Here is a 274,390-nt window from a genome sequence, read left to right on the forward strand (position 1 = left end):
AAAGCGGTCAAAGTTTGAGTTTTTTGAAAATCGAAAAATCACCCAAGGAAGGAGTAAAGGAAAACGGGGTTTTCGAAAAAAAAATTTTGATGCCAAATGTCACAAAAAACCCGAGATGTCATAGCTGCTGAGCAGGGGATTGACGAAAAGACGGTCAGAAAAACCATCAACGGTTTAATGGCGCAGTTTTCAGGTAAAATTATTATTAAAAATATAAAATTGATTACTTTTTTTTTAATGTTCAATGGCCTTAACTGATTTTGGGAGAGTTTCCAAAAGTGCGCAAAGGAGGAAAGAGCGGTGCTGGTGGCAGCGAGTTGTATATATATATTCAAATGGATATACAGGGTTTTCCATTTCGGGCTTCCGAAAGTATACAGCCCTGCGCTGACAACCGTTTGACATAGCTGTCAACCAAAGCGTCATATCGTTAGTTGAATGTCTGCCATTTTACAATATGGATCGTTTTAGCATCGCACAACGTGTCATTTTGTTAAATTATACTATAAAAATGATGAAAAACCGGCAAATGTTTTTCGAGCATTACGGACGGATTTTGGTCGTCATGGACGGCCTACAGAGCACACAATCGCTAATGTAGTGCGTAAATTCGAACAAACTGGATCCGTAGCGGATATTGTGAAACCTGTGCATCATCGTAATGTGCGTTCGGCCGAAAATATTGCTGCTGTTGCTGCCAGTATGGAGGATGACCCGAATGTTTCGATCCCACGGCGTGCTCAGCAATTGGGCTTGTCAAACACATCATTGTGGCGAATTTTGCACTTGGACTTGCATATGGGGCTCAGAAAATCCACACGTGATTGTTGAGAGGCCATTGCATCCGCCAAAAGTCACTGTTTGGTGCGCATTATGGTCTGGTGGAGTCATCGGGCCGTATTTCTTTGAAAATGAGGACGGCGAGACGGTAACTGTGAATGATGAGCGCTATGGCCGCATGTTAACCGTTTTTTTTTTGCCACTAATTGAAGATATGGATACGGATGACATGTGGTTTCAGCAGGACGGCGCCACGTGCCACACAACACGAACGAACATGGCCATATTGTGAACGAAATTTGAGGGACGCATAATTTCGCGTTTAGGTGATGCCAATTGGCCGTCCAGATGATGCGATTTGAACTCACTAGACTTTTTTTTGTGGGGTTATGCGAAAGACCGTGTCTATGCCAACTCTCCGCAAACTCTTGAACATTTGAAAGACAACATTCGTGAAGTTATGACCGAGATACCGCCCCATACGTGCCGAAAAGTCATCGAAAATTACCTGTTCCGGATCAAGGTGTGCGAGGAAGCCCTAGGTGGACATTTGAATAATGTTGTATTTCACACATAATGGCATAAACCAAACTTTAATTTGAAATAAAAGTTTCATCGAAATTCGAATTCTAAGTGTGTTTTATTTCAATTTACTTTCGGAATTTAAAGTTGGAAAACCCTGTATTATTTTGCATTACATTTCTCGCCTGAGGAAAATCGGGTTCTGGAGAATTTGACTCACTGGTGAGTAGGGTAGATAATTTTATTTCGAATTTAAACATAGAACGTGTTGAGAAATTTCGATTTTCAATTACGTAGCGTATGACAACACCAAAAAGAAGATTTATTTTGTGTTCAACAGAAATCCAATTGTGAGCACTCAATTCTGTTGGAAAAATGAGTTATCAATTATATTTTTTTAAATGTTAACTCGTTTATTTGTACAGCATCAGTCCATCAATATGATGTCGTAGCAAGATTTTTTGCTCTCGTTTTTTTATCTTTAAACCATTACTGGGACAGAATCGATAGCAACATATATAATATCAAAAGAAATATTCAAATCGCTTTCCAGTTCTTCTTGGAATATCAGTTTCACAGTGATTAGAATGAAGTATTTTTATTTAAATTGTTTTAGTGTTGAAAGAGCAATAATTGATGTTACCAATAGCACATTATTACTTATCGAGACTTTTCAAAAGTCTTCAAAACTCCCCTGAATCAATGATCCTTCCAAATTGAAAAATAACCTAAAAAGCTTGTTTCTGTTTCAGAATGATACACCCAAAAACAATGATTATCAGACGTGGAAGACTCGTCGGAATCAAAGGGGAATCAGCCTCCCACTTCCAACTACAGGTGCAGAAGTTCAATCTCCTATTCCGAGAGTCATCACACCATGTAGATCAAAACCAAATAAGAATCTGCGGGTTTTCTGAGTTTGTCTTTTCAGAAGTAAAGGGTGTGTCACATCAAATTGCATCACGGAAAAAACGCTGTAGAAATTTAATTTTTAGGAATTATATCTTCAGCTTTCGCTTATAATCAGATAAGAGTGTATAGATCACGTTGGCTATGCTTCACTGTCAATTTTTCGTAAATTTGGAAAAATGTCATCGAACGAAAAAGAGCGTCGTGAATTAATCCTGCGCACTCATTCCGAGAATCCGGAGTTGTCACATCGGGACATCGATAAGATGCTGGAAATCGTCCAATCCACGGTCAGCAGAGTACTGAAACGATACTTCGAGAACCTAACCATCGACCGGAAGGTGAAGAACGGCAAAAATGGATGCTCCGTCAGTGAAAAAGATCACAAGCGCGTAGTTAAGCAGTTTAGACGTGATCCGAGAAGTTCGGTCCGGGATGTCGCCAATAAGCTGAATTTGTCAAGTTCATTCGTCCAGCGGACCAAGCAGCGGGAGGGCCGGCGTACATACAAGGTTCAGAAGGCTCCTAACCGCGACGAAAGGCAAAACATGGTGGGGAAGACGCGAGCCCGGAAGCTGTACACCGAAATGCTGACGAAGCCGCATTGCCTGGTAATGGACGATTTTTTTCTTCTTCTGTTTATGATTTATGTTAATGTTTATGTTCTGATAAAAGTATTTTTGTGATGACACTCACAAAAATAGGTTGAATTATTTATGGCTGTCAATCAATACAATACAGAATAGTCTGATCGGATGGTTTTTAGTGTCAAGATGTGCAATTTACAAGAACGTGTATTTTTAGTGAAATCGTATTACTCGAGCAACCGAAGCCTTAATGAGACTTTGTCCTCTTATGGTAAGAATTTCAACATTTCATTTTTTTCTCGTCGTCGATTACTTCCTTTGGGGGTACGTGGAGGCCCATTGCTATGTTAACACTTTGCGGACCGCTCACGAGATTTCTCGTGTTTCGCGTTCCTTCTTTACGGACTTGTGTGAAATTAGCGGATTAATGTTTTTGTTGCGTGCAAGTTTCTGTTCAATGTCTTGCTGGATTTAATGAATAATGAATTATTTCAATTGAAATAAATTGATTGTTTATCAAGCAATAACCTTCAAAATCATGCACATTAGACAGAGAATTGAATCATTCATTTTCCACATTATTAATTTTTTTCTTGATCGTGACGGATAAAAGTTATAGACTGAAACGTGAGCATGGGTCAATATAGGAAAATTTACAGAATTTGGAAAATCAAAAAAAGTTGTTCGAATAGAGTTATCGAAGTTATTCGATAGAGAAATATTTCTTCCAGCCACAATTTTATTAATCGATAAAGGGAATGAGAAAAGTTATAAGCCAAGTTGTATGGGAGAAATTAATTATGTTAAGGAAAATTGAAAAAAAGTTATTCGAAAGGACCCAAAACACATTCTCGAGATAGTGCTCATTCGATATAGAATATTTTCATCTATCTTTAGCAAAATTTCCATTGGTCGGAAAAGGGTCTAAGAAAATGTTATAGCCCAAAACCTATACAACATGTATGGGGGAAATTAATTAATTTAAAGAAAATTTAAAAAAGTTATTTCAAAGGACCCAAAACACATTTTTGAGATAATACTCATTGGATAGAGAATACTTTTATCCATCTTCAGCCAAATTTTCGTTGGCCGGAAAAGAGTCTGAGAAAAGGTATGGGCCAAAATGAATACAAGTTGTAGGAGGGAAATTAATAAATTTATCGAAAATGGAAATAGAACTTTTTCACATTCGGAAAAAAAATGAAGAAACGGAGTGCAAAGTCGAAATTTTTAAGCTATTTTTGAAATGATTGAAATTCGTGAAATATCAACGCATGAAGATGGGAAATCAAGCATGCATGATTTACATGGATTTACACGGAAAAATTTGTATTTCGATGTATGTAGAAATCGATTTCTTTCTATTTTTTCAATGATAGCAAATCCAATTAACGTTATCAACTATCTTTCATTTGATTTATATAACGTTGTTAAGGACCATTCAGTACTGGGATAATATTGTATGAACGAAAAATTTCGAATTCGCATTTGACACTAAATAGTTCAATAAATAATCATCGAAAGACAGTTTTGAAAACTCTAATAAATTCTATACAACCAAGATTTATTTACGCAGAGGATAGAATTTTGTTATAAATTGTCGTGGTACACCATAGTAGATGTACTTTGAGTATTTTCTCAAAATTTCATTTCCAAGCCTATTGAGAATGGGGAAAACTCAGTTTTTCGCTATAGCTCTTATAGTGAACCATACAGGAGAATTATCTTATTATTATCTGAAAAAAATCACACATATATATAAAAGGCGTAGGAACACATTTAAATACGAATGAAAGAAGAACTGAATCTCTAAATATTAAAAAAAAATTCAATATTTCAAGATTTTTTTAGTACTTCAATTTTTTAGATTATAAAAAAAAGGTAAGGTACGTTTTCCACCATAGATCTTATGGATAGGGATTCGAAAAATAGTCAAAATTTCTATACAATAGAAATTTTTACTTCCTTTTTTCTTTTTACTTACTTATCCAGCCAGACCTTTTCTCCAGTACAACTCGTGAACGTCAATAATTATTTTGACGTAGGACTACGTCTTTCATTTCTATACCGGGGTGTAAAATCAAAGTTTCGAAAACGAAAGCGTTACGCCGGAGACCGAGATTTTGAGTGTTAATAGCTCTTAAACAACTGAACGAAATGGTATGATAAACACTTCATTCGAAAGATAAAATGTCTACGCGTTCTATACTTGTTACTTTCTGATCCAAAAACTTGTTTCAATAGTCTTAAATTTGCTTTCAAAACAGGCTATTGAAATCACCAATCGGTATATAAGCGAGCGCCGCTTGGAAATCCACTCAGTTCTAATTGAACAGCGATTGGAGCATGTTGTCGCTGTTGTGGTGACGCTCTTCATTTATCATGAAAGCGCGGATGAACGGTGTCACCAAGAGCCTGTTTGTGCATCTTAGGCCAGAAGGGAATCCATCAGGAGGAGAGTGAAGCCACAAACGGTTCCCCGGGAAGATCTCGAAGCAGCCGCTACACACACACACACACACATAAACGCGCGGAATTCTTTCCGTTTGGATGCCATTCAGCATCGAGAAAGATCCGGAAAATAATCTGCCAGTTCCTCTGGGAATTTTAAAATACATTCATGTGAAAGAGTTTATTTGAATGTTTTCTATCCATGTAACACTGTGACCAAATACATTTGGTTTTGTGATTTTTCTATCAATCGCAATTAACAGGATAACTTCTGAAGATTATTCTTCTCCATCAGTAGGATATTTCCGTATCCAATATTGTATGCGCCCGCAATCGATTATTGCTCAGTCGCCGAAAGTTCCGAGCTCAGAGAGTTCATTCCCCTCTAGTTTGCCTTCCAAATTGCCATCGTAAACCACGCCTTCTCTCGATTCAATCACGCACAAAAAGTACGATATTCTGGTGGTGAGACGCATTCATTTCTCGTGAGGACATCGACAAGACAACATCGTTGCTGAGGGTGCTGGACGGCGAAGGATCGAGATCTGCCCTGAAACGCAAGCAGTTTGTTTGAAACTGTGAGGAGCACAGAGAAGCCGATCCTTCAGGAGAAGAGAAGGTGACCATCGAAGCAGCCGCTACACACACACATATACGCACGGAATTCTTTCCGTTTGGATGCCATTCAGCATCGAGAAAGATCCGGAAAATAATCTGCCAGTTCCTCTAGGAATTTAAAATTACATTCATGTGAAAGAGTTTATTTGAATGTTTTCCATCCATGTAACACTGTGACCAAATATGTTTCAATCAAGTGCTATCAACAGATGGTTATCGAGTTAGCATTAACCACTGGTGGGCTTCCAGTATCGAGGAAAATGTGGAAATATCTAATCGTTACTGGAAATAATCTGCCAGTTCCTCTGGGAATTTAAAATTACATTCATGTGGAAGAGTTTATTTTAATGTTTTCTATCCATGTAACACTGTGGCCAAATACATTTGGTTTTGTGATTTTTCAATCAATCGCAATTAACAGGATAGCTTCTGAAGATTATTCTTCCCCATCAGTAGGATATTTCCGTATCCAATATTGGATGCATAAAACCTTGTGCCTCCAACGTAACGCTCTCGTTTTCGAAGTTCTCCTAATATTCATTCATTCAGAATGAATTCAGATTCAACTTCAAACAAATGATCTCTAAATCAACGATAGTCCTACGTCACCCTTGCGGTTATACCATAGATATAACCCACTTCCTGTTTTTTTTTGTTAACTTTTCTCATACCCTTTTCGGACTAATGAAAATTTGGCTAAAGATAAATAAAAATGTTCTTTATCGAATGAGTACTATCTAGAGAATGTGTTTTCGGTCCTTTAAAAAAACTTTTTTCAATTTTCTTTAAAATAATTAATTTCTCGCATACAATTTATTTTTTATGAATTCGTTTATTTTTACAGACTCAGTTACATAAGTTTTTAAGAGCTGAATTCTTAACTACATTTTTATAACTATATATGAACAATTTCCTAATTCTATGGTTAGTAAGATAGAAAATCGATTACTCGCGGTTGACTCCCTCCCATACAACTTGGTCTATAACTTTTCTCAGACCATTTTCCGATTAATCACATTGTGGCTGGAAGATAGGTGAAATATTTATCTATCGAATGATTCGATAACTCTTATCGGACAACTTTTTTTTTGATTTTCAAAATTCTGTATATTTTCCTATATTAACCCATGCTCACGTTTCAGTCTATAACATTTCTCCATCACGATCAAGTAGAAAATGAATTATGCGGAAAGATGAATGATTCAATTCTCTATCTAATGAGCATGTTTTTGAAGGTTGTTACTTGATAAACAATCAATTTATTTCAACTGAATTAATTCATTATTCATTAAATCCAACAAGACGTTGAACAGAACCTTGCACGCAACAAAAACTTTTATCCGCTGAACTTTCATCCGCTAACTTCACACATATAGGCGAATGAACTGCAAAGTTTAAAGCCTCCTAAAAACTTGCAAGTAAGTCCCAGGCGTATGTCTGTGACATATTTCTTCCCGGTCCTTAACACTCCTATACTCGCGCATTGGTCTGTCAGACCGAGAAATCAATAATTCGTTCATTTCTCAGAAAATATCAACACTACGACTTTGCGATTCTCTCTAGCTTCGTTATTCGTCGTTCGTCATCGTTTAGCGTATCGCATGTGTTAGTACAAAGGGGACGTGTGTCACTTTTTTAACACTTTTGGTCTGACACACCGACGCGAGTATAGGAGTAACTTTTTTGGACAATTGCCTTTTTTTATAGTCTAGACAGGAGTCTCAGTCGGACAGTCGTCGAGTGCACACGCTTTCTCGTTTGCTCCGTTCATAGTATAAAGGTAATATTATATTATCAGGCACGTAGCGTAACCGGCACGGCACGTTCCATGCAAGACAAATATTATTGCGTGTGTTTCAAATGTGCATGCATATATATAGCGGAACGGCTCCGGGCATACACAGCACACTTCAGACAAATGCATGAAGGAATTCTCGAAAAGAATATTTTGCCGGTGCCGGGCACAAACTACATGGGCGAGTAGCACCATACATACAAACCCAACGTCGAAGTTCGTGGTGTGGGTGCGTTCGTCGCTCTTCGGTACGACATCGGTTCAATCACCAGTAGCATTTCTCCGCTCCGTCTGCGCTGCCGGTCCGTACAGAGAAGTTGCTATGCCTGATGATATGAATACATCATGTATTTGTCTGCCGGTGTCGGTACGTGTCGTTTACGCTACGTGCCTGATAATATAAAACGGCCTTAACTTGTTTCGTTACGACACGATCGAACGCATTTCGGTATTATTTACTTTCTCAACTGCTGTTATGGGCAGTTTTTATTTTTTGAAAGTGGTTTCGAAGCAGTAATTGTGTGAAGGGGCAGTTGTTTTCAGTGTGCAGGAGGAAATTCCCTCAGAGTGATTTGCAGCAGCAGCATTTCAAATGAAAAAATATTCGCCGTTTAATCACCCGTTTGTACGGTGCTTCCACCGATTTGTACAGCTATTTTCAGGAGGCCAGGTTCTCCATGTTTCAAAGTCGTAGAGACAATTGAACAGTGACAGATCAAAGAAAGAAAAAAGCATTTCGTGTTAATTTTTCCTCCATTTTACGTTTTTGTTTGCGTGTGGTTTTGTTTCTGTGCCGGGGACCATGAGTCATCGCAATATAAAAAGGTGTGCGTGTAATTCCATACGCTCTCTCGAATATTGATATCCGCTCTCACGCAGTGTATGCTTGTTTTCACTTTTTACTTTTTCTTACCACAAATCATTACCACTTTTTCCTTTTAAGTTCCACTTCTCTTCTCTGCTATCATCTTCTTTCCCATGCATACGAATATATTGAGTGCATGATACAATATGCTAGAACAAAGTAAATAGAATACCAGCGAAAGAAACGCGAATCTTCCGGAGAGGAAATATGAGAAAGAGAAACACAGGGTGTCACACGAAGCAAGATAAGTATCAATCATAACATTAAATATCTAAAATTTAGAACCGGCAATCATATGAATCAATTATCGTGTAGCATTTGAGGAGGACCTATCTGCTTTGATCGGCTCTCTTCATTGACTCTCTCTTCCAATAACCCCGGCCTTGCAGACAGATTTTGCCCTATTTTGCACATAGTTTAACAAACGAAGTTCTGTTCTATACTCTTGATCGTCGACCACATCAGACTGTGCTTTTACTGCTGAGTTATCAACGTAAGAGAACGTTGAGGAAGAGAGTCGATCGTTGCGGATGGGTCCTTATCGGGAGTTTCGCGGGAATTTATACATAATGAATTTGATTGTTTTTCCCAAGTCGTAAATCGTTAAACGTGAGTTATAAATCGTAGATCGCGAATCGTAAGGGTCATTCCTTTGATACTTTAACTTACTTATTTCTTTATTCTTTTTATCATGCAAAAGGAGTTTGACAGAAACGATCTCGGTTACCTTATTAGATTTCTTAAAGATAACTCCCGATATCGCTGCTCCGTCCTCGCGAGTAGAGTTTGATGAAGAATAAGTGCAATAAATTGTGATACATATATTTACGGTCGTACCAGTTCTACAGGAATGTTCACGGTTACCTTTTTAGGTTTCCCAAAGTTAACTCTCCGCTATCGCGTTGGAGTCATCGATATAGAACTCATCGCCTTTGCGATTGGAGTTCTATAAAGTGTACGAGTTGAAGACCAATGGTTGCCTCCTCAGCTTTCCCAAATATAACTCCGTGATTCGATTTAAAAAAAAAAAGCAACGGCGAAAATATTAGAATATTTAGCCGGTCCAATGAACTATGAAGTTGTTCTACTCAGGTTACCTGAAGATAATCTCTACCGCGTGTTGTGATATATATATGATTTTCGGAATTTCATCATCGAGTGGTAGATAGGTTGCGTATACATAATCACATCACTTACCGCAGTGAATCCTGATTTTTCTTTACCATTCCCACTAACAACTATCCCTTCCTTGATAAACGCTAGGGAACCACGCTATAGAGGCGACCCTTCTGGCCTTCGGGCGGCGAATATCATACTAACATTCCTTCCCTTCCTCTGGTGACTGTAAGGACGTGGCCGGCGTCGTTATTGACCATTTAAAGTTCGAATCACCGAAAATTGCACAACGAGAATGATTTGCTAGTCCCAAGCGTCATTCTGTGTGTTCTTTGTGCAATTTGGTTGGTTTAGGTCAATCACGGAGAGCAACTACGATTTGTACAGTCTACCCAAGCTCAAGCTCAAGCTCAATTGCCTTTTTTATATTCTAGAATATTGTTGAATTAAATGTATAAATTAATGTTAGTGGCGTGGAATATTTATTAAATATAATGCATAAGATCATTACTGGACTAATCTTATTTGATTTCAGTCCCTTTTGTAACTGGATTGAACGGATCCATATATTAACTATTCGTCGATATATTCGCCGTTAGATTCATACGTTCAAAAGAACAATATAAATGTTTGACTTTCGTATAGTTATTCGCTAAATATAATGGTCATACATATACACGCTTGTGAAAGAATTTCACTTATGGAAGAATTGTGAACAGTAAACTATAAACTAATCGGTAGCTTCTGGTAATTTTTAACAATTACAGTTTCGGGGATATTTTTTTGTAATGGACAATATCGACAAGAAAACAAGAAAAAGAAAAGGAAGTTCCTAGAAATCCTTTTACGTCATCTTTTTATGCCCCATCTAAAAAAAGGTATTAATTCTTAGTTTACCAAGAAAACAGAGACAAACAATATTAGGAATTTGCAAACTTTATATCCCAGAACCTTTATCATCGAGTAATTATCTAGAAAGTCGTAATACATTCTTCTCTTCGATAAAAGACCCGAAAAACCCGCAACAACTGCATGTGTAAATGTAAAAAATAAGTTTATTTCGATCATGCAGTTATGCTATGTTCTGATTTCTACTCCAATGAAACCACAATCGATTAATACGTTTTTATGTTATTTTATAGGTCTTTATACTTCCATGAATTATATTCAATAGCTTACTTTCAATTAATAACAGTGAAAAATTAGAATTTCGTTATTTGTGTTGGAGTATCAAAAATTACTCTATTTTGAGGAGGCTGAATTAGATGAATATTAAAACATAATAAAGACGAAGAAAACATATGTTTTGGAGTTTTTTCATACAATCATACCCTCTTGTTTAAAGAAATGCCAATAGAGTCTGAAAAATACACAATGGCAACATTACAGAGAAGTTCAATTTTCGGTCTGTGACACCGTGCGCGAGTATACGTGTTATGATTTTGCACGCGAGTACAGGAGGGTTAAAGTGTTAATAAGCCACCAATTTTGGAGGAACTTAAAGAAGAAATAACTCGGATTTTCAACAGCATCGAAGTTGTAATGTTAGAGTTGTGCATGAATAATTATGTTCACCGCCTAAAACACCTTATCGAAAAAAAGGGTGGTCACATCGAAAATGTACTAAAATAAGCTTTATTTTCGATTTTTAAAATTAAAAATCGGTTCACTTTTGTAGAAGTTATTAAAATTTGTTGCGTTTAACTTGAAAGACCCTGTATATACGAACAGGCAGTAGCAAATGTATCACTGGGTAATACATAGCTCCCAAAGCAAACAATAAAATAAAACAAGAACTTCAGTTTTGTGTGTACGGTTGTCTACAGCATCGCGCGCGAAATATCACCCTCAAAAACGCGCTGAACAGATCCAACCATATGATCGAACGCATGCTGCTGCAGTAAACCATATCAGCCATGCAGCCTATCCGCTGACACTGAACTTTAGAGTAATCCTCTCCCACACATACATGCAAACCACCGGACACCGTACCATTTCCGTGGAAAAAATGTATGGATTTCATCGAAGCAGATAATCCTTTGCCCCCGGAAGCGATGCTATTCCAACACGTCTACATTCAGTCCCGTTTGCTCTCTCTCACATTTGACCAGCGAGAGCCCAGGAAAAACCTGTACTCGAGAGCAAACCACGTTACGATTTTCATTCATGAATACGCATCCAATGCTGCACTTCGCTCTCTGCCTATCTCCGCTCCAGTGCTCAGCTCCGCCCATCTCACTGAGAGACAGAACCGCGGAAAGAAAATGGGGAAACTGAATCTGTCACCGGCGGGAGGCGTGGTTTGTCGCAAATCTGTTGCGCCTCACCTTATTGTTGGCCTTATCAGTAGCAGTGGCAGTGGCTCTCGATGTTTGGACAGTTAACAAGCACTGGTACCCGACACGCGATAACGCCGTGAAGTTCTGAAGCGAATTGTGCTATATGCTCTGGGAGAGAGAGAGAGTGTGTGGAAGATTTCATCCGGTGTCTGACGGCTTCGAAACACGGTACGCGTATACATAAATTGGTTGTCTTTGGGTGATGTTGCTTTCGCCGCCTGACTGTAGCTTACTGGAAGTGGTTCCTGCAGGGTAGATAATGGAGGTTTCTCAAACTGTGTGAGTGAGAGAAGCCAGTGCGACGGAGTTTCAGGAACGCGAAAAAGGGATGTTTTGTTGCTGCGGAAGGGATGTATCGCAGGGATGCACTCGTGCTCGGAACTGCTGTGGGTGTGAGCAGGAAAGCAGCTGCCTCCCGCCGATGGGTGTGAGGATGTGAAGAGCAACAACATTACTCATTCTCGAGCCCATCGCCGCGCAATGATTGAATTTATCAAGTGCCATATGGGGAGAGAGAGAGAGAGTGTGTGCAGCAGTTTTGGTTGGACTGAATTGGAAATGGAAGCGTGCGACCGACCAGTATCACTACAAACTTTGATAGAGGCGTACACACAGAGCATGTGATGACAGTGGGGTCTTGACTTTCCATGATCCATCAGCAGTTCCACAGTAGCGCTTTGTGGCGTCGGTTCGCGATTTTCTCTCCAACGTGCGTTTGTTTGTTTGCCCCCTTTTGATAGGAGGGACGAGATTTGTACAACCGGGAGTGACTTTGTGATTTAATGTGATTTTAGCGCTTAGCGGGTTCACAGGTGTGCGATAATTACCTCGCCCTTTTCGGAATGAATCGTTGATGTTGATGTTTGATGTGCGGATTGAATGTACGTATGATAGAAGAAACACACACAAAAGAGGGATTTGTGGATTGTGGAGGTTAGTTGAACCTTTGTCCAAGGACTCTCGCAGCGAAAGCTAGAATACAAGCAACCATGATGGAAGTGAGTGAAGTTCCGCAGCACCAGCAGCAGCAACAACAGCAGCAGCAACAACAGCAGCAGCAATCGCAGCTTCCGCTGGATTTTAGTGTCACCATGGTTAACATCAAGCTGAACAATGTGAACGTAAATTTGAACACCAACAATAATAGTATAAATATTCTGAATAATAACAACAATAATCACGCCGTCGGTTTAATTAATGATGCCGGAAGTGGTCATTCGGATGCGATGGGATCATTGTTAGCAGTGCATCAGCAACAGCAACAGCAGCAGTTGAACGGTAGTGGAAACGGTGGCAGCAGTAGTAATGGCGGTGGAAACAGTTCCGCTGCACTGACAAGCGCGTTCAAGGTGGTGATGCCACGGGGGAAGGCCGACGGTAAGCGAATTTGTTTCTGGATTCTTATCCAATATATTTGAAAAAAAAAACTTATTTCTTGATTTTTGAGCACTTATGTTGCATTATTGGATTTCAAAGGATCAGATTCTTAGTAAAAACAGCACAGTACATGCAGATTTACAGCTCACAATCAGACATGAGTATTTGATTATAATTCAGATGAACAATGAACAAATTTTTTTCATTGAAAACTTTTTTTCCATTCGACAAATTTATAATTGTGTTTTCGGTCGAGATGAAGTAGTCTCATGTTTTGTTCTTATTACAAAATACACTGGATGTTTGTGTGCTGTTAATTTTCCTCTAAGAATGAATGTAAGTTTTGAGGCGCTTAGGCCGTTATTTGAATTGAACTGAGATGTGAGCTTCTAAATTGTACAATTGTCAATTTTGTTGTTATCGTATTACCGTGCAAAATTCCTTGTGTCATACCGTAACGTGGATTTCCAAAATTCAATGCATTGGATAACTAACAAAGATTGTTTTACATAGATTTTCTAGGTAAACATCCTCTCATGATGGACGAAGCGCGCGACTTCAGAAATATAACCTTCCTTTTTTTGTAATTTCACCCGTTTATTATTTTGAGAAAGAAGAAATTGGTTCGACACAATACCGGAAAATGTTAAACTCGTATTGTTTTATTTTTAGTATGGCTAAGATTTGAAACCAGATTTGTAATTTGACATTTGAAACTTAAGTTTTACGCATTTGAATAATGTAGATAAGACCTTTTTATAAGTAATTTGCGTTTGTTCTGAAACAACAATAGTTTTTTTTTCGAAATTTGTGATAAACTTTGCACAGCTCTCTTTTACATATTTCATATTACGACGGTTAGATGAACATTTCAGAATAAAACGATTAACACAGCATTACTTATATTTTCATTTTATTCACATTTTGACACTTTTAACTGTCTACATGTGGATTGGTTTACGAAGTTTTACAAATACATGTTTATCTACATATACAAAAATGAATTTCTGTCCGTCTGTCTGATTCTTATGCACTCGGAAACTTCTGAACCAATCAACATGAAAATCGGTATGTAGGAGTTTTTGGGGCCGGGGAAGGATTTCGTTATAGTTTGAGACCCCTCCCCCCTCTCTAAGGGGGGGCTGCCTTACAAATGAAACACAAATTTCTACATTACTCGGGAATTAATCAAGCAAATGAAACGAAATTTGGCATGTGGAAGTTTTAGGGTGCAATAAATGATTCTATGGTGTTCAGATACTCCAAACCCCCCCCTCTAAGGGGGTGCTGCCATACAAATGAAACACAAATTTCTGCATTACTCGAGAATTGATCAAGCAAATGAAACCAAATTAGACATATTGAGGTTTTAGGGTGCAATAAATGTTTCTATGATGGTTAGACTCTCCACCCCTTCTCAAGGAAGCGGGGGGGGGGGGGTTGTGGTCTGCCATACAAATGAAATACAAATTCCTGCATAACTCGAGAATTAATCAAGCAAATGAAACCAAATTTGGCATGTAAAGGTTTTAGGGGACAAGAAACATTTCTAAAGTGGTTCAACACTCCTTCCACCTTTCTGAGGGGAGGGGGAATGTTTCTATGATGGTATGACACCCCTCCCTCCTCTGGTATGAAGAGGGGGTCCCATAAAAATATTACACATATTTCAACCAAAAATATTCCAACCATGACAATTGAAATTTTTCGCCATAAAAATGAAACACAAATTTCTGCATAACTCGAAAACTAATCAATCAAATGGAGCCATATTTGGCATGTGAAGGTTTTTGAATATGAGAAATGCTTCTATGATGGTATGGCACCTCTCCCTTCTCTTAAATGGAGAGGGGGTCCCGTAAAAATAATACACATATTTCAACCAAACATGACAATTGATTATTTTTTATGTGATAAAACGCACTTCTATATCTTCTTCTATATCTATCTATATATATATAAATGGAGTGATGTCTGTCTGTCTGTCTGATTCTTATAGACTCGGAAACTACTGAACCGATCGACATGAAAATTGGTATGTAGGGGTTTTTGGGGCCGGGGAAGGTTTTCGTGATATTTTGAGACCCCTCCCCCCTCTCTAAGGGGGGGCTGCCATACAAATGAAACACAAATTTCCGCATTACTCGGAAATTAACCAAGCAAACGAAACCAAAGTTGGCATGTGAAAGTTTTAGGGTGCAATAAATGTTTCTATGATGGTTAGACAGTCCTTCCCCCACTCAAAGGGGGGGCTGCCATAAAAATGAAACACAAATTTCTGCATTACTCGAGAATTAACCAAGCAAATGAAACCAAATTTGGCATGTGGAGGTTTTAGGATGCAATAAATGTTTCTATGGTGTAAAGATACTCCTTCCCCCTCTCTTAGAGGGGGCTGCCATACAAATGAAACACAAATTTTTGCATTACCCGAGAATTAATCAAGCAAATTAAACCAAATTAGGCATATAGAAACTTTAGGGTGCAATGAATGTTTCTATGGTGGTTAGATACCCCTCCCCCCTCTCTTAGGGGTGGCTGCCATACAAATAAAACACAAATTTCTGCATTACTCGAGAATTAATCAAGTAAATGGGCGGGACGAAGTTTGCCGGGTTAGCTAGTATGTAAATAAAAATGGATCACCGATTGTGTTGATAAGAGCAAAGCTTGAGAAAGAAATTGTCCGATTTAGGGCTGTCTTTATTTTATCATATTTTCTGTATCAAAAATTTATTCCATGTAACGGGTAAACATGTTATTTGCAAGTGGTTTTTTTTTTATTAAATCGTTTATTTTTACAGGCTCAGTTACATAAGTTTAAAGGAGCCAAACTCCTATCTGTATTGTTACAAGTATATATAATCATTTTTCATTAATTCTAGTGTTAATGAAGTAGAGAACCGATTACTCGCGGTTTGCTCGAGTTTAGAAGGGTGACATTTTTTTCAGGAAAAGGAAGGGATATAAGGATATGTTGACAATGTTCACACTCACATTCGCACTCACATTCATCATACTCAATTCTTAAGCCTATCTTATATCTAATATGTATTTACATTTCACCTTATTCTATTGTTAGTAAGAAGGGATTTAATTTCTCGCGAAGGAAAAGGAAAAGGAAAATATAAGGATATAAGGACAATCACACACGAAGATCGATAACTTTTAAGAAGACGTATATTTGGGACATGTAATCAAGGTCTAACCGAGCCAACACATCTCTCACCGGCACATTGGGCTGTCTTCCCCTGGCCCGAAGAGAGTTTTCTAAATTCGATCTGGCAACAAGATACACCTCGCACGACCAAACAACGTGTTCGATGTCGTGGTAACCTTGGCCACAAGTACATATATTGCCACCGGCAAGATTAAAACGAAAGAGTAGCGCGTCTAACGAACAGTGATTGGACATGAGTCGAGAGAAGGTGCGAATAAAGTCCCGACTCAAGTCCAGACTTTTGAACCATGGTTTGAGGCTAACCTTAGGGATAATCGAGTGAAGCCACCGACCCAATTCATCTTCGTTCCACTTACGTTGCCAGTTAACGATGGTATTTTTACGGACTAAAGAATAAAATTCATTGAAGGCGATTTGACGCTGATAAATATCGCCTTCAATTGCACCTACCTTTGCCAATGAGTCAGCCCTCTCATTACCCGGAATTGAGCAATGTGAGGGGACCCAGACAAAGGTAATGACATAACAGCGTCTGGTTAAAGCACTCAAAATTTCTCGTATTCTCTCAAGGAAGTACCGCGAGTGCTTTTCCGGCCTCACTGAACGGATAGCTTCGACAGAGCTAAGACTATCCGTTACAATGTAATAGTGTTCAACAGGTCGTGAGGCGACGCTGTCCAGCGCCCAGTGTATTGCTGCCAATTCAGCAATATACACTGAGCAAGGATTCTGAAGACTGTGGGAGGTGCTAAAAAATTCGTTGAACACTCCAAATCCTGTGGACTCATTCATAGAGGACCCATCAATTTGCAAGTGGTTGAAAAATCTTGAACGAGAATTCTGTCTGAAAATAATCTGATATTATAATGACGAGTTTTGGTAGAAGCACTAGGAATTTTATAGTAAAAGGTAATTTTAAAGGGTTGATTAGAAAATCAATCAATGAACAGTTCTGCGATTGGACCTATGAACGTGCGCTTGGTAAAAAAACGTGAATGTGATAACGAAAAATAAATTTTGGGCGGAACGAAGTTTGCCGGGTCAGCTAGTATATTATAAATAACTGATGAAGAGATGAAGTACATCTATTAAAAACAATTCCGCTTCCAAGAGAGACCCTTTTCTGTGTGTTATTTTGTTGTCTGTGGATGGATAGTTGTTTCTGATGAAATTTGAAAATCTTCTGAAAAGGACGTATCTCAATTATCTAGTGGTTCTAAATCGACCACTAACATATTTTAGGTATTTAACGACGTTCACAGCTTCGGGAGTGAGTTTAGGAATACTCCCCCTAATCTCGAAAACGGATATTACTAGGAAGTTCATCACTGTGAGCTTAACTATTTAACAATACCGCTGGAGAAATATTATATCTTTGGAACACAATTGTGCTTGCAAATAGAGGAGATTTGAAAAAAAAGTCGCTAAGGGTTGACTTTCAAGATGTTTTTTACTCTGGAAATGTTGTCAACATTTTTGCAGTTACAAATACCCACCTTAAAGATACCTGACTTCAGGTATGATCTAGGCATAACGTTAACAAGTTAATTATTTTGTACCCATAACGTTCGGGTGAAACAACGAGGTTTATTTGTGTTGTTAGGATTCCAATCCTACTTTGAAAACTGTTCGTGTTTTGATTGTGCAACACGAATAACATGTTAAAAGTTTGTATTAAAATAAAAAAACAGATTTTTTTATATCGCTTCGTTTTATATTAACGCACATGTCGTATATTTTAACCAAAAAAAAAAAAAAGACATGAAAAGTTGTTGGAAATTGTAAGCAAATTCATAAAATTTCATGAACATGACGTTATAACACGACAAACATATAAAAGGGCCTATTTACTATTAAAAGACTCGATTATATGTGATTCGATTATATACAGTTTGGAAAAAATAGATTTTTTTATATTTCAAAGATGACTCATCTCAAGAAGAAATGTAACCTTTCAACGTTAAGGTGTAATTTAAGTGGCTATTACATGTACAGTGGGGTAACAATCGTGATTTTTTGAGATTTTGCTTGAATTTTCACCAGAAATTGTTTATATCGATATTGCAGTCGAATTAAGAAAGATAGAAGTTGGGTGTCAAAGAACAAATTGTAGAGCGGATAGAGAGCTTCAATTTAATTGATATAAACAATCTAGTTTAATATAAATCATTAGGATGAAATTAATAATAACACATTATAAAATTATAAACTTTTAAGTTTTTCATTTCTAAAATGTTATTAAACTCCACTAATTTAAATGTTCCACTACTATATCCTTGACTAAATTTTCTCATCTTTCAGATGAAAGCAACAGAATCGTCTTCCGTAGCGTACTTTGTAATGTAGAGCCAGTTTGAGGCAACAGAGTCCGAAACAAAAAAAAGTTCTATAACTCTGTCATTGTTGAATTTTGAACATATGCGTAGAACGATTTTTTTCATCAAATATGATCGTCTATCACCTCCTGAGATAATCTGGATAAATTTATTTTTTTTCATGTGAGAAAGGTGTTTCCTGACTTTATGGGGATGAATCAAAAATCAAATTCTTCTTTTATATTAAAAAAAAAACGAAAAATACATGCAAAAAAAAACGAATAATTTTTTTTGTGTACTCGATTATATACAGGATTCGATTATATACAGTAAAAAGAAATCAAAAACTGTATATAATCGAGTCCACGCTGTAATATTTTTTTTAAATATCTCGAGAATAGCTGCATTTAGAAGGAGATTGATAATGGGCTTTTTTGTTTTAAATTACACCAGGATGCATAATTTGTGGCTAAAATTGTTTGTTAACATACAGGGTGGCGCATAAGTCACGCAACGCTCTCTGAAGGAAAAACAAATAACGATCGCGCTACAACTATCGATCGTGTTGGTTCCTAAGCGGTTTAGTTGTCGACTTTGTATCATTTTTTATTCGACAATAAAGATTTTGTATCGCGAGACATTTTTTTATACGAATTTTTCTTTGTGCAAATCGGTTGCGTGATTTATGTGCCACCCTGTACAAATATTCTATGTTTCGAAAATTCGTAAAAAATCGATGTTCCACAAAGTTCGTCAAAAATAATTTAACCATCTTGTACTCATTTTTGTAATTTTTTGCATGACTTCTATTTCACATGAAAAACTGAAAAAATGTATTAGAAATATATATTTTAGATATCGCAAATTAATGTTTTGTTTTCGTAAGTAAAAAAGGGTACTAATTTTTTTTTCTCAGTGTATATTTTTTCACATTTAAACAGTAATACTCTATAACTCTTTCTAAGACACTATTTCGGTGCGACTGATAGTTTTTGAGATATAAATTTTCAAAGATTACTGAAATCGATACGCCCTATTCAAAAGTTACACTTGAGTCAAACATTTCCCAATTGCTGTGGAAAACTCATATTTCCTCCAACCCAAACGGAATACAAAAGTTTCATTCGAATCAAAAATACATGTTTTTGAAATCTGCAGTTTTTGGACGATTTCATTTGGAATTACTCTAATCAGCGAGGTGCATCCAACTGTACCTTACCAAACTTTTTTTTTCTGGTCAAATTTATTTCTTTTTTTAAGCTTCTTTCTATTGAAATGAATTGCTGATCGGTTGTCAAGAGTCTTTTTTTTTGTGTGGAATAAGCTTGTTAAGAGTTTGGTTTTACCCAATTCTACATATATTCGTTTCATTTTTGATTCAAATGAAGTGTTTAGTCGTTTAGCCATTGGAGATTCAATCATAGTAAACTATTATGTTTCCATATAATATTAATTTGAAAAAAAAAAACCTATTTCATAAAGGGTATCTTACCACGCACTGTTTCGTTTTCTGAAGTAAAGTCCTTACTTTAAAAATGAATTCCTTACTTTATTGTTAGTTCAGAACATGCTTTCATCATATTTTCATATGAGCAATCATTATTATTTCGTTACGACATTAGATGACTTTCTAACGTGCTCAAGATACACAATTTCAAAATCATCCTCTCAATGAACAGGGTATCGTTTAAAGACATGGGTGATTAAATTGAAATAAAACCCACATAAATGTTAGTTGCCATTAATTTGGCTTTAATGATAAATCATCCTTCGAAGTATATATTTAATGTCTGAGATTTTTCTGGGGTGTTATTTAATGGCTATCCACACATCAAACTTTGATGAATTATTAAATAACAACTATTTGTACTACAGTTGAGTATTATGCATTGGAAGTAGTGAAAATATGTCTCCTATTAAACGGCTCATAGTTTTCAGTAACATTTGCAATATTTGTCAAGATATATATAAATAAAAAACTCTGAAGGAAGGCTATATCTTCTATTTATATAAACAAAAATGGAAGGCCAAATGTGTTGGTGTGCCCTAAACCCAAGGAAGGAATGGTCCGATTTGAGCTGTCTTTATTTTGTAATATTCTCTGTATCCAACATGTATCCCATGCAACGGAGAAACATGTTATTTCCAAATGCTTGAAGAATCATGTACGAGAATTGTGTCTGGAAATAATTTCATATTATAAGGACGAATTACCAATAGTAACCTTCTCTGTTTTTGACCTAATCTCAACCCCATCGACGGTATAAGAAACTTTCTAATTAAAAAAAATCTAAATGCCATCTTTAATTGTCTAATGATTTTGCTCAACACTTCGACTGCCAACTTCGTGGTACTCTGCTTTCTTGTCATATTCGAACATTTATACTGAGTAATAACAAACAAGAAGCAAATTAATACGACAGAATGCTTTTGGAAGCATTAGAGAGGTTTGAGAGTTTAACATCCGCTCATCAATGCAGCACATGTATTTCATTTGCGAGCGCACGTTTTGGCAACACTCTACTGGCGTTTGTCCCGATGTTGGAAGTTCTTCGCCTTGTACATTTTTAATCTAGATCATTTCTTGGCCCTTGGGGGGTCTTCGTAGCCACTTGGTTACGCGTTCGCTTACCAAGCGATCGATCGTGAGTTCAAACTCAGGGCCCTCAATTGACCATCTTTGTGTTGTTATAGAATAACTGCGTCCACGCAACCATCATCAGCGATGGAAATCGATCCACGGTGGAACAAAGATCGATTAATCCATACAACTGCTCTGCTCTGCAAGAAACATCGGGCTGCTGTTCTGTAAATAACCCAACAATGATCAATATCAACTGTCTCCGCTGTCCGGTCTGCTGAACAATGGAAGAACAGAAAGAATACCCTTACGCCGAAATGGCTACTACTGTGTAATTACCATAATGTAATGGAACAGAAAAAACTTAACGCCTAAATGGATACTACTAACGACTGTGTAATTTACAATTTATAGAAACATAAACATATGTACATGTACACGATTAAAACCCGGCTCTGTTACAGCTAAAATACTAATGAGCCTAATAAATGAATAAATGAGATAAAAAATAAAAAAAATTCTTGGCCCTCTGGACGGAAATTTGCGAACCACGAAAGTTTTTTGGCCAAGTCCCTCGCTGAAATATTTATTGAAATATTTATATATAATATTTAGTTACGCAATAATTATCGACTCACCCTTTAATACATTTCTCATTTGGTGCCATTTGTATTCGGAGACCATTCAATTTATGTGGCATATGGTGATGCATTTGGGAATGAACCTGAATACGCGGTAAAGTGATATTACATCATGACAATGCATCGGCAGTGAAGGACGCAATAAAAACCCTTAACTGAGTAGCGTTATCATATCCGCCGTATTCTCCAGATCTGACCTCGTCAGATTATTACCTCTTTGCTTTAATGGGACATGTACTTGCCGATCAGTATTTCCCCAAATATAACGATGATGGGCCGGCGAATGATTCTCGTCGAAACAAAAACAGTTTTATTGGACAGAAATCCACAACTTGCGAGAGAAGTGGTCGAAATGTGTAGAGTCAAACGAATATTACTAGAAATATTTTAAAATTGGGCTAGAAATATTTTAAGGTTCTCCTGAAAATTATGTGTTGTTTTCATAAAAAATTAAAATCGGTCAATTTCAACTCGTACACCTGGTATACAAAACTATCAAATCAGAACTGATGTTGGTATAGAGCATTTCCACGCCAAAATCCCCCGCGACCCTCTCCGATTTTTATTGAAACTTTTGATGGAAACTACTCAACATCACAATTTTCATAATCATATAACCAATTTAAATTACGACTCACACATTCAAATACTTTTTCAATTTATCTTTCAAAAATTTGTAATGAACTATTTAGGAAAAATTATATTGGATTGGCCAAAGTCCGAAAAAAGACGGAAAACCCGGAAAATTGCGATAGTAAAACGAGTGAAAAATACGCTTACGATTTAGTTTGCGGTTCAATTAAATCTATTCAATGCATGGGTTTTAAACATGGTATATGAGTATATGAGATGCTGCGTGATACAACATCGACAGTTAGTCGAAAAGGGGACGTCCAGAGAAGACGCTCGAAAAAAAAAATTGAATAGACTGCTAAAATATCACTCAAAGATTGATTTCAATGACGAATTTCATGCCAACTCGACTGGCTGTTGGTAGCAACATCTCAGATTTCAGTGAAACATTGTGGGTGTAAAGACATTCGCAACTTTGCATACTTGAAATCTTCGAAAAAAATTAGACTACCTTTTCAAAAGTTTTTTTTTCTTTATTTTTTACAAAATATTATAGCTCAAAAACTAGAAGGAAAAAAAATTGCTGATTAATGGTCAGCTGCATCCCAATAGGAAGTATCCCGTGTCGGGCACACGTACAGAGCATCGAAGACTGCGACATACCAATTATGAGAACACTTGTAATACTAACCTCGAGTCAACCGCGAGTAATCGGTTACATATTACTAACATATTTGTAAGCAAACATTGCCAAATTTTGAACTCCCCGCCCCGTTAGGCTGACGCCATATGAGCCTTAATAAAATATATATTTTGGATAAAAAAAAAAACTATAATGTCTACAAAATTGTGGCCAAAAGATGGAATGTAGCAAATTGTTTTTTTTTTTCATTAAAAAATCAAAATACTTTTAAATAAAAATTAATGAACTACTCTTGTCAATGATTATTCTAATTGACATGACTAATGAATACAAATCTGCCTCTTCAATCAACATACTTCAATCCACACTTATACTTCCCCCTGACATAAAATTCTTTACCTGCGTACACAATATTATTTTTGCGTCCATATAAAGTGAAACGAAAACTTGATTTCTGATGCAAAAAAGTAGCAAAATAGCGTTCAGTTTGGGACGAATTCCAAACAAAATTCTAGTTCACTTTGTCTCCGAGTTCAATTTTGTGAAAAAAAAACATACAGAAAAACGGGTTTATATCAATAAAATTCACAAATTTGTCAGTGGTTCTGAACACAACACGGCACGCTATTTTATACGTGTGAGTAATTTTCGTGTATGATACAAAAAATCTAGCTCACCTGTAGTATTTGTCAAACCACGTTGCATTCAAATATCGATACATGCATACGTGATACATGAGAGAGAGAAACGAATTCATTTTGAGGAGAGTCACTTCAAAATGCAATGAAGTTCATTTGACGGGGAAGAATAAACAGACATAGTCGAGCCGTAGAGGGAGATAGCGATAAGCGATGAGAATAGATTATCAAGATTCAGAGTTAATATCCCATATTCTTCCCCCTAAACAAAAAAAAAAAAAACATTCGTTCCAAATACGCACTAATTCCAGCTGCCACGATTTAGTAGAACTCGGCGGTACAAATATACAACAAACGAAATGTGCGCAGTCAAAATTTCATCACGATAATAATTCATAAACATCTCTCATCGGAATCGGTCGCGAATGTTCATTCCCCCGAAAAATTACACAAAACCAAAAAAAAAGAGCGGCAACCGTCCAATTATTAGGGCGGGCAGAAACGAGCAGAAACCGAACCAAACGAGAAAAAAAGGAAGCTCGCTTCAGAAATCCAAATTTTTTTGAACAGTAATCCACCGGATTTTCCCCAGTTTCACAGCATCCGACAAATCGTATTCCTCACGTTGTTGTTCGGCGGCATTTTTTCCCTGTCCCACTGGCCCTTTGTTCAATCCCGTGTCTCGTCCTCGTCCTCTGTGTGCGCGAGGATATGTTACAGTTAATTAAAAATGACGAAAAAATAATTACGCAGTGGGCTTTTAGGCGGCCCAACATTTTCCTTTTGAGCGTTGTCGCCCCCCTCACAAACAGTGTCCTGTCGACGACGACATATCCAGCTTTTCGCACTCATCTGCTGCACCACTGACTCCGGGCAACATCGTCCGTATGGGCATTGGATATTTCGGCTGCCCCAAAGAGACTCCCCAATCGGAGGGGGAGCTGCTAAAGCAAAGCGCAAATAAACATACACACAAAACAGCAGCGGACCGCGAGGACTCAGCAAAAAAAAAAAGTGACACGGGAAAAGCTTGGAATTTTTTCCACAATCCTCACTCATCTGAGCCGGAATGGGAATGGGTCACTGGCTCGATTCGGTGTTCCCTTTTTGTGAGACGCGTGTTGACGGGAAGGATGAAGACAGGGCCAAGCTGCTCTCTCCAATGATTTTCGGTAAGGAATTGTGCTACTCGGGAAGAAATTGGAATAATAAAAGTATGACAAGCGAGGTTCAGTAACATATTATAATGTTCAAATGAAGATTCATTTTCGAGAAATGTACAGATTCGGAATGATTATCTCTAGTGCAACTTGGAAACATATATTTTTTTTAACGAAAAACAAAATCGTGTTCATCAGGATACCAGACTTTTCCCCGCCAGTCGAGGGTTATTGGAAAATCCCCAACCTCAGCCGCACGGGAGGACCAAAAAAGCAACATATATCATCCTTTGGACTTCCATTTTATTTGCCGCGCTGGTGCTCGACGCTAGCGAAACGTTATTTCACGTTGGCTGACTGGCTGCTGGGTTCCATGTGCGGTGGCATGTGATGATGAAATATTGTTTTTGATAAATTAAATTTCAAAGTTTTTTTTTTGTGGGTCTGTTGCCTTTTTCATCAGCGGCAGGTTTGGATGTTTCGCTCGGCACTCGCGGGGATTGAAGTAATCTTCGCTCCACTCGCGGGGTTTTCCAGCGAGATGAGTGGGAAATAATTAATATTCGCAGCTTTTTTTTTTTTATTGTGATTCCTTGTAAGTTTGGATTTGTTCCCAGTGCTTTTCGCAAGAAATGGGATGAGGATTTTGGGCGTTTCGGATACGCCCTTTGTTTTTGAGATGAAAGGCAAATATACGTATACGATCAAACACATCAGTGATAAATTTGTAAAACATGAAAGAGAAAAAATGCTTCGAGTAAATCTAAACGAACTCACTCCCTTCTTGGTTTATATGGATACAATCAAATTTAAATGCAAATATGTTTGATTATAGGTAAATAACCTTATCGTTTTCTATGAACTAATAAAAACTTTCAATATGGATAATGACAATACTTCACGTTTCACCATCTAGCATCGCAATCGCGAACAAATCATTTTGTCTTTCGAAAACATGTGTCGCTTGAGCGGTTTTTTGTTCGATTTTGTTTCTTATTCCTGCTTTTCATTTTGAGCATTAAATAGCACTGCAAAATGCCGGATGGAGATTCGTATTTTTTCAACACTTTTGCCTGCAGCTTGCTTTTTGCAGTCAAGATTTTCTCCCCTCTCTCCTTAATCCCCCCTCTGCTTTATTCGCAGATTTTATTTATGGCGCTCTCGTCCATTTCCTTCTAATTTTTCATTCATAAAAATGTGCTTATTTTCAAACAAATTTGCACTCAACTCCCAAGTGGTCTCTTCCGGCTCCCAGCCGCCCGTTAGGATGGCGGTTCTTTTTGGCCCCGGCAACTCGCATCCAGATGTAAATCATGCTGCTACTGCTGAGGCTGCGGCTGCGACGGCGAAATGGCGAACTTTCTGCATTAGACCTGGTGGCCAGGGAAGAGAACGGAACCCAACAGCAGAAGCTCGTTAATTATGGATAATTATGGGGAAGAATTTCAAGCTGCCCGCGTTGTCCGAAAAACACACACTGACAAAGTGGACCGTTGGGGGAGATTTGCTCCATTTTTTTCGGACGCGGCACATACCGATGTCGAGAGTGCATATTCCGAACATTCCCGGTAATTATATTATCCTTGATTCACGCGATTCACCATTTGCTGAAACCACGGTCGGACTTATCTCCCGACTATCTCCCGATTGTCGACGAGAGAGAGAGAGAGAGAGAGAGAGACAGAGAGTGTGAGAGTGCTATAATATTAAAAGTAGATCGCTCTAGCTGTTAATTAAGCCTAAATGAATTAAGCTCCGCTTTCGGTTTACTCGTGTACCCGAGGTGGGGAGTGGTAGCATAGCACCATTGTGATCACCAGGAGCTAACAGCGAGAAAACACATACACAGCATGATAGCGAATGTGTGAGATGAATTTTAATGAGGATTTTTTCGGTCCCGAACCGCGCCGTGGGGTGGATAATGCCGGAAAGATTTCCGCTTTATGGCCGAGGAGACTGAGGTGGTAATAGAGAGAATCTGGAGAGGATGATGGCTCGATGAAGACAACGAGCCGAGATCATTATCCCGGTGAGTCTGTTTCAGATTGATTAATCGAGGTTTGTTGGCCGGAGAGTGGATGATGGAGCTGCATGTTGATTGTACGAGGGTCGTTCAAAGAATAAGTTTCAGTGCCTTAGAAATCGCGGAAAAATAAAGTTAGGACAAAAAACAAGGTGATGTTTCATCGTACTATTGTGAAGTTTTGGGCCGATTAAGAACCGCGATCAAGAACGAAAGGCCAGGTTTATTGACGAAAGGAGTGTTCCTCATCCACGATAATGCGCAGCCCGATTCTGCTCGCGTAACTCAAGAGCAATTGAAAAAAAAAATCAAATGGACTGTGTTCGAGCGTCCTCCTTACTCCTCAGACCTCGCCCCTAGCGATTATCACTTATTCCCGGTGATGAAACAGGCGTTCGGCGGTCAACGATTCGATGACACTGAAGAAATTCGTGACGCAGTCCCATCGTACTTTAAGAAGTTGGACGCTACGCACTTCGCGCTCGGAATAGAAAAACTCGTGCCACGCTATGAAAAATACGTTACGTTACGGCGATTATGTAAAAAAATAGAAAATAAAACGTAGATTACGAAAATTACCTTGTTTTTTGTCGTAACTTTATTTTTCCGCGATTTCTGAGGCACTGAAACTTATTTTTCACCCTCGTATTTACCCTTGCTCTATAGGCTGTTCAGGAGAGTCATCGTTGTTAACAGTTTGTGGAAGCGATTGTAGAAGTTCTTCTTTCAGTGATCAAACGTATGTCTTTTCTGTTTTCCACCTGAATATTTTCATCCCAACGCAAAACATATTTTTTCGGAATACTTTCCCCTGAAAAGCATTGCTTACCTCGCTATTCAATTGCCAACGAAATAAATGTGTGATCTCCATATCGTCGACAAAATTATGTCATTTGTTGCGCTGGACAGTCATCAGGAACATTTGTGATTCCGATAAGTGGCAATAAAACAGAGAGCGCGAGCGTTCTGGTTGTTGGGTCAACGGTGGTAATTTGACTTTGCCACTTGCAACATAATCCTGGGGTCTCCTAATGAAACTTTGGTGGATTGGTGGATTGAATATATTTAAAGAGAGTTTGTATCTTATTATTCAGATCTGTACAATTCATCCTAATAATATTTTTCACTGCGAAACATACGTATGCGTACCTTTTGTTTTCGAATTTTCTTCCTTTTTTTTAAATGTTCTCCAAAATATTTTATCATTCTAATTTGGGTGAAGACGATATACGACAACTTAAATGTGATTAGTCGATCTTCGATAATGCAGAGTTATACGTGCGTGGGGAAAACCTTGCTTTATATTGGGTTGGGGAGAAAGAAATGTCGTATATTGTGAATATATGGCAACACTTGAACATATCTTGTGTTGTACTTATCGCATCGGGTCATACTATACGGCTATTTAAAGACGACAAGACGAAGACGACTGTGCTACAAGTGTCGCTTTGACGGTGTTGTGATTGTCTTTTTCAGTCTCAAGTTATAGCGTTTCAAAGATGGAGTCCACCAAGCAAGAAATTCGCCATATTTTACGTTTTTACTACCTGCGAGGTAAAACGGCAACGAAGGTGGCCGAAAAAATTCGTGTAGTTTATGGACCCGAGACTGTGACGATTCGCACAGCACAGCGTTGATTTGATCGATTTCGTTCTGGTGTAGTGGCTGTCGAAGATACACCCCGTACTGGTAGGCCAATCGTCGTGGAAACCGATAAAATCGTTGAAATCATCCAAGTAGAGTGAGTACTCGCTCGATTGGCCAGGAACTGGGTATAGACCATAAAACCGTTTGGAACCATTTGCAGAAGATTGAATTCCAAAAAAAGCTGGATGTATGGGTGCCACATGAGTTGAAGCAAAAAAATCGTTTAGACCGAATCAACGCCTGCGATGCTGAAACGGAACGAACTCGACCCATTCTTGAAGAAGATGGTGACTGGTGATGAAAAGTGGATCTCGTACGACAACCTAAAGCGAAAAAAGTCGTGGTCGAAGCGCGGTGAGTCGGCCCAAACCATCGCCAAGCCCGGATTGACGGCCAGGAAGGTTTTGCTGTGTGTTTGGTGGGATTGGAAGGGAATCATCCACTATGAGCTGCTCAACTATGGCCAGACCCTCAACTCGATTCTCTACTGTGAGCAGCTTGACCGTTTGAAGCAGGTGATTGACCAGAAGCGGCCAGAAATGATCAATAGGAATGCTGTTGTTTTCCACCAGGACAACGCTCGGCCTCACACATCTTTGATGACCCGCCAGAAGCTACGGGAGCTCGGATGGGATTCCGGTCCAAGCGAAACGCTCTTGGTGAAGTTGGCGAAGTTAACCTCAAAAGAGGCTTGCGAAAACTGGCTGTCTGAATTTTTTGCAAATAAGGAGGGAGGGTTTTATAAGGTGGGGATAATGAAGTTGCCTTCTAAATGGCAACAAGTTTGCGAACAAAACGGCGCATATTTGACATAAATTGGATAATTTTAAGTATGTTAAATAAAGCGTCAAATTTCGATCAAAAATACGACATTTCTTTTTCCCCAAGAGACTCAATAAGACTCAATTTGTGTATTTTGTGCTTTGAAGTTTGGGTTGTAACTCAAACCAAATAAAAAAAAAATTATTGAAACGATATGTAACTGGAAAACCTTCGATTCGTGAAGTGTTCTTAAAAAAAGCGAGAGAATGGCACTGAGACTAAAACCTTACTCCTTTTGACGATATTTTCGACCAATAGTAGGCATTTTATCTTCCAAAATTCAACGTACTTTATTATACTGAAGTGTCTTCACATACTTCATAATGTCTTCAAAATGTCTTCACAAAATCAAATGTCTTCACAGTAAGTCAATTGTCTTCAAAATGAAGACATGTCTTCAAACCTGGCATTTCTGTGTCATGGTATCCCAGTCTACTTTGTTGTACCGGATTGGTTCCTAAATATGGTGTCGACAACGGTACCGATGTCGTGCCATTTTGCAATGATTTTGTCGACCTATTCTTCGTATTCGACAATCAAATACGGGCCAACACTGTGCCAATCTGGCACCGCGTCGACCGAACGAAAAACTACTCGACCCTTATTATGGCTATATTCGTATTCAATAAATATGAAACAAAAAATAAAGAAAAGTCATGGTTCACTAATAATCACTTTATTATAATATTTTAAAATTCTGTTTTTTTTTTCAATTTTGAATATAAACTAAAAAATAAATACAATAGTGTCAATTGTCTTCGTCGTATTCGTGCTCTACAAGATTTGTGCAGCCGCAGCATTCAGTATCAAAAATGTGATCTTCAATGCAGTTACGAAATTAATTTGCTGATTATTATCATCAATATCGTAACCAATCTCTTCTCCGGCTCCGGCTACTAACGAGGCGTTCAGTGTATTAGATTACCTGGAATTCAAAATGTGTAAAAATAGTGAATATCACCAATAAAATGAAAAAATCAATAGTAATAGCTACCTGTGACTTTTTTTTTCGAGAGAAAGAAATTTTGTTGGGATTCGGATTTATTGAAGGTAACACATCCTCATAGCCTCAGCTGAGATTGTCGAGTGCCTGGCAGTTCCGCTAGATCATCCAGATGTGCAGCAGCTTATACCGAGTCTAGTGGCAACTGATTTCCTCCATCACCTGTGGTGGTATCTTGAGGGATGAGAAACAATTGCATAGAAGAACTTTACGATTAAAAGTATAACTACTTATCAGAATAACTAAACTTACCATTAATTTCACGATGATCATTCAAGTGTGTGAAGTGATCACGAAGATTATCAAATTTAATTCATTATCATGGGTAAGCTGAACAAACGTTATATACGTTAGTTGTTGGTGATTGCGTTGAGATGTGTTCATTTGTCCGGTTTAATCGGCAATCCTTCCACCGAAGTTGGAGGCGGAAGATGGGAGTCCAGCGAGTGTTGTCTCGAATATTCCTGTAGATAATGTAGTGAACGGTAATCAATGACCGCTACATTAATGCTTAACAATTGCAATACCTATTGAAATAGATTGAGTTTTTACCTCTTTTACCCATCTTCTTCATCAAACAGTCGAACGGAAATGGACACTCAATTTCTTCGATTTTGTTTCATTCAGGCACCGCTATTTATTCCTTCAACCGCTTTTCAATTACGTCCGACTTTTGTAGGATTGTTCTACATGAAAATACGCATATGCTTTTGAATGTTCGTAGAACTTGCGCATTTTTTTTCAATAACTTCTGCCGCTGTGCAGATGAATTCGTTACCTAAAATAAACAGATAGTTTTACGTAAATTGAACATAATGAAATAGAGTTTCTGTTACCTGTCCGATTTTCTTCGTACTGTTTTTTTTATTTGCTCGTCTCCGAAAAACAAAATCCATACTCATTTTTACCGTACCGATAATTATTTTGGATGGAATTACAGTACACAACAACGAGCTGATATTTGAGACTGTTTGTTTTGAACATTGATGCTCCCGTTCGTTTGCTGACAGTTCGTAAAGAAAGAGAAAAAGCAGTGATGCCATTTCCCTCGGACATGTAATCGCGTACGTTTATAGCTAGAACTATAGTTAGAGCAGCCTGCGGGGAGCAAGGCGGGGTTAGAATCCAGCACTTTTGTAGCACTTGTCGTCGCTCGGTCGACATGGTGTCTATAACCACTCGAAAATATATGAATCTGGGATGCCATGAGCTTCGTTGGACACGAAGCTAAATTGGGAAAAGGAGAATAATGAACAATCATCGTGCGGACAAACGGTATTCATTGGTAGTCATTCAAGGTGTCAACCTCACGCTGTCAACCTAAAACATGTTTTTTACCAAATGAAAGACGAATGCACAGCAGAAACATGTAGAAAATATTGTTTACGGAAACTGTTAGTGGACGCAGGGCGCAATAGTGGTTTGTTTGATTGAGTTCGGGAAACTTTGATGTGAGAGATCGAATAGTAAATTGAATACTACAGATCACAGAAAAACTACCCTTTGAAGAAGTCTAAACAAAATAACAATGGGCCTGATTCTCCTGCGCGAATGGAATGTGACAGCAATGAACTCCTCAAAGTCACATGACCCAAGTCACCGTATCGCCGAAGGCGATTGCCCTGACGTGAGAGGTTCATTTTGGAGTAAAATACCCAATGAATGACAAATGGTGCAGTGTTCATTGAAATACAGGGTTTTCCAACTTTAAATTCCGAAAGTAAATTGAAATAAAACACACTTAGAATTCGAATTTCGATGAAACTTTTATTTCAAATTAAAGTTCGGTTTATGCCATTATGTGTGAAATACAACATCATTCAAATGTCCACCTAGGGCTTCCTCGCACACCTTCATCCGGAACAGGTAATTTTCGATGACCATATTGTGGCACGTGGCGCCGTCCTTCTGAAACCACATGTCATCCGTATCCATATCTTCAATTAGTGGCAAAAAAATTCGGTTAACATGCGGCCATAGCGCTCATCATTCACAGTTACCGTCTCGCCGTCCAAATTTTCAAAGAAATACGGCCCGATGACTCCACCAGACCATAATGCGCACCAAACAGTGACTTTTGGCGGATGCAATGGCCTCTCAACAATCACGTGTGGATTTTCTGAGCCCCATATACGGAAATTTTGGGTGTTCACATAGCCACCGAGCTTTTATGCGAAAATTCAGCATTTTGCTGCTGTTGTTCGTTCACTCAATCGTCGTATGCCCGACGCATTCCATGGTCACCACGCTCTAATTTTTGTACCAGTTGGACTTTATATGGATGTAGGTGCAAGTCCAAATGCAAAATTCGCCACAATTATGTGTTTGACAAGCCCAATTGCTGAGCACGCCGTGGAATCGAAACATTCGGGTCATCCTCCACACTGGCAGCAACAGCAGCAATATTTTGGGCCGAACGCACATTACGATGATGCACAGGTTTCACAATATCCGCTACGGATCCAGTTTGTTCGAATTTACGCACTACATTAGCGATTGTGAGCTCTGTGGGCCGTCCATGACGATCAAAATCCGTCCGTAATGCTCCAAAACATTTGCCGGTTTTTCATCATTTTTATAGTATAACTAGCTAACCCGGCAAACTTCGTCCCGCCCATTTACTTGATTAATTCTCGAGTAATGCAGAAATTTGTGTTTTACTTGTATGGCAGCCACCCCTAAGAGAGGGGGGAGGGGTATCTAACCACCATAGAAACATTCATTGTACCCTAAAGTTTCCATATGCCTAATTTGGTTTAATTTGCTTGATTAATTCTCGGGTAATGCAAAAATTTGTGTTTCATTTGTATGGCAGCCCCCTCTGAGAGAGGGGAAGGAGTATCTAAACACAATAAAAACATTTATTGCATCCTAAAACCTCCACATGCCAAATTTGGTTTCATTTGCTTGATTAATTCTCGAGTAATGCAGAAATTTGTGTTTCATTTGTATGGCAGCCCCCCCTTTGAGTGGGGGAAGGACTGTCTAACCATCATAGAAACATTTATTGCACCCTAAAACTTTCACATGCCAACTTTGGTTCCGTTTGATTGATTAATTTCCGAGTAATGCAAAAAATTGTGTTTCATTTGTATGGCAGCCCCATCTAAGAGAGGGGGAAGGAGTATTTTATCACCATAGAAACATTTATTGCATCCTAAAACCTCCACATGCCAAATTTGGTTTCATTTGCTTGATTAATTCTCGAGTAATGCAGAAATTTGTGTTTCATTTGTATGGCAGCCCTCCCTTTGAGTGGGGGAAGGACTGTCTAACCATCATAGAAACATTTATTGCACCCTAAAACTTTCACATGCCAACTTTGGTTTCGCTTGCTTGGTTAATTTCCGAGTAATGCAGAAATTTGTGTTTCATTTGTATGGCAGCCCCCCCCCTTAGAGAGGGGGGAGGGGTCTCAAAATATCACGAAAACCTTCCCCGGCCCCAAAAACCCCTACATACCAATTTTCATGTCGATCGGTTCAGTAGTTTCCGAGTCTATAAGAATCAGACAGACAGACAGACATCACTCCATTTTTTTATATATAGATTTAACAAAATGACACGTTGTGCGATGCTAAAACGATCCATATTGTAAAATGGCAGACATTCAACTAACGATATGACGCTTTGGTTGACAGCTATGTAAAACGGTTGTCAGCGGAGGGCTGTATACTTTCGGAAGCCAGAAATGGGAAACCCTGTACATGTCGAAGCTTGTGTTTTTTGCAAAGACTCTATGCATTCAATGTGTTTTATGACTATATATTTTTTTGATTTTAAAAATATTCATTCCTTGTTACAAATATATATTTTTTTGTTTAAATCGTTTATTTTTACAGGCTCAGTTACATAAGTTTAAAGGAGCCGAACTCCTATCGTTGTTACAAATATGTACAGGAAATAATTTCGTTTATCTTTATAAATGTTTTCCTCTTATTATTATTGATTTGAGTGTATTGTTTTGATTTCGCATTCGTTTTGATTCCGCATTCGTGTTTAGACGGTGCTAATTCCGTAATAATTACGCTAAAAGTTTGGTGGAAGGTTGACTATTCTTTATAACATTGCAGTGCACATTAATTTTATAGTCGCCTCACATAAAAGCCATCAAGGTAAGGTATATTTATTATCACATATAAATAAATTTAAAAGCTGAATTTTATCCATAGACAATGAGCCGATAAAAATGATAAAGCTGTCAAGGATCTTGTAATTCTACTGCCCGCAACTGCGCTGATATCGTCTGGATTCTCACTGGATGAGCCAGGTGTGCACGCATCTCGCATCTATCTTATGGTCAAGCTGGGTCTAGGAATCGATAAGGACGAAGCTATGAGCACAGATGATAAAGGGTGTGTCACATCAAATTGCATCACGGAAAAAACGCTGTAGAAATTCGCCCAGTAGACCGATCCTTTTGAAAATTTTAGACAGTAAAATAAAAACTATTAAACAACTTTTGGCATTTTGTTTTTATTCATACTTCGAGCCCAAGCCCGTATGCTCGCACCTTCCTCTTTACCCCGTCCATAAGGTTCTGTACAACGTCAGGTTGTAGTTTTTTTTTGAACAGAAATCCATTTTCTCTTGAAGTCCGCCTCCGATTTGACAACTTTTGGGTTCTTCCGGAGGGCCTGCTTCATAATCGCCCAATGTTTCTCTATTGGGCGAAGCTCCGGCGCGTTGGGCGGTTTCATTTCCTTTGGCACGAAGGTGACCCCGTTGGCATCGTACCACTCCAACACGTCCTTTGAATAGTGGCACGAAGTGAGATCCGGCCAGAAGATGGTCGGGCCCTCGTGCTGCTTCAATAGTGGTAGTAAGCGCTACTGTAGGCACTCCTTAAGGTAAACCTGCCCGTTTACCGTGCCGGTCATCACGAAGGGGGCGCTCCGCTTTCCGCAAGAGCAGATCGCTTGCCACACCATGTACTTTTTGGCAAACTTGGATAGTTTCTGCTTGCGAATCTCCTCCGGAACGCTGAATTTGTCCTCTGCGGAGAAGAACAACAGGCCCGGCAGCTGACGAAAGTCCGCTTTGACGTAGGTTTCGTCGTCCATTACCAGGCAATGCGGCTTCGTCAGCATTTCGGTGTACAGCTACCGGGCTCGCGTCTTCCCCACCATGTTTTGCCTTTCGTCGCGGTTAGGAGCCTTCTGAACCTTGTATGTACGCAGGCCCTCCCGCTGCTTGGTCCGCTGGACGAATGAACTTGACAAATTCAGCTTATTGGCGACATCCCGGACCGAACTTCTCGGATCACGTCTAAACTGCTTAACTACGCGCTTGTGATCTTTTTCACTGACGGAGCATCCATTTTTGCCGTTCTTCACCTTCCGGTCGATGGTTAGGTTCTCGAAGTATCGTTTTAGTGCTCTGCTGACCGTGGATTGGACGATTCCCAGCATCTTACCGATGTCCCGATGTGACAACTCCGGATTCTCGAAATGAGTGCACAGGATTAATTCACGACGCTCTTTTTCGTTCGACGACATTTTTCCAAATTTACGAAAAATTGACAGTGAAGCATGGCCAACGTGATCTATACACTCTTATCTGATTATAAGCGAAAGCTGAAGATATAATTCCTAAAAATTATATTTCTACAGCGTTTTTTCCGTGATGCAATTTGATGAGACACACCCTTTACTCCAGCTGCAACTACTGGTGAAGATGTTCCTCAACTAGAGGATGACACCGAGGGTGCCTCACACATGGAAAAAGTTGATTGAACATATACGATTTTTAACTACTTAAGTAGCTTTTCGTAATTTTTGAAGGTCTGATTTGGGTTTTTGGAAAAAGGAAACGTTATTCAACAATAAGTTCCTCGTATCAGTTAGGGTCAACTATTGTAAACTTACATTTTAATTTTGTACCGCGTTATGGCGGCTGAAGAAGATGTATATTCTTGTCATTAGTAATAGCATACCAAATACTTGAACTGACTACATGTTAATAATAAATATAAATTATTTCAAAATTCACAGTATAACTGGATAGCATTCGAAATTGCCTATTTTTGTTCGAAAATTTTCACCATGTAGATGATGACTACATCTTTGAATCTGAAGTAGCAATTGCCCGTTTGGAACGGCGAATGATTGAAGAACGTTTAAATCCTTTGGAAATGTCTAATCCTATTTTTGGTTACCATTGCTGCTACTAGACTTCAAAAGTCACAAAATGGCATGTTTTTCCAACTGCAATCGCCCACAAGAATTGAGTGAGTGTCCATGAGAGTTCATTCATGGTAAAAATCTCACCACAGTCGCCTTCGGAAATTGAGTGAGGCAATTTTTGCTAGCTGTCACTTCTAATTCGCGCATCAGAATCAGCCCCAATGTGTAATATTTTTTTAGAGATATTAAAAAGCCCTGTTCAAGCTGAAAATGAACCCCGTGTTTTTAGAAGAAATAATATGTTTCAATTTGATAAAAAGCAACTTAAATATGCGTTCAATGTTCTTTCTCTTTGCTGAGAAAGATTACACTTCAAGTTAATTGACTTGTTTATATTGTCATTAGGCTGCAATTGACATCAGATACACACACACACACTGCATCTGCAGTCGTCTTCATCCTACACCGGAGGAATCATTTACCCGTATGTCACAAAGTGACATCTCTCATCGGCAGGAGGAATCGCCTTCTGCCGGCGAAGTATTCACACCTCTCCTGGCTCTCCCAACCTCTCCACAATAGGTGGATGATGATAGATTAACCTGAGAAGATCGATACCCACCACCAGCCTCCAAGCCATGTATCTGCGGCAGTGTCCACCCCAAACAATTACGACACGGATCTTACCGCTCCCCGGTGGGCGATGCTAACTAGTGTTGGGATCACCGCACAAATCATCGCCACGCTGCTTCTGCTGATGATGGGGCTGCACACTATAAGATTAGACAAACCAGATGGAGACGTCGGTCGGCGGCTGTCCGGTTGTCGGCTGACCAAAGATGCTAGGTTCATCAAGCTGCCTACTAAGTGCTACGACTCAATTTGTGGAGACTGCTAGAAAACAAACGACTCCGGCCGTCCGTCCGTACGACTTGTTCGTCCAAAGACCTCATCGCATTGAGTGGAGCAGCAAAGTAATTGCTTAATTGCCTGTCCGAAGTGTGTCTTGGGAGTTTATCATCTCTTTGACTGATGCCGGCCGATGCCGGGAATGTTTGGAGCGATTCGGAGGTGGGTTCATTTTAAAGTGAAATCATGCAACAGATGCGGGTGTGTGTGTTTGTGTGTGTGTTCGCTTTCGGTAATTAAAATTGAAATGGTCCTGCTGAAGTTCCATTGCGATGAAAGTCTAGCCTGCCGTCTGTTACTGCTGCCTCTCGCAACAGGTCGCTGTTTGGATAATGTGTATATTAATATTCATTCATTTGACATCGAATATTCAGTGATTATATTTCCGCTCCCGCCGTCGGAATTAATTTCCCATTATAAATTGTCAGAACGCCGATTTTCCTCTCGCGAAAAGTCAGAACGAGCGAGGATTAATAGCTCATTAAACGGTTTCCATAAATCACTGCCGCAAGCAGATTTAGAAGAAAATTTGTGGAACTCGACAGCAGGCATTTGTAAACTCGTTACATCACTCATCTGTGGCGGCCGAACCGAACCAGAGGAAGGGGTTTGGAAGAAAAGAATCCCACGAAGACGCGCCAACAAGTTGTTGAGCAATAAAATTTTCCGAAGACAGCTAACTCGACTTGGCACATGAGTAACACAGGAAACAAGCTGGGGAAAAAAAAACTTATGAATGAAACTCACATCTCAGCGAAGTTTTAAGCGCGAGCAATTATCCGGAGTCTAGTTTTTTGAATGAATGAACAAAATCCAAACGCGTCGTAACTTAATCTTCTGCTCCATCGCCCCCTCCCTTTGAAATCGCTGCTGCTTGTGCAATGATGGATGATGAACAAGTGGAATTTGGTTACGCAAAAAATTATATCTGGACAGAGAAAAAATATACACCCATTTGCGCACATGTGGGAAGTCGTACTGAAAGAATGTTTGTCACCCGGCGGATGAAGAAGCTGAATATATCACTCAATTCGAATTCCCCCCTCCCGTTTCGTGTGTACTGAATGGAAAATATATGAATGGATACAATGGCAAAAATGAGCACCAAATGGCAATAGATCGGGACGCGAAACATCAGCAGGAATGGTTATAGCAACGAGTCCCAGTTATGTTTAGTGCAAAGTATATTTATAGCACAGTGCCATGCTCTTTCGCCGGTTACGGTCAAATGGCAAAAAAATGTAAATCTTGTGACATATTTTAAATTAGCCACTAAACGAATGTATCACATCATTAGAATGAGACTTATCGCGATCGCGTGAGGCTCGCGATTGCGTGACTTCCGCAATGTGTAGTTTCAAATTTGGAATGCATGATCGATTTACGCTCAACTTATAATTAAACCTGATGTTACATTTCTAACATATTTGGGATTTTTTCGAAGGCCTGTACTGATATTTAGTATTGATAATTCAGGGTGTTAGAAGAAAAGGGTTCTTTTCCAATAACCTCTCCGGTCTTTTCGTCACGTGGATCTGAAATATGAGGATTTTGTAGCGTGTTATGTGTGAGTTCTGAAATGTATTTTTGTGAATTAATGTGAATGACTGAAAACATTACATTTTGCGAATATCAATAAATAATGTGATTTTCATTTCGCCTTTTCAGTCAATCAGGACATTCTTGATAACATTTCATATATGTATATTCTAATAGCCATAACTTATAATATTTTTTCTAGACTCGTGATCCTGCTATTGTTTTATGATATTGTGGCTTCTGTTCTGTCCTCTAGAATTATCACCAAAAGCTATGAGATGGTTAATGCTTGGTGATCATGTTTCGATATGAGATTTTTTTGCCTCTCATATCTTAAATTCCTCCGAAATTGTAGGTCTTGAGTTTATTACCCAAGATACCAGGATACCAGATATGAGCATTGACATTGGTAGTGTTAGCGAATAGATTTTTTATCTAGTGACAACTGCTTCGCCGGATTGGGATTTTTGACCCCTTCCCCCATACGTTACGCAATTACTATCTCTAAAACACAGCAAGTAACGCGAACTCGGCAACCTTGTCCTTCTCTTCTCACGTTACGTGATTTGTACACGACGCCTCTTTTAACATACCTATAGATCAAATCGGTTGTCTTAACGAAATCTCACAATATGTGCGTTTTCATTCCTTGTGAGGTCCGTAATTTACAAGTGTGTATATTTCTTCTCCATCATGAATACTAGTTCCTATACGAACTTTTGAAGCATTACTATTTGTATGATAGGGACTTAATCCAAATCCTCCCTTCAAATCTAATGCATGAAATATCCAACAATGCCGAACTGCTTTTCTTTAACTGTAATTTCTTGGCTGCTATTCGGCATTTTCGGTAGATTGCAGGTTTGTGACAGGCTCTTGCCTGAGGATGAAAGTTCTGCTTCTGATGAACTTTTGGATTTCGGTGATGTAGCTTTCCATGCTGTTTCGTATGTTTCGTACCAACACCAACATTAAGCCAAGCTTGCACGACAACACAGACCAGATTGATCAAATGATGGAATTTGAAAATAACAAGTATCCCAGTATTCTAAGTATTCACCCATCAATTTGATGGGTTCAACTCCAAACCCATATATTGAAATGAAAAAAAAAATCATGTCACTTACACCACATTGCTTCTAACCCTCTCAATTTACAATGTACCAAACTGATATAAGGCGTTGTACACAAATTACGTAACGCTAAAAATCACCCTCCCCCCTACGTAACGCGATTTCCTATCTCTAATACACAGTACAGCAATTCCAAATGAAATCGTCCTAAAAATGCAGATTTTAAAAACTTGTATTTTTGATTCCAATGAAAGTGTGTATTCCGTTTGGGTTGGAGGAAATATGAGTTTTTCCCAGCAATTGGGAATTTTTTGACTCAAGCGTAACTTTTGAAAAGGGCGTATCGATTTAAGTAAGAGAAATCTTTGATAATTTATATCTCAAAAACTATGAGCCGTACCGAAACAGTGTCTTAGAATGAGTTATAGAGTATTGATGGTCGAATATGAAAAAAATGTACACTGAGAAAAAAAATTAGCACTCTTTTTTTTTTAATTTACAAAATAAAAATTCAATTTGCAATATCCAAAATACATATTTTTTGAATTTTTTTAAAAAATTTTTTATACAAAATAGAAGTCATGCAGAAAATTTAAAAAATGGCCCCAAGATGGTAAAACATTTTTTGACGAACTTTGTGGAACATCGTATTTATAGGAATTTTCGAAACTTCGAATTTTTGTATGTTAACAATCATTTTTAGCCACAAATTATGAATCCTGATGTGATTTTAAACAAAAAAGGTTATTATCAATCTCCTTCTAAATGTAGCCATTCTCGAGATATTTAAAAAAATATTTGTAATTTATTGTCTTTATAATAGTAAATAGGCCCTTTAAATATGTTTGTCGTGTTATACCATCATGTTCATGAGATTTTATGAATTCGCTTATAATTTCCAACAACTTTTCCAAATACATCGTTATGGTAAATACATATGTTTAGGAGTTACGTTACGAAATATTCGAAGACATGTGGGTTAATACAAAACGTAGCGAAACTAAAAAATCTTTTTTATCTTAATACAAACTTCAATCAATCAAAAAAATTGTTGGAAATTATAAGAAAATTCATAAAATTTCATGAACATGACGGTACAACACGATAAACATATTAAAAGAGAATATTTACTATAAAAAATATTATAAATTTGAAATATTTTTTTAAATGTCTTGCATAAATGGTTGCATTTAAAGGAGATTGATAATAACCTTTTTTGTTTTAAATCACATCAGAATTCATAATTTGTGGCTAAAAATGATTGCTAACATACAAAAACTCGAAGATTCGAAAATTCCTAAAAATTCGATCTTCCACAAAGTTCGTCAAAAATAGTTTTACCATCTTGGGCCCATTTTTTAAATTTTCTACATGACTTCTATTTTATATGAAAAAATTGAAAAAAATATAAAAAAATACATATTTTTTTATTTGAATTTTTTCAATTGCTCTTGAGTTACGCGAGCAGAATGGAGCCGCGCATTATCGTGGATGAGGAACACTCCTTTCGTCAATAAACCTGGCCTTTTGTTCTTAATGTTCGTAATCTTAATGGACAGCGCAGAAGAGGCAGACCCAGAGGCTCGTGGTGGCGTAGCCTTACCAATGACATCCAAACTGTTGATGCCAATCTTACCTGGCGGCAAGTGAAAGCCATGGCAGATGACCGTCGACAGTGGAGACTTTTGACATCGTCCCTTTGTTCAGCCCAACAGGCAGACACGCATCAATAAGTTTTGTTCTTATTCGCGGTTCTTAATCGGTCCAAAACTTCCCAATAGTACGGTGATGAAACAGGCCTTCGGCGGTCAACGATTCGATAGCACTGAAGAAATTCGTGGCGCAGTTACATCGTACTTTGAGAAGTTGGACGCTACGCACTTCGCGCTCGGAATAGAAAAACTCGTGCCACGCTATGAAAAATGCCTCGAACGTTACGGCGATTATGTAGAAAAATAGAAAATAAAACGTAGATTACGAAAATCACCTTGTTCTGGGTCTCAACTTTATTTTTCCGCGATTTCTGAGGCACTGAAACTTATTTTTTGAACGACCCTCGTAATTCAAATGTGAGAAATTGACATTTCTGACATTGCCATAAAATCCTCCATCTCTCACCTCCTTTATTATTAGGTTGATTACCTGCAATAGTTATATTTTAGGGATTTATTGTTAGAAAACGTGCATTTCCTCAGATAATTACTGTGTCGCGTCGTCTGCATGCAAGAATTTAATTCTGTTCAACCAGGCGACAAAGAATGACGAGGTACTTTTGTAACCTTGATTTCTGAATATCTTTAATACTCTATTTTTGAATAAATGATGATCAAAATTTGGTCTACTTATAGTTGAAGTATTTCCAGCTTAAAAATAATTCAATGATTTGATATCAGGTGTTTGATTGAAATGTTTTTTTTTTCAATTTTCCTCATTAGACAATAAAAATAAACATCAAATTTTAGAATGCTCGTAAGAACAGAATTGCTTCAACCAAATCTTACTTCATGGAGGCTCGAAGATCTGATTTCACAATTTTCAAAGCAGAGAATAGCCTTTCACGCTGACTTAAGTTGATGGAAACACTGCAATGACTTCATGTACTATGTCATCTTGTACGATCGGTTATATTATTCAGGCAAAAAAAGCTTGGGCTTCACTTCGAAAGATATTCAGTGGCAGGTTTCACTTCTACTTCTCTTTTCTTAGGTGACGTAGTTCCGCTTTTTTGTTATTCAGATAAGCATCGGAATCTGTGCTCTCTGATGAAGAATAAGACTCAGGATTATCTCTGCAAAATTCGTTGACAGATTCATAATCCTCCTTCGCCAACAACAAACCTTTCCTTGGCCATCGTTATTCGGCTCTCGTTAAGTAAAACACTACTTTCTGGATCGATGTACACAATGCTGTCAACAATATGGGACTATTTAGACAAAAATGTACTTTCGATTCTCTCCACGGACCGTTCCACTCCATCTACAATTGGTCCTTCTAGGTCCTTCAAGCTGCAGTGCTTTAGTTAGGGAAGGAACAGGTACCACTGTTCTCGGTTAGGGAAGTATTCTCATTATCTAAATCACTGATGAAATTTCTATGTGGCATGATCTAGAATTGCTCCTCTCCCTGCTCTTCTTTAAAGAATTGCATTCGTTTTCGTGGTTCTAGCAGCAGAATGATCATTAAGTCCGTCACGAATCAACAACAGGAATGTGTGAACGGTGAGCGCATATGGTAGGTTTTGAATTTATCTGGAACTTTTCTATCACGGGATCATACTGAGCATAATATTCGTCATCTTCGACTTCGGTTCCTCATTGGTTTCACAGCTCGTCTGAGGGTCCAGGTTCATTTTGTCAACAAGACAAACCACGTTTGACGAATTATCAGTGACGATACATAGAACTTGAGCATTTGTAATACCATAATCAGCCAGCACTTCCTTCGACAACCTGTTACAAAATCGCATGAATGCTGAGCCTTCGTATCCCGGACAGCCAATACACGGGGAACTGGTTCATCATCCTCGGATCGAATGTTAACTCGCCAAATAAATGATGCGGTGAATGGTACAGGCATCAATTTTGATGAATACAAATCGGTTCTTAAGGGATTTGCGCAAGTTCACTTTTTTAGCGTTTCATTCTTCAATCACCATGCGTCTGATGTTTTGGCTTTGAAGACAAATTCCAAGTTTTCTTGCCAACCATGAAGAAAAAGAAAAATATCACAGAAAAATATCCCAGAAAAATATCACAATATTAGGAGTTATATTTTTAGCGGTCCTAAAAATAGAGTATTGCCAGATACCTTTAGAAGTCTGTGGTTAACCCTTTGAGTGCGGAGCAAATTTTGTGAGCATAATATGCCAAAAATGCGGATGAGGTATATTTTTATCTAACATCCAAATGATCGTAGATAACTGATGAGGTCACAAATGTTAAGTTTGCTGGACAAAGCGCGTGAAGTCCTCTTTTACAAATGCTCCCGAAAGACGAAATCATACGTTAAAAGATGCCAATTCGAAAATGCTAACATAGAACAAGACGGGCGCTATCGGGACGAGCGCGAGTGCGGCGAAAAAAAAAATTTCCTTGGTGGCAATATAGTCGTCATGGCCTCTTAAAGGGTTAAAGTGGATAATTCTGCTGTTCTGCGCAGCGTTGCCAGCCTTCCCGATTCACCTGGAATCTTCTAAACTTTTACGAATTATCCTTTGGTCTAGTCTTTCCAAGACATCTCCAGATTTATCCAGATTTATCGCAATAATATAACATTAACTCTGGGAAGCCATTGAGCTACCACATTAATCAACTTCCACGGAAAATGAAGCCAGCCACAATTTCCGTGAAAGTTGATCAATTTTTTAGATTTATACAGATGTGTCATGACATTTATAGCAATTTATAGGCTGTAGTCTCTTGCGAAGCAGTAAATTTGATGTGATTCAGAAGCTTCAGAAAATGAAGAATCTGAGTATGTTACATCCATGCGCAAAAAGATGGCTGTTACTGGAAGAAGTTGTTGATAGAATACCTGGTAGCTTTGATGCTTTCTTGTAGTTTCGTTAAAAATAAATGACATTATTGATAAATGATAAATGACTTCACTGAAAAACACCTGTCAACCCTGGTTCTACGGTGTTCTTGCAAAGTATTATTCCCATATAGTTCGCATTATTAACCATGAAAGTAATAAACAAAATTAACCCTTTAGCATTGGAGACAGCAACATCACAATTACGAAAACACTTGTAATACTAACCTCGAGTCAACCGCGAGTAATCGGTTACATATTACTAACAAAGTTATGAGGCAAACATTGTGGAAATATTGAACTCCCGGCCCCGCCATATTGACGCCATATGAGCCTTAATAAAAATATATATTTTGGATAAAAAAAAACCCTTTATAAGGCCGGGGAAACTAGGCAACGAATCGATTCCAACTCCAGAGAACATAATCCTTACATGAGGAATAACACATACCGTTCTGAATCATATTTCGGACAACATCATATTTCGGACACTTTGTTCTAATATCTTGAAATGCTTAATGCACTGATGATATAACTATAAAATTAATATCGCAATTGCTTCTTTAGAGTAATTCCTTGGTTCCAATATCATTTCATATGAGAACTTCATTTGAATTATAATATAATCGGCAAAAATCTATCAACACTGTTCACTATCGTTTGTGTTTGACGTTTGCTTAGCGTGAGCACGTAGAATTTACCCGTTCATCAATATTTAAATTTCTCCCGTGTATCATCAGTTCTCATCATCGTTAACAGTTTACTGTGATTGCTTGATAAGTGTTTCGCATTTGACTATAAAATATAATCAAGTAAATGTAATTTTTGTTCAAAAAATCACAAAATAAAGTGTCCGAAATTTGAATTCTATCTGTCCGAAATTTGATTTAGTGTCCGAAGTTTGATTTTTATTCGTTTCATTTGAAAATCATTTTATTCGATGATTTTTTTTATGTTTTCAATCAAATAGGTACCAAAGTAGCATACTGAACTAATTTATTAAACATACCAAATAATACCTATGTATAAAGTTTAGACCTGTTTTTTGCAGCATATGCCTTAAGCGTCCGAAATATGATTATGAACGGTATTTATTATTGGTTTTTTTTACTATTGAAACAGTTGAAAAAATTTATGGCAATATAGTCGACACGGCCCGTTAACCCCAAAAACACTGCCTTGTAAGTTCACTTTATTGCGCATTTGGTTATGTGATGATGATAATGTTGAATTAAAAGTCTTTAAACTTTTCAGTTCATTCGCCTTTAATCTAATCTAATCGCCTTATGTCAAAATCAAAACAATATTTCTAGTGCATTGATACCGATTATTTTAGCGATTTACAATCTTCCTAGTGCAGCGAAAAAAACCTGTTTTTATATAGAGTTTAAAATTTAAAATTTGATTTTTTCACCAAATACACCTTTTATTTTATTGAAAAAAACTGCATGATCTTACACAGTAGATCCTAAATAATACGTTTACAGTGATTTTTTTAACCTGTTTAATTTTCAACGAATTTATGCAGACTTTTCTGCCAACGCTCTAAAATCGTGATTTTGTTACACAAAAACGACTTCCAATTCAATATCGTACAGTTTTGGCAGCCGAAAAAAAATTGGAGTATTGCCAGAGATACCTTTAGAAGTCCTTGGCTAAGTAAAATATTGAAATGATATTCCAAGTGCAGCGAAAAGATTTTTTTTTGTTGGTGGCAATATAGTTGACACTACCCGTAAAAGGGTTAAAACATCAAAGTTTCCATATCTGGAAATTAAATTTTGTTTAATGAGCCAAGCATTTTGGTTTTACTGGTAGTCTGAATGTCGGGGTCGGAGTCGGAATTTTTTAAACCCTCCTGTACTTGCGTGCAAAATCATAACACGTATACTCGCGCACGGTGTCACAGACCGAAAATTTAACTTCTCTGTAATGTTGCCATTGTGTAATTTTCAGGCTTTATTGGCATTTATTTGAAGAAGAGGGTATTATTAAATAAAAAAAAACTCCAAAAATATGTTTTCTTCGTCTTTATTATGTTTTAATAGATCATCTAATTCAGCCTCCTCAAAACAGAGTAATTTTTGATACTCCAACACAAATAACGAAATTCGAATTTTTCTCTGTTATTAATTAAAAGTAACCCACTGAAAATAATTCATGGAAGTATAAAGAGCTATAGGATAACATAAAAACGTATCAATCGATTGTGGTTTCATTGGAGTTAGAATCAGAACATAGCATAACTGCATGCTCGAAACAAACATATTTTTTACATTCCATGCAGTTGTTGCGTGTTTTTCGGGTCTTTTATCGAAGAGAAGAATACATAACGGCCTTCTAGATAACCACCAGATGAGAAAGGTTCTGGAATATAAAGTTTACATATTTCTAATATTCTTTGTCTCTGTATTCTTGGTAAACTAAGAATTAATGCCTTTTTTAGATGGGGCATAAAAAGATGATATAAAAGGATTTCTAGGAACTTCCTTTTCTTTTTCTTTTTTTCTTGTCGATATTCTTCATTATAAAAAAGTATCCTCGAAACTGTAACTGTTAAAAATTACCATAAGCCACCGATTAGTTTATACTTTACTGTTTACAATTCTTCCACAAGTGAAATTATTTCACAAGTGTGTATATGTATGACCATTATATTTAGCAAATAACTATACGAAAGTCAAACATTTATATTTTGCTTTTGAACGTATGAATCTAACGACGTATAGTTAATATATGGATCCGTTCAATCCAGTTACAAAAGGGACTGAAATCAAATAAGAATAGTCCGGTAATGATCTCATGCATTATATTCAATGAAAATTTTACGCCACTAACATTTCATTCAACAATATTCTAGAATATGAGAAAAGGCACTGTGTCGGACCGAAAGTGTTAAAAAAGTGGCACACGTCCCCTTTGTACCAACACATGCGATACGCTAAACGATGACGAACGACGAATAACGAAGCTAGAGAGAATCGCAAAGTCGTAGTGTTGATATTTTCTGAGAAATGAACGCATTATTGATTTCTCGGTCTGACAGACCAATGCGCGAGTATAGGAGTGTTAAAGAATCTGAGAAATTAATTAATCGAACGAAGTACGCATAAAACATGACATCTCTCAGCATAGAAATAACGTAAAAAAACTATGGATGGGTTATACCTATGATATAACCGCAAGGTTAACGTAGGACTGTCATTGGCTTAGTAATCATTTGTGTTTTCTCAATTAGCAATAATCGCACTTCGAATGCTCCTCATTGGGTACGATATCGCCGCTGCGCAGAGCTGTTGATTAAATTATTGATTAAACTAGTGAAACAATTTACGAATTCAATTGCAAACAAATCCCAATTTAGGTCAATTCATGCATTATGTAGTGGTTATTACAGCAAATAGTTATCAACATTTTGCCAAATCATCAAACGGTATGCGTAGAAGTTCAGTGAGCTGGCGACATGAAGGGGCATGCAGTCTTGAATAACCGAGCCAAAGCGTTGCAATTGTACCCGCTTTTGTAGACCGTGTTAGCAAAACTCATTCCGGAGTGTAAAAATGCATGGGGCTATCAAAAGTACTGCCGAGATCTGGAATACCAATTTTCCCAATCTGTGTTGGGAAAACACATTCCGGTTTGCAAAAACGCAAGCGAATTGAAAAGTACTCGCAGCTTGCATCTAATTTGCAATGCCAATTTCCCCCGGCTCCATGGTTTTGAAGTCTGTGTTGGGAAAAAAAAATTCCGATTTGCAAAAACGCAAACGAGTACAAAAGTACCCGCTTGCATCTATTTTAAAATACCGATTTCCCTTGGTTTTTAAGTCTGTGTTAGAGAAACATTCAAATTTGCAAAAGCGCAAACGAGTACAAAAGTACCAGCAGCTTGCATCCATTTTGCAACGTCGATTTGAAGTCTGTGTTAGGGAAATATTCCGATTTGCAAAAGCTGAGTACGGAAGTATCCGCTGCTTGCATCTATTTTGTAATGTCAGTTTCCCCAGACTTCATGATTTTGAAGTCTGTTTTGGGGAAATATTCCGATTTGCAAAAGCGCAAACGAGTACAAAAGTACCCGCTGCTTGTATCCATTTTGCAATGCCGAATTTCCCAGGCTCCATGGTTTTGAAGTCTGTGTTAGGGAAACATCCATTAATTCCTGCGATGGTACCTCAATCGCTGTTCAATTATAACTGAGTGGATTTCCGAGCGGCGCTCGCTTATATACCGATTGGTGATTTCAATAGCCTGTTTTGAAAGCAATTTTAAGGCTATTGAAACAAGTTTTTGGATCAAAAAGTAACAAGTATATAACGCGTAGACATTTTATATTTCGAATGAAGTGTTTATCATACCATTTCGTTCAGTTGTTTAAGAGCTATTAACGCTCAAAATCTCGGTCTCCGGCGTAACGCTTTCGTTTTCGAAACTTTAATTTTACACCCCGGTATAGAAATGAAAGACGTAGTCCTACGTCAAAAGGGAAGGATGTCATTTTGTAGTTCATCTGAACAGCTGAAGAATAACTTTCATGTATTTTCCCCTTAAAGTTCATTAAGAACCTACAACATGACATCATTCCCTTTTTTGTACGTTAGTTCTATGCTGAGAAATGTCCTATTTTAGGCGACCAAATTTCACCTGAATTAGGCTTTATGTGTTTCAACAGTATGTGTACGACATGTTTGTCAAAATTTAATAATAATATTCTAAATTATTATTAAAAATTGAATGAAATTTTGTATAGTTTACATCAATTTTATTAATTTTATCATTTTTTATCAGTTCGGTTTTTTTGTTTTCATCACTCAAAAGGCACACCTAACACCGACACGAAATCACAACCATTGTTTCCAAAAGGCACTTTTGTGTGTTACGGCGATTGAGTTATTTTTTCGGATGTGAGAATGAGTGTTATTGCAATTTTAAATAAGTTGTAGAAAATTTTGAACCATTATGGTTCTAGCAGTTATTTTGAGTAACTATACCATAATTCGGAATGATTCATGCAGGATTTCGATACTTATTCTATTTCAAGCATCTGACTCTCTACTCAGTGCGGGCAACATAGGAACATGAATGATGCGGATAGTTCTCTTTGGATTGTAATCGTGTGCAGGGACATACATTCCATAATTCACATTATACGTGAACAGACATTTCATATTACATGGAAACTTCAATATAACTCTGTAACAGTGCCCTTCTTCCGATGTTTGGGAGACTTGTTGGTAGTTGTATGGACCATTCATATAATTTTCGTACAGAATTTCTTAAAAATATATATTTTTTTAAATGGGATTTCAATTGTTAAAAAAATTTCTTGTCCAAAGTAATTTTTATAATTTTTTTGATATTTTTTATGAAAGATTAAATTGTTTTCTATATTTCATCCTCTGACTAAAATTTCGTAGGTCCTAAATTTTTGCAAAAAAAAATCGAAAATATGTTAAAAAACAGGAAGTGGGTTATATCTATGGTATAACCGCAAGGGTGACGTAGGACTATCGTTGATTTAGAGATCATTTGTTTGAAGTTGAATCTGAATTCATTCTGAATGAATGAATATTTGGAGAACTTCGAAAACGAGAGCGTTACGTTGGAGGCACAAGGTTTTATGCATCCAATAATGGATACGGAAATATCCTACTGATGGGGAAGAATAATCTTCAGAAGCTATCCTGTTAATTGCGATTGATTGAAAAATCACAAAACCAAATGTATTTGGTCAGGGAGGCGATCTGGCGTAGTGGTAACATCCATGCCTCCTACGCTAAAGGTCACGAGTTCAATTCTCACTCCCGACATTCTTCCTAAAATGGAAGTAAAAGTGACGAAACAGCCAAATGAGTTGAAAATCACTATAATACAGATAAAAAAAAATGTATTTGGTCACAGTGTTACATGGATAGAAAACATTCAAATAAACTCTTTCACATGAATGTATTTTTAAATTCCCAGAGGAACTGGCAGATTATTTTCCGGATCTTTCTCGATGCTGAATGGCATCCAAACGGAAAGAATTCCGCGCGTGTATGTGTGTGTGTGTGTAGCGGCTGCTTCGAGATCTTCCCGGGGAACCGTTTGTGGCATCACTCTCCTCCTGATGGATTCCCTTCTGGCATAAGGTGCACAAACAGGCTCTTGGTGACACCGTTCATCCGCGCTTTCATGATAAATGAAGAGCTCCACCACAACAGCCTGTTTTGAAAGCAAATTTAAGACTATTGAAACAAGTTTTTGGATCAGAAAGTAACAAGTATAGAACGCGTAGACATTTTATCTTTCGAATGAAGTGTTTATCATACCATTTCGTTTAGTTGTTTAGGAGCTATTAACACTCAAAATCTCGGTCTCCGGCGTAACGCTTTCGTTTTCGAAACTTCGATTTTACACCCCGGTATAGAAATGAAAGACGTAGTCCAACGTCAAAAAAACAACTTAAAAACTATAAGAACTACAGAATTTTGGTCACACAATAAAAATAGGAAATTGTTCAAGTTTTTATTCAAAAATTGCAAAAAAAAAATTCAAAAAAAAGTACAGTTATACCTCGATATAAGGCAACTTAATTTTTTTTTCGTTACGTTATATCGAAGCAGAAATTTTTTTTTTATTAATACAAGACTGTTTATGATTACTCAAAAATGTTCAAAAACTAATTTTCTATCACCCAGCAGTATTTATAAACCTTTCTTATACCCATTTAATATAATTTTCGTAGACAAATATATCAGTTTTAAGTAGAGGAAAAGGTTCGAAAAGATGGAAGTGAAATTGGTATCAATGTTCATTTCATATTTACTATGTTTGAGGGAGTGTATGACTGTACTGACAGATTGAGCGTTATAACATGCATGACTTAATAGCATGTTTGTACTAAAGTTTGACATTAAAATTAGGAATATTTGTAGCCAACTCTGGTGAAGTATGCGGTGTTCAGGAACAGCGATGAATTGATGAATTATGAATTTCTAAGCCGATGGAATGGTTATGCATCCTGCAAGAGTTGGGACAATAAATATTGTCATGCAGTATATCCGCTCCGCTAATTTTCCGTTAGCAGATTAGCGGAATTGTGTCCTCCACAATCAGTCAGTCAGTTGCAATTCAGTTTTTCGAACGGCCGGCACGCCTTTGTTTGTTTACATCCTTACGTGGTAAACGTCCCATTTCTAAGTTCTAGAGAATGTCCTCTTCCTGATATTCGCAAAACAGATACAGTCAACTCTCCCTTACTCGATGTTTTGTAACTCGATGTTTTCCCTAACTCAATGGATTTCATGGCACCTTTGATTTATTTTACAAGCATTCTTTTCTCGATAGCTCGATGTCTCCCTAACTCGATAGTTCCTTGGATATCGAATTAGGGAGAGTTGGCTGTAGTTCATGTTCAAATAAACTTATAATTCAAGATAGAACAGTGTATGTAGAACTTCTAGAATGTTAAGAACTGTTTACAGAGTTGCTGAAATGTTTCATTCAGCTAAATGTACAATGTAACCATCGTAATCTGGATACTGGCCATATTGTATAATATTAACAATACTCAACCGATCGGCGTCATTGTTTACGTTTGTGAAATGTTTTATTCAATACAAATTCAGTCATGTATCGATATGCGTCGGAAGTTTCCAGAACTAAATTAATTCAACTTTATTAAATGATTTCGTAATCCAGATTCAGGTCCAAAAAAGCTGGACGTGAAAAATTTGATTTAATAAGTCTAAATGTAAGTCTAAAAATAAGTCTAAAAAGTAAGCTTTATTTCTTCCCGCTTCAACTAGGGCAGTAGGGTAACACGGTGATTTGGACCACTCCTTTACCTTGAAAAGTACGGCTCAACTTGGATTTTTTATAATGTCATCTCCTTTTATTGTTAAACCGTATGTACCTAACGTAAAACAACTTTGGTAAATTTCGACAGGTGGAAGGAAACGGTAGAATGAACACTTCTTTTGAAAATATGAAATGTAATATTCTTGGGTTTTGGACATATTCATAGAACAATGCTACCCCATTTCACGGTACTTATTTTTTTTTTTGAGAAGATACTAAAAAGATTTATTCTAAATAATTTATACTCCAAAAACAATTTCTGTATTGTTTATTTTTAATTCTAAGACATCTTAAAAAGTTACGTTTTATCGAGGTTACCTTATACCGAGGGTGCCTTATATCGAGGTATGACTGTATTAAAAAAAAATTGAAAATTTAAATTCGTTTTTCTCAAAAACATATATTTATTTTTAGATTCTGAACGAAAATTATATAAATATTCCATACAATTACCAACAAGTCTCTCATACATTGGAAGAAGGGCACTGCTACTTTTGACTTTTTTTTAGATTTTTTTGAATTTTTTGGCAGTGTCATTTTTAAAAAAAGTTTGGTATTTTTTATGAAAATTTACACATTTTCCTACATGTCTTTCTTTCGCCAAAATGTTGGTCCGCGGTGTGGATCATCCCCTAAAGCGAGTTCAATTGTAATATAGAGCTTTTCGAAATTTGTCAATGATTGGTAGAATTTTTGAGGCTCTAGATTTTTTGTTTTGATCATGACTTTTACATTATCTGACCACTGCTATACACGACCACGAGTTGAATGACTTCTGTATTGATAAAACATAGTTTCCTTGCTGAAATATCTTTTTTTCTCGTTTTCACTTCATTTTCAGTCATTTATTTCGTTATCCTAGTTAACGTTACCATACTATTTCGCGGATAATCGGGGTTCTACTGTATCATATATTTAGAATTGATTTTTTTTTGTAAAAAAATTAGAAAAATAACTCGCTCTTTTCAAAAAGTAGTCTAATCTTGTTTGGAAATTTGTATGCAAAGTAGCTTTAATAACCAACGTCTTTACACCCACAAACTTTCACTGCAATCTGAGACGGTGCTGCCAAATCCTAAGACGAGTTGGCATGGAATTCGTCCATTGAAAATGTGTACGTTATATAGAAGTTCCCCTGTACTAAACTTTTATGTTAACATGAAACTAAAAAAAAGCAAAAACAAAGCTACATTAAAGGGTGTGTCACATCAAATTGCATCACGGAAAAAACGCTGTAGAAATTTAATTTTTAGGAATTATATCTTCAGCTTTCGCTTATAATCAGATAAGAGTGTATAGATCACGTTGACCATGCTTCACTGTCAATTTTTCGTAAATTTGGAAAAATGTCGCCGAACGAAAAAGAGCGTCGTGAATTAATCCTGTGCACTCATTTCGAGAATCCGGAGTTGTCACACCGGGACATCGGTAAGATGCTGGGAATCGTCCAATCCACGGTCAGCAGAGTACTAAAACGATACTTCGAGAACCTAACCATCGACCGGAAGGTGAAGAACGGCAAAAATGGATGCTCTGTCAGTGAAAAAGATCACAAGCGCGTAGTTAAGCAGTTTAGAAGTGATCCGAGAAGTTCGGTCCGGGATGTCGCCAATAAGCTGAATTTGTCAAGTTCATTCGTTCAGCGAACCAAGCAGCGGGAGGGCCTGCGTACATACAAGGTTCAGAAGGCTCCTAACCGCGACGAAAGGCAAAACATGGTGGGGAAGACGCGATCCCGGAAGCTGTACACCGAAATGCTGACGAAGCCGCATTGCCTGGTAATGGACGACGAAACCTACGTCAAAGCGGACTTTCGTCAGCTGCCGGGCCTGTTGTTCTTCTCCGCAGAGGGCAAATTCAGCGTTCCGGAGGAGATTCGCAAGCAGAAACTATCCAAGTTTGCCAAAAAGTACATGGTGTGGCAAGCGATCTGCTCTTGCGGAAAGCGGAGCGCCCCCTTCGTGATGACCGGCACGGTAAACGGGCAGGTTTACCTTAAGGAGTGCCTACAGAAGCGCTTACTACCACTATTGAAGCAGCACGAGGGCCCGACCATCTTCTGGCCGGATCTCGCTTCGTGCCACTATTCAAAGGACGTGTCGGAGTGGTACGAAACCAACGGGGTCACCTTCGTGCCAAAGGAAATGAACCCGCCCAAAGCGCCGGAGCTTCGCCCAATAGAGAAATATTGGGCGATTATGAAGCAGGCCCTCCGGAAGAACCCAAAAGTTGTCAAATCGGAGGCGGACTTCAAGAGAAAATAGATTTCTGTTCAAAAAAAACTACAACCTGACGTTGTACAGAACCTTATGGACGGGGTAAAGAGGAAGGTGCGAGCATACGGGTTTGGGCTCGAAGTATGAATAAAAAGAAAATGCCAAATATTGTTTAATAGTTTTTATTTTACTGTCTGAAATTTTCAAAAGGATCGGTCTACTGGGCGAATTTCTACAGCGTTTTTTCCGTGATGCAATTTGATGTGACACACCCTTTAATTCTAAAATCACTTGAATGAATGAATACCTTTACCTTTTTTTAAACCCAAAAACTTGAAGTGGAATTGGAACCATGATCTTTAGATCTATCTGGAAAAATCCACAGACGTTATAGCTTAACTCATTTCCGACACTGCATATGTATTTTCGCCTTTGCGATCTGCTTGAAGCGGTGTTGAAGAACATGAAACAATCGTTAAGCTTCGTATATCTAATCGATTGGTCATAACTGGTGGAGGGAGGACTCATTTCAAACAGCAAGACTGGTTATCTTTAAGAAGAAAAAAAATGACAGAATTCTCAAATTAAAGAAGCTGCGATCGTATAAAATTATTAGACAACGTTTTTGTTTTTTGTTATCAATGGTATGATTAGGGACACATCATATGCCTAACCTTGAAATTGAAATGCTTCTGAATTTCCCCCGTTGCATCTATCAGTCACTTGCTGAGAGGAACGATTTTCTGTCACATAATTAGCGCACAGCGCTCAACGCTCAACGCGAAAAGGTTAACATGTTTGGCATTTGGTTTCATATTGTTGCAATAACACAAACATCGCGCAATATATGGACAGCTATTTTTTTTTTGCTTCTATATCCATCCGTTTTCCCCATCCTCCACTTCCTATCTTGGGTTACCAAGCCGGGAGCAATTCCGCCACATCGGAACACATGTCGACGGTTTATGTGCGTGTATAGCACAATCCATAAGAGCCGATTATTATGTTTATGTGGTGCTGTTTATTTATGGAGACACTGTTTCTTGTCAAGATTAGAACAAACAAAAGTAGCATGACTCCAGCAGCCGGAATGTCATGTTGTGTCGCCCCCAGCCAATCATTCTGTCACGGAAATTGAAACACTTTTTGGCTTTTGATTGAGCAAGTCGTTTTCTATGATTTCATGGCTTGTTCGTTCGGTGAGTGAATATGACATTCGCTTGAGACTCGCGAAAGATTTCTTCACACGCCAAGTAGCATACTGTTATCGAACTGTTCTTCGGGAAAGATTTGCACCTTTTATCGAGTTAAATCTATTTTTTTTGTACACACACATTAACTTTCTGAATCCAAAAAAAAAAACGAGTGGGTGAAAAGGTGGGAAGCATTGAAACGAATCAACCATGATTTGAAATCACGCACACAATCTCACCAAGTTCAGCAGCAGTCAAATCTGATTGCGAAACATTGGCAATGTCTGTGGGAACGAGACGAATACAGAGATAGAGAGAGTGAGGGTCTAAATGGCCGTTCTGTAGAGCGAAAGAGGGGCCAGAGCGTGGTAGCTGATGCAATTATCTTTCTACCAACCGTCCGGCGGGGACGGTGTGAGTTACCGGGGGTACGAGAGCCACCACCCACACCCACCATCACCACCACCACCACCAGCAGCATGGTGGGTTGTTTTCGATTCTACACACTCCAGCGATGGGGTTGCATGTATCCCAACCAGAGTATCCCGAGGATGGTGGTGTTTTTGCCCAGCACTTGCACATTTCAAAGAGCATGCGCGCGTCTTCCGATGCCTGCGATGGAGAGATCTGGAGTGCAGTTTTCCATCGGTTCGATCCGATAATAACGACGCCGACAGCAGACTTTTACTGCAATGGAAAATATTTTTCAATTAAACAAAATACAGACGGGTAGCGCGGGGAGGTTTGTTTTATAACCCAATGGATGGATCGTTATTTTGATTTACCCTGAACGGATCTAACCAGCATTCAGAGGCAAGCAGTAATAACCAATGTTAAGTGGCAGACGGAGTCATTTTTTTATTTTGTTTTGCTTTGCTGAATGAGAATTGCTGGAGATAGTATCTTAATTTGAAGTTTTTTTCTTTTTTTCTTCCTTACAGTGGCTGCCAACGGTTTGTCTCCGCTACTGATCAACAACGAGCTGTTGGTGAACCACTATCGACGACTACTTCATCCAGCGGCAGTTCCTCGGGTTCCCAATGGCGTAAACACCACCACCTTGAATTACGAGGATTCAGTGGACGTGCAGAAAGTTAACAGAGGTAAGCTTCTTATATTTACGTTCGGCACTTATTCGTGCCAACGGCTTAAGCATAAATCAAAGTTCCCATATCGCTCACGTCGTTCCGCTATTCGATCGTGAAGCATACATTTTTTTTATCTTATCTCTTGCTTCGTTCCTTCACTTCTCACTGATTCACACGCCTCACCTGCCCACAATCGACCCATGGTGCTGGAAAAAGCAAATCCTCACACAATGATAGGCCGGAGCGCAGAGATAAGAGAGCCCAGAATTGGTTTGTTACCAAACCACACGGTTTGACAAACACCCATAAAACGTAATGCGTTCAACCTACCGATTCCGATTCGATCATCCGTTCGAACTCATCACTCCCGGCGAATGGTGGAAAATCCTTATCTAAAGCCAATGAGGTGCAATAAAAGTGACACCTTCTTCGCCTTCCCTTTCGGGTGCGCGGTGTTACCGCAAGGGCCCCTCCAATCTCAGCACCTTCACAGCTTCTCACCGCACCATCAGCCAACCAGCCAGCCAGCCAGCCGGCGATTACGGTGGTAAGCAATCGAATTAGAACCCAAAGGCCTATCAATATTGGACCGATTGGACTAATCAACCATATTATACTGGTGGCAATCCATGCATTTGTCGGATATAGCGATGAGTCGCGTTATCACTGCGCACCCCACCAAGGTGCAATTTCGCTTATCTTGATTTGTGATGGTAAGCTTTATACTTTTTTTTCGGGAACGATTTTTTGCTTTCGTTTATTGTTCTGATTTTGGGGATTTTGCCCCTCCGAACGACAGTTGGCGGAATAAGTAGTTGGAGAGATTTGGTCAGATAAAATGCCATAAAGTGGGTTTGCAAGTCATTTTATCGATGAATAAAACTCATAAGAAAGGCGCTACACACATATTACGTTCTTTATCTGCGTGCGATAATGGTTCTATTTTCGTTATCGCGTATGAGGGGGTTAATGTAATTGAGCCGGATTTCGAAGCAATGTGCGATTTGAATTGATTTTATTCGATTGATATCGCAATCTCTTCTAGCGAATCGTTCAAACACAATGTTGATGAGGAACTGGTGATGAAGGCCACATTTTATCCACAATTAACGAATGTACGCATAATTTTGCGTATAATCTCCATTATTTTAATTAAAACTTACTTGCTTGCATGCAAAATTATTGGAAAACGGAAACAACTTTTATTCAAAACGGAAACAACTTTTATTCCAAATGCATTACTAGAGAATAATTAATTCTCGAGTAATGCAGAAATTTGTGTTTCATTTGTATGGCAGTCCCCCCTTAGAGAAGGAGGTGGAGAGTCTAACCATCATAGAAACATTTATTGCACCCTAGAATTTCAATATGCTTAATTTGGTTTCATTTGCTCGATTAATTCTGGAGTAATGCAGTAATTTGTGTTTCATTTGTATGGCAGCCCCCCCTTAGAGAGGGGAGAGGGGTCTCAAACTATCACGAAAACCTTCCGTGGTTCCAAAAACCCCTATATACCAATTTTCATGTTGATCGGTTCAGTAGTTTCCGAGTCCATAAGAATCAGACAGACAGACAGACAGAAATCCATTTTTATATATATATAGATCTCGGGTACCTTCACACGTTTCCGTCGCGATAGAGTTTCGATAAAAAGATGCGTTAAATAGTAGAATATATAGTCGGTCCAATTAATTTTAAAAGTTTCACTTCTCAGGATACCTAAAGATAATTTCTGCTGCGTGTCGAAACACTAGCTTTTAGGGTTCTCGTTTCGTCGAGTGGTCGATGGTTCGTGTTTACATAACCAAATCACTTACCTCAGTGAAACCTGATTAATACCTCTCCCCACTAACAACTATCCCTTTCATGATAAACGCTAGGGAACCACGCTATAGAGGCGACCCTTCTGGCCTTCGGGCGACGAATGTCATACTAACATTCCTTCCCTTCCCCTGGTGACTGTAAGGACGTAGCCGGCGTCGTTATTGACCATTCAAAGCTTGAATCACCGAAAATATCACAATGAGAATTATTTTCTAGTCCCAAGCGTCATTCTGTGTGTTTTTTGTGCAATTTGGTTGGTTCAGGTGAATCACGGAGAGCAATTACGAATTGTACAGTCTACCCAAGCTCAAGCTCTGTGGATCTGGATGCTGTTTCATTATTGTATTCGTAGCAATGGTGGAATGGATAATTTCGATCTTAGCAAGAGAATTGAGTAATTTGTGGTTTTTTGTGAACACAATTTTGAACAAAGTAAAATAAAATCTACTTGGTAAAATAATCGATGATTTTCAAATAATTGAATCGTTTGTTTGCGAAACCCCATAAACGGCATTTTTATCAAAATTCACTTTTTAGCAGATTTTGAGCCCCTGAGGGTACCTACACAGACTGTCAAAAGTTCAGAAAAAGTTCTACGAAACCCTTTAAGAAACCCCATAAGTCCATGTTTCTAATCATCACCATGGGCAACACTGCAAAATATATACATTTTTTTTATTATTTACATCCGATGTCGCGAGAAGCATGCACAACTCAACATAATCGCGGAATGCGTTCTAATTTTGATTGTGACCCAGACATGACCGGGAAATGTAAGTGTGGCGTTCGGCGGACAAAAAAACAAAGCGGAAGTCTTGAGAAGGGCAAGAGTCAATGGAAAAATACACAGAAATAGCAAGGGTGTGCCAGCTCGGAAACTACAAGCTAAGAACTGTAATTTACATTGCGTCGTCTCCCGTAAAAGTATCCCACCTTATCATCATCGAGAAAACTATCGGAAACTACGCGAAAAACAACTATTTCGTTGGGAAGCAGTGGCCGGAAACCCCTAAATGACCAAAAAATCGACTTCAAGTTTTCGTCCATCCAGTTTTCTCACTCAAAAAACTTCAAGGACTTCGGGGTGGAAAAGAATCACATACGTTACGCCATCAAATCCTCTATCTTCCTCCACCACTTATTTTTGTATTCTTCATGCATTAAGAGTAAAACAAACAATACTTATCCGACACATAGTGATCCTTTCGAAGCGCCTTCTACCAACATTTAAATTTCTGGGATCAGGTTTTCTCCATCAAAAATTATTTAAATGATCTGTTTATGATAGTTAATCGTACACCTAGTCTCGGGACAAGGTAAATCGAAATCTTGTGTTCTGTTTGTTTACTCGTTATTGCACTTGCATTATCATATATAGCGTGGAACGGGAAAGGGAGGTATGGTAATTAAATCCGGGAACGTTGATAAGTTCTCGTTTATTTTTCGTTGAAATTTATGCTTTATCCAAAAGAAAAGTAGAAGACATAACATTCTTCTTCATCTTCTTTTTGGCTTTAAGAGGGTTTAAACTTTTCAGTTCATTCGCCTCTAGTGACATAACATTGCTTCCTGGTTTGGCACAGAATATCGAAATGTTTAACTCAATAAAAATTGTTAACACATCGACAAAAATGTATACACTGAAGTTCAAACTTGTTTATGGTAATTTCCTCGTCATATGTTGTACAGCAGCGAGGATTTGTACAAGTTTTATTTAAAGTATGCCAATAAATTAAATAATATTATGGTATATTTGATGATATATATATATAAATGGATTTCTGTTTGTCTGTCTGTCTATCTGTCTGATTCTTATGGACTCGGAAATTACTGAACCGATCAACATGAAAATTGGAATGTAGGAGTTTTTGGGGCCGGGGAAGGTTTTCGTGTTAGTTTGAGAACCCTTCCCCCTCTCTAAGGGGTAACTGCCATACAAATTAAACACAAATTTCTACATTACTCGGGAAATAATCAAGCAAATGAAATGAAATTTGGCATATGGAGCTTTTAGGGTGCAATAAATGATTCTTCGGTGATTAGACTCTCCACCCCCCCTCCCCACTTTAAGGAGGGGCTGCCATACAAATGAAAAACAAATTTCTGCATTACTCGAGAATTAGTCAAGCAAATGAAACCAAATTTGGCATTTGAAGGTTTTAGGGTGCAATCAATGTTTCTATGGTGGTTAGACTATCCACCCCTCTCTCTAAGGTGGGGCTGCCATACAAACGAAACACAAATTTCTGCATTACTCGAGAACTAATCAAGCAAATGGAACCAAATTGAGCCTATGGAGGTTTTAGGGTACAATAAATGTTTCTATGGTTGTTAAACACTCCACCATTCTCTCTAAGGGGACTGACATACAAATGAAACACAAATTACAGGGGACACACAAACACAAACTTCTGCATAACTCCAGAACTAATCAAGCACAATTTGGGATATGAGGGTTTTTGGGTATGAGAAATGGTTCGATGATGGTATGATACCTCTCCCTCCTCTGGAATGTAGAGGGGGTCCCATAAAAATATTATACATATTTCAACCAAAAATATCCAACCAAACATGACAATTGAAAATTTTCGGAAAACTCTGAAGGAAAAAGGGAAAATTCGTAAAATTAAAGTCCCATATGTTCTACAATTACATAGTGACAAGTGCTGTTAGTCCATTTGATGTTTGCGCTAGCGAAATTGATCTTTGTTCGAAAGTGGAAATGGATTTTAATGTGATAAACGCATTCCTATATCGTCTTCTATCTATATAAATAAAAATGGATCACCGAATGTGTTGATAAGAGCAAAACTCGAGAAAGGAATTGTCCGATTTAGGGCTGTCTTTATTCTATCATATTTTCTGTATAAAACATTTATTCCATGTAACGGAGAAACATGTTATTCGCAAGTGGTTGAAAAATCTTGAACGAGAATTGTGTCTGAAAATAATCTGATGTTATAATGATGAGTTTTGGTAGAAATACTAGGAATATTATAGTAAAGGGTAAATTCAACGGGGTCGATTAGAAGATCAATCGATGACCAGTTCTGCGATTGGACCCATGAACTTGCTCATAGTAAGAAAACGAGAATGTTTGAAGGTATTGATAACAAAAAACAAATTTTGGGCGGGACGAAGTTTGCCGGGTCAGCTAGTCCAATATAAAATTTGTGTACTTAAACTTAACCAAATAACATAATCTTTCACAAACCACAGCTTCAGTGCTAACACGTTAACTATCCTGGTTATATCATATGATTCAAGGATGATCCCTAGAAAAGCATGTTAAAAGGAAAGACTGCTCATTTGCGCATCCCTTCGCGTGTGTATGCAAATGCCTGATTTAATTAAAAGCCACTACACTCACACAACAGGAACAACGGTACCGCAATCATCGAAGTGCCTATCTCGATTGACGCGCACGCCTGGCGAACGGCAGGAGGTCCCCTACCCAAAAGGAGGTCCGCCATTCATTCCTACCCTATGTCCATGAACTGAGCACAATGCACAATATTTGTTTGCGCTATTGTGATATATTACACGCATATTGATATCAGGCGGCGAAGGCATCCGAGCGTAGCCAACCGAAGAAGCGAGAGTTCAGAAAAGGGTTGAACCCCCTGAGCTCACTCGAAGAAACCAGGCAGGTCAGTGATTAAAGGATAGTGCCAGCAGGATCAGGCATTCCCGGACTGCAATCAGCGTCGGGTTGCGTGTCGGTTGCATATTAGACGAAGTGCTGATTTTGGATTCATCAGGACACCTAACTTCTTCTTCCTGTACAATGTCGTCTTCGTGCGTCAAACCAGAAGTGGAGCGCATTTAATTAAGACGCAAGAAATTTGTCGTAACCCTGCCCTTATGTTGATGATAAATTATTTGGTGGCGCAAAGTTGGAAATATTCGGGCCGGAAGCTTATCGGAGATGGCGTGACAGGGGAAGTTTTTTGGTGTTCTTTTCGTTTCCGAACCATCATCAATATCATTTAAAAGCGTATTTGTCTTCGCTGGGAGATCATGTCGATATTGGTAGAACTTAATAATACCCCTAATAGTTTTGAGAGGGGAAATATTTAAAGACATCGTTGGAAATAAAATTTATTACCAGCATGTGGTTTTTTATCCACCAGTATCAATTTAATCTCTCAATCATGGTGGTGTTCATTGGAATTTACATGAAAATTCAACTATAAACCACGAGGCCAAACATGTGGAGGTTCTTTCAATGGTTTCATTGGATTATGACGTTACCTTGATAACATTACTTTGTACCGAATCGATCAATCAAATCTTCTTCCAGATGCCTGCCAAATCTAACACCATATCAGCTCACTGATTGCAGACTGGCTTGCGAGGCTTGACGCGATAATTTTATCAACCGGAGTACGATTTGAAAATGTAAATCTGGATTTGATTCAGTTGTGGTGCGCTCGAGTGGTGCCAACTGTAGATCGGCGCGACCCATTTGAGATCGAAGGGTTACGAGTTGATAGATTTATACACTTTAAAATAATCACTGACCAGACCCAGAATCGGAGGGGGAGAGTGGGTTACATGTGCATAGAATACAATTGCCTGCAGTTGTAAATGGGATCAAATATTTTGTGCGATAATTCAATTTGATGGCGAGCTGACTATTTCCAACCTCGGATACGGATGGTAACAACAGCTAGGGCGGGGACATTGGAATCCAAAACCAGAGTCAACATCCAGCAATACTGAATTTCAAACGTCAAATCATTATTTCACGCAAACTGCGATTGTCACAGCGTCGGATTATGTGGCGTTTATTCTTTTCACAACAATTTGCTCAAATTTGGGTCAACAAAATTACAACCATTTGGACGCAGAACACATGTGCGACTAATTGTAACAAACACTTTCGATACTTTGCGCGACATGTCAACAGCTGCTGCGTCCTACCAAAGAGTTTAACCTGGAGAGTTTAACTTCTCCGGTGGTCCCAGGAGAAGTTTCAAGACGCGACATAAAACCCGACACGCTTGTTCCCACTAACCCGAACCGTCTGAGTGTGAATTTAGTTTCGATTGAGCGGCAAATTGGCCACACGTCTGTGATTCGAGAACAAGCTGGCAGAACATCGCGAACGATCCCACGCAATCCAAAACACGGAACGCCGATTGTGGAAGATGTTCGGAAAGTCGTATGTAACCAAAAACACATTTTTTTCGTAAACAATCTCAACGTTTTTCACCCCCATAGTTGACGTTGAACTCACCGACGACGAATTTATTCCGTTCCCCGTCTGGAGACAGAGATTTTCAATCTGAACCCGGCGGAGAACGGTTTTCTGTCGCGCAGAGAAATTATGACAATCGAGATGTCCGGTCCTGATAGATCTTAATTAGTGCTAATTCAAGCTGTACGTCTTGGAATTACCCAAGTCGAGCCAACTGGCGGCAGCCTTATCACGATCATGAAGGCGAGTCCGTTCTAAGATTTCTAAGAATTGAATAAAAATGCGAATCAGTTGAAAGCGGTAGTTGTGATGTGCCCAGGCCGCTGGATGCTGATTCTCTATAAAATCATCTGTCTATCTTATCAACAGATAAAACCTTATCACCTGAAATCCGTTTTCCCTGTACGACCACAAATCCCGCGACAACAAACACACTCGAATGGCACACGTTTAGCGGAAAAATCGAAACTGTTTGAACAGTTCTCGAGCCTTAATGCACAATCAAACTGTGCGTCCCGTTCGATCACATGCAGCTACGATCACGCAAACACTCCCCGGGTTTTGAAAAAGTATACCTTCCTAATGCTTAGTATAATAAATCATTGCTTATCACGGCGAGAAGAGCAGTTTGTGAGAAGCCCTTCGAATCGCTCCAACCCACTCGACCCGGTTAGCACTGGGCTTGAAAAGTTGTAGTTTTTTTTCGCTCGACTTTGTTTATCGTACTGTCAATATTTATGAAATTTATTGCATACGCGACTGTTGCGGATGGTGGTTCGACAAACGGCAGAGGTATAGGTCCACACCAATAGAATCGTTTCTGTTGTTGATTGTCTTCTGAGGGAAAAGATGGGTGCACAGGAAGTTGGTCCTAGGTGGACAGTAGTTCCACCTTAGGACATTAGGGTACCGGATGTAGGGCTACAATGTCTGTGAGGGCTAGCCGGGTGTTTTGCAAGGTGTTTAACCGTGTTAAGACGGTATATGAAGTACATAAACAATCCAAACTTTACAGGGTGAAAGAGAGTGTGAACGATTCGCCTTTCTATAAATCTGTTTTTCGCGGGCCGGTTTCTTAAAATCAGTTTTGTTTTCTATTGAGGGCAGAGGATCATTGGCATACTTGTTTCATAATGTGGGATATTTTTTTTTCAACGTGGGACTACGTTCAACAGGCAGGTCATAAAATTGAACATGTAACAAAAAATAGAGTGATGTTGAATGTTCGTTATTTTACCATTTTTAATATGTCTCGAAGACGTGTCTATACCATTAAAATATTTCAACGCAACCATTGCAAAAAAAAAATCGAAACAAATTAATGAAACATTTTAAAATGTCATATAACTTAATATTCTGACTAATTCTGAGCACCTAAAGTAGCGGGGAGGCAGCGGGGGTATGCAGATTGGTTGTACCGTTCAGTGCAGTGCCCTTTATTATAGATATGAGAAGAAAAACTATTTAAAACGTAAATCGGCCATCACATTACTTCATCAGTATTATGACGTTGATAATAAAGGGTGTGTCACATCAAATTGCATCACGAAAAAAACGCTGTAGAAATTCGCCCAGTAGACCGATCCTTTTGAAAATTTTAGACAGTAAAATAAAAAAACAACTTTTGGCATTTTCTTTTTATTCATACTTCGAGCCCAAGCCCGTATGCTCGCACCTTCCTCTTTACCCCGTCCATAAGGTTCTGTACAACGTCAGGTTGTAGTTTTTTTTGAACAGAAATCCATTTTCTCTTGAAGTTCGCCTCCGATTTGACAACTTTTGGGTTCTTCCGGAGGGCCTGCTTCATAATCGCCCAATGTTTCTCTATTGGGCGAAGCTCCGGCGCGTTGGGCGGGTTCATTTCCTTTGGCACGAAGGTGACCCCGTTGGCTTCGTACCACTCCAACACGTCCTTTGAATAGTGGCACGAAGCGAGATCCGGCCAGAAGATGGTCGGGCCCTCGTGCTGCTTCAGTAGTGGTAGTAAGCGCTTCTGTAGGCACTCCTTAAGGGAAACCTGCCCGTTTACCGTGCCGGTCATCACGAAGGGGGCGCTCCGCTTTCCACAAGAGCAGATCGCTTGCCACACCATGTACTTTTTGGCAAACTTGGATAGTTTCTGCTTGCGAATCTCCTCCGGAACGCTGAATTTGTCCTCTGCGGAGAAGAACAACAGGCCCGGCAGCTGACGAAAGTCCGCTTTGACGTAGGTTTCGTCGTCCATTACCAGGCAATGCGGCTTCGTCAGCATTTCGGTGTACAGCTTCCGGGCTCGCGTCTTCCCCACCATGTTTTGCCTTTCGTCGCGGTTAGGAGCCTTCTGAACCTTGTATGTACGCAGGCCCTCCCGCTGCTTAGTCCGCTGGACGAATGAACTTGACAAATTCAGCTTATTGGCGACATCCCGGATCACGTCTAAACTGCTTAACTACGCGCTTGTAATCTTTTTCACTGACGGAGCATCGATTTTTGCCGATCTTCACCTTCCGGTCGATGGTTAGGTTCTCGAAGTAACGTTTTAGTACTCTGCTGACCGTGGATTGGACGATTCCCAGCGTCTTACCGATGTCCCGATGTGACAACTCCGGATTCTCGAAATGAGTGCACAGGATTAATTCACGACGCTCTTTTTCGTTCGACGACATTTTTTCAAATTTACGAAAAATTGACAGTGAAGCATGGCCAACGTGATCTATACACTCTTATCTGATTATAAGCGAAAGCAGAAGATATAATTCCTAAAAATTAAATTTCTACAGCGTTTTTTCCGTGATGCAATTTGATGTGACACACCCTTTAATAGTGTAAGGTTGACCAACTTTGGAATGACAGGCACGAATGTTACGGATCCGGATTTTCCGATCTTGGTAGAACATTATCGGATAATGCAGGGAAGCTGTCATTCGCGAAGACGGAACGGACGACATCAGGTGACGAAATCCACGTGTGATGCATTTTACGCTCTATCAAATTATAGGACTCGAAGATCGTTTAAATTGTAATAAAAATATCATAGAACAACATATCCGAACGAATTTAAATTGTCAAAATTTGAATGAATGTTGTTATTTACTATTATTTGAATGTAAGAACACAGAGTTTTTGTTCTTCCCTCCACTCACCCCCATCTCGAAGAAACTCTATTATGAGCTTCCTGGAGTTGGGAGTTAAAATGAAAAAAAAAACAAGACAAAATCACACATATGGAAAGGGACGCTAAGGGGTGAACGGGAAAACATAAAAGGGACGATGTTTGGAACCTTGTGAAAAACCAAATTTCTTTTAACTCTTTGTGGCACGGTGGTATTAAAAATGTCCCACCTTTTTGATGCGTAATAACGCATGGTGGGACATTTTTTGTCCCACCTAGAAATATTAGAATAGCTACGCGCTCATAATTTTTTTTCGGAACCTTTTTATTCAAACTAGTTGGCAACACCATTAGCAAATGTCAGAAATATATTCGATTGCGTTGGCAAAGTTTATCATCATATGACAAGTTCATCAGGTGTTGAAACCAAAAATTTTTAGTAGTGCAGCTTTATTTAGTAATTTTGTGAGAAAAATATCAAAAGTAGGTATTTTTTTTATTATACATTGCTTCTATATAAGAAACTAAAATTATTTTTAAGAAAAATAGAAACTTTATTCCTTTTTTTTTTGGAAATGATGAAAGTGTGCGAGTGAGCGAGTGAGAAATAAAAGCAGGGTTTAAATTTATTATTTAAGTTTATAGTGAAAACTATAATTTTAGTTTTAAAATATGTATTTTTTACCCTTCTGATTCAAGATGAACAAAAATAACCTGAATTTTGAAGAAATACCTTCAGATGACAATTCTATAATTGATTCTGAATCTGACGAGGAAGAATTGCTTACCCCAATGAAAAAACGAATTCGACTACTTTCTACTTCAGATGAATCTGAAAGTAGTGAAATAGAAGAAACTTTGCCAACAGTGCACAATAGAAAAACATTTGCCGAAAAGTCTCCAAAATGGAGTTATAACGGAAACACAACACCAGCGGGACCATTTTCTTCAAATGTTGGGCCGACTCAAGATATTGAAAACCTGCAAGATCCAACACCTTATGACGTGATCTGCCAATTGATAACTGACGAAATCATTGACTACATCGTTTTTCAAACCAATTTATATGCAGAACAACAAAATAATAGATATAGTCAAACTGATGAACAAGAAATTGGCGCATTTATTGATATAAATTTTATAGTGGGAATAAATCCACTCCCCAGTTATAGAGACGCTTGGAGCACTATACCTTATTTACGCAATTAATACATATGTCAATGAATGACTGTAAATCGTTTCGGTTGGCTTCTAAGTCACATTCATATGAATGATAATATGTTGATTCCAAAGAGAGATACCATCAATTATGACAAACTATATAAAACTCGTCCATTTTCGAAAAAGATACAAGAGAAGAATTTAAATCCAGGTCAAAGTCTCGCGATCGATGAATCGATAATAAAATATAAGGGGCGTAGTTCAATGAAACAATATCTCCCGAATAAACCAATCAAAAGAGGATACAAATTATCGATTCTAGCTGATAATTCAGGTTAATGCTACAAATGGAAAAATTGACAATGAAGTAACGAAAAACCTTGGTGAGAAAATTGTGACTACTCTTACTTCAGACTTGGTTGGAAAAGAACATACTATTTATTTTGATAATTATTTTATCAGTATAAATTTATTAGACTTGAACTCGAAACAAATTAATGCTTGCGGTGTAATTAATAAAACGAGAAAAAAAATTGCCTAAGTTTAGTAAAAATATCAAACATCGAGGAGAGTATGAATCATTAGTAAGTGAAACGGGAATCATTGCCACTAAATGGGTGGACAATAAAGAAGTTATCATTGTTTCAAATTTTCACAATCCAGATCAATACTCCATAGTACAGAGAAAAAATCGTCAGGGAATTAGAATACCCATTACTTGTCCTTCATTGATTGCGGATTATAATAATAATATGAATGCCATTGATAAATTCAATCAATTGATGTCTAGTTACAGTCTTGATCGCCGCAGTAGAAAATGGTGGCATAGTATTTTGTTTTATTTGCTTGACGTGAGTGTTGTTAACGGATATATTTTATACAAACAATAGGATAAAAATATAACATTAAAAAAAATCAAAGGTCAGTGTGCTGAAGGATTTGTTGCACAAGCATTGATAAATAAAAATATATCCAAATCCAAATCACTACAAGCAGAAATAAGTAAATCTAAACCAACGGTTTCATTAGAAATTAGAAGAAAAGATTCAAAGCATCAACCGATACGTTCCAGTCGTAGACGATGTGCGCTATGCAGTACAAACAAACTTGAGGTTCGCACATTATGGTCTTGTACTGTATACAATTAGGGTTGTCAGAATATAATTCCAAAGGATGTAGAGTCGGTAGCCTATATATTATTTTCAAGCATCTATTCTGCAATGATTGAAGCTTATTAAGTCTTGTTTTGCATGCATGAACCCACACTATTATACCATACTGCAGTTGAGAGTGAATGCATGCAAAATAAAAATTGATTAGAGCTCTCTGTGGTACAAAAGTGAATACTCTTTTGAAAATCGCGCAAAGGGAGGAGATTTTTTTTTCGAGATATTTTATGTGATACTTCCATGATAGGTTTACGTCTAGCAGAACCCCAAGATATTTGAAGTGTTTCACTCTCCCAATTGAAACATCCATAATTGCGGGGTCAGAGTAAATGGGGATTTTTTTCCTTGGAGAATGGAAGACCATGTATTGGGTTGGGGAAAAAGAAATGTCGTATTTCTGATCGAAATTTGACGCTTTATTCAACATAAATAAAATTATCCAATTTAAGTCAAATATGCGCCGTTTTGTTCGCAAACTTGTTGCCATTTGGAAGGCAACTTTACCAACGTTTATTGAACACAGGTTGTTTTTGGCATTATTCAAAGATACGTATTGGCTTCGTACAAGATCGTTGGCTTTTCCTCGGATACCATAAGTATTTAGTTTTTTAATAATATTTTGTGATCAATTGTATCAAATTGTATTATTTCATCCACAACTTCAGTGATGGCAGTTGTAGTGCTACATCCACCCTTGAATCCATATTGAAGCTTATAGAAAACATGGGTTTTATTCAGAAACTCTAGAAATCTCTTCACAAGCAATTTTTCAATTATTTTATTTTCTACAGATAGTGATGAAATGGGTCTGTAATAATTCGGATTTGTAGAACCACCGGATTTAAAAATTGGCACTTTCAGGCACCTTGGATAAATCCCCATAGACAGCATTTTATTGAATATATCTGAACAAATAATTGTACCTCAACTTGAGTTGAGGGAAACAAAAATATCGTATTACGGACGGGTTGGAAATTCATAAGGGAATTAGACTGATTTGGGGTTTTTCTTTTGAACGTCCTAGAATAGAATTTGTTTTTTTTTTTCCACATATTGGATTGGTTCGTACCGTTCAACATTTGTTCTAAGTATACTTTTTTACAATTTCATTTTTCAACCTGTGTCTTCTTCGATACGTGATTTAGCAATTCTCGTAGATGAGAGTCGCTAGGCCGTCTTTTTAATTCCTTTAAATATCGATTTTTGATTTTTGTCAATTTCCATAGATCGTAGGTCATCCATCCATAATTGCCCTTAGTATTGACCTCTACCGAGATGGCTCTGGAACATTCCAATAGTATCGAGTTGTATGTCGACGAGATATTAGCAAGACACTCGTCAACATTCTCTCCGCAAGTCACTGTATTTGAGAAATTAGAGAAGCATGCGTTCAGTTTATTGTGATCAATTATTGTTTTATTCAATTTAATTTTCGCTTCGGGACCATGCATTTTGAACGACGACACCATCAGTGAATGGTCACTGAGATTGGAAAACACAGTATCGTTGCGAATGTTCGGCGCGTCTATAATTTTACACACAACATGGTCTACGATGTTATTACTTGCTGTGCGTGTGGTGAATGTATTTGAACACAAGAAACCTAAATGATTGAAGAAGGTTGCTATAACGTAACACAGTATTATTATTAGACAGATTCACAGAAACCTTTATGTCACTCACAATAAAAAATTGTCTTTGTTTTGACGAGTTTAGTCTATTCTCTAAGAAGTCATAAAATGTATTAAAGTCAAACCAAGGTGGACGATACACAGTTAAAACATCGAAAAATTGAGTATTTATTGAAAGTTCTATTTGTATATAGTGAAATCCATCAAAGTTTTGGTTGTCAATAATTTTATGTTTGATTGAATCTAGGCCTCCAGCGGATACATCACTGCAAGAAAAAATTGCTTTGTATCTCACAATGTTATAAAGGCAACAAAATACGGCTTTAAGCCAGTTCTCTTCTTCTTCTTCTTATATGGCACTAACGTTCCTAGAGGAACTCCGCCGTCTCAACGTAGCATTACTTGCGTCATTTTCATTAGTACTTAGTTGAGATTTCTATGCCAAATAACACGCCTTGAATGCATTCTGAGTGGCAAGCTCTAGAATACGCGTGACCACAGTGCAAGTCAGAGGAAATTTCTTTGAAGAAAAATTTCCCCGACCAGAACGGGAATCGAACCCGAACCCCCGGCATGTTAGGTTTGACGCTAACCACTCGGCCACGGGAGCCAGTTCTCACCAATCACTATTACATCTAAGGACACTTGACACTGATTTAGAAACAAATTTATATTGTCAAATTTATTTAGGTCATTTATTCCACGAGCATTTCATTGAAGTATTTTGAGATAGTCACCATCAATATTTTTTATAACTAATATTGAAGTCATTTACGAGTTTTTACCCTCACACAACTATTTTGCTATATATTTCCTGAAAATTTCGCTAAAGCTAACAATTTTTGACAAATCTTTGATTTCACTTCCGCAGAAAACATGTTACTCTATTGCATAGAACACATATTCATAATTGAAGAATAAATTCACATTCATAATTTATACTTTAAAAGTGTGTTTATTTCACCAGAAAATCTATTGTAATTCTGAACGCTCAATGTCGTCAAAACGATATGACATTAAATCATTTTGGGGCTACAAAGGTACGGTGTCGACATCTTTGAAAATTTAGAATGATACTGAAGCAATCAAAAAGGCAGTTTTAAATTGTTGATGAATCAAAGAAAATAATTGCAAAATATTTTTTTCATCCGTCACTAAAGGCCATTAGAAGGACAAAAAAAAGTTTTGAAAATGCAATTAGAAACCCTTATCAGGAACAATTTACGTTTAAGATCCTTTCATTGATTGCAATAAACCTCCCAGATTGTTGATGAGGATGTTCATTTCACAAATGAAAATTAATTTCTTCTTAGTAGCCACATTGGTTGCTCGTTCGCTTAGGGGCTGTACACTAGGGTGCCAATGGAAATGGTCATCTCTATTATCAAAAAGTTACCTCAAAAAAGATGTTCACCACCTCGAAAAAACATCCTATGCCAAATATTAGCTCAATCGGACTTCAGGGAGAGTGGCGCAAAGCGGTCAAAGTTTGAGTTTTTTGAAAATCGAAAAATCACCCAAGGGGGGAGTAAAGGAAATCGGGGTTTTCGAAAAAAAAAATTGTTGATGCCAAATGTCTTAAAATTGCATAAAACGTCGAGATCTAGTGTCATTTCGAAAATTTTTTCGACAAATCAACACTCTGGAACTTAGTTTTTTTTTGACGTGGGACTACGTCTAACCAGAATATATGGAGGGTAAAATGAAAACCTAAACACAGAACATGCAGGAAAAAATGAAAGATTTCGAATGCTTATAGCTCGAACATTTCGTACTGGATAGGAGAGATGTTTGCATCACTTGATAGGGAATATTTCTACGCATCTCTCGCAACTAACAAAATGTTGTTTTTCATTAGATAAACAACTGAATAACTGTAAAATATTAGGCGTTATCTAAATGCCCTAACTGCATCGTTTTGATTGGCCCGATTTACGGTTTCTCTAACACAGCCATCAAAACCAAGCAGCCTTGGGGAAATCGGCATTGCAAATACATGAAAGAGCCTAGAGGCGAATGAACTGAAAAGTTTAAACCCTCTTAAAGCCAAAAAGAAGAAGAAGAACACACGAAAGTAGGGGGAGCTTTTGTTCCCCCCGAAATGTGTTCCCTAATAGAGATTTCTAAACCAAGGTGCCTGGAGAAATCGGTATTTCAAATTCATGCAAGTCGGGGGTATTTTTGTTCCGACTGGAATGCGTTTCCCTAACACAGACTTCAAATCCATGGAGCGTGGGGAAATCGGCATTGCGAATTCATACAAATCGGGGGTATTTTTGTTCCGATTGAAATGTGTTTCCCTAACACAAACTCCAAAACCGAGGTTTCTGGGGAAATCGGCACTGCAAATAAATGCAAACTGCGAGTACTTTTGTCCTCGCTTGCCTTTGTGCAGAGTGGAATATGTCACATGATCTTCTAAACTTAGGAATCTGGGAAAATCGTGCAGACACTAGAAGCGAATGAACTTCCCAGTTTCAAGCAAATTCGAGATTCGAGAAATTTGTACACTTTTGGGATGTAAACTTCAGAGGGAAATGTAAAATAAAATAATTGTTTGATAATTTTTTTTGTCTTTATTGGAAAGATTTTCAGCCTTAGGCTGGTTCATCAAACGTTTGATAATTCTTCCGTACATATATTTTGTTCTAGTCATCATACCAAACGTAAAAGGTCCGTCATTAAATTTACTTGTAACGAAGAACAATCAATCACAATAAATGAATTGACTTTACATGGCATTTGTTAATTTTTTTCACTCACAGAGCAAATATATTGAACTCAATTGAATTTGGAAACTGTTTCATTCAATCAAGAATTTAATCAACACAAACGAATGATTGCTAAGCTAAGGTAGTTCCACGTCAACCTTGCGGTTATATCATAGATATAACCCACTTATTTTTTTGGAATACGAAAGAAACGTATGGTTTTGGGTACCAATAAAAATAGTTATCTCGATTTTTCATTCGGAACTTGCTGCGAAATGTTGATTTGCACGATAATATACCCTTTGCAAAATATTAGCTCATTCGAACTTCATTTATTAGTTTCACAGACGTAAAAATTTGGGTTTTTTTTTGAAAAACGAAAAATCACCGAAAATCGGGGTTTTCAAAAAAAAAATTGGTGGTGCCAAATGTCTTAAAATTTCATTACTCGTCGAGATTTACTGTTATCTCGAAAAAAAAATTTCGTAAAAAAAAATTTTTTTGGCGCTTTGTCGTCTTTCCGTCTGAAAAGTCGAATTTTAACAGAACATTTTTTAGATAACTGTAAATCTCGATGTGTCATGCAATATTAAGACATTTGGCATTAAAAATTTTTTTTTTTGTGATTTTTCGGTTTTCTAAAAACTCAAATTTTATCGTCTGCAACACTAATAAATGAAGTTCGATTGAGCTAATATTTTGCATAGGGTATATTATCGTGCAAATCAACATTTCGCAAAAAGTTTCGAATGAAAAATCGAGATAATTATTTTTATTGGCGCTTAAAACCATATGTTTCGTCTCGTACTCCGAAAAAAAAGCTAAGTCCCAGAGTGTCGATTTTTGATAAAAAAAAAATTTCGAGATGATACTAGATCTCGACGACGACGATCTCGTCAATTTTAAGACATTTGGCATCAATTTTGTTTTCGAAAACCCCGATTTCCTTCCCAAGGGGGTAGGGTCATTGTTCGATTTTCAAAAAACTCAAACTTTGACCGCTTTGCGCCACTCTCCCTTAAGTCCGATTGAGCTGAGATTTCGCATAGGGTGTTTTTCGAGGCGGTAAACAGTTTGTATAGGGTAACTTTTTGAAATTTCAGGGTAAATTTTTCTCATACATTCATTAGTACCCTACTGTACACTTACCTCGTGAACAGAAAAAGTATGATTCTAGACTCCCCCCTCCTTCTCCGTGGACAAGCGTGGACTTTTTCATACCCCTCACCCTGTTGTCAACGTGGACATTTTCCTTATTTTAATAGAATAAATGAGGAAATGGCTGAATTGCGCATAGTTTATTTTGTTCTAAATTTCACCAGCTGTACCCTGCCACGCTTCATTGTGGCACATTGAGGTTCTATGGCAGTGAAATGAGTAGCAAAACATAGCATATTTTTCGTATGAATTTAATTTTGAAATAATGGGGTCTGTGATGATATAAAGGCTATTTAGTTTGCCAATACGGAAATGCGCAATATACATTCGAACAATCCGCATCCGACGCGACTTTCTTTGCGCCCATGCATTAGTCGTGTAAAAAAATAATAATAAGTGTATATGACATTACAATGTGTTTTTGTGATCGATTCAAAGACTTCAAATTATATTCCTAGATCCTGTAAAAGTTGTCTACAAACTTAAACTGAGGTATCACACTTTCTTCCGCTGATATCTCATCTAGATATACTTTCGCGGAGCATGTTAACGCTTCTTTGGAGCACGTTTTGAATAATTTTGTTCCATACTTTGGCGAAAAGTAGTTCGGAACCGATCCCTCCGTTCCCCTATAATTGCTTTATCGCTTGTCTCTCTGGTTATTTTCGTGCTACTGACCGTCGAATTTGAGTCCCACAAGAAACTTAGGCCGTCCGCGCGGGTCAACTGAAAACCAACTTCAACTTGACGAAGGTTGAAAGCATTTGGAATTGAATGGGAGTTGGCACACGGGGCAACCAGTTGACAAGGTTGAATCAACCTGTTGGAAGCAACCTAGCATGTCGAGTTGTCGCTGTTTGAGGTTATAATTTATTTATTTATTTATTTATTTCCATCTAGCTTGATGCCTTAATGAAATGTTTCATGATGAGGAAAAGCCCTTTCGAGTTAACGTACTCATGAGGGCATAAAAACCTCATATCTTTTCGTGTTTGAAAAACAATAAAATAACAATAAATTTACAATAAACGGTTAAGTTGAACTAGAACATACATAAAAACATATTGCACATCAAGTGATCAAAAAATAAAATCAAACGGTAGAGTTAATATCTTCTGCTCAACAGTCTGCGCTGAAATATTGCCGCTGAAGTATTGAAGTCGAAATGCTCATAAACTTCGTTAAACCTTGCCGCCATAAATCTGATTGGGTAGTGTTGTCCATAACCTGCATTACGTGCATCAAGTAGTAGGAAGTCTCTTCGTCTTAGAACTCTCTCCGGTGCGTAAACGTTGAATTGTGACAATATTTCCGCTGCATCGGTTTCACCCAACTAAATTTTTGCAACAAATACAGCTTGAGCGACAGATCTCCTACGTTCCAGTGTATCAAGTCCAAGCAGCCTACATCGATGTTCATACGGTGGTAAATTAACGGGATCTCGCCAAGGAAGGTTGCGTAGAGCATATCTCACGAACTTTCTTTGTACTGACTCGATTCTATTTATCCAGGTGCTATGATATGGACACCACACGATAGCATTTGAATCTAAAATCGAGCGTACAAGTGCACAATACAGTGATCGAAGGCAATGAGGATCGCGAAATTCGTTGGCTATTTTAAAAATGAAACCTAATTGTCTATTGGCTTTTGCGATGATTCCATCGTAATGAAGGCGGAACGTGAGTCCTGAATCAAGGATAACTCCCAGGTCACGTATATGATTAACGCGTACAAGAGGTTGGCTGGAGATGTTGTAGTCGTAGTTAATCGGATTCAATTTCCGATGAAACGATATTACATTGCATTTCGAAATGCAATGTTTTTGGAGCACCATTCTTCAAAAGTATCAATCCATTGTTGCAAGAGAAGACAATCTTCAATATTGTTTACTATTATGTATATCTTGACATCGTCTGCGTAGAAAAGGCGGCATCCTGGCGGTAGTAATTCCGATAATTCATTCATAAAAATTGAGAAAAGGAGTGGGCCTAAATTGCTTCCCTGTGGAACGCCGGATTTGTTGGAAAAATATTCTGACGATTCCGATCCATTTTTGACACATAGTCTGCGGTTTGTAAGGTATGATTCGAACCATTTGATGAGATCACTAGAGATTCCGAGTTTATTCAGTTTTAAAAGTAGTATCCTGTGATCGACTCGGTCGAACGCTGCTTTGAGATCGGTATATATCACGTCAACTTGTGAACCGGCATCTAGACTACTTAAGCAAAATGAAGTGAACTGCACCAGATTTGTGGAAACAGATCTTTTAGGGTAGAATCATGTTGATCAACTGATATATAATTTTTACAGCTCCGGAACAATACATCATTAACAATTATCTCAAATACTTTCGAGCAAGCGCATAAAGAGCTGATGCCTCGATAATTTTCAACATTCTGCTTATCACCTTTTTTGTGGACGGGGGACATCACAGACAACTTCCAACTAAATGGAAATCTGCCTTCTTGAAGCGACATATTAAAAATCAGTGTTAATGGATGCACCAATGCGCTTGAACAACGTTTCAAAACGCAGGAGGGAATTCCATCCGGGCTAGCTGATGTAAAGTATTTCATCTTGGCAATAGCAGATTCTACCTGTTCATGGGTAACAGTAATACCTGTCAGTTCACAGACATTGTTTGGTGTGTCTCTACAAGCAACATCTGCCTGTTCATCGGTAGCGATGGAGCAATTGAATGCGCTTTTGAAATGTGTAGCGAAAAACTCGCTTTTTTCAGAAGGGGATCGAGCTGATTCGGAATCCAGGAACATTTCTACCGGTAGTCCACTTTCTTTCCGTTTAGTGTTCACGAAATTCCAAAACCGCTTCGGATTACTCCGTAGGTTGTCTTGTGCACGAATAGTGTAACGTTTGTACAGATATCGGTTGTAAATTCGGTAATCGTTGCTGGCGCGTGCAAACTGTAGCTTATAGAAGGGACAACGAGTTCTACAATACTTCCGAAGTGTTCTCGACCTTGTACGTTTTAGGCATCGCAAACGTGCATTTCCCCAGGGTGGCTTTTGAGATGGTCTGCGTGTAGGTACATTTTCTGCTAAAGCAGTGTTAACGATACATGAAAAAAGACTCACAGCCTGATCGATGTTGGTTGATTGTTCTAAAAACGTCCAATTTGTTTTGTGAAAAACTTCGCTCAGCGTGTTATAGTCAGCTTTTTGGTAGTTCAACTCGGGTTCGTTTGTATATTGCTCGAATACGGTTGGAATAGGAACTTCAAGCTCGACTGATAAGGCGGGATGGTCAGTGTCGATGGTAGTTAGCGGTTCTATAGCTTCTGATAACTGACATTGCCCTATTAGAGAATCTGATATCAGTACTAGGTCGAGGAGTCGTTCATTTCTATTCAGGATTCTATTTATTTGCTTCAAGCCATTCAAACTGAAACCATCCAATAGTGCAGCACATGCAATAGAAGTATGTGATCTCATCACATCTACCGTTAGATAGTTTGAAGTGATGGGGGTCCATACAAGCCCAGGTTGGTTGTAATCCCCAATCAAGGGTGCGTGATCCAGTGCATGGAGTTCCGACATAATAGCACTGATAGATTCAATATGTTTGTTTACACTGCGTAAATCATTTCTGCGATCAGGTGGTAAGTATAGCACACCAATACTGATTCGAAAGTTGGATAGCCTCAGCGTCACCCAAAGATGTTCAAGACAAACGTCGATGGGAGTACGATCAAGACAGCAGTTCAGCGAAACTGAGACGGCGATAAGTACTCCACCATCTCTTGTTTTCGTGCTATTGGTTGGTTGACAACATTTTCGTTCAATTTTTGTTCGCGTCGTTTTCTGTGGTTCGTAAAAAGGATGCCAGATATTTTTTTTTGTGAATCTGTGTAAGTTTGTTTTCTCAAATGAAAGATGTGTTTACAAAAAATAAAATATGCTTCAAGGATTCATTAATGTCAAAAAGCAAATAGAAATGTGTGCTCGTTATGCATTTGAGTTTTACTATATTATTGTATTGATGACAATATGGGTATCAAATGAAAGTTATTTATGAAAACTCTAATATATATGTTTCTTCAAAACATCATCAATAGGGGTATCAAATGAAAGGGCTTGACTAGTAGAACACAATCTGAATTGAAGATGCCAACAGTTACTAAAAGGCCAATTACTTTTTTTAATTTTTATACAACTCCTGCATATAGGAATCAAATGACAGATTTCCTTCCTTTTGATTGTTTGCTTATAAATTTAGTACACACCTTTATTTATGCTGTCATTATTACTATGCGTATTCCATAATATGAAAAATCCAGTTTGTCTGATTTATTTATTTTTTCTGTTTTGTATCATTACCTTCTATTCATAAGAGCTCCGTATTGATTCGTGAACAGGTTTACGAGACATTAAGATTTGTTCAGAAAAACTAATATATGGTTGCATAAAATATAATATTAGTACGACCACTTGCTGTATCGACTGAGAGCAGTCATACGACCGTAAATGGTTAATCGAATCATGGAACATATTCTATCTTTTGTAATCATAAATTTTAATTGTTAAAAATCTTACAAATTTTTCTTATGAACAATTTACTTTGATAAATTTCTAGTCTGTTTCTGCTCCAATATTCTATATTTATAACCCCTTCGTGTACGATTGAATTTTCAAAAAAGTGGACCAAATGTGAACGCTTCAATGGGTCACGTATCGAATAATTTCACTACTCTGCTGAGCGTCCTAGCGCCTTGTGATATGCAAGCGTACAACGAGAGAGATACGATGTTGTACGTTTTGGCACAATTATTTCACATCGAGTGAGAGGAGTGAGAGTGTTGTACGTGAAAGGGTTAAGTAATCTATACATGTATTTTATGATTAAAATGCTTTTAGTTTGGACTAAAGTTTAATAACAAATGAATGAATCCTATGAATATGAAATTCGACATAAATTCATATATTCAACCACATGAACATAATATAACATAAACATGAAGTAAATTCTGTTTGTGAACAAAAATATTTGTTTCAAGCAAAACGAATATTTTCAATTCACTATAGCAGTTTACTTATATATTTCATGTGCGGAAAAATGTGAAATGGTCGGTTTTAAAAACCTGTGCTACAAATTGAAAAACCATGTAAACAGATTTATCCCCAAACCTGGCTTCACTGGTTCGTTCAACTGATTCGTCAAAAAAAATTTACGGTGTCGACATCTATGGCGGCATTGTTGTTTATATGACAAATTACAACCTCTATCAGATTGGCAGGCCTGAAGGCAGTTTTCAATCGTTAATATTTGAATTAATATTTTATTTGATATTATTAAATAATTTGAAACACGTGGTGCTGACCTTAATTTAATCCTTTTCTATATTTTTTCTGATAATCCCACAAAAACTTATTATGATTATATAAAATTACCTCTAGACACCATTTACGACAAGATTGTTTCACCAGTAATGAGAAATGTGATTTTCAATTACACAGAATGCATATTTGACACGAAAAAGTTATTTTTTATTCATAATTTTTATTTTGATAGTGTGTTCATTTCATATGAAAATCCACTGTCTTTGTCGCTTCACAAAAGCTCCAGAGTCAGGTTCTGCGATTTAAAGATGACGGACAAAACTTAACGATGCCTGTCAGTTTCGAGTTGCTTCGTGTGCGGATCGAAGTTGAGCTCAAGTTTGACAGCTGAGATGAGGACAAGTTTCAGTTGACCCGTGTGCGGACGGCCTTAGGCTAATCGTGCTGGTCGACGAACGTGTAAATGCAAAATTGAGCTCGAAAAATGTTTGGTGGGTTTGCCGGTTTTTAATTAAATAGAAATCTGTATTTTGTGGTAGTAGAATTTCGATGGTTGGTTTTCGGTAACAATCAAAAAGTATTCCCATCTTAGTAACGTGTAACGGATGAGTCATATGAAGCGGGACCAAATTCATGTCACTTTACCTGCCACACGCGCTAGAGAGGGACACACAGCTGTGTGTGGCTTTATTCTTCTCTTTGTGGGCGTTCTTCGCGCTAAGTGTGCTTTCGTTCGTTTACGATAAAAGTCGCGAATCAGAGTTTTCTCTGAGAACACATCTTGGATAGCATCCGAAATCGAAGATGACGAACTGACAGATTGTGCTGATCTGCCCTGTTCCAAACTGCTATAAATACCTTACCTGTAAATTACTAAACTTAAAAATATAAAAAAAAAAACTAGCTCTAATGTAGTTATTTTATGTAACGTTTGAACTGAGCAATTGTCCGTCTTCCGTTGATTCATGAACATGAAATGTTAAAAGAAGCTTGAGTAACCAACAACAACCAATCTGAAATCGTGTGTGGCGCACTTAATTCGAACCAATTGATTGCGAATCAAAAAAGAGGCGAAGAAAATAACAACAAGGAACCGATCAAGTCAATCGCGATAAATCAACCAATAAAACAAATCCATGCTAATAGGGTTTAATTCGATCTCTTGAGGCAAATGCTCAATGTTTCTTTCACCAGAAGGCCAAACGAAGTCGTTCTTTCATGGACATAGTCTGTTATGTCTGTTATTTTATTATTGCGATTGTCGTCCCCAGCTCCAGTTCGTGGGCGGGTTTGTGGGGAAACTCGGCAGCAGACGGAAATTGATAAATAATTAATTGAGAATAGAAAGTAAAAAAAAAGACGGGTGGGTAATGTCGGGGACATAACCGGAGTGACGTAGGACTATACAAAGGGGACAGCTTTTGTTAAATATATATTTTGAATATTTTGTTTTATTTTCTTCTCCTACGTAAATACCTACCTATCTACCTGAAAAATGGATTAGTTTACTGTTTACTCTTTATGAACATGTTGATGGTTCTGAAAAGAACCTTTGGTGTTGTGTTTTTGTTATCACTCGATATCCCCATCTTGATCGGTTGAACCTTCCTGTTTAGCTATTGCGTTTGCCACTCGCCACAGCTTTCACAGTTGGAAAATTTCTTCCCATCCAGTTTGTGACATGTTGTTCAGTAAATTACATTTAATGCGACATGCCGGAGAAACACTCAGTGTCGCATTGGAGGCGATTTTAACCTGTAATTGAACATTTCCGATGACAGTGGCACAGTGTCGACTTTCAATGTGGGGTCATAATTTGGACCCCGAACTCTATGTTTACAAAAATGTCGCATTACAGATCCATCCAATTAGCTAAAAGTCGAGCTAAATATAAATTACTGTACTTTTAATCTAGAAGCAATTTAAGAATTGGTGAAAATTGAATAATTGGAAAAGTCCCCAACCATCAATAAGCTCAGCACAACTGCCAAATTCTCATACTCATCATATCCTGGCAAACAAATTATGAAAAAATCAATTTGTGTTTTATTATTATTTTGGATATTGTTTTAGAAAGCATTAAACTGTATTTCGTAAACTATTTTTTGAAAGGTTTAATGGCCCTGAAAAGTGCCTTGTATTATGGAATGGTTCCAATTTAGAAAACTTTGTACTCGTGGTTGAAAAAAAAACATTTCGAACGCCCTCGATGCCGCCTTGTTCTGGATTTGCCACCAACGCAGTTTTTACAAAGAACAAACTTTTTTCTCCTGCTACCTGCTGCCGTTTTGCGATTGCGTTTGCCACTCGCCACTCGCTGCAACTGCCTGTTGTTGTCTTGATGTCCACCGAACCGAATGTGGTCTGTTCTGAATGAGGGTTTTCTTATCGTCGCGAGCAGCGGAATAGCGGAAAAGCCGCCAAAAAGTTCGGAACGGCGCAGAAGAATATCTCTGAAACCGACAAGAAGCAGAAGGAATCATATGCTATCTACATCATAAGGTGCTGAAGCAGGTTCATTTCGACACCGGTTTCTCATCGAAGGCGCTGAGCGTCATGAGCTTCGTCAATGCATCTTTGAGCGTATCGTAGCGGAAGCCTCGCGTCTGACCCTATACAATAAGCGGTCAACCATTACGGCGTGGGAAATCCAGATCGCAATTAGTCTGTTGCTGCCCGGTGAACTTACATGCGGTTTCCGAAGGTACCAAAGAGGTGACGAAGTATACCAGCTCCATGTAAAGAGCGTTTTCCGACTGCTGATCCGGAACCACAAAATCATCTTTAATCTAAAGAGTTTATTGTTTTGTTATCACTCAATATCCCCATTTTGTTCGGCTAAACCTTCCTGTTTAGCGATTTGTTGCCACTCGCTTTCACAGTTGGAAAATTTCTTCCCATCCAGCTTGTGACATGTTGTACAGTAAATTACATTTTATGCGACGTGCCGAAGCACCACTCAGTGTCGCATTGGAGGCGATTTTAACCTATTTTAACCTGTAATTGAACATTTGCGATGACAGTGGTACAGTGTCGACTTTCAATGTGGGTTCATAATTTGGATCTCTATGTTTACAAAAATGTCCAACTAAATATGTCGCATTACATGTCCGTCCAATTAGCTAAATGTCGAAGTAATTGTAAATTACTGTACTTTCAATCTGGAAACAATTTGAGAATTGGTGAAAGTTGAATAATCAGGAAAGTCCCCAACTATCAATAAGCTCAGAACAACTGCCAAATTCACATACTCATCACATCCTGGCAAACAAATTATGAAAAAATCAATTTGTGTTTTATTATTATTTTGGATATTATTTTAGAATGCATTGAACTGTATTTCGTAAACTCTTTTTTAAAGGTTTAATGGCCCTGATAAGCGCCATGTTTTATGGAATGGTTCCAATTTAGAAAACTTTGTACTCGTGGTTTTGAAAAAAACCATTTCGAACGCCCTCGATGCCGCCTTGTTCTGGATTTGCCACCAAAGCAGATTGTATAAAGAACAAACTTTTTTCTTCCGCTACCTGCTGTCGTTTTGCGATTCCGTTTGCCACTCGCCACTCGCTGCAACTGCCTGTTGTTGTCTTGATGTCCACCGAACCGAATGTGGTCTGTTCTGAATGTAGGTTTTCTTATCGTCGCGAGCAGCTTTTCCACTTCGGCGGCCGAAACTATATAACGCCGGCTAGGTGGACTGATGCACTGGTACTAACGCGCTCGGCCTAGCTACCCTTGCGGGGAACTCCAGACTAACACGGTTCGAGCGGGATTTTGCCTTTTCCTTCACTTTTCCTCCTTTGCCATATCCAGACATGGCTGTTTGTGTTGGTTTGTTGATGTGATGTGATGCGAAACGATGTGGTGTACGGTTTGGATGAGAATGATCGTTACAGCAGCAGAGCGGGGATTTTTAAGCTGACTGGCTGGTGCGAGAATTACGCATGTGTGAGACTGCGACCAATGTTTCGTTCATATTTTTTCTTTTTCCTTTCCAATCGTGCTTCATTGTATTTCGCTGCTGCTCTGGTTGACCGTTTTGGTCGGTACGATTTGAGGAGCACAAAATGGACCAATCAAAAATGGGCACATAGTGCATTTTGACAATGCTTGATATTTCACAATTATTCAATTATTTATCTCATGAAAACTGAAATGTTATTCATTATGATAGATGCGTAGATATATTTCCTATCAATTGATGCAAAAACCTTTGCGATCTATTGAGAAATGCTCGAGTTATAAGCGTTCCAAATCTTGCATTTTTTCCTACTTGTTCAGTGCCTAGATTTTCATTTCACCCCCTATATCTTCCGGTTAGACGTAGTCCTACGTCAAAAACGATGACCCCTGTCCCAGCTGGACGACGGATGTTGAAGACGGAACGTCGTGAGAGTGTTGAACCTTGACTCCGCCGCAATCGAATCAATCGATTTGTTTTTCTTTTTGTTTCTGGTAGCGCCAGAGTGGAGTGACACACTCTGTTGCAGTGAATAGAAAGCCACCCACAAACAGCGTTACATTTATCATGATGGTTAGTGACTTCCTTTCAATTGAAGAGCATAGACAGAATGCGTGTAACATTAACCAGCCTGCACGTGATCCACTGTGGTGTGCTGTATGCAGGTATGATTCAGCGTGAATGTTGACCTTTCAAGAACCATATGTTCGAATGCTTTCGAACTGAATTCCGAAATAATCGATCGGAGGTTATTTGTAGCGAATTAAGCGATACAATTTTACGAAACAATCAACAACGACAACACAGCGTGGATAAATGGGAGCAGCCTCTCTATTCCCATGTGGTCCTCGCAATTGCTGTTGATTAGATTGGAATTGCATGTGGTGGCTGCGGGGCGGGAGAAAAATATAATGCCAAGCAAAAAGGACAACAAAGTCAATTGAGACATGAGGAGAAGAGACTGCGAAAGATAACAGCAGCTCGAGAGGAAAATTGAAAAACTGTAAATAATCAAAATAAACCACCCCTAGATTATTGCCATTATTTATTTATTGTTATTGTTATATTCATGTGCCTCTTTGCGCATTTTGTCGAGCGGGCGGAATCCTGCTGCCGCCGTAGCGCAGGATTCGGGCAGGGCAGGGAGAACTCCCGTACAAGCAGAGCAGAAGGGAAATAAAAATTATAGCACATCATCAGGTTTTATCCTCCGCTCCCGGGATGAAATCTGTGGGGGGAAATCACGCAGATACCGTTGCTCAACGGGAAAAGCAGGACTTCGTGTACGGGACTACAACACTGACCCCGACGACAACTGCATCGTCCTGACGTTTAGCGCGGGGATGAAAATCAGTCACACACAATATGGGTTTTGCTTTCCGCAGCAGAGCCACTTCTTTTTGGGCGCTGTTACTTTTCTGCCGAGGGTTAATGTTTCAGGATTACCGAGCTCATTTGTCTCTCGTCGTGAGTTGATTCTTTCCTCCGGTCGCTTTAGGTTTTTGCCTTGCCCTTGTTGTTACCGGATCGGAGGCAATCTGGCGAGAGAGCAAAAAATAAATGGTAGCCCAACACGAGGGGGAACAGAACTTTGTCCCTTCATTGCTCTGTCATTAGGGGATGAATCGGAGGAATTGTAGGAAAGTTGTTTTTAATAGTTATTTATTTAGTTGAGGTGCACCTGTTAATCGTACCATGATTTTCGTATGTTTGTATTTGAGGGTATTTGGCAGAGTAGAAGCAAGTGGAAAGTATGGCAGGACACAGTGAAAAAAACATGAATTTAGTTTCTCAGGCCCACTTCGATTTCAATCGATACTTGGAAAGACATTGTTTTAATGCTACTTTGAGTTTTTTTTTTCACAGTGCACTGCACAGACCTCGATAATCCACTGTAAACAGAACATCTGTTTTTGTAAATAGAGCATTGCGAAAATGAGCTCATTGTTCGCTATGCCATCAGAACGCAGGGCAACTTTTGTCGTATTTTCACGATTCGATACAGCTTCCGATGGAGGGAGCCGCGGTAGGAGGGATCAAGCAAGATTTGAATCCTTTCCAATTGTGGTGATAATGCGCCGTGAAAATCACTCCGGCGAAAATCGGAGGGGCGTTTTCGAGCACACAGTTGTTAGTTTTGCGTTGACAAGCGCGAAACAAATCGGGGTTATTAATGTTGTGTGATGTTGAATAAATAAACTCTCTCCTTCTTCTCCTTCGTCCATTGCAGATGAAATCAAATTCGGCATTAGCCGGCTGGTCAAGAACGAATCGGAGGACGAGGACAATAACAACGTGTACCACCAGCCGAACCACGTGACGATCCACGCCTCCAACGGGTACGATTCGAGCAATCTGAGCACGAGATCGCGATCGCGAAGCAGGTCGCGGTCGAGGGACCGATCGACCCGTTCGCGATCCTCCTCGATAGAGCTGGAGGTGGACTCGCCGCCTCCCCCGCGGATTAGCGTGTCTCCGACGACGGATATCCCCCACATACCGAAGAATTCGGAGGCCTTCTCGGTGTCGGCCCTGCTGAAGCGTGAGAGTGAACCCAAATCCAAGTCGCCTTTGTCCAATAGCTCCTTTGAGTGCGTGAGGTAAGTGATTCGGGTTAAAGATTGGGTTCATATAAGTCATGTAAGATTTAGTCGAAAGATAATTTACCCGAATGTAACAAAAGCCCGAATTCAATCGACCCAGAAAAAAATTTAGTAAACTACTGTAGTAAACAACAGGCAATAGCAAAAATGAGCATACTTTGTCGAGTTGAAGATAGTTATTGTTTATGCGATATATGATAGCTTTACAATGACTATATATTTTATGCGTTACTATAACTCATACAATTGACTAGTTATGGGAACGCAAATTTTGTAAAAAAGTTTTCAATAGGTTTTTAGGTCTGGATCTGAATATCTTTTATTTGAATTTCAGCTACTGATTGCTATTTCAATACTTTGTGTCATGCATTAGCATCATGCCCATGCAAAGTCCCTCAAATTGGAAAAAGTTCACTCAACGAACAACCTACATCATTTCATGTTGCATCATGTTAACACTGGCTCAACATATAGTGTTGCTCATTTTTTAACGTAGAACTACGTCTTTCATTAAGGCTGCCAAATCAGAAAACGGGTCACGTTTTTATGAAATAATGTTAAAGTTAATAACTATTTTTGTCGCGGACGAATTTTTCATTGTAAACAAATTAATCGGGTATGTTTTTATTTAAGTTTCTATTCCTTATTCAAACTTTAGTCGTCCAACCATTTGATGGTTCAATAGATGGTCCTGAAAGCTATTGTTTTGTTCTCGCCAAGTTCAGTAGCTTCTATTTTTACATCTTCAACACCTACGTCGATATCAGCGTTATGTCGAGTTACGTCATATCGAAGCAAAACACTTTTTTTTATGGATGCAAAACTGTTCATGATTACTCAAAAATTCGCAAAAACTAATTTTCTAAATTTTTTAAAAAATAATGAGTCGTCGAGATCTATTGTCATCTCGTTTTTTTTTGTCAAAAATCGACTCTCTGGGTCTTTTTTCGCAATACGAGGTAAACGTATGATTTATGGTGGCAATGAAAACGGTCATCTCGATTTTTCATACGGGACTTCCTGCGGAATGTTTATTTACTCCTTAAAATACCCTATGCTAAATGTTAACTCAACCGGACTTCGTTTTCATCTAGTGTCGCAGACGTCATAATATGAGTTTTTTGAAAAACGAAAAATTGCCAAGAGTAAATGAAATCGGGATTTAAAAATGGGTAGGTTATATCTATGATATAACCGCAAGGTTGACGTGGGACTACCTCAGCTTAGCAATCATTTGTTTGTTAGATTAAAATTTTGATTGAATGCAACAATTTCCGAATTCAATTGAATTCAATATATTTGCTTTATGAGTAAAAAGATTGTATAATGCCATGTAAGGTCAATTCATGCAATAGATTATGTTCTGCGTTACAAGTAAATTTAATGACAGACCTTTTACGTTTGGTATGATGACATCTTGGTTTTGATGTCTGTGTTAAACAAACACATTTCAGTCAGTATAAAAATGACCCCGATTTGCATGTATTTGCAATGCCGATTTCTCCAGACACCTTGGTTTAGAAGTCTTTATTAGGTAAACACATTTCAGTCGGAACAAAAATATCCCTGACCTGCATGAATATGCAATCCCAATTTCCCCACGCTCCTTGGATTTGAAGTCTGTGTTAGGGAAACACATTTCAGTCGGAAGAAAAAAAAACCCCAATCTGCATGAGTTTGTAATGCCAATTTCCTCAGACACCTTAGTTCTGAAGTCTGTGCTGGGGAAATACATTTCAGTCGGAACAAAAATGCCCCCGACTTGCATGTATTTGCAATGCCAATTTACCCACGCCCCATGGATTTGAAGTCTGTCTTAGGGAAACACATTTCAGTCGGAATAAAAATATCCCCGACTTTAATGTATTTGCCATGCCGATTTCTCTAAAGCTGCTTGGTTTTGAAGTCTGTGTTAGGGAACACAGATCGGCGCGAACAAAAGTCCCCATACTTTCATGTGTTTGCGATGCCGATTTCCCCAAGGCTGCTTGGTTTTGATGGCTGTGTTGGGGAAACCGTGAATCGGGCCAATTAAAACGAGGTAGCTAGGGCGTTTAGATAACGGTTAACATTTTACAGTTATTCAATTGTTTATCTAATGAAAAATAACATTTTATTAATTGCGATAGAAGCGTAGGAATATTCCGTATCAATTGATGCAAACATCTTTCCGATCCAGTAAGAAATGTTCGAGTTATAAGCATTCGGAATCTTTAATTTTTTCCTGCATGTTCTATGTTTAGGTTTTCATTTTACCCCCCATATACTCCGGTTAGACGTAGTCCCACGTCAAATGTGATGCCAAATGTTTTAAAATTGCAAGAACCGTCGAGATTCAATGTTATTTAAAGCCATTTCGTACGAAAATATTTTGAACCAGATCATATTCGCGCAAAATATGTGCGATTTGTTATATTTTTGACCATATTTCACAGAATACTGCGTTTACAAAAAGTTTCATCGGGGCCAAAAACCTTTATCAATATCTTTCAATGCGTAAATTCTCTCTGAATTGTAGAATGGTAACAGACATCACTTTTTAATTTTATTCTTCGCCGAGTTCAATTTTGCCAGAACAAACAGACGGAAAAACGTATTTAAATTAACAAAATTCACAAAATTGTTATAAATTCTGAACAAAACAGCGTAATTCTGCACACTATCTTATTTGTGGTAAGTAATTTTGTGTCGTCTAATACAAAAAAAAAATCAAACCAATTTTATCTCAACCAACACAAATTGAACGTGAGCAGCTTTATGCTTAAACTATCGAATCAGTCGAACTGTTCAGTTTCTTATGTTTGCTTCGCAATGTGGGTGTGGTTTAGGATGATTTCTTTGCTGATGATTTTCTTTGCGAGCCCTCAACATCGGCATCTTTGGCTATGGATATCATCTGTCCTGATTTAGCAGGACATGTCCTGATTTTGGGATGCTTTTGGGGCGTCCAGATTTATTTTCCATATTCCAACATTTGTCCTGACTTTTATAACAATTTCACTTTTGTTGACGAATCATAATTCATTTACATTTTTTTGTAATTTATTTCTGAGCTTGGGTAGACTGTACATTTCATAGTTGCTCTCCGTGATTGATCTGAACCGGCGAAATTATACAAAGAACAGATCCTTGGGAGTAGCGATCCATTCTCATTGTGCAAGTTTAGGTTATTCTAGCTTTCAATAGTCAATAACGACGCCGGTCACGTCTCTACAGTCATCAGGGAAGGGAAGGGATGTTAGTATGAAGTGCCGCCTCTATAGCGTGACTTCCTTGTGGTCATCATGGGAGGGATAGTTGTTAGTGGGGAGAGCAAAGAGTTACCTTTTGGAAACCTGAAAAGGTAACCGAGAGAACTCATGGAAAATAATAAGACCGGCGATATATTTCGTTATTCAACGCGCGTATTTTTTATCGAATTCTGATCATTTTGTTTTTATTTTTTATTTTGTACTTGCTAACCCGGCAAACTTCGTCCCGCCCATTTACTTGATTAATTATCGAGTAATGCAGAAATTTGTGTTTTATTTGTATGGCAGCCACCCCTAAGAGAGGGGGGAGGGGTATCTAACCACCATAGAAACATTCATTGCACCCTAAAGTTTCCATATGCCTAATTTGGTTTAATTTGCTTGATTAATTCTCGGGTAATGCAAAAATTTGTGTTTCATTTGTACGGCAGCCCCCTCTAAGAGAGGGGGAAGGAGTATCTTAACACCATAGAAACATTTATTGCATCCTAAAACCTCCACATGCCAAATTCGGTTTCATTTGCTTGATTAATTCTCGAGTAATGCAGAAATTGGTGTTCCATTTGTATGGCAGCCCCCCCTTTGAGTGGGTGAAGGACTGTCTAACTATCATAGAAACATTTATTGCACCCTAAAACTTTCACATGCCAACTTTGGTTTTGTTTGCTTGGTTAATTTCCGAGTAATGCAGAAATTTGTGTTTCATTTGTATGGCAGCCCCCCCCCCCCTGTGATGGGGGAAGGACTGTCTAACCATCATAGAAACATTTATTGCACCCTAAAACTTTCACATGCCAACTTTGGTTTCGTTTGCTTGGTTAATTTCCGAGTAATGCAGAAATTTGTATTTCATTTGTATGGCAGCCCCCCCTTAGAGAGGGGGAGGGGTCTCAAAATATCACGAAAACCTTCCCCGGCCCCAAAAACCCCTACATACCAATTTTCATGTCGATCGGTTCAGTAGTTTCCGAGTCTATAAGAATCAGACAGACAGACAGACATCACTCCATTTTTATATATATAGATTTTGTTTTTGTGTTAAAATCTTTTTCATTGGTGACTAAAATATTACAAGTGTGTAGAAAGTGACATTTGCATCTTCCATCTGTTTCCATTTCGCCGGTTTGTTTTTGTGTTTTGTCTATATTCCAATGTCTGAATGGAAGTGTAATTTTGCCGACGAATTGCGCTGGAAGTATCTTTGTTTCAAAGAAAGACGTAATGATTATGAAGCCAAGTGCTACATATGTGATTTATAAGTATCGGTGGCTTATAGCGGTACATTTTGTTGAAACAATCAACAATGATATCTTCAATGAACCATTACAATTGAATCTGATTAGGAAAAGCATATCCAAACGCCGAAACATTGCAAGAAAATTCAGTTGGAATCCACCTCCAATTTCATGCTGAATTATGTGGTGTAAAAATCAAATGGCTCAAAAAATTTGGGTTGCAGAAGAAGCTCTTACGTTTTATACATCATAAAAGCTTCAAATTTGTGGTCCCTCTAACCTCGAGTAAACCGAGTAGGGCGAGTCCTCTACTAAACATAGATTTAAGCTAATGCGATTGAGCCTTACAAATAAATGAATTGAAAAAAAGCTTCAAATCAATGGATTGTCTCCAGCACTATTGCGCTGTTACTCTATTGTTCTATTGATGCTGTTTGATGACAAGGGAACCGCCCAAAAATTACTGTGTTCTGACGTACAGAACAGAAGTCACAAACTCCGGAGTATTTTTTCCGTATGGATCGTCCGAGAAATATGTTAAATGAATAGATTCATGTGTTTTGGTCTCTTGAAGTGCATAATCACATACAACGTGTTTTTATTTATTTTCATTTCAATTTCAATTTGATAATGGTTTGGTCACAATCGTTGCTGCTTCAGGTGTCCTGATTTTCAGCTCTGACCATAAGGTATCTCTATCGTTCGGCAGCTTCTTAGATGTCGATGGAGGCAAAGGAGAGCTGAACAAGTGGAAATACAATGCTACCATTACGCCTCTGATTTGTCTCTTGACAATATTAATTGGCGTCCTTTGTTGTAAAAGAGCTGTTCACTGACGGTCTAATGAAGTTATTGAAAAGGTGTTTCACGTTGTTTTTTTTCCAATTCATAAACAAGTCATTCTCAAGATTTTGTTGCTTATTGTGACATCAACACGTAACAAACGACCGGGAGTTCAAAAAATTCTAGATTTAACTGGAAAAGCAGAGGGTGTCGGTTTCGCTCGGATTTTTCCTAATGTAAAATATAGTCAAATTAAATTTTATGAGAAATTTCGATGAAATATCGGATATAGATCCACTTTGATCATTTCCAAGGATCTACAACGAAACAAAATTTACTCTGATTCGCTGATAAGAGATCGGAGCTCGGTCCATTCAGTTGAATCGTAAAATAAGCCGAATTTTCAGAGTATTCCAATTCAGACAGGGAATAAAATAAAAATACTCACCTTGGGAGTTTTTTCTCTTGGAATTTCTGCATTAGGAAAATATAAGCATTATTTCATTAGAAAATATTTCACTTAGTCTATATTGGAACTTTATCATTATCAGCATAGTCAACATTTAAGATACATTTTATCTCGATTTCAGAATTTTCTATCAGTGAAGTCCATAAAAAAATCAGTAGATTTAGTGTTGAATTTTATCCTCATTTCACATGAGCCTTTTATCCCAAATCAACTGCGGTTTTTGTGAGTCCACTAGTCGTCAACCTTTAAACAATTGAGCCAGTATTCTTATAAAAATATACGAGGAATTAGGTAGCTGATTCGGAATATTTCAGGAAGTGATAGAGGATCATAAAGGGTGTGTCACATCAAATTGCATCACGGAAAAAACGCTGTAGAAATTTAATTTTTAGGGATTATATCTTCAGCTTTCGCTTATAATCAGATAAGAGTGTATAGATCACGTTGGCCATGCTTCACTGTCAATTTTTCTTAAATTTGGAAAAATGTCGTCGAACGAAAAAGAGCGTCGTGAATTAATCCTGTGCACTCATTTCGAGAATCCGGAGTTGTCACATCGGGACATCGGTAGAATGCTGGGAATCGTCCAATCCACGGTCAGCAGAGTACTAAAACGATACTTCGAGAACCTAACCATCGACCGGAAGGTGAAGAACGGCCAAATTGGATGCTCCGTCAGTGAAAAAGATCACAAGCGCGTAGTTAAGCAGTTTAGACGTGATCCGAGAAGTTCGGTCCGGGATGTCGCCAATAAGCTGAATTTGTCAAGTTCATTCGTCCAGCGGACCAAGCAGCGGGAGGGCCTGCGTACATACAAGGTTCAGAAGGCTCCTAACCGCGACGAAAGGCAAAACATGGTGGCGAAGACGCGAGCCCGGAAGCTGTACACCGAAATGCTGACGAAGCCGCATTGCCTGGTAATGGACGACGAAACCTACGTCAAAGCGGACTTTCGTCAGCCGCCGGGCCTGTTATTCTTCTCCGCAGAGGACAAACTCAGCGTTCCGGAGGAGATTCGCAAGCAGAAACTATCCAAGTTTGCCAAGAAGTACATGGTGTGGCAAGCGATCTGCTCTTGCGGAAAGCGGAGCGCCCCCTTCGTGATGATCGGCACGGTAAACGGTCAGGTTTACCTTAAGGAGTGCCTACAGAAGCGCTTACTACCACTATTGAAGCAACACGAGGGCCCGACCATCTTCTGGCCGGATCTCGCTTCGTGCCACTATTCAAAGGACGTGTTGGAGTGGTACGAAGCCAACGGGGTCACCTTCGTGCCAAAGGGAATGACCCGCCCAACGCGCCGGAGCTTCGCTCAATTGAGAAATATTGGGCGATTATGAAGCAGGCCTTCCGGAAGAGCCCAAAAGTTGTCAAATCGGAGGCGGACTTCAAGAGAAAATGGATTTCTGTTAAAAAAAAACTACAACCTGACGTTGTACAGAACCTTATAGACGGGGTAAAGAAGAAGGTGCGAGCATACGGGCTTGGGCTCGAAGTATGAATAAAAAGAAAATGCGAAAAGTTGTTTAATAGTTTTTATTTTACTGTCTAAAATTTTCAAAAGGATCGGTCTACTGGGCGAATTTCTACAGCGTTTTTTCCGTGATGCAATTTGATGTGACACACCCTTTATTTGATGAAAAAATTCTTCCACGCGAATGGTAAATTCTCAGCTAGGACAGAGTTATTAAACTTTTCTTATGCTGCTCATTTGAAAGATAATTTTTTTGCGTAGAATGCAGTTGTAAAACATTCAAATGGATGAAACCAAGTAACATTTAGAGGTGAAGAAAAAAACTAAAGAAATCGTATTTTTTATGGGTTAACATTATTGTTAGCTTCCATTAATCTAGATGTCTCACAACAAAATGTTATGCAAAATTTCCTCAAATGAAAGCAATTGAATCGAACTAAGTAGCGTACTGTTTGAATTAAAACCAGTTTAAGACAAAAAACCGGTCTCAAGAAAAGTTCAATAATTCTTTCGTAGTTGAGATTTGACCATAAGCGTGGAAGATTTTTTTTCATCAAATATGATCCTCTATCGCTTGAAATATTCCGGATCAGCTACCTAACAACCTGTATATAACAATATTTTAAACCGATATAATAGTTTTCAATATTTTATTCAGTTTATGAGGAAGTTTTCTCAACAGTTTAAACATTTCTTTAAATTTTAACAGAAAGTCAATTGACTTGTTTCAATCGAGCAGCAGGTTTCTATGATCTTTTGGGAAAAACGAACAAATTTAAAAACTAACACCTCTATTTTGTATTTCGATCGATTCGGAATATTTCGAACTACTTGATAAAATTCCATTTTGTATTCCGTTCGAGTTGTTTTTGCATTTCGTTCGATCTGTTACTCTTCGAACAGTAAATGGGCAAAACGTTCGAAATAGGGAATACGAAAGTATAACTCAAACGAAATGATGGTTTCGATCGGAATTCAAATCCGGCAAATCGGCCGGTGTAAAGAGCAATACAAAAAACTTTTCGGGCAAGGTAAACAAAAAATCAATTAGTAGTGAGTTTTCTGATGTAATTTTCCCCGTGAGCATTTTGGAAACCATGTAGACACTCAAGAATTATCAATAAGCAGATGAAAAATAAAAAATATATATATATTGAAAATATTTTGAATACGCTATTAGTACCCTCTGAAAATTCCCCGAACTATGGCGGAATAGGTTTCGTATTGTGCTTGCGAATAAAAATGATACGAGTATGTGAATGAACCGGCATTTCTTGTGACCAATCGTGTTCCGGAGTGGGAAACGAACGACACTCGACTAAAAAATAGAGGAGCAAAATGCAACATCGAAAATTATGGATGATTTTTGAAATGCTGCAATTCTGTTAAAAAATAATGCATTCGTCAAAACAACAACTGGACTTTGTATAGAATATTTATACTATTGTATAGTTAGTATTTGTATAGTATTGTTTAATCGATTTGCTGTGCATTCATTATTTCATGAAATATTCTTAATTCAAAATTAAAGGATAATTTTTCATTCGATAGAGAATACCACTGTAGAAAATAGTTCTACTGAAACTTTCTATGACTCAAATGGAAGCGAAATAACCAGGTCAATTAGATTGTTATTGGGAATATATTTTAAAAATCTATAGAAACTTTGAAAGCAAACCAGAAACGCTTTATCTTATCTAGCAATGTCTATTGTAAACAACGCATATACACATCAAACTGAAAATATGTATATTAGTAGCTTGAAAATGCTGTTTTTTTTATCTTCATGTCATCATTTATATCGAAGCTACAAAAATTTCGACCCTCCACTCGTCAATCCGTTGTCAAGTGAAGATCTATAGATATCAGTGCAAGATCTTCCTACTTTATCTTTTATCTTCTGGATTTTTTTTTAATTGATAAAAAAAATAATTTATGCATATAAAATTGTTCTGTTCGATTTTGTGCGCTTCACAAACTCGAAAGTTCGACACTAATGAAACACATATTATGACACAATATACAATCCACTCCAAGGATAGTTGTTGCTGCTGCCAACATCTCAGGGAGCTTGCGGATTCCCAGATGAAATAAGCACACTTCTGAATAAAGCTGTGATCGTAAATGAAATTTTCAGTATTGAATATGTATATAAAATACATTTCATTCAGTATTGAATATGTGATAGCAAAACATTTCCTTGCAAGTTTTCGAAAAATCGTAAACTAAAATTCATCTATTTTTATTCGATTGGCGTTGCTCAAGATCAGTCTTTGGAATTGTGTGGTTTATATTCAGATGCAGAATGTTCAACTGTATATTGCGCGTTTCCGTGTTGGCAAACCAGACAGCCTTTATATCTTTGCAGATAATAGAAAAACAAAGCATTACAAGTATTTCACGATTAAACTTATATGGAACATATGCTTTGTTTTGCAACTCTGTGCATAGCAAAACGTGGAAAATTTGAAACATAATAAACTTAAATGGAAACAAAATTAATCTATCTATCTATCTATATATATATAAAAATGGAGTGATGTCTGTCTGTCTGTCTGATTCTTATAGACTCGGAAACTACTGAACCGATCGACATGAAAATTGGTATGTAGGGGTTTTTGGGGCCGGGGAAGGTTTTCGTGATATTTTGAGATCCCTCCCCCCTCTCTAAGGGGGGGCTGCCATACAAATGAAACACAAATTTCTGCATTACTCGGAAATTAATCAAGCAAATGAAACCAAATTTGGCATGTGGAGGTTTTAGGATGCAATAAATGTTTCTATGGTGATAAGATACTCCTTCCCCCTCTCTTAGAGGGGGCTGCCATACAAATGAAACACAATTTTTTGCATTAAAAGGTGTGTCACATCAAATTGCATCACGGAAAAAACGCTGTAGAAATTCGCCCAGTAGACCGATCCTTTTGAAAATTTTAGACAGTAAAATAAAAACTATTAAACAACTTTTGGCATTTTCTTTTTATTCATACTTCGAGCCCAGGCCCGTATGCTCGCACCTTCCTCTTTACCCCGACCATAAGGTTCTGTACAACGTCAGGTTGTAGTTTTATTTTTGAACAGAAATCCATTTTCTCTTGAAGTCCGCCTCCGATTGGACAACTTTTGGGTTCTTCCGGAGGGCCTGCTTCATAATCGACCAATATTTCTTAATTGGGCGAAGTTCCGGCGCGTTGGGCGGGTTCATTTCCTTTGGCACGAAGGTGACCCCGTTGGCTTCGTACCACTCCAACACGTCCTTTGAATAGTGGCACGAAGCGAGATCCGGCCAGAAGATGGTCGGGCCCTCGTGCTGCTTCAATAGTGATAGTAAGCGCTTCTGTAGGCACTCCTTAAGGTAAACCTGCCCGTTTACCGTGCCGGTCATCACGAAGGGGGCGCTCCGCTTTCCGCAAGAGCAGATCGCTTGCCACACCATGTACTTTTTGGCAAACTTGGATAGTTTCTGCTTGCGAATCTCCTCCGGAACGCTGAATTTGTCCTCCGCGGAGAAGAACAACAGGCCCGGCAGCTGACGAACGTCCGCTTTGACGTAGGTTTCGTCGTACATTACCAGGCAATGCGGCTTCGTCAGTATTTCGGTGTACAGCTTCCGGGCTCGCGTCTTCCCCACCATGTTTTGCCTTTCGTCGCGGTTAGGAGCCTTCTGAACCTTGTATGTATGCAGGCCCTCCCGCTGCTTGGTCCGCTGGACGAATGAACCTGACAAATTCAGCTTATTGGCGACATCCCGGACTGAACTTCTCGGATCACGTCTAAACTGATTAACTACGCGCTTGTGATCTTTTTCACTGACGGAGCATCCATTTTTGCCGTTCTTCACCTTCCGGTCGATGGTTAGGTTCTCGAAGTATCGTTTTAGTACTCTGCTGATCGTGGATTGGACGATTCCCAGCATCTTATCGATGTCCCGATGTGACAACTCCGGATTCTCGGAATGAGTGCACAGGATTAATTCACGACGCTCTTTTTTGTTCGACGACATTTTTCCAAATTTACGAAAAATTGACAGTGAAGCATGGCCAACGTGATCTATACACTCTTATCTGATTATAAGCGAAAGCTGAAGATATAATTCCTAAAAATTAAATTTCTACAGCGTTTTTTCCGTGATGCAATTTGATGTGACACACCATTTACTCGGAAATTAATCAATCAAACGAAACCAAAGTTGGCATGTGAAAGTTTTAGGGTGCAATAAATGTTTCTATGATGGTTAGACAGTCCTTCCCCTACTCAAAGGGGGGGCTGCCATACAAATGAAACACAAATTTCTGCATTACTCGAGAATTATTCAAGCAAATGAAACCAAATTTGGCATGTGGAGGTTTTAGGATGCAATAAATGTTTCTATGGTGTTAAGATACTCCTTCCCCCTCTCTTAGAGGGGGCTGCCGTACAAATGAAACACAAATTTTTGCATTACTCGAGAATTAATCAAGTAAATGGGCGGGACGAAGTTTGCCGGGTTAGCTAGTTTTCTAATAAAATAAGAAAAATGTGCACGTGGACGACCGGGGGAGGGGTATGTAAATGTCGACGCTTATCCACGGAGGGGGAGGGGGGAGTCTAAAATCGTACTTAGCAAGGTATTGCAAAAAAAAAGGTAAATTCGAAGAAATCTTTGGATTCGAAAAAGTCTACAGATTTACATTAAAAATAATAACATCTTTAGATGTATGATCGAGTTGTTTATCTGTCCTGGTTAATGTTACATTTGGGTTAATGGAATTCGGTTAAACAACAGTGGTGAAGTTACCAACCGTATTTCTGACTTCCAGGCCAAGCTACTCCCAGTTCTACGAGCAAAGTATACTCAACCGACCACTGTTCCACCCGTTCCCGTTCTTCGCCATGCTCCAGCAGCAGGGTCACCAGCTAAATCCAGCCTTAAGCAAGTAAGTTGAACGAACTCGAGCTCGATTTCAGCACCACATCAACACAACACTTTTTTCCTCAACTGAAGCCTTTCCCGCAGCTATCATCCCTCGTCGCCGGAGGATATTCTTCGGTTGCGGCATTTCATGGCTCAGAATGCGGCCGCCGCTGGTGCCGTGGTGGCGAACGGAGCCGCCGGTGGTGGTGGTGGCGGAAATGGTCCTGTCGCAGCCCACCTAGACTTTGGTCACCCGCATCACCCCCACCATCTCCTGATGCGACCAGGTATGAGAACCGCATTTGGTGAAGTTTATCCATGTATTAAATGTGACAAAATCTTTACTACCCCCCACGGATTAGAAGTGCACGCGCGGAGATCGCACAACGGCAAACGACCGTACGCCTGTGAGCTGTGCAACAAAACCTTCGGTCACGAAATTAGTTTAAGTCAACATAGGTAGGAAGCTTGGAAGCTGGTCTCCGCAATGTTTCTAACAAAACTGGACGTTTTGCGTTTCATCCACAGAGCTGTGCATAGTGTAGAGAAAGTGTTCGAGTGTAAGCAGTGCGGGAAGGCCTTCAAGCGATCGAGTACCCTGTCGACTCATCTGCTGATCCACAGCGATACCCGGCCCTATCCGTGTGGGTTCTGTGGGAAGCGATTTCACCAGAAGAGCGACATGAAGAAGCACACCTACATCCATACCGGTGAGTTTGATTTGCCCTTACTACAGACTGTTGAACACAGCACATTGATTCTTCAAAGTCAGCGACTTGACAGCGTATCAAAGTATAAGAAAAAAACACATGTTTGTTTTACATAACAAATATTTAGATTCAATCGATCCTGTCCGGTACAACATGTGTCCAAAAATTCGCCGAAACCGAAAGATGGAAGCATATTGACATGAAAACCACGAGTTTACCCCCTTGAGGCGGGCTAGCAAACAAATTTTGTCAATATCCCCGAAAACATAAGAAAAAAAAAAACAAGAGGAATGACATCGAAACGACCTGACCAAAAACTAACAATTTGTACAACAAGCAAAGGTCGGAAAAGTTTTCGGGTAAACTGTGCCACTGCCACCCCCTTTTTCGTTGAGAGACTGTGTGTTGTTGAGGGATAGGGCTGATCATTTACATCGTCTAATCCTATTCATACTCACAGATCTGTGAAAATCCATTGTGTTGTGTTACAATACAAATAGATTGTGTGGTATCACTCCAACCCTGGAGCGGAATCCCTTTCTCCGCTTTTGGCGAAGAATTGGTAATCCTAATTTGAGGTTTGTTGACGTTTCTTTGTGTTCACGGCGGTGGAGGCTAGAGGACAATTTTCCCATTTTCGTCACCCCTTTCTCGACCCGTTGAACCCCTCTCCAGGAACGTGAGAAAATCCAGCACATGCTTTGCTCTCGCTTCCATCACAAGACTCGATGCCGCCTTCGCTCGATCGTAGTCAAAAATCCTGCAGGCATAAGAAAATAGATTATTGATTTCTCATCTCAGACCACCGCGCAAGATGGAGTCTGTGCCTAGAAGCTGATTTTTATCCCCTCTCCTCCCCACCGCTCAGAACAGCCTTCGCAAACGGCGGTGGAAAATCACATCAAAACAGAGTACCGTCGCTCCAAAATGGATGGAAATTTATGCAACAAACCGAAAGGAAGCGCCGGGGCTGCAACGAGGGATGGGAGAGCAGAAAAAAAAATAAATTTCCATTCAAATTGCTGCGCTCAAAGCGAAACTTCCCTTCAATCTTTGCATCATAGCAGAAGAAGCAGCGGTGCTTCATTCGCGGCTTATGGAGCGAAAGAGCAAACGGAATAATGGGAACGCAACAAAAAAAAATCACTCCCCGCAAAATTTTACCGCGATTTTATTCTTCCTAACTTCATAACAGCGCCACCATCGGTCGGGCGGTCCGGGAAACCGATTTGGTAACGCTAAATGAGGAAAAAATGGTGCCCATAGAGATAAATTTTAATTTCAATTATCATTAAACTTTTTTTTAAGAGTTTCATAAAAAAAGATTTCTTCTGTGGTTTCTGCGCTTTTGCGCGATTGGAGAGTTGTTTTTTTTTTCTTCAAACCGCCACGGAGAGGATGAATTGATATTCCCCGAGATGAAATGAAACAATGAGCGAGAGTTCTTTTTATAGGTCTTTAAAGTTGGATCACAATGGTTGTTCGGGGCGAGAAAAGTTTTTCGGCGGTTAGCTGAGGTTTGATTTTCGGGCTTTATTTGCCATAGAAAAATTGCTTGTACCTAAAAAACGCGCCCAAACATTTTTATGGGATGTATTCAATCATCCAAATGGTATCACTTCGGACACCATTTTGGAGCTGCAGTATTAATTGCGAACGCTACCACGAAGACCTTTTTTTCAATTGACACACTCGATTATAATTTATAGTTCAGCATCATTTTACAACCACTCCAATTCACCTTTGGCAACGCATGAAACCAAGAGTAAACCTGTGCATGTGAGCCAAAAATACAGAAGTACTTTCCACTGAACAACATCAGAATCGAAATGGTACTTCCACCGAACAAAATTACGCTACTACGATAGAATGGATAGAATGAAGGCTCTGATCGGATGGCTTACAGTTGCACTATGGGCGATTTCAATACAAGCAAGTGGGCAAAAATATTTTCTTCATTTTCCAACACTTGTGGTATCTATGTGGTATCTCTATGATCAAAACAAGTTGATAATTTGTGACTATATTACGGTCAAGGCGTGTATTTTTTATACGAGGGTCACTATTTATATTTCTGGAATTGGCAACACTGATGTCATGTGAGTCCATCTGACGGTTCCATCGTAAAGTTTGACATTTTTGACGATATATGTACTCAAAACATTTTGTCATACGGACGCTATTTGTTTATTTTATATTTAGTTGAAAGTTTGGTCTCGGCAAAAAAATGGAACTGAATCGTGAATATTTTCGTGCGATAATTTTTTACCACGACTTTCGACGTGGATTATCACAACAAGAGTGCGTCAATCAACTTAATTTGACTTTTGGCGATAAAGCTCCATCAAAAACCACTGTGTATCGCTGGTATAGTGAATTCAATCGTGGTCATATTTCGCTGTTCGACGAGTTTCGTGAAGGTCGTCCAAAATCGGCTGTAGTGCCAGAAAACATCGATGCTGTGCACGAAATGATTAAGCAAGATCGTCATGTAACCTATTGTGAGATTGAGGCATCCCTAAGCATTAGTTCCACCAGCATATATGCGATTTTACATGAACACTTAGTTGTGCGAAAATTATGTTCACGTTGGATCCCACATAATTTGACAATCGCTCAAAAAAAAAGGCTCGTGTCGATTGGAATAAATGCTTTGAAAATTGGTTTAAGCGCATGCAAAAGTGTCGATCGATCATCGATCATCGTGGCGAGTACTTTGAAAAACTATAAAAATATATTCGCAGCTTAACTATTTGTTTTTGTTCCTATTCCAGAAATATAAATAGTGACTCTCGTATAAGCAGATATAAGAAATTTTTTTTCCTTTATTTAATTAGGCTCAAGTGGATAAAGAGCCATAATCAAGCAGTACATTTTTGAACTATTTGAATATATTATAACTACATAATCATTAACTTAAGTCTAATTAGCTAAAACTACAGAACAATTAAAAAATATAATTTATTCCTTCGTTGCCTCGTCGGTATTATTCTTGTCTGGAACAGTGCCTGTGGCGGGTCGTAACAACTACATCGCCAGTTGAAGTAGCAACTGGTAGGGGAAAAGGGGGGAATTTGGACCACCTGAGCAAATCGCCTAATATTTCCAAACCAATACGGTCTAAATCAAAAATGTCACATTGTATACTAAGCTACACTTGTTTTCGCTAAATCAATAATATCTAATCATTATATCAAGCTTTAAACTACCAAATATATCATAAAATAAAAGAGATAATTTTTGGATATTAAAATTTGATGCGGGGTGATTTGGACCAGTGTGTGTTTCATCGAAAAAAAAAAACATACTTATGTTTATGTAAAGTATTTTGGAATAATGTTACAATCAGTAACAGTGTTTTGGGATCGATACCAGAGGTCTTAGCCAGATTCCAGACCAGAAAAATTGGTTTGAGACCATCTCGAATTCTGCATGAATTTTTCACTGTTGTTCGAGAATTTTCAAACACTTTCGATGCTTGGTCAAAGAAAATCCGTTCTTGATGGCCTGCGTTGCTCTTTCAGGCTCCTCCTTCTTCCAACGCTGTCTGCCCATACTCTTATTGTAATTCAGCGGCATCTGCAATCAATTAGACCAAAGAAAAACCTCAAATCTGTAGGACCAATTCACCCCACACAACATGCAAAAATTAAAATGCAATTAATTTCGTTTATTGTTATCAAACTTACAGTTTCGCAGCATCAAATTGTTCCTCTTCTGTAGGCGAACAGAACTTTACTGCACAATACACGAAAAGTTTGTTTATTCAGCGAGAAAAACCTTAAAACCACGATCGGAAAATTCACATTTTTGACAATCAAAGTGCTTGCTACCATTTCCTGCCATCTGTCGAATTTTACCAAAGTTTTTTACGTTAGTTACATACGGTTCAATAATGAAAGAAGATGACATTATAAATAATCCTAGCTGAGCCGTACTTTTTGAGATAATGGGGTGGTCCAAATCACCCCGTGTTACCCTAGTAGGTAGTGAGTGCCTCCTTGCTACGTTAATAGCTACTGTAATGATCTTATCTCAACGGGTACTAAGTTCTGCTTATGTAATAGGAAAGGAAAGGAGAATGGACAAGTGGTAGTAGGAGATGCGACCTAAATAATAATATGAGCGCTTCTTAGGGAGACATATGTGGGGAGCATAAAATTAGGGTCGCGAGTAGATAGATACAACTGATATCGCGAACTGGCATGCGTGAGTGTCCTCCTTTAACCCTTTAAATCGGCAACCAGTTTGATTATTTCATTGCAAAATTCATTACATGACCAAACAACGTGCTCGATGATATCCTTGACCACAATTGCAAATATAAGAAAATATTTTAAATTAAAAAAAAATTTCGGGATTCAGCCCTTCCCTTTTTCAGTGGAGTAATTTCAAAAGAAATCGACAAACAACAAAACCTGATTATTTTTGATTCGAATGAAAGTTTGCACTTCATTTGGATTTGGGAGTTTTCCACAGCATTTTAGATTTTTTTGACTCAAACGTAAGGGCGTATCGATTTTAGTGAGAGAAATCATTGATAATTTATATCTCAAAAACTATGGATCCTTCCGAAACAGTGTCTTAGAAAGGGTTATAGAGAATTGATGTCTAAATGTGAATAAAATATACACTGAAAAAAATATTTGCAATTTCTAAAATACAATTTTTTCAATTTTTTTTCAATTTTTTATATAAAATAGAGGTCATGCAGAAAATTTAAAAAACGGGTACAAGATGGTAAAACTATTTTTGACAATCTTTGTGGAACATCAAATTTTTGAGAATGTTCGAAACTTCGAATTTTTGTATGTTTGTATGTGTATGGGGAGCATTTCCTCCCACCGGAATGTGTTCCCTAACAGAGACATCAAAACCAAGCTGCCTGGAGGAAATCGACATTGCAAATGTATGCAAGTCGGGGGCATTTTTGTATTGCAAGTAAGGTGAGTGATAAGATTAATTCTAGCAAATAAAATTTAAAAGTGACGAACCAGCCGAAATGTTTTGAAAGCCACTAAAATAGATAGAGAGAGAAAATAAAATTTAAATTTGGAACTTTAATGTTGGTTGCTTTGTAAAATTTCATATCATTGTTGCGAAAACGTAATCTACCACGCCAATCGACATAATACATAAATCGCTCAAACTCTTTTAATTCAATTGAATTCAAAATGTTCCATTCAAACACTTATTGTTATCGATCACGAATGTACGGCCAAAAAATCGTGTATTGTCGTGTATTGTAAAATTTAGCACAAGTGTAACTGTAAAATTGTATATGGTAGCAGTTGTGTTAAAAATGACTTGGATTATGAAACGATTCATTTACATTTTCATAAATTAAAACCAAGGTTTGTTCCCGCTCGAGAACGAATCGTTTGGTTTAGGCTGTCTGTTTTGTTGTGTTCATTTTCATCCAAGGGAAGTTTATACGGCGAGAAAAATTGGAAAAATGAAGAAATATTAGAAAAAGTGATTTCCCATATGCTCTACATATAGTATTAGGTGTTGTTAGTCCAATAAAATTTCGCATTGGGTTGAATGAACACTCAGAAAGTAAAAAATATAAAAGAAAATAACCTTTTCCATTTCAAATATTTTCTCTATATTAAAGTAACATTTTTTTACTGATGAGAAAAATCGATAATTGTGTTCGGTGTTGGTAATTATCTTATATTATATTGGAGAGTTTTTTTTTCTTTATTTCATCCATGCATATCACAGGAGGCATCTAGTCTAGGATAACAGAATGCAGTTTTTATCATATCTCGTTTCACTTCGGTATCTTTTATCTGATACGCACCATCCAACGACTGTTTACCATCCTTCTGTCATCATCATTCGGTAAACACTGGTGGAGTGCGCTAACAATACCCCACAACCAAACAAAATGGCCCTTTTCAGGGCCACCAAATCATTATTAAAGAGTTTAACGATGTAATTCTTCAAACATATCCAAAATCAACAGATAGCCTAACGGAATCCTACGTCAACTATGCGGTCGTCTCTCGGACACAACCCTCCTGTGACTTTTTTGGTTAGGGCGACCATTTCCATTTTAGGGTGGTCCAAAAAATCCAGTTTTTCGCACTTTCGAACCACAAGATCATTTCAGATGTTCGACATATTAAATTAAAACCAAACAGCTGGTCTTTTTTGGAAAAAAACTACAGTTGCAGAAAATTTGAACTATGTTTTCGATATTATTGATTGTATTTGTTTTTTATAGTTTTCATAGTCTCGGGACCCCCATTTTTTCCACCACAAAAAAAAATAGCTTTTGATCTACTGAAACGATTCAGATGATCGACATATCAAATGCCATAGCCAATGCCAATGCCATAACCTAGTGAGCTAGTCTTATTTAAAAAAATATTACACTCTGAATAAAAATGGATTTTGTTTTCGTAATTATTGATTATATTTGTTTTTCATAGCTTACATCGTTTCTGGACCAAGGGCGCCATATTTTTTTATATTTTTTCCTGAAAGCTAAGGTTTTTTCACATAATATATTCGAATATCAGAGAGGTGTTATTTTTCGTTTTAAAGTTATGATTTTTCAAAGTTAACATGTTTTCAGTTTTCGTTCAATATTTCTATGCGACTAGACTGGATGTATGTGACTATAATCCAATTAATTGACAAATATGTAATTTTTCCAGAAAAGGTTAGCTAGTAGGCTTTAATTTGATATGTCGATCATCTAAATCGGTCCAATAGTTTTTTTTTTTTAATTCGTTTATTTTTACAGGCTCAGTTACTTAAGTTTAAAGGAGCCGAATTCTTAAATATAATTTTAAAACTATATATATAAACAATTTTCTTACATCTATGGTTAGTAAGGTGGAAAACCGATTACTCGCGGTGTACTTGGTCCAATAGTTCAAAAGTAATAAATTTTTGAAAAAAAGTCATTTTTGGGAAAAAGGGAAAAATGATTTTTTGGACTTTTTTTTTTGGGTAACTTTAACAAATCATAACTCAAAAACGAAAAAAACGCCTCCCTGGTTTCGAGATATGTTATGTGGAAAATCCTCAGCTTGGTCCCGAGACCATGAAAACTATAAAAAAACAAATACAATCAATAACGACAAAACCAAAACCTGAAATTTTTGCAAGCGTAGCATTTTTCCAAGAATGACTAATTAGCTTTTATTTGATATGTCGACCGTCTAAATCGGTTAGTTAGTTCACAAGTTATGAATTCTTGAAAAATGTCCTTTTTGGAAAAAAGGGTAAAAAGTCGATATTTTGGATCACCCTAACATGAGAATGGGCACCCTAACAAAAAAAAATTAAAAAAATACGGGTCTAATAGTTTGCGATAAAGAACGAAACTACTACTTTTTACGAAAATCTGAGAACCACTATATCGGTTTGGCATGGAATGGCTGTATAAATATACAAACAGCGATTCTAACACAAAAAACGTTTTTTTTAAGTGCTTCAATTTTGCTAAGAATTGCAGTTATTGATGGAGTGCATTAGGGATTTTAGGTTTCAGAAACGAATTTAGATGAAGAATTTAAAAAAAAATTATCGTGTATTTGGTATCGGGAATTATGTTTTTGTTTTTCATATTAAATATTTGGTTAGCTTATATTTTCGAGACTTACGCTTAGAGCTTTATGTTTTGGACTTTTCATTTTAAACTTTTTATTTTAAGGATTTGGAATTGGAGTTCGATGAAGCGAACGCTTGATGATTAGCGGAATATATCGCCGGTCTTATTCTGTTACCTCCTCAGGATTCACTCTCACGCAACTCTTCGCCGTCGCGATTAGAGTTCGATCAAGATAACTTTCCGTAGTTGTGATTGAAGTTCAATAAAGAGTATGCGCGATAAATAACGAAATATATCGCTGATCTTATTGGTTTTAGAGGAGTTCTCTTGGTTACCTTCTGAGGGTTCTCGAAGGTAACTCCAGGTCGTTGTGATTGGAGCAGAATATATAGCCGATTCAATGAGTTTTACAGGTTTTCCTTCTCAGGATACCTGAAGATAATCTCTGCCGCGTGTTCTGACTCATAATATCTTTGGAATTTTGTTTCGTCAAGTGGTCGATAGTTCACGTTTACATAATGTTTCCTGTTTGACAAACATTCTGAAAGACCTACATCAAAAAAAAGTTGTGCATGGTTCTGATTTAGAAAAAACCACATGACACAATTACACACAAACACAAAAAACACAAACACAATTTTAATAAAAAAAATTGAACTGTTCTGGATCTGGAAATAGTTTCCCTAAATTTCAAAATATCGAAAATATCGAAAACATTGAAAAATATAAAATGTGTTTTGTATTCTAAAAATATTCTAAAAAATCAAAAATAATAAAAAACACGTACGAACATATTTAAATAAAAAAAAAATACAGGAGGTTATGTCCAAGACACGACCACTTTGTTGACGTAGAACTACGCAGTTATTTTGTTCAAGTCGCTTGTTAATATTTTATTTTATTTATTATTATTATTTTATATTATTTTACACAAACACACTTATATCCGCTTTGCTCTCTTCTCAACAGAACCCCTTTTTATTAATATTTCCGGTCTCGATTAGATTTTCTGTCATCCTTGGTGGATATAGTTTTGCTACTATCATGCGAAACCAAATCACAAACAAAATTCCTGAACAATTATTTTCTTGGTGACCCGATGATACCCTAGTTCGATGATTCCTCACACAATTGTGCCCTTCGTTCTTATTCTTCTTCTTTTCTTTATTCACGAAGGTTTTAAGTGAATCCCCTTTCGTTGATCGCCGATAAATTGCTCTTTATTGACGGCATGGGTAGGGAAGCTCACAAATGAGCAGATAAAATGTATGGGAAAATGGAAATGCTTCTAGTTTTCATCAATTTAAACCGATGGCACATCAGGGGATTGCAATATTTAGTATGAAAAAACAAATCTTAGGGATTTTCCGATCCGTTTAGTATATAAATCATCTAAATCCGTTCGCGGCAAAAACAGTTATTAACGTTAACTTTATTTCATAAAAACGTGACCTGTTTTCTGGTTTAACACCCTCAATGATGATGTCAATGTTTTTGTTTTTTTCCCAAAATTTTAAATGCCAAAACATTTTGAGTCTTCGATGGATTTTATGGCAATATGTTGCGTTACACCATTTATTCTCAAAGTGATTGAGAAATACGTGAAAAAAAAACGTTTTGTTAACCAGAACTCTTGTGGGATTAAAAAATATTTCCATATTTCTTATTTGGTATCCCGGCGAACTTCGTCTGGTCCAATATTATTTTTTTTAAATTTAAATAATCTCGAGCTCATATTCGCTTTTGCGAATGAGCTTTAGTTCTCGAGTGATGCGCGGATAAACACTTGTGTCAGTTGACCTTTATTTATAGAGACAATAATGTTTGGCTATTTTTTTTTTTTGGCTATCAGGATGAAATTGACTACGGAGCAGATAGAATTTTCTAATTCAAGTCCAATTGAATTTGATTTTACATAGTAGCATTTGCTACATCGACCTTAAAAGAATATGCGTTCACAGGAATCTGCTCATTTCGACTTTCGAGCTAACATTGATTTCAACAGGAAGGATATATTTAATTTAAAATATATAAAAATTTAAAATATTTCGTTCCAACCAGGCATTTAGGCAAAATACGAGCAGAGCTAAACGAAAAAGTAAGGAGTTTTTTTTATTTGTATCAGCGTTGAATTTACAACGGGATTTAAATTGTTATAAATATTTAACAAGTTGTTTTTTGCAAACACCGCACAAATAATGAAACATAAAATAATTATGTTCATGCGATTAGAGGTTTGATACAGAGATATACTTCATCAATTGCCACTACTATCAATCTCAAAAAAAATACCGCGCTAATAAAAATAGGTCAACTGTCGAAACTCATCCAACTAATAACTCCCATTAACGCTTACTTCACAAACACTGACGTTTAACGGTACGATATCCTTAGATCCTTAGCAAAACTGACGCTCACGCAATTCCCCTGCGGGGACTGAACCCGAGCCACAGCCCTTCTGGGCCAATTTCAGCCTGAGCAGACCTCTCATCATGGCTATTTATCCGTTTCGGCTTTCGTAATAAAAACAGAAACGCAGATACAAACAGACACAGACATCATCGTTGGTTCCAGTGCGTCTATTAACACATTCTACACCGGAAAAACATACATACATACACACTCGGTCTCGGTCTCGTGGCAAAAGTCCCTCTTATCACTTATGCTCGCTCGATGCTCGATGCTTCATCCAGGTTCGTGCGCCCAGATTGTGCCAGATGATAACCATTTGTCAGTCCGGTAATTTTATTTAATCTACTTATTTTATTACGACCTTCGGCAGGCCTAGCAAGTGGAGAGGATTCGACTTTTTTTCCGACGCTCTGCCGGCAGCCTGTTTGACACTGCGGGTGGTAAAGTGGGGTCGTCTATTACGGGATAATGGTATGCGCAATTTATAATTATTATTTTCCAATAGTCTACGGCTGGTAGCTATGCTCGGAAACGCCGGGAGAGAAACGCAGGAACGCAGTCCTTATGTAATGTCGATGAGCGCATCACTTCCAACGGGAGGGCAGACGGACCGAAAACAGTAATTATGCAAGGCATGGAACGTGTGCTCAGCCCCGGGTGCGAAGATTAGAGATAATTGTGGCTTCCGATTTCAAGTGCGACATATGGTCCTGCAGCGGAACGAAGCCGGAGAGCGTTTGACGAATTTCTGCTTTATGGGCCGTAAGTATGGTGTTTTGATTTCAGGCTCGATACGCGTCAATTGTTTTATAATGGCAGATGACATAGATCTTGAATTTGGAGAGTCGATCCTCGTACAGGACGGGAGAATGTTTTATGAGAAGTGAATTGTTTCAACCTGTAGCTTCTTGAACTTGCCACTCAGAGTACAACTAAGGTGGGTTCTTTTGTGTCTGAGTCTTAAACATTTATCAAAGAAAATCGAACAAGCAGCAACCAGCAATTCCAATTCTTACTTTTCAATTTGAAACAACTTGTTAAAGTATGATACGACATGAAACTTTATTTTTCCAAAAACGTTCTCCAGCAGATTTGTGAATTCATTAATGGTTCGTTACAGACATAATAACAGTATATTATATTGTCCTATGATTTTTAATCCAAATATTCATCGAAAGTTTTTCACATCGATTCAGAGTAGAATCATTTCACATATTGCAGTAGACATTTTCCAGAGGTAGGTGAAAAGACACATAACACATGTTCAAACAGTTTTCAAACAGGATCAACTTTCACTAACAATAATGATTGTTATTTAAGAAACATGTTTCAACTGTTTTGGCGATAGACCTCGAAAACATTTTGTTAGAATCCAAGCCTTCAAATTTTTGAACAACACTTTTGTAGTTTTTGCAAACTTTGAGTGGTCCTCATACCTCTGTCAAATATAGAACCCTAGGGGTGAATGATGAATACGACATTTTATGTTCAACTGTGGACACAACTAAGACACAAGAGAACCTTCTTACGATTTTTGAATGCGAAATAAATTTTACACTCTTCGTCTTCTAGGTTATAGTGGAGACGAGCAATAGCCCTATTAAAAGCAAGGCGAGTCAAATAGCGAATGAATTAATCCTGATATGAGTTTCTGCGACGACTGCAAAATCTAATTTATCAATAATTATTATTATTTTCAAAAAAAAAAAAAAAGAAACAATAGCAAGTACCATTTGCCATTCAGATATCAAATCGGCTAAACGACGCCCTTGCTATTCGTTGTCGTCTACAGTCAAATTACTCCAATCTGCCATCGCGTTTCGTTTTTCTGAGAAATTTTCTGGAGCGGTTTTCCGAATATTGGCGAATATTTTTATCACTGTTTGGCTCCAAGCTAGCCACTTCTTCATTTCTTCACTTCACTTCCCTCTTTCCACTGAACATCGGAGACTATCAGTACCTCATGACGATACATTCCTAGGTTTTTTATAGATTCCCCTTTCATCTATGCAATTTTGGATAATAATGTATCTTTCAAAAACAAGGTCCATTGAAATTAATTCAACGTTCAATGTTTTTTATTCTACGGCAAGTGAAAAAACAAACAGTTTGATCCCATAAAGTGGGAGACATAATTTTGCTGTAGGATAACATTTCAAATGTAAGCATTAGATACATAAGTTTTCATTTGATGGTTGCATCAACTAATCCATATATATATATATATATATATATATATATATATATATATATATATATATATATATATATATATATATATATATATATATATATATATATATATATATATATAAAAATAGAGTGATGTCTTTCTGAATCGGAATTCGGTGAGATAATACTCGAAACTTTTCTTCTAGCGCTTCGCACTATTTCGTCGTCACTTTTTCCTCGCTTTCAGATTTACTATTACGCCGTCCACTGAACATTTTGAGAATGAAAAAAAAAACGCATAGTGTCTATGAAAAAACAGGGGCCTAAAGGGTGTGTCACATCGAATTGCATCACGGAAAAAACGCTGTAGAAATTCGTCCAGTAGACCGATCCTTCGGAAAATTTTAGACAGTAAAATAAAAACTATTAAACAACTTTTGGCATTTTCTTTTTATTCATACTTCGAGCCCAAACCCGTATGCTCGCACCTTCCTCTTTACCCCGTCCATAAGGTTCTGTACAACGTCAGGTTGTAGTTTTTTGAACAGAAATCCATTTTCTCTTGAAGTCCGCCTCCGATTTGACAACTTTTGGGTTCTTCCGGAGGGCCTGCTTCATAATCGCCCAATATTTCTCTATTGGGCGAAGCTCCGGCGCGTTGGGCGGGTTCATTTCCTTTGGCACGAAGGTGACCCCGTTGGCTTCGTACCACTCCAACACGTCCTTTGAATAGTGGCACGAAGCGAGATCCGGCCAGAAAATGGTCGGGCCCTCGTGTTGCTTCAATAGTGGTAGTAAGCGCTTCTGTAGGCACTCCTTAAGGTAAACCTGTCCGTTTACCGTGCCGGTCATCACGAAGGGGGCGCTCCGCTTTCCGCAAGAGCAGATCGCTTGCCACACCATGTACTTTTTGGCAAACTTGGATAGTTTCTGCTTGCGAATCTCCTCCGGAACGCTGAATTTGTCCTCCGCGGAGAAGAACAACAGGCCCGGCAGCTGACGAAAGTCCGCTTTGACGTAGGTTTCGTCGTCCATTACCAGGCAATGCGGCTTCGTCAGTATTTCGGTGTACAGCTTCCGGGCTCGCATCTTCCCCACCATGTTTTGCCTTTCGTCGCGGTTAGGAGCCTTCTGAACCTTGTATGTACGCAGGCCCTTCCGCTGCTTGGTCCGCTGGACGAATGAACTTGACAAATTCAGCTTATTGGCGACATCCCGGACCGAACTTCTCGGATCACGTCTAAACTGCTTAACTACGCGCTTGTGATCTTTTTCACTGACGGAGCATCCATTTTTGCCGTTCTTCACCTTCCGGTCGATGGTTAGGTTCTCGAAATATCGTTTTAGTACTCTGCTGACCGTGGATTGGACGATTCCCAGCATCTTACCGATGTCCCGATGTGACAACTCCGGATTCTCGAAATGAGTGCACAGAATTAATTCACGACGCTCTTTTTCGTTCGACGACATTTTTCCAAATTTACGAAAAATTGACAGTGAAGCATGGCCAACGTGATATATACACTCTTATCTGATTATAAGCGAAAGCTGAAGATATAATTCCTAAAAATTAAATTTCTACAGCGTTTTTTCCGTGATGCAATTTGATGTGACACACCCTTTATTCGAGTCACGCAATTATTATTCTCATTCTCAGAAATAAAAACTTGCAACTTGCCTCTTCTTTTAGCTTTTTATCTACTAAGCGCAAAGAAGAATGAAAACGAATCACGTGGAAAGTCGGAGTTGCCAAACGTGATATAGTTTATGACGATTATTTTCCCACAAAAGTGACATATGTTCTTGGTATGATATATTCACAGAATCTTCGCAATCGATTGAACAAAATATTCCATATTCTCCAATAAAATTGTAGTTGTTCATCGTCATCGAATATATTATATAGAGCAAGTCCGTTCGGTGAATTTCATTTTTATTGGCAACACTGGGCAGTTGGCTGAAAAAAGTTTTCTAATCAGCAGTCGATTGATTTCAATCGGATTCAACAGAAAAGTAGTCCTGAACCGAACCCGAATTCATTATTATCGTTGCTCAGTTATTTCTCTGTCGCTCTGGGCGACGAAAGTGTGAAATGTGAAATGCCAAATGCACTTCAAGTGAAATATGTGCTAGCGTTCACAGCTCGAGGGGAAACATAAAACACAAAACGAGCAGAATAAGCGACCTTTGTTGTTTCGGGCACAGAAAGATTCTGAGAATTTTACTCAGAGGAGATGCAATACTTATACGCTAGCGACAGCTTACTTGCTATGCAAGGGTGGAGTTCACTTTGTAAATATTCTCTTTTCGCTATCACGCTTCGTTGTTTCTATTCTAGCGGCTGCATAAGTTGCCCATTATTGACAGCACTGTTCGCGAAAGCACACAATGGGACAGGAAAAATGTATGGGGAAATGAGAATGCTTCCAATTTTCATCAATTTAAACCATATACAGACTACGGGATTGTAATGTATAGCATATCAAAAAAATTTAGAAAATTTCCGATTCGATGCAAATGCGCACTGCAAATTGTTAAAATCCGTTCGCAGCAAAAATAGTTATTAACGTTAAGTTTATTTCACAAAAACGTGACCTGTTTTCTGATTTGGCCCCCTTAATGTAAGACGTAGTCCTTCCTCAAAAAAAAGAATGAGGGTATTCGAATTCCGTATTTTTCACGTAACGTAATTTTAGCATGGCGACTTATATCTAGTTTGTAAGTATTTTTGCGTACCCTTTCCGAACAGTCGAAAACGGTGTTGAATAAATTAACAAAATAACATTATTTCTCAGACTTACGAATCCCTTTTTTTCGGTTTCACACAGAATTTTCCAATATATAGTGATAACAATATTCTTCGTCAATTATTTAATTCATCTGTTCTATCACATATCTCACCTTTTTAATTCATCAGATTGTTCGAAAGCTGTCTCTATGAGTGTGGGTAGAAAATGAAAGTTTCACAGAATACAGATGCAAATCTTCCAACAAAAAATTCATAATTGTTTCATGTTCCGTAATCAGCAACTGAGAAAAACGCAATCAAAGTTTTCTAGCATATTGGTCTTCCAGAAGCTTCAAGCATTTCAGTTTAGCGGTACACCAGATTTTTTATGAGCAGTAAACTATTGTTTAATGAAATCTGAAAAGTTTCCCTCACTTGAATCAATTAAGTTGATTATATGTTTATAAATTCATGGTGGAACAGTTATACCTAGAATATCAACATTAGGCAATTGAGCTTGATGTTGTTTTTTGAAAAGCTCGTAGCGTACAATAACTTTTTTTGTATTTTTTCTGGAAGACTGTGCATAAAATCATCTTTTTTTTTGAAGAGAATTGTCAAAAAGTAACATAGGACAACTAAGCATAGAACGGCAGTACACAGTATATACATCCATATCTATAAAAATGGATTTCTGTCCGTCTGTCTGATTCTTATGGACTCCAAAACTACTGAACCGATCGACATGAAAATTGGTATGTAGGGGTTTTTGGGGCCGGGGAAGGTTTTCATAATAGTTTGAGACTTCTCCCCCCTCTCTAAGGGGGGGGGGGTGGTTCTGCCATATAAATGAAACATAAATGTCTACATTACTCGAGAATTATTCAAACAAATGCAACGAAATTTGGCATGTGGAGGTTTTAGGGTGCAATAAATGATTCTATGGTGGTCAGATACTCCTCTCCCCTTTCTAAGGGGGGCTGCAAATGGAAAATGAAACACAAATTTTTACGTTACTCAAGAATTAATCAAGCAAAAAAAACCAAATTAGTTATATGGAGGTTTTAGGGCGACATAAATGTTTTCACGGTGGTTAGACACTCCACTCCACCCCCCCTCCTCCTTTGAGGGAGGGCTGCCATACAAATGAAACACAAATTTCTGCATAACTCGAGAATAAATCAAGTCAACGAAACCCAATTTGGCATGTGGAGGTTTTAGGATACAATAATTGTTTCTATGGCGGTTCGACACTCCTCCCCCTCTCTTAGGGTGGGCTGTCATACAAACGAAAAACACATTTCTGCATATCTCGGAAACTAATCAAGCAAATGGAGCCAAATTTGGAATGTGAAGATTTTAGGAGGCACGAAACGTTTCTATGGTGAATAGACACTCCTCCTCCCTCTCTAAGGGGAGATGAGGGGAGGGGTCTGTCTTTATTCTATCATACTATCTGTATCAAACATTAATTCTATGTAACGGAGAAACATGTTATTTGCAAGTGGTTGAAAAATCTTGCACGAGAATTGTGTCTGAAAATAATCTGATATTATAATGATGAGTTTTAGTAGAAGTACTATTAGAAGATCAATCAATGAACAGATCTGCGATTGGACTCATGAACTTGCGCTTTGTAAGAGATCGTGAAAGTTTGGATAACAAAAAACAAATTTTGGACGGGACGAAGTTTGTCGGGTCAGCTAGTAAACCCATAAAATTCAACCGTGACATACGTTTGGCATTTTGTCGAAATCTTTGTAGTAGTTTCAGTTTTACAAAAGGACGCTTTAGATGGACCTGTTTCTACCATACAATTTCGTCACAAGTGAAAATTTTTCTGCATAGTGAATGTGATTTTGTAAATAAAACATGTGACCACTTGACTGGTGGTATCCGCCCAATAATATGACAGCCTTGAAAGGGATTCAATGTTTATGAAATTTATCAGGTGGTTTTTGGATTGATTGATTTTAATGTTAAAATTCTACGATCAAAAATATCGGAAAGATCGATTTTCGCGATTTTCTGGAGTACAAAGAATCGATCCAAAAAACGGAAATCAGAGAGGAAAAGATCGATCTTCTGAATGTCGATCCAAGATCGCCCAATCCTAGTACAAACAATTGGTTCTGATCTTACGACCCACCACAGGCGCTGTTCCAGACAAAGATAATTACCGACGAGGCAACGAAGGAATAAGTTAACATAAGTCAATAAGTTATGTAGTCATAATCTATTTAAACTTAATTTAAAAATGTGCTGCTAGATAATGGTTCTTTATCCACTTGAGCCTAAATAAATAAATAGAGGAAATAAATGGCTCTTTAAGCAAAGGTATCATTGTAAAATGCTGGATTGATCAAAGGAACTATCGACTTCATCTCTAAAATTGTTTAAACCAAAAACTTGAAAATAAATAAGTTATTAAATCTTTTAGAGATAATGGTTTCATTATAAGGAAGAGTAATAATGATGCAGATAACCTACTAAAAGTTAGGTATATGAAAAATGAGGTACATACCAGGTCCAGTCATCTCATCATTCTATTCGTTAATCATGGGTATTGATCGAACTTAATCAAAATCGCAAAGCACAGTAAGTCGCCAAACAACTATCCTCGAATATTCCTGAGTATTCCGGAATTCATCGTATGACAAAACACAGCCGTTAAACAATGTTGGTGTCTATCGACGGCACACATAGATTTTTATCACGAAATCGTTTCACATTTGGTTCTTACGAATGTTAGAAACCAGAAACCCCCTTCACAATTTGAATCGACCGCGTAACAGAACATTCTCCGTACCGCAGCAGATTCCTCCCGAGCACACATTTGCATTAGATGTCGCGTGCCACCCGGATTCGCGTCGTCCTCTAATCATAACTTGATTGAATTAAGCCATAAACGTCTTCATCCCATTAGCGCCGTTCGGTTCCCGTTCAGTGATTTGCTCTCCGCTCCGCTCGCAACCGAGGCGATCATTGGAATAAATCAAAAATCTTTCCACTTTTCAATCTTCCAATTAGCCTTGTGTAGCCTTGTGTGTCTCCGCGGCGTCTCCAGGGCCAGCCCAGACCCCGGACCGGGAGCGTGATCAAAGTGATTTCCATGCATCGGTTTTAACCCCGGAGGACGGCGCGCGAACGTCCTCTGACGTTCGTTTATTTGCACAAACGCTTTTCGCTCGGATAACACGTGTTATCCGACCGCTGCTGCTGTCCTCCGTGGTTCCGAAAGCTAGGCTGTGGGCGTGCGGAAAAGATTGTGCGCGAGGGGAAATCATAACAAGTAAATTATCCTGCATTATCAGGTCACGTGTCATAACTTTTATGGGTCGAAAATGCTCCGGCGTAAACCGGGACCGAGAGTCACAACGGTACCTGCCGGCAGGCACTTTTACTACCCGGCTGTTTTCTCCTGCCATAGGGCCAGGGTTTCGCGCGCGGTCTATCGTTGTCAAGTGCATATCGTGTGCCGGCGACTCATAATCGTAACAATAATTGGATTACAACTGTCGTACGGACCGCCGAAATAAAAAAAAAAGAAAAAAGGAACACAACTTAGTCATCTGCAACATAATTTTCGGGCTCATCACCACTTGTTCCCACAGCAAGTGCACACAGGCGATGAAGAATTGCGTTCTCACAGACGCAAAATGTTTATGGGAACGCGCATGACACACTCCCCCTCACTCCGCGGTGGGAAGAGAAGTGGTGAAGTGGTAAAACTTCATCCGAGAAGTTTTTGTTTTGTTATTACAAGAAACCAACGCAAAAACACGGTGCCTTGGGGGAGTCGTAAGCTTCAGCAATTGTAACATTTTGTTGGAGAATTTTCCGCCGGGTCGCCGGGATGTCAAGTGTGCTGGATGTGCGTGTGCGCGCGTATGTATTGCAGAGATGAAAAGTTGCTCACTTTACGAGCCTGTAATTCCGCCAAGCGGGACTTGGTTCTATTAAACCACAGTAAACCAGTTGGGCTTTGTTTGTTTAATCACAGATGGGTGGAATTGCTCGGCTTGTTCTAGTGATAAACAGTGTTTATTTGCTGGAAACACACATCGAGCACAAGCATTCGACTGCTGCTGCCTGCGACTGGGTATATGTGCTCGGGAAATGGAAGTGGTCTGCAGGCAGTGGTGGCATACTGGAGCAATACCAAACTGTTTTGAGCTTGAGCTTGGGTAGACTGTACAATTCGTAGTTGCTCTCCGTGATTGACCTGAACCAACCAAATTGCACAAAGAACACACAGAATGACGCTTAGGACTAGCAAATCATTCTCGTTGCGCAATTTCTGGTGATTCGAGCTTTAAATGATCAATAACGACGCCGGCCACGTCCTTACAGTCACCAGGGGAAGGGAAGGAATGTTAGTATGATATTCGCCGCCCGAAGGCCAGAAGGGTCGCCTCTATAGCGTGGTTCCCTAGCGAATATCATGGAAGGGATAGTTGTTAGTGGGGAAAGGTAAGAATCGGGATTCACTGTGGTAAGTGATATGATTATGTAAACACGAACTATCGACCACTCGACGAAACAAAAATCCGAAAACCTTATGTGTTACAACTAATGGCACAGATTATCTTAAGGTATCCTGAGAAGGAAAACCTGTAAAATTAATAGGACCGGCTATATATTCTATTATTTATCGCATGTACTATTTAGGAAAACCAATCGCAAATTAACGAACCAAATCATGAGAAATCCAGTTACCAGTCGACATTCACAGACTATTCAAAATATATGGAAAACAAATCAAAAATAATTGTTTCTGATCAAAACCATGACATTTCATTAAATGTGATCGGTTATGTGTATTGTAAAGGTCGGTTTGTTGATAAAAAAACACAAAAAAGCACTAATTTGAAGATATTTGGAAAAATTATCTGGCATCCCTGAACACCAGAGAACATCAGATCCATGACCTACGCCGATGGAGGAGAAATAAATGAAAAATGAACAGTAACACACATGCAGCCCTATTCCAGATTCCACTGAATAATGCTGAAACCCCTATTATATATGTGAGAAAAAGAAGGAAGTGAGAGAGCTTTGCCTCCCAGCAAAACTATACAAACAAACACAAAAACATTCCAAGCAGAGAGCTTCAAGGACAGAGAATACGTTCTACGCATAGTTGTCCCATGTTACATTTTGACAATTTTCACTTCTCTTCAAAAAACGATGTTTTTATGCCCACTCTTCCGGAAAAAACACAAAAAAAAGTTATTGTTTGTTCCATGCTTTTCAAAAAACAACATCAAGCTCAATCGCCTAATGTTGATATTCTAGGCATAACTGTCCCACCATGAATTTTTAAACTTATAATCTAGCTTGATTGATTCAAGTGAGGGAAACTTTTCAGATTTCATTAGACAATAGTTTACTGCTCATAAAAAACCCGGTGTACTGCTAAATTGAAATGCTCAAAGCTTCTGGGAGACAAATCTGCTAGAAAACTTTGATTGCGTTTTTCTCTGTTGCTGATTTTGGAACATGGGACAACTATGCGTAGAACGACAGTGTAGGTAATACAAGCTTGCATAAAATTCAACTGGAGTTTAAAATGTATTCGTTTTGGTTCTAGCTAACATGGATTCCGTTTCATAAAAGAATTGAAAAGGTTTATAAACAAACATTATAAATCAATCAATGCTCGAATGCATTTTGAAGACATACTGTGAAATGTTAAAACATGTGAAAGGGCCTGGCCGGGTAAGGGAGTGTAAAGTGCCCCCAAATCAAATCACAAATATGGTACTAAATATGAAATTTTGGCAGTAGTACCATATATTTGAGTTCTTATATTATACAACATAGGATCTGTGGTGAAAAATGCACCTTTTTCGTTTTTTTACGCCACTCTCAATAGCTTAGAGGCAAAAATATGAAAAAAAAAATATACTGAAAGTACATCTTATTAAGGTGTTTCGATCAATATTCTCAAACAATTCTTTCATCAAAAAATCAAATACTGGTCGGACTCGATTATCCGGAGTACTTTATTTTGGATTTTCGGAAAATTTTTATAATTTGTATAATAATTCCATATTGAATAGCTGATATGGGTATCAAATGAAAGGGCTTGACTAGTAGAACACAGTTATTTATGAAAAATGCAATTTCAAGATGGCGCCATATATATTTTTTTCACAACCCCATCAATATGTATCAAAAGGGCTTGTGTATCTCAGTATGTATCAAATGAAAGGGCTTGACTGGCAGAAAACAGTAGATCCTGAAAAATCCAAATCCGAGATGACCGCAGTTCCCAATTGAACAATTACTTTTTGATGGTTCCATTCAGCTTGCCCTCCTTGTATGTATGTTTGAATGTTTGTTGGGTTGTGCCACATTAATAGAAAATTGACCCCGTTACTGTTGAATGATCGATCTGAAATTCGGAACATACATTTAATTCTACTGTCATTATAAAAGTGCGTATTCCATGATCTCGAAAAATTCGATTTGTCGCCGCAAAAAAATAGCTGAATGGCTTGACTTGGAGAATACACTACACTATGAAATACATACATTCGAAAAGGTCGCCGCCACAAAATGGTCGACTATGTATTTTTTTGCAATCCCCTCAATATTGGTATCAAATGAAATGATTTGACTAATAGAATACAGTACAGGTTGGACTCGATTATATACAGACTCGATTATATGTGATTCGATTATATACAATTTTGGATTCGATTATATTCAGTTTGGAAATTTTTTTTTTTATATTTCAAATATGGCTTATTTCATTAAGAAAAGTAACCTTTCAACGTTAAGGTGAAGTTTATGTGGTTATCACATGTACAGTAGGGTAAAAATCGAGATTTTTGAAGATTTTGCAAACAAATTGTGGAGCGATTAAAGAACTTCATTTTAATTGATTGAAAACAATCTAGTTTAATATAAATTTTTAGGATAAAATTAATAATAACACATTCAAAATTATTAACTTTCAAGTGTTTCACTTCCAAAATGTTATTAAAATTTACTAATTTAGTTGTTCCACTACTATATCCTGTACTAAATTTTCTCATCTTTCAAATGAATGCATCAGAATCGTCTTCCGCAGCGTACTTTTTAATGTAGAGCCAGTTTGAAGCAACAGAGGCTGAAACAAAAAAAAAGGTTCGTAACTCTGTTAGTGTTGAAATTCGAACATATGCGTAGGACGATTTTTGTCATCAAATATGATCGTCTATTACCTCTTGAGAGAAGCTGGATAAATTAATTTTTTTCACGTGAGAAAGGTGTTTTCTGACTTTAAGGGGATGAATCAAAAATCAAATTCCTCTTTTATTTTCAAAAAAACGAAAAATAGATGCAAAAAAACAAATAAAGAAAAAAAATGTTTTGACTCGATCATCCGGAGGATTCGATTATCCGGAGTGAAAAAAAATCAATACTCCGGATAATCGAGTCCGACCTGTACTAAAAAAAAATTAAATTAGTTTTCATTTCAATTTGAAATTATTTTTTTTTATTTTGAGATTCAGTACTGCTGTAGTTTGTGTTTATATTTATTCCTACGTCTATTTTAGGTATATGTGATTTTTTTAAATTAACAATTATTTTAATTAATTTTTATTGAAATGCGTTCGTATATATTGTTTTTTCACATGTAGCGTATTTTTTTCTTAAATTTTTAAGAGGATTGCGAGAAAAAAAAATTTTTTAGCATGGGTATTTTTTATTTGTTTAGAATTTAGAGACCCAGTACTGCTCTAATATATATTTAAGTTTTGTTTTTATATGTCTAAATTTTGTCGGTATATTTAGAGCATTGCGCTGTACAAAGATTTGTTTTTCGTATCTTAAAATATATGAGATTATCTATACATTGGATTTAAATGGTTTAACAAATTCATAGGAGTCAGCAGTATGATAGAGCTCTGTGAGAAAAAATAAAGTCCTCGTGGAAAGATCATTAGGAATTATGAGAAGAACACCTAAAAAAATCCCTATTTTTATTATTTTTCTATTTTAATCTTACAATTGAAAACCACGGATACAATAAAATAATCGATTTCAAGAAAATTTTAATAATAATGCAGACTATGACAAACAATATTTTTGTGTCTCGCAATGCTCTTGAAAATTCAGGAAACAATTACACCACATGTAGAAAAAATACACGTACGAACGCATTTAAATAAAAATTAAAGCAAAAGTGGGTCGCAAAGTTATATTTTTTTTTCAAAATTTCGAAATGCCAGAAAACATATAATTTTTTTTGTAACGCGTATTTAATTTTTTTTATTCTTAGATTTCTTAATGAAAAAATTATTTGAAGATATTTTTTTCAGATTTTCGTGGGAAGTGGAAATTTTGTTCTTTGTCGCAAACCATTAGACCGGTTTTTTTTTTATTTTTTTGTTAGGGTGACCATTTCTATTTTAGGGTGGTCCGAAAAATCAAATTTTTCCACTTTTTCCAAAAAATGACTTTTTTGTATTCGTTTTTTAGAATTTTCATGGTATCGGGACCAAATGCGCTATATTTTTTTATATTTTTTTCGGAAATCTGAGAATTTTTTACATAACATATCTCGAAACCAGAGAGGCGTTTTTTTTCGTTTTTGAGATATTATTTTTCAAGGACAACCGATGGTCCGAAAAATCATTTTTTTCCCATTTTTTCCACTACAAAATATCATAACTTTTGATCTACTGAACCGATTCAGATGATCGACATATCAAATTAAAGCCAATAAGCTAGTATTGTTTGAAAAAATATTACATTCTGAATAGAAATGGATTTTGTTTTCGTAATTATTGATTATATTTGTTTTCTGTAGCTTACATCGTTTCGAGACCAAGAGCGCCATATTTGTTATGTTTTTTCCTGACAGCTGAGGTTTTTTCACATAATATATCCGAATACCAGAGAGGTGTTATTTTTCGTTTTTAAGTTATGATTTTTCAAAGTTAACATGTTTTCAGTTTTCGTTCAATATTTCTATGCAACTAGACTGGATGTGTGTGACTATGATCCATGTAATTGGCAAATATGTCATTTTTCCAAAAAAGGTTAGCTAGTAGGCTTTAATTTGATATGTCGATCATCTAAATCGGTCCAATAGTTCAAAAGTAATAATTTTATGAAGAATGTTATTTTTGTGAAAAAAGGGAAAAATGATTTTTTGAACCATCGGGTAACTTTGAAAAATCATGACTCAAAAACGAAAAAAAAACGCCTCTCTGGTTTCGAGATATGTTATGTGAAAAGTTCTCAGCTTTCCATAAAAAATATAAAAAAATATAGCGCTCTTGGTCCCGAGACCATGACAACTATAAAAAACAAATACAATCAATAATGACAAACCCAAAACCTGAAATTTTTGCAAGCGTAGCATTTTTACAAGAATGACTAGCTTATAAGCTTCGACCGTCTAAATCGGTTCAGTAGTTCACATGTTATGAATTTTTGAAAAATGTCATTTTTGGAAAAAAAAAAAAGGGGTAAAAGTCGATATTTCGGATCACCCTAAAATGAAAATGTGCACCCTAACAAAAAAATTTAAAAAATACGGGTCTAATAGTTTACGATAAAGAACGAATTGGGTTAGAACAATTGAGTTGGTGAATTGAGTTAGCCAGTGGTGCGTTCCGTACACGAAAGCGAAAACGCGCCCCGACTGCGTGCACCGGACCACATACGTGAATAAGTGGAGTGCGCAAGCAAATCTAAGTCAACGAGAGGAGAAATTATTCCACAGCGAGCGCTGTAATCTTTTGTTCGTGCATCGGCATTGATTGCCCGTTCGACACCAATACACTGACGATAGTGTGGAGAGCGTGGTCAGCGGAAGCAGTCATTGAATCATACGCACTGTGTGCAAATTTAGGTATAGTCATAAAAAATTAATTATAAGATAGTTTTTTTTTTTTTTCATTATTTTTATTTCATTATTATTTTCTATATATTATATACAAAAATCATAATTAGAATTAAAGTTCCACGTAATGGCAGAGGGTGGTGGGGAGTCTCCTTATATGGAGATCTCCGACATGGAAACAAGTGACTCCTCCTTATGTATGAAAAAGGAAACAGGAAGAGCACTCAAACGCGATAACTCTTCCGGGGACGAGTCAACTCACCCTACTAAGCCCCCCTCGAAAAAACTCGCAAGTCTCCCTCCCCAACTTTCCGATTCTCCCACTCTCCCTCCTCAGCCCTCCAATACTCCCACTCTCCCTCCCCCTTCCTCGGTTTCGCTTCCTCCTTCTGATATTACCGTTACAACTCAATCCTCGTCCTCGTCTTCTCCCTCTGTTGTCTCCGCTCCACGTATCAGAGTCTATCCAGAAGATGCACCAGGAACTGGCCCGTGGGTTGTTTTCTTCCGGCCAAAACCAAATGGAAAAGGCCTTAACGTGATTCAGATCATGAAAGATCTGACCAGATACACTTCCGTAGAAGAAATTTTCAAGGTCAGACCGAACAAATTACGAGTTGTCGTGTCTGAACGGAAGGATGCAAACGAGATTGTTGCTGATAAGCATTTCATCCTCGAATATCGCGTATGGATTCCCTCCAATGACGTAGAAATCGGGGGGGTGATAACTGAAACGGGTCTGACGTGCGAAAAAATTAGAAGTGAAGGAGTTGGCAAGTTCAAAAAGCTCCCTTCGGCGGAAGTCATAATCTTGGACTGTCGCCAACTCGGTAAAGTCTCCCAAGAAAAGGAAATAACAAAATTCACGCCGTCCGACTCGTTTAGAGTAACTTTTGCTGGTTCCGCTCTCCCGGACTACGTTATGGTGGACAAATTAAGGCTACCGGTGCGACTCTTCGTGCCAAAGCCCATGACTTGCCAAAAATGCAAGTCAGTCGGCCACACTTCAGCTTATTGTGGCAACAAGGAGCGCTGTGCAACTTGCGGAGAGCAACATGTGGGCGAATCTTGCAGTGCGACTGAGCATAAGTGTCCATATTGTGGGGGGACTCCACATGTGCTCTCAGCTTGTGAAACTTACAAGAGTCGCTGGGAGAAACAGAAGCGCTCTTTAAAGGAACGCTCGAAGCGCACTTTTGCGGAAATTTTGAAGGGCGCTTCTCCACTGGCCCAACAACAACAACAATCAATATCGACACACAATACCTTTTCCACGTTGCCAGTTGACGAAATGGAAGCGGATACAGCTTACGGGGGCACACCGTGTATTTTCAAAGGGAATCCCCGGCGCAAAAATGTGACCACTCCCAAATTTCAAGAACAAGTCCCACCGGTGAAAACCCCTGTTAGTTTGCCTAAAAAATCGAGTGCAGCGGACAAGCCAAATCAGGTTCCTCCTGGCTTCCGTGGGAATAGTTCACCTTCGAACGACCCAGCACTCGAGGGGACATCAAAAACCCAAACTGTCCCTATTTGTCCGTCCAGCTCAACTTCCCAATCGGGATTTATAAAGTTGACTGACCTTGTGGATCAAATCTTCACGTGTTTTAATGTTTCCGACTCCATCAGAACCATTGTCATCTCAATGCTTCCAGTATTAAAGACAATTCTGCAACAATTGATGCAAACATGACCCCTCCTTGCAATGATTATCTCTCTTGATGTCTAATTCAAATAGAGAGGTCGGAGATATCACTGTTTTACAGTGGAATTGTCGTAGTCTTATACCTAAATTGGATACGTTCAAATTTTTAATTCATAACTTCAACTGTGATGTTTTTGCTCTGTCCGAAACTTGGCTCTCTTCTCAAAATGATCTTTTTTCCACGATTTTAATATTATACGCTTGGACCGTGATGACAGATACGGAGGGGTGCTATTGGGGATCAATAAGTGCCACTCATTTTTTCGAATTGACCTTCCACCTATTGGAGGGATCGAAGCTGTTGCTTGTCATGCAAACATCAGAGGCAAAGACCTCTGTATTGTCAGCTTGTATTGGCCTCCGAGAGCTGCGGTTTGCCGCAAGCAACTTGCTGACATGTGCTCACTCCTTCCTGAGCCACGATTGATATTGGGAGACTTCAACTCTCACGGAACTGCCTGGGGGGAACAGTACGATGACAATCGTTCATTGTTGATATATGACCTTTGTAACAGCTTCAATATGACCGTTTTGAACACTGGGGAAACAACACGTGTACCTAAACCTCCTGCTAAACCAAGTGCTCTTGACCTCTCGCTTTGCTCGAATTCACTATCGTTAGATTGCAAGTGGAATGTAATCCAGGACCCCAACGGTAGTGATCACTTGCCAATCAAAATTTCCATCACCATTGGTTCGAATTCTTCTGAATCTATAAACATGGCATATGACCTCACAAGACACATTGACTGGAAAAAATATGCGGACGCGATTGCTCTAGCCATCAATTCCAGAGATGGTTTGCCTCCATTGGAGGAGTATAACTTCATTTCTCGTTTGATATATGACAGCGCGGTTCGCGCTCAAACGAAACCCATCCCAGGCTCCACTATTCGTCGAAGGCCTCCCAATCCATGGTGGGATAGCCAATGTTCCAAGCTTTATCAGGATAAATCGAATGCATTTAAAGCTTTTCGGAAACGTGGAACCCCTGAAAATTTTCAAACGTATTTAGCCCTTGAGAATCAGTTCAAAAATTTGATCAAAGGGAAAAAACGTGCTTATTGGCGAAATTTCGTGGGAGGTTTATCACGAGAAACGTCAATGAAAAAATTATGGAAAGTGGCTCGAAACATGAGAAATCGCTCTTCATCGAATGAAAGCGAGGAATATTCACATCGATGGATTTTTAATTTTGCACGGAAGGTTTGTCCTGATTCCGCACCTGTGCAAAAAATTGTTCGAGGTATACCACAAGATAGGTACGATCTTGATTCCGAGTTTTCGATGGTAGAATTCTCTCTTGCTCTCCTTTCTTGTAACAATTCTGCTCCGGGATCGGATAGAATTAAGTTCAACTTGCTGAAAAATCTCCCTGATGTGGCGAAACATCGCTTGTTGAATTTATTCAATCAGTTTCTGGAGCATAATATTGTTCCAGATGATTGGAGACAAGTGCGAGTTATAGCTATTAAAAAACTCGGAAAACCCGCGTCCGACTTCAATTCGTACCGCCCAATAGCAATGCTGTCTTGTATACGGAAATTGTTGGAGAAAATGATCTTATTTCGCCTTGATCGTTGGGTTGAAACGAATGGCCTACTCTCAGATACACAATATGGGTTCCGCAGGGGCAAGGGGACGAATGATTGTCTTGCGTTGCTTTCTTCAGAAATTCAAATGGCTTACGCCGAAAAAAAACAAATGGCTTCAGTATTCTTGGACATAAAGGGGGCCTTTGATTCTGTTTCAATAGAGGTTTTGTCAGACAAATTACACTTTCGGGGTCTGCCGCCTCTATTGAATAATATGTTATATAACTTGCTTTGTGAGAAACATTTGAACTTTTCTCACGGAGATTCGGCAGTAAGTCGGGTCTCTTACATGGGACTCCCCCAGGGCTCATGTTTAAGCCCCCTTTTGTACAACTTCTACGTAAGCGACATTGACAATTGCCTTGCACAAAATTGCAGCCTAAGACAACTTGCAGATGATGGAGTGGTGTCTGTCGTAGGATCAAACGAATCCGACCTGCAAGGACCCTTACAAGATACTTTGAACAATTTTTCAACCTGGGCCATTGGGCTAGGGATCGAATTCTCCACGGAGAAAACAGAGATGGTGGTTTTTTCTAGGAAGCATAGACCAGCAAAACCAAAGCTTCAACTTTTGGGTAAACCGATCACTCATGCTATGTCATTCAAGTATCTTGGGGTCTGGTTCGACTCCAAATGTACTTGGGGGGCCCATATTAGGTATCTGAGTAAAAAATGCCAACAAAGAATAAACTTTCTCCGTACAATTACCGGCACCTGGTGGGGAGCCCATCCCGAAGATCTTATAATGTTGTATCGAACAACTATTCTCTCAGTGATGGAGTATGGCAGTTTCTGTTTTCAATCAGCTGCCAAAACACACCTCATTAAACTCGAGCGAATTCAGTATCTTTGTCTCCGTATCGCGTTGGGATGTATGCCCTCAACGCATACCATGAGTCTCGAGGTTTTGGCAGGCCTACTCCCACTAAAAGATCGCTTCAATTTATTATCTCTTCGGTTCTTCATCCGGTGTAAGGTCATGAACCCATTGGTGATCGGAAATTTTGAGCAGCTGATCGAGCTAAATTTTCACTCCGGATTCATGAGTTCATATCATGAATTCATCTCCATGCAGGTTGATCCTTCTTCGTATATTCCCAACCGTGTTTGTTTCCCTGACTACATCAATTCCTCTGTGCATTTTGATCTGTCCATGAAGCAAGATATCCATGGATATTCAGATTACCAACGATCGAGGATCGCTCCAACGATCTTCGATGAAAAATATAGGGGTATCAATTGTGATAATATGTACTTTACTGATGGGTCCACTATAAATGAGTCCACAGGATTTGGAGTGTTCAACGAATTTTTTAGCACCTCACACAGTCTTCAGAATCCTTGCTCAGTGTATATTGCTGAATTGGCAGCAATTCATTGGGCGCTGGACAGCGTCGCCTCACGACCTGTTGAACACTATTACATTGTAACGGATAGTCTTAGCTCTGTCGAAGCTATCCGTTCAGTGAGGCCGGAAAAGCACTCGCCGTACTTCCTTGAGAGAATACGAGAAATTTTGAGTGCTTTATCCAGACGCTGTTATGTCATTACCTTTGTCTGGGTCCCTTCACATTGCTCCATTCCGGGTAATGAGAGGGCTGACTCATTAGCAAAGGTAGGTGCAATTGAAGGCGATATTTATCAGCGTCAAATCGCCTTCAATGAATTTTATTCTTTAGTCCGCAAAAATACCATCGCTAACTGGCAACGCAAGTGGAATGAAGATGAATTGGGCCGGTGGTTTCACTCGATTATCCCAAAGGTTAGCCTCAAACCGTGGTTCAAAAGTCTGGACTTGAGTCGGGACTTTATTCGCACCTTCTCCCGACTCATGTCCAATCACTGTTCTTTAGATGCACTACTCTTTCGTTTCAATCTTGCCAGCAGCAATCTCTGTGTTTGTGGCCAAGGTTATCACAACATCGAGCACGTTGTTTGGTCGTGCGAGGTGTATCTGGTCGCCAGATCGAATTTAGAAAACTCCCTTCGGGCCCGAGGAAGAGATGTGTTGGCTCGGTTAGACCTTGATTACATGTCCCATATATATGTTTTCCTTAAAGCTATCGATCTTCGTGTGTGATTGTCCCTATGTCCTTATACCCTCCTTTCCTTCCTTTGCGGGTAATTCGTCCCCTTGCTATAAATAGTAGAATAAGTTGAAATGTAAAAACACTATAGATATACAAACAGATTTAAGAATTGAGTGTTCATCAACATTGTTACAGTTTCCTTATACCCCATCCTTCTCCTAAAAATATGTCACCCTTCTAAACTCGAGTACACCGCGAGTAATCGGTTTTCCACCTTACTAACCATAGATGTAAGAAAATTGTTTATATATATATAGTTTTAAAATTATATTTAAGAATTCGGCTCCTTTAAACTTAAGTTACTGAGCCTGCAAAAATAAACGAATTAATAAAAAAAAAAAAAAAAAAGAACGAATTTACCACTTTTGACGAAAATCTGAGAACCACTATATCGGTTTGGCATGGAATGGCTTTAGAAAGATATACTTTCAGTATTTTTTCTTATTTTTATCTCAAAGCTATTGAGAATGGCTTGAAAAAAACCAAAAGGTGCATTTTCACCATATATCCTATGGTGTACCATATAAGGACTCAAATATATGGTACTACTGTCAAAATATTTCATTTAGTACCCTATACAATATTTTCCATACAGCTGGTGATTTGGTTTGGGGGCACTTTTTACTGCCTTACCCGGCTAGGCCCTTTGCCTTTCGTAAATGCTAAATGCTATACCAGTATTGGATTTAATTAAACTTTTACGCTCATTTAATATAATGCATGAGGATGTCGAAAAGTGTGCTAAATATTTATTTAGTATTTATTATTAACCATAGAGTAAACAAAGTTGTAAACATACTTTAGAATAAAAAAAATTGATTTAGAATTTGGGTCCTTCAAACTTATGCACCTGAACCTGTAAAAAAAAAGTTTCATGAAAACTTGGATGCATGTCTCTTTTTTTTAAATCGTTTATTCTTACAGGCTCAGTTACATAAGTTTAAAGGAGCCAAACAGCATGTCTCTTGAAGGAATGTATTTTATCCTTCGAGAGCCATGCTACCAAGCCTTGAAACCAAAGCGTTCAGATGCCACAGGTTTCGTTCGGTAAATCCGCATGCTAACAAGGTGATAAAATTGAAACAACGTGTAATGAGAATTAGAATCGGATTTCCCGCGCAAAATGGGGATCTTAAAACCGCCCTCGGGAGGAACCAACGAACGAAGCCCGAAATTAGTTCGTTTTAATTGATTGCTGGCGTTGATATTTTACGATGTCGTTTTCGTATTCGTCGTGCTGGCAGAGCGATTTTGGGACACCGAAGAAAGCAAATCTCTTTCTGGCCGGAGCTTTTTTTATGATCCCTTTTCTCGGATTTTAAACGCTGCCGGAATCCGAACAATTTTAATGAGGGTGACTAATTTTGGAGAGATTGCCCGGGAGGTTGTCTCTTTCCAAAAACGAGGCGACATGTTTTACGAGGTAGGGTTTTTATTGGTGGAAATGATTTCCATCGGGCTGTTTCTCGGCTGTTCGCTCTGTCACTCTGATTTCAAACCAGCGGAGGACATGGCATGAAATTGTGGGGTTTCATTGGAAAATCGATCCCGGCTAATGCTGGTTTTTAAAGCTGCTCAAAATTAAAATCCGCCATCATTTCGTTGGGCAGGATAAAAAAAACAATTACACCGAATTTTTTGATTACCGATCAAAGAACACGAGCGCGAGTTCATGAAAAATAAATTAGCAAACAAAACAAGGAACGCTTCTACAGGGGTTTGTTTCCTACTTAGCTAGAGGGATTTAACACCCAACGAACGAACGCTGCCTGTTTAAACATTAAACATGAGGCTGAGAAATGGCAGACGGGAAAATCCCACATAATGCGAAAGTCAAATATTTACACACTAGTCAGGCAGTCAGTCAGTCAGCGGAGAGCTGACTTGGTGACGCGTAAGATTCGGATGATGCTGAAAAATATTTTCCAGGAGTATCGAGTGTCGCGCTTTTCACCCACAGCGACAAACGTCAAAGTTTTCCTCCACAAGTCCGCCCCCTTCCCGTGCTGGGATGGGAATTTTTGAGTGAAGTGCAAATAGAGTCGCGTGTTTCTGAAGAAGTCTGTTTTTTTTTGTTTGGATTAATTCAACAGAGAGGCACCGGAGAATGAATTAATAAATCGCGATCAGATAAGTGCGGTGCCATTAACAGTCTGTAAATTAAGCAACCGAGCAGTTGAACCTGCTCGGCGCCATATGTCGCAACGAAAACACCAAACCCGAAAGTGCTACTCAACCACATCGGGGGCATATAACAATTAAGCATATTTGAGACGAGGGAGAGGGTCTGCTCTATTAAATGTTTATATATTTGGAAGCGCATGGCACGAGGGAGTGACACTGTCCAGCGAAGGTTTCACAAGATCGGGCGTCAATTTTAGGTCAATTTGATAATCAAGACAGTGGTGAAAAATGATTTGTTTTGAAAAAAATAACGAAAAATCATATCAACCAAAATTCTCCTTATGCTTGAATTTCATCTCAAGAAGGAGCAACCGAGTGAAGGACACAAATCCAATTCCACCCGTTATCAATAAATAATCATAATAAGATTTATTTCCCATCATCTCTCCGCAGGCGAAGGACAGATTGTCGATGCTCCATCATAACTCGGATCGGTTTTCCATCATTTTCGGCTCATTTACTTTGGTCCACTGCCATCCATCGGTCTGTCCCCTGCCTGGCAAGCAGATCTATAATTCAGCAAACAATTTTCGCACAGTCTCCCTTCCGCAGGAGACAACTTGAGGCGACAAATCTCGAACATCTTCTTGCTTCCGATTCGGTCTTGAGGAGCAGTTTGCACGTCCGAGACAAAAAAAAAAGAAAATCTTGGAAGGATTGCGAATAAAACAGGGAAGCGAAAATCAATCTAATAGAGCTTTGCGCTAAGTTTTATTGATTTGCTTTCCCGCTTTCCCGATGCTATCCCTGCTGAGAAACTCGATACCGATGTAGGAAACCGGAGAAGTTTACTCGAGTGAGACTGGTCTGGCGAGGGCACGTATCTCGATACATCATAATGCTGAACTGCTGGCTGGGAGTGGTGCTGTCGTTACAGTCCGCAGGGGTGAGAAAAGCCAAATTACGCTTCATACGAATGTATCCACAGGGAATACGCTGGGAAAATTAAATTATAGACGGAGATAATTGCCCTGATCACTTATCTCCGCGAGGACTGTTGATGACGATGATGAGGACCGAAACTCTGGTTCCGTACCAGCTTTCACGTGATGTTTTGGGGGGAGGTGCGCATGGTCACGTTTACCGATTCCTGCTCTCTACGGCAAAGTGGATTTATGATAACAACCGAAATCAAACGTTGCACGAGCCGGGGCAAGATGAGTGTTTCCGTGATTATATTTTTATGTTCACATCCTCATCAATTTTGCCAGCGATTTTCCGCTCCGATTTCGGTTGCTCCGCAGTGCTTTAGCACACACACACACACACACACACACACATACACATCGATTTATGCTAGAGCTCACGAAGATCCGGTGTCGGAAATGTTCCCCACAAGACAAGTGATTAATGCGATTCGAAACTAGTGAGTCCTCCTCGTGAACGGAATGCTGCCCTTCTGTCAGCCACTTTCGAAACTATTTGCAGAGGAATTTTAATGACGACCTCACCCTCATCGGGTCCCATTGCGCAATATCGTGTCTACCCCGTTCGAGCCACGAATCTCCGATATTAAATTATGTCACCATTTATCTTACCACCCCCTTCTCCGTCACCAAGAAAACTTCTTCGTCTCTCCGGTAAGGATGTGAAATTCGCTCCAATTAATAAAGATAAATCAAACGCCACGAAGGAATCTGCTTTAATTGTTCGGGTTCAATTTATCTCGCTCGGTGTTCCACAGCAGCGAACTGCTTCACTCATTCGATTGCATTCGGTCGTCTGACTCGCTCCCACATTTACCATGTTTATCTCTCTCCCAAACTAAACCAAGTAACTCCACCCACTCACCGTAAGCACCCTAGGTGGAGCAGCATCCGAGGACACGGGGCGAGGTGTGGATTAAAAATCGGTTTAATGTTCGGTTCTAAATCACGCCATTTGTATATCCGGCAAATGGATGCCGTGAGCTCCAACTGTTCAACGCTACCTTTCGGAATCCGTTGGATTACGGGCGAACGAAGGAACGGACAGACGGACCAACGGATGGGAGGCTAACAAGTTATGGTTTTAATTGTGTATTTTACACCACGGCACGCAATCTCGAGCAAGGTGAGTTTTATGGTGGTATTGATTTTCCTCAAACTGTGTACTTCGCATCGAGAGAGATCTGTGAAAAGCTGGAGGGATGCAACTTTAATGTGATGGCCAAAGAAACTTAGCATTGGTAACTGATAGTTTGAATTTCAGTTTCGGGTGTGTGTTTTATGTGTCATCGAAATCCACACACGATTGACGTTATCATGTCCCGTTTGACCTTATTTGGACGTTTTCTAAACTGCATAGTGACTTTTGGTTTGATTTGTTGTTTTTTGTCGATTCAAACAAACACAAAATTTCAGAATGCCGAAAGGAAGCGTTTCAATTGGGAAAGAGATGGGGTTGATTGAGGCCTATAAGCAGGAAACGTATTATATATCAGAAACCGAACGAAGATTCTCCAAACCGGATAAGTATATAGTGTCTTATTTGAAAATTAACAGGCGATATCAAGCTTTCATCAAGATACAAGCAAACTATTGCAAACCCTACTTTAAATTTCACCATACTGCTACTGAAAATCCAATCCACGATGAATATACGAGTGTGCAAGAGCGTGGCTCGCAATATCTAAATGAAAACCCCACATTCTGATAATTTCAATCTGGGCCGACTGAAACGAGCAACTATCGAAGCAGCGAGGCACAATGTAAATACATCAATACCACGACGAAAACAATCGTAGCAAGCCATCAGGCACATCATTTTATTCAAGGGAAAAAACAGCGCAATAAATACTGTCTTTTCTGAGGCAAAGCGTCGTTTTCTGATTTTTATTCCTCCATTCATCCCCATCTCGAAGACACTCTTATTTGAGGATCCTAGAGTTGAGCTCCAATTATTAAAAATTTATAAAAAAAAAAGCTAATTAAGTTAAGCTGTTTAAGCTTCATTAGTCTAGGGCATTGATAAGACTAAAATAAAATCGTGGGGCAGGTTGGATTTCCATTATCCACAATTAGCGACTTTATGATATGTCCCACGATTTTATTTTAGTCTTATCAATGCCCTAAACTAATGAAGGAGAGGTGTGATAACTGCTAACTGCTATTTGCCTAACTATTTCCTATCTTTTAGTACATTATTATGTTTAATCACAATTAAACCGTTTAACTTAAAAAGTTTTTTTGCTTATTTTATTTTCTAGTTTTTAGTACATTTCATTAGAATTCATTAGAATATTTATCTACAATAACACAATTGTACTGTATTCTATAAGTCAAATAATTTTATTTCATACCGATATCGAGTGGATTGAAGAAAATACATAGTGTGTTCTCCAAGTCAAGTTCGTTCGTTTGATACACATATCTCAAGCAACCTTTTTTGGAGATGATATGGAATCAGCTGTTTTGTAGCGACGGCCAAGTTGGATTTTTCAAGATAAGCAGTTTTAAAATGACAGCAGAGATAAAGGTGTTTTTTTTATATTCGGTCAGTTCCTATTGCTTAAATTTCTATTGATATGGGACAACCATACAGACATACAAACTTACATACAAACAGTTTAAGCTAAATAAAACCGTTTGATAAAGTAAATTGCTCTTTTGTGATTGCGGCCATCTTGGATTTGGTTTTTGCATGATCTACTGTGACCTTCTATTCAAGCCCTTCCATTTAATACCCATATTAATCAGATTTTGAGAAGATATGTAGTCCGCCATTTTGTAGTGGCAGCCATCTTGGATTTATATTTTTCATAAATAATCGTATTCTACTAATCAAGTCCGTTCATTTGATACCCATATTAATGAAGTTTTGAGAAAACAGACAGTCCGCCATTTTGTAGTGGCAGCCATTTTGGGTTTATATTTTTCATAAATAACCGTATTCTATTAGTCAAGCTCTTTCATTTGATACCCATATTACATATGTAGTACGCCATTTTGTAGTGGCAGCCATTTTGGATTTACATTTTTCATAAATAACTGTGTTATACTAGTCAAGCTCTTTCATTTGATACCCATATTGATGGAGTTTTGAAAAAATATATATCTGACGCCATTTTGTGGTAGCGGCCATTTTGGATTTCCATTTTTCACAAAAAACTGTATTCTACTAGTCAAGCCCTTTCATTTCATACCCATATTGATGGGGTTTTGGAAAACCCATATCGATGAGGTTTTGAGAAAATATGTGATCCGCCCGTTTCTAGCGGTCGCCATCTTGGGTTTTCAAGATCATGAAATACACAGTTTTATAATGACTACAGAGATAAAGGTGTGTTCCAAATTTCAGTTCAATCGGTCAACAGAAAGGGGGTCAAATTTCTATTAATGTGGGTCAGCGCTACAGACAAACATGTTACAAACATACAAACATACAAACAGATTACAGGGCAATCTAAATAAAAGTGTTCAATAAAAAAAAAAAAACATAAACAAACATTTAGAAACAAGGGTAGTGAACAAAAACATGAAGAACAAAAATGTATGGACCCCAGTGAAAAATAATACTTCTTCTAAGGGATCCATAAAATAAAAGGAAAAAGGAAAAATAAGAGGAAAAAACCGTTAAAAAAAATACGAAAAAACATGGAACATTTAGTTCACAAAATAGAGTACTGACGAGCATACAAAAAACGATACATGAATGGATTATTGTGATTCATCGATGTACATTACGAAAATTTTGGTCATTGATTTGAGATATGGTTTTGATTTCTTTCTAAAATTACCAGATCGTGTGATAATTCGAATTCCAGATGGAAATGCATTAAAACGAGGTGGTCCATAAAACAACATTAGTTGTTGTTCGACTTCGCATTAAATTTTGTGCTGAAATTCGCGTAGTCCAAGAAGAGGCAGTATATTATGAGAATAGTTGGAATATAAGTCAGACACCTATTTTGTAACACTTGTAGTTTTTAAAGTTTCGTTTTACATGTATGTCCCCAAACTACTATTCCACATTGCAGTAGCGAGTGTTTACATGCAAAATATTTTTTTTCAACAGTCTCTGCGATACAAAGTAGGATACTCTCTTCAATATATCACAAAGTGAGGAAATTTTTCTTTCTAAAGAATTTATTTGTTCTGTCCATGATAAACTTGTGTCAAATTGAATTCCGAGGTATTTGAAATGGTTCACCTTGTCAGTCAAAACATCTTCAAACTTTGGGTCGCAACAAGCGAAGATTTTTTTTCCTTGATGAGTGGAGGAACATGTATTTAGTGTTGACAAATTTACAGATTTTCTTAAAAATACCTACAAAGAACAGTCGGATCATTTTCTATATTTGACACGACGGTTCTAGAATCAGAGTATGAATAAAACAATGCTGTGTCGTCAGCAAACAGTCTAGCAGCTCCCGTCAATGACAGATAACCGATATCATTGATGTACAACAGAAACAACAGAGGTCCAATATTTGCTGCCATTCGTGAAAAGTTGTTTGCTTTAGAAAAGTTGTTTGCTCAGAATATGCACAAAGCAAACTCAGTGCAAAGCCTGCAGTGATGCGCAGGACAGAAATATTAACGTAGGTTCAGCCCTCGCCAACCACCTAATCGTACTGGGTTCAAAGAGGTAACCATAAATTTATCAAACTGTCTATGTTTGTTTCTACGGGTCGACGCGATTATTTTTTATCTGCCTGAAGATAGAAAAACAATGATTTTAAGGTTCAGTAAAATCTACATAGTTGCTTGATATTGAGCCGCGGGTAACAACTCTATCGCATCTCATTCACAGGCGACAGTTTTGATCGTATGCGTACTACGATTAAGGAGTGGTCTGAGTCCATCTTTGAGTCCATTAGTTAGTGATTTCCATGAAAAATCGTCCGTCGATGTCGACAGTTGGTCTACTATTCTTTATGTGGCCTTTTGGGTGTCTTAGGGAGGAAAGAAGCTACTTCGGAATACCAGTGCTCTTGAAACTGTAATGTCCACGCACCATTGGCCTTTGTCGTTCACAATTGCTTGGATTTACATCTAGACTGCGTGCTCGGGAACATTTATTCAGCGGAGGCGATCTGGCGTAGTGGTAACATCCATACCTCTCAAGCATTTCATCACCCTTCCCCCTAATAGTAATAGTAATAGTAATAGTAATAGTAATAGTAATAGTAATAGTAAAAGTAATAGTAATAGTAATAGTAATAGTAATAGTAATAGTAATAGTAATAGTAATAGTAATAGTAATAGTAATAGTAATAGTAATAGTAATAGTAATAGTAATAGTAATAGTAATAGTAATAGTAATAGTAATAGTAATAGTAATAGTAATAGTAATAGTAATAGTAATAGTAATAGTAATAGTAATAGTAATAGTAATAGTAATAGTAATAGTAATAGTAATAGTAATAGTAATAGTAATAGTAATAGTAATAGTAATAGTAATAGTAATAGTAATAGTAATAGTAATAGTAATAGTAATAGTAATAGTAATAGTAATAGTAATAGTAATAGTAATAGTAATAGTAATAGTAATAGTAATAGTAATAGTAATAGTAATAGTAATAGTAATAGTAATAGTAATAGTAATAGTAATAGTAATAGTAATAGTAATAGTAATAGTAATAGTAATAGTAATAGTAATAGTAATAGTAATAGTAATAGTAATAGTAATAGTAATAGTAATAGTAATAGTAATAGTAATAGTAATAGTAATAGTAATAGTAATAGTAATAGTAATAGTAATAGTAATAGTAATAGTAATAGTAATAGTAATAGTAATAGTAATAGTAATAGTAATAGTAATAGTAATAGTAATAGTAATAGTAATAGTAATAGTAATAGTAATAGTAATAGTAATAGTAATAGTAATAGTAATAGTAATAGTAATAGTAATAGTAATAGTAATAGTAATAGTAATAGTAATAGTAATAGTAATAGTAATAGTAATAGTAATAGTAATAGTAATAGTAATAGTAATAGTAATAGTAATAGTAATAGTAATAGTAATAGTAATAGTAATAGTAATAGTAATAGTAATAGTAATAGTAATAGTAATAGTAATAGTAATAGTAATAGTAATAGTAATAGTAATAGTAATAGTAATAGTAATAGTAATAGTAATAGTAATAGTAATAGTAATAGTAATAGTAATAGTAATAGTAATAGTAATAGTAATAGTAATAGTAATAGTAATAGTAATAGTAATAGTAATAGTAATAGTAATAGTAATAGTAATAGTAATAGTAATAGTAATAGTAATAGTAATAGTAATAGTAATAGTAATATTCTGAATTCTGAATATTCTGAATGATTCTGAATGAACACCATTTTTGGAGGATAGTTGTCCGACATTCTTGCAACATGTCCTGCCAAGCGTATCCTTCCAGCTTTGAACACTTTCTGTATACTGGTTTCACCGGTAAGTCGCGTGAGCTCGTGGCTCATCCTTCGCCTCCATACGCCGTCCTCCTGTACACCCCCGAAAATGGTTCTTAACACCCGCCGTTCAAAAACTCCGAGTACTCGCAGGGCCTCTTCGAGTATTGTCCACGTCTCGTGCCCGTAGAGGACAACTGGTCTTATGAGCGTTTAGTACAGGGAACATTTCGCACGACTGCTAAGTCTGTTCTACCTTAAGTGTTTGTGGAGACCATAAAAGGTACGACTCCCACTGATGATGCGTCTCCGGATCTCGCGGCTGGTATCATTGTCAGCCGTTACCAGACGTTAGCCAAGGTAGAGAAATCGGTCCACTACCTCGAACTCATCGTTGTCGATCATTACACTACTACCTAATCGGGTCCTGTCGTGCTCGGATCCGAAAGCCAGCATGTAAAGTCTGCTTCATTTAATATTGGAACAAATTCTTTTGCTCATTGTGGCGCTCCTAGTGGACGGATTTGGAAACTTTTTTCACCCACGTGTCGGGAAATTCATTACCTTTCACCATGTATTTATGTCATAACACCAAACGATAGCATTTTGTAAACAACCGCCATGGAAGCCGAACGGAGAGATAAAATTGTGCACAGTTTTCTTGAAAATCCATTGTTGTCGGCATCTAACAGCTTAAAATGCCCAGAAATACCGTATGGCGTGTTATCAAGTAGTACAAGGAAACATTGACGACGGCTCGGAAGCCGCATTCGAAGCGTCGGAGTGGAACTGTCGACCGGAAACTGCGTGGGAAAGTCATCAAGGCCGTCAAGAGGAATCCCAATCTTTCAGACCACGATTTGGCCAATAAGTTCCAGGCCGCTGCGACGAATTCGTCTCCGGGAAGGAATAAGGTCATTCCGAGCCAGCAAACCACCAAATCGGACGCTGAAGCAGAACAATGTGGCCAGAATCCGTGCTCGAAAGCTGTACGACCAAGTGCTGACCAAGTTCGACGGATGTATTCTGATGGACGATGAGACCTCCGTGAAGGCGGACTTTGGGCAAATCCCAGGTCAAAAATTTTATTTGGCGACGGCTCGGGGGGATGTACCTGCAAAATTTAAGTTCGTGTTTGCGGATAAATTCGCCCGCAAGTACATGATTTGGCAGGGGATATGCAGTTGTGGACAGAAAACCAAAGTCTTTCTCACTGACAAGACAATGACATCAGAAGTCTACAAAAAAGAGTGCCTACAGAAACGGATTCTGCCGTTTATTCGTGCCCACGACCGTCCAGTAATGTTTTGGCCGGACCTCGCAAGCTGCCATTACAGCAAAACGGTTATGGAATGGTACGCAACGAACGGGGTCAGCGTAATACCGAAGGACCTCAACCCCCCAAACTGCCCCCAGTTCCGGCCGATAGAGAAATACTGGGCAATCACGAAGCGGAGGCTTAAGGCAAAGGGAAAACTTGTTAGGAACATGACTCAAATGAAGAACTGGTGGAATCAAATCGCCAAAACGGTGGACGAAAAGGGTGTGCGCCGCCTAATGTGCCGTATTACGGGAAAAGTACGAGAATTTCTTCGAAACAGCAATGAATAATTTTTGTAATTTTTTTTTATGAAAGAGTAAAGAAAATGCTACATTTGTATGAAAAACAAATTATGAATTCGTTAATAAATGACTGAACTACACGCAATTGTTTGTGTTCCAATATTAAATGAAGCAGACTTTATTTGGTTTTAGACGCATTGATTTTCAGTCCAATTCTCTCTGCTTCGTGCTTAAGTCTGGTGTAATGTTCAGCAACCGTCTCAAATGTTCTGCCGACAATGTCTACGTCATCAGCGAAGCAAATGAATTTACTGGATCTATTGAAAATCGTACCACGCAAGTTAAACGCCGCTCGTCTCAGAATGATTTTCCTGTTTGTGATCATATTTACATTTTAACATTATACTTCTGTTTTACATTCAATGTCAATCAATTAGTATTCTGGCTTTGCTTCATTTTTCATTAACCTTTATTTTTGAAAGCTGGAATTCCTCGTATATTTTTTGGCCCTGTTCTACTTTCTAGTTTTGGTTTGCTCAAGTTGTATACTAAAAACAATCACTGAGAAATGCGGCTGAATCAAGCATGTTGAAATTATTTTTTGTCAATTTGGGATAAGCTGGATAAAACTGTGAAAATTTCAAAAAAACTGTAAATTTTTTGCCTATGGCTGTTTCGCTGGCATGTTTGAAACAAAAACTGGCAATATACAGGAAAACCTGCAAGGTTAGCAACCCTGCCATCAAGCCTCATTCCATGAGAATCATACCTCAAAATAAATTAATATCTAGTCAAACCACTAATATCATAATCCTTGCAACCGACGACAAACGACCCCTTCAGCGCGTGATGATCAATCATCTCACCTTCGCCGAAAGGATAGGCCACGCTCCTGAAAACTTCATCTCTCTGTTCCCATCCAATCGAACACACCATCTAATCCACGTCAGCGTCCACAAGCGAATAAATAGACGCCACTTCTCGACGTGCGAAAATTAATTACTATCAATTTACTCCCATTAAAACTTGCTTTCTCACAATTAGCGGAATTGAATTTGAAATTCATACCTTCCGAAGCCCTCCGCTCCACCGAGTCGATTCGGATCGGAGTGCGTGCGGCGGGACAAAAGGTGATGAGCCGAGGCTGTCATTAAACTAATCTTCCTGGCAGCTTATCGTGTATCCGGTATTGGAATCAACCCAGACCAACAGAAGGGGAGGAATCAAAGTTTTGTCCGTTCGGACGTGGGGACGTTTGCGGCGCCTGGGAAAATCGAACCATGGAAATCTTCTGTGATGGCGACTCCGTCGGATGTTTAGTGGGTTGGATTAATGGCATCGACTGCAGGGAGACTTGTGGTCAGTTGACAACGTCGATGATGATGATTTATATGATTTGTAATTAAATAGCAGAGTGACGATTGAGTGGGAATTGGAAAAGCGTTGGTAATGTGCAGCAGCCGAGGATTTACTGAACGTTTATTAATATTGTATTGAAGATAGGAAACAATCTCTGAAAAATTCGACGAAATCAGGATTGTGCAGATTAGATTGCAACACTCCAACGACCATTGATTCCCCTGTTCGATTGGAATATTGTTCCACACGATAACACTTTTGTAGATTTCGTTCGATATCTGTTCGTTTTTGCAAATGTGCGCGCGCCTCGTCACTTCCCAGTCATCCTCATTTCATTCCCCACCGAAAAAAGGATGCTGATTTCGGGTTCGCAACGGAAAATATGATAACAGAAACAGAATCGGGAAAGATTCAGAAACAGTTTTGATCCGATTTGACCTTTCCCCCCATCGGTTCCCAATCCGTCGGAAAATCTTTTCATTTCACTGTTCCATAGAAGTAGGAAAACACGGAAAAGATTTTCAGCCACTCGTTTGTAGCTTGCGAATGTGTGTGTGCTATTCATCCGCAATACGATATCGTTGAAGAGAACACACATTCCTGGGCTAGGATTGAAATCCTGTTTCACGACCGCATAAGAAAACAGGGCCAGTGTGTTCCGACTCTGCCTTTTTATGACCCACTTCCGGCAGATTAATGAAATCTGAGAGTCGCGAAAAGCTACACACTTTCGGAATGGATGAGATTTTGGGGTATCTCTGCTTCACCGCTGCAGGGCACCATCATAAACTCGTAAAAAGTATACGTTTATTGGATGGCTCTGCGCGTTCCATGATGGCGCGAAAGTCAAATGGTGCCGTGAGATGGAAAGCGACGAGACGCTCTTGAAACAATCATGAGCATTCCATACAGGATATGTCCAATAACCCAACACTGGTTCGCTGTTTCTGTCTGGCTAGACAGATTCCAATATAACCTCACTTTACACCGCCTATTCACATGGAAACGCTTCGTTATACCGACTCTCATTCCGGGAAGAACGAACGCTGAGCCGTGTGGTTGTGTAAATGTGGCGTCCCAACGCTCCAAAGTGGAAATGAAGCGCCAACTTTCCAGCTTGCCTCCCCCTACCTCGCCTAACCACATGTTATACACTTTGAAACGTTATAATAATTATTCACACTTCGCATATGGTGTTAACTGCAACATGCCGCTCATAGTGAAAATCCTGAACCACGGCTTCTCGAACAGCCAACCAACGAACGCAAGCAAATGAGTTTTCTTTCCGCTTAAACGCACCCCGCGGGCTTTTCGCCACTACACACCTCCCTCGCACTTATGCTGCGGCACATACAGACTATGAAAACACCCAGATGGAAGCAGCCAGCCCTGTGGATCAAGTGAAATCCCGTCTGGTTAATTTGTAACAAAACCGCGCGCATTTGTAACATTAAACCCAATATGTGCTGGTTTGACTGATCCTGCCTTTGTTCGCCGAGCGCCCCGTGACGAAATGAGATTACACTTGTTTGACGGTATTAAAAGGTTCTCCGTTCCGATGATGATGATGATGCCGAGGCCACGGGATGTTGTTTTCGTTGCTTGGAATAACACGGGGTACGTCAATCAAAATCAAACGTAGCCCCTGATTCAATTATCATCAACACCTCTCTCGACTAATATGCGCCGATTCCACACCGAGGCCGAGGATTGTGGATTTCTGGTGTGGTGTCTGCTGTTTTCACACAAAACACGCTCGATGTTGTTTTCGTTGCTGCGAGCCAAGTTGGCACAGGACATGTTTGAGGACAACTTGAAATATTCATGTTACGAAAACACCGCACCGCATTCGCCTTATGGTCGGTTTTTGAGGCAGTGTAAGGTTCATTGATTGGTGGTGCGGGTTCGTGTATCACGGCGGTCATATTTCACACAAATCATTCAGGATTAGGTGAGAGATTGACAAGATTAGATGAATAGCTCAAAATTTACGTCGAGGAGAATTCCGCTGGGCTTTGAACTAACCAAATTGCTTCATTGATAATAAACATTGATCCAAATGAAGCATGGTTAATTTCGGTCGCTATAATATTGTCATAACAAAAAAAAATTATAATGTTATAATGTAACAAAAATAATACAGCGTGTTTTCATTTCAATTTTTACGGTTAAAATTTTTTACAATTTAACATCGAATGTAACCAAAATTCTAGAAGAAGCACTTTGGTCTTCAATTAAAAAAAAAATTGTTGCTGATCGAATGTCTGACCTGCAGTTTGTTTATTTATTGAGCTTTAAAATGATAATTTCAGCTGTCAAGTTTCTATAAGACCAATTCATAAGTATTATCAATGAAAAATTCAAAACGATCGGCTGATTTACATGTCAATAATTGGCAATCTTGCAATTTCGGCTAAAAACCTGGAAAATTCATGTGTGAATACTATTTACCAAATGCTGCTAAGCGAATTTCTCGATATTTTTCCATGTGTCGGAAATTGTGACCTTGAGCTCTTCAATCGTGGTGTATCGTTTTCCCTCAGTGTAAATTCTGCGTACAAGGATCCCCTTAAGATTTTCAACAAGATTCAAATATAGAAAGCGAGCCGACCAGTCCAAAAAATAAGTTTTTTATCCTTAATCCATTGCTTAGTTTCCTTGCTGATATGAATAGTAACATTGTTTTGCTGGAATGTAAATGTTTTGTGACGATATCCACACAAAAACGGATTCCAGAACATCTATGTAATACTTGAATGATGTGAAAGCTATCTTAAGCTTTCCGATTGCACAGAATCCCGCTCAAACCATGCACGAGCCTCCACCAAAATTCCTGGTTGAAAAATACTGTTCCTTCTTCCGTAATATACTCCAGTACCCGTTGAAACCGTCAGAACCATCCTAATCAAACTTTTTTCATCAGTGAAGATAACCTTGAAGAACTTTTCGTTATGGTATATATCAAGATGTATTCTTTTGGAAACATTCTTTGTCACAACATACCATGTCCCACTGTCGGTCCATGTGAGCTTTGGCAAAACTCTCACATCTTCCGATGTGAGATGATGTAAGATGAGGAGCCTCAACTTTTTAAACCCTCTTTATGTGAGGATTTTTCACCGAAACTAGACAAATTGTCACCCGAGTAACATTTAAATTGAAATATTGCTTTATTTGCATAAGCGATTTTGAGGCATTCGAAGCTGTTCTAACGATTCCCCACTTATCCCGGTCAGAGAGCTTCGATTTACGTGGAGCCCTCTTCTTTTTACCGTATCCTTGAGGATTTGTCAAAAAATTGAGAACTACTTGATGGGATCGTCCAATCCGACGAGAAATTTCTCTGATACCAACATTCTTTTGGTGAAATGCATCGATTTGTCTTTCTTTTCTCTCCGTGGGCACTTTTTCCTTCGGCGTTTTCCAGATTTATTGATCAAAACAACTAAAACAACGGAAAAATGCAACTGGTCTCATAGAAACGTGACACTTGAAACATACAAAACCTTTGGTTTACGCTCAACGCTTGCACGCACCCATACCAATACACTAGAATATTGTTGAAACATTGTTTGTTTACAATGGCACAAAACGGCGAGATCATCGCCTGGTCTTATAGAAGTTGGACAGAGTGTAGTGCAAGTTAATACTTTGACAATTTTCAATTGGTTTTAACGAAGTAAATAACAGTAAATAACGAAATACGAAATAGGGTAAATGATCTTGGTTTGTCCGATTTGGGGTATTTTTACGCAACTGGAAAATGCAAATCAATTTCATGAAAATCACATATATAATTGATACAAGTTTGGGTCTGTTGAAAAGCCCCAAGTCTCTAGTTGCTAATACTACTACGAGGCGTTGAAATTATTCAAATGTTTATGTTTTTTAAAGATTTTCCTCAAAGAGAAATTATGGTCATGGTTTGAACACCTCAGATCATGGTTTGTCCAAAAAATGATCATGGTTTGTCCGGTTTCAGAAATCATCATTTTTCAATGAAAACATTCTAATTCTCAAGTAGATGGTTCATCCATCTTTCCTCGAGTTTACTGTCATCAAATTGATCCATTCATAATTTAGGCTTTCTTCAGAAATTAGCCTTTTCTTGGGTATTTAAAAAGTGTTACCCTCAACACACTCAACACAGAGAAACTTTATTTCTGCTATACGCGAAGGACACAATGAACAGACTGCAGCGCGCCAAGCGGTTCCCATAGAAATCACGTGGACAAAACAACATTATTGAATTGAACAACTCATGATCAGAATTGAGTTCATCAAAATGCGTTAAGTTGATGGTCTAGCTATGTAAATTTGATACAAATGCTGCGCAAGCATGATGTTTACAATATTTGTAAGTGTAATAATCCAGAAAAGGTCTGAATACGTGCCAAATAATCATCTGGTGATCGATTAAAAGTTAGCTCGAATGAGGGGCGCATTGACTACAATAGTCTTTGAATTTTATAATCCTTGAAAACTTGTGATTCCATAAAAATATTCTATTAAACTACTGTAAATCATGAAAAAGACAATTTTATTTATATATTTTGAAACATTCGAATACCTGATTTGACAAAGGTTTGCTGAATTAGAGCATTCAAGAAAGTGGACAGTGCTCCCTTGGCCGAGGGTTAGCGTCATAACTAACATGCCGGGTGTTCGGGTTCGATTCCCGTTCTGGTCGGGGGAATTTTTCGTCAAAGAAATTTCCTCCGACTGGCACTGTGATCACGCGTATTCTAGAGCTTGCCACTCAGAATGCATTCAAGGCGTGTTATTTGGCATAGAAATCTCAACTAAGTACTAATAAAAATGACGCAAGGAATACTACGTGGAGACGGCGAAGTCCCTCTAGGAACGTTAGTGCCATTGAAGAAGAAGAAGAAGAAGAAGAAGAAGAAGAAGAAGAAGAAGAAGAAGAAAGTGGACAAACCATAATCATATTTTCTACTGGACAAACCAAAATCATTTACCTTACGTCGTCAAACCATAGAAACAACGATGTCTACACCCAAACTAGCGTTGGCAGAAAGCATGTCATCTTTGGCAGAAAAGATGCCATTTCCTGTGCATGAGAGTCAAATGCGCAAATAATGAGCTATTTTGAAAGCTTAAAAATGATTTGTATGTATGCGTGCAGACATCTCTTTCTGTTTTCATTTCTCTTTTCATTTGGGATTGTGCAAAAAAAATGGCAAATGCTTACCGAATGCTTTTTGAAATTGAATTGCGATCTAATATGAATATATTCATGAATTGTCAAAGCACCAAATACGACTTTTGCCATGCTCATATACGATTTATTACAGACATAGAAAAAACAAATGGCGCAAAATATTTTCGTGAAATGTTTATTATAGCCTCACGAATCGCCATTTTTATATATGAGTATTTATGTTTGTAGAAATAATAATTGTTTGATTGACTTGTGTTGGGAGTGGAATATGAATGTTTAAAATGGCACAGATTGATGTTTGGTGAAAACTGCTCCGATGTGGGTTCGAACTCCGGTCGTCTGGATTATCATCCACCGGCTATCTCGCGCGGCTATCTGAAATTTAATTCAACAGCGGTTAAAACATTCGAGTGCATCAGCATTTCATTGACATTTCTATATGATGTAATATGTTCTTTATTAGGATCTAATATGATTTACTGTTACAAACTTTTCTTCAGCATGCAACACGATTTACTACAGTACTGGATCGATTTAAATTATACGCTTATACGACACACAAACTGCATCAGGGTAATATACACATATGATGCGGATTAAATATAATTTACGACAATGTACATCATAAAATTGATGTTTATTCTACCGAATTGCGACTTAATTTGATAATGGAATATAAAATCGAGTTTTTACATTTGATGATGCGATTTCAAATGTACACGATACATACTTTGATTGATATTATATGCGAATATGATTTATTCGGATTTCTTGTAAGACTTGGCACGTGCAAAATTATACGATTTAATGTTTGCTGGGAAGGCCGACTGGAATGCAAAGTTACTATATATAGCTAATTTTGCTAATTTTGGGATGTCCGGAAAGTCCGTACCGATTTTTAGGAGAACAAAGGCATCACTTTTATAGGCAGACATACATTTATTCAATTTTATGTGCACAGTTTTGTTCCACAAACTTTCGCCATGTTTACAGCTTTAAAACTATATCCTACCAGATCATGTTAGCTTTCTCGTCGAAAACTGTTCAATGTATTTTTTATATTGTCCATAGAATCGAAGTTCTTGCCCTTGAATGAATTTTGTAGTGGCCTGAACCTGTGATAATCTGAGGGTGTAATGTCCGGTTAATTTGAGAGCTGGTGATATAAGATCCCCTACCATGACTCAAAAAAAAATTATTGTGTAATTTATCGAGACATGCATCGTTGGCCTGATGGAAAGGAGACGTTCATCACGTGGACAATTTGCTCCAAAACGGCATTTTCATTACATTTATAAAGCGAGCCTCAGATTAAAATGCAATCCATTGAAGGCATCTCATTCAAATTGTGTGGAACCCACATATCGTCTCAAAATACGTAACCAAGCTCCAGCTCATCAACGGTGGATTTAGATATCTGTATTGAATTTGCTAATTCATTTGTCGTATACTGAGGATTACTCTTGATCAACATCTCGATTTATTTATCATCAATGGCGGCACAAATTTGCCGCGAAAACATAAGGGAACCTTTATCCTCTTTTTTTCAGTTCTACATAATTCTTAGTGGCTAATATTCTTTCCAATACTTCCGTACCAAATCTATTTATAATCTTTGTTATATTATTTTTATTACTTTGTTTTATACTTGAACAAACTTCCACTTGTCCTTTTCTAGGCATTTCCACAACTATATATTATTAGTATTGTGGTTCGTGATACTATGACTACGACAATAAATGTCATACATTTTTTACGGTTTTTGAATAATTTATAATTATATACTGAGTTTATAATTATACACTAATTACTAAATATCTGAAAAATTTGAAAATTGACATAAGATTTTGGAGAGAGAGAGAGAGAGAAAAAGATCTCGCAAAATTATCCTCAATGTTCATTCATTCAATTGGCGTTGACGGTTTCATTTTCTGTCATTGTGAACCGAAAAACATAATGGATTTTCAGGTGGAATAACCGCGCTACGTACTTTAAGCATTCAAATAAATATTAATACGTAATAATAAATAATAAACGAAAGAAAGGGCAATCACTATACAAGAGAGAGCACGGGGAGCTAAGTTCTCATTTCCAACCAGTAAAACTTTGACAGGAATCCCGGTATACATAATACGGATCCTTTTAATTGTGATAAAAAAAAAACGAAAAAATCAGGAAAAATCAGGATCACTTCAGAAAAATCAGGCAAAATCGAGTGTTTGTCAGGATGTCAGGATACGAGCCAAAAGTCTGGGGAATCCTGAAAAATCAGGAAGGTTGGCATCTCTGCGAACAACTAACACATTCGCTACTGCTTGTTTTCAAATTATTTGGTATGAATAAGCCATCCGCGATTTAAAACCACACAACTTTTCGTTTGGTGGTCATCGGAGCAACATCGTTGCCGGAGAGCTTATCCTTCTAGAAAATAAAAAAATACGTTTTAATATAAATTTTCAGGTAGCTTATAACATTAAAACTTTAATAAACTACATGGAGTTACTTATTTGAAATTAATTTAATTTACTCCATACAAGGGCTTTTTGCTCTAAAACTCATTTTTTTTATTTGGTGGCACATTTATAATTATGGTTGGCATAAATTTGACTAGAAAACGTAAAAATGTTTTTTTTTTCATCAAGTGACGTAGCGTTTTTCCATTTTATATGACCCATTTTGCCATTTTGGCAACTTTTTTAATTTTGACAAAATTAACACACTACGTGTCAGGGAATATATTTTTACATGCTGAAAACAATTTTCCAAAATCGGTCCTACAGATTCTTAAATAAATGTGCCGCCAGGTGGAGAAAAACAAGATTTCGAGGAAAACGCTTTTTGATTCAACTTTTAAAGCGATGCGTTGTAGCCATTATATTTCGCTGAACTATTTATTACTATTTATATATTATTTATAACTATTTTTTAATAGAGGGCATTACTATACTTAATCGCAATAAAGCCTAGTAAAATTATCTCATTTATACATTCACTGCTATCCAAAAACTCGTATTTTGTAAGAGTAAAGCAATACAAAAAAAAATAGTTTTCCGTACTATATTTTTCAAAGTTATGACAGAATGATGTAGTTTAAATTTAATATTAATTAAATCAATAGTTTCATAAAAACGGATGACTTTTAAATCCGATTCAAAGCACTATCTCTTCATGTGGATGACACAGCCCATACACGTGCGCAAGGGAGCTGTCAATTTCATGTAATTGCCATAAAATGTATACAATCAGATATTGAAATCCGTTAACCCTACAGTACTCGTGCGCGAAATCATAGCTCTTATACTCGCGCACAATGTCACAAACCGTGCGTGTCTCTGTAATGTTGCTTTTTTATATTCTTTAGGCGTTCTTGGCATTTATTTGAAGAAATATATATTATTGAATCGGAAAACTCCAGCAGACCGGTGCACGAGTATAGTATGGTTAATTCTCCTATACACGCGCGCAAAATCGTAACTCGTATACTCACAGTATGTGTGTGTCTCTGTGATATTGCTATTATGTATTTTTAGACGTAATTTTTTATTTGGAGTTTATTTGAAGAAAAAGATATAATTGAATGAAAAACTCCAGAAAATATTTTTTCTTTAACTTCATTCAGTTTGAAAAGTTTTAATATTGATTTCAGCCACCTCATTCACTCTCGGTCTGTTAGTCCTATGCGCGAATATAGGAAGGTTAAATATTCCATTCAGCATAATGTAGTACAGGGTTTTCCATTTCGGGCTTCCGAAAGTATACAGCCCTGCGCTGACAACCGTTTGACATAGCTGTCAACCAAAGCGTCATATCGTTAGTTGAATGTCTACCATTTTACAATGTGGATCGTTTTACCATCGCACAACGTGTTAATTTTGTTAAATTATACTATAAAAATGATGAAGAACCGGCAAATGTTCTTCGAGCATTACGGACGAATTTTGGTCGTCATGGACGGCCTACATAGCACACAATCGCTAATGTAGTGCGTAAATTCGAACATACTGGATCCGTAGCGGATATTGTGAAACCTATGCATCATCGTAATGTGCGTTCGGCCGAAAATATTGCTGCTGTTGCTGCCAGTGTGGAGGATGACCCGCATGTTTCGATTCCACGGCGTGCTCAGCAATTGGGCTTGTCAAACACATCATTGTGGCGAATTTTGCATTTGGACTTGCACCTACATCCATATAAAGTCCAACTGGTACAAAAATTAGAGCGTGGTGACCATGGAATGCGTCGGGCATACGTCGATTGGGTGAACGAACAACAGCAGTAAAATTCTGAATTTTCGCATCAAATTTTCTTCAGCGATGAGGCACATTTCGAGCTCGGTGGCTATGTGAACACCCAAAATTTCCGTATATGGGGCTCAGAAAATCCACACGTGATTGTTGAGAGGCCATTGCATCCGCCAAAAGTCACTGTTTGGTGCGCATTATGGTCTGGTGGAGTCATCAGACCGTATTTCTTTGAAAATGAGGACGGCGAGACGGTAACTGTGAATGGTGAGCGCTATGGCCGCATGTTAACCGATTTTTTTTTGCCACTAATTGAAGATATGGATACGGATGACATGTGGTTTCAGCCGGACGGCGCCACGAACTTGTGTTCGGCCACACAACACGACCGAAAATGGCCATATTGCGAACGAAATTTGAGGGGCGCATAATTTCGCGTTTTGGTGATGCCAATTGGCCGTCCAGATGATGCGATTTGAACCCGCTAGACTTTTTTTTGTGGGGTTATGCGAAAGACCGTGTCTATGCCAATTCTACGCAAATTCTTGAACATTTGAAAGACAACTTTCGTGAAGTTATGACCGAGATACCACCCCATATGTGCCGAAAAGTCATCGAAAATTACCTGTTCCGGATCAAGGTGTGCGAGGAAGCCCTAGGTAGACATTTGAGTGATGTTGTATTTCACACATAATGGCATAAATCAAACTTTAATTTGAAATAAAAGTTTCATCGAAATTCGAATTCTAAGTGTGTTTTATTTCAATTTACTTCCGGAATTTAAAGTTGGAAAACCCTGTATAACACATTTAAGGTCGATTTGTTCACACCGTAATTGCCACAAATCACTTTTTGTGAAAATCCGGACCTATAGTAATCAACAATTTTCTTTCGGAGTTCCAATCCGAGGCTATCTGGAGCCATCTTAGTTCTTGACTTAACAAATATAAGGAAATACAGACTCCTGAACCGTTGACTGCAGTGTGTTATTCCATTTCAGTTTGTTGTTTACTGGGCTTTTTTTTATTATTACTCGATATGAGTTGCAAATGTTTTGTCCAATACTGTAGATATAAAAAAATGATATGAACCTCTGACAAGTCAAAAAATGTTTTTAGTCAATGGCGGAAGTTTAAGAAGTATAAGATGAATTCAAATCAAAGTTAAATCGGTTCAGTAGAACTTGAGATATCGTTCTCGCCAGTTTGGAAACTGTATTTCCGAGAAAAAAAAAATTAAAAGTTTCGAGTCAATGATGTACTAGATTGAATACCGCGTCACTAAACTTGCCTATAACTCGAAAAATAACGAGAATTTTGGATGAATGTATGGTATTTGGATAAATATTACATAACCGCTTTGGAAGTCCCTTTTCCTGAAATTATAGCAATGATCTTCAATCAAAAAAAATGTTGAATGTTTAAGGTCTCATATGTTCAGATAAACATCCAGAGTCATCCTTTCGGCAATGAGTACGAGTGTTTCGACGCCGAACGATGCCATCAACCTCAAATTATAATCATATTTAGCTACACCAAAAGCGATAATCACTAATTAAATTGGTTGGTTGCAGTTGCCATAATAGTTGACTGTAAACTTCAAAGAGACTCTCACAAGCTCTTCGTCGCCATCGGTTAATACCATGAGTCACAGAAAACTTTCTTTCGGGGCTCGTCTGTCCACTGTCTGTAATTCACGTATGTAATGTTTTTCATGGTAATCATGATTTTTTCTATTGTTACTCTATTTATAAGATCTCAGCCAGGAAATCGATTTCGCACTGTTTGAATAGCACTTTGAATGAGATGGATGGCTAAAGCAGCCTTTGTTTTGTAATTCCAATTGAAGTTAACAGTCCTTGCCTTAGTTGCGCCTTTTGTTCTGAGAACTCTGTCATTGCGAGAACTTTTCTGAGTGAATCTTTTTTTTTTATCCCATTTTTTTATTTTAAGGCTCATTAGCATTTTAGCTGTAACAGAGCCGAATTTTAATCGTGTACATGTCACATGGTTATCATATATCTATAAATTAGCACATTACACAGTTGCCATTCGCCAGTATTCCTTCTATACCATTACATATGGTACATTCACACAGTAGCCATTTAGGCGTAGGAGTATTCTTTCTGTTCTTCCATTATCCAGTTGGACCACCGGACAGCGGAGACAGTTGTTTGATCATTGTTGAGTTATTTATAGAACAGCAGCCCGATGTGTCTTGCAGAGCAGAGCAGTTGTATGGATGAATCGATCTTATTTCGACCGTGGATCGATCTCCATCGCTGATGATTGTTGCGTAGACGTAGCTATTCTGTAAAAACACAAAGATGGTCAATGAGGGTCCTGAATGAGTGAATCTTAGAGCTGTTTACTTGGAAAAGTACCATGCATTTTACTTTAATTAAAGTTAGTCTGTTCAGGTGACTGTCTTAATTTTTCGACCTAAATAGTTGGATGTTTTTACGCCTTTGACTTTCAGTTTTGAATCACATGGCCAAACAAACAATTTTCTATAACAGCTAATAACAGCTTCCTCTATTCACTGCCTTTAAACAGAACAACGATTTCGACTTAACATTCAAAATACAACGCTTGTCTAACGCACAGACTCTAGCGATGACAACATCAAATAGATACCCTTCCCTCGGACAGGATTTCCCGATGCGATAAGGGAAATGAAACCTTCCCGCGAGAGATTCTGGTCGAGACAGAGAGACAGCGCAAGAGCAGACGTTGAGGCGAGCGCTTGTGTGCCCCGTTTCCCATTTGGGTTTCCATGGTAACCGAGTTGCTGTGTGGGCGTCGCGAAATCACAGCCAGCCAATGAAAAATTTAGTGGATGTGGAAAAAGGACCGGATAATTTGATTTTCCTTTGCTTCGAGCGATTTCATTTTCATATGCTGTCGTTTGGTGCCGTGCTCGATCTCTCGCGCTCTCCCTCGCTCTGGTGCTGTTTGCCGCGAACTTTTTGTCCTTTTCGCAATCCGAGCCGGCGAAAGCATTGCTTTGTGTCGGCGCGTTTTTCGGAATCGGGGCCAGATTTTCATTTTCCCAGCATTTAGCGGAAATGATTTCTCTCCGATTAGGTACTTCTGCACGAGTGCGCCATAAAAAATGCGCAATATTGCGCGATCGTGGAGAAGAGGGGTAGGTCGGGGGGTTGAATTGCTGGGAGTTCCGCGAGGACAAAGATTTGGTTGGCAAGGCGAAGAAAAGTGCTCTTTTATGGACACGAGCAAACGATGGCATGCTCCATGAAAATCTTTATTTTGATTTTTCATTCTTTTCCCGCTTGCTTTTCGGCGGGGTAACGGCTTTTATTGTGCCCCCGGAATGGGGACTTCAAATGTTTATGGGTGTCTGTGTGTGTATTGCTTGAATGATTAAACGCCAACGTGACGGTATTGCGAAGGTCGTATAGGAATGTGGCGGTTTTTTGCCAAAAGAGAATACGATTTTGATTTCGGTTTTTGAAATATTCACCTTTATTCACCTTTTGCTGTTACGATAATGGGAATTTAGGAAGATGTTTGGCTTGTTTCGAATATCGTTCAACATTCATCAGAGTTTGTCTTATCCTGGATCAGCTGGGAGTGCAAAACAAATCCATCATGTGAACACCAGTTAGGGCTTCAAGATTAACACCCATGAGAATCCACAGACACCATTCATTGCCCATTAGACCAACAGAAACGAACGACCTGTGAGCCTCACGCAGTATTCGTGAAGCCATCAAAATCCATCACCATCTCAAATCATCTGAGACGACCTAAATCAAACCGGTTCTGATTGCGCCCGTGAAACGGATTTGGTTTTGTCTCACGTGCTAGCACTAGCGCCCACCTTCCCAGGGTATTGATTTTTCCATTTCGTTCCAGTTCACAGCAGCAATGCTTTCCTGCTTTGCGCTCATCTTGGTTTTCTTTTTTTTTTGTGCCTTTTTTTCCTCGTCATTCCAACCAAAGCCAGCGATGAGATTTCCGCAAATGTCTGGCCCCACGGAAGCTCGACTCCGAGTCCCGAGCCGTCTGTTTATATACCCATACATCAGCCAAGCTGAACTCGTAAATGCTACACGTTCAGCCATAAATATAAAATCAGTGAAAAAATCTTGTATATTTTATCGCACATGCCTTTCACCATCTCTCAAGCTCAGCTTCTACCCGCCCACTATATCCGGCAGAGCCACCCCAACCTCGGGAGCGGGAGGAACGAGATAGGGTGAGATAGTTTCCCTTCCCCGCCGCCTACCTAACTTCCGCTTAAATATATAACATAAATGTGAGATAATATAGTATATAGCTATAGGTATTTATATTCTCCACGTATCGTGTCTGGGCTGGTTGTTTTCTGTCGTCGGGAAAATCGCTGGAGAAATCTTTCACCATATCACATACACACAATCTGGCTCACAATCTGGGTCCCAAACCCAAGCAGTACTAACGAAGGCTGTGACGATGACGATGATGATGGTGATGACGACGCCGACGCCGCAGATTATGACGATGGAAGGCGACGCCAAGCGCGACAAACTTATGCTATCTGTACGATAGCGGAAGAGCGGAAAAATCCGGTGGAAACAGAGCTTTTATGAGAGAGGCAGCAGTCATCGTCATCGTCAAAATCCTTGCCTTGTCATTGCTCATAATCATTAGCGAATGGAATCGGAGCATCTAGAAATTGCACGGTGGAACTTTATTCTTGTGCTGGAAAATTCCTCCCAAACCGGAATGTTCTCGCTTTAACATCACAATCGTCATCGTGAGCGATTCGTAGAAACCGCCTTATATACTAGGATTCCATAGCAGAACGAAAAAAAAAACCACCGAAGGCCATATCTATTTTCCCACCACCCACACAGCGGTTCGCCATCACTCCCCCGACGCGTTGAATCTGTGTTGGTGTCGTTGTCGGCGATGATCACTGATTTCGCAATCGTTTCCACACCGCCCGGTGTGGTATATAAGACGAGTTCGTGGTGGAAAACGCAAAGCACAACAACAGCAACAACAAAAAAAAATATCGCAAAAATCAGCACAAAACGTTCCGAATGAATCTGGCGCAAAAGAAATCCGGAAAATTCAGATAAATAGAGACAGCAATCTGTTCGTGTAGAGAAAACGATAAAAATCATACAAACACACACACACACACACACAGCTGGGGTGTCAAGGGTCGTTAGAGGGATCCCAGCGTCCTCCCCCCATACTTGTAAGGGTCGTGTGTGATGGTGTGATGGACCTACACACATGGCGCGGACTACGTGCCACCTCGTCCGGAGAGCCGGCGGAACTGAGTTGAAGTAGGACACTGCAGCGGCGAAATCCGAAAAATGGTTAACGTAATGGCATTTACGCTTCTGGGAATGCGAGTTTTTATGATTGTTCCTCAACAATCTCAACAGGCGATGAGGATGATGATGCCCGGGTCGAGATCGGTTGTTGTTGGCGGATTGTTTTATATTGTTTGCTGCAATCAGTTTGCCCTCATTGATGAGGGTTCAGGTGGAGTGATTGTTTTTGGGTGAATGGCGTATTTCGGGTTTATAGACCATTGTGCTAAGATTTCGGAACATGCTTAACACTTTTCTGAGTATATCGATGCTGTGAGCCTGTTTTGTACTAGATTTTATTGGCTTTTCCTGAAATTTATAAAATAGCTAGAAAACTAGTTTTTTTTAAACCGATGATGAATAGATAGAGGAGTCCAACATATATTAAGGGCAAAATTCAACCGATATTCCATTGGAAACTAACATTTCATTTTTAAAAATTATTGAAATCAAAGGTGATTCAAAGGGTTGCCCGGTATATTATTATTATCTTCTCGACAATTTATTGATAATCTATCTAAAGAATTACTCATCTAACTTGAGCTTGCGCTTAGGTAGACTGTACAATTCGTAGTTGCTCTACGTGATTGACCTGAACCAACCAAATTGCACAAAGAAAAAACAGATTCTGTCTGATTCTGGATTCTGTAAACGCTGACTTTCAATCTAGAGGGGGTCTCCGTAGCCACATTGGTGGCGCGTTCGCTTAGTAAGCGATCGATCGTGAGTTCAAAACTCAGGACCCTCATTGACCATATTTGTGTTGTTACAGAATAGCTACGTCCACGCAACAATCATCAGCGATGGAGATCGATCCACGGTCGAAATAAGATCGATTCATCCATACAACTGCTCTGCACTGCAAGACACATCGGGCTGATGTTCTATAAATAACTCAACAATGATTAATCAACTGTCTCCGCTGTCCGGTGGTCCAACTGGATAATGGAAGAACAGAAAGAATACTCCTACGCCTAAATGGCTACTGTGTGAATGTACCATATGAAATGGTATAGAAGGAATACTTGGCGAATGACAACTGTGTAATGTGCTAATTATAGATATGATAACCATGTGACATGTACACGATTAAAATTCGGCTCTGTTACAGCTAAAATGCTAATGAGCCTTAAATAAATAAATGGGAAAAAAAACCTCTCGTCTAAACAAAATCTCGGAAATCGCATATATTCCGATTGCGCGGCGGCCGGACTGACGATATTTTTGTATTCACTGTGTGTCGAACTTTTTCACTTTTTCAATTATTCACATATTTTGACACCCGACGACGGACGTTATCCTTAAGAAACCTGAGAAGGTCACCGGGAAATACCTCCAAAATAAAACTCCTCAATTTGAAGGCAAATAAAATCGTTAAACAAAAGAAAGCTTCCATCCATTTGTTTTTTTATTAAAATTCCTACTGATATGCTATGTTATGATAAATGATTAGATCGCCAGAAGAACGATAAACGATAATAAAATAAACAAAACTTAGCTTTGGAAAATTTAGCGCTCTGCGTAGCTACGATGCATCCAATCATGGTGACAGCGTTGCCAATGTTCCAGTTTAAACTGGATTCTTCCAGTTTTTTTTTCTCGATCCAGTCATCCACTTGAACCTTAAAATCTTCCAGTTTTCTGGAATATCGTCCAGTTTTATCCAGTTTTTCATATGTGTGCCCTAGTTTTATCCATTTTATATAAAATAAATTTACAATGATAAATATTATCTGTCCCTCCCTCTTCCTATTCCTAATGTAATTTTATTTTTTGACATTTATCATTCGACCTTGGATCGATCTCTGGCGAGGTTATAATTCGGTTCTTTCCTTTTTGTTCAATCCGTCGGTGTTTTGTCGAAAATTCCAAAACGAAGAGTTTTCCCGGATGGTGGAAACTTATCAAACTACTTTAAAAACAGGGTATCACTCAGTTGTTAATTTTATTGAACAGCCTAGATTTACCATCAGATGTTATAGATCCTCCAAAACATTCTGAAGTTCAGAAGGTCATAAAGTGAATAGTTTCCATTGACTTTAATTGATATGAATATAAAACCCAAGTAAACTTGCTTTCGTTTACAACAAATGGATATTAGTATCTCATAGTCACTCAAAGGAATTTTAGTTCTAAATATAATTAATTTAATTAATGCAAACATACTCCCCTAAATAGCTAATGCATATTTTGCATAAAATGCATGTGAACCATAGTGTATGATTTGCAAAAAAGCATACTATGCATATTTTTTCAAAAGTACTTTCTCAAGCTGAAGGAAATATTTAAGGGTCCCTCATCTTGATCTTGATACCGAAATTTGGTTTGTGCAAGCCTAATATAAGATGTAAATTAGCAATGAATAACACAAAAAAAAATGAGAGAAATAGCTTCTCAATACCAAAATTTCATAATACCAAAGTAATACTTGAGCAACGTTGCTTGTGGTTATTTGAGTATTGAAATAACTCTATTGAGTTGTTTATGATATTTTTTTTGGTATTTTACCTCGTATCTCATGCTGATCCGTACCTTTCTGAGGTATCGAACTATATGCAGTTAGGCTACGCTCTTCTATCAGCGATTTCATGGATTTTATGAAGCGATAATTACGAAACTCTTCAAGTTTTGCCCAAATAAAACCATCCCTCAAATATTGTTTCACAGTAATTACAGTTACAGTTTTATGAACTACATACAAATATTACACGAAGCATTCTATTTCTCAAGCATTGAAATTGATAAAAAAATAATTTAGATAAATCATAGCCGGTCTTCTTAAAATGAAAAGGTTTTACAGGATCCAGTTTTCTTCCAGTTTTTTCAGAAATATTATTGGCAACCCTGCATGGTGATAATATCACTGCAGGAATCAAATGTCAATGCGACAGAAATTCTAGCAACCGCCGAGCCTGTTCGATTCGCTCACTAATAGCGAATTCGTTTTTGTTCAGTTTCAACCCCAGTGCCGCACTAACTGCTGTCAAAACGTTTTTTTATTCACTCAGTTTCGCACTCAGTGTCGCACTAGTTCGCCCCGAAAGTTGTTAGTTTCGCACTGAGATGTTTCATGAGTTGGCACTCGGGTTCACCAATACAACTATACTGAACTGTCAAGTTCCGAATATTGTTTTGGAAAATCTAAAAATAAAGACTATGAAAATGGAAAACCTGCTGCTTTTGCTTTTGTATTATTGGAATCGTAATCCAATTCGGATTCTGATTTTGAAGAGTAGAGTAGACGGCATTAAGCTACGTGTGCTTTCATTGGGAGGTGAAAATAATGATGGATATTCAGGTGGAATAAATTTGAAAATCAAAATTATGAATGAAAATTTACTTTAACGTATCGAATATTTATTTTATGTGATTAAATAAAAGTTTTTTTCCGATATCGCAGAATATTGAACGAAAACTGTGTCTAATGATGGTTTTATATTATAATAGTAATTATTTGTGGAACAAACAGGAAATGCATCGACAAATGGTTAAGTGAGTGTCAGAACTACATGTGTTAGGTAATCAAACAATATTAAGTAAAAATTTTCATTCAAACTTTTATATGTTTACACTGCACTTGGCCCTTCTGATCTGATGGAGAACAATTTACCTCCCAAGCACTAATATCACCACCAGACGTCGACACTGTACATTTGCCGTCGTAAATATAAACAAATCAGACTATATAACGCACACCAACAAACCACCGCATTCGTGAAACTGAAAACGTTTTTTTATTACAGAGTCAGTTTGGCACTGACTCAGTTTTAAAAACGAATTCGCTATAACACTCATAACTTGCCTCATCGAAAAGAGACACATAAACAATCCCGAAAATGAAAACGCACGGAACAATAAAAAAAATCATTTCACGCTATTGCAAATACGTATTTTATAGGCTTTCCCGACACTGCTCGAAGAATCGTTTTCTATTTTAATCGATTTTGTCACAGATCTTCCTAGCTTATACCTACACACATCGGGTAAAGAGAATGCAAAAAAGGAGAGTAAACTAACACATTGACACCGGGCAAACAAACCGGGATTTTTTTTCACCGTTAGCGTGAGCATTTCCTACACAATTTATACTTATTTAACTAATGAAACTAAGTTTATAAACGGCGTCATTATAAAATTTTAACTGATCATTATATCAAGCTTTAAACTACCAAATAAACCATAAAATAAAAGAGATGATTTTTCGACATTAAAATTTGATGTGGGCTGATTTGGTCCAGTGTGTGTTTCATCGAAAAAACATACTAATGTTTATGTAAAGTATTTTGGAATAATGTTACAATCAGAAACAGTGTTTTGGGATCGATACCAGGTGTCTTGGCCAGATTCCAGACCAGAAAAATTGGATTGAGACCATCTCGAATTCTGCATAGATTTTTTCACTGTTGTTCGAGCATTTTCAAACAATTTCGATGCTTGGTCAAAGAAAATCCGTTCTTGATGGCCTGCGTTTTTCCCCCCTGTTGAGTGTGAACCACTGCGTCCATTATTTTGAGCTATTGTGGTGTACCCCTTTTTTATACTACACTTCAAGCTTATCTACTACTTATTGATGAAGAAGTAGACTGAAAGCTATAGCGAGATAGGTGTCAATCAGAAATAATTTGTTTGATAAAATTTATATACTGATCGGCGACGCAGACCAAATTTCCTTGGGCTCCAGAATAGCTTTATCAAGGTGTTGAAGTCTGCGTCTAGTTAGAGCTCCGCAGTTAAAAAGCATTACAAAAGCGACAAATATCATCTTGCACTAAACCTATGTTTTTGAGATGGTATTTACTCGGACAGTGTCCTGTTACAAGACCAGTGAATGTGCTTAAGTCTTTCTTAGCAGGTTAAGTCTTAGGTTTAGCAGCTGTTGAGTAATTTTAATACTCGGCGTAATAACTTTTTTTCGCCTATTTAAGTTTTGCAGCCACCCAATTGGCTGTCACTTCCCGGTTCTCCCATTTTTTCAGCTCGCTTTTCAACACACAGTCGGAGAGCCCACCGAATGGTTCTGGACCAGTGAATGGTGAGTTTGAGCCGTTCCTGGCAAGTTAATCTGCTCGCTCGTTGCCCTCTATTCCGCAATGGCCAGGAATCCAGTACAATTGTACCGAACTTATCTGACTAAATTGCCGTAAAAGGGAAATGCATTCCCAGACAAATTTTGAAGAGCACTTGAAGGCATTTAGAGCTTTGAGTGCCGCTTGACCGTCAGAGAATATGCAGATGTTAGCATGTCTATACTTTCTTCTGAGGCAGACATTTAGACATTCTATTATTGCAGCTATTTCTGCCTGAAAAACTGTTGGCCAGTTTCCCATAGCCACAGAGATTTTTGTTCTGGGACCATACACTCCAGCGCCTGTTCTGATCCCCATGTTCGACCCATCAGTGCAGAACATGATTGAACCATTACGAACGTTGGGGCCACCTTCATCGCATACAGAGCGAGAATGTTCGATCACTCTGTATGGAATGTCATAATTGGTCCTAGGTTCCATCCAATCATTGATCTCTGAGGCTGGTCCAATGGGTAAAAGATTCAAGATGCTCAAGTGATCAGTTTTGTCCCCGTCTAGTATTTTTTTCTATTTTCTAAGCTTTAGAGCGCTTTTTTAGCCTCTAGCTGAACATGTTGGTTTAAAGGTACCAGGTGAAGGATAGCCTCCAATGCCTTTGAGGGTGTACTTCGCATTGCTCCAGTATATGCAACGCATGCTAGTCGTTGGAGTTTGTTTAGCTTTTTTGTAGCTACAGTCTCCTTAGTCTTTGACCACCATAAAAGTGAGGCATAGGTTGACCTAGGCCGCACAACTGCAGTGTAAACCCACATAACCATTTTTGGTTTAAGGCCCCATGTTCTTCCTATAATTTTAGAGCATGCCCATAGAGCTGAGCTGGCCTTGCTGATTATTGAATCTAAGTGCGCGTTCCAGTTTAATTCAGCATCTAAGATAACACCTAGATATTTCACTTAAGCGCTGCTTTTTATTTCCTCTCCCCCAAGATGTAGAGACTGCAGATTCAGTTTTTTTCTATTTGGTGAAGGAATAAGTGTTGTTTTTGAGGGATTTATGCTCAGACCTTCTGTGATACACCAAGATTGTGTAAAGTTTAAGGCCATCTGCATTCTGCTCGATAACAAATCGTCAAACTTGCCTCGTACCATTATGACTAGATCATCGGCAAAGCCCACAACTTCGAATCCTTTTACCTCTGAACTTATCAGAAGGTCGTCAACTACAAGTGACCATAGGAGGGGTGATAAAACCCCTCCTTGTGGGCAACCTTTCGTTGCAATCACATATGTTGACGACCCGCCCAGCTCCGAGGAGATTCGTCTATGTGTGAGCATGCCCTGGATCCATTTGACTATGCAGTTATCGAAGCGTCTTTTTCTCATCGCTTGTGCCATTGATAGATAAGAAGCGTTATCAAAGGCACCTTCGATGTCAAGAAGCGCGCATAGAGCGGTTTCTTTTGACAAGAGAGATTTTTCAAGTTTCGTTACAAACGTGTGTAGCGCTGTTACTGTGGATTGGTAGCCTGATTGGTAGGCAAACTGGTATTTAGATAATGGGCATTTGGACATGATGATAAACTAATTGGTCTGAATGCCTTTGGGAGTGATTTGTCACGATTCCCCACTTTTGGGATGAAAACTACTTTAACAAGTCTCCATATCGAAGGAATGTGCTCTAGTATCAGACATGCCTTGCTCTTTCAAGCTCCTTCTTCTTCCAACTTTGTTCGACCATTCTATTTATGTAATTCAGCGGCATCTGGAATCAATTAGACCAAAGAAAAACATCAAATCTGTAGGACCAATTCACCCCACAAAAACGTTTCCATGTCACCCCACACAACATACAAAAATCAAAATGCAATTAATTTCATTTATTGTTATCAAATTTACAGTTTCGCTGCATCAAATTGTTTCTCACAAATGAATCGGCTAATTTTCAATACTGTGTTCTAAAGTGAACCAAATATATGTTATATATTTATGTGAGATTTCTCAAATACTATTTTTTTTCTCAAATACTAAATTAATCTCTAACATTGAATGTGTTTTTTTTTTCAAACTTTTCATTCAAATTATTAACTAGATGTGGATATTTAATTCATACATACAAAATAAATATTTGGCACATCTGTTGACATCCTCGTTCATTACATTGAATGAGCTTAAAAGTAACAAAAAATGTGCTATTCACCCGTAACAGTACAGCATTTACTAAAGCAAGAGGCTAGTTTGTGTATAATATATATGCCATAGTAATATGAGAGAACAAAATAAGAGACATTTTGTAAATAGGCACTCATTTAGCTCTTTCGCCACAGGGCTTTACTACCCATGTTTGCATAGGAGAATCACAAACACCATTAGTGTTGGGAAAACGCAGTTTTTGTTGTTTTTTGACTTACAAGCATAACCATGCAAATCTCCACTGAAATGATCTGTTTAGTTGAAGGATATTATCGACAAAAAGAGAGAGCCTAGAAGATTTTGAGGACTAAAACATATTTTCATCCATTTGGAAAACGCTTGCGTCTATTTATGCGGACAATCACTCATTTCAATAAACATTTGTTCGTATAGCTCAGTGTTTTTCAATCTTTTTGGCTCAATTCCCCCCCTTTACGAAAATTAATCCCAGTGCTTAACTCTTATCAGTATTTTGTAAGAATGTCTGTAGCATATCAGTAAAGTAATGTAAGAATACAAATGGTTTTAAAGTTTTATTCGGAACAAATTCGATTTTATACTTGTATTTGATTACAAAAAAAGGTATATAAAGTTTGGCACCTATGCCTGAACGATTTCCGCCAAAATCTTAATTCTTGAGAAGGTTGTCGAAAGGCACACCTCATGTCTTCGATATCCACTCTGTTATGGTGTTTTGTTCCCATCAGCAGCATTGTAGGAAATCCAGATTCACATAAATTCTACGCAAAAGACAACAACACTCGTAACGCTAAGAATCGATATTTGTAGATCGATAAGTTTGTTCTGAAATTGATCCAGATCCAGTTGGAAAACATTTCAAACCATGTCCAAATTTGTTTGATATAAGAAAAATATATTTCAAGTTTAACTTGTTGTAAAAAGGCTCGACAAATGTTGTACAATTCCCTTCTTTATAGTCTTCTGTACTGCTTCGTCTCTGTTGCATCATCACTCACTGACGAAAGTCTTTCAAACATTGCGAAGTTGTTCAACTAAACATTGCATTTCAGATTTGGAAATGCCTGCCGAGGAACGCAAATTTTACCGTATCCAATAAAGTTTTTGCTAATCATTGTCAAAGAATTTTATAATTAAAAAAGTTTTGGCACTAATACCGATAGATAAACATACCTATTGGATTAATTTTCCTAAGAATCAAATAGATTAACATGTTTTTATACTGTAACTTAATCGTAAATCTTTGGCTGGATACCATTTCTTCTTCTTCTTCAATGGCACTAACGTTCCTAGAGGAACTTCGCCGTCTCAACGTAGTATTACTTGCGTCATTTTTTTTTTATTAGTACTTAGTTGAGATTTCTATGCCAAATAACACGCCTTGAATGCATTCTGAGTGGCAAGCTCTAGAATACGCGTGATCACAGTGCAAGTCGGAGGAAATTTCTTTGACGAAAAATTCCCCCGACCAGAACGGGAATCGAACCCGAACACCCGGCATGTTAGTTATGACGCTAACCACTCGGCCAAGGGAGCACATGGATACCATTTAGACTGACTGATATATGGATAACGCATGATAAAAAAGGCTGTTCATTCATGAAACTAATTATTATAAAAACAAGTAAATGAATCTGACTTGTTATTTGAAGTCTGATTTTTTTTACTCACACCAACGTTATGAGTAAATGTTAAGTACTTTGAATTATTCGATGTCGAATTTGATGAGTGATAATGCTAAAAACTTATATTATATACTACTGATTTGATTGTTTCATTATCTACTTGAAAACGCATCAACTTAAATATGAAGCTAACTGAGTCTAATAATGTATAGCTCTCGACTTATGCAGCATGGCATGCCTTTGATCGTTGTTTATTTTCACGAGGTCTTAACCTTTAAAGTTCACAGCGTGTTCGGAACCAACCCCCTAGAAGTTGAACTAAGCACATCAGTCATTCAGCTAGCGAACAGTGAGCAGCGGCAACGAGGTTCGAAAATGGATTTTCAAGCCGATAGTTAGAAGTTCAGTTTTAGTTTTACTAATTTGCCCTTTTTCTGCGATAGAGGCGAATGAACTGGAAAAGTTTGATCATTTTGGAGAAACATGAGTTTCGAAAGACATAATTGTACTTTGACATTTGATTTGTATGTATGGAGCTACTCGCTCGTTGAAAAACAAAAAAAAAATTAAGTAGCTCGGCTGCGAGCAGCCCCATATAATGTCAAATATCGTGGTATGGGTGCCTTCGTAATTCTTCGGATTGATTGACGTTTACTCACAACGTCTAAGGGTGCTCATACACTGTTTGACTGAAGCCAAATATTTGACTCTTTTTGACAGATAAATTTTGTCCAACGTGTACTGATCAAATATATTCTACACAAAACACGACAAGCAAATATTCAATTATTGGATGCCTAAAATATTTTTTCAGTCTGTTCTTCGAACCTGTCGGTATATGGTTAGTTTACCTTGAATATTTCAGTTGATTTTTTCCATGTTCGGTGTTTGATATTGTTTACTACTGTTGAAAATTGAAGAGTGACAAACAAAATAGTGTTTGTACAAATATCAAATCAAACCTTATCTGTCAAAAAATATCAAATATTTGACCTCCGGGCAAACAGTGTACGGCCACCTTAATACTGGCTTAACCTTCCGCACACATACAGAATTCACCAATCAAAAGACGCACCAAAATCTTAGACAGTAACGATACTATCTCCGATTGTTATGATGGAGACTTTCATTGCCACAGTTTCCCTATGCTTCAGCATTCTTCCCCAGCGCTCGGGCTCGAGCTCGAACACAACCCTCATCATCCCCCTTGAGGATGATTTATCCCTTGTAATGACCGGGCTTCGATATCGCTCCCCTGATTCCGTTTCAAAACGTTCGCTGTTTGTGTGTGAGTGGTCTCCCAGGAGTTCGACCGAATCTCGATAGCGCCCGGTGCCGCTTTATTGGATTCCTGAAGAAGCCATGTTTTTTTCTTCTTTTGCTGCTTGCTGCCTCCGGTCGACGGCCATGATTTTCTCCATTTCGATACGTCCGGTGAATCCTCTGCCGGAAATCTTTCCTACTTAGTTTCCACTCGGCCGGTGGGGTTTATTTGTCTAGTCACGGTGTGTTATTGCATTTTTCCAGCTCATACTAGTCTCACAGTCTCCGTGTTTGCTAGCGGCTGAAAAATTCCTCCCGAGGTCCAGGCTAGTGAGAAAGGGGCTGTGTGGGTGGGATGAGAAACAATGCCAGTGATGAGTTCATTTTTCCGTGGCGTTTCCTTTCGTTCCGTGATGTGATGAGTCAATATAGTCAATCACGTTTACGTTGAACGCTCGAAGGTTGGGAAGGTTGGGGAGTGGCGGTGAGAGAAAAAAATCACTCCGACCTTTGATGATAGCGAGATGAAAAAGTGGAAAAAAGCGAGAAGAGAAATCATTTCAATTCCTGGCATTCGCACCCGTGTAAGCCGAGCAGCCTCACTGGGCCGGGCCAGGCCGGGTTCGCCGGAGCGTGTGCTAAAGTTGATGATATTTATTTATCAAATCTTGGCATGAGGATGGGAAATCTTACGACTTCTGGCAGTTGTGGAGCAGAGGTTGTTTTTCAACTTGATTGTTCTGGATTTTGTGGCGTAAAGGTACGGAACGCGTACGGAAGTTTTGTATTTTTGGTGGCTCCCAGAGCGCTTCACAGTTCCCCCGTACGCACCGCAAAAAAAAAGTATAGCGTCGACATGAATCAGACTGATAAAATATTCAGTACGTGAGCCGGTGAGTGCTTCTTCGTTTCTAGATTTATTCACGAAATGGAAACTCGTCTTGGGAAAATGAAGATATTCCATTGGGGCCGGCGAACGGTGGGACACAATTTCTGGGTCACTGTGGGAGAGATACGCTTTTGGGCTGGCCGAAATTCTCATGTTCTATTGGAGCGTTGAATAACACTCCTATTTTGCAGCTATTTCATCTTGTTCCAGAAGCCACAAAGTTTGTTTAGATCAACCCACTGTTAGCTGCTGCTTTACATCACGCTCTACTCCGCACGAAACTGTGGTTTTCCATATTTAAAGGAAGTGATTTTTCTTGGCCCGGAAAAGTTCCTCCCCCAGAGTTATGTGGATGAGCAGAGAGAACACATCCATTTTCGAGGGGATTTCGCCAGCCATCCAGCCACAGTTTGCTTATAAAATCATAGAATTTTCATGGAACACTCTGAATGCTCCCAGCTGGGATTACTTCACGGGAAGCGCGTTGGTTCTGGCCTTCCGAACCATAGCGCGGTTTAAAAATTTCATAGATTTATCAGAAGGGAGCATCATTTGGAGCGCCTCTAACAGTGATGTAATTTTGAGAAAATATTTACTCATCCGGTTCATTTTTATTTCACTTCTTCGGTGTTGTTCTTCTTTCCGTATCTGAGCAAAGCACAGAAAAATCCGGTAACTATTTTGTTACTGCGAGAGTATTCAAGTGGAAAACGTTTCATCCCAACTTCTGTTTGGCCGCCCGGATTCATGCTTTCTCTGCTCTATTGAATAGATTGAATCGATATTTCACCTCAGTGAGTCTCGCAGCACAAAACCGTAACATTATTTTCAAGTGTTTATATTCATTTTCCACCACTCCCAAGAGAGAGCTTCACATTCGCCAGCCGTTTGTGCAATCCGGAAAAAAGAGCAAACGGAAAATCCTTGCAAGCGGCCCCATTTCGAATACTTCAAGGGTGATGCTCGAGTGGCCCTCAGCTTCGGGAACACATTGAGTGATTCACTTTATGGAAGCTGGAATTTAAAATAAATTTATTCCGCCATATCCCCGTGTTTGTAGAATAATCGCCAACGAATAATTCGGGTTGGAAACCTCGAACTGGTTGGAAAAATATATGATCGCTCAGGGAGCAAAATTTGAATTGATTAAAATTTTCATTCCTGTTTCTGATTTCACGAAAATAATAGCTCCAAAATTATTTATTCTTGTGCCAACCTAACACTAGTAGATTATGTCGTAAATTTCTCATTACTCTAATGTAATACACCGACTCCCCCACAGGTTTCGTATCCATGACACTTTGGTGAACGCAAAACCCGTCGTCACAGACCTGCTTAACCAATTTTATCACACTTGAAAACAGATTTTCACCTCCATTATCTAAATAGAAGCCTTTTTCCGGCGGCAGTGGCGGCGTAGGATGTGTCACTAGACGTCGGTAATCACCCTGCGCCTCACTTGCCACCCGCCAGCCCGAGAAAAAACGAACACACAGTCGGGACAAAATTTATCTCAAGTGCATCCGGCACCCAAAAAATAAAAGGAAGCTAAAATCCGTATTAATAATTCATAGTGCTAAATTATGTGGAAACAACAAGCAAAGCGGCAGCCGTGCAAGAGAGCCCGGCCCGAATCGATCCCATGGGTGGCATTCCGGACGCAAGCGAGGAAGCAGCGGATAAAGATTTCCTTATCTGTATAAAAATTCATAAAATTCATGATTCGATAGATTTTTGAGGTTCGTTCACTCATGCACGGTAAATTTTCATCGCGATGAGGAAAGAAGAGTGGAGTGAAGCGGAAGGCAACATTCTCTCACTAACAAATTCGGGCAAGGTGAAAAGGATCCCCATCTGGCTTAATCTCGATAATACCCCCGGTAAATGTGTGTATGGTGAGACAAGGCTGGCTACGGTTCGGTGCAGGGGGAGGTGAAACATATCATCGTGCTTCTCTGGGCAAGTGTACAGCTTTTGGAACAAATCTTTATAATGCAATATTGAGTCGGGAATCTTTTCTCGGATCGTAATCCTCGGTTATCGGGGATGAGATACATATGCATATGGTGGTGCTCCGAGTGCTCATCGCAGTCGGATTTAATGTTCACACTGGCGCGGGATGGTCATGAGGGTATTGAAAGTTTATTCCACGATTTGAGTTGCTGTTCCTCATAGCTTCCGGATGAGTATTTATATTTTTGAATGAAAGATTGAGTGTAGCAATACCTCCATGAGTGTCCCATTTTAATCACAATGCTGAAATAATCGATTTTTGTGCATTTTTCTAGAGATTTTAGCAAGATGTAAAGTGAGATAACATATCTTCACTCTTTTCTACAGAAACTCTGACACAAAAATGGTCAATTACTCAAAAATGTTGGAAAATCGCTAGAGGAAATGTATAGAGCTGGAAACATACAAACAAGTTGCGTTATGTTGCATTGCTTTAAATTACAAGTTTCACGAATTTCAATTTGATTCCTTTTTTCCGACAGGTTCAATGCTGTTAACCTGTCGGGAGAGGTTCTTCAAATTCAATGTATATCCCTAGAGGAGTTTTTTTTCTGATTCGAAAACAAATGAAGCGAAATCTGAAGAGTGCTAAGGTGATGAATTTCAATGTTTTGATGCTCAATCTATTTGATTCGACCGTTTCACTCGGAAAAGTGCCATAAGTGTTTCCGATCGCCGAATCCCAAAATATGTCTAACACAATTGGCTATCATTTGAATTCAAAAGAATAAAACACAATGCAATTTTGAGCAAGGACCTCTAGCGGATAGTTTTCGACGATCACACGTAGAGGGTTGTCAAAATACGCACAAGTCAAAGCGTGGTTAATCGTTTAAATACAGCAAACTAAAATGTTTTGAAATATGTCTCTCGGACCAACGTATTGTTTATTGTTTATCGTTTATTGTCTATTCATCAACAGGCTGTGAAGGCCCCAATGATGCTACTTATATCTAAACCTGAATGTTATACTACATTAGGTCGTCACTTAGAAAAATCGTCACATAGTAAAACTAACATCGAAACTAAAAACCTATGGTAAATTAAACTAGTTCAGAAAAAAAAAAGAGCTAAACCTCCGGCGAAGAAGCGCTCGGGATAAATGGAAGTCGTACAACATGGTCACTCTGTTGAATAATCTTTGCAAACCACTAAATCCACCAAACATGCTTTAGTTCGTACGTTGTACGAACTATCTTAGCATCGCATAATTCCGGAGAGCTCGAGGTCGTACGTTGATATTGATGTTCTCCAAGAGAACGGGACAGTCGATGCGTCCTTGCATAACATCAGCTATGAACAGAGCTCTGGCTGTATCTCTACGGACCGATAAAAGTTCCAGGTTAATCAACTGACAACGACTCTCGTAACTCGGTAATGGGAAGGGGTCCGTCTACGGCAATCAGCGGAGTGCATATCTCACGAACCTTCGTTGAACAGACTCAACTCTTTCGACGCCATTGTTGTAGTGAGGAGTCCAAACTGCAGAACCAAACTCTAAAACAGAGCGAGATAGAGAGCAGTAGAGAGATTTAAGGCAGTAGATGTATGTGAAATTTTTGGCAATTCTGAAGATGTATCCAAGAGTTCTGGTCGCTTTATTGACAATGAACGAGATGTGCGGTTTGAACGAGAGTTGCGTGTCCAATATTACTCCTAGGTTTTTGACTTCACTAACGCGCTCGATTTCTGAGTCACGCAAGACATACGTATACAATATGTTCTTTCTCGTGCACGAGAACGAGATGACGGAGCATTTAGCGGGGTTTAGATCCATGCAGTTGAGCATACACCAATCGGCGAAAGCATCCAACTGTCTCTGAAGGAAGTGACAATCTTCAATTGAGCAGACCCGAAGGTAAATTTTCAGATCATCTGCGTATGACAGTCGTGGTCCTTCAATCATCAAATTAACGTCGTTAAAATAGATAAAAAAATCAGCGGATGGCTACCTTGTGGTATGCCAGAAGTAGCAGCAAATAGAGAGGATTGACAGTCGCCAATAACGACGGCTAGTCGGCGACCAGTGAGGTATGATTGGAACCATTGCAGAAGGTTGCCGTTAATCCCAAGCCTGTCCAGTTTGGCAACAGCTATACGGTGGTTCAATTTATCAAAGGCCGCAGTCAAATAATATAATTATTGACGTCCCGTCTATTTTCTCTCTTAGGACGCGTCCACATTAAGCCGAGCGGCCTTGGCCGCCCGGTAAAGCCGACCAAATGTGGACGTACCGCCCGGGCTTGCCGACGTGCCGAAAACCGACTAGAGACAAACCGAACCCAACCCGAAACAAGTGGGTCCGGCTCGAGAAAGTCGAATCAAAACAAAACGATGTAAATTAGCGTTGACGACATTGTGCTTCGTGTGTTCGTGACGGCTTCGTACATCCGATGGGGCTTCGGCTTCGTGCACCCGATGTGGCGTCCACATTACATAACGAACCGAGTATGCCGCCTGATACAGGCCGATCGGTATCATTCGGCATAATGTGGACGCGCCTTTATGGACTGGGAACATATGCGATAGTTTCCAACAGGTCGGGAAAACGCCGGTAGACACGGAGAGCAGGAATATTTGGAGCAGCGGGGTCAACAAGTCATTCATGTGCGTTTTGAGAAAAGCTGATGGGATTCCGTCAGGTCCCGGATTGAACGACGCTTTGAGACGGAGCTAGAAATCATCTCCAAACTGATGGCCACTCTACTCAGGGTTTGGTTAGAGAGAGGGACGTAGCCAGCAGCATGCCTGATATGTTCCTCGCTCAAACTCTCATCGGTGAAAACGCTGGCAAATTTATCTGAGAAAAGGTTGCAGATATCCCGTTGCGTAGAGGCCACGATTCCATTGAATGTCATAGACAATGGCAGACCGGCTTCATGGCGCTGCTCGTTGACAAATTTCCAAAACTGTTTGGGATGTGATTTGAGTTTTCTCTGTACACGACGCTGATAATGTAGGAAAGATTGCTTCGCAACTCGTTTATATTCAAGGTTGATTTGCGCATATTGATATTGAAGAATTTGTGTGCGATGTGTGGTGAAATTTCTCAAGGCGGCCCTCCTCATTGATTTCAGTCGTCGAAGTACACAGGTCTGCCATGGTTTGCGGGATGCATGGTGGCATTTCTTTTTCGGCTCATATCTATCGATAACATATGCCAGGACGTTGGAGAATGTTAAAGTTATATCGTCCCAGCTGAAATTAGAGAGTAACTGGCTGATACCACGATGGTCGGCATTACGAAAGTCATAAGAAATAGCTACAGGTGAAATATCGAAATCCTGGGACAACTTAGTGCCATCGGTAACCAGCAGAGGTGGATGATGAGGGGTATGCTTAACAAGAGGAGCCTGGCATAGGAATGGGGCTGTGTCCTGCGCACTCACAAAGCAGAGATCCAGACTACGGTCATTCTGATTGGTAACGTAATTAATTTGCGAGAGAGTGGCTAAGCTGTAATTGTCAAGCAAGAAAGAGGCGTTGGGGTGAATGGTCGAATAACCCAAATCCGGATAAAGGAAGCCGTTGCAGGATTTCTTCCACGAGATTCTCGGAAGATTAAAGTCGCCCATTAAGATGACTTCATCTGTTGCTTTAGCGGTTTCCAAGACAGCGAAAACCGACTGACAATGTGTCTTAAAGAGCTCGCGTTCTCGTATTCGGTCGGGAGGGATGTACAACGCACATAGAAATAAAGTACGGTCGCCAAGTGTGATCGCCGTCCACACCTGCTCCAAGCAAATCCATTTTTGATTATCTACAGCTCTCGCTTCGAGTCTGGAGTTCACGGCCACCAGAACATCTCCGCCTCTAGCCTTACGGCTATTCATTCAGCATTCCTATCACATCGAAAAACTTCATAATCTTTACCGAACATCTGATGCGAGAGCGTACGTGAGTCTAGCCAAGTCTCCGTGAGAACAACGATATCGTAGCATTGATCCGATACAGCTATACGAGCTATACGTAATATACGACGATTTTCTGATGGCGATTGAACGAGAGAACGTTGGATTGCGAGGTAATAGACGCAGATGGTGAGATCACGGTGATGGAACTGGAATTCAAGGCGGTGTCAGGCGACGAAAAGACTGAAGTGTGATGGTACTTGCCTGCTGCAGCAGACTGGAAAACCCCCGGTCTACCTCTGCCATCAGGTCCGAGACGACTATGGCGAACGTTGACTGGAATAGACACGACTGAGGCAGAGGAGACAGGGGCTTCCAAGATGCTGTTCAAAATGCGTCCCGGATCGGATGTTTGCTGAGGTGATAAATTCGTCATCAAAGTCCGAGCCGGCGTAAAAGGTGGAGTGGCAGAGATACAGCTAGAACTCAAAGCGATATCAGGCACCTTGTCGATGCTGCCTGGATTGATTGAAGCGTGTCAAATCGGTTCCCTTTCAAGTCTTTCCTGTTGCGAGGACCCCTACCAAAAAAGCAGAGGGTAAAGTCGGGGCTAAATGGTAGTTGACGCATCATTATGACGTTAAAATAGACGAAGTTTTCACCGATGGGGAGTAGAACGAGAACAGTCACATTATCATTGCGAAGTATGGATACTTTAGCGAAGAGTTGAGAATGAACTATTTTCGATACAATCGAGTTCAATTCTCGCACGTGATCAGTTACACTCCGATGATGAACTTTCCACAGCTCACGGAAAACTCTCGAAGTGCTTCATGTTCACGTATTTAATTGATGTCAATTCCGATTTAGACAAAAGATATAACAACTAGAGAAAATTCGAGTTATTTCAGCCATTCAGATAAAAAAGAATGGTTGTCTGTATATCAGGAAACGTGCCAAACGGTCTAAAGAATAGTTTTTTTGAAGTCTTAAAGCCAAGTTCCCAACTGAAAGTTGAGTTGAAGTGCTTCGTGAAAAATGTGTTTCACATCATAAACCTATGTTTTGTGTACCCTGACGAAATTCATTTCTAGTTGAATACCTCAATGCCTCAATACCTCAATACCTCAATGCAGTTTATAGATCGACGAAATCATTAATCCGTATTTTCTCAAACATATAAATATGATGGACAATGGATCTGCTGTCGGTCGATGATTACGGACCTTTTCTGCCCCAAGCTCAGTCATTGAATCTGGCCGATATGTGATTTCAACAAGACGACGTTACTTGAACTGCAAACGAAAGAGATGTCAGTTTGGTCTTTCGTGATTGATGCCTTGTGAAAGAATATTGCGTGAGTCATTGGTGAGATACCAACCGAAAAAGTGATGCAAAATTGGACCTTTTTCGAGACCAACCACAAACGTATTCGCAGCCACATGAATGCATGAATCGAGCTTTAAAAAGTTAATGGCAGACAAAAAATAATCGGTTGAAATAATTGCAGTTTTTTTTGTATTCTATTTGGAAAATGGATTGTGTGTTGTAAAATAATGTAGTGTGTAATGTAATGTAATGTAATGTAATGTAATGTAATGTAATGTAATGTAATGTAATGTAATGTAATGTAATGTAATGTAATGTAATGTAATGTAATGTAATGTAATGTAATGTAATGTAATGTAATGTAATGTAATGTAATGTAATTGAAAAAAAAATTGTATGTTGATTCATCGAAAAAAGAACCCTCCACAATAATCACTACAGGGAAACTTCGATATAACGTACCCTCGATATATCGTACCCTCGATATAACGTCACTCGATATAACGTACACATTTCCAAAGTGTAAAGGAATTTTTTTCAATTTTGTTTTTCTGATAGAACAATGAATTATCTGTATTGTGATGCTGAAACAAGTTTTGTATCTTCAATCAATCCCGAAATACAGCTGGTTTTGTGATTCCGGATTCTAAATGAATCAAGCTTTAATCAACAGTACGAAGGGAAACATCATGAGAAAGGCTGGCTTCGTTTTCTGATTGAAGTTATTCATTAACTGTACTAAAACAGCAACACAATAATGTATTATAGACTACGTTTGTGAGTACTTTATTATGCTTCGATATAACGTACAATTCGATACAACGTACAATTTTGAAAATGAAATGTACGTTATATCGAAGTTTACCTGTAGTTACAAACGGTCATCTCAAGAAAATTACAAGAAAGCCAATTTTCTATAGCTTCATGCCAGAATGAGGTAGAAAAAAAATGTATTTGGCCGGTTTTGCAGCACATCATGATTTTTAAATGCGTGTTTCATAGGGAATTGATCAATTTCGGCGCTGTTTCTCACTGCATATAAGAGGAACAATGTATCCAAAGTTTTAAAAAAAAATGTAAAAGCTAAGGAGTTTGGTTTTACCACTAAAAGACACCTATGTCCGATATTCAGTGTTCATTATCAAGTACTTATCTAAAAGTTCTTTCACTCATAAATTTCTGTCCTGGCTGGAGGATTCACTTTCAGCATCTTTTGAGCCAATTGTTTAAAATCTATGTATAATATTCCTGTACCCAACGCTGATTACTCTCCAGCTGCTAATTGGCCCACAACAACTCAACGAAGGACCTAAAAAGACCTCTTGATGTAAACGTGGTTGTACAAGGTACTGAAAACTGTAATGTTGGTAGAAAGCAGCCGTTAGAAAATGTCGTGTCAGTGCCAGTGTGCAAGAAGGAGGATCAAATGTTCTGGTTATATATTTCGAGAATTCGACCAGACGTAACACCTGAAGCGGTATCGGCTATGGTAAAAGCAAATCTTAACACCGATGACGAACTCTCTGTGTTTAAACTTATCGCGAAACACAAGGACATAAGCACCCTCTCATTTGTGTCCTTTAAAGTTGGGCTAGACCCATCGTTGAAAACGAAGGCTTTGGATCCAGAAACTTGGCCTGAAGGAGTTTTATTCAGGGAGTTTGAAGACTTCGGATCACAAAAATTTCGCGCTCCGTTAAAACAAAGGAAAGCATCAACGCCACTACGCTCAACTCAAATCTCCTCTCCTGTCAATCCTACTCCAGCGTAAGGATTTCGGAAAAGTCGAATTCTCACATTTTGTTATGCAGTTCTTCATCTGAATCGGTCACTGTTTCGTTCCCGGGGTGCACACACTTTAGTCTTATGGAAGCCCCTAACCACCTCATCTCAGTCGAGTCTTTGCAGCCAGCGACCAACAGTCATCCCGGTCCTGAGGTTGAGAACGGTGAAGGGTCTTCCAAAATGATATAACAGGCGAGTATCCACATGTTAGGAACAATTGTTGTCCAGTAATGCCTGTCGCTTCTAGCCACTACACACTTCACTCGGAATTTGGTGATACCGAAATGGTCCAAATTAGTGAAAATGCAGCGACTGAAATCACATCACCCTACATACCGTCAAATAGTCGGTCATTTCCCGTCGTTACTGCACGTGAGCCGTTCTCAGTATATTACCAGAACGTTAGAGGTTTGCGTACAAAAATTGCTCGGCTGCGTATAGTGCTGTCAAGCTGTGACTACGACGTAATCGTATTCACTGAAACATGGCTTAAGGATGATATCGAAAGCTGTGAAATATCGTCGGATTATGTTCTATTCCGCTGTGATCGCAACGAACTGACCAGCCAGTATTCGCGGGGTGGTGGAGTACTGATAGCCGTCAAAAACTGCATTAAATGCGAAGCTGTTGTAATGACTAGTTGTGAAGAGCTCGAACAAATCGCAGTCTGTATAAAATTACAGCATCGTTCACTGTATGTAATCGCTATTTATCTCCCACCAAACTCGAGCACCAATTTATATAGGGCTCATGCAAATGCGGTACGACACGTTGTTGATCACCTTTCGGAGTCTGACATAATCTTGTCAATTGGTGACTTCAATCTTCCAAACTTACGATGGCATCATGATGAGGACATCAATGGATACATTCCTTCAAACGATCTAGATGAAACCGAGTTAAACTTTACACAAGCCATGTTTGTGAATGGCTTGAGGCAGATTAATAGTTATGTCAACACCAAAGAAAGATTTCTGAACCTAGTATTTACCAATCTCCCTGAGTATCTGGACATACTTTTACCATCTTCTCCGTTGCTACCTATTGATAACCACCACACTCCATTCGTTTTACTACTTGACGAGAATGACACACCAACATTATTTGACGATCAAGAAAAAAGTGTGAAATATGACTATTCGACTTGTGATTTTGGACTATTGAATTCTGTCCTTGCGGATATTGAATGGGAGAATCTAATGAACACGAATACAGTAGACCAGATGCTATCTGTTTTTTACGAATTTCTTTTCGATGTTATCAGTCGTATTGTACCGCAAAAAAGACAAGTATCTGGTTCCATCTTCAACAAACCTTGGTGGACACCCGAGCTTCGCAAACTTCGAAACAATCTCCGTAAAATGCGCAACCGATATTTCCAGACATCAAACTGATAGAGCCAGACTTCGCGATTTTGAGCGTGTGAATAGTAAAAAGTGTAAAGCCATATCCTACAGTCGCTGCAATAATGTCATTCGCCACCAATACCACATGGGGCTGGAGCCCATAGAACGCGCAAACTCGATCTGTGATCTAGGAGTAATGATCGACTCTAAACTGAAGTTCAATGAGCACATAGTAATCACAACCGCTAGAGCATACACTGTGCTCGGTTTCATTCGTCGCCATGCTTCTGGATTTTCTGACGTGTATTGCCTCAAAAAGTTATACTGCGCGCTAGTTCGGAGCATCATGGAATATGCTGCACCGGTTTGGTCCCCATTCCTCGTTACACAAATCGTTGCGTTGGAGCGAATCCAGAGAACTTTCATGCGGTTTGCTTTGCGACAGCTCCCTTGGAATGATCCGATAAATCTTCCGAGTTATGCTGATCGTTGTAAACTGATTGACTTGGAAACACTATCAGCCAGGCGTACCAAACTACAAAGAATATTTATTTATAATTTAATAACCGGCAATGTGGACTGTTCCGAACTGTTACGTCAAGTTCCGTGGAATATTCCTCCCCGTCGTTTTCGTAATTCATCGTTATTTCTTATACCATTCCATAGAACGAATTATGGTTTCAACAATAGTTTCAATTTGTGTTTACGTTCTTTTAACAATGTTAGTGATGTGTTTGATTTTACTCTGTCCAAGAATGTGTTTAGTACTAGAATAAGAAACTTAGAATAATTTAGATCTTAAGGTTTCAGTCTGTACGACGTTGTCGAAGATGGTGAAATAAAATAAAAATAAATTAATCATCTTCCTTCCAAACATGTACTTGTGACGGGCACAACATATTCAAAAGCGTTCCAGATTTGATGGATTATTTTCCTCGCTCTGGTCGGCCATCAACTCAAACAAACATCGATAGATTGGAAAATTTTATCTCTAAATTTTCTATTTAAGTTTAAGATACGCTGAGTGGTAAATAAACAATTTCTCATGATTGTTTGGTCTTCAAAGAACCTAAATTTTCATTCAAAACTTAATCGAAAGCTAGAACCAATCAATTCCAACCTCACATTTACGAAATACATGGAGTTCCGAGAAACCGTTACCGACCCAAAATTAAAATAATCAAAATTTTATAAGAAACTTTCCCTTTCTGCTGGATTATGGGCAAATAAATTATTATTCAGACGAACGAAAAAAAAAAACTTACAATTCGTCGTATTCAAATAAAATTTTGAACTCAAATTCAAACGCGTATGTTTAAGACAATCTTTGACTTCAAACAGAATCTGAAAAATATCCAATAAATCCACGTTGGAATGTTTATGAGTTGGGAAACTGTCAACAGACTTAACTCCCTCTTTCCATAACACGTTCAATCCACAATTTCTGAAGACTACGACCGAAAACCATATATCACACAAAGTGAACGATTAAATTTATTTTCCCCCTGACTCTGATCTCAATAATTCTGCCGAGAGGGCATGCAGAAGTCCAACACTCTACTGCTGCTGCTGTTGAATCAAAGGGAGGGATAATAACTTATAAATTCATACCGCTTCTAATTGTAATTGAGTTGAGGGGATGTGCATTTAAACGATACACTCTCCCCTCTACGTTTCCCCGACTGACTCGGAGACGATGAAATTATGAAGACAAATAGCTGTTTGATCAAGTGAATTGAGAGACACATTTTTCTTTGGTATTTCAACCAACTTCAAACAAAACTAACGAATTACCTCTTATTCTGCTTCTTTCCAGGCGAGAAACCCCACAAATGCCAGGTATGCGGTAAGGCGTTCAGCCAGAGCTCGAATCTGATAACCCACTCGCGGAAGCACACCGGCTACAAACCGTTCCAGTGTGAGCTCTGCCACAAAGCATTCCAGCGCAAGGTGGACCTCCGGCGTCACAAGGAAACCCAGCACACCGAAATCCGGACGATGGTCAACTAACCAAAGGCCCTCTCGGAATTCACCATCTGCTCCCCGTCGCTCGCTCGACCCCCACCGAGGGGAATTCCGGCGCTGCCCAATGGCAGTGGTAGTGGCGGCACCGGTAGTGGGATCGAGTCCGGTCCCCTCATTCCGGCTTCCTTTGCCAGCGATGGTGAATTCATCGTAATTGACTGATTCCAACAAACAAACAGAAAAGCCGTGCACCCAAAACCAGCGGTAGGCTAAGGCGCAAATCAAACTTTTAGTGTAGAGCAAATCCTATGTGTTGAATGTAAAGCGATGTACATAATTTAGGGTAAAAGTCTAGACGAATATATAATTTTCCTCAGTTAGGTTCTCAACACTCATGTGTGTAAATATTCTCTTTGACCGTGTACTGTTAGCACTTCTAGCTAGGGAATTTTTATTATTATTCAATTTCGAACCAAAAATTAGTCTTCTCACACAGTCTGAGATTTGTAAAATTGTGAATAAAGTCTCGAGATGTATAGAAACGTCACGCCAAAAAATCTTACTTTCAACCCCAATACTGTAAAAACAGAACGCGTTGAACCATATCCAATCTGACCATGTTGTAAACGATAATGATTAATGCAACGACAGAATGAAAGCGGAGAATAAAAACATTAATGTGCAATTTTCATAAAGTCAAGCCGTTAATCTGCCTTTCTGAAGCAAACCTAGTGATAAACTCACATACGCCCGGCAAAACGCAGGGGAAATATTATGATGTATGCCTTCAAAATCCATTAAACGCTATTTGCAATTGCAATTTACACACACCCACTCACCCCGCATTTGGTTCCACATTTGCCTTTACCTTTAGGCCTCTATTCCCTTTCCGCACTCTGAAGTCGGAAGTGTGCTGGTCTGCTGTGGTGGCAAGCTTCCCTCCGGTGTCCGCGGGGCTGAATCCCTGTGCGAAGCGGACTGGTGCAGATCTCATAAATTTGCGGTATTTATAGAGAGAGAAACGACAGGATAAATACGACAGGAAGAAGCCGAACGAAAGTAAGTAAATTCTTTGTGTAAATTAGAAAGGTTTAAGAGAAATGCATACGCATGGCTCCGAGAGGGCTTGGTACGGATTTCGTTTGCCAGTTGGGAGACGCACAGTAATTAATTGATGGTCGTAATAGTACGACCAGAGTCATTAGAAAGTTTTCGGCCGAGCGCTTGTGGCTTCTCCGGTTGCGTTCTAGAGGTGGATTAGAATGTTGACTGAAGGAAAGAAATTGTGGGGAACCAGCAATCTTTATAATAGTGTATTCGCAGTATGGATTATTCCGGAACATAACGAAAATAGACGATTTATTCTTGGCTGTCTCTGATTGCGAGCTTGATGTTGTCATATTGACTGAAACTGCACTCGACGACGGCATCAACTCGATTCAGCTATTTGGACCTGGCTATAGCGTTTTTCGTTGTGATCGTAACGCAAATAACAGCGACAAGATTTCTTTCGGTGGTGTGCTAGTTACTGTATCACAACGCTATACCAGCTATCGAGTGAACGTTGAACGCGGTGCAACGTTAGAACAAGTCTGTGTTTTAGTGAAATTACCCGGCTTTAAGCTTTTCGTATGTGCTGTGTACATCCCACCCGATCGAAGCCGCTATGTTGACGTGATTTACGCTCACACTGCCTCTGCCAAGGAGTTGTATGACATGACAAGTATTGAGGACAAAGTTCTCATTTGTGGTGACTATAACCAGCCTCTGCTTCAATGGGAGACCAGTAATAACAGGGTTGTCCTTTCCGAAGAATCGTCGTTGAGTGCTGCAAGCTCTGCCCTCGTTGATGGAATGGAGTTCGTCAATCTTATTCAACGAAATTCAGTCCGGAATTCACGCGGTCGTACTCTAGATTTGGTGTTTTGTAGCGATGAACATGACTTCAAAGTAGATGAATCTGCCGTGTCATTGTTGCCGATCGATCCTCCCCATCCGCCTCTGGTCGTTTCACTTGCCGTGCCTCATACTTGCCCATCTTACATACCACGAGATGTGAATGATGGAGTAAGGCAGCTTGATTATAAGAAAATTGATTATGCCTCCCTACTGCAATATCTGCTCAGTCAGAACTGGATCGATGTTACCGAATGTGCAGATGTTGACCTGATGGCTGTCCGTTTCTGTAAAATAATTCGACTTTGGCTGGAATCACATGTCCCTCCCAAGCGACGTCCTATTTCTCCAGCTTGGAGTACCCCTCAGCTCAGACAGCTAAAACGTGATTGTAACTCAGCACAGCGAAAATTGCGTCGTCATAAAACGCCTGACACTAAGCGTGATTTCAAGCGCGCTAGTGCTACTTATTGTAGGCTAAATAGTGCTTTGTATAAATCTCACGTACTCAGAGTTCAGCGGAATTTGCGGAGCCACCCTCGAAGCTTCTGGGGATTTATCAACAGCAAAAGGAAAAACTCGAGCATTCCGTCCAACGTGATTCTTGATGGGAAAGAGTCAGTATCCCCTGATGATGCGTATGAAATGTTTGCGACACATTTTGCGTCAGTCTTCGAACAAAGAACAACTTGTGATGTTGATGCGACATCTGCTGCAACTGATACTCCGGCTAACTTCTTGGATCTGTCCACATTCACAGTAACTCCAGCTATGGTGCATTCAGCAACGAGAAAACTGAAGAACTCGCTTACACCTGGTAATGGATGGAATCCCGGCGGTGGTGTTCTGTCGGTGCTCAGCTGCTTTAGCTGAGCCTGTTGCAGCCATTTTCAATGCATCTTTTGAGCAAGGTAAATTCCCAACATTATGGAAGGAGTCATTTATGTTTCCTGTCTTCAAGGCGGGGGACAAGCGGGATGTAAGAAACTATCGTGGTATCACCAGTCTTTCGGCGGCGTCCAAGTTGTTCGAGATTATTTTGAGTGAAGTAGTCTTGAATCGCTCGAAACGGTACATATCAACTGACCAGCATGGATTTATTCCTGGGCGATCGGTAACTACCAACCTTTTATACTTCACTAGTACTTGCATCAACGCTCTGGAGGAAAGAGTGCAAGTGGACGTAATATATACGGGTCTGAAAGCTGCATTCGATAAGATCGACCACAAAATCCTGCTCTGCAAACTTTCGCGACTTGGAGTATCCGAGCATCTAATAACGTGGTTGAAATCGTACTTGACGGGAAGAACTCTTCGGGTGCGACTTGGCTCGTGTATCTCTTCCGCGTTCAGTAGCACTTCCGGCGTACCGCAGGGAAGCAACCTGGGACCACTTCTGTTCACATTGTTCTTCAACGATGTGGCAGCTCTGCTGGGAGTCAGATGCAAACTGATTTATGCTGATGACCTTAAACTGTATGCTGTTGTTTACTCGATTGAGGATTGCCATCGTCTTCAGACTTTGCTGAATACTTTCGTTGACTGGTGCCATCGCAATAAACTCAATATCAGCGTTCCAAAATGTGCGGTGATGACGTTCCCAATCCTCTACGATTACTCTGTTGAAAATGTTACGCTGCGCAGAGTAGATCGTGTAACAGACCTTGGTGTTCTATTGGACCCGAAGTTGGATTTCAATCTTCACTACTCTTCTATCATCTGTAGAGCAAATCGACAACTGGATTCTATTGTGTTTTTTCATCCGGCGCGCTTGCAAGCGTGGTGAATCTCAACCAAATAAGTGGTGTACGATCGAGACACTGAGGATCCATTCAACAGATCACATACGTCACACCACAGCGGCAAGCAGAAGTTTATTTCTTTTTTTCTCCTTTCTATCATTTCTTCCACTTTCTGTGCATAACAAATACCATTGTTTCGCTGGGTGTTTACGTAATCATCAAGCGTTGGCATTAGGGTGACCATCTTCATATATATTGCACTTGAACATTTGTTGGAACTTTTTTCATTTTTGAATTTAATTTAATAAAAATTAGTTTGAATAACTATAATTTTCTACTGTAACTAAAATAGAAGTTTATCTTATTATATTTATTTTTTAATTTTTTTTTATTACCAATAAATTCTGTTCATATCGAACAGTTGACGAAATTTATTACTATGGCTGAAGGCGGGGAGGATCCCGCAACGACGCCAACGTATATCTCTGATACGGAACCCCCTGAAGAACCGGAAGGTGAAGTAGAAATTGGAATAGAAAACGTAATTTTTGATGATGAGGAGGATGAAGAAAAACTGGATTTTCGTCAAAAAGTATACCCTGAGGGCTCCAAAGGCGCATTCATTGTGTACTTTAGGCGAAAATCCAAACCCTTCAATGTTATTCGCATATCTAAAGAGCTGACAAAAAACTTCTCAGATGTTACCGAGATTACTCGGATGGGGCCAGACAAATTACGAGTTGTCGTCTCCAGCCGGACCCAAGCAAATGATATAACCCGTTGCGATCTCTTTGCGATTGAGTATCGCGTATACGTGCCCTGTCGTAACGTAGAAATCGACGGCGTAATCACCGAAAAGGGTTTGACCCGAAATGATATACTCAAGGATGGAGTCGGTCGCTTCAAGAACTCTTCGCTTAAAACTGTGAAGATTCTTGCATGCGACCAACTGAAATCCGTATCTATTATAAATAATAAGAGAGTTCTCAGTTCGACAAATTCTTTTCGAGTAACCTTTGAGGGCTCCGCCCTTCCAAACTTCGTTTCGATAGATGCGCTTCGTTTACCTGTTCGATTGTTTGTACCCCGGGTAATGAGTTGCAACAACTGCAAGCAACTTGGTCACACGGCCGTCTACTGTTGCAACAAAAAGCGTTGCGCAGATTGTGGAGAGAGTCATGATGGGACTTCTTGCGCAAAAGAGCGCAAGTGTCTTCATTGCGACGGGGCCCCCCATGATCTTTCTCAATGCCCGGTGTACATACAAAGAGGGGAAAAAATCAAGCGTTCCCTAAAGGAATTTTCAAAACGGACTTATGCAGAAATGCTTAAGAATTCCGTGCCAACGACGCAGGAAAATCCTTACTCCCTCCTGCAGAACGACGAGCCTGTCGCTGACGCTCCCAACGCGGGAAGTTCTGGTACATCGCAGGGTGCCATCAGGAAAAGGAAAATTACTACTTTTCCATCACTCCCCAGTAAGAATTTCCCAAGTTGGATTGAAACTTCGAACCGAACGTGCTGAAAATAGACCGCCTGTCGCTGACGCTCCCAACGCGGGAAGTTCTGGTACATCGCAGGGTGCCATCAGGAAAAGGAAAATTACTACTTTTCCATCACTCCCCAGTAAGAATTTCCCAAGTTGGATTGAAACTTCGAACCGAACGTGCTGAAAATAGACCGAAGCAAGTACCTCCTGGTTTACACGGTTCTTCTACTAACCAGGGGTCCTCAGCACGTTCCGGAACAACACCCAATACGTCTGTTCCTTTTTCGCGGTCAAAGCAACAGTCACAACCTGGCTTGTTTGCGCTTTCTGACCTGGTGGACAACATTTTGAATGCTTTGAATATTAATGACTCTCTTAAAAGCATAGTATTATGTTTGCTTCCGGTAGTGAGAACATTCTTGAAAGAAAAATGTGCCTTTTTAGCAGCGTTCATTTCCCTCGATGCCTGATTCAGTGCAAGAGGTCAAGGAATTGACCACTGTAATACAGTGGAATTGCAGAAGCATCATCCCTAAACTAGATCAATTTAAATTTTTAGTTCATAACTCTAACTGTGATGTATTTTCCCTCTGTGAAACATGGCTTTCTTCAGCCGACGAACTGAATTTCCACGATTTCAACATTATTCGCCTCGATCGAAATGACTCGTTTGGTGGCGTACTATTGGGGATTAAAAAATGTCACTCCTTCTATAGAGTCACTCTCCCACCGATGACAGGCATTGAAGTTGTTGCTTGCCAGACACAAATCAATGGCAAAGACCTCTGCATTGCTTCGATATATATCCCTCCCAGAACTACGGTAGGCCGCCATCAGTTCTTTGATACTATCGAGGCAATGCCGGAGCCGCGGGTAATCTTAGGTGATTTTAACTCCCATGGAACAGCATGGGGATCAGTCTACGATGACAACCGTGCCACTTTGATTTATGATCTGTGCGACAACTTCAAATTGACAGTTTTGAATACTGGGGAAGCAACCAGAATAGCCAACCCTCCTGCACGGGCAAGAATGCTAGACATATCTCTATGCTCTTCTTCGTTATCCCTGGATTGCATGTGGAAGGTAATCCAAGATCCCCACGGTAGTGATCACCTACCAATAATTTTATCGATCGCTAATGAATCAAGCTCTCGTGAGTCAGTCAATATTTCGTATGACCTCACGAAGAATATTGACTGGAGAACATTTGCGGATATAATATCTGAAGCAATTGTTTCAATTCATGAACTTCCTCCACTCGAAGAGTATAACTTTATATCGAGTTTGATTTACGAAAGCGCACTTTAAGCTCAAAAGAAACGTGTTCTTGCTACCACTTTCCGACGTCGTCCTCCATCACTTTGGTGGGACAAGGAATGTTCAAAGGTCTACCTTGAAAAATCATCCGCTTTCAAAAAATTCAGGAAAACTGGATTAGTGGAATGGTTTCTAAAGTACCAAGCTCTAGAAGCCAAACTACAAGGTTTGATTAAAGCAAAAAAGCGTGGATATTGGCGGAAGTTCGTCAATGGTTTGTCAAGGGAGACAACTATGAGCACTCTTTGGAATACGGCTAGGAAAATGCGTGGCTGGAACCATACAAACGAAAGTGAGGAATACTCTGACCGTTGGATTTTCAAATTTGCAAGAAAGGTTTGTCCCGATTCCGTTCCTGCACAAAACGTCGTACGCGACATTCCGCTCCAAGGCGATTATGAGTATTTTTCGATGATAGAATTCTCAATTGCACTTCTCTCATGTAACAATTCAGCTCCGGGGTCGGACAAGATTAAATTCAACTTGTTGAAGAATCTTCCCGACTTGGCAAAACAGCGTTTTCTGAACTTGTTCAACAAGTTTCTGGAGCTGAATATTGTCCCGCATGACTGGAGACAAGTGAGAGTGATAGCCATACGGAAACCCAACAAGCCGGCTTGCGATCACAACTCGTATAGGCCGATTGCAATGTTATCCTGTATTCGTAAATTGTTAGAGAAACTGATTCTACTTCGTTTGGACAAGTGGGTCGAAACGAACAATTTGCTGTCAAATACGCAGTTTGGCTTCCGCCGAGGTAGAGGGACGAACGATTGTCTCGCGCTGCTATCTTCTGAAATCCAAATCGCATTTGCTCGCAAAGAACAAATGGCTTCCGTTTTTCTCGATATCAAAGGGGCATTTGATTCAGTTTCCATGGAAATTCTCTCAGAGAAACTTCATAATCGTGGACTTTCGCCAATTCTGAATAATTTCCTGTACAATTTACTGTCAGAAAAGCACATGATTTTCTCTCATGGCAGCTCGAAATCTTCTCGTTACAGTTTTATGGGCCTACCACAAGGTTCCTGCCTAAGCCCCACGCTGAGACAACTTGCGGACGATGGAGTTATTTCCATCACGGGTACTAATCCCGTCGTTCTGCAAAAGTCGTTGCAAGATACCCTGAACAATCTGTTCACGTGGGCCCTCAAGCTGGGTATCGAATTCTCTACGGAGAAAACTGAAATGGTCGTTTTTTCTAGGAAGCACGAACCCGCCCAATTCCAGCTTCACCTATCCGGCAAAACGATCCAACACTCTATGTTTTTCAAATACCTGGGTGTATATTTTGATTCTAAGTGTACCTGGGGGAGACACATTGCGTATTTGAAACAGAAATGCCAGCAAAGAATCAATTTTCTCCAAACAATTACCGGAACATGGTGGGGTGCCCATCCAGGAGACCTCATTCAGTTATACAAAACAACGATATTGTCAGTGTTAGAATATGGCAGTTTTTGCTTCCGATCAGCTGCCAGGATTCATATTCTCAAGCTGGAGAGGATACAATATCGTTGCTTGCGTATAGCCATGGGGTGTTTGCATTCGACACATACGATGAGTCTCGAAGTTTTGGCAGGAGTACCCCCGCATACTCTTCGGTTCACAGAATTATCCTACAGATTTCTCATCCGTTGCAAGATCATGAATCCATTGGTGATTGATAACTTCGAAAATCTACTCCAACTGATTCCTCAGTCAAGTTTTATGTCTTTATACCATGAGTACCTTACCCACGACGTGCACCCTTCATCAGGCATCTCCAACCAAGTTTGCTTCCCATACTTTTGCAATTCCTCTGTCAATTTTGATCTGTCCATGCGACAAAAGATCCATGGAATCCCAGATCACCTACGCTCCAATTCTATTCCGCCGATATTTTCGGCAGAATATGGGAAAGTTGGATCTGATAAAATGTTCTTTACTGACGGTTCATTCATAAACGGGTCCACTGGCTTCGGCATCTTCAATGAAAATTCCAGTGCCTCTTTCAAACTCAAAGATCCTTGTTCCGTGTATGTCGCAGAAATGGGTGCGATATACTACGCACTAGGGATCATTGAAACATTGCCCATCGACCATTATTTTATTTTTTCAGACAGTCTCAGCTCAATAGAGGCAATCCGCTCAATGAAAGTTGATAAACGCTCATCTTATTTCCTAACAAGAATAAGACATCTATTGAGTGTTTTGGTCGAAAAATTATTCAAGATTACCTTAGCATGAGTTCCCTCTCATTGCTCGATTCCGGGGAATGAGAAAGCGGACTCGCTAGCTAAGGTGGGCGCTTCAGAAGGCACACTTTTTGAAAGGCAAATTGCTTATAACGAATTTCTTCACATTCCTCGTCACGATTATCCCTAAGGTTTCGACGGAAGCTTGGTTTAAGGGATTGAATGTCGGTCGTGATTTCATTCGCGTGATATCTCGGCTTATGTCCAATCACTACAACCTAAACGCGCATCTCTATCGCATTGGGCTCGCAGCAAACAATCTTTGTGATTGTGGCGATGGCTACCACGACATCGAGCATGTTGTCTGGTCGTGTATCCGGTTCCATGCTGCTCGCTCTCAGCTCTCTAGAGCACTGAGAGCACAAGGCAGACAATCGGATATCCCCGTCCGGGATATCTTAGGTAGCCGTGATCCTGATCTTCTGCTTCATCTATACCTGTTCCTCAGAAACGCCGATGTCAACGTTTAATGATGTTTCCTTCGTTGTGTCCCCGTTTCTTATCCCTCCTATCCGATCGATAAACTTTTACTTAGTCGCGGCAATACATACACACACTCTTTACAGATACACGGGTCAAAGGTTGTGCAGTCCACTGATGATTCAACAAGAGCCAAAGGTTGTACCGCACATGACAACTCTACACGAGCTGATGATTGCGCCGGCTAGTGACCATTCTATCCTGGATTCCTCGAGTCGAGAAAGACGCACCACGCTAGATATGGGGTACAGACTAGGGGGGCGTTACTGATTAATGGTCAGCTGCATCCCAATAGAAAGTATCCCGTGTCGGGCACACGTACAGAGCATCGCAGACTGCAACATACCAATTATGAGAACACTTGTAATACTAACCTCGAGCCAACCGCGAGTAATCGGTTACATGTTACTAACATAGTTGTAAGACAAAAATTGTCAAAATATTGGACTCCCGGCCCCGTCAGGCTAACGCCACATGTGCCTTAATAAAATATATATTTTGGAAAAAAAAAATGGGATTTATATCCAAAATAGCTCGTAACTTTAAAGACCCGCAATGTCTGAAAGCGCTGTATTGCTCGTTAGTGCGACGTATCCTCGAGAATGCATCTATCGTCTGGTCTCCATATGATTTAATTTGGAAACATCGGATCGAGTGTGTCCAAAAAAGGTTCGTGAGAATCGCATTGCGCAACCTACCGTGGCGTGAACCGTTCAATTTGCAACCCTATTCACATCGATGCATGTTACTAGCCTTGGACACGCTGGAAGACAGAAGGAAACTGCACCGGCAGGTATTCGTAGCGAAACTCCTGAACGGTGAATTGGACTGCCCTCAGTTACTTGCACAACTTGACTTCCATTTTACCCGAAGGACTTTGCGGCAATCATCCCTGCTACAGCCAAGTTTCCATCGAACTCTATACGGATATCATGAACCGATGACAGCGATGATTCGTGAATTTTCTTTGGTGGAATCTGCGTTTGAGTTTGGAGAATCGTCAAACCGATTTAGGAATAGATTGAGGAGAGCATGACTGTTTTTATCTGTGTATTTATGTGGAGTTTCATGTATGTAAACTAGTCTAAGTTTTTATTCATTAACACAAACAGAATGTCGGATGAATTATACAATATACAATACAATATACAATACAACATGTTATGAGTTTGAATTAATATCAAATTCATTGATGTAAAATTTCTCGTCGGATTGGACGATCCCATCAATTAGTGCTCAATTATTTGACGAATCCTCAAGGATACGATAAGAGGGGGAGAGCTCCACGTAAATCAAAGCTCTTTGACTGGGATAAGCGGGAAATAGCTAGAACAGCTTCGAATACCTCAAAATCGCTTATGCAAATAAAGCAATAATTCAATTTAAATGTTACTCGGGTGCCAATTCGTCAAGCTTTGGTAAGAAATCCTTACACAATCCTTACATCTTACACCATCTCACATCAGAAGACGTCTGAGTTTTGCCAAAGCTCACATAAACCGACAGTGGGACATGTTATGCTGTGACAAAGAATGTCTCCAAAAGAATACATTTTGCTATATACCAAAACGAAAAGTTGTCCAATGCATAGGTTATCTTCACTGACGAAAAAAAGTTAAATTAGGATCCTGATGGTTTCAACGGGTACTGGCGTGATTTACGGAAGAAGGAACAGTATTTTTCAACCAGCAACTTTGGTGGAGACTCGTGCATGGTTTGAGCGGGATTCTGTGCAACCGGGAAGCTCAAGATAGGTTGCACATCATTCAAGGATTACATACATGCTCTGGAATCCTCTCTCCTACCGTTTTTGCGTGGATATCATCACAATAAAATCACATTCCAGCAAAACAATGCCACTATTCATACCAACAAGGAAACTAAGCAAAGGACTAAGGACGAGCCGGCCGGCTCGCTCTCCAGACTTGAATTCTGTTGAAAATCTTTGGAGGTTCTTAGTATGCAGGATCTACGCTGAGAGAAAGCAGTACACCACGGTTAATGTGCTCAAGGCCGCAGTTTCGGAGAAATGGTAAAATATCGAGAAATCCGTTCTGCAGAATTTGGTAAACAGTATTCCAACACGAATTTTCCAGGTTACTAACTGAAACGGCAAGGTTACCAATTATTGACATGAAAATCTGCCAATTGTTCTGAATTTTTCATTGACAATACTTATGAATTTCGAAATGGTCCTATAGAAACTGGACAGCTGAAATCAACATATTTAGGCAGTCAATCTCGACGTTTCATGCAATTTGAAGACATTTTGCATCAAAATATTTTTTTTTTTTTGAACCTCGATTTCATGTACCGGATTGTCACAAAATTCGTCCCGCACTCAAACGGTTAAACCCTATTTTGTTGCGAAATTCTCTTGAAATTGTTATTTCCAACGAATTTCGCGAATGAGGTAAGTGGGGGCAATTTGGAACCCCTAAGCAAATCGCCTGATATTTCCAAACCAATACGGTCTAAATAAAAAAAAGTCACATTGTACACTTATTTTCTCTCAATCAATAGTGTTTAATCATTATATCAAGCTTCAAATTACCAAATATAAAATAAAATAATAGAGATGATTTTTGGACAATATCATTTGATGGGGGGTGATTTGGTCATGTGTATGTTTCATCGAAGAAAAAATATATTTATGTTTACTTTAAGTAATTTGGGATAATAACGTTTGCACTAAAAAAATGGACGTTTTTCGAATGGTGATAGCCATGGCGGACGAAAACATGCGTGTAGGCATGTTTTTGAGTTCTTTCTTCGTTTTATTTATCAATTCCTTGTCAGTTTTTGCGACAAAATTGTTAGAGTAGATCTTACGCTTCAGATTTGCCCAGAAATTCTCGATGCGACGCAGTTGGGGGACGTTGGGCGAGTTCGCCGACTTGGGTACGATATCGATATTCAGTCGCTCCATATCCTCTAACGATCGCTTTGTGTACTGGCCGACGCCAGATCTGGCCAGAAAACCGCGTCTTCGTCCTTATGGTATTTCTTGAAGAACGACGCAACTTCCGACAGAAACTTCGTACCATAAATTTCCCCGTTCTAGGCCAGTCCGGATTGTCAGCCACAGCAACACCTTCTTGGGGAACTTGGTGTGTGAAACAAACTTCACTTCGGAGCTCACTTCTTCGTGGGGGAAGTAAGATACGAAGTGCCCTGTCAGTCGTTGCCATGCAGGGTGAGATAGGTCTCGTCGTCCATCACTACCACGTCACGTCGCGATTCGTCGGGAAAATCGACTTGACCATCTTATTCAGATGCTGTGGTTGCGTTATTGCCTGCAGCTCCGAGACCAGTGGACAGGACTTCCGATTCCTGACATGTATGTCCATGTTCGCAGGTATTTCCTCACTGTTTGGCCGGTTGCACCGATCTCCCGGCTAAGCGCACGCAACGATATAGCCACTTTTCCCTCGATCTTCCTCTTCAGCATCCTTTGGAGCTTCTTGTCGCTCAGGGTCGTCGGCCTTCCGGAACCGGGTTTCCTTCGATGCTCTGATGGTTGTCCAATAGTGCCAAGATGTTGTAGATGCCGGAACGGCCGTATCCGGCATCCACAAAGTGCAGCACGATGTCCGTTTTCGACCACTTTTTTCGATTTTTTCACTAGTCTTGAGATTGTGATACTACTAAAACTACTCACTTATTCCAATGTTCACTTTGAGTAGTTTATTCGCATTTTTTTTTAAGGCTATAAATAGCATTACCAGCTTCGCTTACTCTTTAGCCAAATCTTTGCCTTGCGCGCTTTAGCTGATGCAGTCCAAATTGGCATCAAAATCAAAGTCTAGCGATTCTTTCTCTTTCGAATGAATTGCCAAGCCATTGAGTCGGCCTTGTCTTATTTTAGAACGCAGATAATTTTCAATCATTTTAAGCTTGCTGAAACTGCGTTCGCACGATATCACTGTAATTGGAAGCATCAGTGAAATTCGTAGCGCCGTCTTGATGTTAGGATAAAATGCATCGAGAGAATGTCTGAGAATAATAATCAAGATGCCTAAAGGTATCGAAGAAAAACGGTCAGGGAATTGGCCCTTCATCTACGTCTTAAACACTCCCACCTCTGATACAAGTTCCTCTTTTTCAACATGTGATCCATGATCCTGATCCAATTGATCCATGCTCATAGATGTTAGTCAGTCTCTCGTCTATATAAATAAAAATGTAAGCGCGAAATCCGAGAAAGGAATCGTCCGTTTTGAGCCATCTTTATTTTAATGTATTCGAGTCTGCCCGTAGATCAATTTAATGGAGAAAAAAATGGCAAAATTTTCGGAAAACTCTGAAAGAAGGTTGGAAAATTCGGAAAAGTGACTTCCCATATGTTCGAAAATTACATCATGATAAGCGTTGTTAGTCCAATCGATGTTTGTGCTAACGAATTTGATCTTTGTTTGAAGGTGTATAAAGTTGGAATATAAAGTTTGCATATTTCTAATATTCTTTGTCTCTGGTAAACTAAGAATTAAATCCGTTTTTTAGATGGGGCATAAAAAGATGATATAAAAGAGTTTCTAGGAACTTCCTTTTCATTTTATTGTTTTCTTGTCGATATTGTTCATTATAAAAAAAATATCCCCGAAACTGTAATTGTTAAAAATTACCATAAGCCATCGAGTAGTTTATAAATTACTGTATACAATTCTTCTACAAGTGAAATCCTTTCACTTGTGTGTATATGTTTTTTTTTCAATTCATTTATTTGTAAGGCTCAATCGCATGAGCTTTGCGGAGCCACTAATTCATGATTTGTTTTTACAGAATTTCAACTTAAATCTATGTTTAGTAGGTTTCGACCGATTACTCGCGGTGTGTGTATATGTATGACCATTATATTTTGCGAATAACTATACGACAGTCAAACATTTATATTTTGCTTCTGAACGTATGAATCTAACGACGAATATATCAACGAATAGTTAATATATGGATCCGTCCAATCCTGTTACAAAAGGGACTGCAATCAAATAAGAATAGTCCGGTAATGATCATATGCATTATATTCAATAATTATTCCGCGCCACTAACATTAATTTATACATTTCACTCAACAATATTCTAGAATATGAAAACAGTCACTTGTCCGAAAAATATACTCCTATACTCGCGTCGGTGTGTCAGACCGAAAGTGTAAAAAAAGTGGCACTCGTCCCGTTTAAAGGGTGTGTCACATCAAATTGCATCACGGAAAAAACGCTGTAGAAATTCGCCCAGTAGACCGATCCTTTTGAAAATTTTAGACAGTAAAATAAAAACTATTAAACAACTTTTGGCATTTTCTTTTTATTCATACTTCGAGCCCAAGCCCGTATGCTCGCACCTTCCTCTTTACCCCGTCCATAAGGTTCTGTACAACGTCAGGTTGTAGTTTTTTTTTTGAACAGAAATCCATTTTCTCTTGAAGTTCGCCTCCGATTTGACAGTTTTGGGTTCTTCCGGAGGTCCTGCTTCATAATCACCCAATATTTCTCTATTGGGCGAAGCTCCGGCGCGTTGGGCGGGTTCATTTCCTTTGGCACGAAGGTGACCCCGTTGGCTTCGTACCACTCCAACACGTCCTTTGAATAGTGGCACGAAGCGAGATCCGGCCAGAAAATGGTCGGGCCCTCGTGCTGCTTCAATAGTGGTAGTAAGCGCTTCTGTAGGCACTCCTTAAGGTAAACCTGCCCGTTTACCGTGCCGGTCATCACGAAGGGAGCGCTCCGCTTTCCGCAAGAGCAGATCGCTTGCCACACCATGTACTTTTTTGCAAACTTGGATAGTTTCTGCTTGCGAATCTCCTCCGGAACGCTGATTTTGTCCTCTGCGGAGAAGAACAACAGGCCCGGCAGCTGACGAAAGTCCGCTTTGACGTAGGTTTCGTCGTCCATTACCAGGCAATGCGGCTTCGTCAGCATTTCGGTGTACAGCTTCCGGGCTCGCGTCTTCCCCACCATGTTTTGCCTTTCGTCGCGGTTAGGAGCCTTCTGAACCTTGTATGTACGCAGGCCCTCCCGCTGCTTGGTTCGCTGAACGAATGAACTTGACAAATTCAGCTTATTGGCGACATCCCGGACCGAACTTCTCGGATCACGTCTAAACTTCTTAACTACGCGCTTGTGATCTTTTTCACTGACGGAGCATCCATTTTTGCCGTTCTTCACCTTCCGGTCGATGGTTAGGTTCTCGAAGTATCGTTTTAGTACTCTGCTGACCGTGGATTGGACGATTCCCAGCATCTTACCGATGTCCCGATGTGACAACTCCGGATTCTCGAAATGAGTGCACAGGATTAATTCACGACGCTCTTTTTCGTTCGACGACATTTTTCCAAATTTACGAAAAATTGACAGTGAAGCATGGCCAACGTGATCTATATACACTCTTATCTGATTATAAGCGAAAGCTGAAGATATAATTCCTAAAAATTAAATTTCTACAGCGTTTTTTCCGTGATGCAATTTGATGTGACACACCCTTTATACCAACACATGCGATACGCTAAACGGTGACGAACGACGAATAACAAAGCTAGAGAGTATCGCAAAGCCGTAGTGTTGATATTTTCTGAGGAATGAACGAATTATTGATTTCTCGGTCTGACAGACCAATGCGCGAGTATAGGAGTGTTAAACACATTTTATCCTGAATGTTTGTTTTGTATCTGATAAAGCGCTGGAGACATTAGTTTGAATATGTTCAACATGTTTTTCATATTTTTATTCAAATGCACTCAAATTTATTTGAAAACAGGTTGCCAAACAGTAAGCTGTCACAGGAGAGCGATGTTTTGTTTCGATTGTTTTCATAGTAGAAAATTTAGTTTTCGGGTATAAGTATATTCGAAAAAAGTTATCAACAACATATTTCCTCGCAGAGTAAATTCCAATAAGTACAGTAAATATATTTTTCAAAATACTTTTGAGATCAAGAGCTGCGTTTGCGTTTCTGCAAACTGCTTTTTATACTTAGTTAACTATTTTCACTAACTATATTGACTATTTTGAGTGCCAAATTCCTCACATCATCGGATTTCAATATTTTTGCGCACAGTATTTGCTGATGATAGTTGTTAAAATTTGGAATATCAATTTTGCATTGATTCATAAATCCATTATGACTTCCAACCGAGCTCCATAAGTCGTAATCGATACCAATTTTTGTATTGGAAATCATGCTTTAGTGATGAAGGACTTGAACGACTTGTATATGTGTAACTCTGTAACACATTCATTTAAAGCCAACAATAGTTTCTTTTTATTTTAATATGTTTTGGGAACGACTCCTTTTGTACATGACGTATTTTAGTAACGTGTAAATATCAGACAGACAGGACCTAGGAAAAGCTACACGGACGACCAGCCGGCCGCGGTCTACGCTTTGGCCACTCCTGCGTTATAGCTTCTCCACGCTGTTCCAACTGTATGCACAGTATGCGTTCTTAAAAAGCAGCTTAACCCTTTCGTCGCCCCGTCACCCAGATATGGGTGACACTTTCCTCGTTCAAATTGAATTGGATTTTTAAAAGGAATTTGACAGAATAGGCACCTAAATGTAACTATAGGATATGTAGAAAAATAATAAAATCATAATCATGTTAATATAATGTGCATTTCGGAATCGCTATAATTTAGCCCCGTTGGCTCCCGTCCCAGACCGCAAATCAATTGTTACATGGGTCACTACATTCAGACAAACTGCAAGTGCGACAAAAGGATGAACTGGAGTCCCTCGGCCCGTTAGATCACCTGAGAACATTGAAGCAGTGAGAGTGTCTATGTTGCGATCGCCACGGCGTTCTTCGCGCAAACACGCATCTGCCATTGGATTGTCCGATCGTTCTGTGAGAAGAATTCTTCGTGATGATCTTCATTTTCATCCCTATAATTCTCGGATGAACGCGTGTGAGCTTCTTCTTGATGTCGTTCCCGAGGGTGCATTTGGTTTTCTAGCGATGAAGCCCATTTTCATTTGTGTGGGTCGATTAACAAACAAAACATGCGCTGCTGGGCTGACACCAACCCTCGAGAATTGCATCAAAAGCCTTTGCGTTCACCCAAAGTCACAAGAGTCATGACAAACGCCAGAAATCGGTTTACGCAATGTATGGAGAATGGGGGACGTCACCTAACAAATTTGATCTTCAAAACAATGTAAATAAAAACTTTAGACATGTACCTACATTATAAAAAAATAAATTAATATTTTCCGATGTATACAATAGTTTTTATTGAGTTTTGAAAAAAGGAAGTTATGCTGCCGCACCCTGTACTATACTTTTTATCAATTTATAGTACGGAAGGTTTGCACTGCAGTTTTTTTGCGAAACCCGTATAATATGACTTTGGCATGTGCTATTGTTGTCAGTTCGTCTTTAAATAGAAAAACATTTCACTAGATCATGTAAAAGATGTCTACAAACTAAGTTTGATATTCATTTAATAATTCATCCGCAATTTGGGCCCCGCGAGAAACTCAAAAACGGTGCATTGGGCGACAAACGTGTTCCTCCCTTACCCGGTCTGGAAGGTCGAAAAAAAAACGATTTTTTTGCATTTTTTGGAAGCTCATAAAAGTTGTACTGAAATGTTTTTTCGATATTTGATTTCGTTGGGAAGTTTCAACCACAAGGATGAGGTCACCGCAGAGATATAGAATTTTTTTTTTATCCAAAATATATATTTGTATTAAGGCTCATATGGCGTCAACCTGACGGGGCCGGAAGTTCAATATTTCGACAATGTTTGCCTTATAACTATGTTAGTAATATGTAACCGATTACTCGCGGTTGGCTCGAGGTTAGTATTACAAGTGTTCTCATAATTGGTATGTTGCAGTCTTCAATGATCTGTACCTGTGCCCGACACGGGATACTTCCTATTGGGATGCAGCTGACCATTAATCAGCAACGCCCCCCTAGTATGTACCCCATATCTAGCGTGGTGCGTCTTCTCGAGGAATCCAGGATAGAATGGTCACTAGCCGGCGCAATCATCAGCTCGTGTAGAGTTGTCATGAGTGGTACAACCTTTGGCTTTTGTTGAATCATCAGTGGACTGCACAACCTTTGGCCCGTGTATCTGTAAAGAGTGTGTGTATGTATTGCCGCGACTAAGTAAAAGTTTATCGATCGGATAGGAGGGATATAAAACGGGGACACAACGAAGGAAACATCATTAAACGTTGACATCGGCGTTTCTGAGGAACAGGTATAGATGAAGCAGAAGATCAGGATCACGGCTACCTAAGATATCCCGGACGGGGATATCCGATTGTCTGCCTTTTGCTCTCAGTGCTCTAGAGAGTTAAGAGCGAGCAGCATGGAACCGGATACACGACCAGACAATATGCTCGATGTCGTGGTAGCCATCGCCACAATCACAAAGATTGTTTGCTGCGAGCCCAATGCGATAGAGATGCGCGTTTAGGTTGTAGTGATTGGACATAAGCCGAGATATCACGCGAATGAAATCACGACCGACATTCAATCCCTTAAACCAAGCTTTCGTCGAAACCTTAGGGATAATCGTGACGAGGAATGTGAAGAAATTCGTTATAAGCAATTTGCCTTTCAAAAAGTGTGCCTTCTGAAGCGCCCACCTTAGCTAGCGAGTCCGCTTTCTCATTCCCCGGAATCGAGCATTGAGAGGGAACCCATGCTAAGGTAATCTTGAATAATTGTTCGACCAAAACACCCAATAGATGTCTTATTCTTGTTAGGAAATAAGATGAGCGTTTATCAACTTTCATTGAGCGGATTGCCTCTATTGAGCTGAGACTGTCTGAAAAAATAAAATAATGGTCGATGGGCAATGTTTCAATGATCCCTAGTGCGTAGTATATCGCACCCATTTCTGCGACATACACGGAACAAGGATCTTTGAGTTTGAAAGAGGCACTGGAATTTTCATTGAAGATGCCGAAGCCAGTGGACCCGTTTATGTATGAACCGTCAGTAAAGAACATTTTATCAAATCCAACTTTCCCATATTCTGCCGAAAATATCTCCGGAATATAATCGGAGCGTAGATGAACTGGGATTCCATGGATCTTTTGTCGCATGGACAGATCAAAAATGACAGAGGAATTGCAGAAGTATGGGAAGCAAACTTGGTTGGAGATGCCTGGTGAAGGGTGCACGTCGTGGGTAAGGTACTCATGGTATAAAGACATAAAACTTGACTGAGGAATCAGTTGGAGTAGATTTTCGAAGTTATCAATCACCAATGGATTCATGATCTTGCAACGGATGAGAAATCTGTAGGATAATTCTGTGAACCGAAGAGTAAGCGGGGGTACTCCTGCCAAAACTTCGAGACTCATCGTATGTGTCGAATGCAAACACCCCTTTGGCTATACGCAAGCAACGATATTGTATCCTCTCCAGCTTGAGAATATGAATCCTGGCAGCTGATCGGAAGCAAAAACTGCCATATTCTAACACTGACAATATCGTTGTTTTGTATAACTGAATGAGGTCTCCTGGATGGGCACCCCACCATGTTCCGGTAATTGTTTGGAGAAAATTGATTCTTTGCTGGCATTTCTGTTTCAAATACGCAATGTGTCTCCCCCAGGTACACTTAGAATCAAAATATACACCCAGGTATTTGAAAAACATAGAGTGTTGGATCGTTTTGCCGGATAGGTGAAGCTGGAATTGGGCGGGTTCGTGCTTCCTAGAAAAAACGACCATTTCAGTTTTCGCCGTAGAGAATTCGATACCCAGCTTGAGAGCCCACGTGAACAGGTTGTTCAGGGTATCTTGCAACGACTTTTGCAGAACGACGGGATTAGTACCCGTGATGGAAATAACTCCATCGTCCGCAAGTTGTCTCAGCGTGCAGTCTCTAGTTAGACAATCATCCATATCATTGACGTAAAAACTGTACAAGAGGGGGCTTAGGCAGGAGCCTTGTGGTAGGCCCATAAAACTGTAACGAGAAGATTTCGAGCTGCCATGAGAGAAAATCATGTGCTTTTCTGACAGTAAATTGTACAGGAAATTATTCAGAATTGGCGAAAGTCCACGATTATGAAGTTTCTCTGAGAGAATTTCCATGGAAACTGAATCAAATGCCCCTTTGATATCGAGAAAAACGGAAGCCATTTGTTCTTTGCGAGCAAATGCGATTTGGATTTCAGAAGATAGCAGCGCGAGACAATCGTTCGTCCCTCTACCTCGGCGGAAGCCAAACTGCGTATTTGACAGCAAATTGTTCGTTTCGACCCACTTGTCCAAACGAAGTAGAATCAGTTTCTCTAACAATTTACGAATACAGGATAACATTGCAATCGGCCTATACGAGTTGTGATCGCAAGCCGGCTTGTTGGGTTTCCGTATGGCTATCACTCTCACTTGTCTCCAGTCATGCGGGACAATATTCAGCTCCAGAAACTTGTTGAACAAGTTCAGAAAACGCTGTTTTGCCAAGTCGGGAAGATTCTTCAACAAGTTGAATTTAATCTTGTCCGACCCCGGAGCTGAATTGTTACATGAGAGAAGTGCAATTGAGAATTCTATCATCGAAAAATACTCATAATCGCCTTGGAGCGGAATGTCGCGTACGACGTTTTGTGCAGGAACGGAATCGGGACAAACCTTTCTTGCAAATTTGAAAATCCAACGGTCAGAGTATTCCTCACTTTCGTTTGTATGGTTCCAGCCACGCATTTTCCTAGCCGTATTCCAAAGAGTGCTCATAGCTGTCTCCCTTGACAAACCATTGACGAACTTCCGCCAATATCCACGCTTTTTTGCTTTAATCAGACCTTTTAGTTTGGCTTCTAGAGCTTGATACTTTGGAAACCATTCCACTAATCCAGTTTTCCTGAATTTTTTGAAAGCGGATGATTTTTCAAGGTAGACCTTTGAACACTCCTTGTCCCACCAAAGTGATGGAGGACGACGTCGGAAAGTGGTAGCAGGAACAAGTATTTTTTTTGAGCTTGAAGTGCGCTTTCGTAAATCAAACTCGATATAAAGCTATACTCTTCGAGTGGAGTAAGTTCATGCATTGAAACAATTGCTTCAGATATTATTTCCGCAAATGTTCTCCAGTCAATATTCTTCGTGAGGTCATACGAAATATTGACTGACTCACGAGAGCTTGATTCATTAGCGATCGATAAAATTATTGGTAGGTGATCACTACCGTGGGGATCTTGGATTACCTTCCACATGCAATCCAGGGATAACGAAGAAGAGCATAGAGATATGTCTAGCATGCTTGCCCGTGCAGGAGGGTTGGCTATTCTGGTTGCTTCCCCAGTATTCAAAACTGTCAATTTGAAGTTGTCGCACAGATCATAAATCAAAGTGGCACGGTTTTCATCGTAGAGTGATCCCCATGCTGTTCCATGGGAGTTAAAATCACCTAAGATTACCCGCGGCTCCGGCATTGCCTCGATAGTATCAAAGAACTGATGGCGGCCTACCGTAGTTCTGGGAGGGATATATATCGAAGCAATGCAGAGGTCTTTGCCATTGATTTGTGTCTGGCAAGCAACAACTTCAATGCCTGTCATCGATGGGAGAGTGACTCTATAGAAGGAGTGACATTTTTTAATCCCCAATAGTACGCCACCAAACGAGTCATTTCGATCGAGGCGAATAATGTTGAAATCGTGGAAATTCAGCTCGTCGGCTGAAGAAAGCCATGTTTCTCAGAGGGAAAATACATCACAGTTAGAACTATGAACTAAAAATTTAAATTGATCTAGTTTAGGGATGATGCTTCTGCAATTCCACTGTATTACAGTGGTCAAATCCTTGACCTCTTGCACTGAATCAGGCATCGAGGGAAATGAACGCTGCTAAAAAACCACATTTTTCTTTCAAAAATGTTCTCACAATCGGAAGCAAACATAATACTATGCTTTTAAGAGGGTCATTTATATTTAGAGCATTAAAAATGTTGTCCACCAGGTCAGAAAGCGCAAGCAAACCAGATTGTGGCTGTTGTCTCGACCGCGAAAAAGGAACAGACGGGGTGGGTGCTGCTCCGGGCAGTGCTGAGGACCCCTGGTGCGTAGAAGAACCGCTTAAACCAGGAGGTACTTGCTTCGGTTTATTCTCAGCACGTTCAATTCGAGTTTTCATTCCATCTTGGGAAGTTTCGGTCGTCTTTCTGGGGAGTGAAGGAAAAGAAGTAATTTTTCTTTTCCTGATGGCACCCTGCGATGTACCGGAACTTCCTGCATTGGGAGCGTCAGCAACAGGCTCGTCGTTCTGCAGAATGGAGTAAGGATTGTCCTGAGTCGTTGGAACGGAACTCTTAAGCATTTCTGCATAAGTCTGCTTGGAACGTTCCTTTAAGGAACGCTTGATTTTTTCCCCTCGTTGTTTGTACACCGGGCATTGAATAATATCATGAGGAGTCCCGTCGCAATGAAGACACTTGTGCTCTTTCGCGCAAGGATTCTTGTTTTTTATTGCAACAATAGGCGGCCGTGTGACCGAGTTGCATACATTTGTTGCATTTCATTACCCGGGGTACAAACAACCGAACAGGTAAACGAAGTGCATCTATTGCAACGTAGTTTGGAAGGGCGGAACCCTCAAATGTCACACGAAAAGAGTTTGTCCGATTGAGAACCCTTTTGACATTTTTTTGTGACACAGATTTCAGTCGATCGCATGCAAGAATCTTCACAGTTTTTAGTGAAGAGTTCTTGAAGCGACCGACACCATTGATAATCTCTTTTCGAGTCAAACCCTTTTCGGTTATTACGCCGTCTATTTCGACGTTGCAACAGGGCACGTATACGCGATACTCAATCGCAAAGAGGTCGCAGCGCGTGATTTCGTTCGCTTGGGTCCTGCTTGAGACGAAAACTCGTAGTTTGTCTGGCCCCATCCGTGTAATCTCGTTAACTTCGGAAAACTTCTGAGTAAGTTCCTTCGAGATACGAATGACATTGAGAGGTTTAGATTTTCGTCTAAAGTATACAATGAATGGGCCTTTGGAGCCTTCATGGTATTCTTTTGGACGAAAATCCTGTTTTTCGTCAATGTCCTCATCTTCGGAACTTCCAACTTCATATACAGAAGTTTCTTCCTCAATTTCTGCTTCATCTTCCTGCTCTTCAGGAGGAGGATCGGTATCGGAAATATTCAATGGCGTCGATGGGGGATCCTTCCCGCCCTCAGCCATATCAAAAAAATCGGTCAACTGTTCGATATGAACAGAATATAATGATAATCAAAATAAATAAATAAGTGAAAAAAATATGTTTTATAAGGTTATGATGCGAATATTAAATTCAATTTATTTTATGTTAAATAAAATGATAAAATGAAAAAAAAATCCAATAAAAGTTCAACGGTATATAAGAAATAATGATCACCCCTAATGCCAACGTTTGCCGATTTGGTTAACACAAAGTTGAACAATGGTGTAAATCGTGCACAGAAGGTAGAAGGAATGATAGGGAAACAGAAGAAAAATAAATTTCTACTTGCCGCGGCTGTGTAGCGTGTGTGATGAATGTGTCTGATTTGGATCCTCAGAGCGCACCACTTTAAACTTCGCTCCACTCGCAAGCGCAACCGGTGAAAAAAAAAGAAGGAAGAAGGATATAGTATTGATGTACGAATTTTTAAACGCTATTTTTCTGGAAACCATGTTTAGCTGGGTGTATCGATGCCTCAGGATTTGCTCGACCGATTCAACTGAAAGTTGTTTTCAGCATGTAAAAATGGATTATCTGAAGCGTTACATAGCCGTTTTCTGATACTTCATTTTTTAGAGTTTTATATGAGCTTTCATACACCGATTTTTCATGACAAATAACTCATTTTCAACGAAAATGGCCACAATTTTGGTATTTTTTCGGATTTTAAAAAAACCCCTATGTGACGCTTTAGATATTGTCCTAATGTTTCGAAATATTTATTGGAATTCGTTCTGCGACACCCCGTTGCTTCAGAACCGATACCGAGGTACCGATTTTCAGACAGCATCTACGCATCCAGCTGTCAACAGCGTAATGTTTGAGTGCGGAGCAAAATATGTGAAAATGCGAATGACTTTGGGTGTATTTAATGGAAGCTTCAGCTTTCCATGTGTCAATTTTTTCCATCTATCGAAAAATAGATGAGCAATAAGCGATAGAATCTAGACATTTTTAATCTGTACTCCCAATATGTTCCCGAAAGACAAAATCCTATGTTGAAAGGTGCTTCACACAAACGGTTAAACAATAACCAAAATACCCGAATATATCACTTTATTCCTAATATCCGGAAAAAACTCACGAAAATTCATTATTTTTCTACCGACCTCCCAGAAGGGAGCCCGCCCTTAACACGTTCGTCGCTCAACGCGACGATTTTGAGTTTGTTGCGGGGTCCAACTTGTAGATAAATAATGAAATAATGATCAAAAAATCAAAATAAAATTAGTAGAAAGTATAGTATAAACATTTTAATAATATGGCTATGATTTTAATATGTGCCTATTTTGTCAAATTTATTTAAGGTGGATATTCAAGTGGGAGCATTTTACATCGGACCAATAACACATATGTTGCTCGTTGGCAAAGTCATTCAACCAGAAATGATCCTCATAGCTGTAGATGATTTGTGGTGAAAATCATCATTTTCTTCAAGATTCGCCAGAGTTCAATCGGCAAAGTTTCGGCAAAGTTCATCTGGTCAAGAGGCTGTAGTTCTTAAATCAATTTGATCTTGTAAGGATGGGGCCCAAGATCATTTCGCAAAATACGCCACAATTTGGTTTGGGATATGCCCAATTCTTTAGAACGCCGTACAATTGACTGATTTGGGTCATTTCGGATGGATTCACTTGCAGCTGCGACAGTTTCGTTGCTTCGTGCGAGGCTTCTCTTTGGATCGAAATCATTTAATATCGAAAATGTAGACTCAAATTTGATCACTAAACAAGGGTCAAAAATTGGAGTAAACGCTGTTAAAGTTGCATCCGCCGACTCCGAATTTCGGTAGTAATTTTTAATAATTACTAATCGTTGCTCATTCGTGTGCTTCACCCAGGATGGAAATGTTGGTTTTGACTAACGTTTAGACAATGACAGATCATTAAAATGTTTTGAGGGTTCGTTCACACGAAGACACAAAACTGTAAAGTCGCTAATGGATGGACTTTTATAAAAGAACACAATCGCCATAATACATGACACTTGAGCCACCATGTTAGAAAGTATCATTCAAATTTTCGACAGTCGTATCGAGATTTGTGAGTCAATCTTTTCAAAGATAATGTAGTTTTCTTTATAATCGATTTATTGATCGACCTTGATGGATGTAATCAATCAATTTATTGTTGATAAGTCAATAGTAGTTTTCATATTTTTCCTTGTTCTCTTAATTTGTAATATGGAATCGGAAGATCATATGTCATATTATTCTCAAACAGTTCTAAAAAAGAATAAGTATTACACAAGATAAAACATATGAGTTACTATTCAGTTTCATCAACCAACAATCATGAAATTCTCCTGAAAACTAATTCCATAATATCCTCTCACTCCCATCCTTAAATTCACTCACTTTGTGAAGCAATCATCTTTCCAAACTAAACAACCCACTGTCTTGGTTTAGCGGTTTTTACGAGCGAAACTTTTGTCATCGTTATGTTGCAGACCACCGCGTGCCTCCGGATAGCGGCAATGAACCATTCACACACCCAAACTCAATCCCTTCTTCATTACACCGAAGAAGCAGCGCAAGGCTTGATGAGATTACACTTCCCGGGGTCTTTTCCCCCCAGGGAAGTCATCTTCGCCATTCGGCCACAACCAACCAGAGATCATTCACACTTTCTTCCTCTCTCAGTCTCATGCCGCTGAGACCTGGCGTCACCTTCTGTGTCCTGTTTCCAAGTTTATCATCACGTTGGAAAATGTCTTCATTTTCTTCAAATTTACATTATTATTACCAACGGTCCAACGGTCTGCCTGAGAAGCACTGCAACTCTTCCGTGTACTTTCGGGCTCGGCTTACCTCGGGTTGCGTTCGCAAATTGTGTTATCTTGATGATAATTTAACGAGAGGAGTAACTTTGTGTACAACTTTGCAGAAGATGAAAAAGCAACTCTTCCCGAACCCCTCCCCACATTCGATGTGCCTAGATGATTGCCTCGGAAAAACGCAGCTCGAAGAAGTACCAACGCAGAAGCACATAATGATGATAATGGAAAAGTGGTAGGTATGACCTTAACAACAATGACTGAATCTGAGAGACGCGAGACCGAGAGCATCGATGGTGCAAAGGATCGGAGGGGGGGGGGAAACTTTGAAACAATAATAAGTAAGCAGAAGTTTTCATACTTCAGGAAATTTATTCCTCGCTACGTTATAATCTTGTATCATTTTCCATTTCCCGAAACGGTTGAAATCATCTGCCGCATAACTCCCGTCTTCCCCGGTTCGCCTTTGAGAAAATTCTGTCGCAGGAAGATTGGAGATTTGCGCAGATATATTGCTCCGAAGCGGATCTGGTGGATCCAATTTTCAAAATCATCCATTTTTTTCAATAAAAAATAAGTTGATTGAAAATACGGCTAATGCTGATATCAATAATAATAGTTTTTTTCTCTGTCCCAATTTTTTTACAAAAACCATTTTTCATTCGCACCATGTACCATTCCATCATGACCAGGGTTGCCAACTATTAGGGTTACCGGTAAGTTTCTTCGGTTTTACAACAGATGGCGTATGTTGACTATTATTCCAAAATTGTGAATCAAATTTCCAGCCATTCATTGGAAAGCTACTGTTATTGCGCGTCTTTTTCAGTATATGTCAAAAAGTTGAAGCGTAAACAACATAGTTTGTTGCCACTTCGAAGATGTCGAATATCGTACCAACGAGAGTGTTTTTGCGGGGATTGTTGTACTTCATTACTTCAATATGAAGAAAAAACCTGCGGAAAGTCATCGCTTTTGGTGGAAGTTTATGGTGACCATGCTCCAACTGAGCGAACGTGTCAGACGTGGTTTGCACGGTTTGAAAGTGGTCATTTTGACTTGGAAGACGAATAACATTCCGGACCGCCTAAAAAAGCTTGAAGATGAAGAATTGGAGGCTTTACTCGATCAAGATCCGTCACAAACGCAACAAGAACTTGCAGATACACTTGGAGTAGCCCAGCAAACCGTATTCGATCGTTTAAAAGCAATGGGAATGATCCGAAAGATAGGACATTGGGTGCCGTATGAATTGAAGCCACGAGACATCGAACGTCGTTTTTTTCACGTGCGAACAACTGCTCCAACGGCATCGAATAGTTACTGGCGATGAAAATTGGTTACTCCGTCATGCATCGACATCGACGGCCGCGCGGAATATTCACGGTCCGAAGGTTATGCTGTCTATTTGGTGCGACCAGCTGGGTGTGGTGTACTATGAGCTGCTAAAACCGAATGAAACCATTACACTGAAGGGAAAACGGCCACAATACGAGCAAAGACACCATCAAGTTATTTTTCAGCACGACAATGCTCGTCCGCATGTCGCGAAACCGGTCAAAACATACTTGGAAACGCTGAAATGGGAGGTCCTATCCCACCCGATCGATCCGTGGTTAGCCGACATACAGGCCAATTATTTCCGCAAAGGGATCCTCCGTGAGTTGCCAGAAATATGCGAAAAAGTTGTGACTAGCGATGGGCAATACTTTGAATAATAAAATTGTAACCATTTTTGCAGAATGAAGCATTAAAATTTGGAAAAATAAACGAAGAAACATACCGGTATTCCTTTTATAATTTTCAAAAATCAGGAAGAATGAAAATAAAAATCAGGAGAAATCAGAATAACTCATACTGAATTGTCCAGAAAGTAATTGTCAATATTTGGGAAAACAAAAGCATAATTTTCAATCAAAGCATTATAATTCAATTTCATACCCACAATTTTGTTTCATAATCTTTCGCCATCTTGAAGAAACTTCTATGGAAATAAGAAGTAATATACTCCTGCGAGAGAAAAATATGAGAAAGAATTAACTTAAAAATGATTGATACAAATGTTTGCTTTCTCGTCAAAAACTGTTTCGAGCCATACTTGTGTGATTACATCAGTGAAAACTAGAAGCATTTCTATTATTCCATACATTTGTTCTACTCATTTGTGAACTTCCCTACCCATGTCGACGAGGTTATCGGCGATTAACGAAGGGGAATGATTGAAATTCTCCGTGAACAAAGAAGAGAAGAGGAAGATCAACGAAGGGGAATATTTGTCTAGAGCATAAATATGGATCTCGCTGAGGCAAATTTTCAGTATCGTTCTATATAGCAAGCAATGAACATCGCATGTTCTTCCTTGTTTTGGACGCGACCAAATTACTTACTCGTTGGTGTCTCTAGCATTGCAATCATCACATCAGACTGACGACATTCCATTAAGGTTCTGGACTACACAATCGTGTGGGGAATCATCAAACTAGGCTATCATCGGCTCACCAAGAAAAAAGATGTTCAGGAATTTTGTGTGTGATTTGGTTTCGCATGCCAGTAGCAAAACTATCTTCACCAAGGATGAAAGCTAAGCTAATCGAGACCGGAAATATTAATAGAAAAGAAGAGAAGAGCGCACAGCGGAGATAAGTGTGTGTATTCAGTTGCTTCAAGCCATCGATATATGGCTTTGTGTGCGTTCGTGCTTCATAACCCTTATGTACAAATAGCATATCTTCGCTACGCTGAAACCCCATTTGTATTTGTTCCCTTGTGCATTGGCCCTGTCCCGATGCAACAATTACCTAATATTTTTAAGCTATGATGGACGATTGTTTGGTGGTGTAAATCATGCAGCCGCGATAATATATCGATTTCTCTACATAGACCCTCTCTTTTGGTCGTAACTTTGCTGCAAACACATTCCCAGATGTACATTACAATGTGGAAGATAGGTCAGAGCCTCATCGATCGGATTGTATAGCAAACTCAAATTGGAGCGGTTTTGCAGTTGAGTTCCTAACTAAAGAAAAAGTTGATGAACAGAAACCGATCACGTCACTTACACCCCTCTCCTTCTTAGCCCCTCAAATATAGATAAAGAGTGGGCTGGCAAAAGAGGAACTTAGAGGCGTTCAGGTTTTGCGCCACACAATTATTTGGGGAATATCACACTAGACCATCGTGAATGTCGTCCTGGAATATTATTTTCGTTCGCTTGCCAGTCGCAAAAGTGCCCTCAACAATGGTGACATCTGCGCTAATGTTGGTCGTAATGAAGCAATGATGCAACTCTTTTCGAGGTTATTAGGATTAACAGACAAAGTTTATTTCGTTTATTTAGGCACCAAGAAAGTAAATGTCGTTCTAGAATTTTGTATGTGATTTGGTTTCGCTTGCCAGTAGCATTTTTTCACTCTATATAATATGTTTCACTCTATATAATATGTGATAAAAATTTCACTCTATATAATATGTGATTTTCAATAATATGTTACTTTTTGTGTTTGAGTAAATTAAAATTTAAACCATTAGTTTTTGGGTAAAAAAAACATCGATAACTTTGAGCAGAATTAGTATATTGACAAGTTCTGGATCGCAAAATGTTACTATTGATAAGCTCTAAAAGTCGTACTAAGGCAGTATTGATATAGAATTTGAATTATAAATTTGAAGCAAAAATCCCGTTTTTCCATGGTTACCCTAATGCAACTTAAATAGAAAGTGCCAAAAACAACTTTGTGGGAGATATTTGTTTTTTAGACAAAAACTATCTTCAACAAAGTAACAACTTTGATAGAGCGCTCATTTTTATGTTATCAAAAATAGGATAACCAAAATTGTCGATTAAATAAAAAATTAAATAAACTTTCTTATCTTTATAGATAGAGATAAACATAGTTCGACAATGTTATAGCCCCAGTTATGTTAAACAACTTTGTAGAACAAAGGTTTTTTCTATCTTTTAATATAATCGATTTAGCGCTTTTTTTCTGAGTTGCATTAGGGTGACCATGTAAAAACGGGTTTTTGTTGTTGTATCAGAATGTTCTGAAAGTCTTTCGAAGGCAGTTTGTATGTAGAATATGAAATATAAAAGTTAGAGCAAAAAAAAAACAGATTTTTTAATGGTGATCCAACGCAAATTAGGAGAAAGGCACTTTATCTGTTATTTCAAGAGATAGATAAAAACTTTGTTCTACAAAGGTGTCTCAAATAACTGGGACAACAACATTGTCAAACTATGTTTACCTCTATCTATAAAGATAAGAAAGTTTGATTTTTTATTTCATCGACAATTTTGGTCACCATATTTTTGATAACATAAAAATGAGCGCTCTATTATATGTAACAACTTTGTCGAAGACAGTTTTCGTCTAGAAAATAAATGTCGAGCTCTAAATGCTAATCTCCACTTAAATACATCTTCTGGACCATTGTGCATTGCTGAAGGATGTAAAAGAATTATTAAGCATAGTATAAACCCCTCGCATAAATGGAAAAGTTAGTCTTTCACCTGATCTTTCGATCGTTTATATTTTTTCCCAAAAACTTACAGCATCACTACCGTCAATTGCAGAAAAAACAATACTCAAATTTTCTTTGTATTCATCGTCCATGCTTTGGAATGAATCTTTATTCAACAAATGAGGAAAGCATATTAGCAGTGGAAGACTTGTTGAATTTTTCTAATTTTGATGTTATTTGATTCGGTTATATATGTATATATTTACCATAGTCTCATCGTTAAAGTTGATTCTATTTTGAATCTGACGAGCAAATGATATATCTCAAATTCCGAACACTTTATTTTTAAATGTAAATTTACTAAACTTTTATGTTATAAATAATCGAATATTGAAAACACAGACATTCTTTAAGGTATAGGCTTTATTTTGACATCATTTACAGATATGAATACAGCCTATAATTTATAATATTAGACATTTGCAAAAAATGACAGTCAAAACGAATGATAAAATATTTGCGTTAGCAGATTCCGTAAAAAAACAAGCATCGTTCATTTTTCAGTTTTTGTATTTGTTTTAACTGTTTTGATTAAAACTGTTTTCATGTTAAGTGCTAGAGAATGTAAGAACCTACAATGAAATGCAAAAAAAATTATGCAGAAATCTTCTTAATATTGAAGTACCGTTCTGAATCATATTTCGGACGCTTAAGGCATATGATGGGAAAACCAGGTCTAAACTTTATGCACAGATATTATTTGGTTGATATTTTTAACAAATTAGTTCAATATGCTTTTAAGCATTCTACTTTGGTACCTATTTGATTGAAAACATTAAAAAAAACATCGAAAAAAATGCTTTTCAAATGAAGCGAATTAAAATCAAACTTCGGACACTAAATCAAATTTCGGACAGATTGAATTCAAATTTCGGACACTTTATTTTGTAATGTTTTGAACGAAAATTACATTACACTTGATTATAATTTATAGTCAACTGTGAAACACTTACCAAGCAATCACAGTAAACTGTTAACGATGATGAGTACTGATGAAACACGGGAGAAATTTAAATATTGATGAGCTTGAGCTTGAGCTTGAGCTTGGGTAGACTGTACAATTCGTAGTTGCTCTCCGTGATTGACCTGAACCAACCAAATTGCACAAAGAACACACAGAATGACGCTTGGGACTAGCAAATCATTCTCGTTGTGAAATTTTCGGTGATTCGAGCTTTAAATGGTCAATAACGACGCCGGCCACGTCCTTACAGTCACCAGGGGAAGGGAAGGAATGTTAGAATGATATTCGCCGCCCGGAGGCCAGAAGGGTCGCCTCTATAGCGTGGTTCCCTAGCGTTTATCATGGAAGGGATAGTTGTTAGTGGGAATGGTTAAGAAAAATCAGGATTCACTGCGGTAAGTGATGTGATTCTAAAAACGTGAACTCATATCTCAACACGCGGCAGAGGTTTCTAGGTATCCTGACAAGAAAAAACCTGTAACAATAATTTCTCGCACGCATTTGTTATCAAAATTCAATCGCAACTGCGAAAATTTAACTGTAGGATACCTGAAAAGGTAACCGATAGAACTCTTCTCAAACCAATCGGACCAGCGATTATTCAATGCCCGTAGTCTTTAACCCCAGAATAAAACAATGATAAGTTAAAGACTTTTTTTTTTTTATAAATTCGTTTATTTTTACAGGCTCAGTTACATAAGTTTAAAGGAGCCGAAATCTTAAATATATTTTTAAAACTATATATATGAACAATTTTCTTAAATCTATGGTTAGTAATGTGGGAAACCGATTACTCGTGGTGGACTCGAGATTAAAAGGGTGACATTTTCTCAGGAAAAGGATGGGGTATAAGGAAATTATTACAATGTTGATAATCACACACACTCAATTCTTAAATCTATTCGTACATCAGTTGTGAATTTACATTTCATTCTTCTGTTTATAGCAAGCGGACCAATTACTCACAAAGGAAGAAATGGAGGGTATAAGGATATAAGGATAATCACACACGAACATCGATAGATTTAAGGAAAACATATATTTGGGACATGTAATCAAGGTCTAACCGAGCCAACACATCTCTCACCGGCACATTGGGCTGCCTTCCTCTAGCCCGAAGGGAGTTCTCTAAATTCGATCTGGCAACAAGATACACCTCACACGACCAAACAACGTGTTCGATGTCGTGGTAACCTCGGCCACAAACGCAGATATTGCTGCCGGCCAGATTGAAACGAAAGAGTAGCGCGTCTAACGAACAGTGATTGGACATGAGTCGGGAGAAGGTGCGAATAAAGTCCCGACTCAAGTCCAGACTTTTGAACCATGGTTTGAGGCTAACCTTAGGGATAATCGAGTGAAGCCACCGGCCCAACTCATCTTCGTTCCATTTGCGTTGCCAGTTAGCGATGGTATTTTTACGGACTAAAGAGTAAAATTCATTGAAGGCGATTTGACGCTGATAAATATCGCCTTCAATCGCACCTACCTTTGCTAATGAGTCAGCCCTCTCATTACCCGGAATTGAGCAATGAGAAGGGACCCACACAAAGGTAATGACATAACAGCGTCTGGATAAAGCACTCAAAATTTTTCGTATTCTCTCAAGGAAGTACGGCGAGTGCTTTTCCGGCCTCACTGAACGGATAGCTTCGACAGAGCTAAGACTATCCGTTACAATGTAATAGTGTTCAACAGGTCGTGAGGCGACGCTGTCCAGCGCCCAATGAATTGCTGCCAATTCAGCAATATACACTGAGCAAGGATTCTGAAGACTGTGTGAGGTGCTAAAAAATTCGTTGAACACTCCAAATCCTGTGGACTCATTTATAGTGGACCCATCAGTAAAGTACATATTATCACAATTGATACCCCTATATTTTTCATCGAAGATCGTTGGAGCGATCCTCGATCGTTGGTAATCTGAATATCCATGGATATCTTGCTTCATGGACAGATCAAAATGCACAGAGGAATTGATGTAGTCAGGGAAACAAACACGGTTGGGAATATACGAAGAAGAATCAACCTGCATGGAGATGAATTCATGATATGAACTCATGAATCCGGAGTGAAAATTTAGCTCGATCAGCCGCTCAAAATTTCCGATCACCAATAGGTTCATGACCTTACACCGGATGAAGAACCGAAGAGATAATAAATTGAAGGTTGTCTTTTAGTGGGAGTAGGCCTGCCAAAACCTCGAGACTCATGGTATGAAGTTAATGACTTAATGAATTATATAATTGAAGAACTTAGCATGGGTTTTTGCCAAATAATGATGTTTGCAATTCCTCCGAGGTATATGGTGATATTTTCACAGCGGTACGCACTCAAACTCGAACTACGCGTTGGTTGATGTCCATATTCCCGTTATTGTAGCAACAGCGGTAGAAACGAGAGAAGCTATTCTCGCCAAATAGAGCATTCTCAGAGCATATCTCAGACTCTGTGCCTATCGGCTCTCTCACTTAACGAGCAAGCATAACGAGTGTATCACACGCGAAGAAGGTGAGTTCAAAAACACACCCGGGAGGAAAAAAAATTAAAACTAACACGCTCTCCCGAGAAAAAAAAACTAACACATTGACATCGGGCACACGAAGCGAGAACATTTCACCGTCGGCGTTAGCGTTTTCTATAAATTTAACTAATAGAAACCACGTTTGTAACCGGCATTATTATGAAATTTCTCCAAATAACGATACGGAGAACTTCGGGGACAACACTTTGCAATCACAACTAACGCTTTGCCACCACTTATAGAGAAACGAACACGAAAAACATTTAAGGAAGGAGCAAACGAAAAGCGTCTACTCCCGCGAGACTCTCGGGAGAAATTTAAATATTGATGAAGGGGTAAATTCTACGTGCTCACGCTAAACAAACGCCAAACACAAACGATAGTGAGTAGTGTTGATAGATTTTTGCCGATTATGTTATAATTCAAATTTAGTTCTCATATGAAATGATAATGAAACCAAGGGATTACTCTAAAGAAGCAATTGCCATACTAATTAAGGATACATTTCTCCATAATTCAGGAAATAATCATTCAAACAGAACTAAATTTGGGTGTCTGTCGTTATTCTATCATATTTTCTGTATCAACCATTTATTCCATGTAACGGAGAAACATGTTATTTGCAAGTGGTTGAAAAATCTTGAACGAGAATTGTGTCTGAAAATAAGCTGATATTATAATGATGAGTTTTGGTAGAAGTACTAGGAATTTTATAGTAAAAGGTAAATTCAAAGGGGTCGATTAGAAGATCAATCAGTGAACAGTTCTGCGATTGGACCCGTGAATTTGCGCTTAGTAAGAAAACGTGAATGTTGGTATTGATAACAAAAACAAATTTTTGGTGGGACGAAGTTTGCCGTGTCAGCTAGTCTATAATAAGTAACAAGATTGATCAGCAAACTTTATTTTGTCATCGTAATGAATGAAACATAGAAAAAAAACTTCCAATGATCAAAATGGATTCGAAGGACCACCCAATCGAGCTCCGCAAGTAAAAAGGACATCACCCCTCACGGGTGCCCCTCAGTGAGGAGTGCTGCGGAGGAGCTGTGCTGCTTATAAATTATACGACTGCGAAAGAATGATGTTAATACGAAAATAATTCACAATTGGTTCTAAGTTATCTCGAGAAATTTACCTCTGGCAGAACACGAACCACCGCTATCCTATCCGCAAGAAGAAAATGCTTGTTTCGGTGTTCCAACCGGAACAGGTAAGCTCATCCGGCTCGGTGAAACGGAAAGGGGAACGTACAACTGCTAGTGGCGATAGGGGTTGAAGAAAGTTCGCTCTATTGCGTTAAATATTAAATTAATTGTACGCCAGCTATAATTTATTATTTGCATAAGAATGGGTTTCCAGCTGAGGGTTTTTATAATCTTTCTCCATTTCATTGTCGTGTAAATTTTAAGCCTCACCCGGAAGTGTGTCTATCCAACGGGTACCATCCCTGCGTCGGTTTTCGGGGGTTGTGGGTGACTGTGGTCGATGAGGAAATTAGTATCTTTTGTCGAGTTCGGAGCGGTACAATTGGAAGGTGCTTCACGCCGTAAGATGAGCACAGGCGGATTTAACCTGGGAATGAAAATGAATGGTTGAAATCTTGTAACGGTTCAGCAGATAATATATATATCGAAGTGATTCAAATGGTAATGATTTATGGCACGAGGAATTTCTGATGTAGATTGTCTGCGAAACATTTTTGCGAAAGGAATTCGTTGACTGGCATAGCAACAAATACGTAAATTACACGGTCTAAAAGCGGAACTATTACTAGAACCTGTCAATATACACAGTCCTCAACAAAGCCATTTAATTACACCGCGCAAATTTGCGTTTATGTCAATTTGGAGTTGTTTTTGGATAAATTATAAATTTTGATCGATTCAAAACCAGCAACAGGGATAGGGGTGGAAAGGATAACAACAACACAAGCGCGTGACATACGCCCGACCACCTCGAATGCAATCATTGGATGGGTTGCTGGAAGCGACGGGAAACCTTCCCCTACCATGATGACAGTCATCAGTCATCTAGCCGGTCATATCGTAAGCATCGCTTCGACGTACATTACAACCACAGTACGGCTCAGCAGAGTCCCGTAATTTGTATTCATTTCAGCGACGCGTAAATTGATACTTCCCACGCTGCTCCCAGACTCCCAACCATTCGGCAGCCCCGCGCTCCTTCAACCCGCTACGAGACACCCCACTACGGATGAGAAGGATCGTGTGCGCTTCCCGATATATATTGTTCCAGAGTTTGGTTTCAATATTAATTTCCATCAATCGATTTTATCATTGGACAGTGGAATTTGGTATCGCTGTGTTACCTGTAGTGCTAAAATTATATAAATACAATTAATCATGATATCATACAATGCACAAAAATGTATCAAAATGCTTGTGTCAGAAGGTGCGAATTCAGGTTTAAGATTGACTCGTCGGTTTGGTGCATGATTGTATATGTTGAGATTTTTATTCAAGTCCAGATAAAGATAGGAAATAAGTAGAATTCATGCCATTAATCAACACAAAATCAGCCAATTAGTTTGAGGACAGTCATTTGTTTGCATCTATGTATTGCGTCCAGAAGACTTTTACAATGAAAATTTTTGGTGAAAATAGAATGAAATGATCCATTAAATTCGCAATGTAACATAAATGATAAATGAACGAAAATGAAATTTATGAAACCGAAAATTTTGAAGAACATTTTTGAGCTCTAGTTTATATGTTTGCGTAAACCAATGATTTTGAAACGAATTTCGTTCCTGACTGAATTATTTCAACATATTAAATGTTGGAACATATTAAAAACTAGGGATGGGTTATATCTATGTAAATAAAAATGAGTTGGCGTCCGTTCCTCACGATTTAACTCAAGAACGGTGCATCGAATTCGAACAGTCAGTATCAGGATTGATGTGTCTCGGTCTGCGTCAGGTGTATATGTCAAAAATATAGATCGAATATAGATCGCGCACAGAACAATAATTTTTGGGGAACGTGAGTGCTCGAAATTATTTGAATTAGAAAAGCAATTGTGGGCGGAACGAAGTTTGCCGGGTCGGACTATCCAAAGCTAGACTGGCGGTTGGACTTGTGCTCTGGTGGACCAATTGGCTGGAAGGCCCTTGTCGGGACCGTATTGGCTCTGTGGAGGGCATCATTTGTACCTCTTTTATATTTCGGATGACACCACTTCTAACTCGAAAATACTGCCGAGACTTTCCAAATTGACTTTTTCAAAGTCGAGAGTTTAATTTTATTTTCCAAATGACCTTTTTCAAGGCGAATGAACTGAGAATGTTAAAATCATCTAGATTTCAAAACATCACTTATACACTGATGGACATAAATATTCGGCATATGCATGAATCTACCACGAATGTTTTTTTACTAAGCGATATTATTCCAATCCACTTCCGCAGGTTTTTCAAGTGAAACAATATAGTCTTATTTTAAATTTACTTTATTGGGAAATCAAAACAATGAAAACAATTAGCTTATTTTACAAAAATCATAACTTTATCTTCAAATTCAGCTGGACAAAAGTATTCGGCACTTAGAACATTTCTCCAAAAAAACATTTCTGAACAAGTTATCTAGACATTTAATATCTTGTGTTTAATCCTTTCGGTGCAATGACCTCTTTCAATCGATTTGTCATTGAGTGTACCAGCTTCTCGCATACCTTAGGCTCGATCTTATACCATTCTTCACGAAAAATATCTTTCAGCTGCTTTTGTGATGTTACATGATGATCACGTACACGTCGATCTAGAACATCCCACAAATGCTCTATGGGATTCATATCCGGTGATTGGGGTTGCGTTTTGTGCTGATAGGGTGTATTATATAGCAGCCAGAGGCATACCGCTTCCGCAGTATGTTTAGGGTCGTTGTCTTTTTTTTTTATTAATTCGTTTATTTTTACAGGCTCAGTTACTTAAGTTTAAAGGAGCCGAATTCTTAAATATATTTTTAAAACTATATATATATATATATAAACAATTTTCTTACATCTATGGTTAGTAAGGTGGAAAACCGATTACTCGCGGTGTACTCGAGTTTAGAAAGGTGACATATTTTTAGGAGAAGGATGGGATATAAGGAAATTGTAACAATGTTGATGAACACTCAATTCTTAAATCTATTCGTATATCTATAGTTTATTTACATTTCAACTTATTCTACTATTTATAGCAAGGGGACGAATTACCCGCAAAGGAAGGAAAGGAGGGTATAAGGATGTAGGGACAATCACACACGAAGATCTATAGCTTTAAGGAAAACATATATATGGGACATGTAATCAAGGTCTAACCGAGCCAACACATCTCTCACCGGCACATTGGGCTGTCTTCCTCGGGCCCGAAGGGAGTTCTCTAAATTCGATCTGGCGACCAGATACACCTCGCACGACCAAACAATGTGCTCGATGTCGTGATAACCTTGGCCACAAACGCAGAGATTGCTGCTGGCAAGATTGAAACGGAAGAGTAGTGCATCTAACGAACAGTGATTGGACATGAGTCGGGAGAAGGTGCGAATAAAGTCCCGACTCAAGTCCAGACTTTTGAACCACGGTTTGAGGCTAACCTTAGGGATAATCGAGTGAAACCACCGGCCCAATTAATCTTCATTCCACTTGCGTTGCCAGTTAGCGATGGTATTTTGCGAACTAAAGAATAAAATTCATTGAAGGCGATTTGACGCTGATATATATCGCCTTCAATTGCACCTACCTTTGCCAATGAGTCAGCCCTCTCATTACCCGGAATTGAGCAATGTGAAGGGACCCAGACAAAGGTAATGACATAACAGCGTCTGGATAAAGCACTCAAAATTTCTCGTATTCTCTCAAGGAAGTACGGCGAGTGCTTTTCCGGCCTCACTGAACGGATAGCTTCGACAGAGCTAAGACTATCCGTTACAATGTAATAGTGTTCAACAGGTCGTGAGGCGACGCTGTCCAGCGCCCAGTATATCGCTGCCAATTCAGCAATATATACCGAGCAAGGATTCTGAAGACTGTGTGAGGTGCTAAAAAATACGTTGAACACTCCAAATCCTGTGGACTCATTCATAGAGGACCCATCAGTAAAGTATATATTATCACAATTGATACGCCCATACTTTGCATTGAAGATTGTAGGAACGAACCCCAGTCTAAGATAATCTGGATTTTCATGGATTTTCTCCTTCATGAACAGATCGAAATGTACAGAGGAATTGATGTAGTCAGGAAAACAAACACGGTTGGGAATATACGAAGAAGGAACAACCTGCATGAAGATGAATTCATGATATGAACTCATGAATCCAGAGTGAAAATTTAGCTCGATCAGTTGCTCAAAATTTCCGATCACCAATGGGTTCATAACCTAACACCGGATGAGGAACCGAAGAGATAATAAATTGAAGCGATCTTTTAGTGGAAGTACGCCTGCCAAAACCTCGAGACTCATGGTATGCGTTGAGGGCATACATCCCAACGCAATACGGAGACAAAGATACTGAATTCGCTCGAGTTTAATGAGGTGTGTTTTGGCAGCTGATTGAAAACAGAAACTGCCATACTCCATCACTGAGAGAATAGTTGTTCGATACAACATTATAAGATCTTCGGGATGGGCTCCCCACCAGGTGCCGGTAATTGTACGGAGCAGGTTTATTCTTTGTTGACATGTTTTACTCAGATACCTAATATGGGCCCCCCAAGTACATTTGGAGTCGAACCAGACCCCAAGATACTTGAATGACATAGCATGAGTGATCGGTTTACCCAAAAGTTGAAGCTTTGGTTTTGCTGGTCTATGCTTCCTAGAAAAAACCACCATCTCTGTTTTCTCCGTGGAGAATTCGATCCCTAGCCCAATGGCCCAGGTTGAAAAATTGTTCAAAGTATCTTGTAAGGGTCCTTGCAGGTCGGATTCGTTTGATCCTACGACAGACACCACTCCATCATCTGCAAGTTGTCTTAGGCTGCAATTTTGTGTAAGGCAATTGTCGATGTCGCTTACATAGAAGTTGTACAAAAGGGGGCTTAAACATGAGCCCTGGGGGAGGCCCATGTAAGAGACCCGACTTACTGCCGAATCTCCGTGAGAAAAGTTCAAATGTTTCTCACAAAGCAAGTTATATAACATATTATTCAATAGAGGCGGCAGACCCCGAGAGTGTAATTTGTCTGACAAAACCTCTATTGAAACAGAATCAAAGGCCCCCTTTATGTCCAAAAGGGTCGTTGTCTTGTTAGAAGTAGAAATTGCTCTCTATACCCAACTTTTCAGCAGTTTTCTTTCAATATTTGAATATTTGAATATTGCTCCTTTTTCATGATACCAATTCCCCGACAACGGATGCTGCCATACAGCCCCAGACCATGACTGATGCACCTCCTTTTTCACGGTAGCTTGAACATTTTTCTTCTGCAGCTCAGTATCCGGTTTTCGCCATACCAATACCCTTCCATTTGATTTGTAAACATTGAATTTGCCCTCATCGGAAAACAACACATTGTTCCAGAAACTAATCGGGTGATTTTGGTAATCTTTCGCAAAGTTCAACCTTTTAGCCTGATTAACCTTGCTAATAAGAGGCTTCTTACGACCAACACGGGCTTTATATTGGGCATTATTCAACACTCTGCGCACCGTTCTGGAAAGAACATCTTGCCCACTGAACTCCAGCAGCTCTCCTCGCACTTTTGACGAAGATGTTTTCAGTTCTTTCTCAATAATTTGTATTATTTTTCGCTTTTCTCTATCCGTTAACTTGCAAGGACTTCCCGTCCTAGGTTTTTTGTCGAAGTTATCGCTGTTCTTATAACGATTGATAATATCCTTTACCGTTGTTCTTGGCATACCAACACTCCTAGCTATTTCGGAAACTGTGTTATTCATTTTGAACAAATTCAAAACAATTTTCCTTTTCTCCATCGTAGTTTCCTTACATTTCCTGCCCATTTTGTTACCACGGAATAAAAATTATACGAACGCAGCCGATTTTTATTAAAAATATACAAAAGTGATTAAATGTGTCAGGTTCATTCATTAACAGTGTTTCCAGATCTTTATGGATCGATAAATTAACATTTTTTTCAAGGTGACGAATACTTCTGTCCAATTAAAAATGTGGAACTCGGCCTTTTTCTTTCCTGTAATTTATTGAAAACTTCTACTGCCTAGATAGAGTACACTTCACAGAATCTACTGCACCTGCACAGTTGAGTTTATTTTTTGTGTATGTGATACAAATGCGATAAATTAATTCATGACCAATACTTATGTCCACCAGTGTAAGTCCGAACACACCCCTGAGTCCACACGAGCTCTCTTCCGACAAAAAAAATATAAACATCAATTCGTGATTACGATATTATTATGGAATGCATCGATTTTTTTTTAACTCTTCACAAGAAATAGTGGCCCTGAAAGGAACCGATAGGTTTACTTCATAAATACATCCTATTGTTAACACTTCAACTACTATACTATCCTAATTTCATATATCTTACAATGGTTACAACGCAATCGATGTTATGTAAAGATATGAGTCTGTTAGCACTAGTAAAACATCGTACGTTTATGTAAAAAATACATGTTCTCAATTTTGAGAGTGTCTTTTTTTCTATAACCGCATGGGAAGTGTTGATTCGGTGTTACGGCCCAGACGGAAAACCATAAAAAACACACCTCGATTTTAATACAAACAACTTTATCTAAGCACTTTACATATTACACAAAATATTTAATACTAAACACAACACTTTAAACAATATCCGCAGCAGTAGAACCTGAATCCGCATCTGTAAAGAAAGAATAATTAGTTTGTTATACACATCTTAATACATATTGCCACTTACCTTTTCATCGTCTTTCACGTATACCCAAACAATCACCTGAAACGATAATTATTTGGAACACATAATGCACGACACATAATACTTACCTTTGAAGACAACACAACAATCAAAACAATCATGTAAACAATAACGTCCCAATTTTCACAAAATAGGGAACGCATGGAAATGAACCCGCTATACAAAGCGTATTGTTTAGAGCGAACATTCGAGAAGGAAAGAATCAATCGCAATTTTAGGCTATTCAGATGACTGTGGGACCAATCAGAGTCAGTCGCAAGAAATTCTTCGATCAGTATAGGTCAAGCTTCTGACTATATTCGATTTCATCTATCCTCATCATCTCACGTCGAAACTCTGCTCAGTAACTATCTGGGCGGAAACATTCGGTTTGTTGTTTTTTTTTTAGAGATTTACCCAAACGGACAACTTCAAAATGCCGAAAGTAAGTGTAAGTGCCTTCAAAGAGGAAGACGTTTCTATTAGAGAATTCGGACGTAGTTTCAAAAAATTGTCATAAAATCAAAGATCAAAAAATTAGATAAGGCATTTTTGGAATTGTTATGTCCAGCGTTCAGTGATTTATTGAGAACAGATCAAGCTCAATCAATTAATTAATAGCAAGCTCCAAAATTACGCCTGGAATATGTGCGCAGCAGTGAAAAGTGATCGAAATAAATACGGTAGATTTGACCAAGGCAAAATATCGACGTGGGTATCCAAAGCCATTTTTCTCAGTTTCTATGCTGTTTAAAAACCAAACGGATCGCAACAAAAATTACGAATAATTACTGGCGATATGGTCCCGTGTGACGTTTTCCTATTTCCGAAATTGAAATTTTCATGGGACCCGTTTTGACAGCATTGAACACATAAACACTAATTTGCTGTGTGAACTGAAGGCAGTTCCTGAATGCAACTACAAAAAGTGTTTCGATGACTGGATTGTTCGTTGAAAAAAGTGAATCGTTTCAGAAGGGGCCCATTTTGAATTTAGATCATAAAAAAAGCTTTTTCTTGAAAAACACAAATTCCCGGCATATATTTGACCGAATGTATGCTTTCTGTCGCACCCGACAGCCGTTGTATCTGATGACTAGAGAGTTCTCTTGAAAAACCTAGATTACCATCCAGTTGATAAGCGTTTTATTACTATTATGCTTATTAGGTGGTTCATCTAGGTTGTTTAGGAAAATTCAGTAGATCGGATACTCTAACAGATACAATGTATCGGCAACCACGAAATCCTTGACCATATCGAGTCCTCAAATTCTTTGTAGAGATGATTCCTGAGTGGTGTGACACTTCCCATAACCTTTTCTACGAAATACTGCATCAGTGCGCAGTGTACAATAAAGAGATGGAAACACTACCGTACGAGACAAATACGAATACTCTACACTTCAGGTACCCATCTTTTCCGTTGAATTTCGTGACTCCTGGGAAAGAAGAGTTGTATATCTAAGATCATGCATCACACACAAGACATCATTTCTACGAGTGATTCTATAGCTCATACATAATCTATAATAATTACCGTATGCGTGATAATGTTTGCACTATCGTACAAGTAAGGTTCCTGTTTCACCTATGCATACAATGTTTTGATTTTCTTTGCATAAACGTTATTATAATTTATATCATAATAGGCTGCGAGTAAAAGAAGCCGATGTACTTAGTTTGACACTTACACTATGACGAAGTGGCAGCGTATTCGTTATTTGTCACACGCACAAATGTCGCGAAAAGACACTTTAATCACCGTGGAAAAGGGCCTTAGACCGAGAAAAGAAAGGACAACTACCCGCGAAGTCCGTCCGAGGTCTGCTCGGATTCTTATCGCTGCTATCAAAAGGAAGATTCGGGCGAATCCAGCGCGTTCAATAAGAAAAATGGCGAGCTACGAGTCGAGCGATGTAAGAAAATCTCGAAGCTTGGGGAACCAAGCGAACAAATAAACCGGTAATCCTGTTCACCGACAAGAGCATGTTTACCGTCGATCCCGTAAGAAATTGCAGGACCGATCGCTATACTAGTTCTCTCCCAGTAAAATAAGTGGTCGACAGTTTCACCCCTCGAACCACACTCAGAAATGGTCGCAGAAACATCTGCCGTTCTGTGCGAGGAATATGTGACCGCCATCCAGTCTGGATCTTGATCCTCTGGTTTACCCAGTATGACGCGTTATGGAAGCCAAAGCCTGTTCTAAACGCCACCCGAGTACAGTAAGCCTCAGACAAACATTGACCCGTACCTGAAGAGAAATGTATACGGGCTACATTATAAGGATCTACCGTGCGTTCCGGAAGCATGTTGAGACTGTAACTGCAACAAGTGGAAACTCGTTCGATGATTAACATAGTTTAAGACAAATCCCCCTTTTGAATAAATGAAAAAAAAACTATTTCTAAACTTTAACTATCGAAAGGAAACCAAGAAGTGACAAAATTATTAGATGTGCGGATCATGCTATGGACAAAAAGATGAAGAAGTTGCTGAAAAGGACCTGAATCCTCTCGATTCTGAAAATGGGAACAATAATCAAAATTCATCTGTGAAATTACGAAATGTGTATTGTGATCATTTGACAAAATTTTCATATGTTGTTATGGTCGATTAAATTTACGTTCTGGAAAATTTCAAACAACTACTTGGACTGGTTTTTTAGACCGCAATGGGGAAAAATGCCACACCTGAATACTTTAGGATGAAAAACGTGACGAAATCCCCCAAAAAATTATTTCTTTGGCGAGCAACTTACAATTGTGGCAGTAAAAGCCAATATTTTATCGCCACAGACATTATTAATACTAGAACTACCGACAGTTTTCTTTTTCATATATTTATTTACTGATTCTCAATAGCATTTTAAGCTGTAACAGAGCCCATTTTCAATCGTGTACATGTTACATGTTTCATGGTATCTATATTTTGTACATTATACAGTACCCATTTGGGCATAAGTGTATTGCGTCTGTTCTTCCGTTATTCAGATAGACCGTGTAACCCGAGACGGTCGGGTATGAATGAATGGGGGAGTTGCTAGTGAACGGCTTAAGCGCCACTCCCGAAGGAGGCCGTTCACCACTGTTTCGGTGCCCAGCTGAGACTCTGCCAAAGGGCACGTTTTTTCCTTTGAACCCCCAAACACAGAAAGGTTTCAGGTTCGACCGTCCCAAGCACTTTGGGAAACGAACTGATTGCTGTGGCAATTGTTGCTAGCAACAATCGACCTCAGATCGACAAAATAGATCCCACTTTTGCCTGCGTTATCATCACAGGTAATAATACCAACGGTCTCCGTATTCCCTTCTCGCTTGGGTAACCAGAACCAACAAAAATCTCCAAAAAAGACCAATGGGGAAAACAAGGCTCGAAAATCGTGATGCCTTCACAAACCAGTTCCAGGAACTATAAATTTCCCACAAAACAACAAAGAGTTTTAACTAAATTTCCAGCTTCTAAAACAAAAATGCATATATTTGGTAGTAATTTTCAACATTTCATATTTACAATTCTTTATTTCCTATTTTATCAATCAACTTCTTCATTTCCCCTTCTCTCCATTTATCCCCTCTTTCCCTAAACTTCACTACACTATCCTTCGATTGGCTCTTAATCCTTTCTAAACTTCTCTATTAATTCATCATCTCTCAAGTAATTTCACCTAATCAATCGTGCTTTTGTCCCGTGCTCATTTCCATCTATTTTCTCCTTTCACTAACAGTATTCGTCGTCTCACTCCACACACTTCATTCATTTGTATTATATATTGGGGTGGGTGGTTGTTATTTGTGTGCGTATCTCATAAACCATTTAATATTCATGCAGCGGAAACACACATCGCTGCGACCTAGGGATTGCGGTATCTCACTTCAATTCAATTCAACACGTACGTGGTAGGTAAATTCACTCGTTGTATATGATCATATATAATTTCGTCAAATTTGGGGTTCGAACCGGGTAACCTTATCATCATGGGGCCAATGATCCCGGTCGATCAACTCGCTCGGCTACGATCGCTACTCTTATGTTTTCACGACCGTACCGGCACCAATATCGTCATGCGCATGGAATAGTTTTTGGTTTTGTTACTCACGACCTTTTGAGTGCGCTGTCCAATATACTTTCTCTGCTGTTTGGATTAGCGGAGCTTCTTCCGCTGTCGTGGACCTTGCTGATGCTTGGATCAGCGGGGTTTCCTCCCGCTTAAGCCGGTCGTCGTCGTTGCTGTTACTGTTCCCTGCTAGCGCTTCGCGCTCTTCAGGCTATGGTTTCCTGGCACCTTATCGCAGCGCCGTGGGGTCTGGAGCGGCTCTAACTGAATACGGTGTGTCGGGAATTTGCAGCTGCTGGACAGAATAGATATGTGTTTCCACCCACATGGAAAGTCAGCACACAAATCATAACGGAACAAAAGCAAGCACATGTTACCTGAGAGTTTCACCACGATGAGCACGATTTCACTCCCTATTTCTCCTTATAGAGCCACTAGCTTAGCCACTACTTCAAAGTTTCTACGTGGGAAAAAAAACCTTTAAATTAACAAAAAATCCCAGCCTCTTCCACGATCCAGGATAAAGTGACCGCTTAGAGTTTCAAAATCCTCAGATCAGTCAGGCGCTAGATCAATTTTGTCGTAATTATGTAATTGCCACAAAGGTGCTCAAGTACATAACGTTCTAAAGCCAATTATCGCGCGCAACAATTGCCTCAATCATTAAGGCCATCCACCTTTAATCCCAAGTGCCTGATTTTGCCGGACCTTCCGTCCAACCAATATTTGGGCACAAAGCACCTGCTCTTTTGCAGAGTTTCAAACCAGAAACAGGAACAGCTCTTTCACTCCCCCTTTGGGTGAGGATGCAGCTCAACGTTCCCACAAAAGACATGTTCCAAAACAAAGAAGAAAATACTGAGTGCCGCGTCGCTCGAATGGAATGATTTTTGTCATCCCAGTTCTATCGACGTTTGAGCACTCAGTGGAACCCTACAAATGCCTCTTGTGGATAGTCTTATTATAAATAAAATTGCTAAAAAATAAAGCGCGGTCGTCGTGAACGGTCGTAAACGGTCGTAAATGGTCGTATTCTCGACGTAAACACAAACAGATTGAGAGAGTGTGCAGCTGCGTTGTTTTTTTTTGTGTGAGAGAGTGTGCGCGTTTGCATGTGTTATGTGTGTGAGACCGTGCGCGTCTGCGTGCGTGTATGTGTTTTTTTTTAATTCTTTATTTGAGAGGCTTTCAGCCCTCTGGGCTGGTTCGCCTCTGTAGCGACGGCAGTAGACATTGCCGCATGGTTAAACAAATGACATAAAATATACATAACAATTAACATAAATTTGAAATTGAACGAACAACAATTTGAACTAGAATAATAACATTAAGAACATTTTAAAACATTTTTAACTAATTAAATAAAAATTATTGGTGTTTCTCCACTTGCGTGTATGTGTTTGAGTATAGTAGAGAGTTGAGAGAGTACAGAGTACAGAGTAGAAAGAGTAGAGAGTAGAAAGAGTAGAGAGTAGTAAGAGTAGAGAGTAGAAAGAGTAGAGAGTAGAGAGTAGAGTGTACAGAGCAGAGAATAGAGAGAGCAGAGAGCAAAGAGAGTAGAGAGTAGAGAGAGTAGAGGGTAGGAAGCAGGTAGTTGATAGTAGAGAGTAGACAGAGCAGAGAGAGTAGAGAGAGTAGAGAGTAGCGAGAGGAGAGAGTAGAGAGAGTAGAGAGTAGAGAGAGAGTAGACAGAGCAGGGAGAGTAGAGAGAGCAGAGAGAGTAGAGAGTAGAAAGAGTAGAGAGTTGAGAGAGTACAGAGTAGAGAGTAGAGAGAGTAGAGAGAATAGAGAGAGTGGAGAGTAGAGAGTAGAGTGTAAAAAGCAGAGAGTGGAGAGTAGAGAATTTAAAGTGAAGAGCAGAGAGTAGAGAGAAAAGGGAACAAAGTATGGAGTAGATAGTAGAAAATGAAGAGTAGAGAGTTGAAAGTTAAAGTAAAATTGGAAGAGCAACAATTGATCACAGAGAAAGAGTAGAAGTTTTAGACGTAGAAACATTTGGACTGAAAAAAAAATTGAATAAATGAAAAGAAAAAAAGTTACGAGAGTCTGTTCGAGTGCAACAGCAATGCTATTCCAATGACTTTGTGGTAAACTTATTGAAACATGAAATTGGGCCGCTAGTTGCCCAAAAGAAGCAGTTCCAAAGCTTTGCAGAATCAAGGGGCCGGCATATCTGAATTTGTGTACCATGCTACAACCGGACAGTGGAGACAGTTGATATGCTCACTGTTGTGTTATTAACACGTTGAGCCCCAAATTTTTCTTGCTCCTCTTTCCATTCAGCCCGCATCATGAGCGTTTGCACAATATCAGTGTCGGTCCCAGCTCCCAAATATACAGATTGTATAAATAGAAAATAGTCAGAAATTCGACTACAAAGTAGTCACGTTGGTGCTCCCTTGGCCGAGTGGTTAGCGTCATAACTAACATGCCGGGTGTTCGGGTTCGATTCCCGTTCTGGTCGGGGGAATTTTTCGTCAAAGAAATTTCCTCCGTCTTGCACTGTGATCCACGCGTATTCTAGAGCTTGCCAGAATGCATTCAAGGCGTGTTATTTGGCATAGAAATCTCAACTAAGTACTAATAAAAATGACGCAAGTAATACTACGTTGAGAAGAAGAAGAAGTAGTCACGTTTATGGAGCAAACGTGTATGGAGCACCCGACAAACTTCGTCCCGCCCAAAATTTGTTTTTTTGTTATCAATACCTTCAAACATTCACGTTTTCTTACTATGAGCAATTTCATGGGTCCAATCGCAGAACTGTTCATTGATTGATCTTCTAAACACATTCGGCGACACTTTTTTATTGGTATAGATAGAAGAAGATATAGGAGTGCGTTTCATCGTGCGTAGAACATTTGGAAATTCAATTTTCGGACTCCCTTCTTCCTTCACAATTGAGAGTATTTTTGGTTGAAATATGTGTGATATTTTTATGGGACCCCCTCTTCATTACAGAGGAGGGAGGGGTGTCATACCATCATAGAAACATTTCTCATACCCAAAAACCCTCACATCCCAACATGTGCTTGATTAGTTCTCGAGTTATGCAGAAGTTTGTGTTGTGTGCCCCCTGTAATTTGTGTTTCATTTGTATGGCAGCCCCCCTTAGAGAGAGGGGAGGAGTATTTAGCCACCATTGTTGTTGAAATTTCTTCAACTATTGCAGTGCAGAAAGATGTTTCCAATTTTTTAAACCTTTTTATTCCAGCTCGTTTTACAAATATGTAGATAGACATGGTTGTAGGTTGTATGGTTAAAAAAATCCTATTTAGGTAGATACAACAATTAAGTATTAAATAGCTAAATTGAGCGACAACTTACGTTTAATATTCTTCTAAGCACTGCTATTTCAGGAATTATCTATATGCTAATTGCAATTCTTCTAATTGCTTTCCCAACTATCCTGTCTTCACAATGCTGTCCGAATGAAAAATCTAGAATTTTTCTTCTCTATATTTTTATAGGATTACTTCGATCGACACTACAACGCTGATATTTAGAGGTGCACCGGCTATCAACTCACAATATATTGATATTTTTGAGTCGTAACAACCATAGAAACATTCATTGTACTCTAAAACCTCCATATGCCTAAATTGGTTCCATTTGCTTGATTAGTTCTCGAGTTATGCAGAAATTTGTGTTTCATTTCTATGACAGATTTCTATAACAAACTTTCGCCCGTTGGACAAATTACAACATTCCATATAGCGTAATCCAACCTTCTCGTTCAATAATAGAATGTATGAATGACAGTTAAGTAGCACTTAAAGCTTTTAATGGTTCTTACGGCCCCTCCGGTCCGAAATGTCGGTTTTAAAAAAGAAAAAGGACGAATTTTCAACACTTTATTTGCCACACTAAAACTTAAAATTGCAACATCAAAAACAAATCTACAAACACTAATCACATCCGCAACATAGACTGGGTCCGCACCTGGAAAAGAGATCAGAAAGTGAATTGAATAAAAAATAATACTTATTGTCACCATTTTCATCAGGAGCAATTACCTACAACAATATAATAATTATATTAAACATAATACATAACAATAAGTACTTAACCGTTTCGTCAGGAACATTCGGGATACTTCAACACAAAACAAAACAAAAGCAATAACATACTCAATCCAAAATCAACAACCACCGAGTTGTCACAGAATAGGAACGAATGGAAGCGGAACGCTACAAAATATAGATCCATTGTTTATAGAGAATGTTGCAGGCTACCCGAACAAAGATTAAGCAATAGAATTCATCGTTACGTGTACCGTACAAACAAGGCACGAAATGTTCAGTACTTCGTTCTGTCGCAAATAAACCATCGTAATGAAATGGTGTTCTGAAAATAAGGGGAAACCGAAAAGTTTACAGAAAACGTTTTCTCTCAACGAAAAGTGGAATTCCGCTCTGTTAAAAATACAGGTGGAATCATCCGTCCCGTATCAGTGTAGACCAACCAGCTTTGGCCATATTTCAACTTATTACTTCTACATCATCGATGTGTGGCAAGTCGCATCAAATGTGGAATTCGAATAAAAACTCTCAACGAGTGAAGTGTTTGATCGGTCGAAGTATCATAACGTCGGAAAGTGTACTATTCCATTGTCGAATCTGCCAGTCGTCGATTTTCTCCCGTAACAATGATTTTAAATGCTCTTCAAAAATTGTTTTTGACTTGCCATTGCGGTATAGAGGGATATGAGCAAGCAGATGAAGTTGCCAGAAGTGGCTCAAGCTCACCCTTCACTGGTCCAGAACCATTCTGTGAAATGTCTGATTGTGTGTTGAAAATTGAGCTAAAGAAAAGGGAAGACCGGGAAGTTATGGCAAATTGGATGGTTACACAACTTAACCAGTCAAAAAAAAAAAAAAATACTCCGAGTATTAATATTACTTGACAATTGCTGAGTCTTAATAAAAGAGACCTCAGTACTTTTAAAGCATAGTTCATTTTAAATCTGGACGCATGAAAACGGGTCTATCTCGGAGCTATGTGAACGAAATAAAAATGTTATGTACTCAAAATGTAGGCCTTTTATTGCACTTTAAAGGAAAAATAAAAAAAAATTATTCTGATGTGGTTTTTATGAAATCTCGAACTTTTCGGCGAATACCACTCATCATAGTTTGGACACCCTGTTCGCTGACCTCAGCGGCCATTTTGTTCCACCATCTCTTCATATCTGTTGCATCCCTAGTCGTCCTACCATTCTTCTTCATCTTCTGCTTGACAATTGCCCAATATTTTTCGATAGGGCGGAATTGAGGGCAGTTGGGTGGGTTGATGTCCTTTTCGACAAAATCCACCCCGTTGTCTCGATACCACTGTAATACCTCTTTGCTGTAGTGGCAGCTTGCCAAATCTGGCCAAAACTTTACTGGTCCTTTGTGAGATCTAATGTACGGAAGAATACGTTTTCTCAGGCACTCCTCTTTGTACATTTCGGAGTCCATGGTTTTGTTTGTCACAAAAACCGGGGTTTTTCGTCCGCAGCTGCAAATACCTTGCCAGATCAAACACTTTCTTGCAAACTTATCGGCAAAAACGAATTTGAACTTACCGGGGACATCACCCCGACCAGTGGCTTTATAAAATTTGTGGCCTGGAAGCTGCCCAAAATCCATCTTCACGTACGTTTCGTCATCCATGAGGATGCATCCGTGGTACTTCGTTAGAACCTTGTTGTATAACTTCCGTCCTTTGGCTACTGCATTCTGCTTCAATGTCCGGTTTGGTTGCTTACTGGCCCGATAAGATCGTATTCGTTCGCGCAGACGAATCCTTCTGACGGTGCACCGGTCGGCATTGAATTTCTTGGCAATGTCATAGTCCGACTGCCCCGGGTTTGATCGCTCTCAACACCTTCAAATGCAGTTTCCGATCGTTAGTTCCACTATGACGCTTGGTATGAACCTGCCGATCGATAGTATGCATCTCACGGAAACGTTTGAGAACGCTGCACATGGTCGATTTGGCCATTTTCAACGACTCCGCGATTTTTAAACCTGACCACGTCGGGTTTTTGACGTGGGTGTCCAAAATTAATTTTCGTTTTTCTATCACGTGTAACTTTTTTGAAACAAAACGAATCGTAATCAAATTTTCAGCAATGATAGAGGAAACATTCCAAAACAAAGTGCTGTCAAAGCATTCTAGATCCGACCACTAGGAGCGCTGTGGTATAATATACAGTGCGTCCAGATTAAAGATGAACTATGCTTTACTGGACTGATACCAGTACACCGTCCGAGCGAATACCATCTTCGAATCATCAGTTTAATACAAGATGATATTTGTCGCTTTTGTAATGCCTCGGAATATTTGCTCTGTAATTGCGGAGCACTAACAAGACGCAGGCTTCAACACTAATAAGACTAATCTGGAGCCAAAGGAAGTTTGGCTTGTGTCGCCAATCAGGATTATAATTTTCAGCAAGCAGATTATTCCTGATTGGCACCTCCCTCGCTAAAGCAGTCAGTCAACTGCTTCATCAATAAGCAGTAGATAAGCTTGAAGCGTAGTCGAAAAAATAAGGGACACACCACAATAATAGTTTTGGTAAGTAGTGGATACTTACCAAAACTGTTTGGTTTGGAAAGCGATTGCCGCGAACAAAGTTAGATTTCAGTCACTATCGAAACCGAAATTAAGAACTTTACTTGACGCGTTGGATAGTTTTTGGCTTGATTTTGAATCTTGCATTTACGCAAGAACTTAATGATTCGGCTACTTTATAATTTTATTGATTTTAATGTGGATAGTAAATTGATTCACTCGAAAATGGAGAAATATTATATAAAATCATACCTTATTTAACTAGTCTCACATCTGAAAAACTCCGGAACCTATTTGTGATTGTTGAATTGTTGTGCGGAACCTGTACAAAAAACTTCGAGTAGAGCCATGTGTTACATACGTAAGCCGCTTAAGGGTATACACAAATAAAAGCGAGACAATTGATATGACAGTGCAATAAATCTCATTTGTAGATTTTTTTCTGTGAAGTTATTGCATTTGGATACTAAAAAGAGCACAATGATCATCATCTGCGTAATCTCGACTTTGGAATGGACGATAAATGATAAAAAATAGTAGTAGTATTTTATTACTCAACACTCCGCTGTATATTCATTTCATTCAAAATTCCATTTGATTTAAAATTTATAAAAGTGTGAAGGAGATCAATCAATTTCCGTTCTGTATCAGTTATTGGTTCTTAACCTCAAATAATGTCGAGAGAAACAAACCATCATCATTGATCATGTCACAATTTATAACTCTATCCCACTATCCAAAACAACGAAAACCCCTTCTCCCACCTTCTCTACTCATGACGACAGCAACCCAAACAATATTGCACCCATTGCAAGACCAACGACAGGAAGAAAAAACAAGTTGAAAATATTATTATTTTAATGGATTGGATGATGATTTAATTTTATTAAATTTACCCAACGTTAATTGATTTTGACTTTCCTCTCCCGCACACAGCCGCCACTTTGGGCCGCGAAGTCGCTGTTTGATTTATGGGTGTTGACGCACGGGGCTGGTGATATTATCACCGCCATATCTAGGTACTGTTGCTTCTGCTGGCGGCGGACGGATGGATGGATGGATGGATGGATTACCGCGCGTGGGCTCAATCCCGAGCTAGCGAAAGCTCTGCGTAGCAGCAGTTTTGAAAGTGATTGAAGAGCTGGGAGTTTCTGGCTTCCAACCAGCGTTATTTTCCGAACCCACGGCCTTCCGATGGGATGAGGCACACGAGGTGGCACGGGGAAAGGGAAGTTTGTAAATTGTAAATTAGGAGTAGATTAAAAAGGACTTTCTCATCTCTCCGAGGCAAGAGTTAAAATATTTCCATCAACAATGCGCGCTCGGCGAGCAAAGTTTTTCGCAAATTAAAAGATGCCTTTTTACAGCGGGACGCGCGGAAGAAGACTTGCCTTATCGCGCACACATTTGCATAATTCTTTGCGCTAACTTTCGGTACCTGTCTATCATTTTCCGGTTTGCCGATGCAGCAAGCAGTAGTCCTGGGATGTTCTTTCGACCATGGGAAAGTGGCGGAAATTACACGCTAAACGCTTCCGCAGTTTTAATTAATTCGAAGCTCGAAAAATGTGTAAGACCGAATAGTAGTTCTGCAAATTGGAAAAGAATTTACAGTTAATTTATTGCTACCGAGTTGAAATGAGTTACGACTCACGGTTTCCGGGGGTAAGAATTTTTGCTGAACTGGAAATAATTTGCAAGTAGTAAGCTTATTTCAATATGGGGAACGTTCTCTACGCAGTCGATTTTTTTCCCGGAGATGAAAATGATATTCTTGTGACATGGTTTACGGAAACTAACGCCTACGAAACGGTTGCAACCAACAAAAGCCTTACAGAAATGGTGTAAAAAACCACATCTAAAATCACATCGAGATTTGTTTTCTTATTACTTTTTAAAGCTTGTTATAAGTGTCAAACTCACAATGCAGTATGCTGAAATTAACTATCATATGCCTTGGACCGCTTGGGCCCTGTGAAACAGTCCACGCTGTCAACTGTCCAAGTGGAAACAGCGGCGCCCACTCATTAATGACTAATAGTAGCAAATTTCTCCAAATAGAGTCGAGTGAAGTGTTTTAATTTGAATGCTGTTCACTAAAAGTCAGTGCCATTAGTGTTAATTAGACCTTATTATATCTATTTGGTGGCATTTTAGCATAACTATACCGAGAGTGAGATCATTTGTTAGAAGGCCACCGCCCACAATTCGGAGAATGCTCAATAATAGGCGGTTTGTGTGTTTCTCTAGTGCGTGAAGTGTTATAAAATAATATGAATTACACGACATCTGAGCTTCTGGAAGGAGCTCGTTTGGAAAAGAGGGGAGATTACAGATTTTATTTGTTTTGTTAATAAAAAAAACAAATTTAATGTGCGCGACTGAAACGAATATATTCAATTTTTGAATATGTTGAAAAAAAAAAACATCTAAATACTTTTCATCGTTCGCTATTCCAATTTATGATCGTGAATAAAGAGGCTTCACATACTATTCGATATAAATATTCGAATGAGTGTCTAAGATTACAGAGGTAAATATTTTTTTTAAATTGGAAAATAAGTTTGTTTCAATAATAATTTAATAATAAGTTTTCGAAATTATTCACATGATTATCAGTGTTTTTTTCTATTTGGTAGACTATGGTTTTCTACACTGCACTTAGTAGATGTAACATTTTATGTTAGAATCAAATGTTTGAATGGATTTTTTGGCTGAAGATCGTCGCAGTCAATTATTAGAATTTCATAAAAATGTGAGTTTCTTTTGAAATATTCATAAAACAAGAAAAACACTGATAAATTGAGAGAGAATTTAGAATGCATAATTTGGGTTTTTATAACAAATATTGAAAATTGTCATAACAACAAGAAAATGTGAGCTTCATGGCTAGTTGAATAAAATTGAAATAACACAGAAGAGCTTTCTTGTAGTGTACTAGAAAACCGCAACAAAAATAATGTTTTACTTCCACATTTTTAACTATTTAATTGAACTCGATTTCAAAATCACGTGGGAACGTGTTGTTATTCCTATCTGGACCCAATTTTTGTGATGATATTTTTCCACTAGTTTGAACGGATATAGGCCAAGAAAAAATATCATAGTTCAATAGTCTTGGATTGAGTACAGAATAATTTTCAATTAACGGAGTATAAATAAGCCTTTGTTTTGTGAAAATAAAGAGTATATGCTTAATGCAGAAAAACAAAATGAGATTGAGCTTGGGTAGACTGTACAATTCGTAGTTGCTCTCCGTGATTGACCTGAACCAACCAAATTGCACAAAGAACACACAGAATGACGCTTGGGACTAGCAAATCATTCTCGTTGTGCAATTTTCGGTGATTCGAGCTTTAAATGGTCAATAACGACGCCGGCCACGTCCTTACAGTCACCAGGGGAAGGGAAGGAATGTTAGTATGATATTCGCCGCCCGAAGGCCAGAAGGGTCGCCTCTATAGCGTGGTTCCCTAGCGTTTATCATGGATGGGATAGTTGTTAGCGGGAATGGTTAAGAAAAATCAGGATTCACCGCGGTAAGTGATGTGATTCTAATAACGTGAACTCTCAACTAGTGATCCCTGATAATCGTTCGATTAATCGATTAATCAAATACTTTCTACAGAAATCGATTATTAATCGAACGAATACTGCACAACCAATAATCGAAGCGAACGAATAATTTACGTCGATTAATCGATCCAAACGCAGAGAGAAAAAAACGTACGACCGCTGCAGTTTTATCCTGAAAATCAATCACCATCCTTGACGCTCCCCTAAGTTCATAAACGAAGCTCACTGCCGTCAACGCGAATTGAGCTTTCTTTACGACTTTAGGGGAGCGTAAAGGACAATAATTGATTTTCAGGCGGAATGAACATTTTTTTGAACCCATATGACTTTCTAGCAAATGAGAAATATTAGTCTAACGGATTATTTCTCTCAGTGTTGCGATTAATCGATTAATCGATTATTTGGGTCGATTAATCGTATCGAATAACAAACTGCTGAAAACTATTCGATTAGCTGATGAACGATTAATTCCAAAAATGGGGAATCACTACTCTCAACTATGCGGCGAGATGAGATTGGAAGAAAACATACATTCTTGTCGGACCGGTCATGCATTTCATTATTCATCGTGCATAGTACATAGATACTTTTCCTGACCTGAAAAGGTCATAGAAAACTTCTTTAAAAACTCTAAAGAACTGGAGAGTTAAAGAATTGAATAATTGTAGAATCATATAACTAAATAGTTAAATTATTAAATAATTTAAAAATTCAAGAATTGAATAATTCGGGAACAAAAACATCAAAGAATTTAAGGGTTAAATAATTATGGCGTACATTACGATGACGACTCGTATACACAAACTATCCTTGTTTTGTTATATGCTGCACAAGATTCGCATTGACCTATAGATCTATTAAAACAAAAAAAAACAAAGTTGTATCCACAGAAACATATATTGAGTAATGAATAGAAATGAATTTCCATTTTTGTGAATTTGTATCCACAACTAAAAGATCTGCCTCTGAAATCTCTTTATTTATAGCGCTGGACGCTAGTATACGCAACAATAAAATGGCACACTTGACACAGAATAAGTACGAAACAGAATGTTTACACAAGACACATTTATATGAGAGAGATTCAAAACCGCACGACACATGAATTTATGTTTGAAATCGGAAGACTTCCTGAACGAGGAACTGCACTGTATCTCCAGCAATGCGCACATGCACACATCATACGCACATACATTACACAGCCATGCATTCAAAACCACGTCATGAGAGACGAATGGCTATTATAACGTAAAGATATACTCTACATTCCAATTAACAATTCAAAACACCAGACACCCCCAGTTATCACAAGAGTAACACACAACACGTGTGCAAATTAATGAAAAAAAAATGTATGTACGCAGTAACCACATACTGTGGGAGAGAGGGAGAGAAGAATAATAAATAATGCATGTTATAGCTTAGCTTAATCGTCCTGCTGAGCTGCGACGTCTCAACCATATTGATACTGTGATACCATCACTGCTCAATCTAAGTACAGAGACAGTGTACTTTGTGAGTAGGTCCCCTAGAAAAACGTCATTTTCCTTATTTCGCTGCATCTGCCCTGCCTCGATGCAACTTAGTAGTTCACACAGACACATCCACATTTCCAGCAACACGAACACGAACGAACATGAATCCGTCCGCCGGGAATGAAAATAGTTTCACATAACAGAATCATTTCCAGCGAACAAAAACCCAACTTAAATGTTCAGTTTTTGATTCCTTGGCACGAACTCCTATTTAACAAATAATTCACATTTGTGCTCAAAAGCCTATCCTTCACGGCCCTGACAAACACGCGTAAAAATCTGCACTAACTCGTCAACAATACGGTCGTGTCTTGTATACAAACTCCTATCTTAATGCAGAAAAACAAAATGAAGGAAGAAAATGGAATAACTAAATTATATACTAAGAGATATAGAAAGAATAAATGAAAAAGAGGATATAGGATGCATATAAAGATGAACACCAAGTATTAAAATGTTTGATTAGGAAACGATAAAAGACAAATGAAAAAAAAACAGAAAAATAAGAATTCATAAACAGAATCAGAAGGAAATAAAGAAGAAAAATGTCAAAGGAATCGTGGAATCGTGATGCCAACAGACGCAATGATGGACACATTATTCAGAACAAATAATGCGTTCATCAAAAGGGCATACTAAGTAATCTATTACTTTTTATGCAGAATGACATTGAATGTACAGAGCTGGAAAACCATAATAGTTCTAATATTTCTGTAAGGGTAAACACGATACACAGATTTATAAAAAAGTAAAAAAAAATAAAGAAAGAAAAAAATTATAAGATGATAATATAGAATCAATAGAACATTCAATAAATGGAAAAGGAGTGATACAGCAAAAAGGTATTTAAGACACTAAATTGTATAGTTTAATTAAGAGTTGAAAGGAACATATTAAGAAAAAGTTACATTGAATAGATGAAAAAAATATATGTATAAAGCAAATAAAGCATAAAGCAAATCAAGGAGGAATAATCTAGAAAACAAATGAGTAAAGCGAATTCACTGAAAAAAATTAAGATAGCGAAATACCAATGTAAATATTCAGAGGAATTTTTCAAATTGATAACAATTATATAAAATGGTTCACGAATACACAAAAAAACACTACATCAATATTTCAGTTGTTTGAATGTGATGAATGGGAGTTACAAGACAAAGGAGATGTCCCAGTATGAATGAATGATACATGAATGAATTATTGGAATACATTAATAATATGTCAAAAGAACAATTATCGATGTGGAGGCGATCTGGCGTAGTGGTAACATCCGTGCCTCTCACGCTAAAGGTCACGAGTTCAAATCTCACTCCCGACATTCTTCCAGTTAAAGTTAAAGTGACGAACCAGCCAACTGAGTTGAAAGTCAATAATAATACAGATAAAAAAAAAAAAAAACAATTATCGATTTTTTGACGCATATGATTTTATTTCTCAGTCACATTTATGAAGGCGAGATTTTAAAAAATATATATATTGAACAATAATAAAATGTGGGATATGAAAAAAATGCGAAAAGTTGGATCACTAATCTAGATGTTCCACAGTTTTCTCATCTTTCAAATGAAAGCAACAGAATCGTCTTCCATAACGTACTTTTTAATTTCAGTTTGAAGCAACAGAGTTTGGAACAAAAAAAAAGTTCTATAACTCTGTCATTGTTGAAACTCGAACATATGCGTAGAAGGATTTTTTAATCAAAAATCAAATTCTTCTTTTTTTATTCAAAAAACGAATAATACATGCATAAAAAAAGATTAAGAAAAAAACAAATTTTTTGATTCGATTATATGCAGTGAATAGAAATCAGAGACGGTATATAATCGAGTCCGCGCTGTAATATATTTTGAATGTACCGAAGGGCTTGGAATCCAGCATTTTACTCCTGTAAAGACGTTTATGTTCAACAAGCTGACCTGGCAAAATTCGTTCCGAATACATGGAATACATGTTTGATAAAAAAAATATAATAAAATGAAGCCAGCTCAAATCAGACGATTCCTTCTTCAAATTTCGTTATAAGATATAGGAGTGCGTTTCTCTACCTGAATTTCCATTTCCACTTTCGAACAAAAATCAATTTCGTTAGTGCAAACATCAAATAAACTAACCACGCTTCTCACGATGTAGTTGTAGAACATATGGGAATTCAATATTTCGAATTTTTCAATTTCCTTTAAAGTTTTCCAAAAAAATTTCTTAGAGAGAGAGGAGGAGGGTCAAACCACAATTTTTGCCCCCCAAAACCTCCATTTGCCAAATTTGGTTTCCCTTAGAGAGGGTAGAGGAGTGTTGAACCCCCATAGAAACATTTAATGCCCCCTAAAACCTTCACATGTCAAATTATGTTCCATTTGTTTCATTAGTTTTCGAGTTATGCAGAAATTTGTGTTTCATTTGTATGGCTGTCCCCTCAGAGAGGGGGAGAGGTCAGAACTATCATAAAACCTTCCCCGGCCCCAAAAACTCCAGCGTTAAAACATTTCACTCCAATCGGTTCATTAGTTTCCAAGTCCATAAGAATCAGATAGTAAGACAGAAAGGTTTATAGCAACTTCAAATGAGGGAAACCAAAACAAACAAAAAAATGTAATGTGTAAGCAAGCGAAGATTTAATGGGAGAGGAATTAACATCCTCCAAATATGAAAGAAAATAAATTAAAGGTAACCCCAAGTATAAATGAAAAAAAAAATGAAAATGAGTATTAAAAGTAAAAAGAGGAATAAGCGCACATCTTCAAAATGAGAGATAAAAGGTAATATATGAAAAGCATAGAAGTAATTGAGAAAAATAATTAAAAGATAAAATATAAACGTAATGGAGGGCAAATGTTCGAACCAAAACATAGACATTAACAGAGATAAATCGGTAAAAGAATAACAATTTCCATCAACTTGATTCGAAATGAGAAAACATTTAAAAAAATGGTATGACATAAAATTGCACTTCCTAAATTATCAACCATATTGTATGAAAAGAATGAATGAGAAGATTCGGAATGAAAGCAAATAATCCGAATGAAGAAAAACGATGTATTTATAATGAGCCATTATGAAGAAGTGGTATTAATATAAGCGAAAATATAAAAGTAAATAGGTAAACCTCTCATATATAATCATTTTCCACAGCTACCTACAACACAACATCAAGTTAACTGCTTTATTTAGGGGTAAACATATTTTTTTTCTGCCTATACTCAATAGAAAAATCTAGATTTTTTCCACAAATCCCACCTACAAAAAGAGGGAGGAGAAACCATATCCAACGTTTATTTTTATCAGTGGAACCCGAGTGACTTTCCACATCCGTGAAGAAGAGGAAGAGTGAGGAACGGTATGAAAAAAAGTGAACGGGTTATGTGTGGAACAGAACAGTTAGTCAGAAGACATTGCTTTAGAACAAAATATAAGGGAGGACCACCCAAACTAGGGAAAAAAATGTATATTTGAGCTTTTTGAATCATGAAATTAGAAGTGAAACAGAATTATATAGAGAAAGGAACGGAATATATTATTATAAAACATGAAATTCGAATCATTCAACAGTGAAGTACTTTTCATAATTATTATGATTGAAAAAACTGTATATGTTGAATATAAGGTTAGAAAGTAGAGCAAACTAGCAAAGCACAGAGTAAAATGAGAAAAAACGAAACGAAAAACAATCTAAATGCAATTAGTCCAACAACAAGCGATAAAAAATAAAGAAAATGTATTGAAATCTGTATCTATATAAATAAAAATGATTTTGTGTCCGTTCCTCACGATTTAACTCAAGAACAGAGCAACGGATATGAACAGTCAGTATCAAGATTGAAGTGTCTCAGCCCGCGTCAGGTGTATACGTCAAGAAAGAAATTATATATACTGCGAAAATAGATCGCGCACGGAAAAATAATTTTCGGGAAACGTGAGTGTTCGAAATTATTTAAATCAGAAAAGCAGTTGGGGGCAGCTAGTAAAGAATAAATATTCAACGCAAGATGGTCAGACTGGAACGACGGAAGTGGATTTTCAACTAGACATGGCTTCGGAGGCAAGGAAAACTCAGCACTCCGTTGAAGGGAAAAGGTATGGTTTGGCATTCCAGCCGGATGGTCACAAGAAGAGGACGACGAGTTATAAGAAAGGTTGATGTTTGGAAACAACAGTAAGTGCATCCAGAGTCGTGGAAAACATGAATTTGATCGCCAATCTGGTTATAATTAAACTGAAGTAAAAGCTGCAGAAATTGGGATGGAACTGGATTCCATAATTGGAGTAGTGGAGTAGTGTGTTTTACGTTAACGTAAAACATTACAACAATCTCCAAAATGATGACTCACCGTCGGAAGTTGATGATGATAAAGGGAATAACTCTCACCCAGATAAAGATGAACAGCAGACACATGATACTAAAATAGTGATGAACTAAAAGAGATGACATTAAATGTATGGAGAGCCTAGATTGCTGAAATTGCAAACACTAGTCTCAATACATCATCTAGTTAATGAGTTTGATTCTGACGCTTTTTTCTACACGTTCTCCGATAAGTTACAATTTTACTGTGAAATCATAATCGTTTCGCTAAAAAAATTGTGCAGATATTAGATCGTGATTCTCATGAGCGCATTTGCGATAGCAGTAAGCGAAATCCGTCCGTGAAAATATCACTAATTACGGTTTCTAAACACGGTTTAAGTGTCACACAGTACCATTGTTTCTCGCTTAAGTGAAACCAAGCTAGTGCTTACGAAAGAAGTAAAAAAATCGTCTCTGTGGTACTCCATCTCACTTCGTTAGTGTGCAAGAATGGCAAAGAGATGCGAAGCTAACCCTTGCTTTACAGCATCTGCTCGGAGCAGCAGAATCGCCTGTTGGAAATGCGACAAGCCGTACCATCTCAAGTGCGCCGGAGTCTCAGGCAACCAGCAGAAAATAATTCGCGATTGCTCCGGTGCAGAATGGCTGGCGTACACTGTCGCAACTCCAAAGACAGCATCGATCAGCAATCTACAGTGTTAACCCAAATAAACGAACGCCTCTCATCCATCACTCGGCTTATTTATGCACAAGTTGATGTGACTCGCTCCCTCTGTCGTGCATACGGCCAAAATTTGCCACGCTCGAGCTGCTGTAACCACATCGGGCCTCGGTCAAATGATGTACAACATGACTCGCGCAACTTTGAGGAAGAAATTAATAACATGCAGCTTGAATTCAGCAAAGTGTTTGATTCATTCCTCGTCGATACTGATCGCCCTGCTGATGTCATCGCAAGCAAGCGTAATAGAACGAGCAGCAGCTCTCCTGCTCATTTTGCACCTCCCAGGATAAGTAAAAGGATCAGAACTGATGCCTCTGTCAACACATCGGATTAGACCATCGTAAATCGAGCTTCTGCGAACTTTCCATCCAGTAGAGCCGAGTCTGGCAAACATCAACCTACCGGTTCTTCAATACACAAGAGGCTCTCCAATTCAGCTCCTGTTCTATTTTCATCACGTACAAAAACCATCACGCCTGGAACTCGGAATAACAACTCAGTTCAGCCGATTTTGTCCACTGTCAATGGTAAGACTCCTGCTAGTATATGTCCGGCCGTAGCCAGGCAAGATACTACATCACTGATTTGTGATTCCATTATGCAGACATCACCTGTACCAGCTCCCCCGCCAATTGTTACCAACCATGTGAAAGAAAAGAGACCTGCCAAAGACGATCGACGTGAATGGATTGGTGCTATTTCGTCAGCGTCATCACAGCCTCGCAATATTTATAGCCACACCCAGTGGCCTCAACGAGTTCAACTGTTCCAGCATCCACCACACAACTACCCAAATCAAGACGTCAGCAGATCATATTGAGTGATCACCACCCTACACCTCAATCGACGAGAACTCAAGGGTTAGTAGTTAGCTCTGGAAATTCATCTTGTATCATGAATATTGCGAAAACCGTACCCACGACAACCCCTCCTCCGCTTTTCGTTGCTCCTCCAGCGAAACCCGCGAACTGGTTTTATATCTCTCGTTTCCTGCCTCACGAAACATGTGAGAACATAATATTATATGTTTCTAAAAAATGCAATTGTGAACCAAACCACAAACTACTACGTCAGAATAGAGAGGATAGTAGACCGATAACCTTCCTGTCATTCAAATTGAACGTGCCTGAATCGTTGGAAGGCTTTGTCTGTTCCAAGAACTTTTGGCCTGCTGGTATTTCGATCAATCCTTTTTTAGAACGATCAGCAACTCGGGCTCGTCGCAACCCCACCTCTCCTCTAACACAAAACCAACACAAATTCCAAGAAGAATATCAACTTCCAATCGAATCTCCTGCTCGATTGCTACCACCAACCATCCTAGAAATGCAGCATGCAGCAGCTCTCCCTCGAAGAGCCCCTCGTCCAACACCGCAATACGTAAATCCACCGAGAACCTCGCTCGTGTAGACAATCAACTCTTGCTTTACTATCAGAACGTCGGCGGCATGAACAGTACTATTGCAGACTATTACCTAGCCTGTTCCGATGCCTCTTATGATGTGTTCGCATTCACAGAAACGTGGCTCAACAATAATACATTGTCACAACAAATTTTCGGTTCTGCGTATACGATGTATCGCTTAGATCGATCCATTGAAAATAGTAATAAACTTATTGGCGGTGGAGTTTTGTTGGCAGTAAACTCAAAATTCGTATCACGAGAAATTTTCCATCCAGCCGGCCGTTCTGTTGAGCAAATATGGGCAGCTATTTCGTTGTATAATCGAACGATGTACCTTGGTGTCGTTTACATTCCTCCTGATCGTACCAATGACTGGGTGGTCATTAATCAGCATATTTCAACTATTCACTGGATCACAGAACAAATGGAGATGAATGACAGCATCCTCTTGCTGGGTGATTTCAACATGCCTGGCATCGCTTGGTCTTTAAGTGCATCGAAATATCTATATCCAGATTATTCCAATTCATCTGTAAATTCATTTACAGAGTGTCTGCTAGATTGCCATAGCACCGCCGGTTTATGTCAAATGAATAGCATCCTCAACGACAACAACCGTATTCTTGACCTATGTTTTAGTAGTGCAGAGATCGTTTTCAAGACGGAAGTGATTGAAGCTCCTGCCTCTTTGGTGAAATAATGCCGTCATCATCCACCACTACTGATCTCTGTATCCATTAGTCCGCCGCTTGTTTTCGATCACACTACGGAGTTAATTCATTACAACTATCGCAAGGCCGACTTTTCGTCAATGAACCGTTTCTTTCTAAGCATAGATTGGAATGAAATTTTGAACGATAATGACATAGACAAAGCGTCATCATCCATGTCAAATGTGTTGGTTTACGCAATTGAGCAGTTCGTTCCCAAAAGGATGACTAGTAAAACGCCCTTTCCACCGTGGACAAATCGTAATTTGAAACGACTAAAGTCAATCAAAAAATCCAACCTGAAATTTTTTTTCCCAATATCGCTGTGACTATTGGAAAAACCGGTATTCAGTTTCGAACAAAAATTACAAACGATTGAACAATGCGTTGTATGATGCTTATCAAAATCGTACACAAATGAATTTGCGTGTCAACCCAAGAGGTTTCTGGAGTTATGTTGACAGCCAGAGGAAAGAGATTGGTTTGCCTACTACGATGATGCGCGATAATGATGTGGCTACCACCAGAGAAGGTATCTGCGAGTTGTTCCGGAAACAATTTAGCGGAGTCTTTGTCGACGAAAAACTTACTTGCGATCAAGTATCTGCAGCTATGAACAACGTACCCAGCCTGTCATCTGTCAGATATTATCCCGTGATTAATGCAGCTATTGTACACGATGCCTGTAAAAAATTGAAAAAATCTTCAAATTACGGACCCGATAGTATCCCGTCTGTCGTCTTGAGGATGTGTTCTAGCAGTCTCTCGATACCGTTGAGTAACTTATTCCGCCGCTCCATTCTCTGCGAAAGATTTCCGAATCTATGGAAAAAATCATTTGTCTTCCCAGTATTTAAAAAGGGTTGCAAAAAGACGTCAGAAACTACAGAGGAATTGCTTCCCTATGCGCTATCTCCAAGCTATTCGAGATAATAATTCTGGACTTCATATCGCATGCGTGCAACAACTACATCGCAGAAGAACAACATGGTTTCATGCCCAAAAGATCAACTGTCACTAATCTCGTTCTATATACATCGTACATTATCCGCTCTTTGGAATCGAGAAAACAAATTGATGCGGTATATACAGATTTCTCTGCTGCGATTGATATTATCAACCACGACATCGTGGTAGCCAAGCTTCATCGTCTTGGTTCCAACGGTCCACTTTTGAAATGGCTCCACTCCTACCTCACTGACCGCGTTATGTCAGTGAAAATAGGCGACACAATATCCACTCCTTTTCGGGTAACATCTGGTGTTCCTCAGGGCAGTCACCTTGGTCCTTACCTGTTTTTACTGTATCTCAACGATATAAATTTCAGTTTGAAGTGTCTCAAACTCTCGTATGCAGATGACTTCAAATTGTTCCTCCCAGTAAACTGCATCGGAGATGCTGAGATTTTACAACAGCAACTCAACATCTTCGCCGAATGGTGTGCAAACAACAGGATGCTTTTGAATCCATCAAAGTGTTCGGTAATATCGTTCTCACACAAGCGTTCGTCGATAATCTTCGAATATAAGCTGCATGGTGTTAAATTGGATCGTGTCAGTACCATTAAAGACCTCGGCGTTATGCTGGATTCGAAACTCACTTTTCGCGACCACGTATCCTATATCATCGCTAAAGCGTCCAGAACACTTGGATTTATCTTCCGCGTCACAAAGCGATTCAAGGACGTGCACTGTATCAAGATTCTCTATTGCTCGTTGGTTCGCTCGATTCTAGAGTATGCTTGTGTGGTGTGGTCGCCGTACTACCAGAATAGTGTTCATCGAATTGAGTCGATCCAGCGGAAATTCATCCGATTCGCACTACGCAATTTACCATGGAATGACCCAATAAATCTTCCTAGCTACGAGGATCGATGCAAACTAATAGGGATTAACTCATTAGTTTCACGGAGAAACGTTGCCAAAGCCCTATTTACTTCGGACTTAATTACCGCTAGAATCGACTGTCCTGAGCTTCTCCGGTTAATCAACTTTAATGTTAATCGTCGTAACTTGCGTTCTCGTCATTTTCTCTACATCTCCTCAACACGAACAAATTTCGGATACCATGAACCTGTGACTAGTATGTGCCGTTTGTTTAACCGTTGTAGCTCCTGTTTTGACTGTCATCTTTCACGTTCGTCCCTCAAAAAATTGTATGTTATTGCTCTTACATAATTTGAAATTTCTTATGTATTAGTTTTAGTAGGCTTAGTGAAAAATAGTTTTAGTTTTAGTTTTTTATATCATACATTAGGGCATGTGTAGCCTGTTGTATTTGTGAATTAAATAAATAAATAAATTAAAATACTACAACCGGAGAAGAAAAATGAAACTCTAAAAACTGGTAAACAAATATAAGTTCTTGACATTGAATTTCATTTCAACGATGGACGGCGTGGTGGAATTACGGACCATTCTAAAGGTCGTTCAGGGGAGAAGGACGAACAACGCGGAAGGAGACAAGCAGTAACCCACACCTGGTATCAGACACCAACCAATTGAAAAGTCACAACGAAAGTTGAGCAGCCAGTCAGCGGAATAAAAGTAAGAAGGACAACTTTATAAAAAAAGAGTTTATGCTAATGTATACTATAAAAAATAATTATAAATATATTATGTTTACACACGAAACGATACAATTGAAAAGGTAGACTAAATGTTTCAAAAATAATAGTAATATTACAATATTATAACAAACATGAATATATTTTTTACATTATAAATGTGTAATATAAATGTGTATACACATTTATATTAAAAAAAAAACTTTTGTAGTTTCAGTTTGAATCATTTATAACATTAAACTATTTATGGAAAAAAAAGATTTTAAAAAGATTATTATAGAAGGAAAATTAACCTTAGTTTTTCTAATTTTTATATAGAGATCCAATAAGGAATAATCAATTAATAATGATGGAAATAAACAGAGATGATAGAATAAGCAAACTCTACCTGGAGCTCAGTCGGTAGGAATTAAGATAGATTATGTTTCGATAAGCGAAGCTGGAGAAATAAACTGGGGTCTGAATTCTCGGCCCAAAGGAAAAAGTAGTTTTTGATTATTAGAGTAAGAAAGTGCCTTGGGCCGCTCGGTTCTGTGCGCAACCCGTAACATTTGAATTCATGTTCTCGCTATTTTCCCGGAAATTCGAGCGGGTCAAATTACCCGGTAGTGGCGTTTAAATACATCTCTTCAACATTATTTTATTATTTTCAACAATTTACAACATCTCGTTTCCTTCCAAACCCAAATTTGTCTCCAAAGTAAATGTGTCAAAACCGATTGGAAAGCCAAGCAATCTTCATCGTGGTTTTTCCTTTCAAATCAGCATCTTCCTGCCAAACCACGTACCACTCCACGTGCTCGGACGTACGAAATAATTCTGCATACGTAAAACGGTAACCGTTTAAGGAAAGTACCTCCCCTCATATAGTATTCATAACTCCGCCGAGAACGGAAGACCAAACCACCGAAGCTGTAAAAGGCTATGAAATGTTTTCATTCTCGATATGCACACATCCGACTGAACGATCCGTTTGCTCCAATATGAAACTGTCAACCGTTTGAAGGCTCTCCTTTTTCTTGTTATAAGCATATCATAATATTTTTTTTATTCCTGCAGGACGACTTGAGCAACGGCAAGCGAGTGGTCTCCAATGGCATCATGAAACAGAAGAAGGGGTTTCCTTCTGCGCCGAGTGGCATTGGTTTTTTTTATGTACAACTGAGTGAACAAAATTGTGGCTCATTTCTGCCCTAGTTGAGTGATTGGCATGCGATCTGCGGCTGTGACATGGGATCGGGACACATTCAAAGGGGGCTTCAACCTGACTATCATCAATTTTGCGTAAAAGTCATCGCGCCTGGGGAGATATCTCCTTGGGAGACGACGAACGGAAAGCGACTTAAGTTCGCCGAGTGTGCCACGTAAATTATGCATCGATACGTTCTTCATCATCGTTGGTAAATTTGGAAAATTTGATGCCGTCGTGTGGCCGAAGCAAACGCCGAGATACATCATAAATGTCAGTGATGCGATGTGGATCCGGGTGCTCAAATTTGTAAATGGCAAAGGGTTGATTCGTGACCGGAAAAAGGATTGCGTCGATCAGAGTGTTTTACGATTCGATGAAAATGTGAAAAAAAAAATTAAAATTGTCTCATGCATATATTTATGATTCGGAACAAAGTTTCCTGAGAACCGAACAGTGATAAAAACTGTTCCCAAAAAGTGTTCCCTGATTGTCTAAATAATTGTGAGCACCAAATCAATATCAAACTAATCCATTTCTGTGTTATGTTCCAGATCCAACAAACGGTTTTCACCCAACCAAATTGCTCCTGCCAAGAATCAAACGCAGAGACAATCTTCAAATCGCCCCCGGTTTTGCTGGGGGATAATAATAAATCACATTTGCCGGACATTGACGGCAAACGGAAATCCTGGAAAAAAGACATCAACCGACAAGCTTCAGCTCACAGCCAATGGAAATGATGAGACCCAGAACATCTGTTATCAGAATTTCGGTTTCTTTTCCCTGTGAGATTTGCCTCTGTTCTTCCGTTTCTGGGCTAGAAAATGGCGTTTGCTTATGCTTTTCGTCGTCGGAGTTTGAAACGTGATGAGATTACACGAGGAACAGAATGAAATCACTGAGTTTTGGACGCCGTTATGCTGGATTATTGTATCGGCTATTTTCGTTTACGATGATGAAAAATCTTGACGAAATCGTTGCTAGATTATGGAGTGGTAGGAGTATTAGGAAGTGTCAAACTATAACACCTAAATGCAGATGTTAATTCATCTCAACAACTCACTCGAATTCCACCCCAGCATTGACACAATCTAAACATTCTCAATCACACATTATGCAAAGCATTTTGAAATCGAAATAAATTGCTTTCTCATCATTCGTGCCATGTCTCGCGACTCCATTACAAATTGAATTTTCACTCGATGGTAATTCTATTTTGCACCCAATTTTTTTTGCAAGCAACCCCTGCTTATTGGGAGGAACACTTTTTTACCGGTGATACCGTTTTCTTTGCGTTGAAGAAAATGGTCAAACTCGAAGGGCTTCCCCTCTCAACTATTGCACAATTCAATGGAACACATCGAAACAGCAGAGAATCGTTGACATCGCAGTGTAGAGACTTTGCAATGAGAATAATTTTCTAATTTTTACACGTAACTTAAACTTTCTTTGTTTACTCTACTCAAATAATTTTTGAAAAGCGAAAGCCTATCGGTTTGTGTTCATTTTTTCCGTAAATGACAAAATTATTGTTCTAAAGTGAGTTTTGCTTTTCAAATATCTTATGACGAATGATCATGAGTGTTTGCACATCCTTACAACGATTTGTGTCATTTATTCAATAAACAAGTTTAAATGTAAATTCAGTCCGTAAAGTTTCACAGTGAATTCTTCGCTATGCTATAGCCTGCAAAAAAACTCTACGGTCTGGCTTCAAATAGTTTTGGCAATTCAAAAAGCGCATATGTTATCAATTTCTAGCGCTAACATGGTTAAATTTTTTTATAGAATCATACTCAACTAACGTTTCACTCTAAAATGCCCATTCATTTTTGACGTAGTACTACGTCTTTCAGGAAGAGTGCCAAATCAGGAAACAGGTCACGTTTTAATGAAATAAATTTAACGTTAATAACTATTTTCACTGTGAACGAATTCTCATGATTTCCATACCAATTGAATCGGTAATTCTCTAAGATTTTTTTGATATGCTATACATTACAATTCGCTAATCTCAAAACGGTTTAAATTCATGAAAACTGGAAGAACTTTCTTTTTTCCCATACATTTGTTCTGCCGATTTGTGTGCTAACCCTACCCGTATTTCGAATGCTTATAACTCGAACACTTTTTAACAGATCGGAAAGATGTTTGTATCAATTGATAGGAAATATTCCTACGCGTCTATCCTAATTAATAAAACATTATTTTTCATGAGATGAACAATTGGATAACTGTAAAATGTCAAGCGTTATTTAAACGCCCTAACTGTCAAGTTTTGATTGGCCCGATTTACGGTTTCCCCAACACAGACTTCAAAATCGATGTACCTGTCGAAATCCGCTCTGCAAATATAAATGCAAGTCGGGGGTATTTTTGTTCCCACTGAGCTGTGTTTCCCTAACACGGACTTCAAAATTAATGTGGCTGGGGGAACCCGCTTTGCAAATTACATGCAAGTCGGGGGTATTTTTTGGTGTTGAGTGATTTTGTACTCGCTTGTCGTTGTGCAGACCGGAATATGTTTCCCAGGTACTTTTAAACTGAGAAGCCTGGGAAAATCATCATTTCAGATACGGGAGATGAATGAACTTTCGCGGTTCGAGAACTACGTAAATATGAGATGTGCAATAATTTCAAAGGGGAATGTAAAATACAATCTTTTGACAATTATTCCGTTCACATATTTTAGTAGTCCTAGGCATCATATCAAGGACATCATATAAGAGGACGTTCATCAAATTTATTTGTAACGAAGAATAATCTATTACAAAAATTTCGATGCATTCTAAAATAATGGGCCTGATTCTCGAATACACTACGAATACACTTCACGGTGGAAACGGTATGAAACGCATTCGCGATGACAACAGTACGGTGTCGACATCTGGATGCGAGATTAGTTTCCCACTAAATTTATCATTATAAAATCAAATTATCTTCAGATAAAATTTTTGTATGAGATTATTATATCACACGAAGAAAACAAAGTTTTCCACTCACATTGAGTACCAGTTTGATACGAAGAGATTAATTTTCATTAATGATTTTTTATTTGAAAAGTGCTCATTCTGCCTGAAAACTCATCATTATCTCCGACACTTCACTAACTCGTAAAACGTAGTTCAATGACGTGCCGTTTATTTCGTTTCCACCGTGAAGTGTATTCGAGAATCAGGCCCAATATTCGCAGTGGTAAACAAGTGGATTGCATAATGTGATTGTGTAGTTCTACGTCGAAAATATGCGGTCGTGTCCTAGATACAACCCCTTACAGTTTTTTCGGAAAAAAATCCCTGAAATTTGGATACAAACTATTCGGAAAGCCAATCTTACATTGGAAAGAAAGTTTGCAACTTAGTTTTTCAATTCATTTTGTGATTTATATCGTTCAAATTCGTTTTTGTTTCAAATAATATTGATTGTACTTAGGAAATAAAAAAGCAAACCGTTTCTGAAACAAACCATTGTAAATGAAATGAGATTTATGGTTTATGTATATCCTCCATGACCTTTGACGGATCGATGAATCAGTGACAGTAGGTCTGTCATTGGTCGTGTAAGTGAAAAACAGAATAAAAGAATCGATAACGTGTGCTCGGTGAAAATTACGGATTTAAGAACTTAATTTCGCAATACTTAATATTAATTATATATACACTATATACTTATTATCTAGTGAGTATAACTATAATTAACAAAGCCTAAACATATCCTGAATATACTTACATCCCAGCTTACTACTACCCGCATTACCTAAAAATAACCTAATTTCTAACCTAGTTTATATATAGAGAAAACGATTTGTTCCTGCTCTTAAAATTAGAAGAAATTAAAAAGTGGACTAAACGTGAGTAAAAATTTTAAGAAAAACTAAAACATACACAATTATTGTTAATGAACTTATAACTAGAACATATAAATAATTGTTTGTTACATGCAACTTGTAACTAATATTATGAACATATGTACAATCCACAGGAAAATTATAATTTACTCTACGAACTTCAAAAACATCGAGTTCTGAAATTATAACTACGAAAGAAACCCCCTTTCGTTGTTATCATTTGTAACAACCATCTCAGATAGTAGCGAAACGTTGTGGGTGTGAACACATGGGTCTTTTAAACAACTTTGCATACTTGAAATATTCAAAAAAAAAAGACTACTTTTTTAAGAGCTAAAAATTTTTACTTGATTATTAACCAAAAAAAGAACTCAAAAACTATAATACCTACAGAATTTGAGCCGAAGGATGAAATGTAGGAAATCGTTTAAATTTTCACAAAAAAAAACGCTGCAAATAAAAAATTTCGCCGAAAAAAAAATTGTTTTAAAAGTTAAAAATGTATTTTTTTTCAAATTCTCAAAAAAAATATATGAACAGCCCTTACAATTTCCAGCAAGTCGTCCATACATCGGAAGATGAGCACTTTTACAGGGAAAATTTTTTTCTAGCAACAACTTTTTCATGTTTTCTTTGAAAAAATTATAACAAATCCTAGTTTTGTTTAAAGTCAAGATAGCAATACAGTGTATTCGACAAAGTTTTGGATCTTATAAAAATATGAACTTTTGTCGAAGGCCTCAACATCCTATATTTTATAGTTTCTGGAATATAGGACATTTTGGTATTTTTGTATAATTCGAAACATTGGTATGTATAAAAATGTATCACGATTGACATGCTCTGCTAACTTTTTTTTCTATTCAGAAACGTATCGAGAATATGTCAAATACGAGAATTTACACACAAAAATGTAACGAGTAAATTTTTTTTCCAGGGGTCTCCATACCAAAATGTCCTGTATTCCAGAAACTATAAAATATAGGAAGTTGACGTCATAGACGAAAGTTCATATTTTAATAAAATCTCAAACTTTGTCGAATACACTATATTGCTATCTTGACTTCAAACAAAATTAGGATTAGTTATAGTTTTTATAAAGAAAACATGGAAAAGTTGTTGTTAGAAAAACTTTTTCCCTGTAAAAGTGCCCATCTTCCGATATATGGACGACTTGTTGGAAATTGTCATACAATTCTTTTGAGAATTTTAAAACAATACGTTTTTGAGAATAATGATTTTTAATTTTTAAAATAATTTTATTTTCAGCGATATTTTTTTTCAAAAAAAAATTGTAACTTTTTATGAAAATTCAAACGATTTTCTACATTTGACCCCAATTTTATAGGTATTATATTTTTTGAGTCATATTTTTTTTTTGTAAAAATCAAGAAAAAATTTCTTGGGTCTTTTAAAAAGTAGTTTAGTTCTTTTTGGAATGTTTCAAGTATGCAAAGTTGTTTAAAAGACCCATGTGTTTACACCCACAACGTTTCGCTACTATCTGAGATGGTGCTGCCAACGGCCAGTGGAGTTGGCATGAAATTCGTCAGTATGCTTTTCACCAAGTTCCTCAACATTTGTTAAAGGATCGCATCTCACGCTGTTTGGATGCCCTTTCTAAACATGTTTAGATTTTTTCGCGAATCAAATATAGAACTTTGCCATCTAATATTGTGATCAATAGAGTTTAGGTCTGAGGACTGGGGTGGCCGCCCAAGTATTCTAACCTTCTTGGGCTGGAAATAAAGCATCGCAATCCTCGAAATGCGCTTAAGATCACGATCCTCACGGTGGAAACTTGTGTATCTTACCTTGATAACCTTGACAGTGCTGCCGACTTCATTCGAAGAAAACAGTTCCATACAAGCAGTGATCCACCTCCGTGTGAATCTAGTTTGTTTTTCAGTACAATCATACTTTCATCAGTTCAAAAAATCTTCCTCCGGGAGCGCACTTCTCTGTGGAATCCGGGTGCTTTGTGGTACTGACTTTCATTGGCAATGGTTCCTTCTTTCTTGAAGTTGCTCTGCAAGCCTACTTCTCGAAGAAAGACTCTCGCAGTTCTGATGATTCTAACAAGATTCAACTTCTTCTGGATTAAGAATTATTAGGATCTGATCGAGGCAAATAATAAATAATGCGATCAGTGTGTTCTGAGATTTCATTAGGTCTTCCATGAGGTTTTCCACTTCTAGTTTTCCGCTCCACTGCTACTAGCGTTTGGTACTTTTTCATGATTCTCGAAATCGCTCCAATCAAAATATTTTGTTTTGATGCTATCTTCTATATATATGAAAATATCGTGTCACGATGTTTGTGGTCGAACTCCTCCGAAACGGCTCGACCGATTTTGATGAAATTACACCCAAAAAAATTGTTAGGCATGAGAATAGGTCGTAAAACATATATGATACCGCTAGGATACCGATTACTGTATAGTTAATACTGTAATAATATTTTTTCCCCTCTCACCCTATCCGCTTTTTTCCAATCGTCATTTGTCATTTGACTGTCGTTCGTTTTTGAAACAGAATGAATTTATTCACGTTGTTATATGAGAGATGGTGCTACGTCCGGTTCATCGAACTTTCTTCCACACACACGGAAGTAACCTCAATTCACTTAAAGCACATATTGAATGAGCACAATAAATTATTAAAAAAATCTTGGTTGCAAAATTGCAAAATGACAATTACGCTATCCTATCCTGATGCTAACAATCCTGATAAAACACCGGCTGGAAAGCACCTGTGTAGCACCAGTCCGCATGTTGACATTGCTGGGATCGTGATAGGTGACTGCACAGCGACGCGAGAAATTGTGACTCGAAAAAAGCAATTGTTTGGAGTTCATCGTCGACAGTATGGTATTAAAGATACCAACGGATCCACTAACATGACCCCAGTTGGCAACGATACCAAGCCATCGTCAAACATCATCTATTCATTATTCGGACCACGTCAGCAGTTAGCACTTGATTGACACCGGAACAACGGGCATTACTCTCAAGCAGCACCAGCAGAATTCCACCGATGGACAACAGTGTTAACTAGGTCACACGATTCAGCAATACACATTCGGACAACGTCAACGACGGCGAACCGCTTTTGTAAAAGGTAAAATGTTGATAGGTCGGCAAATTCATTGAGGAAGTGTAGAGTAGAATTAAGTATCTAAAATAAAGACTAATAATGATTATTATTGGTCTGAATGCTGAACGGTGTTTTTAAAACCTCGGCCGAAGTCCGCTATCCGTTAACTTTAATAACGTTTACCATCTCAAGTATCACTTGCATCAATTTTATTCGTACTTCTATACCATGAAATACGTTTTTAATGTATGTATTTTGTATTGTTTTGACGAATAATCCTCCGACCGCTCTGAAGGGTCAACTCGGATATTGCCTAAATATTAAACAATGAGATCCCGCCACAGGTATTCCATTCATTATGCACATCATTACTCATTTTGAATTAATATTTGTGAACATGTAGTTAGCGGAGATGAAACAAACAAGACAGTGTACTTGATAGGTTCTTATTCATTCTACGATGTTGTGAGCTGTGCCAACAATTAATAGTCAACATATACACAAAAATAGAGAGCAAACGACTGCGATTCCCACGACACAATCAACAGAAGTGGCGTGAGGAAGAATACATTCACTTGCGAGACGCTATCATGAGCAACACCGACACAGTCTTTGCTATTTCAAGGCCTAAACGCATGCATTGCAACGACATTACAGCACCTGTGTTTATTACAGCAGACCTAACAAAAAAATGAAATCTTCAAAATGAAAGCTTCATCACAGCATTACATGTATTCGGTTCCACACGTTTCAGGATGTATTCGGGTGAGTTTTTTTTTTATTATTCTTTATTTTTGAGACTTTCAGCCTCCTGGGCTGGTTCGTCTCAGTTATTCGGGTGAGTGGCCTCATACACAATTTTTTTTAATTTGGCTAGTCGACAAAATGCGCCCTGAGGAAATCGATAGTGTTATTTCCTCGGAAATTCCAGATCCGTCTGCTGATCAGTAGACTACACTCCTATATTCTGAAATCCAATCGAGCCGGAATTACCCGAACGGATCTCAATATTGTTACCTCAAATTCGACATAGACGACATTGAGCTTTGTATTCCATTTTTGTAAAACGAAAGAGGTTATGAATTTTCGGGTGACATAATAACAACAATTATAAATGAAAATAGGCTCTACCGTATCAAATATGTGTTCAGTAACACATATTTCTGGAACGAAAATTGTCTCTGATAATGATTTTATTTTACAGATATAGTTTCCGAGGAAATGCAAGGAAGTTAATACATACATAGTTAAGTTAGGGTCTGGACTATGTATTCTAAATATTTACAGAACATCGAGATTTAATCTTCATTCAAATCTTAACAATTTGAAATTGTTTCCGGATCTGCTAATCTAGTAAATTGGTTCACAAATACGGATGAATTGCATCGACGTTTTTTTTTTCGTCGAGGCAAAATTGTCACATTTCATAGCACGTTTCAATTTAAGTGAAACGGTTTTCAGAGGGGTCTCATCGGGATGTCAGATCAGCCGGCAAAACGGTAATGAAGTACCTGACCAAAATGGACTGTCACGGCCCGGACCAGATCGTCAAAACGAAAACACTGTTTATTCTCATGAAAACACTTTATTCAACACACAACAAAACTACAAAACTAATTAGTGTAATAACGCGACCGGGTATGGACAAAAGGATCAAGGAAGAACAATTAGTAAACTATGTGGAACAAAATATTTATTCACTTACCTTTGCTCTAGGAACAATTACCTGTAAAATACAAATAACATTACATCATGCACAATACACAATACACAGTACTTACCATGGCACAAAACAAGGATCACAACAAAACAACATGTAAATAATCACAACACACAAACAATAACCAGAGAATTGTCATGGGATAGGAACAGGCGGAAAACGAACCCGCTATTCAATGCATCAACGAGTAGCCAGTCTACTCTCATCACTACTACTAGAACTCTGCTCAGAAACCTCTATGGGCGGAAACATGGACTTTATTATCAGTCGAGGCCGGACATGTCCGAGCGGCAGAAGGTACCGGTGAAAAACATCTGCCATGCTTGAGAAGTATCAAACGAAGGAGGATGTAATTTTTCGGCCTGTTATCCCAAGAGAATGCACGATAGAAACCTTTTGGGCGAGCCGCAAACGGAGGATGTACTCCCATAATTTCGTAACCAAAAATGAAGAAGCAGCTAATCGCCAGGTCCCTGAAAAGCTGAAGAACATGCCGACATTCATCTTTTCATCGGCCACCGGCAAGGTCGTAGAAACATTTTCGTAGAAGGCTCAACCCCCAAAGTCTGCGATTTCATTTCAAAAAGAGCAGACTAAATGTAAACGCTTCGATGGGTCACGCATCTATGAATTTCACTACTCAGCTGAGCGTCCCAGTGTCCTATGAAATGCAAGTGCACCACGAATGAGATTCGATGTTATAGATCAGGGGTTCTCAAACTGTTTTGGGCAAGAGGCCCCTTTTCCAGAATTAAGTCATACATTAGACCCCCGTAGCAAATTTTTTTTGAAAATCATATCTTTAGTTTTTTTTCTTACTGAATAATTATCAATTTGGAAACATTGCAGTTGGTTAGATGAATAAACTTGACATTATTTTCTCACGGAGGTGATCTGGCATAGCGGTAACATCCACACCTCTCACGCAAAAGGTCACGAGTTCAATTCACACTCCCGACAGTTTTCCAAAAAATAGAAGTAATGTGACAAACCAGCTAAAAGTGTTGATAATCAATAATACAGAAAAAAAATATTTTCTCATCATATTCAACAAAATACATACAGATAAAATTCAGTAAATATCAAGTGTAATATATAATTAATATATAACAAACCAATCTATCCACAACTATCAAAACATCGAAATACGGTTCAATATTGGTTAGTTAAAGCCTTAAATCTCCGCATTCGTTGATTTTCAAATGGTTCCTTCGGTTTCACGTTGTTTGTAACCATAATGAAGCCTTTTTTGACAAAGCCTTTGGAAATATCGAGAAGATATTTTTCAGCAATGTCTCACATCGCAGGATACAATGTTTCGTTATAACTAGAACATATGCACTCATAAGCATCAGTAAAGAATGATGCGATCTAAGGCTAACATTTTTTGCTACAAAATGCTATCTAAATGCTATCATATAGTGAAAGACCAGTACCTTACGCAATTGTAACTTTGAGTAAGCTGTAAAACCACGATGAAGACCAACCATTGATGGTGCACCATCAGTCTCAATGGGCTGTAGCATAGTCCGCCTCCTCGTGGTGCAGCCTGGGTAACGCCAAATGGACTATTCGGGCCCCTAATTCCACGGTGTGCAGTAACCGTGCCAATGGATGAATGGCGGAGGGGGCGATACAAATACGAAGTCGCTAACGGTACCTGTGGGGTACCAGGGCACCCCCCACAGTAATTTTTGCCCCTACTGTGTTACTGCAGGGCTCTGGCACAGCGGACCGGTGTTTCCCTAGCGACTCGTGGGTCTTGTATGAGTTTTACAAAAATTAAATCCAAAACGAATAAGAAGAAGACTATCTATCCCCAGAGGGTAGATAGCAGTAGCGCGGCGTGTAGTGTGGTGAGCGGTACCACCTTCCTGGTCCTAGAGGCCAAAAATGGGGAAGGGCTTCCTAGGAATCCCTTCATAATCAGTAAATCACTGGCCCACTTCAGCGAGTATATCGTTGGAGCTAGGACCAGTGATAGAGGTCGAAAGTATATCGTTGAGGTTTCCAACAGGAGCCAAGCTGAAAAGCTGGTGAAAATTGGAAAACTCATCGATAATACAGAGGTGAAATGTTCGTTCCACCCCACCCTTAATATGTCCAGGGGGGTGGTTTTCTGTCGCGATGCGACAGACATGACGGAAGGTGACTTGGAGAAGGAGTTAAAACTTCAACAGGTCATAAAAGTTAAGCGCGTAACAAAGAAAGTAGAGGGAGTTGTCGTGAACACTCCTCTACTTATACTGACGTTTAATACGTCCATCCTGCCAGAAAGTGTTCGGTTGGGTTTTCTGGTCATTAAGACCAGAAAATACATTCCCAAGCCAACACAATGTTTTAAGTGTTACCAATTTGGTCATATTTCCGTCAAGTGCGGGAAATCAGTGGCGGTGTGCTGGAGATGCTCGCAAGAGCACCCAGATATAGATAAGTGCGGCAATGAACTGTTCTGCAGGAATTGCAGGGGCAACGGCCACTGCTTAAACAGCAGAAGTTGCCCTGTTTTTCTAAAAGAACAAAATATCATCAGGACAAAGATGAATGCTAACGTTTCCTTTGCAGAAGCAAGGAAACTCGAGACGGCCAAAACGGCGGCAACGTCGTATGCGGCTGTCTTAAAGTCCTCGAAGATAGCTGACTCTGCGCCAAGTGCCACTCCTAAGAGTGCCAGCACCAATAGCGCACCAACGTGTTTGTCCCCCGATAAGGCTCTTATCGGGGAATTGAAAAAGAGGATCTCAGAGCTGGAGAAGATCGTAAACGAGCTAACCAGCAAACTATCTGAGGGTAGTAGCACTCCCAAAGGGGGAGCTACTAGTTTGAGTAAGAGGCCCGGTGCAGGTCTCACCTCAAATCCTCGTAAGCCCACTCCTCCCAAGGTACCTTCTGCAAAGAAGGGGGCTACCACGAGATCGGCAGCTGGGAAACCCACATCGACTGCGGCACCCGCCGCTAAGGTTGGGGGTTCCAGCGCCGTCTCTAAGTCTGGGTCTGGCTCCTTGCCTAGCACCGGCAAGTCCAAACCGAGCACCTCATCCTCCTCTGGGGAGGGTAGGGCCAGCGTGGCACCTAAGCCTAGCTCTGGTGCTGCTGCTGTACCGTTACCTGCAAGGGTTCACCCCCCCCCCTAGAGGGGATGCTCAGTGCGCGGCTTCGGGTGCCAGTACGGCTTCCGACTCCACGCCTGATACTGGGTTAGCGATATCAGCACTCTCTCCCGAGGAAATGCACCTCGTGGAGAGAGTGGCCGGTGTGAAGCGTAAGCAGAGGCAGAAGGACACCGTGTCTGGTAAGCCCTGCAGCCCAGAGAGGTTATCTCCGCCACTCAAAACGAGTGGAAAAACGGAGCATCCCCCTTCGAGCGCTAACTCGTCGCTTAGTATTGATTCCAATATTATTGACATTAGCTAACTCGACCCTGTGTTTTTACTTTTCACTTTCAATTTTCCGAAGCATTTAATTATTCAATGGAACATAAGAGGGTTACGACAAAATGTGGGAGACTTACAGCTTCTTAGCCGAAAGTTCTCCCCGGCAATAATCCTTCTTCAAGAGACACTTGTTCCGAATGCTATCTTCCCTTGGAAGAGCATCGTAGAACATAGTTGGATCTATAAAGAGGGACATCCTACCCCCGGTAGAGATGGTATTGCCATTGGTATCCGCAAGGATATCACGTTTAAAGAATGCTCAATAACATCGAGCCTGCCGATCTTAGGTGTTGAAATCATGTACCCCGTACATGTCATCGCCTTTAACTTGTACATACCCCCTAGATTTCACAATCACAGGGCGGTGGTGCAAGAGATCGAGCAAATTCTTTTAAACTTTAACGCTCCCCTCCTATTGGGAGGGGATTTGAACGCGCACGATCCTCTCTGGGGATCAAGCAAATCAAACCGTAGAGGTTTGGCGGTGATTGGGCTGGCCAATAATCTTGGCCTTACCTTCTTAAATGATGGGGCTCACACCAGAATAGACCACATGTCAGGGCAAACCACTGCGATTGACCTGACTATGGTCTCCCCCACATTAACCAGTAAGCTTCAATGGTCCACTTCTGATGACACCTTCAGCAGTGACCATTTCCCTATTATTATCACCCTTGATAGGAACAAACCATCGATCAGATACCGTAAAAGGTGGAAGTTTGATGGAGCTGACTGGATGGGGTATCGGGACGATATAGATCGCTCAGTGCGTGACTCCGCGCATCTTGATCTTGACCAGTTGACTGAGCTTATGTTGAATGCTGCTGCAAAGCACATTCCTCGCACTAGCCGGCTGCCCGGTAGAAAGAGGGTCCCTTGGTGGAACGGGGAAGTTAAAGAGGCAATACGTCTCAGACGGAAAACTCTTAGAGCACTTAGGAGGTTGAGTGACGACGATCCCAGAAAGAGGGAAGCTTTGACTTCCTTCCTTACAGCTCAGCGAGTTGCTAGAAAGTGTGTATGGAAATCTAAGAAGGATAGCTGGGTAAAGTTCATTAGTGAAATAAATTCTGAACTGCCAGCTAAAAAGTTATGGCAGAGAATCAATTCACTTAGTGGGAGGACGATTCAAGAGTCCATCAAGCTGGTAAACGGTAATACCACTACCGATGACCCCGCTTGTACTAGTGAAATTCTTGCCGATTACTTTGCGGAAATGTCGGCTTCGAATGTTTATTCTACGCAATTCAAAGAGCTGAAGGAGGAATGTGAAAGGCTTCCTCTCGTTTTCCCAACACACAACTCGGACAAGTATAACGAAGTTTATAGCCTATCCGAACTTGATTGGGCACTCAGTAGAGTGAAAGGGCAGGCATGCGGTGTAGACGATATAGGCTACCCCATGTTAAAGCACCTCCCAATCGCGGCGAAATGCTTGCTGCTGCAAGTGTATAACGACATATGGATGGGTGGCACCATCCCTAGTGTGTGGAAGACTGGGATCGTAATACCTTTACCCAAGTCCAAAGAGAAAACATCTAGTGTCAGTGGCTATAGACCCATAACGCTACTCAGCTGCGTGGGGAAAGTAATGGAAAAGATGGTTAACAGAAGACTGACTGAGGCGCTGGAAAGAGAGAAGCTCTTGGACGAACGGCAGTTTGGATTCCGCTCTGGTAGGGGAGTCGAAAGCTACCTAGTAGAACTTGAAGTATGCCTCCATAAGCATTTCAAGCCCTCACATGTTAGCACCTGTGCCCTCTTAGACATTACTAAGGCTTACGACCAGGTGTGGCGGCGCCATATTCTGGCAACGCTTGCGAACTGGGGTTTTGCGGGAAGAATGATGGCATACCTTGCTAGCTTTCTAACCGACAGAACCTTCAAAGTAGCAGTTGGGGATCGCTTCTCCAGTGAGAAAATTGCCGAAAACGGAGTTCCTCAAGGTGCAATCCTATCGGTCACTCTTTTCCTGGTAGCAATGAATTCGATTTTCGATTTCATCCCTGATGGAGTGAAGGTTATCCTCTATGCGGATGACATACTTCTAATATCATCAGGCTTAGTGCAAAGATCCAGGAATCGATTGCAGAGCGCAGTCAAGAGTGTATCGATGTGGGCAGACGAAGTTGGGTTCACGATTTCTAGTGAGAAATCAAGTATTTTGTCAATAAGATGACGGGCCAGGGGTGCACAAAGGGCTCCTATCTTTATGAATGGGAAAGCTATCCCAGAGGGATTCAACTCTACACTCCTCGGAGTCACGATTGATAGAAACTTGAATTTCAAACTAAATGCAAAACTGGTCAAGAAAAAGATCGCGGATCACCTGAACGTTCTAAATGCGATTAAAGGAAGGCTGAAAGGCAGCCCACGGGACTCCCTTTTGAATATTTTCAAAAGCTGGATAATCCCACGACTAGTGTACGGTATCATCCTCGCTAGTAAAGCGGATAAATATTTTAAAATGTTGGAATCAGCCTATAACAGCGGAATTCGCATAATCACGGGTGCGTTTTATAGTAGTCCTATTAAGAGTCTACTTGCTGAGATAGGGAAACCACCTTTCGAGATGGTGTGTGTGCAGAGGATGATCCATGCACTAGTCAGGTGGGAGGAGTGCCCAGCCAACCTATCACTTGATACCCCATACGGGGTTAGGGCCAGGCAAAAATATCAAACCCTAACGGGGGAGATACTGCCTCGCCCCCTGCGGTTAAGCCGATGCTCTCCTAGAGCCTGGGACTCGTACGCTCAAACACATTATCTTGCACGAACTTGTTGACGGTTTTTGACTTTCAGATACAGAATCCGTATACACACAATTATAGATTTTCTGCAAAGATACAGAATTTAAGGATATGTTTTCAAACTCAAATTTAAATGTTAAATTAATTACAGTTCAATTTCTCTGTCTACCTTCTTACTAATAAACTGTGTTGTTTTTTATCGTTGAGTCATGAAGATATGTACCTTGACTTATAAAAATCACCTTATCACCTCACTTCTTCATTCCTGCTAAGGATGTTTTGGGACACTTTTTGATAATTCCACAATTATCAGAGTGTTTTGAGCGAATACTCTCGTTTCATAATGCCAATAAAACAAAGTTCTGAAGTCGGTTGGCTTCCGCAATGATGAACTTTATTTTGGAAGCAAAGAACTATGTGCCGACTATGGAGGAGCGTCAAGTATGGAATTGACGGAAAATTGAAAAATAGAATTTTGGTGAATTGATTTTTGAGACAAAAACACAAGTTTGTGTCGCCATTTCGTCAAAGATCAATACAGGTCGGACTCGATTATATGTAATCGCAATTTCACTTTCATCGTTAATTTTCGAATCCAATACATATTCGAATCACAAAAAAAGCTATTTTTCTATTAATGTTTGACATTCATACATTAATGAAAAAATTGTTTTCTTGAGATTCGATTATGTATAGGATTTGAAAATAATTGTTGAAAAAAATGGTCGACTATATAGAATCGAGTCCGACCTGTATTCTGAAATAATCCTACGATCCTACGATGACAGGAAATATATCCTAGATCACGTAAAAAAATTATTGGTTGAAATCGGACCACTAAAAAAATTTGTAGAACTCCCGCCAGTTTACAAGGTTTTGGCTGCAAGGATTCAACAAACCGGTCGCGCCTATTCAGTGGATAGTCTAATAGACACAATTTATTTGTTTGTTATGTATTAAATAACTTATAAAACTGATTAACTAGATTAATCATAGTAGTTCATTTTCTTGTTAAAAAAATCGCGATCTTTTTATTATGTTTTTATTAACACATACTTTTTATTATGTTCATAATGTACTGCCCCCTCAAGCAAACCATGAATAAGAACACTAAATTCAAAATGAAAATAAACCTTTCTTTCCATATTCCGGTAGTTTTTTGATACATTATTTTTTTGCTAAAAATACAGATATACAATTTTTTTCAGAAAATTTTGCAGGATCAATTGTGACAACCCTGATAATTCTTATGACAGGGCGGTTCACGTAACACAACTTATGGTTCATCTTAAAAATTTCAAATAAGAACTTGTGTTTGTTTTATAGGGACTTGTATGTTCAGACCTCGTCGACCTCAGGGGGTCGAGATCGACCACAGAAACACTGTTGTAGATGAAAGGGTTAATAAACGTAGGATTGAGGGATTTTTATTCCACTGAAGTATCTTTTGTAGTTTTTTTTCATGAACATCCGAAATTAGCTCATTTTAAGTAAAAAGCCACTGAACGCCAGCAAAATGATCTGATGCATGGAACTGCATCCTCATTATCTCCATCGTTTGATAACTTCGCTGCACCTGCTCCCAAGCAGAAGTTTTGGCTTTACCTATCCCGCATTTCTTGCAATGTCACCGTGGAACAAGTTCATGAGTTGGCCATACAAAGATTAGGAACAAACGATATCGAAGTGTTCAGACTCGTCGCCAAGGGAAAAGATGTTAGCAGTATGTCATTCATCTCGTTTAAGCTTGGAATCAGTTCCGACCTAAAAGCTAAGGCTCTCTCGACTGCAACATGGCCTAAGGGTATATTGTTCAGAGAGTTCAAGGATAACAGACCCGTTGCAAATTTTTGGCAACCCTCACGAACACCGAATGCAGATTCATCCTTATACTCAGTGACACCAGATCGCCAAGAGGGTGCAAAGGTAGTATAAATGGTATATCGGCTATAATCATCCCAGAACGCATTGCCTCTAGCATCATGGAAGCCTCTAATCCTCCCAACCCAGTCGTGCTTGCTGCTCATTCTTGCCATCTCAGTCGTTCTGGCCCTGTGGTTGTGGACGATGACGGGGTCTTCCAAGCATTTATTCCAGGCAAGTATTCGTGTTGTTCGAGCCCTTCATCGCCTGATATTGTTCCAACTTGCAGTGCAACTCAATTTTCACCAGTCTCACCTCATCAATCACCTCTGGTTAATCAAACACTGGGACGCATCGAAAACAGTACTATGGAAGCCCTATTGCCCCCCGCCGTAGTCGAGTCTCTCCGGACCGGTGTTTCCCTAGCGACTCGTGGGTCTTGTATGAGTTTTACAAAAATTAAATCCAAAACGAATAAGAAGAAGACTATCTATCCCCAGAGGGTAGATAGCAGTAGCGCGGCGTGTAGTGTGGTGAGCGGTACCACCTTCCTGGTCCTAGAGGCCAAAAATGGGGAAGGGCTTCCTAGGAATCCCTTCATAATCAGTAAATCACTGGCCCACTTCAGCGAGTATATCGTTGGAGCTAGGACCAGTGATAGAGGTCGAAAGTATATCGTTGAGGTTTCCAACAGGAGCCAAGCTGAAAAGCTGGTGAAAATTGGAAAACTCATCGATAATACAGAGGTGAAATGTTCGTTCCACCCCACCCTTAATATGTCCAGGGGGGTGATTTTCTGTCGCGATGCGACAGACATGACGGAAGGTGACTTGGAGAAGGAGTTAAAACTTCAACAGGTCATAAAAGTTAAGCGCGTAACAAAGAAAGTAGAGGGAGTTGTCGTGAACACTCCTCTACTTATACTGACGTTGGGTTTTCTGGTCATTAAGACCAGAAAATACATTCCCAAGCCAACACAATGTTTTAAGTGTTACCAATTTGGTCATATTTCCGTCAAGTGCGGGAAATCAGTGGCGGTGTGCTGGAGATGCTCGCAAGAGCACCCAGATATAGATAAGTGCGGCAATGAACTGTTCTGCAGGAATTGCAGGGGCAACGGCCACTGCTTAAACAGCAGAAGTTGCCCTGTTTTTCTAAAAGAACAAAATATCATCAGGACAAAGATGAATGCTAACGTTTCCTTTGCAGAAGCAAGGAAACTCGAGACGGCCAAAACGGCGGCAACGTCGTATGCGGCTGTCTTAAAGTCCTCGAAGATAGCTGACTCTGCGCCAAGTGCCACTCCTAAGAGTGCCAGCACCAATAGCGCACCAACGTGTTTGTCCCCCGATAAGGCTCTTATCGGGGAATTGAAAAAGAGGATCTCAGAGCTGGAGAAGATCGTAAACGAGCTAACCAGCAAACTATCTGAGGGTAGTAGCACTCCCAAAGGGGGAGCTACTAGTTTGAGTAAGAGGCCCGGTGCAGGTCTCACCTCAAATCCTCGTAAGCCCACTCCTCCCAAGGTACCTTCTGCAAAGAAGGGGGCTACCACGAGATCGGCAGCTGGGAAACCCACATCGACTGCGGCACCCGCCGCTAAGGTTGGGGGTTCCAGCGCCGTCTCTAAGTCTGGGTCTGGCTCCTTGCCTAGCACCGGCAAGTCCAAACCGAGCACCTCATCCTCCTTTGGGGAGGGTAGGGCCAGCGTGGCACCTAAGCCTAGCTCTGGTGCTGCTGCTGTACCGTTACCTGCAAGGGTTCACCCCCCCCCCCCCCCCTAGAGGGGATGCTCAGTGCGCGGCTTCGGGTGCCAGTACGGCTTCCGACTCCACGCCTGATACTGGGTTAGCGATATCAGCACTCTCTCCCGAGGAAATGCACCTCGTGGAGAGAGTGGCCGGTGTGAAGCGTAAGCAGAGGCAGAAGGACACCGTGTCTGGTAAGCCCTGCAGCCCAGAGAGGTTATCTCCGCCACTCAAAACGAGTGGAAAAACGGAGCATCCCCCTTCGAGCGCTAACTCGTCGCTTAGTATTGATTCCAATATTATTGACATTAGCTAACTCGACCCTGTGTTTTTACTTTTCACTTTCAATTTTCCGGAGCATTTAATTATTCAATGGAACATAAGAGGGTTACGACAAAATGTGGGAGACTTACAGCTTCTTAGCCGAAAGTTCTCCCCGGCAATAATCCTTCTTCAAGAGACACTTGTTCCGAATGCTATCTTCCCTTGGAAGAGCATCGTAGAACATAGTTGGATCTATAAAGAGGGACATCCTACCCCCGGTAGAGATGGTATTGCCATTGGTATCCGCAAGGATATCACGTTTAAAGAATGCTCAATAACATCGAGCCTGCCGATCTTAGGTGTTGAAATCATGTACCCCGTACATGTCATCGCCTTTAACTTGTACATACCCCCTAGATTTCACAATCACAGGGCGGTGGTGCAAGAGATCGAGCAAATTCTTTTAAACTTTAACGCTCCCCTCCTATTGGGAGGGGATTTGAACGCGCACGATCCTCTCTGGGGATCAAGCAAATCAAACCGTAGAGGTTTGGCGGTGATTGGGCTGGCCAATAATCTTGGCCTTACCTTCTTAAATGATGGGGCTCACACCAGAATAGACCACATGTCAGGGCAAACCACTGCGATTGACCTGACTATGGTCTCCCCCACATTAACCAGTAAGCTTCAATGGTCCACTTCTGATGACACCTTCAGCAGTGACCATTTCCCTATTATTATCACCCTTGATAGGAACAAACCATCGATCAGATACCGTAAAAGGTGGAAGTTTGATGGAGCTGACTGGATGGGGTATCGGGACGATATAGATCGCTCAGTGCGTGACTCCGCGCATCTTGATCTTGACCAGTTGACTGAGCTTATGTTGAATGCTGCTGCAAAGCACATTCCTCGCACTAGCCGGCTGCCCGGTAGAAAGAGGGTCCCTTGGTGGAACGGGGAAGTTAAAGAGGCAATACGTCTCAGACGGAAAACTCTTAGAGCACTTAGGAGGTTGAGTGACGACGATCCCAGAAAGAGGGAAGCTTTGACTTCCTTCCTTACAGCTCAGCGAGTTGCTAGAAAGTGTGTATGGAAATCTAAGAAGGATAGCTGGGTAAAGTTCATTAGTGAAATAAATTCTGAACTGCCAGCTAAAAAGTTATGGCAGAGAATCAATTCACTTAGTGGGAGGACGATTCAAGAGTCCATCAAGCTGGTAAACGGTAATACCACTACCGATGACCCCGCTTGTACTAGTGAAATTCTTGCCGATTACTTTGCGGAAATGTCGGCTTCGAATGTTTATTCTACGCAATTCAAAGAGCTGAAGGAGGAATGTGAAAGGCTTCCTCTCGTTTTCCCAACACACAACTCGGACAAGTATAACGAAGTTTATAGCCTATCCGAACTTGATTGGGCACTCAGTAGAGTGAAAGGGCAGGCATGCGGTGTAGACGATATAGGCTACCCCATGTTAAAGCACCTCCCAATCGCGGCGAAATGCTTGCTGCTGCAAGTGTATAACGACATATGGATGGGTGGCACCATCCCTAGTGTGTGGAAGACTGGGATCGTAATACCTTTACCCAAGTCCAAAGAGAAAACATCTAGTGTCAGTGGCTATAGACCCATAACGCTACTCAGCTGCGTGGGGAAAGTAATGGAAAAGATGGTTAACAGAAGACTGACTGAGGCGCTGGAAAGAGAGAAGCTCTTGGACGAACGGCAGTTTGGATTCCGCTCTGGTAGGGGAGTCGAAAGCTACCTAGTAGAACTTGAAGTATGCCTCCATAAGCATTTCAAGCCCTCACATGTTAGCACCTGTGCCCTCTTAGACATTACTAAGGCTTACGACCAGGTGTGGCGGCGCCATATTCTGGCAACGCTTGCGAACTGGGGTTTTGCGGGAAGAATGATGGCATACCTTGCTAGCTTTCTAACCGACAGAACCTTCAAAGTAGCAGTTGGGGATCGCTTCTCCAGTGAGAAAATTGCCGAAAACGGAGTTCCTCAAGGTGCAATCCTATCGGTCACTCTTTTCCTGGTAGCAATGAATTCGATTTTCGATTTCATCCCTGATGGAGTGAAGGTTATCCTCTATGCGGATGACATACTTCTAATATCATCAGGCTTAGTGCAAAGATCCAGGAATCGATTGCAGAGCGCAGTCAAGAGTGTATCGATGTGGGCAGACGAAGTTGGGTTCACGATTTCTAGTGAGAAATCAAGTATTTTGTCAATAAGATGACGGGCCAGGGGTGCACAAAGGGCTCCTATCTTTATGAATGGGAAAGCTATCCCAGAGGGATTCAACTCTACACTCCTCGGAGTCACGATTGATAGAAACTTGAATTTCAAACTAAATGCAAAACTGGTCAAGAAAAAGATCGCGGATCACCTGAACGTTCTAAATGCGATTAAAGGAAGGCTGAAAGGCAGCCCACGGGACTCCCTTTTGAATATTTTCAAAAGCTGGATAATCCCACGACTAGTGTACGGTATCATCCTCGCTAGTAAAGCGGATAAATATTTTAAAATGTTGGAATCAGCCTATAACAGCGGAATTCGCATAATCACGGGTGCGTTTTATAGTAGTCCTATTAAGAGTCTACTTGCTGAGATAGGGAAACCACCTTTCGAGATGGTGTGTGTGCAGAGGATGATCCATGCACTAGTCAGGTGGGAGGAGTGCCCAGCCAACCTATCACTTGATACCCCATACGGGGTTAGGGCCAGGCAAAAATATCAAACCCTAACGGGGGAGATACTGCCTCGCCCCCTGCGGTTAAGCCGATGCTCTCCTAGAGCCTGGGACTCGTACGCTCAAACACATTATCTTGCACGAACTTGTTGACGGTTTTTGACTTTCAGATACAGAATCCGTATACACACAATTATAGATTTTCTGCAAAGATACAGAATTTAAGGATATGTTTTCAAACTCAAATTTAAATGTTAAATTAATTACAGTTCAATTTCTCTGTCTACCTTCTTACTAATAAACTGTGTTGTTTTTTATCGTTGAGTCATGAAGATATGTACCTTGACTTATAAAAATCACCTTATCACCTCACTTCTTCATTCCTGCTAAGGATGTTTTGGGACACTTTTTGATAATTCCACAATTATCAGAGTGTTTTGAGCGAATACTCTCGTTTCATAATGCCAATAAAACAAAGTTCTGAAGTCGGTTGGCTTCCGCAATGATGAACTTTATTTTGGAAGCAAAGAACTATGTGCCGACTATGGAGGAGCGTCAAGTATGGAATTGACGGAAAATTGAAAAATAGAATTTTGGTGAATTGATTTTTGAGACAAAAACACAAGTTTGTGTCGCCATTTCGTCAAAGATCAATACAGGTCGGACTCGATTATATGTAATCGCAATTTCACTTTCATCGTTAATTTTCGAATCCAATACATATTCGAATCACAAAAAAAGCTATTTTTCTATTAATGTTTGACATTCATACATTAATGAAAAAATTGTTTTCTTGAGATTCGATTATGTATAGGATTTGAAAATAATTGTTGAAAAAAATGGTCGACTATATAGAATCGAGTCCGACCTGTATTCTGAAATAATCCTACGATCCTACGATGACAGGAAATATATCCTAGATCACGTAAAAAAATTATTGGTTGAAATCGGACCACTAAAAAAATTTGTAGAACTCCCGCCAGTTTACAAGGTTTTGGCTGCAAGGATTCAACAAACCGGTCGCGCCTATTCAGTGGATAGTCTAATAGACACAATTTATTTGTTTGTTATGTATTAAATAACTTATAAAACTGATTAACTAGATTAATCATAGTAGTTCATTTTCTTGTTAAAAAAATCGCGATCTTTTTATTATGTTTTTATTAACACATACTTTTTATTATGTTCATAATGTACTGCCCCCTCAAGCAAACCATGAATAAGAACACTAAATTCAAAATGAAAATAAACCTTTCTTTCCATATTCCGGTAGTTTTTTGATACATTATTTTTTTGCTAAAAATACAGATATACAATTTTTTTCAGAAAATTTTGCAGGATCAATTGTGACAACCCTGATAATTCTTATGACAGGGCGGTTCACGTAACACAACTTATGGTTCATCTTAAAAATTTCAAATAAGAACTTGTGTTTGTTTTATAGGGACTTGTATGTTCAGACCTCGTCGACCTCAGGGGGTCGAGATCGACCACAGAAACACTGTTGTAGATGAAAGGGTTAATAAACGTAGGATTGAGGGATTTTTATTCCACTGAAGTATCTTTTGTAGTTTTTTTTCATGAACATCCGAAATTAGCTCATTTTAAGTAAAAAGCCACTGAACGCCAGCAAAATGATCTGATGCATGGAACTGCATCCTCATTATCTCCATCGTTTGATAACTTCGCTGCACCTGCTCCCAAGCAGAAGTTTTGGCTTTACCTATCCCGCATTTCTTGCAATGTCACCGTGGAACAAGTTCATGAGTTGGCCATACAAAGATTAGGAACAAACGATATCGAAGTGTTCAGACTCGTCGCCAAGGGAAAAGATGTTAGCAGTATGTCATTCATCTCGTTTAAGCTTGGAATCAGTTCCGACCTAAAAGCTAAGGCTCTCTCGACTGCAACATGGCCTAAGGGTATATTGTTCAGAGAGTTCAAGGATAACAGACCCGTTGCAAATTTTTGGCAACCCTCACGAACACCGAATGCAGATTCATCCTTATACTCAGTGACACCAGATCGCCAAGAGGGTGCAAAGGTAGTATAAATGGTATATCGGCTATAATCATCCCAGAACGCATTGCCTCTAGCATCATGGAAGCCTCTAATCCTCCCAACCCAGTCGTGCTTGCTGCTCATTCTTGCCATCTCAGTCGTTCTGGCCCTGTGGTTGTGGACGATGACGGGGTCTTCCAAGCATTTATTCCAGGCAAGTATTCGTGTTGTTCGAGCCCTTCATCGCCTGATATTGTTCCAACTTGCAGTGCAACTCAATTTTCACCAGTCTCACCTCATCAATCACCTCTGGTTAATCAAACACTGGGACGCATCGAAAACAGTACTATGGAAGCCCTATTGCCCCCCGCCGTAGTCGAGTCTCTCCCGCCAGCATTCAACAGTCGTCCCGGCCCTACGTGTGGGAGTGGTACTAGGGTCTTCCAGCTCGACATCAAAGGCAAGTACGATGGTCCTATGTACTCGATGACTCCTGATTTGCCCATCGCTTGCAGCCTCCTGTCACCTATCAGCAATCGTCCTGGTATGGCCATCACAAGTCATCAATTTCGTGGCCATCGAAATTCTGGAGTATCCATCTTCTACCAGAATGTAAGAGGATTGCGGACTAAGATTGAAGACTTTTTTACTTCCGTTACTGCTTCGCCATATGACGTACTCGTGTTAATTGAAACCTGGCTCGATGATGTTATACCTTCTAACATGCTGTTTAGCAGCGATTATTCTGTTTATCGGGGGGACCGCACTGCGTTGACGAGCACTAAGAAGCGTTCAGGCGGTGTCCTCATTGCTGTGAAGGATACCATCCCGTCCAGTCTAATTCCGACTAACGTAGACAGCATTGAGCACGTATGGGTGTCGTTAAGGATGTCACAATGTAAGCTTGTCATTGGTGCCGTGTATATTCCTCCAGATAAGGCGTCGGATGTGCAGTTGTCTAATCTCCATATCGACTGTATGGAATCAGTAGTCTTACACTCCGGGCATGATTCGGTTGCTGTATTCGGTGACTACAACAGACCTGGACTGCGATGGATTCGAAACGATAATTCTAGATGTTGCGTGGATCTCACAATATCATCTATTACTCAATCCAACTCTGTTCTGCTTGACGGCATGAGCTCCAATAACATGTGGCAGATGAACTGCCTGAAAAACCACTCCACATCTACGTCCCCCGCAGAAACCACCTTGGTCAAACGCAGAGCTTCGACGTAGGAATAAACGCTGCAACGCTGCGCATAAGATTTACCGAAGAAATCGTACATCAACGAACAAAGCGTCGTTCCAATTCGCCAGCCGTCATTATAGAAGCCTGAACCGTCAACTCTATCGTAAACATGTGGTCTTTATGGAACGAAATTTGAAACGCAATCCAAAAAGCTTCTGGAATTTTGTGAAATCTAAGCGCAAAGAGTCTACACTACCTTCGGCAATGTATTTGGATGAACAATTGGCTTGCAGCTCTTCGGATAAATGTGAGCTTTTTGCTTCCTACTTCAGTTCGATGTTTAACCCCACCTCTGACAGTGTTGAAGCTGCTCTGGAACTAACTCCTGCTGGGAGCGCTGACGCTGATACACCTGAAGTATCATCAGAAGGGATACGAAAAGCGGTCGAGAAATTAAAAATTTCCTATCAGACTGGACCTGATGGAATTGCAGCGTGTGTTCTGAAAAAATGCTTCGAACATCTGGAGCAGCCACTCACTCATTTGTACAACTTGTCTCTGAGAACTGCAACCTTCCCGACTCGATGGAAAGCATCGTTCATGTCTCCGGTGCATAAAAAAGGAAGCAAAAACGATGTCCGGTGTTATCGGGGCATCACATCGCTGAGTGCTTGCTCAAAGCTATTTGAAATAATTATGTCGGAACACATGTTTCGTCAGGTGAGACACTACATTTCCCCGAACCAACATGGATTTTTTCCTGGCAGAAGTGTCACTACAAATTTGTGTAAATGCACATCCTTCTGTCTTAGCAAAATTGAAGAGGGCCGACAGATTGACGCCATTTACACCGA

General features: G+C 39.1%; 1 protein-coding gene across 2 annotated transcripts; it reads left to right on the forward strand.

The window, feature by feature from the left end:
- The first annotated feature begins 12,083 nt into the window (after nt 1-12,083).
- LOC129778499 (protein sister of odd and bowel) lies at nt 12,084-180,972 on the forward strand. Of its 2 annotated transcripts, none has more exons than XM_055785425.1 (8): nt 12,084-13,359; nt 56,957-57,118; nt 86,546-86,915; nt 98,930-99,046; nt 99,127-99,311; nt 99,387-99,483; nt 99,553-99,734; nt 180,146-180,972. In XM_055785425.1, exons 1-8 carry the CDS (start codon nt 12,972-12,974, stop codon nt 180,337-180,339), a joined length of 1,695 nt encoding a protein of 564 aa, XP_055641400.1. In that variant the 5' UTR covers nt 12,084-12,971; the 3' UTR covers nt 180,340-180,972. The 2 variants fall into 2 exon arrangements, with proteins under 2 accessions (XP_055641400.1, XP_055641399.1); XM_055785424.1 differs by having other exon boundaries at nt 12,085-13,359; nt 99,115-99,311.
- The last annotated feature ends 93,418 nt before the right edge of the window (nt 180,973-274,390 follow it).

The sequence above is a fragment of the Toxorhynchites rutilus genome, chromosome 3 (assembly GCF_029784135.1).
Source record: "Toxorhynchites rutilus septentrionalis strain SRP chromosome 3, ASM2978413v1, whole genome shotgun sequence".
Classification (NCBI taxonomy): Eukaryota; Metazoa; Arthropoda; class Insecta; order Diptera; family Culicidae; genus Toxorhynchites; species Toxorhynchites rutilus.

Excerpts from the sequence above, each read along its gene's own strand:
- LOC129778499 (XM_055785424.1), top strand. The coding sequence starts at position 12,972 with ATGATGGAAGTGAGTGAAGTTCCGCAGCACCAGCAGCAGCAACAACAG. Across the intron at positions 86,916-98,929 it reads AGCTCCTTTGAGTGCGTGAG|GCCAAGCTACTCCCAGTTCT; the intron begins GTAAGTGATTCG and ends TCTGACTTCCAG. Across the intron at positions 99,484-99,552 it reads ATTAGTTTAAGTCAACATAG|AGCTGTGCATAGTGTAGAGA; the intron begins GTAGGAAGCTTG and ends TTTCATCCACAG.